This window comes from Hylobates moloch, unplaced genomic scaffold (assembly GCF_009828535.3).
Source record: "Hylobates moloch isolate HMO894 unplaced genomic scaffold, HMol_V3 SCAFFOLD_16, whole genome shotgun sequence".
NCBI classification, from domain to species: Eukaryota; Metazoa; Chordata; class Mammalia; order Primates; family Hylobatidae; genus Hylobates; species Hylobates moloch.
Genome location: NW_026652291.1, coordinates 71,421,203 through 71,702,244, shown reverse-complemented (window position 1 = coordinate 71,702,244; position 281,042 = coordinate 71,421,203). Strand labels below are relative to the sequence as shown.

The 281,042-nt window shown below is 41.3% G+C and overlaps 3 protein-coding genes, 2 non-coding genes and 1 pseudogene across 9 annotated transcripts; 4 read left to right on the top strand and 2 right to left on the bottom strand.

Annotated features, from left to right (window-relative positions):
• Positions 1-53,208: 53,208 nt before the first annotated feature.
• Positions 53,209-54,969, bottom strand: LOC116484810 (transcription initiation factor TFIID subunit 4-like). The gene has a single exon (XM_032179767.2). It carries the CDS (start codon positions 54,899-54,901, stop codon positions 54,329-54,331), a length of 573 nt encoding a protein of 190 aa, XP_032035658.1. The 5' UTR covers positions 54,902-54,969; the 3' UTR covers positions 53,209-54,328.
• Positions 54,970-55,036: 67 nt separating this feature from the next.
• Positions 55,037-174,051, top strand: BAZ1A (bromodomain adjacent to zinc finger domain 1A). 4 transcript variants are annotated; one of them, XM_058429454.1, is made up of 28 exons: positions 55,377-55,580; positions 58,227-58,276; positions 67,422-67,700; positions 100,458-100,601; positions 115,561-115,662; positions 119,354-119,441; positions 123,946-124,080; positions 125,759-125,858; positions 126,855-127,021; positions 131,389-131,484; positions 132,269-132,407; positions 134,224-134,370; positions 140,908-141,003; positions 141,127-141,351; positions 142,844-143,009; positions 143,537-143,650; positions 146,427-146,551; positions 150,216-150,812; positions 152,235-152,398; positions 152,990-153,144; positions 155,060-155,208; positions 157,935-158,024; positions 161,402-161,649; positions 161,737-161,963; positions 164,518-164,984; positions 167,870-168,012; positions 171,755-171,842; positions 173,077-174,051. In XM_058429454.1, exons 2-28 carry the CDS (start codon positions 58,263-58,265, stop codon positions 173,271-173,273), a joined length of 4,662 nt encoding a protein of 1,553 aa, XP_058285437.1. In that variant the 5' UTR covers positions 55,377-55,580; positions 58,227-58,262; the 3' UTR covers positions 173,274-174,051. The 4 variants fall into 4 exon arrangements, with proteins under 4 accessions (XP_032035656.1, XP_032035657.1, XP_058285436.1 ...); XM_032179765.2 differs by lacking the exons at positions 55,377-55,580; positions 58,227-58,276 and adding an exon at positions 55,037-55,178; XM_032179766.2 differs by lacking the exons at positions 55,377-55,580; positions 58,227-58,276; positions 157,935-158,024 and adding an exon at positions 55,037-55,178.
• On the top strand, positions 81,666-81,726 carry LOC116456401 (U7 small nuclear RNA). The gene has a single exon (XR_004244635.1). It is a non-coding gene; the product is annotated as a U7 small nuclear RNA (small nuclear RNA).
• A 12,156-nt stretch (positions 174,052-186,207) lies between the features above and the next one.
• Positions 186,208-186,719, top strand: LOC116456143 (large ribosomal subunit protein uL11-like; annotated as a pseudogene).
• A 25,028-nt stretch (positions 186,720-211,747) lies between these two features.
• On the top strand, positions 211,748-216,127 carry CFL2 (cofilin 2). 2 transcript variants are annotated; one of them, XM_032179808.2, is made up of 4 exons: positions 211,748-211,980; positions 212,963-213,270; positions 213,387-213,463; positions 213,546-216,127. In XM_032179808.2, the coding sequence occupies exons 1-4, from the start codon at positions 211,978-211,980 to the stop codon at positions 213,656-213,658; spliced, it is 501 nt and encodes a 166-aa protein (XP_032035699.1). In that variant the 5' UTR covers positions 211,748-211,977; the 3' UTR covers positions 213,659-216,127. The 2 variants fall into 2 exon arrangements, with proteins under 2 accessions (XP_032035699.1, XP_058285438.1); XM_058429455.1 differs by lacking the exon at positions 211,748-211,980 and adding an exon at positions 211,987-212,093.
• A 36,429-nt stretch (positions 216,128-252,556) lies between these two features.
• Positions 252,557-252,660, bottom strand: LOC116456388 (U6 spliceosomal RNA). Its single transcript, XR_004244626.1, has one exon. It is a non-coding gene; the product is annotated as a U6 spliceosomal RNA (small nuclear RNA).
• Between the last annotated feature and the right edge of the window lie 28,382 nt (positions 252,661-281,042).

Here is a 281,042-nt window from a genome sequence, read left to right as displayed (position 1 = left end):
ATGATTGTATATCTAGAAAACCCCATTGTCTCAGCCCAAAATCTCCTTAAGCTGATAAGCAACTTCAGCAAAGTCTCAGGATACAAGATCAATGTACAAAAATCACAAGCATTCTTGTACACCAATCACAGACAAACAGAGAGCCAAATCATGAGTGAACTCCCATTCACAACTGCTTCAAAGAGAATAAAATACCTAGGAATCCAACTTACAAGGGACGTGAAGGACCTCTTCAAGGAGAACTACAAACCACTGCTCAATGAAATAAAAGAGGATACAAACAAATGGAAGAACATTCCATGCTCATGGGTTGGAAGAATCAATATGGTGAAAATGGCCATACTGCCCAAGGTAATTTTTTTTTTTTAACAGATGATATCTCCTTGTTGCCCAAGCTGATCTCAAACTCCTGGGCTCAAGCAATCCTCCTGTCTCTGCCTACCACAGTGCTAGAATTATCGGCTTAAGCCACTGCTCCTGGCCTCAGCCTTCTTAAGTTAAAAAAAAAAAAAGACATAAGTATAAGCCATAGGAGAAAAACTGTGCATCTTCTTAGATGTGCTAGTTAGGATTATGGTTGCAAGTAATAGAAATCTGAATGGATCTTGCTTAGATAATGAGGTGAATGTATTTTAAACACATAAAGGGTCTCACAGAACCCAAGGACACAAATTGAACTGAAAATAAGGAGCCAGGAAGGTGAATGTCAAAGAGACTCTGTCTCATGTGTCCTCCTCCCTTTGTACATCAGCTTCATTCCACCTTCTCTCTGTCCATCAGGTTCTTCTGCTTCCCTGAACCACAAGGTGGAAAATAGCTGCTGACAGCTCTTCAGTTTACAAATTATAGTGTGGACACAAGAAGAGAAATGGCTGTTTCTCAGTCCAAATGCCATGTCTCAGGAAAAGGCTCCAACTGGCCCACATTGGGGCAGATGTCCATCCCAGGACTTATCAACTGTCATCTATATTTGGGACAACCTCTATTGAAAATGATTTTCACTTCAATTCTGAGGAGTAGGCAGGAAAGGGAAATTTTTAGAAGGAGGATATAAGTAGAAAATCTAGGCTGGGGCCGGGCGGGGTGGCTCATGCCTGTAATCCCAGCACTTTGGGAGGCCGAGGCTGGCGGATCACAAGGTCAGGAGTTCGAGACCAGCCTGACCAACATGGTGAAACCCTGTCTATTAAAAATATAAAAATTAGCTGGGTGTGGTGGCGCGTGCCTGTAATCCCAGCTACTCGCGAGGCTGAGGCAAGAGAATCACTTGAACCCATGAGGTGGAGGTTGCAGTGAGCCATGATGGCACCACTGCACTCCAGCTGGGGCAACAGAGGACAGAGTGAGGCTCCATTTCCAAAAAAAGAGAAGAGAGAAAATCTAGGCTGGGCGTGGTGGCTCACGTCTGTAATCCTAGCACTTTGGGAGGCCGAGGCAGGCGGATCACAAGGTCAGGAGATCAAGACGATCCTGGCTAACACAGTGAAACCCCGTCTCTACTAAAAATACAAAAAATTAGCTGGGCATGGTGGCACGTGCCTTTAGTCCCAGCTACTTGGGAGGCTGAGGCAGGAGAATCCCTTGAAGCTTGAACCTGGGAGGTGGAGGTTGCAGTGAGCCAAGATTGTGCCACTGCACTCCAGCCTGGGCAACAGAGCCAGACTCCATCTCAAAAAAAAAGAAAAAAAAGAAAATCTAATTGGGGTTCACACACTAAAATATCAGTTTTAATAGTATTTTTACATTTTGAAATAATTACAGATGCACAGGAAGTTGAAAAATTAGTGCAGGGAGGTTCTGTGTACCCTTCACCCAGTTTCTCCTAATGGTCAGGTCTTACATAATTATAGTGCAATATCAGTTGTAAATTTTTTATTGAGACAGTTGATTTTCATGTTCTTTCCCTTTTATTATAGCACATGTGCCTCACTCTTTATGGTGAACGTTTTACTGAAGAATAACATACAGAAAAGTGGACAAGTCTTAACTGCACAGCTCAATGAATTTCCATGAAGTAAATATACCCATATGATAATCCAGCTCAAGAAACAGAAAATCACTACCACCCCAGAAGACTGCCTTATACTACCATCTTTTAAGAGTGAATCACACATGGGGTACTTTTTATCTGGCCTCTTTTTTTTTTTTAATTATTATTTTTGTTTGAGATAGAGTCTCATTCTGTCACCCAGGCTAGAGTGCAGTGTCGTGATCTCGGCTCACTGTAACCTCTGTCTCCCAGGTTCAAGCAATTCTCCTGCCTCAGCCTCCTGAGTAGCTGAAACTACAGGAACCCGCCACCAAGCCCAGCTGATTTTTGTGTTTTTAGTAGAGACAGGGTTTCGCCATGTTGGCCAGGCTGATCTCGAACTTCTGACCTTAGGTGATCCACCCGCCTTGGCCTCCCAAAGTGCTGGGATTACAGGCGTGAGCCACTGCGCCCGTAGTGTTTCCAGCCTTTGTTCAACATTATGTTTGTGAAGTTGATCTGTGTTGTTTTATATAACTATAGTTCACTCATTCTTTCATGGGCTTAAATCTTTTTACAATAAAATTTTAAGAGAATAGAATTGTAAAAAAAAGCTCATGACATGCAATAAACTGTACAATTTGATGCATTTTGACATGTATACACCCATATCAGTACCGCAGTCAAGATCATGAATATATCTATTTCCTCAAAATAGTCCATGAATGTGGCTCGTGCCTGTAGTCCTATTTTTTTTTGAGACAGAATCTTGCTCTGTCACCCAGGCTGGAGTGCAGCACGCGATCTCGGCTCACTGCAACCTCCGCCTCCCGGGTTCAAGCAATTCTCCTGTCCTCCCGAGTAGCTGGGACTACAGGCACGTGCCACCACGCCCCTGTAGTCCCAGCTAATTTTTTTGTATTTTTAGTAGAGATAGGGTTTCACTGTGTTAGCCAGGATAGTCTCGATCTCTTGACCTCGTGATCCGCCCACCTCGGCTTCCCAAAGTGATAGGTCCATGAATTTTTTTAAAACTAAAAATAGGACCTGGACAAAGTGAACATCTTAGGGCCATAATGACCTCCAGACCCTTTGCAGAAGGTTGGAATAGGTAATATTTATTTTTCCCTGTTGTTAAGAAGACTTTAATGAGAAAAGTTTCTATTATATATCTTCTGTATTTTAAATTAGCCAACGTTTGTACACACATACAACAAACTGGACCAAATTTTGGGATTTACTCCAGTAAGTACAATAATAGTGTTTAGAGAGCTAGAGATAAGAGAATGTTTGCTATATCAATCTTTTTTTTACATGGCATTTTTTTAAATATGCAGAATACTTTTGTTATAATGTATAGTTCTTCCATCTCCTTACTTATGTCATCACAGTGATTCATAGTTGAGGAATTATAAGAACAGAGGGGTCAAAAGACTGTAAAGTCAGAACAACAAGATTTTTGACCAGGAAGGAAGACATATTCTGGCAAACTTAGCATTAATGCCAGGAACAAGTCTAGAATGGATTTTCATAGGTGATTTGAGAGTACTTAAGGAAAAGACATGATCATTTAGAGCCAGCCTAACTTAGGTTAAGCCACACTAACTTTATTTTTCAGATAAGATTAGCACATTCGTAGTCTGGAAAACGCTATACAAAGAATGTAAAACATGAAACTACTTGTGGACCAAATGAAAAACTGTGGAGCAGATTATGATGCAGTTAGACCTTGCTTGAATGACTTTGACCCACAAAAGCAGGTAAATGTTCCCTTGGACTGAGGCTTGTGGTTACATTGCAAGGTTCCATCACGGGCTCTACTACATTTAACATTTTTAGTAATTATTTGGATGGAAAATCACATAAAATTAAATTTGTAGATCACATGTAGTTGTTAAGGATTACTAATGTATTCATTGACAGTAAAGAATTATTAGGTAAGCCTAATTGTAAAATTCAGTATGTAAGTTAGAAAATTGATAGTACAGGTCAGGCACAGTAGCTCACACCTGTAGTCCCAGCACTTTGGGAGGCCAAAGTGGGAGGATCCTTGAGCACAGGAGTTGGAGGCTGCAGTGAGCTATGATCACACCACTGCAATCCAGCCTAAATGGCAGAGCAAAACTGTCTCTAAAAAAGCAAACAAACAATTGGTACAGTATATTTCAGGTAAATATGTCCTTCAGCAGTATGTGGAAAGGCAGGGATTATAGCTGACTGTAATTTTAGGCTTCATTAATTAAAACTGAACCAAATGAACATTGTCCCTATCTATTCTTGCTTGGTCAGACCACACTATAATTTCAAAGAAACATTCGTAAGCCAAAGGTATCTGTGTTAATCCATTTGCATTGCTATAAAGGAATACCTGGCCAGGCACCGTGGCTCATGTCTATAATCCCAGCACTTTGGGAGGACGAGGCAGATGGATCACCTGAGGTCAGGCGTTCGAGACCAGCCTGACCAGCATAGAGAAACCCTATCTCTACTAAAAATAGAAAATTAGCTGGGCATGGTGGTGCACGCCTGTAGTCCCAACTACTTGGGAGGCTGAGGCAGGAGAATTGCTTGAACCTGGGAGGCAGAGGTTACGGTGAGCTGAGATCACACCATTGCAATCCAGCCTGGGTAACAAGAGCGAAACTCCTTCTCAAAAAAAGAAAGAGAGAGAGGAAGAAAGAAAAGGAAGGAAGGAAAGGAGGGAGGGAGGAAGGAAGGAAGGAGACAAAAGAAAGACCTGAGGCTGGGTAACATTTATTTGTTTATTTATTTGTTTGTTTGTTTGTTTGAGATGGGGTCTTGCTCTTGTTGCCCAGGCCGGAGTGTAGTGGCACAGTCTTGGCTCACTGCAGCCTCCCCTTCCAGGGTTCAAGCGATTCTCCTGCCTCAGCCTCCCAAGTAGCTGGGATTACAGGTGCCCGCCACCACACCTGGCTAATTTTTGTATTTTTAGTAGAAACGGGGTTTCACCACGTTGGCCAGGCTGGTCTTGAACTCCTGACCTCATGATCTGCCCACCTTGGCCTCCCAAAGTGCTGGGATTACAGGCATGAGCCACCGTGCCCGGCCTCGGGTAATTTGAATTTATGAAGAAATGAGATTTATTTTGGCTCATGGGTTCTGCAGGCTGTACAGGAAGCATGATGCCAGCACCTGTTTCTACTGAGTGCTTCAGGAAGCTTACAGTCGTGGCTCATAATGCCAAGGGGAGCCAGCATGCTACATAGCAAGAGAGGGAACAAGAAAGAGAGCAAGAAGGAGGAGGTTCCAGAAGGAGGTGGAGAGAGAAAGAGGCGAGTCTTGCTCTGTTGCCCAGGCTGGAGTGCAGTGGCATGATCTCGGCTCACTGCCTCCCACGTTCAAGCGATTCTCCTGCCTCAGCCTCCCGAGTAGCTGGGATTACAGGCACCCACCACCATGCCTGGCTAATTTTTTTGTATTTTTAGTAGAGATGGGGTTTCACCATATTAGTCAGGCTAGTCTCAAACTCCTGACCTCAAGTGATCCACCTGCCTGGGTCCCCCAAAGTGCTGGGATTACATGTGTGAGCCACCGTGCCTGGCCCCAGACTCTTTTAAAAACAATCAAATCTTGTGTGAACTCAGAGAACTCACTCATGACCAGGAGGAGGGCACCAATCCATGCATGAGGGTTCCACTCCCGTGACCCAAACACCTCCCACCAGGCCCATCTCCAACACTGGAAGTCACATTTCAACATGAGATTTGACAAACATCTAAACTATATCAATAACCATAGGAGGCTAACCAGGATAATAGGACTTCGGAACTATGTCCTATGAAATTGCTAAAGAAATAGTTTTCTCCACAGAAGAAAAGCCAGGGGAGATGGGGTCAATATGTCTTCCAAAGTCTGAAGGAGAGTCATGTGGCAAATACCAAATTTACTATTTGTGACTTCAGAGGACAAAGCCTCTGGATCAATATTCAGAAACTCCTGTGTAGACAAAGTTTATCTCAATATAGGTACATTCTAGCCATTAGGATTGTGGGCTGCATTTTTTTTTTTTTTTTTCGAGACAGAGTCTCACTCTGTCGCTCAGGCTGGAGTGCAGCGTGCGATCTCGGCTCACTGCAAGCTCTGCCTCCCGGGTTCACCATTGTCCTGCCTCAGCCTCCCAAGTAGCTGGGACTACAGGCGCCCGCCACCACGCCCGGCTAATTTTTTTTTGTATTTTTAGTAGAGACGGTGTTTCACCGTGTTAGCCAGGATGGTCTCAATCTCCTGACCTCGTGATCTGCCCACCTCGGCCTCCCAAAGTGCTGGGATTATAGGCGTGAGCCACTGCGCCCGGCCAGATTGTGGGCTGCTTTGAGGGGCACATGGCCCTCCAAAGGTGTCCACATCTTAATCCATGGACCCCTCTATATGTTACCTTACACAGCAAAAGGGATTTTGTAGATGTAATAATTTAAGGACCTTAAAGTAGGAGACTATCTTGAATTATCCAGTTAGCACATTGTAATCACAAGTATCCTTAAAAGATGGAAGAAGGAGGCAGAAGAATCAGAGATGTGATGCTGTAAAAAGTTTAGAGTTAGGGAGATGTAAAGATGATGTCTTAGCCTACTTGTGCTGCTATAACAAAATACCACACATGAGGTAATTTATAAAGAACAGAAATTTATTTCCCCACAGTTCTGGAGGCTGGGAAGTCCATGGTTGAGGGGCTGGCATCTTGGAAGGGCCTTCATCCTGTGTCATCCCTTAGTGGAAGGTAGAGGGGCAAAGGGAGGGCAAGAAAAAGACAAAAGGGGTTCTCTTATAAGGAACTCATTCCCAAAATAATGACATTAATCCATTTATGTTTTGGATTTTTGTTGTTGTTGTTGTTTGTTTTGGAGATGGAGTCTTGCTCTGTCATCCAGGCTGGAGTGCAGTGGTGCAATCTTGGCTCACTGCAACCTCCACCTCCCAGGTTCAACCAATTCTCCTGCCTCAGCCTCCCAAATAGCTGGGATTACAGGAGCCCACCACCATGCCCAGCTTATTTTTGTATTTTTAGTAGAGATGGAGTTTCACCATGTTGGCCAAGCTGGTCTCAAACTCCTGACTTCAAGTGATCTGCCTGACTCAGCCTCCCAAAGTGCTGGGATTACAGGCGTGAGCCACCATGCCCAGCCAACATTAATCCATTTATGAAGGTAGAGCCTAATGATCATCCCACCTCTTAATACTGTTACAATGGTAATTAAATTTCAACATGAGTTTTGGGAAGTGACAAACATTCAAACCATAGTAGATGCTATGCCGCCGGCTTCGAAGGTAGAAGAAGGGGCCATAAGCCAAGGAATTCAGGCAGTCTCTAGAAGCCAGAAGAGGCAAGGAAATGAATTCTACTCCAGAGCCTCTGTGGGGGAATACAGCCCGCCAGCACCTTGTTTTTGGTGAAACCCATTTTGAGTCGTTTCTGCCCAGATGCAGCCCTCCTTTTTCATTTTTTTGAATATTTTTCTCTGGAGATCTTAAGTACTTCCCATAACTTCAACTCTAGCTTCTCTATAAATAACACCCCAAATCATACCCCTTCCTCTAATCTCTCTTGAGCTCTTATCCCACATTACTAATTAGCAGACATTTTTATTTGGACATCCTGAAATAGTTTTAAATTCAATATGCCTCCAGGAAGAAAGATGAAGGGATTGAGAGTTCAGAATGCAAAGGGGTAATGTGGTCTTTCCTTCAAAGAGGAAAAACAAAGCCAACTTATTTTCTACAAAAAACAGGTCCAAAATTGAGCAAAATTGGCCATGAAGAATTCTGATGACAAAATTGCAAGTGCTTTTGTGCAGCAAACTACATAGAGGCTTTTAAACTCCAAATGGGATAAAGTTAAAGATTTTTTTTCCTGGCCGGGCACGGTGGCTCACACCTGTAATCCCAGCACTTTGGGAAGTCCGAGGCGGGCTGATCACAAGTTCAGGAGATCGAGACCATCCTGGCTAACATGGTGAAACCCCGTCTCTACTAAAAATACAAAAATTAACCGGGCGTGGCGGTGGGTGCCTGTGGTCCCATCTACTTGGGAGGCTGAGGCAGGAGAATGGCGTGAACCCAGGAGGCGGAGCTTGCAGTGAGCCGAGATCACACCACTGCACTCCAGCCTGGGTGATAGAGCGAGACTCCATCTCAAAAAAAAAAAAAGATTTTTTTCCTTAAGTTGTCCTTTTTCAAAATTTTATTAAATATTATGTTCTTTTTAATTTTTATTATTTATACTATCTTTCTGAGACAGAGTCTCGCTCTGTTGCCCATGCTGGAGTGCAGTGGTGTGATCATGGCTCACTGTAGCCTCAACCTCCTGGGCTCAAGTGATCCTCCCCTCAACCCCCCGAGCAACTGGGACTACAAGTGTGCCACCACACCCAGCTAATTTTTAAAATTTCTTATAGAGACAGGGTCTCGCTATGTTGTCCAGAGTGGTTTCAAACTATTGGGCTAAAGCAATCCACTGGCCTCGGCCTCCCAAAGTGTTGGGATTACAGGCATGAGCCACTGCACCCGGCCCAAATACTATGTTCTTAACAAGAAAAATTATACTTAATAATATCTGGACATGAGATGCATGTCTTCAGCCATCTCTTTCAAGATTTGGCCCTGATTTGATGTGAATGTTCTTCCTGACATCCCAGTGACTGATTCTTAGCACACCACAACCCCTTTTTGGTTCCTACCCTATCTTCTCTGTGTTGGCAACTGGACTCACCTATTCTTCAGGACTTTCAGGAGTGCACACTCTGGTAGGTCTCTATTGACTTTACTGCTCACTCATTTTTTTTTTTTTTTGAGACAGTCTTGCTCTGTTGCCCAGGCTGGAGTGCAGTGGCGTGATCTTGGCTCATTGCAAGCTCCGCCTCCCGGGTTCACACCATTCTCCTGCCTCAGCCCCCCGAGTAGCTGGAACTACAGGCGCACGCCTGGCTAATTTTTTTGTATTTTTAGTAGAGACAGGGTTTCACCATGTTAGCCAGGATGGTCTCGATCTCCTGACCTCGTGATCCGCCCGCCTCGGCCTCCCAAAGTGCAGGGATTACAAGTGTGAGCCACTGCACCCAGCCTACTGCTCGCTCATTCTAACAGAGCAATGTTCCAGTTCTGACTTAAGCTCCCAGAAGAACTTCTGTGGTTCTAGCAAGTTGTTATTAAAAGGTATTGAGGCCAGGCATGGATGTTCTTGACTGAAATCTCAGCACTTTAGGAGGATCTCTTGAGGCTAGGAGTTCAAGACCAGCCTGGACAACACAGCAAGACCCCCTCTCTACAAAAAATACAGGTGCACGCCACCATGCTCACGCTAGCATTCCCGCTACTTAGGAAGCTGAGGTGAGACGATTGCTTGAGCCCAGGAGTTCAAGGCTGCAGGGAGCTGTGATCACACCATTGCACTCCAATAGAGTGAGACCCTGTCTCTAGGGAGGAAAAAAAAGACATATTGGATTCATTGTCCTATCTAGAATGAAAGTTTTTCATTCTAAATTAGCATAACCGTCATGAACTACCTACCTTCCTAGCACTGACTGACTACCCCACCATTTTCCCCTTTAGTGAATCCAAAAAACAAACAAACAAACAAACAGACAAACAGGTGTTGAAATTGAGCAAGGGAGAGGGGCCTTATATATATTTGTGCTTCTCTAAATCTTATTGAATATGATGCCCAAAAATATGCATTAAGACTATACTTTCAGGGATCATTTCTATAGTTTGTTACAAACATATGCCATTAATAGCTTGATAGGTCATACTTTAATCCTTTTTCTTTCTAATAAATAGATACGCTTTTTAAAATTTGGCTAAGTTATGGGCAAATCTGTATTATCTTACCCAAATCAGATAGTAGATAATACACAGTAAGCCCACAAAACCATAAACCAGGCACCACCATTCACTTGGTAGCCAGTACCTGAGTTATAAATACAGTGACTCACAGAAAATAATAAATTTTCATTAGGCCGGCCTCCCCCAAGTTAAATCTGTAACATGAAACAGCCATTTTAAAGTGGTGTCTAGGCAGGGCATGGTGGCTCACACCTGTAATCCTAACACTTTGGGAGGCTGAGACAGGCAGATCACCTGAAGTCAGGGTTTCAAGATCAGCCTGGCCAACATGGTGAAACCCCATCTCTACTAAAAATGCAAAAATTAGCTGGGCATGGTGGCAGGCCCCTGTAATCCCAGCTACTTGGGAGGCTGAGGCAGGAGAATTGCTTGTACCTGGGAGGCAGAGGCTGCAGTGAGCCGAGACTGTGTCACTGCACTCCAGCCTAGGTGACACAGTGAGACTCTGTATCAAAAGAAAAGAAAGTGGTGTCCAATGACCAATACAATGTATGTAGAGAAAAGAAAAAGTGTCAGTGTTGATTACAAAGATAAAAAATGGAAAAAAAATTATAGAAAGAAATGGCCAATGGCCATAAAAGAGATAACCTTCTGTGGAAGATGTATACAAACCATAACCTTGTTGAAAAATAACATTTACATAGCACTTCACAATATACTTTTCTTATACTCCACCTCATTCGTTCCTTGTAACAGTTGGTGCTATTATTGTTCTTATTTTTAAAATGAGGAAATTACAGCTGGGCACAGTGGCTCACTCCTGTAATCCCAGCACTTTGGGAGGCCCAGGCAGGCAGATCACCTGAGGTCAGGAGTTTGAGACCAGCCTGGCCAACATGGCAAAACCCTGTCTCTACTAAAAACACAAAAATTAGCTGGGCATGGTGGCGTGTGCCTGTAATCCCAGCTACTCAGGAGGCTGAGGCAGGAGAATCACTTGAACCCGGGAGGCAGAGGTTGCAGTGAGCTGATACCACGCCATTGCACTCACTCCAGCTTGGGCGACAAGAGCAAAACTCCATCTCAAAAAAAAAAAAAAAAAAAAAAACATGGGGGGACATAATGAGTGCAAAAGATTAGGTAACTTGTCTATGTTCACCCACTTAAAAACAGGCAGAACCAGGAGACAATTACACTTGCCCTGATTCCAAGCCCTGGACTTTTCCCATTACATCATGCTGCCTCACCTAGTACATGGGACACAGTTAAATGCGTAGAAGAACTTCACTAGATAGGCTTGTAAATTTCATTTTTAGGAATCTTCAAGAAGCATGTATGTCTTAGGTAATTTTAACCAATCTGGCAGCAGATTTTTAGGCATAATAATCTTTTGAGGTTCTTTTCTGCTCTTTCATTTTCAATTACTGTCAGATTACTACTCAGTACTGCTTATGACTTATGATATCTACCCCCGCTGCATATGGTAAGTTTTAATATTATGTATATTTTACCACAATTTTTAAAAATAAATTGAAAGCCAGGCGCGGTGGCTCACGCTTGTAATCCCAGCACTTTGGGAGGCCGAGGCGGGCGGATCACGAGGTCAGGAGATCGAGACCACGGTGAAACCCCGTCTCTACTAAAAATACAAAAAATTAGCCGGGCGTGGTGGCGGGCGCCTGTAGTCCCAGCTACTCAGAGAGGCTGAGGCAGGAGAATGGCGTGAACCCGGGAGGTGGAGCTTGCAGTGAGCCGAGATTGCGCCACTGCACTCCAGCCTGGGCGACAGAGCGAGACTCCGTCTCAAAAAAATAATAATAAATAAATAAAATAAAATAAAATAAAATAAATTGAAAACAAACTTTTTTAGTGAAACGGGGTCTCTTTGTCACCCAAGGCTGGAGTGCAGTGGCACAATCATGGCTCACTACAGCCTCCTGGGCTCAAGTGATCCTCCCACTTGAGCCTCCCAAGTAGCTGGGACCACAGGCGCATGCCACCAAGCCCGGCTATTTTTGAAAATTTTTTGTAGAGAGGAGGTCGCACTATGTTGCCCAGGCTGGTCTTGAACTCCTGGGCTCAGGTGATCTTCCTGTCTTGGCCTCTCAAAGTGCTGGGATTACAGGTGCAAGCCACCATGCCGAGAATTTAAAAAATATATATTTTTTATTTTATTATATTATTATTTGCATTATTATTATTATTTTTGAGACAGAGTCTCATTCTATCACCCAGGCTGGAGTGCGGTGGCACGATCTTGGGTCACTGCAACCTCTGCCTCCCGGTTCAAGTGATTCTCCTGCCTCAGCCTCCAAAGTATCTGGGATTACAGGCACTGCCACCACACCTGCCTAATTTTTGTATTTTTAGTAGAGATGGGGTTTCACCATGTTGGCCAGGCTGGTCTCAAACTCCTGACCTCAAGTGATCCACCCACCTCGGCCTCCCAAAGTGTATTTTTTTTTTTTTAAAGCAGGGTCTCATTTTGTCACCCAGGCTAGAGTACAGTGGCATGATCTCGACTCACTGCAGCCTCAGCCTCCTGGGTTCAAGTGATCCTCCTGCCTTTTTACCCCACTCCTGCCTTTTTCCACTGACCCAAGTAGCTGGAACTACAGGCCTGCACCACCGCGCCTGGCTAATTTTTGTATTTTTGTAGAGAAGGGGTTTCAGCATGTTGGCTAGGCTGGTCTCAAACTCCTGAGCTCAAGCAATTCACTCACCTCAGCCTCCCAAAGTGCTGGGATTACAGGCATGAGCCCCTGTGCCCAGCCTAAAAAGATAATTTTAAAAGCACAGGAAATATGAGTCCTTAGCTCTACTACTGAAAGCCTCTATGACCTCCATGTTTGTGTTACAGAATTATCAGTTAAGCCACTATAGCATGGAAACACCAGATACAAATGTGAATTTAGTTAAAGAGTTGTGCGTTTGTGTGTGTGTAGACAGTGGAATCATATCTACCTTAGATATGATTCTTCTTCTGACTGATTCGCCAGAAGCATCAGGCCTCTTTGCTTCTTTTCTTCAGTATCCTGTGCCTTGGCTGTTACAGGCAGAGGTGGAAAAGAAATTGCCAATGATGCTGCAAATAACTTCCTTCACCTTCTAACCTGGAGATCCGTTGAAGGAAGAAAAAAGGTGACTGTCAGAGTCCCTGCTGGCCATGCCTCTCAGCCACATGACCACCGAGCCACTTAATTCCTCCCCAAGGTCAGAAGTGCCCCAGCACCAGATTGTTTACGGATACCCTAACCACCTTTACACACTCCTTGAGGTTTAGCTTTAAATGTTTTAAGAATTAGCAAAGTGGGCCGGGCATGGTGGTTCAAGCCTGTAATCCCAGCACTTTGGGTGGCCAAGGTGGGCGGATCACCTGAAGTCAAGAGTTCAAGACCAGCCTGGCCAACATGGTGAAACCCTGTCTATGCAAAAATACAAAAATTAGCCGGGCATGATGGTGAGTGCCTGTAATCCCAGCTACTAGGGAGGCTGAGGCAGAAGAATCACTTGAACCCGGGAGGCGGAGGTTGAAGTGAGCCGAGATCTCACCATTGCACTCCAGCCTGGGCAACAGAGCAAGACTCCGTCTCAAACAACAACAACAAAAAATTAGCAAAGCTGATTATTTGATCTTGGTGAGTACTGGCAAATGCTGAAGGTTATTTCAGAACGTTGACCCTGCCCAGGCGTGGTGGCTAACGCCTGTAATCCCAGCACTTTGAGAAGCCAAGGCAGGTGGATCACCTGAGGTCAGGAGTTTGAGACCAGCCTGGCCAACATGGTGAAACCATGTCTCTACTAAATATACAAAAATTAGCTGGGCATGGTGGCAGGCACCTGTAATCCCAGCTACTTGGGAGGCTGAGGCAGGAGAATTGCTTGAACCCGGGAGGCAGAAATCGCAGTGAGCCGAGATCATGCCATCGCACTCCATCCTGGGCAACAAGAGCGAAACTCTGTCTCAAAAAAAAGAATATTGACCCTGATCAGTAATTCTACAAGAAATTAAGAAATTATTATCACATTTAGCAAAGGGAAAGTTGTTTAGTTAGCACTGAGTGGCCGGACACAGTGGCTCACGCCTGTAATCCTAACATTTTGATAAGCCAAGGCAGGCAGATCACATGAGGCCAGGAGTTTGAGACCATCACATGGCGAAACGCCATCTCTACAAAAAATACAAAAAATTAGCCAGATGTGGTGGCGCAGCTACTTGAAAGACTGAAGTGGGAGGATCACCTGAGCCTGGGGAGGTCGAGGCTGCAGTGAGCTGTGATGGCGACACTGCACTCCAGTCTGGGTGACAAAGTGAGACCCTATCTGAAAAATAAAATAGCTGGGCACAGTGGCTCACGTCTGTAATCCCAGCACTTTTTGAGGCCGAGGAGAGAGGACTGCTTGAGCTCAGAAGTTTGAGATCAGTGTGGGCAAATGTGACAAAACCCTGTCTCTACAAAAAATTTAAAAATTAGCCAAGTGTGGTGGTGTGAGCCTGTGGTTCCAGCTACTCGGTAGGCTGAGGTGGGAGAATCACCTGAGCCCAGGGAGGTCAAGGCTGCAGTGAGACCCGATCGAAACACTGCACTCCAGCCTGGGCAACAGAGTATGAGACTCTGTCTCAAAAATAAATAAATAAAATAAAGTGGTAAAGACATATTAAAACTAGTGCCCCTTATGTGATTAAAATATATCATCACTATCATTGTTTTGGAAAGTTGAGAAGTATTAAATATTAGTAATTTACGAATCATGGTCATTTTTCCTTTGTTGAATGTTCAACATACATTTTTTTAAAAAGAAGTCTAGGCTGGGCACGGTGGCTCACACCTGTAATCTCAGCACTTTGGGAAGGCAAAGCAGGTGGATCACGAGGTCAGGAGTTCAAGACCAGCCTGACCAACATGGTGAAACCCAGTCTCTACTAAAAATACAAAAATTAGCCAGGCGTGGTAGCGCACGCCTGTAATCCCAGCTACTCAGGAGACTGAGGCAGGAGAATCGCTTGAACCCAGGAGGCGGAGGTTGCAGTGAGCCAAGATTGCACCACTGCACTCCGCCTGGGGGACAGAGCGAGATTCCATCAAAAAAAAAGAAGAAGTCTATTGAAACCATTTTTCTAGCAAACAAAAAAAAACAAGTTTAGAATAGTTTTACTAGGAAACCTTTATCTTCAGCAGGATACAGACTAAAAAAAATTTTTTTTAATAAAAAGGAAACCTTTATCAAAATTCTCACTAACCTTACAGTGAATAGAAAGTACACATTAGGAAGTAACAAAAGATATCTGAAATCTAAAAACAACTCACCTACCAACAAATTATATGATCTTGGACAAGTCACTAATCACTGCTTAACCATTGTTTCTTCATCAGCAACCTAGCTAAGATGGAAGTTTACATACAGTAAAATAATGGATGAGTAAGTGCTTTGGAAAGCATTGCATGCTACACTTATAATTATTGTTGTTAATAAAGATAGTTTTAAACAAAAACCATGGTAAGGAGAGGGAGAAAGACAAAATGAGAGATATATATCTATATATCTTACATTTATACATATCATATGTACATACGTATGTACATATATGTACATATGATATGTATAAATGTAAGCCTAACACAAGATGGAAAATAATCAAGAAATTTTAATTATTTTTATTCTATCGTATTAAACTATGCTTTTTTTTTTTTTTTTTACAGTAGAGACTGGGTTTTGCTGTGTCACCCAGGCTGGAAGGCAGTGACACAACAATCATAGCTCTCTGCAGCCTGGAACTCCTGGGCTGAGTGATCCTCCCACCTTAGTCTCCTGAGTAGCTGGAACTAATAGGTGCACACCACCACACCCGGCTAGAATAATTATTATTGTCCTATTTAAATATTATTTTAATACTTGAAACAATATTTTCCTGTGGTTTAGCCCTACTCAGATATTAGTGGAAAGCAGCTGACACATGTAGTCCAAACCACAGTTTCATTATTTATTTATTTATTTTTATTTTTTGAGACGGACTCTCGCTCTGTCGCCCAGGCACCCAGACTGGAGTGCAGTGGCGCGATCTCCGCTCACTGCAAGCTCCGCCTCCCGGGGTCACGCCATTCTCCTGCCTCAGCCTCTCCAAGTAGCTGGGACTACAGGCGCCCGCCACCATGCCTGGCTAATTTTTTTGTATTTTTAGTAGAGACGGGGTTTCACCTTGGTCTCGATCTCCTGACCTCGTGATCCGCCCGCCTCGGCCTCCCAAAGTGCTGGGATTACAAGTGTGAGCCACCGCGCCCGGCCTCACAGTTTCATTAAACTAATGAGAAACTACCAGTCTATCCTCAGAATCCTGGGTTGTTCCAGAGGTGTAGAGTAGGATTAGCACAGGTCTAAGGGACTCAACTCAAGCGACTGGGGGTTCCTTATCACCAAAACAGTAGATGTATTATAGATTCTCCTAGGAGTTCTGCTAAGTTTCAGGTAGTATGTGCTACCAGGGGATTCCAATTAGCATAAGCATAAGGAGTAAGAGGACCAAACTGGGTTTTTTGTTTCACTAGAATTATCCTTTCCTGGGCATTTTCTGGAATTTAAGTACAACCCGATGATACATTAGATAACAACTGATCAGATTAGATGCCCTAAACCTCCCAAATCACCAGGGACTAGAGATCGAGTTACTATTGTCCCAATAGTGTAAGTTTGTGGTTTTGTGGGTTCAGTCTAGGTCCTGCTGCTCACTACACAGAAAGCCAATGACTGAGACAACGGGTATTGCCAGGGCAGAAGGCTTTGACCAGGTGCTGCAGTGGAGGAGATGGGAGATCAGTCTCAAATCTATCTCCCCTGCCGACTAAAATTAAGAGTTTATATAACAGGTAAGAAATATAACAATGTGTAAGAAAACAAGAACTCGGGGAAGGTTAAGGAAGCAATCATGATGAATGAGGGGCCTGGCCTCTCATTGAATGAGATGATCCAGTTATTTGATACTTTCCCAGAGGTCTGGGGGCCCTTTCCTGAGGAAGTAACTCAGATAAAATAAATGTAAGTTTCAAGCTTTAAGACCAGAAATGTCAATTTCTATAGAAAGATAGGTAGATTTTTTTTTTTTTTAATAGAGAAGGGGTCTTACTCTGTGGCCCAGGCTGGTCTCAAACTCCTGGACTCAAGTGATCCACCCGCCTCAGCCTCCCAAAGTGCTGGGATTACAGGCATGAGACACCGTGCCAGCACATCCAACATTTTCTAATCTTCCCACATTTCTGACCCTTCGCCTACGCTTCCTTACTTTTCATCAACTGACCTGAAAACAGATGTCCTCAGATAAAACTCGTCTTAACTTCCTCAAATTAAACTAATTCAATATATATAAATTCACTTCCCCCAGTCAGCACCTTTCTTCCTATTTAACAGTTACCCGTGTTCTTAATTCCATTTTAACCACCTTGTGCTATCTTAATTATTTTATTCTATTATTTATCATCTTCCTCCCCAATATACTTCCTCTCAATTAGATCTATGTTTTTTTTTTTTTTGAGACAGGTCCACTGGAGGGCAGTGATGTGATTACAGCTCACTGCATCCTCGACCTCCCAAGCTCAAGCCACCCTCCCACCTCAGCCCCCCAAGTAGCTGGCACAGTGGGCACCAGCACACCCAGCTAATTTTTGTATATTTTGTAGAGAAGGGGTCTCACCATGTTGCCCAGGCTAATCTCTAACTACTGAGCTCAAGCAATCTGACCACCTCGGTCTCCCAAAGTGCTGGGATTACAGGAGTGACCCACCACGCCCACCCTCCATTAGCATTTTAACCTACTTAAGCTTCTCCCATCAGAACCAAAAACAAAATCAGAATATTCTTTGACCTTTTATCTCTCTCAGCTACTGCCCTGTTCTCGCCTAACCTTCTTGAAAGAATTGTATACACTCACTATTCTTCACTTCCCACTCATTCTTTGGTCCACTGCCAGCTGCCTTTGACCACTAACATTCCTCTACAAGGCCACTAACAACATCCGAGTCTCAGAAATCCAATAAACACTTTAAACAAAATTGAGATATGATTCAAATCTCATAAAATCTCATAAAATCCCATAAGACTCACCTTTTAAAGTGTACAATGTATCTTTTAAAGTGTACAATGCAGTGTTTTTTAGTATATTCATAAATTCATTTAACTATTACCATTTAATTTCAGAACATTCTCATCACTCCTGTATCCATTAGCAGTCACTACCAATTCCCCCTCCCTACAGCCCTTGACAACCGCTAATCTATTTTCCACCTCTACAGATTTTCCTATTCTGGACATTTAATATAAACTGAATCATACAGCATGTGACCTTTTGTGACTGGCTTCTTTCATTAAAGATAATGTTTTATTTATTTATTTATTTTTAGCTATACCTACTGGAATGGGATTTCTTTTTTAGTAGAATATTTTCAGGGCTCATCCATGTTGTAGTATGTATCAGCACTTCATTCCTTTTTATTGGGCAATAATATTCTGTTGTGTGGATATACCTCAGAGTGGTTATGCTATTTTGTTTATCCATTCATTAGTTGACGGACATTTGGGTTGTTTCCACTTTTTGGCTATAATGAATAATGTTGCTATGAACATTCAGGTACAAGTTTTTGTGTGGACATATGTTCTCAATACTCTTAGGTGGAATTGTGGAATTACTAAGTCATATGATAATTCTGTTTAACCCTTTTCCCCTTTGCCCCGAGAATACCCGCCAGCAGTGCTTGCAGCTGCAGCATTTACTCCAAGATAACCTTGCCACGAAATATTGTTGTATTATTAATATATTGGTAAGCATATTAATATTTATTATTATTTTTGCATTGCTCTAGTGTATTGACTTTGGAAACAAAAAACATTATTCTATTTATAGCATTCTGTTTTTAGTTGTATTTCCATTTACAAAATAGAAATTCTTGATCACTGAAAATGTCAAATCCAGGCCGGGCGCGGTGGCTCACGCTTGTAATCCTAGCACTTTGGGAGGCCAAGGCAGGCGGATCACAAGGCCAGGAGATCGAGACCACGGTGAAACCCCGTCTCTACTAAAAATACAAAAAAAAATTAGCCGGGCATGGTGGCGGGCGCCTGTAGTCCCAGCTACTCGGAGGGGCTGAGGCAGGAGAATGGCGTGAACCTGGGAGGCGGAGCTTGCAGTGAGCCGAGATTGCGCTACTGCACTCCGGGCTGGGCGAAAGAGCGAGACCCCGTCTCAAAAAAAAAAAATTAAAAAAAAGTCAAATCCTAAAAAAGGAGCATCATTCTCAAACAGTTGTTGGCTAAAGATTCATTTGATGGATCTGATTTTTCTGAAATAGCGATTTTGATGGTTCAGACGATGCTGATGTTAGTTCTGTTTAGAAATAACTCCAAGAACAGTTTTTATATTTTATTGTCACATGAAAATCAGTCAGATTTTCTTCAGCCTCAAAGAACATGTTTATGTAAAATTAAATGAGCGCTAGCATCAAGCTGTGTTTTTTTTTTTAACCTAAACTGGAAAAGGGTTAAATTTTGAGAAAGTGCCAAACTGTTTTCCAAAGCACCTGCACCATTTTACGTTTCCACTGCTAATATACAAGAGCTCTAATTTCACCAACACTTGTTATTATCTGAGTTTTTCTTCCCGGCTGATCTAGCAGGTGTGAAGTAGTATCCAATTGTGGTTTTGAAGTTGGATTTTTCTAATGATTAATAATGTTGAACATCTTTTTATGTGCTTATTGGCCATTTGTATATCATCTTAGGAGAAATGTCTATTCAAGTCCTTTGCCTATTTTTAACTTGAGTTTTTTGTTTTGTTTTGTTTTGTTTTTTTGAGACGGAGTTTTGCTCTTGTCGCCCAGGCTGGAGTGCAGTGGCGTGATCTTGGATCACTGCAAGCTCCACCACCTGGGTTCACACCATTCTCCTGCCTCAGCCTCCTGAGTAGCTGGGACTACAGGCACCCGTCACCACGCCCAGCTAATTTTTTTGTATTTTTAGTAGAGACGGGATTTCACCGTGTTAGCCAGGATGGTCTCGATCTCCTGACCTCATGATCTGCCCACCTCAGCCTCCCAAAGTGCTGGGATTACAGGCGTGAGCCACCACGCCCAGCCTGTATTTCTATTTTTTGAGATGGAGTCTTACTCTGTCATCCAGGCTGGAGTGCCGTGGCACAATCTTGGCCCACTGTAACCTCCACCTCCTGGGTTCAAGCAATTCTCCTGTCTTCTGCCTCCCCAGTAGCTGGGACTACAGGCGCCCACCATCACACCCAGCTAATTTTTGTATTTTTTTTTAGTAGAGATGGGGTTTCACCATACTGGCCAGGCTGGTCTCGAACTCCTGACCTCAGGTAATCCACCCACCTCTGCCTCCCAAAGTGCTGAGATTACAGGCATGAGCCATCACGCCCGGCCTAAAAACTTTTAATTTTTCTGAAGTCCAATTTATCTATTTTTTCTATGGTTGCTTAGGCTTCAGGTATTACATTTTAGAAACTATTGCCGAATCCAAAGTTACAAAGGTTTTGTTGTTGTTGTTGTTTTGTTTGTTTTTGAGTCGGGGTCTCACTCCTGTCTCCCAGGCTGGAGTGCAGTGATACAATCTCAGCTCATGGCAGCCTCCACTTCCTGGGCTTAGGTGATCCTCCCACCTCAACCTCCGGAGTAGCTGGGACTACAGGTACATGCCACCACGCCAGCTAATTTTTTGTATTTTTAATAGAGACGAGGTTTTGCCATGTTCCCCAGGTTGGTCTCAAACACCTGTGCTCAAGTGATCTGCCCACCTCAGAAGTGCTAGGATTATAGGCATGAGCCACCTCACTCAGGCATGAAGATTTATACCTATTTTTTATTCTAATACTCCAGCAATTTTAACTCTTACATTTAGGTCTTTGATCCATTTTGAGTAAATTTTTACATAAAGTATGAGGTAGGGGTCCAACTTTATTATTTTGCATGTGGACATCCAGTTGTCCCAGCACCATTAGTTGGAAGACTTCATACTCTCATTGAATTCTCTTGGCACTCTGGTGGCAGATCAATTGACCTCAGATCTGTGGGTCCAGTGGGCACTTTCTATACTTACCTTACTTGACCCCTTATCAGCATTTGACTCCATTGATCACTCCCTCCTTTTATTTATTATTATTATTATTTTTTGAGACAGTCTCACTTTGTCATTCAGGCTGGAGTACAGTGGCATGATCTCAGCTCACTGCAACCTCCGCCTCCCAGGTTCAAGCAATTCTCCTGCCTCTATGTCTGAGGAGGTGGGATTACAGGTGTGCACCACCACGCCCGGCTAATTTTTACATTTTTGATAGAGACAGGGTTTCACCATGTTGGCCAGGCTGGGACTCCCTCTTTTTAAAATACTCTTTTTCTGTGACTCTGCTCAATTACCTGGCATCATAAGAATTATGCCTGCTTTAGAGATTATACAAAGCATACCCATAAATAAGTGGATAGTATCAGTATGCCTTAGTAGAATAAACACTGCCATAGGAATTATTATGAGACGTGTTTTATGTCATTTTCTATCAACAGTTTGGTCATATACTTTGTTGATCTTATGTGGGGAAGGAGCTTGTAGATATTTTTTAAATTACTATTTTGTAGGAACTCTTTAATATTAGAAAAATTAATTCTTCGTCTTAGGCTATGAGTGAGACATGTTTTCTCCCCAGTTTGTTCTTTATTTTTAAACTTCTCACATAAAGGTTTTTGCCATGCAAATTTTTTTCTGGTTAATTTTTCAGTCTTTTATGACTCTTTGCCTTTGTGTCGTGTTTACAAAAGGGTTTCCACATTCAGACATAGCAGAAAAAAAATCCCTTCCATGGTTTTGTCTAACACTTTCATGGCTTTGTTTTGCATTTAAATCTTTGATCCTTGTGGAATTTTCCTAGGGTAAGGTGTGAAATACGGATCTCACTTTTCCCCCAGATGAATATTTTTTCTTTTGCTTCGATTCAATTAATTGAATAATCCTCCCTCATTTAAACACTTTAATCGTATTACAAATCTCTTGTTTTAATATGTATTTCTCTACTAACTATTCAATGTAATTAATCTACTTATAACCGATTACCGCACTGTGAAATTATTATTGCTTTATAACATATCTTAGTATCTTCTTTTTTTCAGAATTAGCTTATATGATAGATATTAAATTGTCCCTGTTAAGGAATAAATTTTGATCCAGGCATAGTGGTTCACACCTGTAATCTCAGTACCTAAGGAGGCCAAGACAGGAAGATTGCTTGAGCCAAGGAGTTTGAGGTTACAGTGAGCTATGACTGTACCACTGCACTCTAGCCTTGGTGACAGTGAGACCCTGACTCAGTTTTGTTTTTTTCTTTAAAAGGAATACAATTGGAATCACATTGATTTTTAAAAAGGAAAAAAAAAGGAGTATATTTTGTCTTGTTTATTTCAACTTGTGAAAATAGTTCTGAATCTTAATTCTGAAATAAAACTTTGCCATATCTCTTTTTGCATAATCATATTTAATAACCATACCTGTAGATCTTAATATAATCTAAGATTCTGAACAAAAAACGGCCAGAAAGACAGTCTTGCAGCATTCTCCTAGACGCTTATTAATCTAAGTGTGGTCTGTGGTCCAGCCTCCTAATATTTCTTGGTTATTATAAATCCTGAATCTCAGGCCTGAGATTAGTAACTCAAACTTACTAATTTAAAACCTGCATTTTGACAAAATTCCCGAAGCAATCTGTATGCACATCAAAGTTTGAAAGCAGTGTACTATAGAGACTTATCTCTAGGATAATAATCCATAAACTTCGCTTACATTAAATTCACCTGAGGGAGTTTTTAAAAAATACTGAGGACTGAGTTGCAACCCCAGAGATTGATTTAATTGGCCTGAGGTTGAAACCCTTGGCATTGGTATATTTACAAACCCCTAATGGCAGCCATGGTTGAGAAATGGTGCTCTAGAATTACAGCTTGCCATTGTCAGGGTCCTACTTACTTTAAAACCAGGAAGAGGACCTTTATCATCTGATGAGGTATCATCAGAAAACAACAGTGATCTGAAAGCATTATTCATGCAACTTGCATCCCCAGAACTTTTTAGCTATTGTACCTGCCTGGCTTGGCTTTTTGCCTTGCCATTTGTTTGGTTTCCTTGATGGACAACTCTTGTTTCCTGATAACCACCTCTTCTTCATCTTCGTTCTGACATCCAATAAAACGTTCTGACTTGCCTACTCACTTTAATAAGGAGCCACAGATTTGTATCTGCCTGTGTTCCTGTTCTTCTGCCTTATGTATACTTAAATATTCTTGTTCATGAATCTGATACAATTTGATCCCTCCTGGCCGGGCGCGGTGGTTCACACCTGTAATCCCAGCACTTTGGGAGGCCAAGGTGGGTGGATCGCTTGAGACCAGGGATTTGAGACCAGCCTGTGCAACATGGTGAAATCCTGTCTCTACTAAAACAAAAATTAGCCAGGTGTGGTGGCACATGACCTATAGTCCCAGCTACTTGGGAGCCTGAGGCACCAGAATCATTTGAACTCAGGAGACACAGGTTTCAGTGAGCTGATATTGAGCCACTGAACTCCAGCCTGAGCAACAGAGCGAGACGCTGTCTCAAAAACAACAACAAAAATTTGATCCCCTTCCCATTAGTTGCAGCTTCAGTTTGGGAGATTTTTGTTCATTTGTACTGTTAAAATTCCATACTTATAAATAGTTCTTCTCACAGTGGTCAGCTCATCTTCCACCATGGTGATTAGTGACAGTACGCCATAGAATTCCTCAGGTATGCCAACCCAGAACCTTAGCGAAAGAAAGGAAAAGGGATTCATTTTGAATGACATTCTAAGAGTCCATGTTGATTTCTTTTTTTTCTTTTTTTTTTTTTTTTGAGACAAAGTTTCACTCTTGTTGCCCAGGCTGGAGTGCAATGGCACGATCTCAGTTCACTACAACCTCTGCCTCCCGGGTTCAAGCGATTCTTCTGTCTCAGCCTCCCGAGTAGCTGGCATTACAGGCATGCACCACCATGCCCAGCTAATTTTGTATTTTTAGTAGAGATGGGGTTTCTCCATGTTGGTCAGGCTGGTCTTGAACTCCCGACCTCAGTGATCTGCCCACCTCAGCCTCCCAAAGTGCTGGGATTACAGGTGTGAGCCATCGCGCCCGGCCATCCATGTTGGCTTCTAATGATCACTGTGTGCTTCTGTAAATACACATAAGCCAATACTTAATAAACTACTATAGAATGTTGCAGGCTCTCAGATTCAAACTTTCCACCATGTGGAAGAGACTATTAGACTATTGAAAATTTGGAAGGTTGTCAGTCTACAGTTTTCTAGAAACCTGATCGCTCCTACCTTGTTCTTAACATAATTTCTCAGAAACTACTAATGCTGGTTCTAAAATCACTGGGCAAATTCTTTCAGTATCTAGGTATAATTCTCCAGAGTCCTGGAGCCTTGAACTCTTCAGAAGTGAGAGATAAATTTATTATCTTTTCATGTATTGCAGCCTTCTAGTCCACCTTATGTTGTCCGTTTAACATACATAAATGAAGCATCATGATGTGCTGAACTTGGACAAAGTTGAGTAACCAAGGAGTTTACTTCTCCATTTGCAGGAAGAAATATATCTCCAACCAATACAAACTGAATGTAGTATGAATGAAATGGATTGGATGGGGCAGATGAAGTTCTGTGTGTGAAAATACCTGGTCTTAAAGTTTGGAATTTCTAATACTGTACTGGTATTATGGATATGCAAATTTTAACATCTGTCCCAGGGATGTGAACAATGTTAAGAGTTTTATCTGGGGGACCTAGAGGGCAGTTTCCCAGAAGTATTTTGATTTTTTCTCCAGCTTGAAAATATTTCTTGTTGCTTAGAAGATGGAAACAATATAGTAATCAAGTTGCTAAACTCTTTTTCTCGGCTGCTAAAATTATATTATTTTCCTCAAAAAGTAAGTCTATTTCTTTTCTGAAGTATTTCTTCCTACAAACTTCTTTTTTTTTTTTTTTTAATTTGTTTTTTGAGACAGGGTTTCACTCTGTCACCCAGGCTGGAGTGCAGTGGGGTAATCTTGGCTCACTGCTTCCTCAACCTCCCAGGTTCAAGCGGTCCTCCCACCTCAACCTCCCAAGTAGCTGGGACTACAGGTGTGCAACACCACACCAGGCTAAATATTCAAAAGTTTTTTTGTAGGGCCAGGTGCAATGGCTCACACCTATAATCCCAGCACTTTGGGAGGCTGAGGCGGGCAGATCACCTGAGGTCAGGAGTTTGAGACCAGCCTGACCAACATGAAGAAACCCCATCTCTACGAAAAATACAAAGTTAGCTGGGCGTGGTGGCGCATGCCTGTAATCCCAGCTACTCAAGAGGCTGAGGCAGAATTGCTTGACCCCGGGAGGCAGAGGTTGCAATGAGCTGAGATCGCACCATTGCCCCCCAGCCTGGGCAACAAAAGCGAAACTCCGTCTCAAAAAAAAAAAAAGTTTTTTTGTAGAGACAAGGTCTCACCATGTTGCCCAGGCTGGCATAGAACTCCTGGACTCAAGTGATCCTCCCGCCTCAGCCTCCAAAAATGTTAGGATAACAGGCATAAGCCACCGTGCCAGGCTTACAAATTTCTAAAGAGTCTGCAGGTGGAAGATAAAGACAATTTTTTTTTTTTTGAGATGGAGTCTCGCTCTGTCGCCCAGGCTGGAGTGCAGTGGCGCAATCTCGGCTCACTGCAAGCTCCGCCTCCAGGGTTCACGCCATTCTCCTGCCTCAGCCTCTCCGAGTAGCTGGGACTACAGGCGCCCGCCACCACGCCCGGCTAATTTTTTGTATTTTTAGTAGAGACGGGGTTTCACTGTGGTCTCGATCTCCTGACCTCGTGATCTGCCCGCCTCGGCCTCCCGAAGTGCTGGGATTACAAGCGTGAGCCACCGCGCCCGGCCAAAGACAATTTATATTAAGGTAGAGATATAACAAGATAGCCATTTAAACATTTTGGTATTATGATGTAAATTTCAGTTTTAGGGCATACAGTCAATACTAAAGGCAGATTTGACTGTAGAAATTTCTACCAACGGCCGGACGCAGTGGCTCACGCCTGTAATCCCAGCACTTTGGGAGGCTGAGGCGGGTGGATCACGGGGTCGGGAGTTTGAGACCAGCCTGGCCAACATGGTGAAACCCCACCTCCACTAAAAATACAAAAATTACCTAGGCACGGTGGCGCGTGCCTATAATCCTAGCTACTGAGGAGGCTGAGGCAGGAGAATCGCTTGAACCCGGGAGGCAGAGGTTGCAGTGAGCCGAGATTGTGCCACTGCACTCCAGCCTGCGCAACAGAGTGAGACTCTATCTCAAAAAAAAAAAAAAGAAAGAAAGAAATATCTACCAACAAGTCACCTGTAACATATTTTATAATCTGCCTTAAGATCTGCCTTTTCCAACTTAAGAACAATGGTAGGGAAAATAATTAATAATAAAATTTGCGAGCTGGGTGTGGTGGCTCATGCCTGTAATCCCAGCACTTTGGGAGGCTGAGACGAGGTCATGAGTTCAAGAGCAGCCTGGCCAACATGGTGAAACCCTGTCTCTACTAAAAATACAAAAATTAGCTGGGCATGGTGGTGGGCGCCTGTAATCCCGGCTTCTCAGGAGGCTGAAGCAGAGAACTGCTTGAATCCAGAAGGTGGAGGTTGCAGTGACCCGAGACTGCACCACTGCACTCTAGCCTGGGCAACACAGCAAGACTCCACCTCAAAAAAATAAATAAAAATAAATAAAATTTGCTCATGCCAGGCACCTATTTTATTTGATCCTCAAAACAACCCTCTGAGGTAGGCACTATTATTAACTCCATTTACAGATCAGGAAATAGGCACAGACATTAAATTATATACACACACTGTTTAGTTATAGCCATGAAGTGCCAGAGATAGAATTTAAATCCAAGCCTACCTGACTTCAGGGGATAAATGAGTGACGACCATAAAAACTGCTCTTTTTATCTGTTGTCATTCTTTGCTACACTATTAGGTAAAGCTCACCTTCCTACCTTTCTTCAAATTGCCAACAGGATATTCCAGATTCAGACTTGAAATGACGCTTGGAAGCCCTCAGTTAAGCAATTTCCTCCCTATCGTGTGTCTGTGGTGGTGGGTTTTTAAAGCCCTATGTTTTTCTGTCAGTGATATACGAAAATAAAAAGCAAAAACCGTGAGGGGCCTTTGCTCTTTGAGGAGAGGTTTATGGACTGATTTGTCCCCCCAGGACCTATTTGAATATATGCTTTTTTTTTCTGTTCCTGGCATCCCTGTATATATCTGAAACAGACAGAAATATGGACACGTACTCTCCCCCAAGTACTCTATCTTACATTACATTTTCAGATTTTGAACTCAATACCTGATTGTAGACCATTTATTAGAATTGCATGTAATGAATAATAGAAAGGAGAATATGTTTTTTCTCTAATAATTTATTTAAATGTTCAGTAATTTCACCTTCTCTAATAAAAGGGATTAAAAGCATGCCACACCTGGCCAGGCATGAGGACTCAGGCCTGTAATCCCAGGACGTTGGGAGACCCAGGCATGAGGATCATTTGAGCCCAAGAGTTCAAGACCAGCTTGGGCAACACAGTGGGACCCCCCCATCCCCCACCACATCTCTATTCAAAGAAGAAAAATTTACAAAACACACATATACCTTTACTTCACTATAAATTACAATAACTGACCTTATCACTTCAGTATTGGCTCAACTACTAGTGCAGTGGTGCAATCTCGGCTCACTGCAACCTCTGCCTCCTGGGTTCAGGCGATTTTCCTGCCTCAGCCTCCCAAGTAGCTGGGATTACAGGCATGTGCCACCACATCCAGCTAATTTTTGTACTTTTAGTAGAGACAGGGTTTAGCCATGTTGGCCAGGCTGGTCTCAAGTCCCTGACCTCAGGTGATCCACCCACCTTGGCCTCCCAAAGTGCTGGGATTGTAGGCATGAGCTGTCACGCGCAGCCATGACCAAGTTTAATAGAATGTTGAGATTATACTACTGTTTTCCTGTAGGTTACTGGTTTTTAACTGCTGGAAGGAAAAAGCCAGTAAATAGAACATATTCACAGCAATATGAAATTCAGCCTATAACTTTCCAACACTGCCCAAAAAAGGTAATTATTTAAGTATTTCTTAGCTATTTAGAGCTTTTGTTGTCTGTAACTGTATTTGGCATTTAAGACCTATCTCATTTGAATTCTGTTTAGAATCAACTGTATAAATTACTCCAGATATTTTTGAAAAATTGTGAAATAGGTGAAGTCCCCCCCCTCCATGAATCCTTTATCTCTTTTCTGGGGTGGCTTTCTGCATCCTCCATTCTTTTTTTTTTCTTTCTTTCTTTTTTTTGAGATGGAGTTTTGCTTGTTGCCCAGGCTGGAGTGCAATGGCACGATCTTGGTTCACTACAACCTCTGCCTCCCAGGTTCAAGCGATTCTTCTGCCTCAGCCTCCCGAGTAGCTGGGATTACAGGCATGCGCCACCACGCCCAGCTAATTTTGTATTTTTAGTAGAGATGGGGTTTCTTCCTGTTGGTGAGGCTGGTCTCGAACTCCCAACCTCAGGTAATCTGCCCGCCTTGGCCTCTCAAAGTGCTGGGATTACAGGCGTGAGCCACCGCACCTGGCCTGCATCTTCTATTCTTCCAGGCACTTGTGTTCTTTTGCAACTCCCCAAACTGCCTATTGCTGTCCACTGCAGACTCACTAGCCTGGCAATTGCCCTTTGGTTCTCTCTCCCCACAGACCTCCCCTGTCTTGTTTCCTACAAGTCTTAAACAAGTTGGTAACCTGATTCACATTTACGTATTAATGACTGACAGCTGCCAGGGGAATTAGAAGAGGTTTGGGAAAGGCCTCTCCCTGCAGCTTTGAAATTCCCACCTGGGCAACAACTTAATTAGCTGATCTCCAAGAGTGTTCCTAATCAAATTAATTGAGACGTACTGTACAGTGAAAAAGATTAGTTGCTTAAACATAAAGTAGTTCTTTATTTAGGGAGCCATTGTTTAGATTTGTGTCTTCCATGTGGAAATTTTTTTTAAAATTCAGAGTTGAAGTCAGCATTATGAGACTAGTTCCAAAATCACAGATTCAGAAACTCATCTTTTTTACTAGCTTTGTTGCTGCCAGATATCCTATAAATACTTTTTTTTTTTTTGAGACAGGGTCTCACTCTGTCACCCAGGCTGGAGTGCAGTGGCACAATCTCGGCTCACTGCAACTTCCACCTCCTGGGTTCAAGCGATTCTGTGCCTCAGCCACCCAAGTAGCTGGGATTACGGGCATGCACCACCACACCTGGCTAATTTTTTTTTGTATTTTTAGTAGAGACGGCCTGACCCTGTTGGTCAGGCTGGTCTCAAACTCCTGGCCTCAACTCTGTCACTCTGTCATGGCCTTCCAGAGTGCTAAGATTACAGGCATGAGCCACCGTACCTGGCCTATTCTTTTCAATTAAATAAATTTAAAAAATGTCCACGTGAATATGAACATATATTGTGCATCATTTAGTAAACATATTTGCTCATTTATTTTGCTTATATAAATGGTGACCAAAACTTTTTGACTAGTACATTTAAGGGTGCAGACAGTGATGTTCCCTTTTCATTATTTGGTTAAATTGTGAACATTAAATTGTACCTATGTATCAGAACTTAATAAATCAGAGATAAAACTCAAGTAATTTGGTGAACTCTACTTATTCTTTCTGATCCATATAAAGTAGATCTTTCTGGTCAGGCACGGTGGCTCGTATCTGTAATCCAGCCCTTTGGGAGGCCGAGGCGGGTGGATCACCTGAGGTCAGGAGTGCAAGACCAGCCTGATCAACATGGTGAAACCCCATCTCTACTAAAAATACAAAATTAGGCGGGCGTGGTGGCACATGCTTGTAATCCCAGCTACTCAGGAGGCTGAGGCAGGAGAATTGCTTGAACCCGGGAAGTGGAGGTTGCAGTGAGCCGAGATCACGCCATTGCACTCCAGCCTGGGCAACAAGAGTGAAACTCCATCTCAAAAAAAAAAGTAGATCTTTCTGATTACCCGTGGATTCTTCATGCATTTGTTTATGCTGTATGATAATCATTCAGTTATTAATTATGGATTTATTAGGTATGTGTTATAGGCTTACCACTTGGCTAAGAGAAATGTATGATAATTTTAGTTTCTTTTGTGTTTTTTTTTTTTTTTTTTTTTGAGACAAAGTCTCACTCTGTTGCCCAGGCTGGAGTGCAGTGGCACGATCTTGGTTCACTGCAAGCTCTGCCTCCTGGGTTCAAGCCATTCCTCCGTCTCAGCCTCCCAAGTAGCTGGGACTACAGGCGCCCGCCACCATGCCGGCTAATTTTGTTTTTGTAATTTTAGTAGAGACAGGGTTTCACCGTGTTAGCCAGAATGGTCTCAATCTCTTGACCTCATGATCTGCCTGCCTCGGCCTCCCCAAGTGCTGGGATTACAGGCGTGAGCCACCAGCCAGGCCAGATAATTTTAGTTTCTAAACCAAAAAAAGAAAAAAAAGGATGCATACTCTGACAAATGTATCTCTGGTGACAGTGTTTCTGAATCACAGAATGGACTATCCTGGAAAATCTAAAACACAATATTGCCAAATATATGAATTACTGAAAAAATAAAGTCATTGTATAGGACAATGATAAGCAATTTATTGAATATATATAATGTGTCAAGCACTTTATATATATTATACCTAATTTTTATGGCAATCTTGCAAGATGGTGAATATTATTTCCATTTTATAGATATAGAACCTAAGGTTTTGGGGTAGGAGTGGAGGGAGAGGATTATATAACTTGTCTAAGATCAATGGCTGGTCTGTGCCAGAGCTGGGTCTCAAATTCTTTTTTTTTTTTTTTTTTTGAGATAGAGTCTCGCTCTGTCACCCAGGCTGGAGTGCAGTGGCGTGACCTCGGCTCGCTGCAAGCTCTGCCACCCGGGTTGACGCCATTCTCCTGCCTCAGCCTCCTGAGTAGCTGGGACTACAGGCACCCGCCACCACACCCAGCTAATTTTTTTGTATTTTTAGTAGAGACAGAGTTTCACCATGTTAACCAGGCTGGTCTCGAACTTCTGACCTTGTGATCCACCTGCCTCGGTCTCCCAAAGTGTTGGGATTACAGGCGTGAGCCACCGCACCCGACTTATCTGGGTCTCAAATTCAAAGCTGGTCTAACGTCAAAGCCCGTGCTCCTTCTCTAACAGCCTATTATCTCAAATAACTTATGATGTCCTAGTTAGTCCTAGCATACAGATACTTGTGGTTAAGAAAGGATGGAGAGGGAATTCAGGACTGAGTCAGATAGACCTGGATTGAATATTGGCTGTACTGTCCCTATCACTTAATAGTTGTATGACTTTGGGCACGACATCTTCTCTAAGCCTTCATTTTTTTCTGAGTAAAATGTGCTTAGTAATACCTACTTCAAAGGATACTCAGAGGATTAAATGAGATATTGTATGCATTACCCTTGACACAGTGCCTAGCACATACTAAGCATTCACAAATTGCTATCTGCTATTTTTGTTGTGATTTGATAGTACCAGTTAAAAGTGACATTGATATATTCTAGTAAAAATGTTATCGTTGGCCGGGCTTGATGGCTCATTCCTGAAATCCCAGAGCTTAGGGAGGCTGAGGTAGAAGGATTGCTTCAGGCCAAAAACTCAAGACCAGCCTAGACAACATAGTGAGATCCCCATCTCTACCAAAACAAAACCAAACAAAACAACAACAACAAAAATCTAGCAAGAAATGGTGGCACATGCCTGTAGTCCCAGCTACTCAGGAGGCTGAGGCAGGAGAATTGCTTGAACCTGGGAGGCAGAGGTTGCAGTGAGCCAAGATCTTACCACTGCACTCCAGCCTGGACCACAGAGCAAGACCGTGTCAAAAAAAAAAAAAAAAAAAAGCCAGAGGGCAGGGGAAGGAGTGGGGAGTGTGGCTAGAGAAGGAAGCCAAAAGAATGTATAGGAAGCTAATGAGTAGATGACAGACAGAGTGGCCAACGTTTTGAAGGCTGTATTAAAGAGTTTTTGTTGTTGTTTTTTGTTTGTTTGTTTTTGAGACAGCGTTTCACTCTGTCGCCCAGGCTGGAGTGCAGTGGCGTAATCTGGGCTCACTGCAACTTCTGCTTCCTGGGTTCGAGTGATTCTCCTGCCTCCGCCTCTCGAGTAGCTGGCATTACAGGCATATGCCACCACACCCAGCTAATTTTGTATTTTTATTTTTTTTTATTTTATATTTATTTATTTATTTATTTTGAGACGGAGGCTTGCTCTGTTGCCCAGGCTGGAGTGCAGTGGCATAATCTGGGCTCACTGCAACCTCTGCCTCCTGGGTTCAAGTGATTCTCCTGCCTCAGCCTCCTGAGTAGCTGGGACTACAGGCACCTGCCACCACGCCCAGCTAATTTTTTGTATTTTTAGTAGAGACGGGGTTTCACCATGTTGGCCAAGCTGGTCTTAAACTCCTGTCCTCAAGTAATCCACCTGCCTCGGCCTCCCAAAGTGCTGGGATTATAAGCGTGAGCCACTGCACCCGGCCTATTTTATTTTATTATTATTATTATTATATTATTATTTTGAGACAAAGTCTCACTCTGTCGCCCAGGCTAGAGTGCAGTGGTGCAATCTCAGCTCACTGCAACCTCCACCTCCTGGTTCAAGTGATTCTCCTGCCTCAGCCTCCTGAGTAGCTGGGATTATAGGCGAGTGCCACCATGCCCAGTTAATTTTTATATTTTTGGTAGAGACAGAGTTTCACCATGTTGGCTAGGCTGATCTCGAACTCCTGACCTCAAGTGATCCGCCTGCCTCTGCCTCCTAAAGTGCTGGGATTACAGGCATGAGCCACCACGCCCGGCCTGAAATGGTTTTTCAGATGTATTTTTAAATTTGCAAATTGTGGCTGCACTGTTGATAATTACTCGTTACTTGTGAACGTCTTTCATCCCAGTGCGGTAGAAGCCTTTATGGGTATTAAAGTTCATAACACCCCTGACAGACAGTTTATAGGTAATTAAACTCTGTGATCTACCCACTTGATATATGAATCAGTTCTTAGTTAATACTCTTATACATATTTCAAATGAAATAAAAAATTTAAATAGCAGTAATAATGGCACAAGCGCCAGAGAAATACAAAGGAGTTTAAAATCACCAAGAAAAAAACTTCTAAATTTAAAAATAGACCTATTTTAGAAATGTGTGAAATTTTATGCTTGAATGAGTTTAAGATGAACCTAGAATATTAAAAATTCATTCCTCAAAAAATATTTTTGGAGGCCCACTGTGTGTCAGACACTGTGTAGCAGACACTGTGCTAGAGGTGGCTACACAATCATACATAAGAATTGTCAGCACCGGCCAGGTGCGGTGGCTCACACCTGTAATCCCAGCACTTTGAGAGGCCTAAGTGGGTGGATCACATAAGGCCAGGAGTTTGAGACCAGCCTGGCCAAACTGGTGAAACCCCGTCTCTAAAATACAAAAGTTAGCCTGGTGTGGTGGTGCGTGTCTGTAATCCCAGCTACTCAGGAGGGTGAGGCACGAGAATTGCTTGAACCTGGGAGGTGGAGGTTGCAGTGAGTCGGAATTGCGCCACTGCACTCCAGCCTGGATGACAGAGCTAGTCTCAAAAAAAAAAAAAAAGGATGCAAAAAACGCAACCCAGATTCTTCAAAGCATTCACTCATTTTTTCAGAATATGTAAATAAAGAACTACAATGTGTCAGGTACTGTTTTAGAGGAGGAAGACACTGTCCTTGCCCATCCCCATCCCAGGATTATTGACACATAAACAAATTGGTACAGTGTGTTATAGGAGATACGTAGGAGAATAAGAGTACCAAGAAAGAAGCCATGAGTGTTATGGGTGTTTGTGGGACTAGGGATGCAAGAAGTGTTGCCTATAGAATAAAATATGGGTTTAGTCTATTATGTATTCTTGATCTGTATTTGTTAAACAATGGTCCACATAATGATCTTTGACTTGTACAAAACATAATTTAGGGATGATAGTAGTTTTTATGCTGGCAAATTAAAATTATGTAGAACTTTGGAACACCTTAGGTTTTTCTGAATCCTACTTATTTTATAAATTTGAGCTCTACATAATGCAATATATGTTTTATCTGGATGTTGAGACACACTAAGGAACAACACACTGTTCTTGCACAGACTGTTGCAACAGCTTTGGAATGTGTTTGTCAAGTTAAGTGACAAACAAAAACACAAAACGCTACAGTTCAAAACTGGCTTTTTATTAGATCTGCTACTTTGCTTCAAACTTTAAACTGTACCCAGATAACACAAGAAATAGATAAGTACCAGTTGCAGAGAACCTTCTTTGTTGATTGCCTCTTGGGAATTTTAACATTTGAATATACTTCCCAGTGTGGAAGCATGGAGTAGGGAGTGGACTCCAGAAGATACAGGGACCCTACCTAGCTGTAACCACGTGATTATGAAGAACAAAATTACAGCTAAATAAAAGTTCGAAGACTGTCCTTGAGGATATGCATAAAAGCAATGTGTTACCTAATAGATAATTTATGAGCCTGAAGTTATTCAAAAGCCAGAGAAGAAATATTCAGGCTAAAACGAAACTTGTTACTTTGTTAGAACAAAAAGAATGCACTTCTTGTTGGGAAGCTAAATCCTAAGAAAGACAGGGAATAAATACTCCATAGATAGCAAATCCCAGAGAATTTTACTTTAACATTTATTTATTTATTTGAGATGTAGTCTTGCTCTATCACCCAGGCTGGAGTGCAGTGGCACGATCTCAGCTCACTGCAACCTCTGTCCTCCGGGTTCAAGCGATTCTCCTGCCTCAGCCTTCCGCGTAGCTGGTACTACAGGCGCCCACCAGCACACCCGGCTAATGTTTTGTATTTTTAGTAGAGACAGGATTTCGCCGTGTTCGCCAGGATGGTCTCTATCTCCTGACCTCATGATCTGCCCACCTTGGCCTCCCAAAGTGCTGGGATTACAGGCGCAAGCCACCACGCCTGGCCGAGAATTTTACTTTTAAAGTGAGTAGGATAGAGCTACCATAAGAACCAGGGACCTTCCTAGAGAACTGAAAAGAAGCCTCGAGTATTGCTATTGCTGTAGCGTACAGACATCAGAGCGGATGTTTTACTGAGTTAGATTGAGATCAGGTGGCCTACATGAGCTCTGGGAAATAACCAAAACAACAGCATAGGAATAGAGGTTACATGTGTGGGTGGTGCCATAACTTTGAGTGGCTAAATTCAAGATAACTTATCGAGATTTGGTCCTAGATGCTGTTATACTGGGCACCCACCCAGGCTTTTAAAAAAAGAAAATCACCAGATGTGGTGGCTCACACCTGTTTTTCCAGCACTTTGGGAGGCCAAGGTGGGAGGATCGCTTGAGGCCAGGAGTTCGAGACTGGCCTGGGCAATATAGGCCCTGGTCTCTTAAAAACCCTGGTCTCTTAAAAAAAAAGAACATCAAAGCCTGAAAGTACAAGAGCGGTCTCTCAGGTTGTAGAGATAAGGCATGATCAGTCTTCCTTGGTGGAAGAGTAAATAAAAATATTGGCCAGTTTGATTTTGCTGCTGTTTAGAAAGACTCCTGGCTGGGCGCAGTGGCTCATGCCTGTAATCCCAGCACTTTAGGAGGTCGAGGTGGGAGGATCATTTGAGCTCGGCAGTTCAAGACCAGCCTGGCCAACATGGCAAAACCCCGTCTTTACTAAAAATACAAAAAATTAGCCGGGCATGGTGACGCACGCCTGTAATCCCAGCTACTTGGGAGGCTGAGGCACGAGAATCACCTGAACCTGGGAGGCAGAGACCTCAGTGAGCCAAGATCAGGCCACTGCACTCCAGCCTGGGCGACAGAATGAGACTCTGTCTCAAAAAAAAAAAAAAAAAGAAAGACTCCTGAAGGGTTTTATTTATTTATTTATTTTTAAATAAAAATATAGAGATGGGATCTCACTATGTTGCCCAGGCTGGTCTCAAACTCCTGGGCTCAAGTGATCCTCCCGCCTTGGCCTCCCAAAGTGCTGGGATTACTGGGGTGAGACACCGTGCTCGGCCCTTCAGGGTCTGGATAAACATGAACACACTGCTTCAGGGGAACGGGGGATACTAAGTGCCCGTTATGGACAAGCCACTGTGGTTAGGCACTTTCTCTGAAAGGTAACAATTAACTTTCTCATTGAAAACAAACAATTTGCAGACTAGAGAAGTTTCTTATCAATGCTTAGGGTCATTTGACCTTTGCTAGCCACTAGACTTCCAGTGATCAAATTAATTTACTAGAGCAATAATTTTTTTAGTCATTTTCTTGTATTTTTTCTGAATGAAATAACCATTATCATTAATAGAAAGAAAGACTTCTAAAGGAAAAAGAAAAGTAATGTTGAGTTGTGTTGGTGATACTGAAAGGAACAGTGTGGAGGCCGGTGTAGGCAGCCATACTTTAAAGACTGGGATGGTGTTGCTTTGGGGGCAGACTTACTTGCAGTTTATATTCTTCATATGTAATTATATTGCCAAAGACAAACTATTTCATCATGTATGGTAAACATTTTTCCCCAGACCTACCATAGTTTTAATGATGTCTTCTGGTTGTAATAAAAATTAATGAGTTGTGGCAGTTTAAGACAAACAAAACCCAGGTAATCTTGTTTTATTCTTTTTTTTTTTTTTTTTTTGAGAGGGAGCCTTACTCTGTCGCCCATGCTGGAGTGCAGTGGCGTGATCTCAGCTCACTGCAACCTCCGCCTCCCATGTTCGAGAGATTCTCCTGCCTCAGCCTCCTGAGTAGCTGGGATTACAGGTGCGTGCCACCACGCCTGGCTAATTTTTATATTTTTAGTAGAGACAGGGTTTCTCCATGTTGGTCAGGCTGGTCTTGAACTCCTGACCTTGTGATCTGCCTGCCTCGGCCTCCCAAAGTGCTGGGATTACAGGTGTGAGCCACCACGACTGGCCCCTTGTTTTATGCTTATCTTAAAAATAATATGTGCTCAGCTGGGTGTAGCGGCTCACACCTGTAATCCCAGCACTTTGGGAGGCCGAGGCAGATGGATCACGAGGTCAGGAGTTCCAGACCAGCCTGGCTAACATGGTGAAACCCCATCTCTACTAAAAATACAAAAAACAGCTGGGTGTGGTGGCAGGTGCCTGTAATGTCAGCTACTGGGGAGGCTGAGGCAAGAGAATTCTTTGAACCCGGGAAGCGGAGGTTGCAGTGAGCCGAGATCACGCCACTGCACTCCAGCCTGGGCAACAGGGTGAGGCTCCATGTCAAAAAAAAATAAAAATAAAAATAAAAAAGATATTAGGCCAGGTGCAGTGGCTCACTCCTGTAATCTCAGCACTTTGGGAGGCTGAGGTGGGTGAATCATGAGGTCAGGAGTTCAATACCAACCTGGCCAAGATGGTGAAATCCCATTTCTACTAAAAATACAAAAAGAAAAAAAAAAAAAATGAGTCAGGCGTAGTGGTGGGCGCCTGCAATCCCAGCTATTCAGGAGGCTGAGGCAGAGAATTGCTTGAACCCAAGAGGCAGAGGTTGCAGTGAGCCAAGATCACACCACTGCACTCCAGCCTGGGTGACAGAGTGAGACTCCATCTCAAAAATAAATAATAAATAAATAAATAAATAAATAAATAAATAAATAAATAAATAAATAAAAATGTATGCTCATTACAGAAAAATCAAATCAGAAAAACTAAAAGTGAAAATGAAAAACACTAATCAATCCAGAAATAACTGCTGGCTAGTAATAAAAATTTGTTATATCTTTAGAGAGGCTGCGTGTGGTGGCTCATCCCTGTAATCCCAGCACTTTGGGAGGCCAAGATGGGCAGATCACTTGAGGCCAGGAATTTGAGACCGGCCTGGCCAACATAACGAAAGCCTGTCTCTACTAAAAATACAAAAATTAGCCATGTGTGGTGGCACATGTCTGTAATCCCAGCTACTTGGGAGACTGAGGAAGGAAAATCACTTGAACCTGGGAGGTGGAGGTTGCAGTGAGCTGAGATTGTGCCACTGCATTCCAGCCTGGGCAACAGAGCTGTCTATCTCAAAACAAAAATAAAAAAACTTTCCATGGGAATAAAATATGTTTGTACAACATCATTGTTAATGGCAGCATAGTAGTCAATTGTTTAGATATTTATTTTATATCTTTTTGCTAAATATTTGAATTGTTTCTTTTTTTACTAATGGGTTTCTTATCCTTTGTTCATTTTTCTATTAAGTTATTTCTTTTTGCCTGTAAGGGCTCTTTATATATTAAGGATCCTAAAACTTTACCTGTCATAATTATTACAAATATTTTGGTAAGTTTTCTATTTGCTCTTTAATTTTATTTTGAAGTTAGAAAAGTTAATTTTAATATAGTTAAATCTATCAGCCTATTCAATTTTATTTCCACCCATTGTATCATGCTTATGCAGTCATTCTCCACACCATGGTTATATACTTACACACATTTTCTCTTAATAGCAGACTTTTACATCAGAATGAAACTCTGCCTTATATGCTTATGTTTTCTTTTTCATGTAGTATTTATTCCATGTGAAACTTATTTTGAAGTAAGACATAGGTAGAGATATAATTGATTTTCCCCCAGACAGTTGGCCAGTTGATTCAATGTCATTTTGACTGAATCATTTTCCCAGTTTCAAAATGCTACCTTTTTGTATCCTGAATTCTTACCTATACTGGGCTATTTCTGGACTTTCTCTTTTGTTTCATTGATTTATCTATTTCCCCTCCCCCTTTGAAGGCAAACTGAGTTTACTTGCCAGACAAGAGAACCAAACCAGTAAAAAAATTAGTTTACTGATTCACTAAAGGGCAAAATTGTGGGGGTGGTCTGTCTGTGATAGAAATGTAGGGAGTTTGTGATGGCTGTGGTAATTTAGAATGGAGAACTTTCATTCTAGATAGGACAATGAATTAATATACCTTTACTTTTTTCTTTTTTAAGTCCCATTTTTCCTTGGAAAGAGCATCCTAGGTGGGTCCAATAAAATTCTGGCCTACCAGGGACTCTAAAAGTTCATTTTTTTTGGCTGGGCGCAGTGGCTCATGCCTGTAATCCCAGCACTTTGGGAGGCCAAGGTGGGCGGATTACCTGAGGTCAGGAGTTTGAGACCAGCCTGGCCAACTTGGCGAAACCCCGTCTCTACTAAAAATATAAAAATTAGCCAGGCGTGGTGGCGGGTGCCTGTAATCCCAGCTACTCGGGAGGCTGAGGCAGGAGAATTGCTTGAACCTGGAAGGCGGAGGTTGCAGTAAGCCAAGATCACACCACTGCACTCCAGCCTGGGCAACAGAGCGAGACTCAACCTCAAAAAAAAAAGATAATACTTGTGTCTATTTAATATAGTTAGATGGGGTCAGTGCAACAGTGGAAGAGGCAATAATTGAGTATTCTATGTTTTAAAGGAGACTAGAGCTGATAAAAATCAAGAACATAAGTAGAAGAGTCAATTTTGGGAAAGTAAATTTTTCTTTATTTGTGGATGTAGGTAGCAGGAGAGAATATAGAGAAATTGTCATCTAATGAATGTAATAACCCAGAGTGCAGGGATCTTCTGTTTTATTCCCTGATATATCCCAAGGTCCCTAGAACCATGTCTGGCAGGTAGAAGACACTGAGATATTTGTTGAACGAATAGACTTTGACATATAATCAATCTGAATTTGAATCCCAGTTCTTCCACTTGCATACTGTGGAATCTTGGATATTTTCTTTCCCTTGCTAAGCCTTACTCTTAGTATTTTATAGTAAGAGTATAAGCCTTACTCTTATTATCTATAAAATGAGAATAATAACACAGAATGTTTGGGACATAGACTTTTTTTTTTTGAGACAGGGTCTCAGTCTGTCATCCAGACTGGAGTGCAGTGGCTTGATCATGGCTCACTGCGGCCTCAACTTTCTAGGCTCAGGTGATCCTTCCACCTCAGCTTCCCAGGTAGCTGGGCCTACAGGTGCTCGCCATCATGCCCAGTTAACCTTTGTATTTTCAGTAGAGATAGGGTTCTGCCATGTTGCCTAGGTTGGGCTTGAACTCCCAGGCTTAAGCAATCCACCCACCTTGGCCTTCCAAGGTGCTGGGATTACAGGAATGAGCCACTGTGGTCTGTCAGATTTTTAATCTGAGCCACTATGACCTTCTTGTTCTTAAATTTAGTGATTGGCAAAGTTGCTCTGTGATTTTTCTCATTTAATTTTTATACATAAGGAATACATTTGCTTTACTATAAATCACAATATCTTTAAATATTTTCTGCAATTTTCTAGTTGTGGAACCTTCATTTGTTGTTATATAATACATATTTGGTTTCTGTAAAATCACAAAAATAAGTTTTTTTGGTTTTGTTTTTTTTTGTTTTGTTTTTCGTATTTTTTTTAGTCGGAGTCTCGCTCTGTCACCCAGGCTGGAATACAGTAGCGTGATTTTGGATCATTGCAACCTCTGCCTCCCGGGTTCAAGTGATTCTCATGCCTCAGCCTCCGGAGTAGCTGGGGCTATAGGTGCCTGCCACCAAGCCCGGCTAATTTTTATATTTTTAGTACAGACAGGGTTTCGCTGTGTTGGCCAGGCTGGTCTCAAACTCCTGACCTCAAATGATCCTCCCACCTCAGCCTCCCAGAGTGCTGGGATTATTGTCATGAGCCACCACATCCGGCCAAAAATAAATTTTTCTAAAAGTCGGTTATAAAGATGCATTTAAGTTTTAAATATTTCATTCTTTAGCTCTTAGATCCAAATACCTGGCATCACATTCTGGTGTTTTCTCTAACTTCATCAACAATTAAGATGGTAGCTATGGTGGAATGAGGTAGCTTTTTATGATTGAAGGAGAAATGTAGGTATATGTATAGAGTACAGAGGAGAAGGCATTGCTAAGTTTCCTGCTAGAAAGTTCTAAAACATAAATATATTTTGTGAAGTAAGATTGATTGTATTTAAATTAATAATGAAAAAAATGCAGTGTTCTTATTGGCACTTTCTAAATTAAAACTTGACTGCCCGCTTCTCATGCTAACACCCAAGTTTGTTGCCATAGGAATTGCCCAAGATTCTTGCTTACAGCCTTAAATGAGTATAATTGCTATTGTTATAGAGCGAAATATCCTGACTTATGACTAAGAGATAATCATCATATGATAACTCTACGTGCATTTACAATTCCAACTCCTTGGAAACAAATAAAGGCAAAGTAGTATTAGATTATTTGTTGCTTCTTGAAAGTCAGCATCCCAAATGGTACAAATATTTGATTAGTCATAGCTGAAAACATTTTAAGATTAATTTATCAGATGATTGCTGCCCTATAGAAACTTACATTTTGGAGACTCTGACACAATATATAGAACATACCAACACAAAACTGTTACAGCAAGAATTCGAACTACTAATCAAAACTACACATAGTTGTAAAGTTTATATTACTTAGTGATAAAAAAAGGAGAGTGATAAGATAATACATCTGAGGGAATCAAAGTGAATCAAAGGGAATTTCTGGAAGATCAGGGAAGCCTGAATATGTTAGTAGGCCAAAAGAAAAGAGCAACCAAAGGGAGGAGATATTAAGGAAGTCAAGGAATAAGCTCCTAGGGGTTGAAACAAATACGATCAAAGGCATAGATATAGCCTTGGAGAGGAGAAAACAATAGGGAAGGAAAAAGGGATGTGGTGAAAAAAAAATTGGGTTGAGAACAGAAGTTCTATTGAATGGCTCAGATTTTGTAAATAAATTAGGAGGCAAGGTGATTGCTGAGAGCAAAGGTAAGGCTAAGAAAGGAAGACCAGGTTGGAGGCTTGAGAAAACTGAAAAGAAGTTCGGAAAACCTCTTATAGGGCGTTCAACAGAATGTCAATATGAGATGATGTAAAAGGAGTTTAGAGTGTCAGCAAAGGCCCCTAAGATTAGAGAGCACATTTTCGTAATATCTAGCAATGATCAACCCAGAAGAAGGAACGGAGAAAACAAATGCTGGTGGTTACAGTGGCTCAGTGAGGTATTCTGGACTGCCGAGGAGGGGTCTTGAGTGTCTTGGTACTTGAGCTGGGTGCCTGAATAGAGGGAAGAGTATAAAGAAATGTATTTGTCCAGCAAATAATTACCTACTATATATCCATCAACTCTAGTAGATTTTGTTATCACGTTTCTGGAAACAATCCCCTAATCTATAGACTAAATTTTGATTTCTCTTTGTTTTGTTTTGTTTTGTTTTTTGTTGTTGTTTGAGTCAGAGTCTTGCTCTGTCACCCAACCTGGAGTGCAGTGTCACAATCTCGGCTGACTGCAAACTCTGCCTCCCCGGTTCAAGTGATTCTCCTGCCTCAGCCTCCCGAGTAGCTGGGATTACAGGCGAGTGCCACCAAACCTAGCTAATTTTTGTATTTTTAGTAGAGGCGGGGTTTTGCCATGTTGGCCAGGCTGGTCTCGAACTCCTGACCTCAGGCGATCCGTCCACTTTGGCCTCCTAAAGTGCTACAGGTGTAAGCCACCACGCCCAGCCTGATTTCTCTTTTGATTTCAGAGCCTTGTCTTCCAACTGCCTGCAGGGCAGGTCTGATTTGATGCTTCATATCTAAAACTGAATGCTTCATCTCCCTCCCAAACCTAATTTAATGCCTCGTTAGCCCATTTCTGTTCATGATGTTATTATCTTTCTGGACTCCCAAGCCTGAAACCTTTGAATCATCTCTGACTTTTCCTCTCTCTTCCTTAGTGTATCATCAAATTATGTCACCAAATATTTCTTCTGAAATATTTCTACCGACTTTTCCTCCCTTCCATTGCCAAGGCAATAATTCAGGCTTCATTTCATTTCGTGCTTGTGCTTCTACGCCTTCTCAACAAGTTTTCCTATCTCCAGGCACTACCCAGTGCAGTCAGTCTTACACACCACTTCCTCCCAGAGTAATCTTTATAAAATGTCAGTTTGGGGAGTCACTCATCATCTCAAAAATCTTCTAGGAACTGTGGCAGGGTGCTCAAGGAGAGAACAAGACCCCAGAGGAGCTCATATTCCAATGAGAATGGAGGCGGTTAATGTTGTGAGGAAGAGATGTTTGTTGATTTAGGGAAGGCCTCCCTGAGGAATGACAAGAGAAGAGAATGGATGGGAGGAAGCTGGGAAATACCAGGCTTTAGGGAATAGATTGAGGGAGAAGAGGTGATGCCAAGGAGACTCAGAACAGCTCAGGGAGGTAGGAGGAGAATCAGGAAAATTTGGATCACAGAGACCAAGGTCGGAGAGGATGCCAAGGAGCAGACTGAGTGAGTAAGGTGGACTCTTTCCTGGAGAAGAGTTCTTTGGATTTGTCAGTTAGGGGGTCAGAATCAAAAGCAGCTTCAGGGTGGTGTAGGGAGTAGAAAGGCTATAGTGAGCTGGAAAATAAGGAGAAATAAAGAACACAGATTTCCTTTTTAAAATGTTGGTTGAGAACAGAAACAGTGCTGAGGATTGTACTTAATTTTTCCCCCACAATGAAATGGACCTACACTAGTTTATAGTCTAAGGGCAGAGATCTTAGGGGTGAAGGAGAGGTTGATATTAGAGGAAAACTGACTGACGGAGCAAGGTCCCTAAAGAGGTCTGAGGAGATGGAATCCAATCAGGAAAAAAGTCTTTGTCCATTTATAATCATCTCCTTACTATATACATGCAAATTTTGTATACATGTTATGGTCGTATATGGCTAAGGTAATAGTGTATTATGAAATGACTAGATGAATTTTTGCAGCTTGAAGGGGTCTCTAGAAGCTGGAAGACCTTCTAGAGACTTGGTGTGTGGCCCTCTTTCTCATTCAGAAGGAGCAATGTCACATCTCTGACTTTGCTTCAACCATCGAATCTCTCTCTAACATAGTCAGGAAATGTTCTCCACTTTCAAGGATTTATGTGATTAGATTGGGTCCACCTGGGTAATACAGGCTACTCTCTCTATCTCAAAGTTCTTTTTTCTTTCTTTTTTTTTTTTTTTGAAACAGAGTCTCTCTGTGTTGCCAGGCTAGAGTACAGTGGCACGATGTCGGCTCACTGCAACCTCTGACTCCCTGGTTCAAGTGATTCTCCTGCCTCAGCCTCCCGAGTAGCTGGGATTACAGGCACGTGCCACAACACCCAGCTAATTTTTGTATTTTTATTTTATTTTATTTTATTTATTTATTTATTTGAGACAGAGTCTTGTTCTGTCGCCCAGGCTAGAGTGCAGTGGCTTAATGTCTGCTCACTGCAACCTCCGCCTCCCAGGTTCAAGCCATTCTCCTGCCTCAGCCTCCCAAGTAGCTGGGAATACAGGCACCCACCACCATGCCCAGCTAATTTTTGTATTTTTAGTAGAGACGGGGTTTCACCATGTTGGCCAGGATGGTCTCGAATTCCTGACCTTGTGATCCACCTGCCTCAGCCTCCCAAAGTGCTGGGATTACAGGCATGAGCCACCATGCCCGGCCTTTGTATTTTTAGTAGAGATGGGGTTTCACCATGTTGCCCAGGATGGTCTTGATCCCCTGACCTCATGATCTGCCTGCCTCAGCCTCCCAAAGTGCTGGGATTACAGGCGTGAGCCACCACGCCTGGCCTTAAAGTTCTTAAGCTTAATCACATCTGCAAGTTTCTTTTGCCATGTAAGATAACATATTCACAGGTTATGGGTATTAGGATGTGGACATCTCTGAAGGCTGTTATTCTGCCTACTACACTGGAACTGACTGTGAAGTCCTTATTTTAAGAGGAGAGTTTGAAATGGGAAAAAGAGGGGCCGGGCGTGGTGCCTCATGCCTGTAATGCCAGCACTTTGGGAGGCCAAGGTGGGCGGATCACAAGGTCAGGAGTTCGAGACCAGCCTGACCAACAAGGTGAAACCCCCATCTCTTCTAAAAATACAAAAATTAGTCAGGCGTGGTGGCATGCAGCTGTAATCCCAGCTGCTCAGGAGGCTGAGGCAGGAGAATCACTTGAACCCGGGAGGCGAAGGTTGCAGTGAGCCGAGATCATGCCACTGCACTCCAGCCTGGGCAACAGAATGAGACTCTGTATCAAAAAAAAAGAGAAAAAAAAAAAAAAAGAAAAGAAAAGGAAAGAAATGGGAAAAAGAAAGGTGTTTAGTATAGAGAAATTTGGTTTTTGTACTTGAATCAGGCAAGACGCTTATTCTGGTAGATAAACTGGCTCCTAGGGGCCATGAATGTGGTGTCTACATGCTGAGAAGTGATTGAGAAACAGTTTACTGGTAGCTTCAAATGAAATGATCTCTTTTCAGCTGAAGAAAAGAAATTTCAGTTGTGGTAAGGAAATGAGATGGTGTTTCAACACAAACTTTTTTTTTTTCTTTTTTTTTGAGTTAGTGATGGAGTCTCACTTTGTTGCACAAGCTAGCCTTGAACTCCTGGCCTCAAGCGATCCTCTTACCTTGGCCTCCCAAAATGTTAGGATTATAGGCGTGAACCACCACACCCACTCCAAACATTTGAATTAGAGAAAATAGAGCGGTTATTATGACTCCTGGCTTCCAGGTGTGATGATGGCAACAAAAATAAAAAGGAGAAAATCCTGAATGTTTTTATTTTATAGGAACCTATAGCATTAGCACGTTTTGTCAGGAACTCTTAGGTTAGAATCTAGCAAAAATACTTTCAGACCTGGGTTCTAAATTTTGTCTTAGTTCTAGCTCTCCTTCCATAATGGCCAGGTAGTCTATGGATACAGGCATTGCAATGTGAGGACTCTTCTTTGTAAAGCACATTGTAAGTTATTGGAGTCAAAACAGTTTTTATGTCTGATTATTCCTTATAGGTCTTATTTTTAAAAACAACAATAAATCTCTCTGGTTGAACATAGTATGATTTATTTTGTAAGTTGGTAAATAACTATAAACGTAGGTAATCTAGATAGAATTTTTCAGAAATGTGTAATCTAAATTCTATTTCCAGGTTAAGATGAAAGCAGCTATCTGACTCTATTTCTCTCACTATAATCAAATTAAATTTGTATTTTATATATCCATGTAACCATTCATCTATCCAACAGATATGTATTGAACTCCTATCTTGGGAAAGACATTATGGTAGGCCCTGTAAAATATTTAACACAGACATTTTTTACTTTCTATTTGCAGTTCTAAACTTTATATTTTTAATTGTGAAATGAAAGATTTTATTACATCAGCTATCTTTCCTGACTTGCCTCTTTACCTTCTAACCTCTTTATTTTTAAATTTTTTATTCATCTTTCAACAGTGAAAAGTTTCCCTTTCTTTCTTTCTTTTTGAGACAAAGTCTCGCTCTGTCGCTCAGACTGGAGTGCAGTGGTGTGATCTCGGCTAATATGTAATTTTAGTAGACAGGAGGTTTCACCATGTTGGTCAGGCTGGTCTCGAACTCCTGACCTCGTGATCCACCCGCCTCGGCCTCCCAAAGTGCTGGGATTGCAGGCGTGAGCCACCGTGCCCAGCCAAAAAGTTTCCCTTTCATCCTTGTCTCCTAGCCACCCCTTTCTCAGAGGCAACCAGTGTGTTATTTTCGTACATATCCTTCCAGGTGTATTTTATGTATCAGGCAAATATATATATTACAATATTTTTTAAACAACATACACACTTTTCTGTACCTTGTGTGTGTGTGTCTGTGTGTGTGTGTGTGTATGTTTTGAGATGGAATCTTGCTCTGTCGCCCAGGCTGGAGTGTAGTGGTGTGATCTCAGCTCACTGCAACCTCCACCTCCCAGGGTCAAGTGATTCTCCTGCCTCAGCCTCCTGAGTAGCTGGGACTACAGGCGCGTGCCACCACACCCAGCTCATTTTTGTATTTTTAGTAGAGACAGGGTTTCGCCATGCTGGCCAGGCTGGTCTCAAACTCCTGACCTCGTGATCCACCTGCCTCGGCCTCCCAAAGTGCTGGGATTTCAGGCGTGAGCCACCATACCCGGCCTCGCAGTGTAGTTTTAATTTATACTTGTTAGTGAAAATCTTTTTATTTTTATTTTTATTTTTAAGGCAGGGTCTCGTTCTGTCTCTCAGGCCGGAGTGCAGTGGTGCGATCTCAGCTCACTGCAACCTCCACCTCCCGGGTTCAAGCGATTTTCCACCCTCAACCTCCCAAGTAGCTGGTACTATGCCATCACGCCTGGCTAATTTTGGTGGATTTTAGTAGAGACGGGGTTTCGACACGTTGACCAGGCTGGTCTCAGACTCCTGACCTCAAGTAATCTCTCCACCTCAGCCTCCCAAAGTGTTTTTTATGTTTGAAAAGCCATTTGTGCTTCCTTTTCTGTTTATCTTGGCTTATTGTGATTTATTATTATTATTTATGGGAGCTCTTTATATATTAGGGAAATTAGCCCTTTGTCAGCCAGTTGCAAATATTTTTTTCCCCAATTTGCTATTGTCTTTCAACTTTGTGGTAGCTTTGTTGTTGTCGTTGTTTTTTGAGACGGAGTCTTGCTCTGTTGCCCAGGCTGGAGTGCAGTGACATGATCTCGGCTTGCTGCAACCTCTGCCTCCCAGGTTTAAGCAATTCTCGTGCCTCAGTCTCCCTGAGTAGTTGGGATTACAGGAGCCCACCACCAAGCCTGGCTAATTTTTGTATTTTTAGTAGAGACAGGTTTTTGCCATGGTGGCTAGGCTGGTTTTGAACTCCTGACCTCAGGTGATCTACCTGCCTCGGCCTCCCAAAGTGCTGGGATTACAGGTGTGAGCCACTGTGCCTGGCCTGTGTTAACTTTTATATGTGGAACTTTATTTATTATTTTATTTTTATTTTATTTTTGAGACAGGGTCTCACTCTGTTGCCCAGGCTGGAGTGCAGTGGTGAGATCTTGGCTCACTGCAGCCTCAACCTCCTGGGCTCAAATGATCCTCCCACCTGAGACTCCTGAGTAGCTGGGACCACAGGCATGTGCCACCATACCTGGCTAATTTTTGTATTTCAGTAGAGATGGGATTTCACCATGTTGCCCAGGCTATTCTTGAACTCCTGTGCTCAAGTGATCCACCTGCCTCAGCCTCCCAAAATACTGGGATTATAGGCATGAGCCACTGCGCCCAGGCTAAATTTTTATTTTGTAGAATTATATATTGTGTATTTTCTCTTATAAGTAGGCTTTCCTTATTTTGAGATAATTTCTTTAAAATCTTCCATGGTTTTCCTTAGTACTTTTATGATTAACAAACCTTCTTAATCATTACAAGTTCTAAATTGTTCAGTGGATAGTACCGAGTTCTCTGTTTCAGTTTATATCTGAGCTAGATTAGCAAGTCACTCCTATGGAAATATAGAATAGTAGTAAGAAGCTTGGATTCTGGAGTTGATAAGATTGGAATTTAGGCCTTCCTGTTTCTGAACTGTATGGTTTGGGGCATGCTACTTAATTAACCTCTCAGAGCCTCACTGGCTTCATCTGTAAAATGGTGATAAGTACTTCTTAGTTTGAGGTGAAAATTGCATGAGATGAGATGATTCCCTTAAAGCCCTTCTCACAATCCTTGACAAGTTGGAAACATTCATTAAATGTAAAGTATTGCTGTGATAAAGATGATGACCATAGACTACTCTCTCAACTTTTACTACCATCTCATAATTCATGACTCTAATCAGAAGGGGTTGAATAAAAAGATGTATTCCCAATTTGCCCACATTACCACTTCGACATCAACAGTCCCGGCACAGTAATTCTCAGCCTTGGCAGTCCATTAAATTACCTGAGTAGATTTTTAAACTCCCAATGCCTGGGTCTCTATCCCAGAGACCTGGGGCCTAGATATGGCCCAAGCACCAGTATTTTTCAAAAACCTTTCAGGTGTTTCCAATGGGCAGCCAAGTTCTAGAACTACTATTCTAACACTAGGCCAGTGGTTTCAGATATAAAGGAAAACACATTGCTTCTAAATAACAGTACTGTATATAGAAATCTTTTATGGGTAAAATGCCATGAATTCATTAGAAAGACATAAAGAACATAGAAGACTTGAGACAAATGTTAGAGATATGTGAGAAAAGGAATTACAAAACTAAAGATGTTCCTTGTGTATATTTGTAAGGCATCTTTCTTTTTTTTTTTTTTTTTTGAGACAGAGTCTTGCTCTGTCACCCAGGCTGGAGTGCAGTGGCGCAATCTCGGCTCACTGCAAGCTCCACCTCCCGGGTTCACGCCATTCTCCTGCCTCAGCCTCCGAGTAGCTGGGACTACAGGCGCCCGCCACCGCGCCCGGCTAATTTTTTGTATTTTTTAGTAGAGACGGGGTTTCACCGTGGTCTCGATCTCCTGACCTCGTGATCCGCCCGCCTCAGCCTCCCAAAGTGCTGGGATTACAAGCGTGAGCCACCGCGCCCGGCCAGGCATCTTTCTCAGAAAAGCTTAGGGCAGCTATACTGTAAGTACTTTTATAATATTGCTAAGAGGTAAGGGAAATGAAATTTTCTATCTGTTAGATGTGTTAATGGAAGCATGGAGATAGGTCTCATGTCAGCTGTCCAATTAGACAAATTTATGATTTTTTTTTTTTTTTTGAGATGGAGTCTCACTCTGTCCCCAGGCTGGAGTGCAACGGCATGATCTCAGCTGATTGCAACCTTCACCTTCCAGGTTCATACGATTCTCCTGCCTCAGCTTCCTGAGTAGCTGGGATTACAGGCGCACACCACCAAGCCCAGCCAATTTTTGTACTTTCAGTAGAGACGGGGTTTCACCACGTTGGCCAGGCTTGTCTTGAACTCCTGACCTCAGGTGATCTGCCCGCCCCAGCCTCCCAAAGTGCTGGGATTACAGGCGCGAGCAGCCTCACCCGGCCTATGACTTTTATTACCCCGTTGCTTTCCTGGATGATTCTCAAAAATAATTATTTCTTTACTTTTTATTTTTTAATGTTAAGGACACAGCTGCAACAGAAATAATTATTTCAAATCATCAGTAATATAGCTTATCCCTATATGAGCACTTTAGGAAGGATGTATAATGGTATGTTAGCTCATTAATGGGGTGGAAGTAGGGTATATAAGAAAATTAGCTATTATCGAATCCAAAGAAAGAGCAGTGTGGTCTAAAGAGACTGACTGGACAAGGAGACTCAGGAGGCCTGGATTCCGGTTCCTCAGCTTCAATTTCCTCAGGTGCAAAATGGAAGAATTAACAGAGTTCCCAAAGGTTTCTTTCAGGTGTAAGTGATTACTGTCTCACTAAACCACCTCAGTATAAAGCCTTTCTTAAGTTAATCAGTCAATATTAATAGAAGCTGCAGGAAAATTGTTCCAGCTCAAACTTTTTTCTTTCTTTTTTTTGAGACGGAGTCTTGCTGTGTCGCCCAGGCTGGAGTGCAGTGGCTCGATCTTGGCTCACTGCAAGCTCCACCTCCCGGGTTCATGCCATTCTCCTGCCTCAGCCTCCCGAGTAGCTGGGACTACAGGCGCCCGCCACCACTCCTGGTTAATTTTTTGTATTTTTAGTAGAGACGGAGTTTCACCGTGTTAGCCAGGATGGTCTCGATCTCCTGACCTCGTGATCCACCCACCTCGGCGTCCCAAAGTGCTGGATTACAGGCGTGAGCCACCATGCCCAGCCTCAAACTTTAAAAATTTATATTCCGGGCCAAGTGTGGTGGCTCATACCTGTAATCCCAGCACTTTGGAAGGCCAAGGTGAGTGGATCACCTGAAGTCAGGAGTTCGAGACCAGCCTGGCCAACATGGGGAACCTCTGTCTCTACCTAAAATACAAAAATTAGCTAGGTGTGGTAGAAGGCGCCTTTAATCCCAGCTACTCGGGAGGCTGAGGCAGGAGAGTCACTTGAACGCAGGAGGCAGAGGTTGCATGAGCTGAGATCGTGCCACTGCACCCCAGCCTAGGCGACAGAGCAAGAGTCTGTCTCAAAAAAAATAAAATAAAATAAAATAAAACTGAAAATTCCAGTCTTTTTTTTTTTTCTTTGATGGAGTTTTGCTCTTGTTGCTCAGGCTGGAGTGCAATGGCATGATCTTGGCTCACTGCAACCTCTGCCTCCTGGGTTCAAGTGATTCTCCTGCCTCAGCCTCCCAAGTAGCTGGGATTACAGGCATGTGCCACTATGCCCAGCTAATTTTGTATTTTTAGTAGAGACAGGGTTTCACCGTGTTGGTCATGCTGGTCTTGAACTCTTGACCTCATCCACCTGCCTTGGCCTCCCAAAGTGCTGGCATTACAGGTGTGAGTCACTTCGCCTGGCCCATAGTCTTGTTTTGTCTTTACTTCTAAGGCAGTATGTGTCTCAAAATTGATATTTTAATCAAACTGTGTCTTGATAGTATTAGATTAATATATGTCCTGCCTAACTAGAATATTCACATTTTACATGTCTTCATGCTGAAGGATGACTAATGGAGATTGATGGGGTTGTCGCTTGAGACTGGCGAGGATATGTTGGAGCATGAGTTCTCTGTTGCCCTTCAAATCATGCCCTGTAGATGACTTCATTTAGGACTGATCCTGGGGTCTTCCTTCTACATTTTATTCTAATCTTTTCTACTTCTCTTTTTGCATTATATTACTCACGATCATCAGGATTCACATAATTCTTGTATTGGTTGTATCTGCATTGTCTCTTTCCTATAAGATTATACATTTTTTGAAGCCAGGATATATTTATTTACATTGTATCCCTTACATGAGTTAGTACAGTGTCTTGGCACACAAAAGGAGCTTGACAAATGTTTAATTAAATTTTTAAAAATTAAATAATTTTAATATCATTGCTTTCTCTTTTTTTGTGCCACTTTAGCCTTCAGTTTCCTTGACAATATTTCCAAAAAAATTTTTTTACACAAAGTCCTATGTTATGACAGTATCCTTTAACTACTTTCTGAATACAGCAATGAGCTTTTTATTCTCAAAAGCCAAGAAGTAGTAATTAACAAAGCAGGGAAGAAATCATACCAAAATACAGAAATAGATCATAAATTAGGTAAGCTTTTAGTTGTGAATGTGTAGAATACTTTAAATGTTATTTCATGAGGTAGTTTAGGTAGTCTATTCATTTGATTAAGTATTATAAACACATTAAACTTTCGAACATGTTAATTATAATTTTCTAAACTTACATGGTTCTGAAATAACAATGAACAACTATATAACATTTATTAAATGTCACAAATCATTAAAATAAACTGTATGTATATAATTCAGAGAAATAAGTTACGATAGTATTGAAATTTGAGTATGATCATGAGAAAACTGAGTATGATAGCTTTTGATGGAATAGAATAAAATTTTAAGCTAGTATAAGAAAAAACCCAACTTAAATATTTGTATTTAATAATAAAATAACGACTTTTGATCATGATTTGAATGACTTATTGAACAGTAAGATCTAATAAATATAAATACTGAAGTATTCAGAAAGAATTTCATCTTTATTTAGCTTAATTAAGTTGGGATTTTGAGTTGTGAGGGTGATGCTTCAATATAGGTTGAAAATTTTCCATTCTCCCAGTCCTGCTTTTGAGTTTACCTTTATGGGCTCTAAATTTTTCACCTGGTAGATCAATAAATACTTTTTTTTCTTTTGAGACGGAGTCTCTGTCGCCCAGGCTGGAGTGCAGTGGCGCCATTTCCGCTCACTGCAACCTCCGCCTCCTGCCTCAGCCTCCCGAGCAGCTGGGATTACAGGCACCCAGCACCATGCCCAGCTAATTTTTTACTTTTAGTGGAGACAGGGATTCACCATGTTGGCCAGCATGGTCTCGACCTACTAACCTCATGATCCGACTGCCTCGGCCTCCCAAAGTGTTGGGATTACAGGCATGAGCCACCGCGCCCGGCCCAATAAATACTTTCTAGGCAGGGAATTCTAACTTGTCACTCAGTATACTAGTTGGAGACAGGTTTAAAACACCAAATCTTGGCCGGGCGCGGTGGCTCACGCCTGTAATCCCAGAACTTTGGGAGGCCAAGGCTGGCGGATCACCTGAGATCAGGAGTTTGAGACCACCCTGGCCAACATGGCGAAACCCCGTCTCTACTGAAAATACAAAAATTAGCTGGACGTGGTGGTGTGCGCCTGTAATCCCAGCTACTTGGGAGGCTGAGGCAGGAGAATCGCTTGAACTCAGGAGGCAGAGGTTGCAGTGAGCCGAGATCGTGCCACCGCACTCCAGCCTGGGGGACAGAGTAAGACTCTGTCTCAAAAAAGAAAAAAAAAAAAAGAAAAATAATCAGATCTGTAAACTCTTATTTGAAGAGTTTACCGATACTGAAGTATATACTTACTACTTACAGAGAGCATTTCCAAACTTCTGTGACTTCTGCACAGTAAGGTGCATTAATAGTATTAATGAAATTTAAAACACCCAAAGAATAACGCCTTTCACAAATGTTTATTTTGCTAGGTGTATGAACAGTTAAAACCAGCCTAAAAGATAAAAAATACTAACTCTTGATTTTGATTTCTTACATTTTCTGCTCCAAAGTACAAAGGAACTTAAATTTGAAGTTATAAAACGGATCCCGCATTGTTTCTGTAATTATCATTTCGCAGTATTGGTAATAGGAATAACGTCTTTGTCGAATAACCGTTCTTAAAACTTACTTTTAGATTCATTCTTACATATTAATTTGCAAATAAGCAAATTTTAAGGACAGTATCAAAAAAGACTTTAAAACACATCTAGTGAACGTTCTGAGTTACTTCTAGTTTCGAAAATTCTATTGAATTCCAAGGTCCCATGTATTATGTACATTAAAATTTTTTCCCTAAATAAAAGTTACTGATATGGGAAAGTTGCTTTAGGGGAATTTTCGCTAGTAAATCCATAATCCTTAAAATTCTAATTGAATTAAACATTGATACTTTGCAAATATTTACAGCAGTGTAAATATTACTTTTTAAAGGTGCGTTAGTTTCAAGAATGTTGGGGTCCTACAAGCATGATGACACTTTGTAACACATACTTTTTTTTGGTCTTTTCCTCTGCTCTCTAAATCTCTTAATTGCCGTAAGTATTAAATAGAACTGATGTCAAGGTATCTTCTGTTCAAGATGGATGTTTACAAACATGCAAAGTATTTTTAGAGATATGGATTCTAATTTGGAAGAAGAAAAATAGCAACAAATTTTCTTATTCATTTCTTTTCTCATTTTTAAAATACAAGTTAAATCGTAATTGGAATCTCTTTTCCCATCGTGTAGTCAAGCGTCTGTGCCAGACTTGAAGGCTTTACTTTGTTAGCCATGTGTTTATGAACCCCCAGCGCTTTCCCTAGATCTTTTGGCTGATAATCTCAAACATGGAGGATGCTTCTGAATCTTCACGAGGGGTTGCTCCATTAATTAATAATGTAGTTCTCCCAGGCTCTCCGCTGTCTCTTCCTGTATCAGTGACAGGCTGTAAAAGTCATCGAGTAGCCAATAAAAAGGTAGAAGCGAGGAGTGAAAAGCTCCTCCCAACAGCTCTTCCTCCTTCAGAGCCGAAAGTAGATCAGAAACTTCCCAGGAGCTCCGAGAGGCGGGGAAGTGGCGGTGGGACGCAATTCCCCGCGCGGAGTCGGGCAGTGGCAGCGGGAGACGCGGCAGCCAGGGGCGCGGCGGGGCCGGAGAAAGGCGGTCTCCTGGGAGGACGGGGTCTCCCCTCGTTGCCTTTGTAGTGGAGAAGGTGGACAAGTGGCAGTCGACGTGCTCGCAGGTGAGGGTCGCTCGGGAGCCGGCCGGCGCCGGCCGGGAAGTGGAGGCGAGCCGGGAACAAAGCGGAGCAGCTCCGGGGTCCGCCCGCGGCGAGCGCCCTGGCGGCGTTGGGCTGTCCGGCCGGCCGGCTGCGCGCCGAGCACGTTGTGAGCCTGGTGGCGGCGGCGGGCGAGGAGCCGGCGCTGGGGGAGGGGGCCGCCGCCGCTCCCGCACTGCCCCCCGCGGCGGGGCGTCCTGCCCCATTGTGAGGCGGCGGCAGGACGAGAGGAGGTAGGGCGCGCTCGGGGGGCAGGGGCGGCGGCGGCTCCGCTCGCTCGACACCCGGGCAGCGGCAGGAACGAACTCGGCTCCGGTAGCGGCCGCGGCACATCAGTCACACAAAAGGCAGCCGACCTTCTCCCAGCGCGCAGACCGGCCCACGCTGCCGCCGAGGGCTCCCCACCTTACCGGCTTTCCTTTCCCTCCAATTTTGATAGAGAAGCGGGGCCGGCGCGGGCGGCCGAGGGTCCAGGCGAGCCCGCGGGCGGACGGGAGATGCCGCTGCTACACCGAAAGCCGTTTGTGAGACAGAAGCCGCCCGCGGACCTGCGGCCCGACGAGGAAGTTTTCTACTGTAAAGTCACCAACGAGATCTTCCGCCACTACGAGTAAGAGCCGGGGCGTGTGCGGGGCCGCGGGGGGTGTGGGGACTCCCTCCCCAGCGCCCTTTTGTCTCTCTCCTTTTCCTCGCCCTGGGCTTCTGGCGGGGCGACTTGAAAGTGACGGGTGGCCCCGGGCCCGCGGTTCTCTGCCTCCTAGCCTCCACCTGGAGAAGGCGCGGGGCCAACTGGCGGCGGCGCGCGTGGGGAACGCGGGTTGGTAGTGGCGGAGGAGGCTGGGGTCCCTGGCCGGCCTCGGGGACCGCTCCTGGCCGCTGCTGTCGCCCTCCCGCCCTCCTGGCCGCGGGGCGGCGGAAACTCCCCGCCTCGCCCCTCCCCGCCGCGGCCACACGCGCACTCCGGGACCAGTTCCGGGATCCCCTCTCGGCGGCCGAGGGGATCCCCGCTAGGGTCAGCGAAGTGGGGCCGCAGTCCCTGGGCCGGGGGAGGGAATTCCTGCCCCGGTGAGCAGGAAACGGCTGGGCTGGGCTTCGTTTTCTCAGTCGGGAGTGGGGTCTGACGTTGGAGCTGCCTGGGGTAGGGGAGAAAGGAGCGGAATTGAGACTCGCTCTAGAAGGGAAGGAGGGGGCGTCCCTACGGGCCAGGGGCTGAGAGCGCGGACGCGAGAGCCTCCGTCGGCGGCCTCCCGTCCGGCGCTGCTAGGCCTCGGAGTGCGACGCGAGCCGCGCTCTCTGTCACCGCCTCTTCTTGGTGACTAACTCTCGTCTCCGGGGAACTCAGCGTCTCCGCCCCCGGGAGATCAGTGAGGAAGAAGTCGCGGCTGGGCAAGGGGAAGAGGAAGGGGGAAGAAGCAGGGCCTTGGGCGCCCCTCGTTTTCACTTTCGCGTAGCCGGGAGCGCGGTGGAGGGTGTTGGGGGAGGGGGTTAAGACAAGTTCAACTCCAGACTCAGCCAGGCTCCGCTTTATCCCCCTGCGCATGTGGGCTGCCTGACATGTGCCACTCGCTATTGTTTTGATAAGAACGCGGAGCTGCTGCTGGTGTAGTTACAGCTCCTACATTTTCAGCCTGTCGCTTAATTTATCCCAAGAGATCTAGTCCTGTGACACGGAGCAAGGAGGTGTGTTTTAGCGTCTTGTGTTTAAACAGGATCTCTAAGTGAGAACCTGACTTGATCAATCACTCGAAGAGGGTGATCCTCTCTTTTTCTTATGCTTTATCCTCTCCACTTAAAAGGAGTCCCTTTGTGGCTTGGAAACGAAGTGTAATAGCAACCAAGTAACGTCGCGTGTAAGGAGGCACCTTTTCTGAGTGGGGGCTTGATCAAGGGAGGGTTTTGGGCAAACTGCACCTGTCCAAGAAATGAATAGTGAGGTTAGAAAAGTTCCTTTGAGCATTTATTTTAAGTAAACCTTTTTCTTCAGCTCCACAGAAAGGGTTACACATTAAACATGTTATATCTAGAGAAGTAGAGTACTTTTCGTCAGACAGTACTTTTAAGTAGGAGTGCACGTTTCGCTCTGCTCCTGTAGAGACTTGTTTTGTTACTCAAATAGAGTTCTCGTAACTAGTTAAGTGAACTTGGATTAGGAAATTGGACAAGGGTTTTTTTTTTTTTTTTTTTTTTAAGGATTTTAAAGCTACAAGCCTTGCTAACAATTATGATTTAAAAAAACTAAGAGTATCAACAAAATAGTAAATAGGCTTAAATTTCAAACTGGTTTCTCCTTCCACATAAGCAGTCTTTTAAACAGGCTTTTCTCACTTTAGAGGGTGGGATGAATATGGCTGTTATCCTTTGTGAATTAAACACTCAAGGCACTTTGGTTCATGAGCTGAATTATTTTAACCATGAAGAAATCTGAAATGCTGAAATACAGATTTTCTGCGTTCCAGAACTATCTGTCTTCCATTATTTTTATTTATTTACTTACTTTGAGACAGGTTCTCGCTCTGTTGTCCAGGCTGGAGTGCAGTGGCACAATCTTGGCTCACTGCAGCCTCCACCTCCTGGGCTCAAACAATCCCCCCCACCTTACCACCTTAGCCTCCTGAGTGGCTGGGATTGCAGGTGCATGCCACCACTCTGGCTAATTTTTGTATTTTTGTAGAGACGGGGTTTCGTCGTGTTGCCCAGGCTGATCTTGAACTCCTGAGTTCAAGTGATCTGCCCGCCTCGGTCTCCCAAAGTGCTAGAATTAATAGGCGTGAACCACCAAGCCCAGCCGTATCTTCCATTAATATTAAGGAACTGTATCGTTTGTAGTCTTAGGGCATTAAACATTTTAAATAACTAGATTTTTATTTTCAATTTTTGTTTTTTCCCTTGTGCTGAAGTGTTTGGGCTTTTGGAAATTACAAGCAGCCCCAGAGAGATTACTGGTTTGGGAGCAAAGGTATTTGACCATTTACCCTGAAATAAGGAGTATTGCTGATGTTCTTAGGTTTCTATGACTGAACGGAAAGAATTTTGACAAAATCGAAAGAAGACTGCCATTTAATCATGTTAAATTTTTAATTACTTTCTGTTTCTCACAAATGATTACAAAGAGATCTTTCCAAAAATGCATTTGTGGTACGTGGTATATGGTGGTCTGTAGTATGGTAACGACCTTTGGAACAACTCTGGAAAAACTATGAAGGAAACCTCTGCAGGCTGCTCTTTTTTTGAGACGGAGTCTCACCCTGTCGCCCAGGCTAGAGTGCAGTGGCGCGATCTCGGCTCACTGCAGCCTCTGCCTCCCGGATTCAAGCATTCTCTGCCTCAGCCTCCCGAGTAGCTGGAATTACAGGTGCCTTCCACCACGCCCAGCCAATTTTTGTATTTTTAGTAGAAACGGGGTTTCATCATGTTGGCCAGAATGGTCTGGATCTCCTGACCTCAGGTGATCCACCTGCCTCGGCCTCCCAAAGTGCTGGGATTGCAGGTGTGAGCCACCGCACTTGGCCTGTTGCCTCACATTTTGTCTTCTCCAAGAACCTGAACTCTTTGAGACAGTGACTGGCCAGGATGCATCCTCAGTGATTATATAGCAGAAACTCCTTACTACATTCTCCTTAACTAATTGCTAACTCTTGATTGACCTGCTTTTTCATAGGTAAAGAAGACTCAATAGCACATCAACTATGGACAAATGCATAAGCTAAGGTGCATAATTTAGTCTCTTAAATACGATTTATTCTGGCTGCGTACAGTGGCTCATGCCTATAATCTAAACATTTTGGGAGGTTGAGGTGGGAGGATCACTTGAGACCAGGAGTTTGAGATCAGCCAGGTCAAAATAGTAAGACCTTATTTCTACAAAAATAAAAAATATTCTTTAATTTTGGCTAGCTGACAACAATTTTATTTTCGCTGTGGATTATTAAAAAATGGAACAGGTCTGAATATGGAATTTCTTGACTTGTGGGATAGGAAAATGATTTGTTGTATTACCTAGTGACTTAATCTCATAAATAAAATAACTTTTTTTAGCCATGTAGACACTTGGAATATATTTCCCATCTTTGAGTGAGTCCAGCCTTCCATACAAAATGTGTAACTCTTCCACAACATCACTAACAGGTGGTCCAAATTAATGTTTCACCCTGGCTTTTCATTGGAAGAGGTTTAGCTAGCTTACAAGGCATCCTGTTTTCACTGTTCATCTGCTCTCTCTTGTTAATAAGTCAGTCCTTTCAACAGCCTCCCTTTACAGATGAGGAAACTGAAGTTGGAGTGGGGAGTAAATCCAAGATTACGGCGTCCAAAGTTATTTTTCTAGTAACTGATAATGCTAGAATCTAACTCACATCAATTATTCTAGCATTTATGCTCTTTTTACTGCTTACTATTACATAGTGCTTATTATGGAAAATTCTTCCTAATATCTGTTGAAGTATGCACTAAGAAAATAGGGGCATTGCCTGGAATTCAAACTGGCTGCCTAGATCTTTGTGTAGATACCACTTTGTACTGTCTGCTTAGACATTTGGTTTTTTACTATGCCCCAAGTGATTAAGCCCTAGGTATTCAATGGACACATCAGAACATCATCAATTTATAGTAGGGAAGAATGTCTTTCATACTGACTAATTCCTATACTAATGGTCAGTTTTATGTGAAATCTAGTTATAATCAAAGGCTATTTGGTGAGCATGAGGTTTTCAAAGGAAGTTGGATAATTTTCATAGCTAGTGTCTTTAAATGAGATGTTTAGCTCCTTTTTAAGGAATAAGCCTGGCATATGGTCCTGATACTTGGATCCATGAGTCCTTTTTTCCTGGATGTTATAGCAGAGATTCCTAAATGCTTTTCTTTTTGAATTTTATCTTTTATCTACTTAGCAGACATGTACTTAGTTTCAGATGTTTTAAATACATTTTTTCTTCAGACAATACATTTATCAGTTATTGCAATATTGTAGGTTGTAGTAACAACCTACCCCAAAACTTGGTGGCTCAAAATAACAACCCATTTTATTTGCTCACTATTCTGTGGATTGCCAATTTGTTGTCTGCTGGTTTCCTCTGTGCTCACTCACTTACTTGCAGTCAGCTGGAGGCTAGGCTGAGGCTGGTTGGAGTAAGAGCCTCAGTCACAGGTCTGGGAACTCAGCTGGGATGGTTTTAGTTACCATGTGATCTTTCAACCTCAGAAAGAGGCTGTTTCACATGGTGGTCTTAGAGTTTCAAGAGGGTGAGAATGGAAGTCACTCAATATCATTTCTTTATTAGTTTGGTCAAAACAGATTACAAGGTTAGCCCAGATTCAAGATGAAATAGACTCCAGCTCTTGGTGAGAAGAGCATGAACGTCGTATTTCAAAGGAGCCTGCGCACCTTTGGACCTCTTTGCAGTCTGCCACAAGCAGTTGCTACAGTTTTATAGTTGGGTCATCCTGATTGGATTTTGCGTGTTCACTGATAATCTAATATATGTTATCCATCAAAACACAATGAAAACCATCCTAAGAACTTGTGGACATACCTTGTTGTTTGCCCCATACTACCTATAATAATGATTCAAAAACTCTTTCTTCCTAAAATTTCTGTTGTTTCCTACACTTGCCCTCAGGAGCTGACAAGAAGAAATATCTTCAGATGTTTGAGATAGTTCTGTGTCTTTCTGCTCCCCTTCCAAGTGTCTAACTTTCTCTCTTGAAAACATAATTGTTTCTCTGACATTGTTTCTCTACCATACTGGTTATTCTTCTAGGATGTCTCTGCGTATGTGGTGCCAGAACAATAAGAATTGATAATATTTATTGAGTGCACTTACATTTTAGGGGCATTTGCTGAGAATTATCTTTTATGTTATTTTATTTTATTTATTTATTTTGAGACAGAGTCTCGCCCTACCGCCCAGGCGAGAGTGCAGTCACGCGATCTCAGCTCACTGCAAGCTCCACCTCCCGGGTTCACGCCATTCTCCTGCCTCAGCCTCCCGAGTAGCTGGGACTACAGGCACATGCCACCAAGCCCGGCTAATTTTTTTGTATTTTTAGTAGAGACGGGGTTTTACCATGTTAGCCAGGATGGTCTTGATCTCCTGACCTTGTGATCTGCCCGCCTTGGCCTCCCAAAGTGCTGGGATTACAGGTGTGAGCCACCGCGCCTGGCCTAGAATTGATTTTACAAAAGAAATTTTTTATATATATATATAATATATACGTATATATATATATACATACATTATATATTACATATATATGTGTATTATATGCACACACACACACACACACACATACTTACATACATAGAGAGAATGAGTGTGTTTTGGCCCCTAAGTAGAGTACACTTTGTTTTTATCTGAATTGTACTTCGTTTCTGATTTTTTTTTTTTTTTTTTGAGACGGAGTCTCACTGTGTCACTCAGGCTGGAGTGCAGTGGCTCCATCTCGTCTAACTGCAACCTCTGCCACCCTGGTTCAAGCGATTCTCCTGCCTCAGCCTCCCGAGTAGCTAGGATTACAGGCTCCTGACACCATGCCTGGCTAATTTTTGAATTTTTAGTAGAGACGGGGTTTCACCATCTTGGCTACGCTGGTCTTGACCTCCTGACCTTGTGATCCACCCGCCTCGGCCTCCCAAAGTGCTGGGATTACAGGCGTGAGTCACGGTGCCCGGCCTAGTTTCTGATTTTTATGTCACAATTTAATCTTTCCCTACTAGGTTTTTAGTTTTTTAGTTTTCCCAGTACCCAACAAATTAATAGTATGCTGCACTTTGTTCCTCAGTTTGTTCACCAGAGTGTTGGTTGACTTCATATTACAGGTGTGTTCTTAAGAAAGTCCCTTGTAACTCAGCAACTTTTCCTTATGAAATAATGATAAAGAGGAGGGGTCATCAAATTTTTTCCACAAAGGGCCAGATAATCAGTATTTCAGGCTTTGCTTGGCCATAGGGTCTCTTGTACCTATCCAATTGTGCAAATGTAGTGAGAAAGCAGTTACTGAAAACACCTAAAAATATGGGTATAGTTGTGTTCCCAAAAAAAACTACAAAAACAGGTGGAGGGCAGGATTTGGTCTCTGTGCCAGTAGGATGCCCACCTTTAGTGAAGAGGATGATTGAAAGAGCACAGTCATAAATCTGACATTAATAACCTGTGTTAGCCTAAATTTACATTCATATAAAAATACTTTGTATGTTATCATTTTTGCTCACAGTAGTAAAATGTATTTCTTGTAAGTTTCATTAGTTACATTCTTATAATGTAGAAATTGAAGAGACATCGTAACCAACCCCCTAGAATTCAGTATTAACAAATTCTGCACATTTAAATATGTATGATAAATGGGTAAAGTGTGAGCAGAATTACAGAAGTGGGAGAAAGTGAAGGTGTATAATGTGAGAGATGGTGCTGTGCTGTTAGGGGGGTTATGAGTAGGGGAGAGATGACCCTTGGACTTTTCTCCCTTAAAATGGCCACTGTGGTGGCATGTCCTGCCTCCTTAGGCTAGGTCTTTGTGCACAGTGAAGCTATAATGTAACAATAACTTTGTAGAGTAAATAGACACAAAGGAAACAAATGGCACAAACATTTTGTAGGAGACAGTAGAAACCTTAGGGTATAAAAGGGCAGCTATACATCACTGGTTGTGGCGTTTGTGCCATTGCTGTCCTTGATACTTTTAGGCAGTGTTAAGTCTAAATCGTGTTTGTTGCAATTCACTGCGTTTAGCTGTCCCCCTGCCATGGCATGAAATATCCCATGCGTGGCCTACTCAATACCCCAGGCACCTAGCTGCTGTGGCTAGCTAGAGCTGTGCTGTCCAGAACAGGAGCCATTACTTGGCCAGATGGGTTATTAGGTACTTGAAATGTGATTAGTCCGAATTAAGATAGGCAGTAAATGTAAAATATACATTGGATTTTTTTGTTTGTTTGTTTTTGTTTGAGACAGAGTCTCGCTCTGTTGCCCTGGCTGGAGTGCAGTGGCACAATCTTGGCTCACTGCAACCTCCACCTCCCGGGTTCAGGTGATTTTCCTGCCTCAGCCTCCCCAGTAGCTGGGACTACAGGCGCGTGCCACCACGCCCGGCTAATTATTTGTATTTTTAGTAGAGCTGGGGTTTCACCGTGTTAGCCAGCATGTGCTCGATCTCCTGACCTCGTAATCTGCCTGCCTCGGCCTCCCAAAGTGCTGGGATTACAGGCGTGAGCCACCATGCCTGGCGGATTTTTTTTTTTTTTTTAAGAAGAATGTTAAGTAAAGTATCTCAATTTTTAAAATGTTTATTACGTATTGAAATGAAATTATTTTGTGATATATTGGGTTATTTTTATTTTAAAATTTTTAAATGTGACCACTAGAAAATTTAAAATTATACATGTGACTAACCATTCTATTTCTACTAGCACTGGCTTACAGACTAAAGTATAAGATATTTAGATTTGAAGTATAATTTTCTTGAGCAATACTAAGTATTGTTTAAGTTATTAGAAGTATACTTCATGTGATGGATATCCCATTTACCCCGATTTGATCATTACACATTGTATACAGGTATTAATATGTATAACTGTTATATATCAATTTTAAAAAAGAGGAAAAAAGTATACCGATGTACATTATGTGCTAACTATGTACTGGCTTGAGAAGCTAAATCTTATAGATATGTTTGTTTCTATAGGAAAAAGTTAGAACTTTTTTTCCTTTTCTTTCTTTTTTGAGGTATTGTCTTACTCTATCACCCAGACTAGAGTGCAATGGTGCGATCTTGGCTCACTGCAACCTCGGCCTCCCAGGCTGGAGTGCTCCTCCTGCCTCAGCCTCCTGAGTAGCTAGGACTACAGGCACGTGCCACCACATGGACCTGGCTAATTTTTCTGTTTTTAGTAGAGACTGGATTTTGCCATGTCACCCAGGCTGGTCTTGAGCTCCTGGGCTTAAGCATTTCCCCTGCCTCAATCTTCCAAAGTGGTGGGATTATAGATGTGAGCCACCGTGCCCGAACTAGAACTTTTTTAAGAAACAGGGTTGTGCTCTGTCACTCAGGCTGGAGTGCAGTGGTGTAATCCTAGCTCACTGCAGCCTTGAACTCCTGGGTTCAGGTGATCTTCCCACCTCAGCCTCCTGAGTAGCGAGACTATAGATGTGCGCCCCCTGGCTAATTTTTTTCTTCAATTTTTGGTGGAGACGGTCTCGCTTTGTTGCACAGTCTGGTCTCGAACTCCTGGCTTCAAGTGATCCTCCTGCCTCAGCCTGCCGAAGTGCTGGGATTACAGGCATGAGCCATCGTGTCCGGCTAAGACCTACCTGTTAACATTACTTCCCCCCAAAAAAGTTCTAATAGTATTTTTAAAAATCTTTTTTTACCTTGTGAATTCTTCCCTTCCCTTTCTCTGAATTCTTAGGATATCTGCCTTCTATCCTATAAGGATAACTGCTTTTTACTTTGTATTTTTGATGATATACACCCATTATTTCCTGAACTAAACTTTACTTCAAAAGGATCTTCTTTGTACTGAATTAAGAGCCGTATAACTTGGCACATGCATGCTATTTCTGTAGATCTCATTTAAGAAACTAACCTGTATGATTAGTTTCTCTTGCTTTATTTCCATAGATACCTTTTTAAAAAGTTGTTCTATAGACATGTACAAAGGAAACAATCTAAATGGAATTGCCCCCAATTTTTGGAGATCAAACTAATAGAGATAACCTACACAGATAGATGTACTAACCAGGAAATAGACATATAACAGTTTAAGTACTTTTAGAATGATGGGAAAAGTAAAGATTTCAGGAAGGAGAAGAAATTGAAGAATAATGAATTGTATGGTTACATATAATTTTAGAAAAGTAGAACGAAGTATAAAGCAGGAAAAAATTTTACCTGTATCTTATCACTTAGAGGCAGCCATTGTTAACCCTTTTGCATATGTATAACCATATGCATATATATAAAAAAATTTTTTTTCAGACAGTCTCACTCTTACACAGGCTGGAGTGCAATGGCATGATTGTGGCTCACTGTAGCCTTGAACTCCTGGACTGAAGCGATTCTCCTGCCTCGGCCTCCAGAGTAGCTCGAATTACAGGCTCATGCCACCACAGTGGGCTTTTTACATTTTAAAAATATTATATTGGCCAGGCGTAGTGGCTCATGCCTGTAATCCTGGCACTTTGGGAGGCTGAGGTGGACAGATCACCAGGTCAGGAGATCAAGACCATCCTGGCTAACTTGGTAAAACCCCATCTCTACTGAAAATGCAAAAAATTAGCCAGGCATGGTGGCATGTGCCTTTAGTCCCAGCTACTTGGGAGACTGAGGCAGGAGAGTCCCTTGAACCTGGGAGGCAGAGGTTGCAATGAGCCCAGATCACGCCACTGCACTCCAGCCTGGGTGACAGAGTGAGACTCTGTCTTTAAAAAAAAAACAAACACAAAACTTTATTGCGCTGGATGCGGTGGCTCACGCCTGTAATCCCAGCACTTTGGGAGGCTGAGATGGGCGGATCACAAGGTCAGGAGTTCGAGACCAACATGGTGAAACCCCGTCTCTACTAAAAATACAAAAATTAGCTGGGTGTGGTGGCGCGCATCTGTAATGCCAGCTACTCAGGAGGCTGAGGCAGGAGAATCCCTTGAACCCAGGAGGCGGAGGTTGCAGCGAGCTGAGATAGCGCCACTGCACTCCAGCCTGGGTGACAGAGTGGGACTCCATCTAAAAAATAATTATTGCAAAATGATATATGAGTAATGCTCATTAAAAAAATTTAAACAGGACTGAATGCGGTGGCTCACGCCTCTAATCCCAGCACTTTGGGTGGCTGAGGTGGTGAATTGCTTGAGGCCAGGAGTTTGAGACCAGCTTGGCCAACATGATGAAACTCCATCTCTACTAAAAATACAAAAATTAGCCAGGCATATTGGTATGTACCTGTAGTCCCAGCTACTTGGGAGGCTGAGACACAAGAATTGCTGGAACCAGGGAGGCAGAAGTTGCAGTGAGCTAAGATCGTGCCACTGCACTCCAGCCTGGGCAACAGAGTGAGATTCTGTCTCGGGAAAGTAAATACATAAATAAAAATAAAAATTCAAACAGGCTGGGCATGGTGGCTCATTCCTGTAATCTTAACACTTTGGGAAGCTGAAGTGGGAAGATAGCTTGAGCCCAGCAGGTTGAGACCATCCTGGGCAACATATTGAGACCCCATCTCTACCCTCTCAAAAAAATTAGGTGAATGTCCTGGCGTGCACCTGTAGTCCCAACTACTCAGGAGGCTGAGGCAAGACAGAATGCTTGATCCTAGGTGGTTGTACCACTGCCCTTCAGTCTGGACAACAGAGTGAGACTCTCTTAAAGAAAAAAAAATTCAAACAACATAGAATTATTTAGAATCACAAAAAAAGTTTTCCTTTTCCTTCCTTCCCAATCTCCCCTCCTTTCTCCATAGGGAATATCTTTATAGTATGTATATAAATACATACATTTTTGTGATTATTATAATTAATGTACATGGGATTGTGTGTTCATTGATTTATGTTTTTCCTACCCATTATGTCTTGCATTTTAAAAGAGAGTGGATAAGGCTGGGCATGGTGGCTCACGCCTGTAATCCCAGAACTTTGGGAGGCCGAGGCGAGTGGATCACAATGTCAAGAGTTCGAGACCAGCCTGGCCAACATGGGGAAACCCCGTCTCTATTAAGAATATAAAAATTAGATGAGCATGGCCGGGCGCGGTGGCTCGCACCTGTAATCCCAGCACTTTGGGAGGCCGAGGCAGGCAGATCACCTGAGGTCAGGAGTTTGAGACTAGCCTGACCAACATGGAGAAACCCCGTCTCTACTAAAAATACAAAATTAGTCGGGCGTGGTGGCACATGCCTGTAATCCCAGCTACTAAGGAGGCTGAGGCAGGAGAATCCTTGAACCTGGGAGGCGGAGGTTGTGGTGAGCCGAGATCGCGCCATTGCACTCCAGCCTGGGCAACAGAGTGAAACTCCATCTAAAAAAAAAAAAAAAAAAATTAGCCGAGCGTGGTGGCGGGCACCTGTAATCCCAGCTACTCGGGAAGCTGAGGCAGGAGAATCGCTTGAACCTGGGAGGTGGAGGTTTCAGTGAGCTGAGATCCAGCCACTGTATTCCAGCCTGGGCAACAGAGTGAGACTCCATCTCCAAAAAAAGAAAAAAAGAGATTGGATAGAATTTTTGAAAATAAGTAAATGCACATATTAAGGAATTCCAGCAGAATAGAAGAGCACTGAATAGAATGGTTCCCCAGTCTTATCACTACTGCCTGTTACCTTGAGTTTTGTATGACGTTCCAGAAATCTATGCTTCTATAGGTACCTTTTATTTTCTTTCCTTTTTCTCTTTTCCTCTCTCTTTTTTTTTTTTTTAACACAAATGAGATCATCATATAGTTTCAAGAAAATACAGGAGAAATCAAACTGAAAATAGGTATTTTTCTATTAACATTAATTGGAATGTTAATTAAGAACTTTATGCTTTTTAATGACTGATTTTTCATTATGTGAAGTACTACTTTATTTAGCTTTTATCTTGTTAGCTGCTTAAAGTTTTCAGTTTTTCACTGAAAAACAGATGGAACTCAAAGTCTAGTTTTGACTGATGTGCCTTTAAATTGCAAAATATAAATATTTAGTTTAAATATACTTTTTCTTATGTTTCTATTAATGTTATAAGTTGACCAGTTACCAAACCCTTGAGTTCTGGGAGTCTACATAAAATTTTGCGTTAAAGGCACAAAAATAACCTGATAATGCTATCAGTTGTTAATATAAAATTTGCGAAATGATAGGTAATGGGCTTTTGTTTTTGTTTTTGTTTTTTATCAGTGACTTTTTTGAACGAACCATTCTGTGCAACAGCCTTGTGTGGAGTTGTGCTGTGACGGGTAGACCTGGATTGACGTATCAGGAAGCACTTGAGTCAGAAAAAAAAGCAAGACAGAATCTTCAGAGTTTTCCAGAACCACTAATTATTCCAGTTTTATACTTGACCAGCCTTACCCATCGTTCACGCTTACATGAAATTTGTGATGATATCTTTGCCTATGTCAAGGATCGATATTTTGTCGAAGAAACTGTGGAAGTCATTAGGAACAATGGTGCAAGGTAAAGTACTTTTAATTTTTCCTCTTGGTAAGTTTATATTCACATTGCTCAAAATCCAAAACACACAAAATGGTGACCTAAGGAAATCTTCCCTTTTACTATGCTCCAGCTATTCTGTTAACCCACAGATAGCCCTGGTGTTAGCTGTTTCTTGTATATCTTTCCAAAGCTAATTTATACATAGCCACCAAAAACATATACATGCATGCGTCTGTATGTGTATATATGACATGTATCTTATGTAACAAACATATGCACAAATTCCTTCCCTTTTTACTGCAGAAGAACATATATACTCTAGGTGCCTTTTCACTTAAAAGATCTTGAAGGTTAGTCCTTTGTTACATAAGCCACCTTCCCTTTAATTTACTGTATAATAAAGTTCTATTATATGGAAGTTCCATCTTTAAGAGTAGAAATCTTTAGCTAATGGTATCTACTGTGTCCTCATTATGTCACCTAATAGTTTAAATATGCCAGTATTTATTGATTGGTTTTAGTGTTTTATTTAACAAAACCAGGATTGAGTTTTATATACTCCACTAATTTCTCCTTCTTTCATACTTTCTCACATTGCTTTATTGAGCCATAACTCACATACAATACACTTCTCCTTTCTGTAGTATACAAATGCAGGGTTAGTGCTCTTCCCTTTCACCAAGCTCTTCAGAAATAAAGTGGATTTTTATATGAACATTGAAAATGACCGGCTCACGCTTGTAATCCCAGCACTTTGGGAGGCCGAGGCGGGCGGATCACGAGGTCAGGAGATCGAGACCACGGTGAAACCCCGTCTCTACTAAAAACACAAAAAAATTAGCCGGGCATGGTGGCGGGCGCCTGTAGTCCCAGCTACTCGGAGAGGCTGAGGCAGGAGAATGGCGTGAACCCAGGAGGCGGAGCTTGCAGTGAGCCGAGATCGCGCCACTGCACTCCAGCCTGGGTGACAGAGCGAGACTCCGTCTCAAAAAAAAAAAAAAAAATGATGTAATCTATGGCAATAAATTAAAAATTATCAATGTTTTCCTGAAGTCTTAAGCTTTGTGATTGGCTAGTCACTGACATTTATAATAATAAACTTTATATGCATTAAAACCTCTTGTAGCCTCTTGTCTTTAGGGTATTAACTGTTTTTTGGATGTCCTGCCCCCATTATTGACCTGAATACAAATTTTTTTTCTGTATTTTAAACTTTAGAAGCCAAAAGTTATTTATGTTGTTACTATTATCTTATTTGGAGAATCATTATAAGTTTGTATGTAATGTTAGAATTAATGTCTTAACAAATTAATATAATCCATTTTAATTGTTAGGTGCTACCCTACTTGAATCTTAAAAAGCCAAGGAACCAAATGTGTTTATATTAAGATATAATTTATTTGAGTTTGATTTTTGGCAAGTAATTAAGTTTTTTTTGTTTTTTTGTTTTTTTTTGAGACGGAGTTTTGCTCTCGTTGCCTAGGCTGGAGTACAATGGCAAGATCTCGGTTCACTGTAACCTCAACCTCCAAGGTTCAGGTGATTCTCATGCCTCAGCCTTCTGAGTAGCTGGGATTACAGGCACCCACCACCACACCCAGCTAATTTTTGTATTTTTAGTAGAGACAGGACTTCAGGCTGGTCTTGAACTCCTGACCTCAGGTGATCCACTCACCTTGGCCTCTCAAAGTGCTGGGATTACAGGTGTAAGCCACTGCGCTTGGCCTAAGGCTTAATTTCGTAATATATTGGCTATTCTTTTTATTGTTGTTTGAGACAAGGTCTGGCTCTGTGGTGGTTTTTTTTTTTTTTTTTAACTTTTGGTATAGATGAGGTCTGGCTGTGTTGCCCAGGCTAGAGTGCAGTGGCTCCATCTCAGCTCACTACAACCTCTACCTCCCAGGCTCAAGCCATCCTGCCACCTCAGCCTCCTGAGTAGCTGGGACTACAGGAGCATTCCACCATGTCCAACTCATTTTTGTATTTTTTGTAGATATGGGGTTTCACCATGTTGCCCCAGCAGCTCTCAAACTCATGAACTCAAGTAATCCACCTGCCTTGGCCTCCCAAAGTGCTGAGATTGCAGGCTGAGCTACCAAGCCTAGCCTATATTGGCCATTCGTAATTGGTGATTGTGCCTGAAGTTGTCCCCCCTTAAATACAACATTCTGAATGTACTCTGTTAAAAAAAAAAAAAAAAAGTATGGCACTCTTGTTCTAATGCATTTAAATAATTAAGCATAGAATTGGGTTAATCTGAAATGTGCTTGTAAGAACAAGAGAACAGTATTTTATTAGTTATTTTTATCTAAAAACTAAGAATGGTTATACTTACTAGATCCACTCCTTAGGTCCTTTGTTCCCATGGTCACTTAGATTGTAAGTACCATAGGGTTGGGGCTTTGGGGGAGGGTGGAAGTTGTGGAACTTGAGACTGGAGACCCCCCAACTCCTCAACTCCTCCAAAGACTGGAGACAGCATGAATTATAATTCATATGTATATTTTACTAATATATCCTTAAGGTTGGCATCTTTTACAGAGCTATTTTGTTTGCCTTATCTGTAACTTGCTGTGAGCACTATTGATAAGGGAGTAGTAGGTAAGGTAAGAATAGTAAAAACAATACTAAGAGGTGGCATATGAAAAAGGAGATTAATTGAGGATGATGAATTATAGGAAAATCATGATTTAAAGGAGGCTCGGTTAAGAGTTAAGTAGAAAAAGGGTCTCAAGATGCCAGTGGATAATCTAGTAAGTTTTTAAGCTAAGTAATTAAATTTTTTCAACCAATAGCAGAAAATCATCAGGAAAAGTATTTAGGAATAACTGAAAACCTCTTTCCCTTTTAAAATTAAGTTATGCTGTTGTTTTTCTGTGGATTTTTTTTTTTTTTTTTTTTTGACAGGGTCTGGCTCTGTCGCCCAGACTGGAGTGCAGTGGTACAATCAGAACTCACTGCAGCCTCAATCTCTCAGGCTCAAGCAGTCATCCCGCCTCAGCCTCCTGAGTAGCTGGTACTATAGGCATGTGCCACCACACCTGGCTGATTTATTTATTTTTTTAACTTTTACTATAGATGAGGTCTGGCTATGTTGCTCAGGCTGCTCTCAGACTCCTGAGCTCAAACAATAATCCCACCTCAGCTTCCCAAAATGCTAGGGTTATAGATGTGAGCCACTGCACCTGGCCTTTTCTGTGGATCTTATAAATCAACCACACTGTCCTCTGAAGTGTGAAATAACAACATAATTTACCTTTTAAAGAGATGTACCTATACCAGTCTTGGTGCTATACAGTAGTCATATATTTGAGTTCCTTTTTTATACCGGACACTGATTTAGGTGCTATGGATTAATGGCTCCCCGACTCACAAAGCCAAACATACTTGCTGCTTCTCAAATATGCCAGGCATGATCCCTGCTCAGGGCCTTTGCATTACTCTTCTCTTTGCCTGGAATTTGTTTCCCCAGATATCAACATGGTGAGTTCTTTTACTTCTTCATGTCTTCCTCCATATCACTTTCATTGAAGCCTTCTGTCCTATTTGAAATTTAGCATTTTCTTACCCCAAGTTTTAATTATTTTATTTTATTTTAAAATTTATTTTTTGCCTCCCCGCCCTCGCCCCAACTTTTAAAACATTTTTGATAAAAATTCTTTAAATTGTGGGCCAGGTGTGATGGCTCAAACATGTAATCTCAGCACTTTGGGAGGCTGAGGCAGGTGGATCAGTTGAGGTCAGGAGTTCGAGACCAGCCTAGTCAACATGGCAAAACTCCATCTCTACAAAAAATACAAAAATTAGCTGGGTGTTTTGTCTTCTCTGTAACTTGCTGTGAGCACTATTGAGAAGGGAGTAGTCAATAGTCAATTACAGGCATGCGCCTGTAATTCCAGCTACTCAGGAGGCTGAAGCGGAATTGCTTGAACCCAGGAGGTGGAAGTTGCAGTGAACTGAGATCATGCCACTGCACTCCAGTCTGGGCAACAAAGCGAGGGTCTGTCTCAAAAAAAAAATTTTTTTTTAATTGTGGGAAGATACACAACATAAAATTAGTCATCTTAACCATTTTTGAGAATACAGTTCAGTCCTCGCCTCAACATTTTTTATTTCTCTTCCATGCTTTGTTTTTTGTTCACTTGGCACTATAACGTATTTTCTTTCTTTATTTTGTTTGTTGGTGGTTTCCTCCACCAGAATGTAAGCTCCATGAGCTCAGGAATTTTCGCTGTATTGCTAGCACTTAAAATGGCACATAGTATGTGAGCAGAGCAGGTATTTGTTGAAATATAAATAATGCAAAACAAATTTCAAATAGAAGTGCTTTGAAGGCAGTGGTATGGTAGAGAGTGAGGGGAGGAAGTGGTTGGGACTTGAGCTAGGGTGGTCAGAGAATGTTGCTGTGGAGGAAGTGACATTAACTCTGAGAACAGAATGAAGGAGAAGGAACCAAACATGTCAAGAACTCTCTAGACAGAGGGAAAGGCCTGAAGTGGAAATAATTTAAAATATTGCTCTGGCTGCTGTTTGATGAAATGATTGAAAGGAGGTCAAGCATGGAAATCCTGGAACCAGTTTGGAGGCTACTACAACAGGCTTTCTAGTGCAGATAAGAACTTTGAATCAGATGGCAGCAGTACAAATGGAGAGAATTGGATGGATTCAGGATATTTTGGGTGGAGAACTAACACAATTTATTCATGGATTGGATAAATGCTGGTTTGGGCAGGGGAATGTGTGGGAAAGGAGAAATGGATGATGAAATCATGGATTATCTCAATTTTTTGCCTTTAGTGGATGGTAAGATGGAGAAGCTTAGCTCATGCCTATACTTGGGCAGAAGGACCAGTTGAGTACAGTGAGCCGACTACATGATCATGCCAACTACGCTCCAGCTAGGGTGACACAGCGAGACCCTATCTCTAAAATGAAGAAAAGACTGGGCACACTGTGGCTCAGGCCTGTAATCCCAGCACTTTAGGAGGCCAAGGCGGCAGATCATGAGGTCAGGAGATCGAGACCATCCTGGCTAACATGGTGAAACCCGTCTCTACCAAAAATACAAAAAGTTAGCCAGGCGTAGTGGCGGGTACCTGTAGTCCCAGCTACTCAGGAGGCTGAGGCAGGAGAATGATGTGAACCTGGGAGGCGGAGCTTGCAGTGAGCTGAGATTGCGCCACTGCACTCCAGCCTGGGTGACACAGCGAGACTCTGTCTCAAAAAAAAAGAAGAAAAAAGATGCGGAAGCCGTAGAAAGTAATGTATCAGTTTAGCCATCTTTGCACTCAAATCAGGCCCTGTTATTTTCTGATTGCTCTGATTTTGTGTTTCATGGATATGTTTGTGTTACTCATAAGTGACTTTTTTTTTTTTTGAGACCGAGTTTCGTTCTCATTGCCCCAGGCTAGAGTGCAATGGCGCAATCTTGGCTCACTGCAACCTCTGCCTCCCGAGTTCAGGCGATTCTCCTGCCTCAGCCTCCCGAGTAGCTGGGATTACAGGTGCCCACCACCACACCCAGCTAATTTTTGCATTTTTAGCAGAGATGGGGTTTCACTATGTTGACCAGCTGGTCTTGAGCTCCTGACCTCAGGTGATCCACCCATCTCAGCCTCTCAAAGTGCTGCGATTACAGGTATGAGCCACCACATCCGGCCTCATAATTGCTTCTTACAGGCTAGATACTGGGCTGGGTATATTGGGGTTTTGGAAATAATTAAGATGCTCTAAGCAGCCTAGGCAACATGGTGAGACCCTGTCTCTACAAAAATAAAAAAAGAAGAAAAGAAAAAGCCAGGCATGGTGGCATGTGCCTGTAGTCCTAGCTACTCAGGAGGCTGAAGCAGGAGGATCACTTGAGCCCAGGAATTCTAGGCTGCAGTGAGCTATGATTGCGCCACTGTGCTGCAGCCTGGGTGACAGTAAGATCTGGTCTCAAAAAAAAAAAAAAAAAAAAAAAGCTCTCGAGTTCAGTTAAGAGAGAGACAAACATGCAGACTTGCTAAATATTAAAGTTATGAATAAGGTAACTCAAGAGTATTCAAGTTCAGTGTGGCATTAAGGCTAGGCCTAGGTTTCCCACACTCAACTAACACTGAATAAGTCTGTTAACCTTTGCCAGATTGGATGATATCTCAGTGTTTAGCTTGCTTGTTCCAATCCTTTGCTCATTTTTCTTTTGGCTTGTTATCAGTATGTTTGTGGGAGATTTATATTAAATACTAGGCATATTAAGCTCTTTGTTATACTGCTACAAGTATGTTTCTGTTCCATTTTTTGTTCTTTTTCTTAAGTGTGCAATAACGGTAAAAAGGCCTTTACGTATTTATTTATTTATTTATTTTTTGAGATAGTTTCTCACTCTTATCACTAAGGCTGAAGTGCAGTGGCGTCGTGATCACAGCTCACTGCAGCCTTGACCTCCTGGGCTTGGGTGATCCTCCCATCTTAGCCTCCTGAGTAGCTGGGACCACAGATGTGTGCCACCATGCCCAGCTACCTTTTTATATTTCTGTATTTTGTAGAGACAGGGTTTCACCATGTTGCCCAGGCTGGTCTCGAACTCCTGGGCTCAAGCAATCTGCTAGCCTTGATTTTCCAAAATATTGAGATTACAGATGTGAGCCACCATGCCTGGCCCAAGATATTTTAAATATATGTAACAAATAATTAAGAAATAAAGAATAAAAATACAATAAACATCCATGCATTCTTCACTTGTGTTAAAAACTTAAGACAAATTAAATTTAACAGAGCTTAGTTGATCAAAGAACAATTAGCAAATCAGGCAGCGCCTGAACCAGAAATAGGTTCAGAGTGACTCTGGTGCTGCTGTGTGGTTGAAGAGGATTTATGAACAGGAAAAGGAAAGAGACATACAGAAAATGGAAGTGAGGTACGGAAATAGCCAGATTGGTTGCAGCTTGTTGTTTGCCTTATTTGAACATGGTTTGAACAGTTTGCTGCCTGTGAGTGGTTGAAGTATGGCTGCTGTGATTGGCTGAGACTTAGCTACTTGTTACAAGGTAGGTTATAGTTTGTTTATACACCCAGTTAGATTATAGTTAACCATGTACAGAGAAACCTTTAGGCTGAACTTAAAATATATAAGGAAGCAGCATTAGGCTAAACTTAACACTTGGTATTATTATATTATTATTATTATTATTATTATTTGAGACGTAGTTTCACTCTGTCGCCCAGGCTGGAGTGCAGTGGCACGATCTCAGCTCACTGCAACCTCCGCCTCCTGGGTTCACGCCATTCTCCTGCCCCAGCCTCCTGAGTAGCTGGGACTACAGGCACCCGCCACCACACCCAGCTAATTTTTTGTATTTTTAGTAGAGACGGGGTTTCACCGTGTTAGCAAGGATGATCTCAATCTCCTGACCTCGTGATCCGCCCGCCTCAGCCTCCCAAAGTGCTGGGATTACAGGTGTGAACCACTGCGCCCGGCCTATGTGGTTTCTAAGAGTGCCATGCAAACAGATTTTAGGGCATCTAAGTATTATTTCCTTTATTTTTTATTTATTTTTTTTTTTTACTTCGCTGTGTTGCCCAGATGGCCTCTTGGGCTCAAGGGATCCTCCCTCCCACCTTAGCCTCCTGAGTAGCTTGGACTACAGGCATGAGCCACTGTGCCTTGTTCTCATTGTTTTTTTTTTGTTTTTTTTTTGAGCAAACACAATCATTGTTTAATGAAACGTTGGAAGGACGGTGAACTGGAACTCAAATACTTGGATGATTCACCCATCTTCTGTCTCCTCTCCTGGAACTGGAAAATTAAATCAGGAAAAAAGATGTGGAAATCATACAACAAAGAAACATTTTGGACTCATTGTGTAGTCATTATTCAGTCCAAAGATAGAATTAGAGTTTCAGAGAATCTGAAAAATTGAGTCAAAATATAATCATAAATTTGGTAATTTTTAAAATTAAAGTGGGCTTTGGGCAACCCATTTTTGAGTAGTGGGATACAGGGCCGCCACCAGCCAGGTAATTTTTTGTTTTTTAGTAGAGAGGGTTTCACCGTGGTCTGATCTCCTGACCTGTCCCAAAGTGCTGGGATTACAAGCGTGAGCCACCGCGCCCGGCCGGTTTAAGCAATTATTGTGCCTCAGCCTCCTGAGTAGCTGGGACTACAGGCGCCTGCAACCATGCCCGGCTAATTTTTATATTTTTAGTAGAGATGGGGTTTCGCCATGTTGGCCAGGATGGTCTTGAACTCCTGGTCTCAAGTGATCTACCAGCCTCGGCCTCTCAAGGTGCTGGGATTTACAGGCATGAGCCACTCTACCTAGCCATTTTCAGACCTTTTTACGAGCATCTCTTTTTAAATAAGAATTGGCGTGATGATGTAGTCTTTGAAGTAGATATTCAAAATGGTTAATTTGTGGATAGGTAGCTGTTTTTCTGCGTAATTTCCACCTTTAACCTCTTCTACTTCACCAGTTCTACCTACCGTTCTTTAGGTCTGGAAGGAATCTACGTATCTGTCAAAACGTAGATATCTTCAGGGTCTGTGAAAGTCTGCATTTTGCAACCACAGTAATGGCTATGGAATACATACTAATTCCATTTGGGAGAAAGTTGAGTGTGTGCGAGAGAAAAGATACTTGCTACAGAGAAGTGGCAGAGATTGTAAAATTTTGACTGCTTGGAGAGTCAGCACTACCCTTAAGGAACCTCTGTAATATTGTAGTACATAATCTTCTATTTAGCTAGTGTACAGACTACTTAATAGTTCAAATTCTTTGGAATACAACTTTAGACATAAAAGTAAGCTGAAAATCTAAAACTGGGTAGGAAAGTAACTGCCACAGTGTTCATCTATGTGCTTTACCTCTGATTAGACTATAAAAACTATTCAAGAGCCTATTGACCTAAGTCCTATATTAAAATTAAAACATTAGTGTTAAACTGTCCCAAGTTATTTTGGGATCCTCTTTGAACTTTTTGTTTGTTCATTTGTTTTTGAGACAGGGTCTTGCCCTGTTGCCCAGGCTGGAGTGCAGTGGTGGGATCTCAGGTCACTGCAATTTCCATTTCCTGGGCTCAGGCAATTCTCCCATCTCAGCCTCCCAAGTAGCTGGGACCACAGGCCCCTTCCACCACATCTGGATAATTTTTGTATCTTTTGTAGAGATGGGGTATCGCCATGTTGCCCAGGCTGGTCTCAAACTCCTGGGCTCAAGCAATCTGCCTGCCTCGGCCTCCCAAAATGCTGGGATTACAGGCGTGAGCCACTATGCCCGGACTGACCTTTTTTTTTTCAGTCACAGGGATAGCTTATGTCTATTTGTGCATGCAGATATTTGAGTGACTGACACAGTAGGACTCTGATGGGGGATACAAAAATGAATACAAGTCTTTCTGTGTAGACACTCAAAGTTTGAAGGAGCTAATAAAGGTTTATGAATAACTGAAAGAGAATAAGTTACTATAAAAGAGAATAAGTTGCACAGTTAAGATGTTCTGGGAGCTGAAAGAGTTTGTGGCAGATTTGAAGCAATATGTGGTAGAAGGTACTTCTAAAGGTGGGCATACTGACAGCAGCAAGAAGTGGGACCTAACAGCAAAGGAGAAGCTGGAATAAGCAGCAGTTAAAAAACTATACTGGCGGGTCGGTATAAAACTTGGTTGCATTAGAAGACATTGCAGAACTGGAAGTACACTAACATTTATTGAGCTTTTCCTGTTTGCTAGGCAGTGGGTTAGATGTTTTCATTTCAGTCCTCATAATCATAATGAGTGACCCAGAACTTTCGAATGTGATTTGCTCCACTTATCAGAAGTAAAGTTTATAAATTTTTAAAAATCTGTTTTTTTTTTTTTTTTCTGTTAAAGTAAAAGATTCATGTATCAGAGAAAAATGCAAAAGATGAAAGCCTGGAGTTCATTTTCCAAATACTCCATTCAGAGATAACCACTATCAGAAATTTAGTGCATATTTCTCGACCGTTTTTTCTGTATTATACTAACATAAAAAATTAGCAAGCAGCTTTTTCACTTAGTAATGGTTTGGATGTCTTCTCATATCAGAACACACAGATGTGTGCCTTTTTCTTTTCTTTTTCCCCTCTTTTGAGAGACAGTCTTACTCTATCACCTAGTCTGGAATGCAGTGATCATAGCTCGCTGCAGCTTTGAAATTCAAGGCTCAAGCAATCCTTCTGCTTCAGCCTCCTGAGTAGCTGGAACTATAGGCATGTGCCACCACACCTGGCTAATTTTAAAAATATTTTATAGAGAGTCTCCCTATGTTTCTCAGGCTAGTCTTCAACTGGCCTCATGCAATCTGCCTCAGCCTCCTGAAGTGCCGAGATTATAAGTGTGAACCACCACACCTAGCCACATGTGCTGTTTCTGATTGGTTTTACATGAACTGGTTAAACTGTTCCTAAAAAGCTTACTTATAATATTGCCTTTTTCTGAGGACGGATAAAGCCTAGCTAGCCTGGTGTGAGTTCTCTCTTTGAAGATAATAAGCTGCCTTTTCTTTCAGCTTTGACTAACAGACCTTTTCCCTGTTATAGGTTAAATCAGTAAAATGGCTGAATTGGATTTGCACCAGAGTTTCATTTATAGCTAGGTTTCCCCAAATATTATCCCCATAGTATTTGGATTTAAAATTTATAAAATGGTATCAAGTCAAGAAACATAAGAGATTATTGTTCAATATATGTGCTGCCGAAGTGAGCATGAGACTATGGTTCAGTATTGTTTTTAGAACTGCCTTGTAAAATTAATATTACATAATTATTATTTTTTGAGACAGAGTCCCGCTCTTTTGCCCAGGCTGGAGTGGCATGATTTCGGCTCACTGCAACTCCGCCTCCTGGGTTCAAGTGATTCTCCTGCCTCCGCCTCCTAAGTAACTGGGATTACAGGCACCCGCCACCATGCCTGGCTTATTTTTGTATTAGTAGAGACCAGGTTTCACCACGTTGGTCAGGCTGGTCTCGAACTCCTGACCTCAGGTGGTCCTCCTGCCTTGGCCTCCCAAAGTGCTGGGATTACAGGCATGAGCCACCACACCTGGCCTTAGTTATTTTTAATCTTATAAGCTGATATCAATTTAGGCATCAAGTGGTAATAAACCAATTAGAGCTCTTAACTATTCAGCCATTAAAGTATATTCCCTGTGGACTTTCTATGTTGCATTGGTAGAATGCTTTAAGCAATTTAGATGAAGTAAAAGAAAATTAGCTGGGTGCAGTGGCTTATGCCTGTAATCCTAGCACTTTGGGAGGCCAAGGTGCGTGGATGTCTTGAGCTCAGGAGTTCAAGACCAGCCTGAGCAACATGGCAAAACCCCGCCTCTATAAAAACAATACAAAAATTAGCTGGGCTTGGTAGTGTGTGCCTGTAGTGCCAGGTACCTGGGAGACTGAGGTGGGAAGACTGCTAGAGCCCAGGAAGCAGAGGTTGCAGTGAGCCAAGATTGTGCCACTGCACTCCAGCCTGGGTGACAGAGCCGGATGCTATCTCAAAAAAGAGTGAGAAAATTTGCACAAAAACCTATGATACAAAGTATTAAGTACTCAGGATATGTTAGAATTAAAAATGAGAAAATTGACTTTTTATCTTTGGATTCTTTTATATTACTAGCCTAAATGCAGTTAATGAATCATAAAATGCATTAATGTTCAGGACAAAAGAGAGCTGCTAAGTATATTGATGCGGTAAGATGAACATAAAAGATTCAAGCGAGAAACAAATACAGTTATTTTGATTTAAATATGCATGCTTGGATGCCAGTGATTGGGTACATGTGGGATTAATCAAGTAGAAGTTTTTGAGAAAGAGTTGCGTAGAAATATGAAGAAAAAAATATAGATTAGCAGAAAGGATTACAGGAGGGGGACTTCTTATTTAGGCTCAAAGATAGTATAGATTTTTAGCAACACATTAAATTTATTGTAGTTCTTTTTCAGAAAGAAAGCTTTCATTTGGTCAGCTTACACTGCCTTTTTTTTTTTTTTTCTTCTCAATCCTGCTCCTTCTGTATATACTACTGAATCTGTAAGATCAAAATTGCTAGTTCCAGGACAAAAAAGTCCTAAGCAACATCTAGGCATTGTTTTCAGTAAACCCTGATGACCCTAATATGTTGATACAATTTTTTTTTTTTTAAGACTAGTTTCGCTCTGTCACCCAGTCTGGATATCGGCTCACTGCAAACCTTTACCTCCTGGGTTCAAGCCATTCTCGTGCCTCAGCCTCCCGAATAGCTGGGGTTATAGGCATGCGCCACCGTCTCCAGCCAATTTTTGTATTTTTAATAGAGATGGGGTTTCACCATGTTGGCCAGGCTGATCTTGAACTCCTGACCTCAGGTGATCCACCCACCTCGGCCTCCCAAAGTGCTGGGATTACAGGTGTGAGCCACCATGCCTGGCTGATGATACAATTTTTAATTTCTTAAAAAGGGTTATTTGGAGTAACTGTTCTTTTTTAAAAATTATTTTTAAATTCATTTTTTTAAGTTCTGAGGTACATGTGCAGGATGTGCAGGTTTGTTACACAGGTAGGGATAACTGTTCTTTCTCTGGAATCTAAGTTAGAGTAGAACTATCTTTTTTAGGTATATATCATTGGGTTTGCTGTATGTACCAGAGACCATCCAACCTAATTGGCTCCTGGATTGTCATTGCAAGTTGAACAGTTAACATTTAGAACCCTTATGCATAATAGTATAAATTGGGAAGTCATTTCTGGGAAGCCCTTTTTTTATATGCTAAAAATTCATACATAGTCACAAAAACAAATGAAAATAGAAAATGAATCTGTTTCTAAACATTTAATTCAAATAGCATATAAAGCTATGTTGTAAATGTTTCTGCATGGACTCAACTGCCTTATGCTTCACAAAATAGTTCAATGAAGTTTAGACTTACCATACAAATTTCTTCGGTGTTCTAAGGACTTCCAAATTGTAGTGGCTATTAGGAGCATCTGTCTAATGCCTCATAAGAAAGTCTTTGGTAAATGCTGAGGGTGAGAGTGGTTAGTTTTTATGGCAGTTTCTTTATTCTTTACACTGATGCCACATGCAGTCAGCTGAGTCTCCACCAGGACTTACGGTCATTACTGCAGAGATCTTATTTATGGTAAGAAAGATGATAAAAATGGGAGAGTGGCAAGTAAATTGAGGTTCACCTCCTTTCTAATGTGAAAGAATATTCAGTGTTGGCTTTACTTTGTGTCTTTCTGAATTGATTAGCAGCAGGGTGGTGAAGTAGAATAGTAGTGGTTCTGAAGTTCTTAGTTATCAGTGGCAGGCAAATATTATAATAGACTCATCACACAAAAGAGGTGAGACTGTATAGCTACTTCTGACCTTAAATCCCCATTGGGGATTTCATATCTACATGGTTATTAAAGTTTCAGATCTGAGGAATTAGAGGCTCTTCTGGATAAAACATCTCTCCTACATCTTTTTCTGCCTCCATCATAATCCATTCCTGTTGGGCCATATAAGATCACCGTTTTCTTTTCTTTTTCTTTTTTTTTTTTTTTTTTTTGAGACAGAGTCTTGCTCTGTCGCCAGGCTGGAGTGCAGTGGCACGATCTCGGCTCACTGCAATCCCCGTCTCCTGGGTTACACGCCACCATACCCAGCTAATTTTTGTATTTTTAGGAGAGACGGTGTTTCACCATGTTAGCCAGGGTGGTCTCGATCTCTTGACTTCGTGATCTGCCCACCTCAGCCTCCCAAAATGCTGGGATTACAGGTGTGAGCCACTGCACCCGGCCAAGATCACACTTTTTAATGAAAAACTTTTCTCATAGATAAACTTGAAATAATTTTGAGGACAAGGTAAAACTATCATTTGTTTTCCATGCTGCCTGGGAGGCTTGTAGTATTTATTGAATGTAAGTGGAATTCATTTGACCTATGCATCTGAATTAGTTTTAAAATTGGGGTTGTCTTTCTTAGACAAATTCAGAGGTCATCCAAAGATAAAAGTTAAAGGAGAGAAGTGTTACAGCTCTTTTAGAATTGTCTAGCAGGCTTTCCAGTTTTTGCTGGAAAGCCCCTCTTCCCCTCCAAAAAAAAAAAAAAAAAGTTAAAGAAGAATGAAGAGAAATAACATGTGTAAAATAATTTTAAATAAAATGAAAAGAGTAGTAAAAGTATGGAAAAATACAAAACTACTCATCACTAAAGGCTGAGAAAAATCTTTTAAAATTAAAAACATATGCTGTAAATAATTCCGAGCAGGAGTTGGCACATTTTAAAAACACAGAAGTTCAAATAGTAAATATCATAGGGTTTGTGGTCCGTATGGTCTTTGTCACAGCTATCCAACTCTGCTATTATAATGCAAAAGTAGTCATATATAATAGATGAATGAATATGGCTGTATTCCAAAAATATTTTATTAAGGAACACTAAAATTTGTTGCATGTTATTTTACATATCACAAAATAGTCTTCTGATTTTTATTTTGAACCATTTAAAATGTTTTAACCATATTAATTTTAGGATTATTTTTCTATTTTTATGAAAAATAATGTTGGATTTTTTTTTTTTTTTTTTTTTTTGTGGAGAGAAGGTCACACTGTTGCCCAGGCTAGAGTGTAGTAGCTCTCTGTAACCTCGAACTTCTGGGCTCAGGTTATCCTCCTGAGTAGCTGGGACTGTAGGCTCATGCCACCACACCTGGCTAATTTTTAATTTTTTTTTTGTAGAAACAGGGTCTCCCTATGTTGCCCAGGCTGGTCTCAAACTCCTGGGCTCACGTGATCCTCCTGTCTCAGCCTCCCAAAGTGCTGGGATTACAGGCTTGAGCCACTGTGCCCAGCCAATGTTGGAATTTTGATAGGGATTGCATTGAATCTGTAAGTTGTTTTGGGTAGGATGGACATTTTAACAATATTAACTCTTCGAATTCATGAACACAGAATATGTTTCCATTTGTGTCTTCAATTTCTTTCATCAGTGTTTTAATAGTTTTCAGTGTACAAGTCTTTCACCTCTTTGGTTAAATTTATTCCTAAGTATTTTATATTTTTATAGCTATTGTTCTCTTGATTTCTTTTTCAGGTAATAAGTGTTTAAACCATTCTTAGCTTGCAATGGTGATGAGTTGGATTTGGCCATGGACCATGGTATACTGTCTCCTGGTGCAAAGGAAAGGGTTAAATAAGGGTTGTAGGATAAAACCACCAGAGCCTAAAACCTCAGAGTGTGGCATGCAAAGATGGCTTGATATAGTAGGAAGAGTCTTTGGGGCCAAACTAAGCTAGTTTTGGGAATCTTCTTTCCTGATCTGTAAAACTGGAAAAAAAAATGTCTATGTTTATATGGTGGCTGTAATAGTTACCTTTGCTGTATAACAAACCACCCCTAAAAGTTAGTGGCCTAAATCAATAAACATTACCTTACAATTCTGTGGTTGGCCGGAATGTTCTTAGAGTCTGGGCTGACCTGGCTAGGACTAGATTGTCTAGGTCCTAGAATCTAGGATAGCCTTACATGTCTGGGGCCTCAGACTGAGGTAGCTAAAGTCCACTTCCATGTGACCTGTTACTCTACAGGAGACTAGACCTAACTTGTTCACAAGATGGTAGAACTCAGCAGCAAGAGACAGCAAGCCCCAAAGTGCAAGAAAGGTACAAGCTTCAGCGTGCTGTATGTTTGTTAGTGTTACATTGGCCAAAGGAAGTCACATGAGTAAATCCAGAGTTAATGTGGGAAGGGACCAGAAAGGTGTGATTCAGTTCAGTAACTGCAACAGTCTGCCACAGTGCCTAGCACCTAAAGAACTCAGTAAATGTTAGATCCTCCTTATATTTGTCAGACAAGTGAAGAATCTGCCAGCTGTGATGACTCATCTTTTTTTTTTAGCCAGTCCTTAGTTTTCTTACATTATACTCACTGTTCTTGAAACTTGCTGTATGTCATTTTAGGGAGATGAAGACAATACTAGTAAACTTTTGAGAGCCGACCATGTGCAGGAACTATTCTAGGTTTTTGACATATACCCTTTTTTTTTCCCGTAAATTCAGTGAGTGGGCACCCCTCAAATGTGAATGGGCCCTAGTGCCTTGGGAGAGCATACATGTACTATTATTTAATTCCCAGGATAGCCATGTGAGAGTTGCTCATTTGGTCATTTTACAGTTTGAAGAGCCCATACACAGAGGTTAATTAATTAAAATTTGCCCAAGGTCATGAGTGATGACGTTTTCAAGCACAGGCAGTATCAGAACCAGAGCCCTGTTCTGTGCTTCTGTTTGGGAGGAATAAGTGCATATGACAACATACTAAAGGATAGCAGTTAAGCAGGATTAAAAGATACTATAGTTAAATGCATTTCTTGAACACTTGCGATTTACTTTTCACTTTACTTGACTGTTTTACAATTTTTGTCAAAGCACGGTCTTAAGCTTTTGATCATTCACTCTTAATGATTCAGGTTACATTGTTGAGGGTTTGAAAGTCAGCATCTTAATCTGATCATTGAAGCAAAGAGAAAAATTCTTCAATAAATGGGTTGCCCTGCGGCTTAAATTCTTAACCATTGTACTAATCAAGGGGTATCTTCATTATTTTACTTGCGTACTCTGCGATGTTTAAGCTTTTTTCTTTTCCAGTATTTTGCTAGCAGATGAAAGAATGCTATCTAGTGGCAATAAAAGGTGACAGCAAGCATGGGGGAAACAAATATTTCATTTATTTGTTGTCGTTCTGTCTTTTGATTTGAATTTCCAGGGATGAAAAATGCAATTGTTTGTGCCATTTTTTTTCTTTGAAGCTAGTAGGCAGTATTCTGAGTTAGTACTTTAAAGTACACACAGGCAAATTTTATATAATCCGTTCAGTAAGTATTGTGTGCTGGCTGCTGTTGTAGGCATTGGTAAAAGGGTTATGAATAAGACAAGGACTTGTGACTTAGATTCTAGTGCAAGGGAGATAAACACAAAAGGATAATTTTAGATATTTATTGGTGCTATAAACAAAATAAAACTTTGCATGCCAGACAAATAATTAAAAAGTTAAAAAATATAAAAAAATTTTTAAAATAAAACTTGATAGGATGGAGTCTTGAATCGTATTTTTTTTTATTTCAGCCACAAGTATCTTCTCTGAAAACCATGGTGCTAGATGCAACAGGATAATTAAATATGAGTAAATAATTAGTACTTAATTGTTCTCAGACATTATATTGGTGTTTATATTTGTAGTAGGGATAGAGTTTGCAAGGCAAGGATAAGTGAAATACATATGAATAACTAATATAGGACTGAATAAGGTAAATGCATTAAGGAAACATAAATAAGGTTGGGCGCGGTGGCTCACCACCTGTAATCCCAGCACTTTGCAAGGCCGAGGCAGGTGTGTTGAGGTCAGGAGTTTGAGACCAGCCTGGCCAACATGGTGAAACCCTGTCTCTACTAAAAATACGAAAATTAGCTGGGTGTGTTGGTGCATGCCTGTAATCCCAGCTACTTGAGAGGCTGAGGTGGGAATCACTTGAACCCAGGAGGCAGAGGTTGCAAGAGAGCCAGGATTGTGCCATTGCACTCCAGCCTGGGCGACAAAGTGAGACTGTCTCCAAAAAAAAAGAAAACGTAGGTAAGTCTTATTTGGCTGGTGATTATGTCACTAATATTCAAATAGAATGAATCAAGGGCACTGTAGTGCCAAATAATTTAGCCCTGCAGTAATAATTTGCTATGATTGGCGATCAGAATGGGCTGATATTTACATTTTAGTTTTCTGTCCAAAGATATGCTTGCAATTTCCTTCATCTCCTTCCAGTCAGTGAGTCAGTTAGCAATATTGATTTTGAGGAGTTTGAGACCATCCTGACCATCATGGTGAAACCCCATCTCTACTGAAAACACAAAATTAGCAGGGCTTAATGGCGCGTGCCTATAATCCCACCTACTTGGGAGGCTGAGGCAGGAGAATTGCTTGAACTTGGGAGGCAGAGGTTGCAGTGAGCCAAGATTGCGTCATTGCACTCCATCCTGGGCAACAAGAGTGAAACTCCATCTCAAAAAAAAAAATATTGATTTTGTTGTTATAAATGTACCCTAAGGATGGTTAAACAACAACAAAAAATAGGTTATTATGTTTGAGCTCCCTAAAAGGGGTCTACAAGTAGGTGGTCTAGCTAGAAAATACCAGCGAGAAGAAAGAATTTGAGAAGGGAGTAATAAGTATAAGTTGTTTTTTGTTTTTGTTTTTTTTTTTTTTTTTTTTTGGGAGACAGAATCTCACTCTGTCGCCCAGGCTGGAGTGCAGTGGTGCAATCTTGGCTTACTACAACCTCTGCCTCCTGGGTTCAAGCGATTCTCCAGCCTCAGCCTCTTGAGTAGCTGGGATTACAGGGGCCCCCCACCATGCCAGGCTAATTTTTGTATTTTTAGTAGAAACGAGATTTCACCATGTTGGTCAGGCTAGTCTCAAATTTCTGACCTCAGGTGATCCACCCGCCTTGGCCTCCCAAAAAGTGCTGGGATAACAGGTGTGAGCCACCTCACCCAGCCTAATTTTATCATCTTAGGTAGTGTGCATGTAATAATTTCATTGTAAGTTCTTTCAGTTGTTTTTATGTACTTCATTTTGATGTACGTAAATCACCTGACTTTGATTTGACTAACTCAGGTTGTAAGAGAGAAAACACCAGTATAATGCTTCTTTCCGAAGAAACAGGGATTTTTAAGATTGATTTTTATATGCTTATGGTTGAGATGGAGACAAACTTTAGGGCTCCCTTTACATATTTGCATTACACAAAACTCTCTGGCTTTTCTTCTAATAAGTATAGGCAGGACCAATCTATACTTCAATGAGATCTAACAAGTAGACCTACCTCAGTTAGCCAGGTTTTTAGAAAAGCAGTAATTGTTTTTAAGTTAAAGAATAATTTAAATCAAATAAAAACTTGTATTCCGGTAAGCTTTTATTCTAAGTAGTTTAAACTAATAAAACTTTGCTAAATGTATTGCTTTCATTCTTATTTTAAAAATCATATTTATAGAATTTGCCTAAGCTAAAATTCGCCCTTTTTGGTAGAGTTCTGACATAAAAAAAATTTTTTTTAAATTGTTCTTTTCTTTTTTAAAAAATTAATTTTAAAACTAGGAAATGTTCATTTTTCCTTTTTTTTTTCTTTTTGAAATGGAGGCTTGCTCTGTCGCCCAGACTGGAGTGCAGTGGTGCGATCTCGGCTCACTGCAAGCTCTGCCTCCCAGGTTCATGCTGTTCTGCCTCAGCCTCCCGAGTAGCTGGGACTACAGGCACCCGCCACCACGCCCAGCTAATTTTTTTGTATTTTTAGAAGGGATGGGGTTTCACCGTGTTAGCCAGGATGGTCTAGATCTCCTGACCTCATAATCCATCCGCCTCGGCCTCCCAAAGTGCTGGAATTACAGGTGTGAGCCACCATGCCTGGCCTACTTTTTTTTTTTTTAAAGATAAGTTCTGGCTTAGTCACCCAGGCTGGAGTGCAGTGATAAGATCTCAGCTCACTTCAACCTCCGCCTTCTAGGCTAAAGCCATCCTCTTGCCTCGGCCTCCTAAGTAACTGGGACTACAGGCGCACACTACCACGCCAGCTAAATTCTGTATTTTTTGTAGACGTAGAGTTTCACCATGTTGCTGGTCTTGAACTCCTGAGCTCAAGCAATCCGCCTGCCTCAGCCTCCCAGAGTGCTGGGATTACAGGCGTGCGCCACTGCGCCCAGCCAAGTTATGAAATTTGACACAGTCGTGTAACTCACCACAGTCAGGACATACAGCATTTCTATGAATCTCCACAAAATTCATTTCTGCCCCTTTGTAGTTAACTCTTGCTTCACCTTCTAGCCTTTGACAAACTACTGATCTGTTTTCTGTCCTCAAAATTTTGCCTTTTCTAGAATAAAATATAAATTGAATTATAGCCTATTTCTGGACTTTATTCTCATCCATTGATCTATTTGGCAATCCTTTCACCAATACTACAGTGTCATCATTACTGTAGCTTCGTGTAGTATTTATTACTTTCATCGCGTATTTATTTCTCTCATGGAATGAATACTTTTAGTAGGAGTTAATATTTTGTTAATGTTTATCGTTAGTATTTTAAAATTAAACCTTTTTTGCGACCACTGTAGTTTCACATGTAGTTGTAAAATAATTGTTTCCTGGCCAGGAACGGTGGCTCATGCCTGTAATCCCAGCACTTTGGGAGACCGAGGTGGGTGGATCACCTGAGGTTAGGAGTTCAAGACCAGCCTGGTCAACATGGTGAAACCCCGTCTCTACTAAAAATACAAAAATTAGCCGGGCGTGGTGGTGGGCGCCTGTAATTCCAGCTACTTGGGAGGCTGAGACAGGAGAATTGCTTAAACCTGGGAGGCGGAGGAGGTTGCAGTGAGCCGAGATTTCGCCACTGAACTCCAGCCTGGGTAACGGAGACTCTGTCTCAAAAAAAAAAAAAAAAAAAAAAAAGTTTCCCCCATGATGTTATCTTGCAAAATTATAGTACAGTATCACAACCAGAATATTGACATTGATGTAGTTATAATACAGAACATTTCTATCACTACAGGGTTCCCTCATATTGCTCTTTCTCTTCAGATTTTCAATTTTCTGAAACAAATATAACTTGAAATCTATATTGCCAGTAACTTTCAAATTTAAAAACCTTATTCAGGTTCTGTGATTCATGAAGTGAATTTAACATGCACAAATGTTTATAAAGTGATCAGTGTTTAGTAAATATCTAGCACACCTAATAGTAGATTGCCTTTCCTTATCAGCGGGATTTGCCTTGGATGCATATCATGGAAAAGTGTTTAATGGCATAAACAAAATAGAAGTTTTTGTCTTGTGTAAAATGAGTCCAAAAGTGTGTAGCGTAGGGCTGGTATGATAGGTCCACAAAGTTGTCAGGAACTCAAGCTTTTATTTGTTTTCTGCTTCATCATCCGGTTGTTATAACAATCGTTTTCATTGTTCAGGATGGCTCAAAATAGAGGAAAGACAAGAAGCCTTTTCCTATGCATTTTTCACATTGAGGCCAGTTAGTTTGAAAATACTGTTACTATGTTGAAACAAAAGGTCACTTGTCAAATCTGTGGTGGCTTTTCGTATTTAATGTGTTGTTGTCTCTGATCTTAAAATGTTAACCTTGCTGTAAGGAGGCAAGACTATCTTACATGTTTGTGTCAGTATGTTGGCCAGCATAAAGCTGAGCCTACAAACAACTGAATACCTATTTATTTGAATATACTACTTAGAATTTTAAAGTTTTTGGTAGTTTTAATTAATTTGGTTGATTCTGCAGCCACACTAATTATTAAGGCTTTAATAAGATACTTTTGAATACTAAGGAGGTTAAGCAGCATATTAATAATATCCAGATATTTGGAAACTAATTAGAAATATGTAGGGTTTAATCCATGGATTTTGTGTCTAGAATTTTCTTCCTAAAGATTTTTGTGGCTAGGCACAGTGGCTCATGCCTGTAATCCCAGCACTTGGAGAGACTGAGGCAGGAGGATTGTTTGAGGCCAGGAGTTCAAAACAAGCCCGAGCAACATGGCAAAAACCCAGCTCTACAAAAAAAAAAAAAAATTAGCTGGAGATGGTGGTATTCGCCTGTAGTCCCAGCTACTTAGGAGGCTGAAGTTAGAGGATTGCTTGAGACTGGGAGGCAGAAATGGCAGTGAACCAAGGTCACACCACTGCACTCCAGCCTGGGCAACAGAGACCCTGTCTCAAAAAAGAAAAAAAGAGACTTACTTGTATTATATATATCTTTTAATAACGGATTTAGTCTTCAGTAAGAATCTAGTGATTATTATCTTGTGATATTTAGACTTATAATAGGTCAAATGCCAGTTGGAGAAATAATAAGGTCAGGTTCTGTAGTCCATAAAGGGTCTCAAAACAGTTAAAAATGAAACATTCTTTTAGGCCAGGCGTGGTTGCTCATGCCTGTAATCCCAGCACTTTGGGAGGCCGAGGTGGAAGGATTGCTTGAACCCAAGAGTTTGAGGCCAGCCTGGGCAACGTAGCAGGTCTACTAACGTGTGTCTACTAACAATAGTAAATTTTTAAAAAGAAACATTCTTTGAGCTACACTGACGTATTTCTTTAAAAAAGTGAGGAATTATAAACAAAGCAATCTTTTCCTTTTTTCTCATTGACAAGCAATCAACGTAATTCACAGTCTTTTTGTGTGAATAGCTGACTCGCTCAAATGCTCTGGTTTCTTCCACTTAAAATGAGATATCACATAACCTTAATTTAAGGTTTTTATTTTTTAACTGTAAACTTCAAATTAATCAGTTCACTGTTAGAAAATATTGACTTAATTGTCCAAGCATAGTATTTTTTATAAATATTCTTGCACCTGTATTACTAGAAAATAAAGGTTAATGAGGCAGAATGGGGAGCAGTTGTGAAGTATATTATAGATTCAGCATATTCAATTTTTAGAGACCCAAACAGAGGGTTGGTCTCTTATTTCAAGTAGGTCTTCCCAGGCTTCTAGATCTTCTTTCCCTTTGCTGTTAACTATTTACCTTCTATCCCAAATACCCTGTAGAAATTCTGCATATGTCTCAGTTATAGAAAGTTTTATAATTTGCTTTTGTTCCATTGAATTTTTGAGATATAAATTTAAATGGCTACTAAAATAGCTTTTTAGGGGAAGGTATATACATTCCAGACTATACTCATAAAAAGCTATTTCCAGCTGGGCGCAGTGGCTCACCCTTATAATCCCAACACTTTGGGAGGCTGAGGCGGGCAGCTCACCTGAGGTCGGGAGTTTGAGACCAGCCTGACCAACATGGAGAAACCCTGTCTCTACTAAAAATACAAAATTAGCTGGGCGTGGTGGCACATGCTTGTAATCCCAGCTACTCGGGAGGCTGAGGCAGGAGAATTGCTTGAACCCAGGAGGCAGAGGTTGCAGTGAGCCAAGATCGCACCATCGCACTCCAGCCTGGCAACAAGAGCGAAATTCCGTCTCAAGGGGAAAAAAAAAAAAGCTATTTCCATGTTCAGCTTATTACAGATTTATGACTAATTAATGTTGTGCCCTTATACTGTACTTGCTCCCGTTCCACAGTCTTGCTTTCACTCTGAAATGTGTTTAAGTTGTTAGCACTTTAAGGAGCCTTGCATTGCCTGGGCTTAAAGTTGTGAAATGCCCTTGGGTCAACGTAATGCTTCCATTTCCTTCAACTCTAGTAATAGGGTGGAAAATTAGAAAGCATATGGGCTTAAGAGTCACACAGTTAAAGTTTTGGCTGTACCATTACTGGTTGTGTGACTGAGAGCAAATTACTTAAATCCCTGGGCAGGGCGCAGTGGCTCATGTCTGTCTGTAATCCTAGCACTTTGGGAAGCCAAGGCGAGCGGATCACTTGAGGTCAGGAGTTTGAAGCCAGCCTGGCCAACATAATGAAACCCCGTCTCTACTAAAAATACAAAAATTAGCTGGGCATTGGTGGCATGTGCCTGTAATCCCAGCTACTGGGGAGGCTGAGGCAGGATAATTGCTTGAACCCGGGAGGCGGAGGTTGCAGTGAGCTGAGATCGTGCCACTGCATTTCAGCCTGGGCAACAGAGCGAGACTCCATCTCAAAAAAAAAAAAAAGGAAAAAAAATTGGAGCCGGAATTTCATCTTCTAGAAAATGTATAACTTACGGAGTTGATTGATATATGAGGAGAGACATATATGTAAATTACATATTTAATCTGGCACACATGAATGCTAATAATAAGGACTCTTAATCATTAACTTCCACTGTGTTCTCAAGTAATGGAGCGTAACTTTAATTCAAATCGTTTATATGCTCTTGAAGATCCTCTAGCTGGGTCTTACTTCATGATTCTCTGTTTTTTTACATACACTCCTGTAAACTTCTTTGGACTCCCTAGAATCAAGAAATGGTAGCAAGTAGCTGTGAAAGACATAGACTAAGTATCTGGAAAGCTATTAGAAGGTGTTGACTTGGCATCTTGAGTAACATAAGTTTAGCTAAGTACCTATGGGAAAGGCTAGCCTTGATTAGATTGGCAAGGAATTCTACCGGTGGTTTGGGTGTGCTACAAAGTTAATAGTAGCATTGACAATAATTACTACAATTTATATAATTTACTTCTGGGCAATGTCCCTGTGTTGCACTGGTTTCCTTCTCCCTAATTCCTCTGTCAGGGAATTGTATTTCTTTCTGTTGGTTTTAAATATATTAGTCCTCAAATTATTGTAGCCCTGTGGGACCTACTGTGGTCAGTTGTTCCCACTGATGACTGTCAGACCACTTTAGGCCTCCAATCAACTGTACTTGGGATCAGAGTAGACTCATTTACCCTGTATTTGCCTTATGACCACCACCACTGTTACCACTTAAGGGGCATTCACCTGGGCTCTGCCAGCAAAGATCATCTCTGTTTCTAACTTGAGAAACCTTGTCATAGGATCCCTGAAAAGCTTCCTTCATTACTTCCCAGAAGCCTTAGTAATATTATGAGCCCTGATAGGTCTGATATCTAAGCCCTTCAAAGGCAGATCCATTTGATTTATATTTTTGTACAGCTCATGTTACTAAAGTATAGAGCCTTTTTATCAATAAGCTACATAATTACCTAACAGGTTTTGATATGATTTCCTGTAGTTGTTCCTCTTGAGAAACACTGGTTTATTTCTACCAGTCAGTGGTGAAAGTCAGCCTGCAGTTCTTGAGACATCATTTCCGTTTGCTACCAATGTAGGATTGGTAATTGAGCCTCTTCTCAAGCTTTTCTCTTAGAATAAAAAAAGTTGTTTTTTTTTTCATTTTAGTAAAATAAACATAAAATTTTTACTATTTTTGTCATTTTAAGTGTGCAGTTCAGTGGCATTAAGTACATTCACAGTGTACTTAATGTTGTACACGGTATTGTGTAAATATCACCAGTATTTCCAGAACTTTTTCATCATCCCAAACAGAAACTCTGTACCTATTAAGCAATAACTCTCCATTCTATCCTTCCCCCAGCTTCTGGTAACGTTTATTCTATGTTCTTTCTCTATGAATTTGTCTGTTCCGGATACTTCATATAAGTGGAATCATATATTTGTCCTTTTATGGCTTATTTCACTGAACATAATGTTTTCTTTTTTGTTTGCTTGAAGTTTTTGTTTTGTTTTGTGAGATGGAGTCTTGCTCTGTCGCCCGGGCTGGAGTGCAGTGGTGCGATCTCTGCTCACTGCACCCTCCGCCTCCTGGGTTCAAGCGATTCTCCTGTCTCAGCCTCCTGAGTAGCTGGGATTATAGGCGTGCACCACCACACCTGGCTAATTTTTGTATCTTTAGTAGAGATGAGATTTCACCACGTTTGGTCAGGCTGGTCTCAAACTCATGACCTCGTGATCCACCCACCTCAGTCTCCCAAAGTGCTGGAGTTACAGGCGTGAGCTACCACGCCCAGCCAAGCTTGGGGTTTTTTTTGTTTGTTTTTCTTTGAGACAGTGTCTTACTTACACTGTCGCCCAGGCTGAAGTGTAGTGGTGCACTGCAGCCTCAACTTCCCAGGCTCAAGTGATCTTCCCACCACAGCCTCCCTAGCAGCTGGGACCACTGATGTGCACCACCACACCTGGCAAATTTTTAAATTTTTTTTTTTGTGGAGTTGGGGGTCTCACTCTGTTGCCCAGCCTATGAACATGTTTTCAAGGTTCATCCACATTGTAGCATGTATCAGAATTTTATTCCTTTTTATGTCTGAATGTTCCATTATATGTATATACCACATTTTGCTTATCCATTCATCTGTTGATGGACTCTTGGGTTGATTCCACCTTTTAGCTATTGTGAATAATACTGCTATGAGCATTGGTGTATGAGTATCTGAGTTCTTGTTTTCAATTCTTTTGGGTATATACCTGGAAGTGGAATTGCTGGGCTATATGATAATTGTATGTTTAATTTTTTGAGGAATTGCCAAACTATTCTCTGTAGCAGTTGTACCATTTTACATTCCCACCAGCAATGCACTAGCGTTCCGATTTCTCTACGTTCTCATTAACACTTGTGAATTTCTGTGTTTAAAAAAAAGAAAAAATATATAACCATCTTAGTGAGTGTGAAGTGGTATCTCACTGTGGTTTTGATTTTGCATTTTCCTTATGACAAATGATGCTGAGCATCTTTCATGTGCTTATTGCTGTTTGTATCTTCTTGGAGAAATGTCTATTCAAGTCTTTTGCCCATCTTTGAATTGAGTGGTTTGGGGTTTTTTTTTTGAGTTGTGAGAGTTCTTCATATATTCTGCCATCTCTTTGTCTGCCTGGGTATCAGGGTAATGCTGGCCTTATAGAATGAATTAGGAAGCATTCCCTCTTCTTTAGTTTTTTGGAAGATTTTGAGATAATGTATGTTAATGCTTCTGTAAGTGTTGAATAGAATTCCCCAGTGAAGCCATCTGTTCTTGGGCTTTTCTTTGTTAGGAAATATACATACATATATACATACATACATACATACATACATACATTTTCTGAGACAGCCTCTGCCTCCTGGACTCAATGATCCTCCAACCTCAGCCTCCCGAGTAGCTGGGACTGCAAGTGCACACCACTATGCCTGGCTAATTTTTGTATTTTTGTAGACGCAGGGTTTCTCCATGTTGCCCAAGCTGGTCTTGAACTCCTGGGCTCAAGCCATCTCCTTTCCTCAGCCTGCCAACTTGCTGAGATTAGGTGTGAACTATCGCACCCAGCCAGTATTATCTTATAACCTTTTTTATTTCTGTAAAATCAGCGATAATATTCTCACTTTCACTTCTGATTTTAGTAATTTGAGTCTTTTTTTTTCTTCAATTTTTTAAAAAGAGCAGCTTGAAAAGGACCAAGACTAGGATGTTTAAATTTAATTGAACTTATGTAAATGTCAGTGAGGGGAAATGAGTAGAAGGTAGAAGATCAGATGCTTTGAGGACTTTGGGTTGACCCAGATAGTATGCATTTTGTTGATTCTTAAGCTTTAGGGTGCTTTGGAACCAGTTATGTTTTCTTTTGTTTGGGTGTAGAATTATTTGTTTGTTAAATAGAAGGAAAGATTAAACAGCTAAGCCTGGAATGGGCAAGGTGCAGCTAAATCTGAGGAAGAACAGGAATAAAAGAACTAATTGCCTGTAGAACCCTTGCCATCTCTTCTGTCTTACAGATTTTATCACCTTTCACTGCACACTGTCTCCTCCATGTAGCAGGATATATGGCTGCTGACAGCACCAGAATTTTATCTTACAGATTTCATGGTGGGAGACAAGGACTGATTTTTACCTTCTAGATTCCAAGTTTAAAAATCTTAGAAAAGATATATGAGCTCAGCAAAGTAGTGCCTACTCTGTATCAGCTAAATCTGGCCATTATTTTGGGAGAACATGGCAGCTCTATTAATAGCCATTTGGAAGAGGATAGAACATGGGAAGAATAAAGTTGCTAGGAGAATGGAGCTGGTAAATGAGACAGGATATCAAACAGTATATCAAAATTTGTTGATGATATGGTATAACCAAATGAATGATATAGTCAGCAGAGCATCTAATCTTGAACCACTTTTTCTCAGAGAATAGAGATTTAGCCCAACGGTAGGTATTTATGTGCTTAGAATATTTGTAGTTAATAAAACCTTCCCCAGGATTGCATAAGAGTTGTAGAGGCTGCAGCCTGGCCAACGTGGAGAAAACCCATCTCTACGAAAAATACAAAATATTAGCTGGGCGTGGTGGCGCGTGCCTGTAGTCCCAGCTACTTGGGATGCTGAGGTGGGAGAATCAGTTGAACCCGGGAGGCAGAAGTTGCAGTGAGCTGAGATTGCACACTGTCTGGGGGACAGAGCGAGACTAAAAAAAAAAAAAAGGAGTTGTAGAGATATACCGTAAATATAATTCTAGCAATGCTCTCTCTCCTTTATATTTACTCCCTACTATATCGTGCAACTCTTTTTTTAATGACTTTATTGAGATATATTTCACATACCGTAAAATTCACCCATTTAAAATGTACAGTTTTAATTTTATAACATTTTCAAAATCTCAGAAAGCAAGCTTTGCCCATTAGCAGTCAGTGCCCATGGCCCTCCTGTCCCCTTCCACTGCCCCCGCCATCCCCTGCTGCCAAGGGTAGGGGATGGTACCTACTTCCTACTTTGTCTGTCTTCTCTCTAGAGATTTGCCTAAATTTTATATGAAATATAAATATCCAGATTTCTGGGTATTTCATATAAATGGAATCCTACAATAGGTGGTCTTTTGTGTCTGGCCCCTGTCATTAGCATAATGTTTTCAAGATTCATAAATATTGTAGCATGTATCAGTACTTCATTCCTATTTTTTTTTTTTTTGCTGGATAATATTTTACTGTATGGTACATACCACATTTTAATGATCAGTTGATGGATATTTGGATTGTTTATAATTTTTGGCTCTTATGAGTAATACTGTTTTGAACATTTATGTACAAGTTTGTGTGGACATATGTTTTATGTCTCTCAGTTATATAGCTAAAAGCGGAATTACAGGGTCATATGGTAAATCTTTGAGGAGTTGCCACACTGTTTTTCAAGGTGGTTCTACATCCTCACCAACACTATTATTGTGACTGTCTCAATAGAGATGAAACCTTGGCCGGGCGCGGTGGCTCACGCTTGTAATCCCAGCACTTTGGGAGGCCGAGGCGGGTGGATCACGAGGTCAGGAGATCGAGACCACGGTGAAACCCCGTCTCTACTAAAAATACAAAAAATTAGCCGGGCGTGGTGGCGGGCGCCTGTAGTCCCAGCTACTCGGAGAGGCTGAGGCAGGAGAATGGTGTGAACCCGGGAGGCGGAGCTTGCAGTGAGCCGAGATCGCGCCACCGCACTCCAGCCTGGGCGACAGAGCGAGACTCTGTCTCAAAAAAAAAAAAAAAAAAGAGATGAAACCTCATTGGTTACGTAAACTCCCTCTAGAGAAGAAATGGATTTTTTTGACCACATTTCTAGAAGTTGAGAGTCAGACAATCAGTTATTTAGAGCTGAGATGAAACACCAAGGGAAAGTATATATCAACCAAGAGATATGCAGTAGCACTTTGGGGGAATCACTATATATTTTGGTAGTATGAGGAGATCAAGAAGCAGGCAAAGACAGAGAAAAAATGTGGTCAGGAAGGTAGGTTAGATGATGAATAGGTAAGATTTTGAACCATAAAAATAGAGGTGGAATTTTTTAGTAAGGGGATGGATAATGGTTTACAGAAGATTAAGACAACTAAGACAAGACTTTGGATTTGTTGACCAATATTTAGCTTATCGTGACTTTCTTGGGACAAGTTTTGTATATGATGATGAAAATTGTAAGAATGGTAGGGAAGTGGAGAGACAATATAAGTCACACTTTTGAACCACCTGACAGTAAATGGAAGGAGAGGAGACTTCACTGGTGGATGAATAAGTCCTGAGAGAAGAGGGTACATTAAAAAGCAGATTATAAACTGATAGGAAATTGCCATTAATTTATTTTTTAGCCAATGAAATGATCTTTTTTAATTTTTATTTTTATTTTATTTTATTTTTTTTTAGACAGTCTCATTCTGTCACCCAAGCTGGGGTGCATGCAGTTGCAGGATCTGAATAGCTGGAATTACAGGTGTGCAGCACCACCATGCTTGGCTTTTTGTTGTTGTTGTTGCCCGGGCTGGAGTGCAGTGGCACGATCGTGGCTCACTGCAACTTCCACCTCCCAGGTTCAAGCAATTCTTGTGCCTCAGCCTCCCAAGTAGCTGGGATTACAGGTGCATGCCACTACACCCAGCTAATTTTTGTATTTCTAGCAGAGACGGGGTTTCGCCATGTTGGCCAAGCTGGTCTTGAACTCCTGGCCTCAAGCAATTGATCCGCCTTTCTCACCCTCTCAAAGTGCTGGGATTACAGGCGTGCAAAGGGTCTTTACAAGAAGCAAAATGTCTACAGAGCAGGTACAGATGCAGATTATCTTTGCTTGGCCTTCCTCTTGCTTTGGCAATCACTGTGCTTCTATATAAGAGGATATTTATAAAACTTGGGTTGTTTTTGTTCTTGGAATCTACTTTGGCTTCAGCAATGCCAGGTCCCTCTAGGGAATGAGAAGAAGAGACCATACCCTGGAGTCTCTAGAAAGCTAGAGATAGATAAAAACTTTCCAGGATATTGAAGAGTATGTCTTTTAGCAGAAGAAAACTGAAGATACACAGGAGGAGAAATAAAATGCAACAGGATAAGAGAAGAGGTTACGGGCTGGAAGAGAGCCCTTCTGACATAAGAATATGAACAGTTATGAAGGATATGGACATTTGATGTTGAGAAGGAAGTCAAAGAGCCTAAGTGAAGATCTCTTCTTTCATTTTCTAATGTTAAAGCACTGAGACTGGGACTTGAGGAAAGGAGAAAGTTTTGGAAATCTGTTTTGAGAACCAACAAAAGTTATCTCAACAGTAAGATCCTATCCTTGAATTCATAGTAGACTCATGGTTTCAAGGCAGGAAGTAAAGAATTTGGAACAAGAGGGAGTGTGGAGAGAAAACAGGTGCTGTCTTTTCTAGCATTGCAAATTGGCACAATAGAGATGGGATTAAGGAGTATTTTTTTTTTTTTTTTGAGACGGAGTCTCGCTCTGTCGCCCAGGCTAGAGTGCAGTGGCGCAATCTTGGCTCACAGCAACCTCCGCCTCCTGGGTTCAAGCCATTCTCCTGCCTCAGCCTCCAGAGTAGCTGGGATTGTAGGCATGTGCCATCACGCCCGGCTAATTTTGTATTTTTTTTTAGTAGAGACGGGGTTTCTCCATGTTGGTCAGGCTGGTCTCAAACTCCAGACCTCAGGTGATCCGCCCGCCTTGGCGTCCCAAAGTGCTGGGATTACAGGCATGAGCCACCGCGCCCAGCCGATTAAGGAATATTTTAATTGTGGTTGAATGAGTCTAAAATCATGGCCCATAAAATCTAGATACAGTATGCAGAGTAAAGGAAGCCAGAATAGGGGTGATAGAGTTAGTGAATAGGAAGCTTTCCAGAGATCAGAAATCACAACAAAAGTTGTGAGAATAAAAAGGTTGTAGTCTGAAGAATTTTCGAATTTAAAATATTGGATGCTTTCAAAAATTATAAGGCCCCAAATCTGTAAAATAAGATATTGTGCCAATGTATGACTTTCTAAACAGTTGACTTTAGTTTGGAATATAACTGCTGAGAGAAACAGACATTTTCACAATAATAGCTGGAGACTTCAGTACTCCACCTTCCATAATGGATGGAACAACCCGGCAGAAGTTAAGAAATAGAGGATCTGAACAACACAATAAATCAACTAGATGTAACAGACATAAACAGAACACTCAACCCAAAAACAATACACATTCTTCTCAAGTGCACATGGGCTATTCTCCAGGATAAACCTTATGCTAGGTCACAAATTTAGTCTCAATTGGATTTTAGAAGGTAGATATCTGTATTAGACAGCGTTTTCCAGAGAGACAGAACCAATAGGAGATATATAGAGAGAGAGATAGGAGAAGGGATGGGGAGAGAGTATGGAGGAGGGGACACTGGTGCAAGTCCCAAAATCCAAAGGCTGGAGGACCTGGAGTTCCTGATGTCCAAAGGCAGGAGAAGAGAGGTGTCCCAGCTCCAGGAATCAGAATGAATTTGTCTTTTCTCTGCCTTTTTGTTCTGTCTGGGCCCCCAGTTAATTAGATGGTGCCTGCTCACATTGAGGGAGAATCTTCCCTGACTCAGTCCACTGACTCACACACCACTCTTCTCTGGAAACACCCTAATAGACACATTTAGCAATAATACTTTAGCGACTGTCTGCTTTTGCCTTAATGCAGTGAAAATTAAGCATCACAATCTCATACAAAGTATCTTCTCTGACCACAACAACATGAACTTAGCAATCATTAACAAAGGAAAACTAGAAAATTCAAAAATTTGTGAAAATTGAAAACACACTCTTAACCAGTGGAGCAAAGAAGAAATCCTAAGGAAAATTAGAAAATAACTTAGAGATGAATGAAAACAAAAATATAATATACCAAAATTTATGGGATACAGCAAAAGCAGTGCTCAGAGGGGAGTTTGTAGCTATAAATCCTTACATTAAAAACACAAGAAAGATCTCACATCAGCAACCTAACTTTACAACCTAAGGAACTAGAAGAAGAACAAACAATCCGGAGCTAGCAGAAGGAAGGAAATAATATAATTTTGTATAATCTTGATAAATTGTGGGGTTTTTTTTTTTTGTTTTTTTTGTTTTTTTTGTTTTGAGACGGAGTCTTTCTCTGTCCCCCAGGCTGGAGTGCAGTGGCGCGATCTCGGCTCACCACAACCTCCACCTCCTGGGTTCACGCCATTCTCCTGCCTCAGCCTCCTGAGTAGCTGGGACTACAGGCGCCCGCCACCACGCCCGGCTAATTTTTTGTGTTTTTAGTAGAGACGGGGTTTCACCGTGTTAGCCAGGATGGTCTCAATCTCCTGACCTCGTGATCCGCCCGCCTCAGCCTCCCAAAGTGCTGGGATTACAGGCTTGAGCCACCGCGCCCGGCTAATTGTGTTTTAAAATAGTTTTACAGCTTTAAATTATATCTAATATTTGCTTAGATATTACAGATTTTTTTAAATTACATTGTTGAAATCAATCAGCTGTAGCCTCTGCAAAACAAAATAACTAGTTCAAAACAATTCGATTCCTCTGACATGTTTGGCTGTAAAATATGAAATGATTTGCATTTTTAAATGTATCATTTTATTTCAGGTTGCAGTGTAGGATTTTGGAAGTCCTCCCTCCATCACATCAAAATGGTTTTGCTAATGGACATGTTAACAGTGTGGATGGAGAAACTATTATCATCAGTGATAGTGATGATTCAGAAATACAAAGCTGTTCTTTTCAAAATGGGTAAGTGATTTTTATTAATTTTTAAATTATTTGGCAGATTGCCTAATGATATTCCATTGAAATAACTTTTTTTTTTTTGAGATAGAGTTTCGCTCTCTCACCAAGGCTGGAGTACAGTGGCTCAATCTCAGCTCACTACAACCTCCACCTCCCAGGTTCAAGTGATTGTCCTGCCTCAGCTTCCTGAGTAGCTGGGATTACAGGCAGCCGCCTCCATGCCCAGCTAATTTTTGTATCTTTGGTAGACAGGGTTTCACCATGTTGGCCAGGCTGGTCTCAAACTCCTGACCTCAGGTGATCTGCCTGCCTCAGCCCCTCAAAGTGCTGGGATTACAGGCATGAGCCACCGCACCCAGCCGAAATAACTTTTCTTTCATCCTTTCCTTTTTTCCTGCTAGTCATACCGTGGTATAGTACCCATCTAAACAATCTAGTTCAACAATGATGTTAGAATTTTCAGAATTGAAATTTTCCTAGTTAACGCTACTCAGCTGTTGAAGAGCCATGGACAGTAACTCTCAGTCATTTATACATCTCCCCCGCCCTCTTTTTTTTTTTTTTTTTTGAGACAGAGTTTCCCTCTTGTTGCCCAGGCTGGAGTGCAATGGTGCAATCTCGGCTCACTGAAGTCTCCTGGGTTCAAGCGATTCTCCTGCCTCAGCCTCCCAAGTAGCTGGGATTACAGGCATACACCACCACACCTGGCTAATTTTGTATTTTTAATAGTCACAGGGTTTCACCACCTGGGCCTCCCAAAGTGTTGGGATTACAGGCGTGAGCCACCACATCTGGCCCCTACGTTTGTTTACTTGAAAAAATCCATTCTGTACTTTAACAGTCATTCTCTTTGGCGCACATAATAAAGAAATGCTGTAACCACCTAAAATTCAGACAATTGATGGTCTGTGTCAGCTGGGTGCTGTTGGAGAAAAATCACACAAACATGTAGCTAGGAATTTAAAATCTCAGCTGAGTCTGCAACCAATTAAAAGTTCTTTTACATGTTTTAGCTCAGCAATCTCTTCTGTTCTCCACAATGACTATTCTAAATCGTTATTTCTCCATTCTGGTCCCTTTTAGGCATCTCAAACTTCAAAATGCTTTCTCCCGCCTGTCTTATGTCTTTCTTGGTTTCCTATTTTTAGTGAACAGTACTATAATGTTTAAAAAAGAAACCTGAGATCATTCTTACCTACTTCTCTTAATTACTTTGCTCCTGAAATACCAGTGTTGATAAGTTCTGTCTTTCAGAAACTTTTAGTTCAAATTCTCATTTTGCCTGACATTAACTATTATAGCTATAACTAGCATTTGAGAAGTGACTGTGATCAGGCACTGTGCTAAGTGCTTTATATGCATTTTGGTCAGTTCTGGAAGAGTGTTACAATTCTAATTTAACAAGGAAAAATCTGAGACTTAGGAAGGTTAATTGGCTTTGTGCAAGGTCATCTGACTAGCACATTGCCTGACAGAATAATTTTTAGGTGAGTGAATGAAGCATGACATGGTCCTGTATAAGTCTTTCGATACATCTCTCTTTTTTTGGGGGGTTGCTGCTTTTTTTTTCTTTTCTTTCTTTTTTTTTTTTTTTAAAGAGGTGGAGTCCTGTTCTGTTGTCTAGGCTGGAGTGCAGTGGTGAGATCATAGCTCACTGCAGCTTCAAACTTCTGGGCTTAAGCAGTCCTCCTGCTTCATCCTCCCAAGTAGCTAGGACTACAGGTGCGTGCTACCATGCCTGGCTAATTTTTATTTTTTTTTTTTTTTTTTTTTTTTTAAAGTAGAGACACAGTCTTGCTATATTGCCCAGGCTGGTTTCAAACTCCTGGCTTCCCACCTCAGTCTCTTGAAGTGCTGGGATTCAGGCAGGAGCCACTGTGCCCGGCCAACTTGCTACTATTAACCAGAAAAATAAATTACTGTATTACTTGTCCATGTTTTCCATTAAATATAGGGTTTGGGATGCAAAATTTGTGGGATTTATAGTAGTAAATGTATGTCCTTTAGCATGTCTGACAGTAGTTCATATGTTCTGTTTGGACTGTGTCAAAGATTGTAACCTTTAAGTGGAGTTAGTTATAAATCAGACGAGTGTATACATAGGTACAAATATAAGTAAACATGCAATTCATTAATAATAATAAATACAAATAAAGTCTCTAATTTATTGGAATGCCTCTTGAAAATTTTAATTCAAGATAAAAAACTAAGCCCAGTCTTAAAAGATTGAACACAGATTTTGTATATGAAAAGTATTTTTAAAATTCATGTTTAAATATGGTAAGCATTTATTTATCTGAATTTTTTTTTTTTTTTTTGAGATGGAGTTTCGCTCTTGTTGCCCAGGCTGGGTACAATGGCATGATCTTGGCTCACTGGAACCCCCCATCTCTTGGGTTCAAGTGAGTCTCCTGCCTCAGCCCCTTTAGTAGCTGGGATTAAAGGCATGTGCCACCATGCCCAGCTAATTTTTGTATTTTTAGTAGAGACGAGGTTTCTCCAGGTTGGCCAGGCTGGTCTCGAACTCCTGACCTCAAGTGATCCGCCCACCTTGGCCTCCCAAAGTGCTGGGATTACAGGTGTGAACCACTCCACCCGACCCATGTACTAACTTTTTTTTTTTTTTTTTTTGAGACAGAGTCTCACTCTATCGCCTAGGCTGGAGTGCAGTGGCGCAGTCTCGGCCCACTGCAACCTCTGCTTCCTGGATTCAAGTGATCTCCCGCCTTAGCTTCCTGAGTAGCTGAGACTAAAGGCACGTGCCACCACTCCCAGCTAGGTTTTGTATTTTTTAGTAGAGACTGGGTTTCACCATGATGGCCAGGCAGGTCTTGAACTCCTGACCTCAGTTGATCTGCCCGTATCGGCCTCCCAAAGTGCTGGGATTACAGGCATGAGCCACTGTGCCCAGCCCCATGTAGTAACTTTTCACATACTTTTCTAATTCTTTTAGGTGCTGTGAGGTGATCTGAGATGAGGACTGTGTAGATTCTGGGGGTCAGCATGCTGTTATCCAGCTCATGAATGTCCCTTTCTTTTTTAGATTTGAACATGAGCTACCTGCATATTTTGTGGCTAATTTGTTACTTTGAATACAAAGCACATTAATTCAAAATTTCAATTAGTATTAGTAAATATTTTGCCTGTTATAAGGTAGCATTTTGAAGAAGACTTCCATTGGTGAATCCTACTTGTGACGTTTATAGGAAGTTTACTACAAAGTATGATTGAATTTGCCTATAGGAGCAATCAGTCATAATTTCCTGACTAAATAGACTGTGCCATATCCCTTGTATACGGATACTTGGAATAGACCCTTGATATGAGAAAAGTGAATAAGCTGATGAATTATTCTTTGTTTTTTGTTTCTGTTTTTGAGACAGGGTCTCACCCTGTCACCCAGGCTGGAGTGTACAATGGCGTGATCTCAGTTCACTGCAGCCTCAGCCTCCTGGGCTCAAGCCAGCTTTCCTAGTAACTGGGACTACAGGTGCATACCACCCATGCCCAGCTAATTTTTTGTATTTTTTGTAGAGATGGAGTTTCATCACGTTGCTCAGGCTGGTTTAGTATTCCTAAGCTCAAGTAATTCACCCACCTCAACCTCCTAAAGTGTTGAGATTACAGGCGTGAGCCCCCACGCCTGGCCTAGTCAATTATTTATTCACAGGATTTTTTTGTTTTGTTTTGTTTTTTTGAGACAGAGTCTCACTCTGTCGCCCAGGTTGGAACGCAGTGGTGAATCTCAGCTCACTGCAAACTCCACCTCCCTGGTTTAAGTGATTCTCCCACCTCAGCCTCCCAAGTAGCTGGGATTACAGGTGCATGCAACCACATCCAGCTAATTTTTGTATTTTTAGTAGAGACAGGGTTTTGCCATGTTGGACAGGCTGGTCTCAAACTCCTGACTTCAGGTTATCCACCCGCCTTGGCCTCCCAAAGTGCTGGGATTACAGGTGTGAGCCACCACACCCTGCCTATTCACAGGCATTTTTATTTTGAGATGGGGTTTTGCTCTTGTTGGGCAGGCTGGAGTGCAATGGCACGATCTCAGCTTACCGCAACCTCTGCCTTCCGGGTTCAAGTGATTCTCCTGCCTCAGCCTCCCGAGTAGCTGGGATTACAGGCATGTGCCACCATGCCCCGCTAATTTTGTATTTTTAGTAGAAATGGGGTTTCTCCATGTTGGTCAGGCTGGTCGCAAACTCCCAACATCAGGTGATCTGCCGCCTTGGCTTCCCAAAGTGCTGGGATTCCAGGCGTGAGCCACCCCGCCTGGCTTATAATTATTTTTAACTAATTTGTCTGTGATTAAAGAATCTCAGCCTTCACTATACATCAATGTCATAAAATACCTACTTGTTTGTGGATTGCTACTGCTGTATCTAGACATTGTCAGATACCACAGGAAGGGTGAAACATAGCTGTCTTTGGACCTTATTATTTCTAAATTAATTCCCTAATTTTTAAAAGTTCTCTAATTTGAGTAATAAATTTACTTCCAGGTAATTTTCCCTGCCATCAAAACATAATCTGGATTTTCTCATGTTTTAGTAGGTTGTTTAAAGAAAAGGGAAGGGAACAAGTATTTATTCATTTATTTGTATTCATTTATTCATTAACATTTTTTCATGTTAGGCTTGTAACAACACATAAATTGTTTTGTTTCTGAGAATCATTCTGTAATGGTAGACAGACATATCCTCATATCACTTAGTAGAAATGGAAGTTCGGAATTAGGAAATTTGCCCAGCATCATGTAGCTCATTATGATACAAGATATACGCAGTGTTGTCAAGATGTCAGTTCTTCCCATCTTGATCTATAGGTTTATCCCTACTCAATTTGTAGGTTCAATGCATTCCCAATCAAAATCCCAGCAAGTTATTTTGTGGATATCAGCAAACTGATTATAAAGTTTATATGGAGAGACGTGAGACCCAAAATAGCCAACACAATATTGAAGAACAAAGTCAGAGAACTGACACTACCCAGCTTCAAGACTTACTCTGAAACTACAGTAATCCATTAAGTGTGGTATTGGTGAAAGTACAGACAGATCGATCAGTGAATTGAATAAAGACTTCTGAAATAGACCCACATAAATGTAATCAACTGACCTTTGACAAAGCAGCAAAGGCAAAACAGTAGAGAAAAGATAGTCTTTTCAATCAGTAGTGCTAGAAAAACCTGGATATATACATGTAAAAAAAAAAATCTAGACATAGACTTTATACTTTTTACAAAAATTAACTCAAAATGGTTTGTAGACCTAAGTGTAAAACCCCTAGAAAACATAGAAGAAAAGCTAGATGACCTTGGATATGGTGATAATTTTTTAGATATAACACAAAAGGCATAACCCATGAAAGAAGTAACTGATAAACTGGACTTCATTAAAATTATAAACACTTTTACTCTGCAAAAGACATTGTCAAGAGAATGAGAAGTCAAGCCACACAGTGTTTTGCAAAAGATAATCTGATGAAGGATTGTTATCCAAAATATACAAATAACTCTTAAATCTCAATATTAAGACAATGAAGGCTGGGCACCAGGGCTCACTCCTGTAATCCCAACACTTCGGGAGGCTGAGGGGGGTGGATTGCTTGAGCTCAGGAGTTTGAGACCAGCCTGGGCAACATAGTGAAACCCCCATCTCTACAAAAAAACCACACACAAAAATTAGCTGGGTATTGTGGTGCCTGCCTGTAGTCCCAGCTACTCGGGAGGCTGAGGTAGGAGGATGGCTTGAACCCAGGAGGTGGAGGTTGCAGTGAGCTGATTGAGCCACTGCACTCCAGCCTGGGTGACAGAGCCAGACCCTGTCTCAAAAAAAACAAAACAAAACCAAAAAACGAGGAACCCAATTAAAAAATGGCAAAAGATCTAAACAGATACCTCACCAAAGAAGCCATATAGATGGCAAGTAAGCATATGAAAAGATATTCAACATCATATGTCATTAGGGAATTGTAAATTAAAAACAACGAGATATGACTGTGTACTTACTAGAATGACCAAAATCCAGAACACTGACAACACCAAATGCTAGTGAGCATGTGGAGCAACAGGAACTCCATTTATTGCTGGTGGAAATGAAAAATGGCATAGCCACTTAGGAGGACAGTTTGGCAGTTTCTTATAGTACCAGACATACTTTTATGTGATGTAGCAATTGCATGCTTTGATATTTACTCAAATGAATTGGAAACTTACATTCACACAAAAACCTGCACATGGATGTTTATAGTAGCGTTATCTATAACCTCCAAAACATTGAAGCAACTAAGATGTCCTTCAGTAGGTGAGTGGATAAACTGTGGTACGTAAAGACAATGGAATATTATTTATCACTAAAAAGAAATTAGCTATTAAACCATGAAAAAACATGGAGGAAATTTCAATGCACATGTACTAACTGAAAGAAATTTCAATGCATATGTACTAACTGAAAGAAATGTACTATATATTTAAACTCACGTGGGTATATGCCTATATATATTATACAATCTGAAAAGGCTACATACTGTATAATTCCAACTATGACATTCTGGAAAAGGCACAGCTATGGAGACAGTAAAAGGATAAGTGGTTGCCAGGTGTTTTAGAGAGGGAGGGATGAATACTCAGAGCACAGAGGATTTCTGAGGCATTGATACTATTGTGTACAATACAGTAGTGCTCCCATATCCATGGGGCATATGTTCCAAGACCTTCAGTGGATTCCTGAAACCACAGATAGTACCAAACTGTATACCCTATGCACAAATTTCATTTTCCTCCTTCACAATTTCATGAATGGAAGATTCATTCTTTTTTTTTTTTTTTTTTTTTTGAGATGGAGTCTTGCTCTGTCGCCCAGGTTGGAGTGCAGTGGTGTGATCTCAGCTCACTGCAAGCTCCTCCTCCTGGGTTCACGCCATTCTCCTGCCTCAGCCTCCCGAGTAGCTGGGACTACAGGTGCCCGCCACCACGCCCGGCTAATTTTTTGTATTTTTAGTAGAGACGGGGTTTCACCGGATTAGCCAGGATGGTCTCAATCTCATGACCTTGTGATCTGCCCGCCTCGGCCTCCCAAAGTGCTGAGATTACAGGCTTGAGCCACTGCGCCCGGCCGAAGATTCATTCTTATCATAGATTAATTTAGCAACCTCAGCATACAATTTTTTATTCCTTATTAAGTCCAGAAATTTTACCTTTTCACTTAAAGGAAGTACTTTATGGCTTCTGTTTGGCGTATACACGGTGTATACAGTGTGGATATGTAGGACAAATGGAAGATTCATGTCCTGGGTGGGATGGGGCAAGATGGCATGCAATTTAAAACTTATGAATATTTATTTCTGGAATTTTTTTATTTCATGTTTTCAAACCACAAGAGGATACCTGTCATTATATACATTTGTGAAAACCCATAGACTATGTAACACTGAGAGTGAACACTAAACTGTTGACTTTGGGTGATAGTTATGTGTCAATAAAGTTTAGTAATTTAAAAAATGTATATTTAATGCCCTTTTAACTATTTTTAAATGTGCAACTCAGTGGCATCAATTACGTTCACAGTGTTGTACAACTATCACCACTATTTACTTTGAAATAGAAATTTTGTATCCATTAAGCTATAACTTTGTGTTTCTCCCTCCTCCCAGCCCCTAGGAACCTCTGATCTACTTTGTCTCTTTGAATTTTCCTATTCTAGATATTTTGTGTAGGTAGAAATAGGTTACGTTTGCCCTTTTGCATCTGGCTTATTTCATTTAGCATGTTTTCAGGGTTCATCTGTATTGTAGCACAATCAGGAACTTCATTCCTTTTTATGGCTGAATGATCCATTGTATGTGTATATCACATTTTGTTTCTCCGTTTATCTATTGATAGGTATTTGGATTGTTTTCTACCTTTTGGTTACTGTAAATAATGCTGCATTGAATATTGGCATATAGGGATCTGCTTGAGTCCCTGTTTGAAATTCATGCGGGTATATGCCTAGAAGTGGATTGCTGGGTCATATGGTAATCTATGCTTAACTTGTTGAGGAACTGCCAAACTGCTGTTCCCAGCAGCTGTGCCACTTTACATTCTCATCTGCAGTATCAGAGGGTTCCAATTTCACCATACACTTGCCATCAGTTGTTATACTTTGGTTTTTAAAAATTATAGTCATCCTTATCGGGTGTAAAATGGTATCTCATGGTTTTGATTTACATTTCCCTAATGACTAATGATGTTGAGTATCATTTCGTGTGCTTATTGGCCATTTGTATATTTTTTTGCAGAAATACCCATTCAAGTTCTTTGCCTATTTTTAAATTGGGTTGTTTGTCTTTTTGTTGTTGAGTTACAGAGTTTTGTTTTGTTTTGTTTTGAGACAGACTCTGGCTCTGTTGCCAGGCTGTCACACAACAGCGCAATCTCGGCTCACTGCAACCTCTGCTCCCAGGCGCAAGAGATTCTCATGCCTCAGCCTCCTGAGTAGCTGGGATTACAGGTGTGCGCCAACACCTCCAGCTAATTTTTGTATTTTTAGTAGAGATGGGGTTTTGCCATGTTGGCCAGGCTGGTCTCAAACGCTTGGCCTCAACTAATCTGCCCACCTCAGCCTCTCAAAGTGCTGAGATTACAGGCGTGAGCCACTGTGCCCAGCCTAAGTTACAGAGTTTTTAAATAATATATTCTGACCACCAGAGTTTTAAAAATATCTTGATATATTTGGGGGGGGCATATTGATTTATAAGTAAAAGTAAATTTTATTTAAAAATTGACTTCTTGGCTATTATTTAATAGGACTGGATAAGAGTTTGGACTGCATTTTAGAAATGATATTTTGTTATATAAGATTGAGGTAAAGAGGATTAGGGTTTTATCTCCTAGTCTTTGTCTCTGAAATTCTGCATAAGTATTGTGTCTGCTTTCAATATTTTTTTTTTTTACTCTTAATGTTTGCCGTTCAAGAATTGGCCCAGTAATGTTATATTGTCCGCTATTGTTCCTTTCACTCAAAAATTACTAATAGATTTTTAAAGAAAATTTATATGTAAATATCCTTACAATTTAGTGAGACCACATTGTGTGTAATTACTTGATAGAGGTTTCCCCTGTTAACAGCCAAATAATGAAGTTCATCTACAATCACAAATTCTCTGGAATCTGAACTAAATTGATAGACAATCCTGACTCAGTCACTAGTTTACCATCTGATTTCAGTAGCCAGATGTGCCAGGTATAAGTGAGTTTGTGTAGTTGCTTTTAGAATTTATAAAAGAAACCAAATATGGTATTTGTAGCAGCTTAGATTAGTATGTGAATGATGCTTTCTAATAATATAATCTGTTATTGTGATTTAAAGCTATGAGGCTGCTGCTTATTTTTTACAGTGGATCAAGTTTTATGGAACCATCTCTAAACACATAACAAAAGTTGAAGTACATTATAAAAAATCCTTTAGCCTGACCTGAAAATAGTACATGAATACATGAATACACTTTTGGTTACCTATCCTGTCCTGATGGTGATTTGCAGGAGCACAAGGGCAAACTATTTTAGAAACATCTGGGGCTGGGCGTGGTGGCTCACGCCTATAAATCTCAGCACTTTGGGAGGCCAAGGCGGGTGGATCACAAGGTCAGGAGATCGAGCCCATCCTGTCTAACATGGTGAAACCCCATCTCTACTAAAAATACAAAAAATTAGCCAGGCATGGTGGCACCTGCCTGTAGTCCCAGCTACTTGGGAGGCTGAGGCAGGAGAATCACTTGAACCCAAGAGTCGAAGGTTGCAGTGAGCTGAGATTGCACCACTGCATTACAGCCTGGGCGACAGAGCGAGACACTATCTCAAAAAAAAAAAAAAAGTCTGGAATAATATGTATCTAGCTTCAAAATATTATATGTACTTTCATGCAGTATAGTCTAGCTGTCATTATAACTTGACTAATTGTTAGTAAGGTAAATGGAATCTGAGTGTTATTTTTAAAGAAGCAGACCTAATTGTTTTGCTATTTGTAGTTCCATGGATGAAAACTTAATGTGTGAGAAATAACATTAGTATTTTAAATTTATATATATATATATATATATATCTCACCATAAGTAACCACCTGTGCCTAATCATTTAGTGGGTTGTCATTGTAGAACAGTTGTGAACACAATTTGATGATTTCTCTTAAAAGAAACCTTTATGTTCAAAGTATACAAGTTTTTTTGGTCATTTCTGGCACTGATACAGAAAATTGTTTAATTTTTTATAACTTTATTGTCAAATGTTCATAATATATTAGGAAAAAAACTCCCATTATGGTAAAATCAAAGTAGAATTAAAATTCACATATATAACTAGGCATATTGAAATAAACATTTGTGAAATTTTTTTGTGAATGAATAATTGGAATGGTGTTCTGATTTTATTAGTACAATATTTGATGTTTGCTTGTTGTAGAACTAAACACAGGTCTACACTTGTTGGTAATAAAATGGCGAGTCACCATCATAATTGAGATCACTAAATTCATCTTGATTCAACTATTTAGGCCAAGGCTTTGGGTAGCAAGAAAAATGATTAAAATGTAAGTTTTTTTTAAATATTATCCTTGTAGTTTCTATCTTGTAGGTGAATTCATATTATAAGAAGCAGTTTTTCTTGGTCTCCAGTAATTGTGCTCCTTTGGGAAGAATGCAATTAGGATTTCATTTTATATAGAATTTTGCATAAGTATTATAGATAGCAAAGCCCCAGTAAGAATATTTTCACTGATTAGAAAAAAATTTCTGTTTATCTTCACAAATGAATTTCATGGTACAGCAAGAAAAGTGAAAGATAATTCTTTGCACATATAAACTCGCACATTTTACAGCCTTAAATCCATTAAGATATAGTCTGTGGCCAGGCGCAGTGGCTCACGCCTGTAATCCCAGCACTTTGGGAGGCCCAAGGTGGGTGGATTATCTGAGGTCAGGAGTTCGAGACCAGCCTGGCCAACATAGTGAAACCCTGTCTCTACTAAAAATATATGAAATTAGCTGAGTGTGGTGGCGGGCACCTGTAATCCCAGCTACTCGGGAGGCTGAGGCAGGAGAATTGCTTGAACCCAGGAAACGGAGGTTGCAGTGAGCCGAGACCGCACCATTGCACTCTATCCTGGGCAACAAGAGCAAAACTGTCTCAAAAAAAAAAAAAAAAAAAAAAAAAAAGATAAGGTCTGGTATGGTGGCTCACACCTGTAATCCCAGCACTTTGGGAGGCTGAGGTGGGAGCATTGCTTGAGCCCTGGAGTTCTAAACCAGCCTGGGCAACGTGGAGAAACCCTGTCTCTACAAAAAAAATACAAAAAATTAGCCGGGCGTGGGTGGCACATGCCTGCAGACCCAGCTACCCAGGAGATTGAGATAGGAGGATCACTTGAGCCTGGGAGGTTGAGGCAGCAGCGAGCCGTGATTGCGCCACTGTATTCCAGCCTGGACCACCGAGTGAAAAAGGTCCATATATGAGTTTTCTAGGCTGTATACCAATATCTGAATACTCAGTTAGAATCTAATTTTTAGGAATTACTACTCACATCTTGGTTTTCTCTCCTGTTAGTATATTAATTATTTTATAATTTACTAAAATGTGGGGGAAATAAGATTTTTTGTGTATTTAATTGGTTATATAAAATATATTTATATGTTAATATATAATGCATAGTAAAATATATATTTATAACATTTATAATTAGATATAGCCACTGGTAATAATTTTAAGTACAACTTAATATACTTGATCAATCTCTTATATGTATAAAATGGTAGTGGTTAGTTGCTAAGTTGAGACCTATTCAAAAAGTATTAAGATAACTTAGTTCTCTTGTTCTTAAACTGCTGCTAATTCATTAAAACTCATTTGTTTTTCCTTTTCTTTCTTTCAATAAATTTTCTTTCTTTCTTTTTTTCTTTTTTTTTTTTTTTTTGATACAGACTCTTGCTCTGTTGCCCAGGCTGGAGTACAGTGGCACGATCTCGGCTCACTGCAACCCCTGCCTTCCAGGTTCAAGCAATTCTCCTGCCTCAGCCTCCTAGGTAGCTGGGGCTACAGGTGAAGGCCACCAAGGCCGGCTAATTTTTGTATTTTCAATAGAGACGAGGTTTCACCATGTTGGCCAGGCTAGTCGCAAACTAATAACCTCATGATCTGCCTGCCTCAGCCTCCCAAGGTGCTGGGATTACAGGTGTGAGCCACCACACCTGGCTGAAATTTTGTTACTGAGAACTCCTCTCATTGCTTCGTTTGTTTTTTATTTTATCATATTATTCTTATTATTATTATTTTGAAGACAGAGTTTCTCTCTTGTTGCCCAAGCTGGAATGCAATGGCACGATCTTGGCTCACTGCAACCTCTGCCTCCCAGTTCAAGCGATTCTCCTGCCTCAGCCTCCTGAGTAGCTCCGATTACGGGCACTTGCCACCACACCTGGCTAGCTTTTTGTATTTTTAGTAGAAACGGGGTTTCACCATGTTAGCCAGGCTGGTCTCCAACTCCTGACCTCAGGTGATGGCGCCCGCCTCGGCCTCCCAAGGTGTTGGGATTACAAGCGTGAGCCACTGTACCCGGCCTGTTTGTTTTTTGAGACAGGGTCTTGTTCTGTCACCCAGGCTGGAGTGCAGTGACACAATCACAACTCACTGAAGCCTCCAGCCAGGCTCAAGTGGTCCTCCCATCTCAGCCTCCAAAGTAGCTGGGACCACACACGTATGCCACCATATCCAACTAGGTTTTGTGTGTGTGTGTGTGTGTGTGTTTTGTAGGTTTCCCCATGTTGCCCAGGTTGGTCTCAAACTCCTCAGCTCAAGTGATCCACAGGCCTTGGCCTCACAAAGTGCTGCGATTACAGGTGTGAGCCATCACACCCGGCCAGCAGTGCTTCTTTCTTTACATTTAGAATTCTCTCTTTGATCTGTTCTCTTGGAACAGTGCTTTTCATACCACAGGTTGTTATCGCCCCATGTAGGTTGTGAAATTAACTCGGTAATGAACTTTAATAGAATAGAAAATACTAGATACTCCATATAGTACAGGTGCATATTTAAATACATCTACTGATTTATGTATATACTGAGTCTTAGTGTAAAGATACTTGGCCTTCCAACTTAGAATTTAATGCTATTTTAGGTAAATACTCTAGTTTTACTTGTTTAATTGTGTCATATCCCTTTTGTGTTAAACACTTTCCCTGCTTTGTGTGTGCTATATTTATGTAACTTTATTTCTTATTCTCATTGTCAGTGCTTCTCTTAATCATCTTACCATATCATTTTCTGCTCTTCTCTATAACCCCCACTTACGTCCTCTTTACATTCACAGAGGTGGCATTTTCAGAATCCTACCTCTTCTCTCTATTGCTGCTACTTCCATTTAAGTCCATGCTGCAATCAGTTCTCAGTAGCTTTCTAACTGGTATTCCTGTTTACACTCTTGCCCCAGAGTGTCTTCCCCAGAGTGTCTTTTCCACATAGCAGCCAGAGTGATCCTTCTGAAGTGTAAGTTAAGTCATTATCACCTTATTATTAAAAATCCTCTAATGACTTTACTCAGAGTAATATCCAAAGCCTCATAATCTGGCACTGCTGCTACATCTCTGAATCTTCTTTCATTTTCCTTATTCATTGTGCTACTTGTCTAAATTGTGCATGCCTCCTTCCACCTCAGGGTTTTTACTTCTTTTCTCTTTTTTAAAAAATTCATTTCCCCAAGATTTTTCATGAGTTGCTCCCCCCTTTTCCCCCCCCCAGATCTCTGCTTAAATATGAACCTCTTTGAAGGCATACTCGGTCAACTTATCAGAGATCACTATCTATATAAAATAGTGGCTCCCCCACCCTGCACTCTGTTCTCTTCATAGCACTTATCACTTCTGCTGTTGTATATGTTTTTGTTTGCCTGTATCTCCTCACTGTTTCTATTTTGTTGATTGCTGAATCTTTACTATTTAGAGTAGTTTCTGGCACATTGCGGGCTCTTAACTATTGAATAAATGAATGAATACACCCTCAAAGGGAAGAAAAGATGTAAAGTTGGTGGGGGGTAGGGATTAAATGTGTAGTCTCTTGGTCAATTAAACTGCATTGTCTCCATTTGTATTCTTGGATTACATAGCTGTAAATAAAGTTTAAAAGCAAATCCAAGAACTTCTTTTTTTAATTTTTATTTTTTACTCTTTAAACTGGGTACTCAATGCTTCATCTCTAGTTGCTTTCTTCACCCAAAGAAAATGTATTGAATGAGTAGCTAAAATACCTACCTAAAATAAAATAGTGCTTTTTTCTGTTTTGGCTAATAGAATGGTGGAGGCAGGGATCAGTAACTTATAAAACCCCAGTTAAAGTAAAAATGCATGGCCATGTACAGTGGCTCATGCCTGTAATGCCAACACTTTGGGACGCCAAGTTAGGAGGATCTCTGGGGGCCAGGAGTTTGAGGCTGCACTCAGCTTTGATGATGCCATTGCACTCCAGCCTGGGTGACAAGGCGAGACTCTGTCTCTTAAAAAAAAAATAAAATTTTAAAATTTTGAAATATGTGGCCAAGCACAGTGTCTCACACCTGTAATCCCTGCACTTTGGGAGGCCGAGGTAGGCAGATCACCTGAGGTCAGGAGTTCAAGACCAGCCTGACCAATGGTGAAACGCTACCTCTACCAAAAATACAAAATACCATACAGGCATGGTGGTGCATGCCTGTATCCCAGCTACTTAAGAGGTTGAGGCAGGAGAATAGTTTGAACCCGGGAGGCGGAGGTTGCAGTGAGCTGAGACTGCGCCATTGCATTCCAGCCTGGGCAACAAGAGTGAGACTCCATCTCAAAAACAAACAAAAATTTTGAAATATGTGATTTTATTATAGTATATTCTTAGAAACTAGGTTTTCATTTAAAATTTCATTTTCCAAATTATTAACTGATTTGTGTCTTTTCCCTCTTCTTTTTAGGAAGAAAAAAGATGCAATTGATCCCTTACTATTCAAGTATAAAGTGCAACCCACTAAAAAAGAATTATATGAGTCTGCTATTGTTAAAGCAACACAAATCAGGTAAAACTCACTATCTTCTCAATAGTAGTTTAAAGTAGAATAATTATGTAAGATTAAGAAGGTCTGATGTAGAACAAATGGGAAGTACTGTGATTGCTTTCCTTTTTAAACATAAATGTACATTTATATGTTCATAGACTGATTAAAATACTAAGAATCCTGATGGAGGCCAGGCGCAGTAGCTCATGTCTGTAATCCTAGCACTTTGACAGGCCAAGCCAGGAGGATCACTTGAGGCCGGGAGTTCAAGACCAGCCTGGACTGTGTGGCAACACCCTGTCTCTATTAGAAAAAAAAATCCTAATGGACTTATTGAGCCCTTTGTTTAGATGACTAGCCCCTAATAGTCTTCTGTCTAAAGAATTAAAAAGGGTCCTATTTATGAAGTACTTTTCATGAGATAACTCGATTTTTAATGTTAATAAAGGTGCTTATAAATGTCACGTTTGTAGTATTCATTAGACAAACATTTGATCAGTTTTTTCCTATTCATTAAGAAAGTTAAATCATAAAAAATGAGTATCTTTAAAAAGTTCCTGTTTGAGGCCTAATCAAAGGAGACAGAAGTTAATATAAGAAGTTGTGGCCGGGCGCGGTGGCTCACGCCTGTAATCCCAGCACCTTGGGAGGCCGAGGCGGGCGGATCATGAGGTCAGAAGATCGAGACCATCCTGGCTAACACGGTGAAACCCCGTCTCTACTAAAAATACAAAAAATTAGCCGGGCATGGTGGCAGGCGCCTGTAGTCCCAGCTACACGGGAGGCTGAGGCAGGAGAATGGCGTGAACCCCGGGGGGCAGAGCCTACAGTGAGCCGAGATTGCGCCACTGCACTCCAGCCTGGGTGAAAGTGAGAGACTCCGTCTCAAAAAAAAAAAAAAGTTGCTTTAGTGAGTAATTAATACATAAAAGAACTGGCTTTAGGTTATACAGATATATTTTAGGAAAATCCCTATTGTTGCCTGTTGGGTTTAGGCTCTTAGTCATCTGAAAGCAAGATGATATCAGCCAGCTATCAACCTGCCATCTAGGAGTCAGTCTTGTATTTTGTTTAATGTAAAATAATTTTTGCTTATGTTCTCATCCCTTTTGTTCCATATATATTCATGTATCCAAACAAAAGTGATAATAATATAAGTATTAAGAGAATCCTGAGATAGATATATCACTTTCTGTGGCTGTATTGAGGTGTGTGTGGTTTGTTGATTGGTTGGTTTTGGGGGGCTCATCATTAGTTTAAGATCTCTAGAGCATTCTACACTTTACTTTATATTCAAAAATAATATTCTAAAACTAATGTTTGATTATTCAAACTTTAAAAAATTTGTTTAGTTGATGGGCTAATGAATAGCATCGTTGAGACTACAGATATTTTCCTTATTCACAGTTGAGTTTTTTTCTTTTGCCTTTAGTTCAGGATATGTTATTTATGTAATGTAACTCCCTATTTAATATTTTTCATTTTTCTATTTACTTTTTGACTTATACTTTAAATATAATTATTCTGCTAGATCATGGTTAGTCTTGGTTAGCTCATTTTCTTCCTAATTGGTAAGCCAAAGAATTACAACGTGAGAAAGTTATACTTCATAATAAAAGACTTCAGTGACTTATAGCTCTTTGTTAGCCTCAAAAAAAGTACAGTACTTTTTTTTTAATAAAGAGATGGTAATATTCCTCTAATAAAGAAGAAGACTTGATATGCTAGAGTAGCATTGACAAGTAGAACTTTCTTTTATAATGGAAATGTTACATGTATGCTGTCCAACAGCCATGTGTCACTATTGAGCATTTGAAATGTAGCTAGAAAGAATGAGGGAACTGAGTTTTTAATTTTATTCATAAATAAACAGTATGTGGCTAGTAGCTACCATGTAAACTAATGAAGTCCTTGAGGACTAGTTTCTTCAGTAGTCAACAAGTAATTACCTTCACTTTACCAGCTTGCAGAGATATAGCAGAGTCCTTGTTCTCATGGAGCTTTAAGTCTAGGAAAAGAATATAGTCATCCTTGGTTATCTGTGTGGGAGGGAAATCTTTGGATGTTCAAGTTTCATAAAATGGTGTAGTATTTGCATTTAACCTACACACATCTTCCCATGTACTTTAAATCATCTCCAGATTACTTATAATACCTAATACAATGTAAATGAAGTATAAATCATTGTTATACTGTATGGTTTAGGGAATACTGACAACAAAAAAAGTCTGCACGTTTAGTACAGATGCAGTTTTTATTTTTTCCAAATACTCTTGATCTAAGGATATGGAGGGCTAACTGTATACATTTTTGGGAAGGCCACTACTTAAAAATCATATATTGTTTATGCACTTATAGGAGCTTTTTAACGGCTTTTTCTTGAAAGGAATACATTGAACTCAATTGAAACATTTACTTTTTCCTAAAAATACTTCTATTTCTTTTCTATTGGTTTTGTTTTGTTTGTGGTGGTGTTTGGTACTCTTGTGGTTTTTAATTGGGGGGCAAGGGAGAATAAAAAACAGTATGTTTTAGAATATAAATTTTAAGCCTCTTTTAATTTTCATCCCACTAATTTGTTGGTTGTCATGAGATTTAAATACAAAATGTTTTAAAATTTGATACAAGCTATGTTCAACTTTGTTTACAATATCCACTTGAATATTGATTTGCAGCACTTAATATGATTTCTGGTAGTCTACTGATTTTAATTTTTTTTGTTTTGTTTTTTTGAGACAGAGTCTCACTCTGTCTCCGAGACTAGAGTGCAGCAAGGCAATCTTGGCTCATTGTACCCTCGGCCTCCCAGGCTCCAGTGATTCTCCACCCTAAGCCTCCTGAGTAGCTGGGATTACAGGCATGTGCCACTACCGCCCAGCTAATTTTTTTTGTATTTTTAGTAGAGATGGGGTTTCATCATGTTGGCCAGGCTGGCCTTGAACTCCTGACCTCAAGTGATCCACCCTCCTCAGCCTCCCAAAGCGCTGGGATTACAGGCGTGAGCCACTGTGCCTGGCCTGATTTTAATTTTTAAGAGAATTTTAATGGTTATACTTGTAGGGGTAATCTAATTTTATAAAATTTGATTTACTCTCTATAGCATATTTTCCTTAAAGTTTGTTTTCTTTTTTTTCTTTTCTTTTCTTCTTCTTTTTTTTTTAGACAGAGTCTTACTCTGTTGCCCAGGCTGGAGTGCAGTGGTGTGATCTTGGCTCACTGCCTCCTGTGTTCATGCCATTCTCTTGCCTCAGCCTCCTGAGTAGCTGGGACTACAGGCATCCACCACCACACCCGGCTAAGTTTTTGTATTTTTAGTAGAGACAGGATTTCACCGTGTTAGCCAGGATTGTCTCAATCTCCTGACCTCGTCATCCACCCGCCTCGGCCTCCCAAAGTGCTGGGATTACAGGTGTGAGCCACTGCGCCCAGCCCTTGAAGTTTGTTTTCTCAGTGGCCCCTAAACAATAAATGCATATTGCTGTTTTTGTAATAGACTTTTTATAATAGATTCACTCATGTAGATCTTATAACTTCCTACATAAATACCTCTGTAAAAGTTTCTTGTAACTTCTACATAAATACTGTTAGAAGATGAAGTGTCCTTTGATTCCTAGGCTTGAAATTCAGGTTACAAATTTACAGAGATTATGGAGTTGGGGTTGAACTCTTTGATGCTAACACTACTCCTCTTTGACTTCCTTGCCTCCTGTAGCCGGAGAAAACACCTATTTTCTCGTGATAAACTAAAGCTTTTTCTGAAGCAACACTGTGAACCACAAGATGGAGTCATTAAAATAAAGGTAATCAAATAATGAAACTATTTGTTGGAACACAGAAAACAAAATGGATAGTGTTATAAAGTTATAACATTGCTGAAATGTTATTTCAAAGATCATTAAAGATTGCTCTCTTTTAATCTGGAGCCAATTTTTAGTACTTTTGAAAAATATTTATTGGATTAATTACTATTTCTAAAATTGCTAGAATTGCTAGGTGGTTCAGTTACTACCACTTATAAAAAAGATCAACAAGGACAGGTGAAAATAGAAAATTTGGAAAAAGAAAAGTTATCAGGTGGGGCAACTATAGCTTCCTAATACCTATAGTGTGGTTCTGGCTTACAAAGAATAGACAGATTCAAAGAACAATGCTAAACAGAGCCTACTAGATAAGAGAAAATGTATAACAGAGAGAGCATTGGCTGGGCACCGTGGCTTACTCCTGTAATCCTTGCACTTTAGGAGGCCAAAGTGTACATACTGCTTGAGCCCAGGAGACCAGCCTGGAGACCAGCCTGGGAAACATGACAAACCCTGTATCTACAAAAATTACACAAATTAGCTGGGTGTAGTGGTGGGTAACTGTAGTCCCAGCTACTTAGGAAGCTGAGGTAAAAGGATCACCTAAGACTAGAGAGGTCAAGGCTGCTGTGAGCTGTGATTGTATCACTGCACTCCAGCCTGGACAACAGAATGAGACCCTGTCTCAAAATAATATAATAATAATAATAATAAAAATAAAAAGTATCATGCTGATACTAAGCAGACAGATTATATTTTGTCAATAACCATTAAGAGAGGAAAAAGTCAAGTTTTAGAGATTTCACATTGCACACTAAATAAAAAGTTAAATGGTAAAACTCAAAGTAATTTTTTATAATGCAAAATATTCAACTTTTATTGGGATAAAGACACATTAAGTGAGAAAAGCAATAGAATGGAGCCTTATGCCTGTAGTCCCAGCTACTCTGAAGGCTGAGGTGGGAGGATCACTTGAGCCTGGGATTTCAGCCTATCAGAAGGTGGGAGGAGGGAGAGGATGGGGGAAAAATAACTAATGAGTGCTTGCTTAAAACCTGCGTGATAAAGTAATCGGCACAACAAAACCCCCATGACACACGTTAACTAGGTAACAAACCTGCAAATGCACCCCTGAACTTAAAATAAAAGTTTAAAAAGGCAGTAGAATGGGTTAGAGAGATGTATGCATTTGTCACAAATCAGCTCCTGCATGTGTTAGATTTGTGCATTTCACTGTATATAAATGTTTAAAAAGAAGAGAAACTTTAAAAAAAGAATGAGTTTATGTGAAAAGTTAACATTTCAGGTCTCTAGAGGCAAGATTGATGAATAAAAATGGATACTTGGTTAACTATTGGAATAATAAAGTTAAATCTAACTCAAAAGAAATGAAACAAATTTTAATGTTAAACATGATGAGGTACTTAGGAGAAATAGAAAAAAAAAATACCAAGGATGAGATTGAGCATAAACATAGGTTTTAAAATGTTATGAATAAGTGAGCCAATATCGTGCCACTGCACTCCAGCCTGGGCAACAGGAGACTCCGTCTAAGGGAAAAAAAAAAAAAAAAAAAAAAAGTCATGCGTAGATTTCAAGGGCAAGCGCCGGGGGAAAAATACCTTGAGTAAATACAATGAAGAACGCAAATTTACTAGAGAAACATAAGCACCCCAGTAGGAAAATGGTCAAATAGATATGACTAAAATTCACAGTGGATGAAATATAAAAACTTGAAAACGTAAGATTGCATCATCTGAAAAATAATTTTTTAAAAATGTGAGCATATTTATGTATCTGCCTTGATAAGATTCAATTATGTTCTGTCTATAGCATTATCAGGCAGCTATATTAAATGATGCTTACAAAAAATTTTAAAGATTTAGATACTTGCGATAAATGGCTAGAACAGTGCCTGACACTTGATAGGCAATTGATATATGTGAATAGTTGTATATGTATATTGTAAACAGCCAGTTGGCCAATTCCTCTAATTTACAAAAATTTCTTACACATCAATGAGCAAAGATGACCCAATTGGAAAATGGTGATAAAAGACATCAGCAAATATTTCACCAAGGAAAAAGTCAATGAACATGGAAAGAAGCTCAACTTTACTTAATAAATAAATGAGAATTAAGGTCACAATAAACATTTTTCACTTAGAGTGTAATAGAAGATTATTAATGGATATGCTGGTGTATTAATCCATTCTCACACTGCTATAAAGACATACCTGAGACTGGGTAATTTATAAAGAAAAGAGGTTTAATCGGCTCACAGTTCTGTGGGCTGTACGGGCTTCTGCTTCTGGGGAGGCCTCAGGAAACCTACAATCATGGTGGAAAGCAAAGAGAAAGCAAGCACATATTCACATGGCTGGCAGGAGAGAGCGTGAGGTGGGAGGTGCTACGCACTTTCAAACAACCAGATCTCATGAACAGCAAGCAGGGAAGCCCGCTCCATGATTCAGTCACCTCCTACCAGGACCGCCCTTTAACACTGGGGAGTACAATTCCACGTGAGATTTGGGTGGGGACACAGAGCCAAATTATATGAGCACAGCACTTTGTGAGCAAGCACACAAAGTTTGATAACCAGTTTTGGTGAGCATAGACTGCTGTTAGGAGTACCTACAAGTACACAAAGGTGTGGGTTTTGTGTATTGTGTGTATGAATAAGGAACTTTGGCAATTAATGTACTAAAACGTATTTTGGCCTTTATGAGTGTGTATATATATATTTGAGAAGAAACCACCCATGTGCTTTATATTCATATTTAAGGTACAATTCTGTAGATAATTACATAATTCTATTCTGTAGATAATCCTGTTATCCCACGTAATTCAGAAGGTTATGTGGGATGGAATATGATCATTTTAATGAAATCTTCCTTAATGGGAAGTTTTGATAGATTCTTGATTTATTATCATCGCCAGAACTGGTTGAATTCTAGGTGTTTAAAGCTGTGCTCTACCTACAAAAATAATTATACACAAAATATCCTTTTCTGTTTTGTTAACTTTTTGTATTTTGTGTCATTATTTTCTCACACATTTCCTGAAAGGTATTTCTGTAAATGGCACTTGTTTTCGTTGACTTGTTTGAGAGGAAGAATGATGATCTTGGCCATTAGGTCAAAAATAACAAAAAGTCTAGGGTTGCAAATGGATAAAAGGTAAGCAAGACTGGGCGCAGTGGTTTATGCCTATAATCCCAGCACTTTGGGAGGCCAAGGCGGGCAGATCACTTGAGGTCAGGAGTTCGAGACCAGCCTGGCCAACATGGTGAGACCCTGTCTCTACTAAAAATACAAAAATTAGCCAGATGTGGTGGCACACACTTGTAATCTCAGCTACTCGGGAGACTGAGGCAGGAGAATCACTTGAACCTAGCAGGCAGAGGTTGCAGTGAACTGAGATCATGCCACTACACTCCAGCCAGGGTGACAGAGCACGATTCTGTCCCAAATAAATAAATACGTAAATAAAATTAAAATAAAAGAACTTTAAAAGGCAAACAAATTCTAGATACAAGGTAAAAGGAGATAAACTATTGGATTTAGTAATTATTCTAGAACCACACCATTTCTGGCAAGAATGAGGTTGACTTCTGAACTTAAATTCTTTGTTTAAACTTTATAGGAATTTGTAAGTATTTCTGCTTTTATCAAGACTAGAGGGATGTAATGGGAAATTTGATACATTAAGTATTTAAGTTATTACTCTACCCTGGGAGGAAAATCTAAATAAATGTTCAGCAGTTGGCAAATGGTTAAGAAAGGTTAATACAGTGGATTTTTAATGTTAAATATATGGATTGATTATTCATTTACATAGATTGATTATTCATTTACGTAGAAAATCTCACAATTTGTCAAAGCAAAACAAATTATTGTATAATATATACGTAATTTTGAAATACAAGAAACTGTACAACCATTCTTGAGGTATTGTAAAGTAATCTTTGAATTGTGGTTTTCTTTCTGGTAAGGCTAATTAATTATATAGTGGAAAAAGGATTGGTTAAACCAACTAAAATGTATTTTACTACACAATAATGCATAAAATTCTAATGCTTTTATCCTTATCTTTTTTTTTTTTTTTTTTTCCCCTGAGACGGAGTCTTACTCTGTCACCAGGCTGGCGTGCAGTGGCACAATCTCTGCTCACTGTAACCTCCACCTCCTAGATTCAAGTGATTCTCCTGCCCCAGCCTCCCGAGTACCTGGGACTACAGACGTGTGCCACCACATCCAGCTGATTTTTGTATTTTTAGTAGAGATGGGGTTTCACCATGTTGGGCAGGATGGTCTCGATCTCTTGACCTCATGATCTGCCCACCTTGGCCTCCCAGAGTGCTGGGATTACAGGCATGAGCCACTGTGTCCAGCCTATCCTGATCTTTTAACAGCATTAATAGTGGCCATATGACATGTTAGGGCATATCTGTATGTTGTTTACTAATGTGTTATTATTGTACCCTATGTCTTTGTTTTATTAAGGCATCATCTCTTACAATGTATAAAATAGCAGAACAAGATTTTTCTTATTTCTTCCCTGATGATCCACCCACATTTATCTTCAGTCCTGCTAACAGACGAAGAGGGAGACCTCCCAAACGAATACCTGTTAGTCAAGTAAGTAGAGAATTGATTAAAACTACATTTTCACTGTTAGTAAAACAGTATTCAGAATCAAGAAGTATGTTTGTCTCCCCTGACATCCATAGCCTAGAGGAAGAAACTCATTACCTCACCAAAAAGTATGTGAGTGTGTTCTATATGTTGGTAACTGCTCAGCAATGAGGCTTGTAGAAGTTTCAGATGTGAATTAGATATGACTTTCATACCAAAAGGATTTTATACCAAAGTGGAAGCAAACACATAAGCAATTACTGAAATGTAAAGCAGGGAATAAACTATGGGATTGAAGTGTAAAATAAAGAGCAATAAATTCTGACAGGAAGAAGTTATAGGGGGCTTTAAAAAAGCAATAATGCAGCCGGGTACAGTGGCTCTTGCCTGTAATCCCAGTACTTTGGGAGGCTGAGTTGGGTGGATATTTGAGTCTAGGAGTTCTAGACTAGCCTGGCCAACATGGCAAAACTCTGTCTCTACTAAAAATACAGGAGCCTGAGGCATGAGAATTGCTCAAATCCGGGAGGCAGACAGAGGCTGAGGTTGCTGTGAGCCCAGATCATGCCACATTGCACTGTAGCCTGGACAACAAAGCCAAGACTACATCTTAAAAAAAAAAAAAAAAAAAAAAAACCTACACAAATTAATTAGGTTAGAGACATTCTTAGAAGAAATAAAATAAAAATAAAATTTGACATTGGCCACAAGAATTTTTCTGGTATGTCTTTTTTCTACATCTTTTATATTTGATATTTACACCATCTAGTTTATAAAGTAAGCTGAAAGTTTGTTTTTCTAATGCATTTTTAAGGCTCTTTCTATATATTACCAGTTTTTCCTGAGATATTCTTGTAATAATTTATAGAGCTACAGAGTTTATAGAGCTACATGTTCTGTTTATTACTAAGATTAGAGTTATTAACAGTTCAGTTACACTTTTTTATTTATTTATTTTTTTTTTTTGAGATGGAGTCTCACTCTGTCACCCATGCTGGAGTGCAGTAGCATGATCTTGGCTCACTGCAACCTCCACCTCCTGGGTTCAAGCAGTTCTGCCTCAGCCTCCTGAGTAGCTGGGGCTGCAGGTGCATGCCACCATGCCTAGCTAATTTTTGCATTTTTAGTAGAGATGGGGTTTCACCGTGTTGGCCAGGCTGCTCTCAAACGCCTGACCTCAAGTATTCTACCTGCCTTGGCCTCCCAAAATGCTAGGATTACAGGCATGAGCCCCTGTGCCCGGATCAATTATACTTTAGAATAAAAACTCATTTTAGACTGGGCATGGTGGCTCACACCTGTAATCCCAGCACTTTGGGAGGCTGAGGGTGAGTAGCCCACTTGAGGTCAGGAGTTCAAGACCAGCCTGGCCAACATGGCAAAACCCCATATCTACTAAAAATACCAAAAAAAATAGCTGGGTATGGTGGCACATGCCTATAATCCCAGCTACTCGAGAGGCTGAAGGAGAAGAATCACTTGAGCCTAGGAGGCAGAGGTTGCAGTGAGCTGAGATCACACCACTGCACTCCAGCCTGGGGGATAGAGCGAGACTTTGTCTCAAAAAAAAAAAAAAAAAATCATTTTAGTATAAAGAAAGTATAATTGGTGAGAGTTTTAAATTTTTTGCTTTTTATTCTTACTATAAGAACCAGGCATACTATTTTGGATTTTTTTTTAGGAGGACAATGTTGCTAATAAACAGACTCTTGCAAGTTATAGGAACAAAGCTACTAAAGAAAGAGATAAACTTTTGAAACAAGAAGAAATGAAGTCACTGGGTGAGTTTTAACATTCTTTCCAAAAGCTGATTAGGAATAATAAAGAATATTTCTCTGCACCTGAGTGGGGGATGTTTCTGAAATGGCATGTTTCTGGTTAATTGTTTCGAAGTGCAGTTATTTTTTCTATCAGATAACTATTGTTTGTTTGTTTGCTTGTTTTATAAATAAGACCGCTTCATCTCTTAAAATTTCATGGTCTTGCATATTCCCTATTAAATTGCTTAGTGCTAGATTAAGCAGAAGTTTGACTTTCCAGGGCTTACAAACTGGGGCTATTTTGTTTGATTCACACAGCCTTTTAAAACATTGCTTCCCAAACTTGAATATACATATGAATCACTTGGGGATCTTGTTAAAATGAAGATTGTAAATTAGGTCTGATGAGGGAATGAGATTCTGCATTTTTTTTTTTTTTTTTTTTTTGAGACAGGGTCTCGCTCTGTCGCCCAGGCTGGAGTGCAGTGGCTCAATCTCGGCTCACTGCAAGCTCCACCTCCTGGGTTCACACCATTCTCCTGCCTCCGCCTCTCCAAGTAGCTGGGACTACAGGCGCCCGCCACCACGCCCGGCTAATTTTTTGCATTTTTAGTAGAGACGGGGTTTCACTGTGGTCTCGATCTCCTGACCTCGTGATCCGCCCCCCTCGGCCTCCCAAAGTGCTGGGATTACAAGCGTGAGCCACCGCGCCCGGCCGAGATTCTGCATTTTTTAACAAGATGATGATAACCTTACTGCTGGTCTTCAGATCACACTTTGGGTATTAGGGCTTTCAAAGGCACAGATATGTTTGTCCCAGTACTGTAGTTTGTCGTAAACTTAGCCAATTTGCTTTTCCTGTTTTAATAATCTGCTGGCTCCCTGTGGGAATTTTAAGAGTCTCTACTAATCTCATTTAACTTTAAATTATTTCAAGGATTCTGTTGTTACATCAAAAAAATTGCCAAGTGTTATTTTGTCTATATATATAGTTCTAAGTTTGATTTTTCTTCACAGCTTTTGAAAAGGCTAAATTAAAAAGAGAAAAAGCAGATGCCCTAGAAGCGAAGAAAAAAGAAAAAGAAGATAAAGAGAAAAAGAGGGAAGAATTGAAAAAAATTGTTGAAGAGGAGAGACTAAAGAAAAAAGAAGAAAAAGAGAGGCTTAAAGTAGAAAGAGAAAAGGTATTCATTTGAGTATATTAGCTATACTCTCTACATATAGTAATACTACTTTACATATCTACATCTATGGTTGATTTTTAAATGCTTTTACTACTTTCATTCACATTTATGAATATGCATAGAAAGTTGATTTGTTTATCTCCCTTTTGCTTTGGAAAATTTAACATGCCTTTACACATCACTTAAAACTTCTTTTAGAATGCAGTTCTAAATGATTTTATAGTTTAGACTTCCAAATTTAGGGAAGATGATATATGTAAAAGTTTATATGTAAAACTTTAAGAGGTAAAATACGCAGTTTGAAAAATAAAATAGGCCGGGTGCAGTGGCTCACGCCTGTAATTCCAGCACTTTGGGAGGCCAAGGCAGGTGGATCATGAGGTCAGGAGATCGAGACCAGCCTGGCCAGGAAGGTGAAACCCCATCTCTACTAAAAATACAAAACTTAGCCGGGCATGGCAGTATGCGCCTGTAATCCCAACTACGAAGGAGGCTGAGGCAGGAGAAGGTTACAGTGAGCCAAGATCACGCCACTGCATGCCAGCCTGGGTGACAGAACAAGACTCCGTCTCAAAAAAAAAAATGAATAATGTTCTTATCCTACTTGAAAAATAAGGTGTAATAATAGTGTTTCAGCAAATCTTTGATTGTGGTCTTCAGTGATACATATTCCTTAGAGAATTCTATAGCTGGTTTCCTCCAAAGTCATTTTCAGAGATTTCTTGGGATATTCACAAGTAGCCTTAGAGGATCATATTACATGCTCTGTGCCCATTTTAGTTGTCTGTAGTCTCCCTTGAATTTTTTTTTTAATTATACTTTAAGTTCTAGGGTACCTGTGCACAACGTGCAGGTTTGTTACATAGGTATACATGTGCCATGTTGGTTTGCTGCACCCATTAACTCGTCATTTACATTAGGTATATCTCCTAATGCTATCCCTCCCCCCTCACCCCACCCCACAATAGGCCCTGATGTGTGATATTCCCCACCCTGTGTCCAAGTATTCTCATTGTTCAAGTCCCACCTATGAGTGAGAACATGTGGTGTTTGGTTTTCTGTCCTTGTGATAGTTTGCTGAGAATGATGGTTTCCAGCTTCATCCATGTCCCCGCAAAGGACATGAACTCATCCTTTTTCATGGCTGCATAGTATTCCATGGTATATATGTGCCACATTTTCTTAATTCAGTCTATCATTGATGGACATTTGGGTTGGTTCCAAGTCTTTGCTATTGTGAATAGTGCAGCAATAAACATACGTGTGCACGTGTCTTTATAGCAGCATGATTTATAACCTTTCAGTATATACCTAGTAATGGGATCGTTGGGTCAAATGGCATTTCTAGTTCTAGATCCTTGAGGAATCGCCACACTGTCTTCCACAATGGTTGAACTAGTTTACACTCCCACCAACAGTGTAAAAGCATTCCTATTTCTCCACATCCTCTCCAGCATCTGTTGCTTCCTGACTTTTTAATGATCGCCATTCTAACTGCTGTGAGATGGTATCTCATTGTGGTTTTGATTTGCATTTCTTTGATGACCAGTGATGAGCATTTTTTCATGTGTCTTTTGGCTGCATAAATGTCTTCTTTTGAGAAGTGTCTGTTCATATCCTTCACCTGCTTTTTGATGAGGTTGTTTGCCTGGGTATCACCAGCAGAGCCTGCAGAACAGCAAATATTGCAGAACAGCAAATATTGCTGCCTTATCCTTCCTCTGGAAGCTTCATCCCAGAGGGGCACCTACCTGTATGAGGTGTCAGTTGACCCCTACTGGGAGGTGTCTCCCAGTTAGGCTACACAGGGGTCAGGGACCCACTTGAGGAGACAGTCTCTCTGTTCTCAGAGCTCAAAAACCGTGCTAGGAGCTGCCAGACAGGGATGTTTAAGTCTGTAGAAGTTTCTGCTGCCTTTTGTTCAGCTACACCCTGCCCCCAGAGATATGGTCTACAGAGGCAGCCAGCCTTTCAGAGCTGCGGTGGGCTCCGCCCAGTTTGAGCTTCCCCGGCTGCTTTGTTTATCTAGTCAAGCCTCAGCAATGGCAGACCCCCTCTCCCCCTGCCAGGCTACTGCCTCGCAGGTGGATCTCAGACTGCTGCACTAGCAGTGAGCAAGGCTCTATGGGCATGGGACCCGCTGAGCCAGGCGTGGGATATAATCTGCTGGTGTGCCGTTTGCTAAGACTGTTGGAAAAGCGCAGTATTTGGGCGGGAGTGTCCCGATTTTCCAGGTGCAGTCTGTCAAGGCTCCCCTTGGCTAGGAAAGGGAAATCCCCACCCCTTGGGTTTCTTGGGTGAGGCGATGCCCTCCCTGCTTCGGCTCGCCCTCCGTGGGCACCAGTCCCAATGAGATGAACCAGGTACCTCAGTTGGAAATGCAGAAATCACCCTCTTCTGCATTGATCATGCTGGGAGCTGCAGACCGGAGCTGTTCCTATTCGGCCATCTTGGAACGGAAACCAAATGTTTGTCAAATAGGCCATTGAGGTGGTATAGGAGGTCTAATATAAGTTTACTCCAGAAAACATAGAGGACAGAAAAATCACCAGAAATCGGATGGTAACATTTAGAGATAGAATTAACACTTTTTTTTTGAGATGGAGTGTCACTCTGTCGCTCAGGCTGAAATGCAGTGGCTTGATATGGGTTCAGTGCAATCTCTGCCTCCCAGGTTCAAGCAATTCTCCTGCCTCAGCTTCCCGAGTGGCTGGGATTAGACGTGCCCACCACCACGCCTGGCTAATTTTTGTATTTTTGGTAGAGATGGGGTTTCACCATGTTGGCCAGGCTGGTCTCAAACTCCTGACCTCAAGTGATCTGCTCGCCTCGACTTCCCAAAGTGCTAGGATTACAGGCATGAGCCACTGCACCTGGCCAGAGAGAATTAACACTTTGATTTGTTTATTTCTAGTCTTTATCCTCTGCCTTAAAAAAACAGATCACTCACCATTTAAAGTTTTATATGCTTTTTTAATCTAACATGATCATAAACATTCTTTCATGTTATTAAATAATCTTAAGTGGAATTTTTAATGACTGCATAACTTATTAGTCATAGCTAAGTGCTTTAAATAATACTACTGTGTTCAAATTTCTGAATAAAGTCTTCTTTTTTTTTGGACTATGTCCCAGGATAAATTTGTAGAAGTAGAATAAATCAAAGGGTAAGAATATTTTTAAAACTTTCTATACATATACATCACTAAGTATTTCCCAAGCATGTGCTTATTTACACTGTTAGCAACAATGAATTAGAATGTTAACCTTATTTGATCCTATAAGAATTATTTCTGAGGTTGGGGGTGGATAATTTATTTAAGCAGACTATTCAAGTTACAGCAAGTTCCGTAACTATCTACACATTTTATGTTGAAAATTTGATAAGTGCACATCTGTTTACCTCTGTTCTTCCTAAATTTCAAAGAAGAGAATAATATAATAACATATTAAATATACTTACTGGAAAAATAGTAAAATATTTTACTTACACTGCTTTATTAGAGACATTTAGCAGTTAATATTTATCTTGCAATTTCAAAAACCAGAATCAAAAAGTAAGGGTTTCAAAAGACCGAGAGAGTAAGAGAAATAGCCTGAATTACAAGAAAGAAGTCTATCTATTCTAATATTGTTGCTTTTAATTATTGTTCCCTCTTTGTATCTCTAGGCTGTTATCAGATTCAAATGAATCTTGAAAATGACAAATGTATTACAAATATAAGGGGAAGTTTCATTTTAGGCAGTCTAATAATTTATTTTGCTAGGATCTTATTGATAGGAAGTAGAGGGAAAGCTATAGATCAAGTCAGATTAAATTAATATTTATTCAAGAGCTGCCCAGGCTGGAGTGCAGTGGTGTGATCTCAGTTCACCCCAACCCTCTCCTCCTGGGTTCAAGCGCTTCTTGTGCCTCAGCCTCCTGAGTAGCTGGAACAACAGGCGCGTGCCACCACACCCAGCATATATATATATATATATATGTTTGTATTTTTAGTGGAGATGGAGTTTCGCCATTTTGGCCAGGCTGGTCTCAAACTTCTGACCTCAAGTAATCCACCTGACTCTGACTCCCAAAGTGCTAGGATTACATATGTGAGCCACTGCACTCGGCCCATTTTCAGTCTTCATAGCATTATGTTGATAGGTATTATTTTGATCAGTGGTTCTAAAACTTTAGCGTGTATTAAAAACCACCAGAAGGGCTTGCTAGAACACCAGTTGCCAAGTCCTAACCTCAGAGTTACTGCTTCAGTAGGTATGGGGTAAGGTCCAAGTATTTGCATTTCTAACAAGTTCTCAGGAGATGCCGATGCTGCCATATAAATTTCTAACATGAATTGTTATTAACTTTTAAAAATTTTTAGGAAAGAGAGAAGTTACGTGAAGAAAAGCGAAAATATGTGGAATACTTAAAACAGTGGAGTAAACCTAGAGAAGATATGGAATGTGATGACCTTAAGGTATAAACATGTTATGTGATGTTTGGCACACATAGGTTTTAAATGCCCTATGTGGCTTTGCTGATGAAATCATTCTTTTATTTAATAGCAGCCTCTTTTCTTTATATTTAACCGAGAGGAAATAGCTAGTTAAGCAAATGTTCACACTTAGAATTCCAAGGTAGCATTGTTAGTGTTTTATAATCAGCTTTGATAGTGATTCTTATTCTGTAGAAATAATAGGTCAGTTTGTGTGATCCTTAATAATCCAAAAACCACTGTAGCCAGGCATGCATTTAGCTTGATTGCTAGGTAAGGATTCTGCCTATTTCCAGAAATGGCCAAAGTGTCCAAATCAAACTCATTCAACTTGGCTTATAAAGAACAATTTCAGTAAATCAAAATCAGTAGATGGTAGATTAATTATGTTCCAAATCATAAGGCGATACTACATTGAAGGTAGTATTTCACAGCTGATTTGACTTCAGAATGTGGGTTAAGAGACTCTTACTAGGAAATATAGTCAGAAATACACTCAGCCTAAAGTTATGTTCTTAATATAAGGAAGAAAATGTTCCTTTCTCCCAGTCCCTTCTCAGGAACTGTGATTTAGTAAAGTTGGAACAAGTTCAGGACATCTATAATTTTAGAAGTTTCAAAGGTGATTGTGATAAACAGCAAGGGTTGAGAACCAGCAGCTTACAAAGAATACTTCTTAATAGTTAGGTAAAAAGTATGTCATCTCTACCTTTTAAGTTTTCCTGTTATTGGTTCAAATAGTTATATAAATTGCTTAATCTTTCAGGAACTTCCAGAACCAACACCAGTGAAAACTAGACTACCTCCTGAAATCTTTGGTGATGCTCTGATGGTTTTGGAGTTCCTTAATGCATTTGGGGAACTTTTTGATCTTCAAGATGAGTTTCCTGATGGAGTAACCCTAGGCAAGTGCTTTAGTTATCTATTGCTACATTATAGTTCATCTTAAAATTAGTGGCTTTAAAAAAACAAGCCATCCTGTAAGGTTCTGTGGGGGCACTGGAGCTGGGATCTCTCTGGTCTGGCTAGATGTTCAAAATGGCTTCTTCTCACACAGGTCTGGTGCCTCGGTCCTCTTCATGTGGCCTTTCATTTCATCAGAGTATCTCATACTTATTATGTGGCACCTGGGGGCTCTAAGAAGCAGGAAGCAGAAACTGCTAGCCCTCTTAAAGCCTAGGCCTGGAATTGGCACAGCCTTAGTTCTGCCACATTCCATTGGTCAGAGCAGTGAGAGGCCACCGTGGGATTCAACAGGATTGTGGAATAGACTCCACTTCTTGAGCAGGGAGTGGTATATGGGTGTTTGCAGACAGGTTATTGCCTACCTTTAATTTGTAATTCTCTTTGGCCTGTGTACTTATATACTTTTACTTTGTATAAACATTTATAATGAGTTTAGTATAAGGAAAGATTTGGATCAAATTTTGAATTTTTGGCTGTCACATGGTACAATAATTTTCTTAAAATCTATGTAGAGACTTTGAAATAGAGAATTATAATGCCACTCGTTTTTTTTTCTTGAGACAGAGTCTTGCTCTGTCGCCTAGGCTAGAGTGCAGTGGCGCAATCTCGGCTCACTGCAAGCTCCACCTCCAGGGTTCAAGCAATTCTCCTGCCTCAGCCTCCCAAGTAGCTGGGACTACAGGCACCCACCACCATACCCAGCTAATTTTTTTCTTATTTTTTTTCTTTTTTTTTTTGAGACGGAGTCTCGCTCTGTCGCCCAGGCTGGAGTGCAGTGGCGTGATCTCGGCTCACTGCAACCTCCATCTCCGGGGTTCAAGCAATTCACTGCCTCAGCCTCCCAAGTAGCTGCGATTACAGGCGCCCACCACCACCCCCAGCTAATTTTTGTATTTTTAGTAGAGACAGGCTACTGTCTTGAAGGCTGGTCTTGAACTCCTGACCTTGTGATTTGCCCGCCTCGGCCTCCTGAAGTGCTGGGATTACAGGCGTGAGCCACAGCGCCTGACTCAATTTTTTTGTATTTTTAGTAGAGATGAGGTTTCACCGTGTTAGCCAGGATGGTCTCGATCTCCTGACCTCGTGATCCGCCCGCCTTGGCCTCGCAAAGTGCTGGGATTACAGGCATGAGCCACTGCGCCCATCCTATAATGCCACTCTTAATTTAATATTTAATGTATATTCTTTAGGGGGGCTTTCAAATTCTTTTATGTCTCCTTATGAGGTGGATGTGGCAAGAATCATTGTGTCTTATAGATCAAGGAGGTCTGAACAGTGCTGGTTTAGGTGAGATGAATTAGATAAGAAACATTTATGACTTAGACATAATATTAGGATTAAAACCTAATGCGGATAATGACCTCTGCTATGCACTATTTGCACATACATAGCCCTCAAGAACAGTGGCACAATAACAAATATTTGCATTGTTCAGATTAGAATAAAATTGTAATTTTTGAAATGTGCCTTAATTTGTGTCTTAAATTTAAATTTAAATGAAATATGTTGATCTATTGAGGCTATTTTGACTTACTTGAATGAGGTGACTTTGGCTTACGATTTTATTGTATTTTATTGTAATCATTATAAGTTGTTTCTTATTTTGGCTTGGATAATACTTGGTTATACTTTCATAAATTGATGCTTAAGAAAATAGTCGCACATACTATTGTTGATTACATGTTTATTCCAGTGGAGTTGTTTTTTCAGTACATGAACAGAACTTTAAATTTATTTTAAACATTTTATTCACAGAAGTATTAGAGGAAGCTCTTGTAGGAAATGACAGTGAAGGCCCACTGTGTGAATTGCTTTTTTTCTTCCTGACTGCAATCTTCCAGGCAATAGCTGAAGAAGAAGAGGAAGTAGCCAAAGAGCAACTAACTGATGCTGACACCAAAGGTCAGAGTTCAACGTTATTGCTGATTGAACCATAGTAGTTTTGTAGTGAAACTAATTTTTGAAGGCTGAGTTTAAATTAAATTGGCTTTTATGCTTATAAAATATAGTTGTTCAGGTTACCTGATGTTGTATCATATGCTACAACATATGGATTATGTTATAAAAATTTTGTTTTGATATAACCTGTGTCTGACAACCTTAAAGATATTTTCCCTCAGTCTATCTTGCTTTTATTCCTTTAGACTTTTCCTATGATTTAGGAGCATTACAGATTTCATTGACCAGTATCTGTAATTCCAAGAAATTCTGGTAACTAGCACTCTAGCACTGTTTCTTTGTTTTTTGGGGTATTTTTTGGCCCTCAACTAAGGAAATACTTTTTTTTTTTTTTTTTTTTTTTTTTTGGTTTGAGACAGAGTTTCGCGCTGTTGCCAGGCTGGAGTGCATTGGCGTGATCTTGGCTCACCACAACCTCTGCCTCCCAGGTTCGAGCAATTCTCCTGCCTCAGCCTCCTAAGTAGCTGGGATTACAGACGCCCGCCACCATGCCCAGCTAATTTTTGTATTTTTTAAATAGAAACGGGGTTTCACTGTGTTGGTCAGGCTGGTCTCGAACTTCTGACCTCAGGTGATCCACCCGCCTTGGCCTCCCAAAGTGCTGGGATTACAGGCGCGAGCCACTGCGCCTGGCCAGGAAATACTTTAATTGTAATTAATACTTTAAAATGAAAATACTATGCTGATTTCATTTTAGATCTGACAGTTTTTACATCAGAGTTAAGTAAAATTTTACTTCTGAGTTTGAACTAGATAATTTGCCCTTTAAGTTCTGTACGCTTAAATATCTGGAGTCAGTGTATGGTACGTGTTAATGTAGGAATAATTCTTGAGGCAAACCCTTTCATATTTTTAAAACAGTATGTTCACTATTTTGTTTAGGATTTACCTCAGTCAGAGGAAATGTTAAGCATTTCTAATAAGAGATTGATTTGGCGTCCTGAATAATACCCTGAGCTTTGCCATATATGAGATTTAGGACCAGAAACTTGATTAAACAATACTTGAGTGCGTTGCATAAAAATTCACAGTAAGAAAGAACTGTTAGGAGACATCTTGATATCAGAATATTGGTACAGAAAGATGGGACATTCCTCCAGTCAGATAGTTTTGTTGACCTTAGATAATTCAGGATCATCTTTCTTTATGCCTGGTCTCTGAAGCAACAGGATATTGATGAGTATGCATTGATGTTTGTTGCCTTTTGATTTTACAGCCTGAGTTCAAGCAAAAATATATTTATATCTAGCTTGAGTGCTAACCACCATAGGTCCCTTATTAAGACCATTTTAAGCAATATGACCCCTACTGTCATCTCAGATAATTTAGTCAATTAAATGATAATTCTTTTAGCTATTTATTAGTGGCTAACAGCATTATAGGGTTATTGATCAAATTCTAACAATACAAGACATAAAGCTGTATTTAATTCCAGATTTGAATTTTGTAGTTTTGGAAGTCATGGTGGAAAACAAAAGCGTGGTAAAAAGGAAATGGTATGGGAAAATCAGTATAAAGGAAAAATATATATTAAGCAATGGTTGGTGTTTGAATTGCCATTACTACTCTTTTTTCTCTTTTCTTTTCTTTTCTGAGACGGGGTTTCACTCTTATTGGCCAGGCTGAAGTGCAGTGGCGCAATCTTGACTTACTGTAACCTCCGCCTCCCGGGTTCAAGCAATTCTCCTGTCTCAGCCTCCTGAGTAGCTGGGATTACAGGTATGCGCCACCATGCCCAGCTAATATTGTATTTTTAGTAGAGACAGGGTTTCTCCATGTTGGCGAGGCTGGTCTCGAACTCCCGACCTCCGGGTCTGCCCGCCTCGGCCTCCCAAAGTGCTGGGATTACAGGCTTGAGCCACCGTGCCCAGCTGCCATTACACTTTTATTATTGATCTATGAGTTTTTAAAATAACTATTCCCTATATAGGACTGTGTATTAATATAAGATGTATCTCTCTAAGTAAGTATTGGCCACTAAATAAAAGTTTTAATGCTCTGTTTGAAAATATTTAGCCTGGGCGACATAGTGAGACCCCTGTCTCTACAAAAAATAAAACAAGGCTGGGTGTGGTGGCTCATGCCTGTAATCCCAACATTTTGGGAGGCTAAGGTAGGCGGATCACTTAAGGTCAGGAGTTCAAGACCAGCCTAACCAACATGGTGAAACCCCATCTCTACTAAAAATACAAAAATTAGCCAGGCATGGTGGCGCATGCCTGTAATCCCAGCTACTTGGGAAGCTAAGGCACCATAATCCCTTGAACCCAGGAGGCAGAGGTTGCAGTGATCCGAGATCACGACACTGCACTCCAGCCTAGGCAATAGAGAGAGACTCTGTGTCTTAAATAAATAAATAAATATTAGCCAGGTGTAGTGGTGCATGCCTATAGCCCCAGCTACTTGGGAGGCTGAAGTGGGAGGATTGTTTGACCCTGGGAGTTTGAGGCTGCAGTGATCTGTGATCATGCCACTGCATGCCATCCTGGGACAGAGTGAGACCCTGTTTCAAAGGAAAAAAAAAAAAAAAGAAAATATTTATTTAAATGTTAGGGAGGGAAAAAAAAGTAAGTCTGGCATGTTTCACTCTTTTCTCACTTCCCTGTTATTTATTATTGGCCACATTTTATATGGTTACTGAAGATCACATAGCTAATAAGTGATGTAAGAGACGCATTGTTTCATTAAATTCTCATACTACTCTTGAGGTAGATATTATTTTCTGCATTTTACATGTAAAGAAACTGAGGCTTAGTTTGAAGAAACATGGCTAATAAGGAATTGATGGGATACAAGCTCAAGCAGTCTGATCTAGATACTCATTACAGTTGTGCTATGTTGTTTCATAATATGGTAAAGAAGTTGAAATTTTGAATATTTGTTTCTCTGGCACTGCCTGTAAAATTATTTGTCTTTGAGAACATCTAATTTCTTTGGCCCTTGGTCTCCCTGTTTTTATAACAAACCTGAGAGATTTTGACTACCAATTTAAAAAATCTTACATTTAATACATCAGTTCCTCTCTTTAGTCTTACATCATGAACTAAAAAGCCCTTTAAAGTATGGGAACAAGAGCATCCTCTTTATATAGAACAGTTTTGTGTATTTGTTGGATCATTGTCTAGTGTTAGAATTGTATGCACCTAATTCTAGATTATCATGACAATAAATATATCTGTTGCAGGTAGTCATAAAATACTGGATATAATTCAGCTATATTCTCTTGGTTGTGATGTACCCAAGTGACTGTCACTAAGCAAATCCTAGAATGATATTTACAGTTTCTTAAGAATGACATATGATAGATAAAGCGTTAAAGAATATATTTTAGCATATTACTTTAACACAATTAAAAATACATTTCATTGGTTTTTCATTTCCTAAAGGCTTTGTATAGCCTTTGTCTTAGGAAATTATAACTTTCTATAGATGGTATAGGTTGAATGTGGTGATTGCTGCAGGATGAGAGCCAACACACTTTTACAACTTTGTATCTAGGACTGTTGTTAATTTTGGAGTGCTCATTAATTAAATTTGTTTGGCTTTGTATGTAAAATGAACATTGAGGAAATTTTAGGTCTAGTATTTTTCTGCGACAGAATATGATTTCTGTCATTTGGGCTAGATTAGGTCTGGTAGGAATGACTTTTGGCATATATGCAAATTTTATAGATAACTTCTCCTGTGTGGCCCTGTGTATGCTTTAAATGCCATGAAATTGTCAATGATTGTAATCAGATACGATCCCAGAGCTGCCTTTTTCCTTTAGTAAGGGACTGTTCTCTAAGGTTAATTTTGTCAGGCTTTGAACTTTGGTAGGGGAGTCATATAGTAGAAGGCTAAAGAACCACAGAAGATTAGCCTAGTGATATTCAAACTCTAACCCAAGGCACCCTACAAGTTGTTCAGAAATTCTTCAGTGCCACTGCAGGAGAGCTGGAAAGATGAAAAGGCAGAATTCTCATCTCCATATCTCACTTTAGCAAGAGCATCTTTTATCTCTTTTATATTGAGTTTTCAAGAATTTTTTTTTTTTTTTTTGGAAGAATTTGAAAGCTGCTGATCTAGAGTCATTCCTTTAAGAAAATGGGCCAGGCATGGTGGCTCACACCTGTAATCCCAGCACTTCAGGAAGCCAGGGCAGGTGGATCAGTTGAGCTCAGGAATGTGAGACCAGCCTGGGTAATGTGGCAAAACCCTGCCTCTACAAAAAATACAAAAACTAGGTGGGCATGGTGGCATGCGCTTGTAGTCCCAGCTACTGGGGAGGCCGAGGTGGGAGGATAGCTTGAGCCCAGAAGGCAGAAGTTATAGTGAGCTGAGATCGCAGCACTGCACTCCAGCCTGGGCAACAGATTCAAACCCTGTCTCAAAAAGAAAAAGAAAAATTAGGCTGAGCATGGTGGCTCACGCCTGTAATCTCAGCACTTTGGGAGGCCGAGGTAGGTGGATCACAAGGTCAGCCTGGCCAAGATGATGAAACCCCCTGTCTCTACTAAAAATACAAAAAATTAGCCGGGCGTGGTGGCAGGCACCTGTAATCCCAGCTACTTGGGAGGCTGAGGCAGAGAATTGCTTAAACCTGGGAGGCGGAGGTTGCAGTGAGCCAAGATTGCGCCACTGCACTCCAGCCTGGGTGACAGAGTGAGACTCCATCTTCAAAAAAAAAAAAAAAAAAAAAGAAAAATGAACCCCAGATTAAGTGACTTGTCTCAATGGCACATTACTAGGCACTAGCATAGCTAATACTAGAATATACATTATCTGACTCTTAGTCTGAATTTGTGTACACTGTACTATGATATAATAGAAGGGTTTTTCATAGCTTGACATTTTGATCAATCTGTGTATTATAATTAGGAATAATTGGATATACTAATGCTTTACATATATTTGTACCAGTAGATTTGCTGTTTAGTTCTATTTGTAAGCTAAGCACTGTTTTAAAGCTAAAGCAGTTTATTTAGAAAATTCAGGGAAGTCTTCCTATTGTGTTTTTTTGTTTTGTTTTGTTTTTTTTGTGACAGAGTCTAACTCTGTTGCCCAGGCTGGAGTGCAGTGGTGTGATCTCGGCTCACTGCAACCTGCGCCTCCCAGGTTCAAGTGATTCTTATGCCTCAGCCTCCCAAGTAGCTGGGATTACAGACATGGCCACCACGCCCAGTTAATTTTTGTATTTTAGAAGAGACGGGGTTTCACCATGTTGGCCAAGTTGGTCTCAAACTACTGTCCTCAGGTGATCCGCCCGCCTCAGCCTCCCAAAGTGCTGGGATTACAGGCATGAGCCACCACGCCCGGCCCCTATTGGTTTTTGGATTGGGAAGTTTTCTTTTTCTTTTTTTTTTTTTTTTTGAGACAGTCTCGCTCTGTCTGTCACCAGGCTGGAGTGCAGTGGCACGATCTTGGCTCACTGCACCCTCCGCCTCCCAGGTTCAAGTGATTCTCCTGCCTCAGCCTCCCGAGTAGCTGGGACTACAGGTGTGCGCCATCACACCCAGCTAATTTTTGTATTTTTAGTAGAGACGGGGTTTCACCATGTTGGCCAGGATGGTCTCAATCTCTTGACCTCGTGATCTGCCCACCTCAGCCTCCCAAAGTGCTGAGATTACAGGCATGAGCCACCGCACTTGGTCTGGGAAATTTTCCAAAATAAAAATGTGAGATTTTAATGAAGATATTTCAATAGTTAAATTACAGTAGTGCCATCTTTAACTTTTTTTAGCTCATTTTCTGTGATGATTTTGTGATGGCTACAACCTATACTTTGTTATGACTTAATCTTAAAATATCCATAAAAGGGCTGGTCACCGTGGTTCACTGTAATCCCAGCACTTTGGGAGGCCGAGGTGGGTGGATCACCTGAGGTCAGGAGTTCGAGACCAGCCTGACCAACAAGATGAAAACCCGTCTCTATTAAAAATTCAAAAATTAGTTGGGCGTGGTGGCAGGTGCCTGTAGTCCCGGCTACTCGGGAGGCTTAGACAGGAGAGTTGCTTGAACCCAGGAGGTGGAGGTTGCAGTGAGCCGAGATCGTGCCACTGCACTCCAGCCTGGGTGACAGAGCAAGACTACATCTCAAAAAAAAAAAAAAAAAAAAAAGTCATAAAAATTGGAGTATCTTTAAATAGATTCCAATTTTCAAGGTAGACTTTTCTAAGGTTACATTGAGCGAGGAGATTTGTTTTTAATTCTAAAGTGCATTTTATCTTTTGGGGGAATGTTTATGTGTGTCTCATTGGTAATTTGGAAATTGTCTTTTCTGTTAAGTTACGAAAATGTCAGTGTGTAGTGCATGGTTTAGGATTTATAGCTGTAGGTGGTGATGAAGCAGAATGTGAATATTGCTTGTACCTAGTGTTTGTTCTTTTGAGGTTCTGAATGTTAAGGCGTTTGCTGTTTCTTTCATCATTTAAAACGGGCATTATTCCCAAATATTCAAGCTTTGATTTGCACTAGAATAAAGTATTTATTTCCTTAAAGATTTAACAGAGGCTTTGGATGAAGATGCAGACCCCACAAAATCTGCACTGTCTGCAGTTGCATCTTTGGCAGCTGCATGGCCACAGTTACACCAGGGTATGTGTGGGTTTTGTTTTTTTTTGTTTGGCTTTTTATTTTTAACTTTATAAAGGCATATTTACATTGCTGAGTATTTATTGTTTATATTCGAAATGACTATTTCATTTTTAACAACTATAGGCTGCAGTTTGAAAAGTTTGGATCTTGATAGCTGCACTCTTTCAGAAATCCTCAGACTGCACATCTTAGCTTCAGGTGCTGATGTAACATCAGCAAATGCAAAGTATAGATATCAAAAACGAGGAGGATTTGATGCTACAGATGATGCTTGTATGGAGCTTCGTTTGAGCAATCCCAGTCTAGTGAAGAAACTGTCAAGCACCTCAGTGTATGATTTGACACCAGGTAAGCTTTGCGAATTGGAATTTGCATAACCTGCCCATTTCCTCTACCCTCTTATGCCCAGAAAACTAAGGAGCTGATGAGAAATTTTACAATAAATCAGTATTAAAGGAGAAAAAGAGAAAGCAAACTATTGTTATTATTCATATTAACTTTATTTATGATTGTCTTTTATTTGGATTTTCTAATATTTTTAAATGTATTATTAGTCTACTACATCTACTGAGTTTAAAAGGGTGAGAATTAGCTAGAAAATTAGCTTTCTCTTGTATTCACTAGTGTACCAGAAGTTTAAATCTAAATGGCTGCTAAATCCTGCCATTCACTTGAATAAGTGTTTGAGGTATGAGAAACAGTATATGAGGTTAAGATGAAGCTATTTTTCACTTCCTTTTTTTAAAAAATTGCATGTACAAGTAAAGAGTTTAATTTAGTATACTTTAGAGAACATGCAATGAAGTAGAATACCTTACTTCCTAACATTTGCAGTCTTTGTAATTTATGGTGGGTTTTTTGTGCAGTGTTTTAGAAGTAGTAATTTACCATTGTCTTTTTTTAATTCATGTGATTATAATTTAGTATTGATTTGAACTTCAGTTACTCAGCCAAAAAATTAAAACTTGAGGGCCGGGCACAGTGACTCATGCCTGTAATTCCAGCACCTTGGGGAGGCCAAGGTGGGCAGATCACCTGAGGTCAGGAGTTCGAGACCAGCCTGGCCAACATGGTGAAACACCATCTTTACTAAAAATACAAAAATTAGCTGGGCATGGTGCTGTGCGCCTGTAGTCCCAGCTACTTGGAGGCAGAGGCAGGAGAATCGCTTGAACCCAGGAGGCAGAGGTTGCTGTGAGCCCAGATGGCACCTTTGTACTCTAGCCTGGGCGACAGAGCAAGACTCCATCTCAAATAAGTAAAATAAAACTTGAAAAACAATTGGTAATTACAAAATTTCTCATGTTTACTTAACTAGTATACAAGATAGACATTTGAAATGCCTCATATATCAATAGCTGTAAATTGGATTCAAAGTTGCCTTTTTTTTTTTTTTTTTTGAGACAGAGTCTCACTCAGTCGCCCAGGCTGGAGTGCAGTGGTGCGATCTTGGCTCAATGCAATCTCCGCCTTCCGGGTTCAAGCGATTCTCCAGCCTCAGCCTCCCAAGTAGCTGGGACTACAGGCGCATAACACCACATCCCTCTATTTTTGTATTTTTAGTAGATATGGGGTTTCACCATGTTGGCCAGGCTGGTCTCGACCTCCTGACCTCAGGTGATCTGCCCACCTCGGCCTCCCAAAGTGCTGGGATTACAGGTGTGAGCCACTGTGCCTGGCCCATGATTGCTTTTTTCGGAAGACATGTCATTGACATGTTTGAGAGACTACTCCGTATTCTTTATTAGGCACTTTCACATTGAGCCACAAATTTAAAAAGTTCAAACACAATTCATTTGTTGTGATTGATAATACAGAAGTATTTACCAATTTTTGACAGGAGAAAAAATGAAGATACTCCATGCTCTCTGTGGAAAGCTACTGACCCTAGTTTCAACTAGGGATTTTATTGAAGATTATGTTGATATATTACGACAGGCAAAGCAGGAGTTCCGGGAATTAAAAGCAGAACAACATCGAAAAGAGAGGGAAGAAGCAGCTGCCAGGTAAGAGATAATTGTAATAGTTGTGTTAATGAAAGCTGTTTATTTCTTTGCATTTAAAACCATATTTCACATGGTGCTGTAATGTGGCATTCATTATACTGATGTTTGATGGCTTTACTAAGAGCTTGTGAGTGAGGCCAGGCGTGGTGGCTCACGCCTGCAATCCCAGCAGTTTGGGAGGGCGGATTACTTGAGGTCAGGAGTTCAAGACTAGCCTGGCCAACATGGCCAAACCCCGTCTCTACTAAAAATACAAAAATTAACCGGGCATGGTGGCACATGCCTCTAATCCCAGCTACTTGGGAGGTTGAGGCACGAGAATTACTTGATCCTGGGAAGCAGGATCAGCCTGGGCAGAAGAGTGAAACTCTGTTTCAAAAAAAAGAAAAAAGCTTGTGAATGATTACTACATTATAGTTTTATAATAATGTTTGGAGTACTTTCCATGATTTGATTAAAGACAAGATGCTAAAAGTGAAAAGTATATGTGCATCAGATAGACTACCATATTTCATTTTAACTTTTAGAATTCGTAAAAGGAAGGAAGAAAAACTTAAGGAGCAAGAACAAAAAATGAAAGAGAAACAAGAAAAACTCAAAGAAGATGAGCAAAGAAATTCAACGGCAGATATATCTATTGGGTATGGTTTGAATCACACTGTTCACCTGCTTTACCATACATAAAGAATAAAAACCAGACACCTTAAACTCTAAAAATGCTTTCACAGTTTTAGAAAAGTTGTCTTTTTATTATAGGTACATGATAATTTCCCAGAAAAACACTCAATAGGCTATTTTTAACCAATAATATATTTCTGTCTCCCCTCCACCAATATCACAGGTGTACACTATATTTCACAGAGTTATTCTGTGCCGTATAGAGGAACAGGGTTGAGATTGGATGTTTTTTGGTAGATGATACAGGGAGAGGATGACAGCACCTTAAGTAATTTAGAGATACCCAAGTATTTTATTGCATTTTAGAATATTTGAGATAGGATTGTCTATGAAAACAAGTAGGAATTTGACAGAAATCGTCTTTTTTCTTTTTTAATGAAATCTGCAAAGGAAAGTTCTGGAAAAACTCAATATTCCAAAATTAGTATATTGACTTTGACTTTTTAATACTTGTGTGTAAAAATACCCATTAATAAGCCTTAAGATCTTGGGTCACAAACTCGCAATAGAAGAAAATATTTGCAAATCATGTATCTGATATGGGACTTGTATCCAGAATATAAAAGAATTCTTATAACTCAACAATAAAAAATTGAAAGATTCAGAATAGGGAGTTAATTTTTTAAATGTCAAAATATAAAGAAGAAATAATAAAAAGAAAAAAAATTTTAAAAACAACCCAATTAAAAAGTGAGCAATGGATTTGAATAGACATTTCTACAAAGAAGATATGCAGTAAGTACATGAGAAGATGCTCAGCGTCATTAATCATCTGGGAAATGTACATCAAAACCACAGTAAGATACCACTTCACACCCAGTAGGCTGACTGTAATCAAATTGACAAACAATAACAAGTTTGGATGAGGAGCTGAGAAGTCAGGACTCTCATACATTGCTTTTGGGAATGTAAATGATGCAATTACTTTGGAAAAGAGTTTGGCAGTTCGTCAAACAATTAAACCATTTGTTACTGTATGACCCAGCAGTTGCACTCCTAGATACATACCTAAGAGAATTAAAAGCATACCTTCACCCAAAAATATATACACAAATGTTCATAGCAGCATTATTCTTAATAGCCAGAAGTGATAACAACCCAAAGTCCATCAATTGATGAATGGATAAACAAAGGTATATCTCTTCCATGGTATGTCCATACAGGAGAATATTATTCAACAATAAAAAGGAATGGAATTCTAATGCAGGCTATAATGTGGATGAACTTTGAAAATATATGCTAAAGAAGCTACTCACGGCCAAGTGCGGTGTCTCACGCCTGTAATCCCAGCACTCTGGGAGGCTGAGGCGGCTGGATCACCTGAGGTCAGGAGTTTGAGACCAACCTGGCCAACATGGTGAAACCCCATCTCTACTAAAAATACAAAAAATTAGCCAGGCATGGTGGCACACACCTGTAGAGGCAGGAGAATTGCTTGAGCCCTGGAGGTGGAGGTTGCAGTGAGCCGAGATTGTGCTCCAGCCTAGGCAGCAGAGTGAGATTCTGTCTCAAAAAAAAAAAAAAGCAACTAGTGACAAAAGACCACATGTTGTATGACTCTATTTACATGAAATGTCCAGAATAAGCAAATCAGTAGAGAGTAGATGTATGGTTGCCAGGGGTAGCAGGAAAGAGGAAATGGGAAATGACTACTAATGGATACGGTGTTTCCTTTTGGTATGATGAAAGTGTTCTGGAATTGACAGTGGTAATGATTGCATATAACCTTGTGAATACACTAAAGACCACTAAATTGTACACTTTAAAATGGTGATTGTTATGGTATGTAGGCTCAGTTTTTTAAAAAAGAAAAGTAACACTGTACGGATTTCACGTCTTCATATTTTTTAAATGTTCATTCAGCCCCGCTCATTTACATTTTCCTTGAGTCTTTACATTAGAGCTTGCTAAACCCAACTTTGGATTTAGAACATAATGGTGTAATTTATTTCAAGGTTCATATAATTTTAGTTTTAATTTGGATAACATAATGAATTAAACAACTATATTGTGTTCATTCTGCCTGTTTACTATTTCTGAATTTCTCTCCTCCACTATTTATCATCTTCTCTTCTTCCTACTCTAAGCCACCATCACTGCCTAGCCAGCCACCTAGACCACTGCTGATCTGTTACTATTATTACTGGCTTCTTTACTGATCTCCCCTCATCTACTTTCTTTCCCAGGTAATTTTTTACACAGTGGCTACAGCACTTTCTAATATCATTTCCCTTTTCTAAATTCTTCTGTTTTTTTCCTATTGTTTTTTGGATAAGGCCTTACAAGGCCCAGCCTAATCTCACCCTGCCTTTTTCTCTCATCTGCCTCTTGGATTACTGCTTTCTCCTTTACACTTTTCTCAAAATTATAAGCTCCTCCCATTTCTCCTGAGCTCTGTGCCTTTGTGTATGTTATTCCTCTGTAGCACACACTCCTCCCCATCTCCCTGGTCTCACATTGTAAAATATCACTTCTTCAAGCCAGCCTTTTTGATCCCTAAGAGTCAGTTTTGTTCTCCTTGAAATGTTTTCATAGTACCTTGAACTTCTCTTGTTTTAGTACTTACTACATATTTTTTAAATGATTTGTGTAATTATCTGTTTTCTCTGCAAGACCATAAACTGTGTCATGTTCACTACTTCCTAAGCCTATAATGCCTGGTACTTAATAAGCAATAAATATTTCATAAATGGAATTATATATTCATTAGTAAATGTCATCTTTGTTTTTATCCTAAAGGGAGGAAGAAAGGGAAGATTTTGATACTAGCACTGAGAGCAAAGACACAGAGCAAAAGGAATTAGATCAAGATATGGTCACTGAAGATGAAGATGACCCAGGATCACATAAAAGAGGCAGAAGGGGTAATACTGAAATTTCTTAAGGGCATTCTTGTGTATTTGTTTTTAACTGATAAAGCACTTTATTAATTCAGCTCCTCTGAAATATATTGATTGCTTTCGTTTGTGATTCCAGGCTGTGTTTGTTTTTTTAAATGCCCACCTCATAGCTGTGATGAGTTGTAAAAATGTGTTATGAAGTCCTATTAGTACATTTATGATTGGGTCATTATTTACACATCATCCATACTTTAGAAAGAAGATACAATATTCCTATGTCGTTAATAGGACAGTTTCTCATAACTTCAACTTTTGGTTAGTCAGCAAGTTTCATTGAATTTTTACATTTACTACTTTATTTGGGCCAAATAGAAATTTGTATTCTATAATGTACTCATTCAGCATGTATTGGATGCCTCCTATGTGCTAGAGATATAAAGATCAATAATGCTTATAATTTGTATCATATTGATGAAAATGGTAATCTCTCCTGCCTTAAAATTATTTCATAAATTGCTAGATCAAAGTGAATACATCTTTTAAAAGTTGTTAATACAAATTTCTTGTGTATTTATTTAATGACTATCAAAAGAAATCCTTAAGTTAATTCTGTGCCTATAATTTGGATGGAATCTTTTTTTTCTGTATTTTTTTCTAAATGGTTACTCTTAAGTAGATAGAAAATGTCCTGTATCATGGAAGCTGTATTGTCTGATTACAATGCAATTGATTTCAACATCTAAAGCGAACCTAATATGAGTAGAGCTTTAAAACATACTTCTAAATATTGGGTCAAAAGAGAAACCATAATGGAAACTAAAAAATATTTAAAACAAATCAAACTAATCGTTACTGAATATTAACACGTGTTGAATACAGCCCCTCTACTTAGGGGAAAATGTATAGCTTTAATACATATGAGAAAAGAAGAAACACAAACTGAGCTAGACATTTATGTAAGAAGATGGTGGGGGAAAAAGAATAATCCCCCCAAGTCTGAAGGAAATAATACACTAGAGGAGAAATTAATAGAAAATAAAAATATAGTAGGGCCAGGTGCAGTGGCTCATGCCTGTAATCCCAGCACTTTGAGAGGTCAAGGTAGGTGGATTGCTTAAGCCCAGGAGTTCAAAATCAGCCTTGGCAACATGGTGAAACCCTATCGCTACAAAAAGTACCCAGAAAGCAAGCTGGGCATGGTGGCATGCACCTGTAGTCCCACCTACTCAGTAGGCTAAGATGGGAGGGTCACTTGAGCCTGGGAGATCAAGGCTGCAGTGAGCCCTGATTGCACCACTGCACTCCAGCCTGGGAAACAGAGCAAGACCCTTTCTCGAAAAAAAAAAATATATATATATATAGTAAAGAACAACAACAAATCCAAAAGTGTGTTCGTCTGAGAAAGAAACTAGACAAACCTTTGTTGAAATTGATTTTTATAAAGAGGGCGATCATAATAAAGTTAGGACTGAAAGGGGAGCAACATAACTATGGATAGAGTAGAAATTTAAAGATAAGGAGATATACACAATTTTTGACGAATTTGAAAATGTATGCAAAAATAAAATCCTAGAAAATACAAATTATCAAAATGGATTTGTGAAGAAATTTGTTAATGTAGATGGTCTTAAACCATTAAAGAACTTGAATCAGTACTAAAATCTTTCTGCAGAGAAAACATCAGTCCTAGACAACTTCATAGGTGAATTCTGCAAAATTTTTTAAAAAGCAGGTAATTCCAATCTTACACAAACTCTTTCAAGCAAAAGAAATAGAATGAAAAAATACTTCCCAACTATCAAAGCAATTTGACAGCAACTGAAACAACAGAGAAATTTAATTCCAACATATTGTCAAAGTCAAAGCAGATTATCAGGGGTCCAAGCTCTTTCTATCTTGTTGGTACTGCTGTCCTTAGGGTTTTGCTGCCATTCTCATGTTCCAAAATGATTTATCACCATGTCTGCATTCTAGCTAGTTGGAAATGGGAAGGAGGAAAGGGAAGCACAGTCCAGAGGGTACACACAGTGCTTCTGATCCCATCTCTTTGAACAAAAGTTTTTCATTTAATTGTGCCTACTATGGGAATGTTGTCCTTCTTTTGGGTTGCTAAGTGCCCAGCTAAAAACTAGTGGTTCTGTTACCCAAACTTTTATTTACCAGTGGTTAGTAAATAAAAGTTTGTACGCCAAATCTGGCCAGCCCCATTTTTTTTTTGTTATTGTTTTTTGAGGTGGAGTCTCGTTCTGTCACCCAGGCTAGGATGTGCAGTGGCGCCATCTCAGCTCACTGCAACCTCCGCTTTCTGAGTTCAAGCGATTCTCCTGCCTCAGCCTCCCGAGTAGCTGGGATTACAGGTGCACACCACCACACCTGGCTGATTTTTGTATTTTTAGTAGTGATGGGTTTTGCCATGTTGGCCAGGCTGGTTTCAAACTCCTGGCCTCAAGTGATCCAGCCACCTCGGCCTCCCAAAGTGTTGGGATTAACAGATGTGAGCCACTGTGCCTGGCCCTGCCCTGTTTTTGTATAACTCATAAGCTAAAAAGGAATTTTCTCTTTTTTTGGAGACAGTCTCACTCTATCCCCCAGGCTGGAGTACAGTGGCGTGATCTTGGCCCACTGCAACCTCCCCCTCCTGGGTTCAAGCGATTCTCATGCCTCAGCCTCCTGAGTAGCTGGGATTACAGGTGCTTGCTACCACACCCAGCTAATTTTTGTATTTTTAGTAGAGACGGGATTTCACCATGTTGGCCAGGCTGGTTAAGAACTCCTGACATCGGGTAATCCGCCCACCTCGGCCTCCCAAAGTTCTGGGATTACAGGCATGAGCCACTGTGCCAGCTGGATTTTTACAATTTAAATGGCTGGAAAAAAGAAGAATGATCATTTGTGATAAGTGAAAATTATATGAAATTCAGATTTCACTGTCCATAAATAGTTATATTGAACCACAGCCATGCTCATTGTCTGCATGTTGCCTGTGATTGCTTTTGGGCCACAAGAGTGGAATTGAATAGCTGTGAAGACCATAAGATCCACAAAGACAAATATTTATAAGCTAGTCTTCTCCAGAAGTAGTTTGCTATTATTCCTCCCTTAGAGGAAGGACTGGGATGACTACTGGAGGATAACTAACATACTCTACTGCACTCTCCAGTATGAAAATGACAGATTTTGCATGCCCCTTTAGATTTAAGTATATTGATTTCTTCCTAACATAGTGTATTAGTCTGCTTGGGCTGCCATAATGAAATACCACAGACTGGGGTGGGTTAAACAACAGACATTTCAGAAATTTGTTTTCTCACAGTTCTGGAGTCTGGAAGTCCAAGATCAAGCACGGTTGGTATCTGAAGAGGCTTTTTCTTGGCTTGCAGACAGTGCCTTCTTGCTATATCCTTACATGGCTTTTTCTCTGTGCATGTCAGATAAGAAGATCTCTGGTATCTAAGAACACCAATCATGTTGGATTAGGGCCCCACCTTTATGACCTTAATTACCTCCTTAAAGGTTCTATCTCCAAATACAGTCACATTGGAGGTTAGGGCTTCAACATATGAACTTGGGGTTGTGGAGAGGGGACACAGTTTAGTCCATAACACCTAATAATTTGGGGTAACTTTTTATCTCATATTTTTCTAATGGAAACTTGAAATATGATGATGATGAAACATTTTAACTACAGGGAAAAGAGGACAAAATGGATTTAAAGAATTTACAAGGCAAGAAGAGATCAACTGTGTAACAAGAGAGCCTCTTACTGCTGATGAGGAAGAAGCATTAAAACAGGAACACCAGCGAAAAGAGAAAGAGCTCTTAGAAAAAATCCAAAGTGCCATAGCCTGTACCAATATCTTTCCCTTGGGTCGCGACCGCATGTATAGACGATACTGGATTTTCCCTTCTATTCCTGGACTCTTTATTGAAGAGGATTATTCTGGTCTTACTGAAGACATGCTGTTGCCTAGACCTTCATCATTTCAGAGTAATGTACAGTCTCAAGATCCTCAGGTATCCACTAAAACTGGAGAGCCTTTGATGTCTGAATCTACCTCCAACATTGACCAAGGTCCATGTGACTATTCTGTGCAGCTGCCAAAACCAGTGCATAAGCCAAATCGGTGGTGCTTTTACAGTTCTTGTGAACAGCTAGACCAGCTTATTGAAGCTCTTAATTCTAGAGGACATAGAGAAAGTGCCTTAAAAGAAACTTTGTTACAAGAGAAAAGCAGAATATGTGCACAGCTAGCCCGTTTTTCTGAAGAGAAATTTCATTTTTCAGGTAAATTTTCAATGAAAATTGTTTTTACTTTTTTTTCCTCCCCCTAATCTCTGGTCATTCAGGATTAAGCGTTTTTGCAACCTATTAGAAATACATTTACAACAACTTATCTTTGATTTAGGCTATCCTTTTAGTTTGCAAGTTAGAGTTTGGGAATGTATTTCTTTATAGAAACAAGATTCTCTAAATTCTATTTGAATTATGAGGAACACATCTGTGGTGTTAACAAAATTCATATTCTCCCTGATCTCCTTATTCCTTGGTCAGTAGACTCTGAAACCCAAGAATAGACTCTAAGGCTGCTATCAGTTTTGGACAGATTATGGTGAGTGAGGTTACTCATTAAGGGTTTTGGCTGAGAGTCTAGGGAGAAGTTCCACTAATGGTCACTTCTTTGGAGCTTGGCTGCAAGGGCAGGTCGGATAGCAGCATTTCCTGCTTGATGGTTCGTCCACTGATGACAAATAAGAAAAAGCAGTAAGGCATTTTTAGATGTGAGTTTTTATATTAATAAATTAGATTCTTTAGGTAAAGAATTGCTTACTTGTTTCCTGTGGGGGAGAAAATAGAGCTAAAAACATTTTAAATTAAATCAAAATTTAAAAAAGAATTGCTTAAATTTAGGGGCATGTTACCATGACCACTTCAGTTTTTTTCAGGATTAAAAACTATAGATCACAGTTATTGGGTTTTTTTTTTAATTTTTTGTTTGAGACAATTTTGCCTTTGTTGCCCAGGCTGTTGGGCCCACTGCAATCTCTGCCTCCTGGGTTCAAGTGCATCTCCTATCTCAGCCTCCCAAGTAGCTGGGATAACAGGTGCCCGCCACCACACCTGGCTAATTTTTTGTATTTTTAGTAGAGACAGAGTTTCACCGTGTTGGCCAGGCTGGTCTCAAACTCCTGACCTCAGGTAATCCACCCGCCTTGGTCTCCCAAAGTGCTGGGATTACAGGCGTGAGCCACTACCCCTCGCCAATGTTGAGCATCTTTTCATGTGCTCATTGGCCATTTGTATATCTTCCGTAAATATCTATTCAGATCCTTTGCTCATTTTTAAATTGGGTTGTCTTTTTATTGTGCTGTAAGAGGTCTTTATATATTCTGGATACAAGGGCTTTATTTATTTAGAGACAGGGTCTCACTCTGTTGCCCAGGCTGGATTGCAGTGGCATAATCATAGTTCACTGCAGATTCAAACTCCTGGGCTCAAGCAGTCCTGCCTCAGCCTCCTGAGTAGCTGTACAAGGGCTTTATAAGATAAATGGTATTCATTCATTCATTCATTCATTCATTCATTCATTTGTGGCACTTGAGGATTTACAAAGCACTTTTATATCCGTTATTTCAAGATCATAGCAGCCACATGGAGTAATTGTAGTTTTTAATAAGAAAATCATAAAGTATTTGATTACTATTTCAGACAAACCTCAGCCTGATAGCAAACCAACATATAATCGGGGAAGATCTTTCAATGCATATGATCCGTCTCAGATGTGTGCAGAAAAGCAACTTGAACTAAGGCTGAGAGATTTTCTTTTAGATATTGAAGATAGAATCTACCAAGGAACATTAGGAGCCATCAAGGTTTGTACTTGTTCCCATTTTTAGTTTGTCTAATCTACTTGGTCCAGAATTTTGGTCATATTTGTTAATTATATGGCATAGACAAGGCATATGTGTTTTGAATAAACACCAGAGAATGATAAATTTTTTATGAAAACTAAGTTTATTCCCCTGCATCAAAATATTTTTTCTGATATTTTCATCACACGTTGAAATGCGTAAGGATATTTTCTTCTTCCTTGACTAGCCCCTGCCTTCTCTGCTGAGTCTGGCTTGTTGGTTTGTTACCTTTTTAAAATCTGTAATTCATGGCTGATAATGTATTTTGTTCATGCCTTTGCCATCATCTGTCACTTTTTTGCTGCTATCAAGTGACCAGTCTTAGAACTATTTATGATTTATTTATACAGAAAATAAGGCATTATGGTTTTCATCTATGAAGAATATGAATTCCAGTTTGGCCACTTAGTAACCTTATTTTTAGATACCTTTTGGATTCATAATCATTTCTAAAATATCCATGAATTGATTTTATATGTATATTGAACTTCGTACCTCTCAGAAACAATATATTCCATTTTTCATGTTTAGTAAGTTTGAATTTTGTTACAGGTTACAGATCGACATATCTGGAGATCAGCATTAGAAAGTGGACGGTATGAGCTGTTAAGTGAGGAAAACAAGGAAAATGGGATAATTAAAACTGTGAATGAAGACGTAGAAGAGATGGAAATTGATGAACAAACAAAGGTCATAGTAAAAGACAGGTACAAAAAGATTTTTCTAAAGTAACCATTACTTTTCCTTGCCATTTTAAGGTTTTGTGTTTTTTTTTGGTTTTTGTTTTTAAGTAAACATGTTGCTTTTTCTTATTTTAAAAACTTGTCATGAGGACCTTGATATTTGTAACCACTGGAATGATCATTTTCTAAACCTCAGGATCTGTTACTACACTTTGTACTAATGCAACCAAAAAACAATTCATTCAAATAATGATAATTTCTTAAAGTTTTTTTTAATCTTTGAACTTAAAATTTTATTAATTTTGGAAAGTAATTATGCTATTATTCTTCTTTTCTATAGGAAAACTTAGTAAATTAGTAAATTCTGGTAGACTTGAATATTATTTGAGCCAGGCAAGATGGCATGGGCCTGTAGTCTCAGCTACTTGGGAGGCTGAAGCAGGAGGATCACTTGAGGCCAGGAGTTGGAGACCAGCCTGGGCAACATAGTGAGACCCTGTCTCTCTTTTTTTAATTATCTGGGCATGGTGGCATGCACTTGGTTTTTGTTGTTGTTATTTTTTGAGACGGAGTCTTGCCCTGTTGCCAGGCTGGAGTAAAGTAGCACAATCTTGGCTTACTGCAACCTCCTACTCCCTGGTTCAAGCAATTCTCCTGCCTCAGCCTCCTGAGTAGCTGGGATTACAGGCACATGCTACCACGCCCAGCTAATTTTTGTATTTTTAGTAGAGACAGGGTTTCGCCACGTTGGCCAGGATGATCTTGATCTCCTGACCTCGTGATCCCCCGCCTCGGCCTCCCAAAGTGCTGGGATTACAGGCCTGAGCCACCACACCTGGCCAGCATGCACTTGTAGTCCCATCTATTCCATTGTTGTACCCCAGGACTTCAAAGCTGCAGTGAGCTAATAATGATTGTGCCACTGCACTCCAGCCTAAGCAACAATGAGACCTCATCTCTAAATAAGTATATATATTAAATATTATTACTAGTCAGAATCTATATCTGTATATCTATAGATACTTTTATTTTTTCAAGATTATTTTGGATATTATATGTCTTTAAGCAGTTTGTCATCTAGAAGGGAACAGTGGAGAAACATGAGGCTAGCATTATATTTACTAGAACGGGGTACTGATAGAAGGTTATACCCAGTGCAGATGAAGTACATGGGCGGGCTACTTGTCTTAGTAGAACATGGGAGATAGTAAAGGAAGTGCAAGAGGAAGTGACTGCAAAGCTGAGCCCTAAAGTTGAGAAAAATAGGACACTGGGAAGAAAAACCATGTACAAAGGCTTTGAGTGAATGAGTTTGCACTTTAAAATGATCGTTTTAGGCTGGGCGCAGTGGCTCACACCTGTAATCCCAGCACTTCGGGAGGCTGAGGCTGGTGAATCATGAGGTCAGGCATTCGAGACCAGCCTGGCCAACATAGTGAAACCCTGTCTCTACTAAAAATACAAAAAATTAGCAGGGCACGGTGGCGGGCGCCTGTAGTCCCAGCTACTCGGGAGACTGAGGCAGGAGAATGGTGTGAACCCGGGAGGCAGAGCTTGCAGTGAGCTGAGATTGCACCACTGCACTCCAGCCTGGGCAACAGTGCAAGACTCTGTCTCACAAAAAAAAAAAAAAAAAAAAAAAATGAAATGAGAAATAGAGATAAGCTGCCCGAAATACTTAGGCTTTAAGGCCCATCACAGTGTCACCTCTCTAAAACCTTTCCCATAAGCCTTCCCTCTTCCACTCTGTCTCCTTCAAATATTTACCCTTAGTCCTTCTAAATGAATCTCCCTTCCCTACTAGTTTACTGCAACTCCTTGAGATTGAGGAAATGATTTTTTACAAAGGTATAAATAAGCATTTGAACCAATGAATGGACTCAAGTTTTACCTAATAGTGTTTTTAAGTACCATAAACTCTTAATTGTTTTAATTGTAGACTTTTGGGGATAAAAACAGAAACTCCAAGTACTGTATCAACAAATGCAAGTACACCACAATCAGTGAGCAGTGTGGTTCATTATCTGGCAATGGCACTCTTTCAAATAGAGCAGGGCATCGAGCGGCGTTTTCTGAAAGCTCCACTTGGTAAGTATCTGTTTTTATTTCAAAATATTTGTTGTGTTATAAGTAATTTTGAGTTGGCCTTTAACCAATAGAACTTTATTGGCTGACATAATGAAATTGATAATCTTGAAAACTTGAGATGTTTTCATTTTTAAATGAGTTCTTTTAAGGTGAGATTTATTTTTAGAATAATACAGTCTTTTGTGAAGAGTTTCATCAAAAGAAAGATTACCAGCTAGGCACAGTGGCTCATGCCCGTAATCCCAACACTTTGGGAGGCTGAGGCGGAATTGCTTGAGCCCAAGAGTTTGAGACCGGCCTGGGCAACATATAGCAAGAACCCCATCTCTACAAAATTTAAAAAAAAAAAAAAAATTAGCTAGGCATCATGGCGTGCAACTGTAGTCCCGGAGGCTGGGGTGGGAGGATCACATGAGCCCAGGAATGTGAGGTTACAATGAGCTATGACCACACCATTGCACTGTGGCCTAGGTGACAGAGTAAGACCCTGTCTTTTTAAAAGAAAAAAAAGATCACCAAAACCTATAACTAGTCAGACCTTGAATAATCAAAGATTATGTGTAACTTTTTTTTTTGTTATTTGAAAGAGAACCCCAAATAAGTGACTTAAAAGTTTACCATTTGGGGCATAGGTTGATGATATGAGTCACTGACCCACATGCTATATCAGAAATACCAAGTGCTAAATCAGAAATACCAAGTGTTAAAAGGAAAACGGGTGAGGAAATGCTCTATAATTTATAGTGAGGAATAATACTATCTGTATCACTTTTTGACAAATTATGAAATTAGTGGGTTTTTAGGGACTAATCCAGAAACCTAACCATTATGTTTTTGGGAAAATATCTGTTTCAGAATTCTAAATCAATGTTTATATCATAACTGTCTCTAATTCCCTGTTGTCTTTTTGACATGTTTAATTTATAACTCATCACGTTGAGATATTTATATTCTTGTAATGGGATCATGGAAGAAATAACTTTCTTAAACCATATCTTTTTGGTCTCCTATTGAAAGAACTACTTGAATTGACTAAAATCCTTAAATAATTGTTTTAGCTGGGGGTGGTGGCTCACGCCTGTAATCCCAGCACTTTGGGAGGCCGAGGCGGGTGGATCACCTGAGGTCAGGAGTTGGAGACCAGCCTAACCAACATGGTGAAACCCCGTCTCTACTAAAAATACAAAATTAGGTGGGTGTGGTGGTGCATGCCTGTAATCCCAGCTACTTGGGAGGCTGAGGCAGGAGAATCGCTTGAACCTGGGAGGCAGAGGTTGCAGCGAGCTGAGACTGCACCATTGCACTCCAGCCTGGGCAACAAGAGAGAAACTCTCTCAAAAAAATAAAAAAAATTTTTTGATCTCTCATTATTAGAACAAAGTTTTCATAGTGCAATCAGAGCAGTTTTGAAAGGTGAATATATTTGTAAACTTTTTACATTGAAGAGTTGTGGCCAGTATCTCATTAAGTCTATTCACACTTTTGTAAATTGATAATCCTACCATAAGCTTAATAACCCACTGGCCACATTGAAAGTAGCAATTGTAAGAAATAAAATATGTATAATCACAGCTCCCAAAGATAGCAGAGTTGGTATTTGCTATGTCACTTTTATTTCCCAGTCTTCAGTATTTCTTAGGATTTTCTTTGTGTAAATCCAGTTATGTGTACAAGGGATCACTCTGTATTTATTACAACCACATATTAATACACACTTACCTAAATTAAAATTTTAATTTAAAATTATTTGTAAATCATGCAGGTTTTATAAATGGAAGATACTGTTACTACTAACACTGTGATTCCAAAAGAGTAAAAGGATAAGACACAATATTGCTTATTTTCCCACTTCTGAAATTTTCATTAAAGTTTTTTATAAGTTGTGAAGGGGGGAAAATCAAATTAATTGTTTAGTATGTCTGTATTTTCATCTGCACAACTTATTAAATATTTAGACAAAGAAAAAGGTTAATATTGAGAGTTGTTACAACTTGTCTAGTAGGTTGTATGAGAGACACTGTTCCTTATGCTGGTTTGTATACAGTGGTTTTCAAACATTAATTTCATCCCAAAAGAAAATTATAATTCAAGATCTTAAGAAATAAGTGAAATAAGAAAAGTTTGTTACTTTGGTAGTGTCAAAGTTAAATATTGGTTGAAGTCAAATGTTGGTCATTTATAATATGGGTATCTACTGTTGCTGCTCCATAAAAAGTTATTAGAATAACTTAAGCCTTTGAAAGGTCTGTTTTGCACAGGACAGCAGGAGATGGAGATAGGCTATCTGAAATAAAGTAATCAAGAATATCATTAATTGGGGAGAGAAAAGCAGATTTTACTTAATGAATATTTGAGATGGAATATATATCGAAATTCTCCATTCACCTGATAATATTTCAGGATAGCAAATTAATCATAGTAGGCATTTTCCCAATTTAGCTTCAGAAATCATTTCAGTTTCTTGAGGAAGCATGTAAGAAATAAAAATTCTACTTATGTTCTACCTCTCTAATATGTCCCTTTTATTCTAGAGATTAATCATACTGATAAAAGTAGACTTTTTTTCATTTGGGGAAGATAAAATCATGTTTTAATTGTTTTAGGTAAGATACATAAGGATGTTTTTTAAGATTGATAATTCCGTCATTTTTAAAGTCATACTTATGGTTAAACCCTTAAGCTATGAAAAAAAAAATCCTCAACTAACTATATCAATTTGAAATTAGGTAACACAGAAATTAATAAGGATCAAAAGGGAGATAGAAAAAAAAAGGACAAGAAAAAGAGAGAGGAAGATCAATCTAGTGTGAGAGATGGTAAATTTTTAACTTTTTAAAGAAATTTATGTTTTGTCTTTTTAAAGAATTATGATTTTACTTTCTCTATGGCTGAATACTGATTTGCATATTTAGCTTTTGAAGGAAAACCTTGGATTTGATTTTTTTGGAAGGGAATGGACTTGGGGGTAAGCTTAAAATAATATCTTCCTGGCATTTCCCTTTCTATATTTCACACCTCAGCTAATCACTCTTCTAAATTGGCATATAGAAAGCTGACACTGGTGAATCTTCGTATACTTAGCTATTAGTGAAAAGAATGAATGGCTATGGAACTTATGTTTACCTGTTTCACATAAAGTATTTATTCACAGCACTTTTTGTCTTTTACTAGCTTGGAGAGACACAGGACAAGAGTTTTTATGTTTTGTCCCCTAGAGAAGCCTGTCCTGGTCACATGGATTACTGTATAGTGGCCATTGAACAGTATGAAGTCTTCCCCTATAATATTTGATTATGTGACTGCCAGTATTTTATATTAGTAAGATCCTTTTAATAATTTATTGAGGAATTTATCTGTGCTAGCATAATGGAAGATAAAAGATAAACAAGACATTTTTTGCCCTTTATGGTTGTGTAATCTGGGGGGAAAGCAAGGTTTAAGATAAGGAAACAACAGAAAAATGGAATCAATTATATATACTGTTTTCTATCCTTATATCAGTACTATGCAAAAATAGAAAAATAGGCACATTCATTATGGACTAGAATAAGAATTGGGCCTTGAGCTACTGCTGGTTTAATTTTCTTCAACCACCTCATTAATCAAATCCCATAGCATTTCACCAACCTTTGCATTAAAAAATCAAACTAATTTCCGAGATTCTAAAAGTTCTTCATAATTTGTCTTTTTTCCCATTTCTTCACATTGACCTCTGCAACCTAATTCCTTGCCATTACCAATGAGAATATTCTCTGATTTACCCAGAAAGATGATCTTTGAACTAGCTATTCTTGCTACCTCATTCCTTAGAGGCCCTGCTCAGGCCAGAACTTTTCATAAAGGCTTATATTTTAAAAACCAAGATGAGTAAAACGCTCACAATGACAGGGGAGAAATAAATGCATTTAAGTGGACTGTACTCTCCAATTATTATATATATATATATATTTTGAGACAGAGTCTTGCTCTTGTCACCCAAGCTGGAGTGCAGTGGCACAATCTGCAATCTCTGCGTCCTGGGTTCAAGCGATTCTCCTGCCTCAGCCTCCAAAGTAGCTGGGACTACAAGCACCTGCAACCATGCCTGGCTAGTTTTTGTATTTTTAGTAGAGATGGGGTCTCACCATGTTGGCCGGGCTGGTCTCAAACTCCTGGCCTCATGTGATCCATTCCCCTCAGCCTCTCAAAGTGCTGGGATTACAGGTGTGAGCTACCACATCTGGCTCCAATTTAAAAAGTTTTGGATAGTTGACAGGGAGAGTGAAGAAAATAGAAGACTGTACTAACATAAAATCTAGCTGGTTTATTTACTGTCTACAAAAGACACACCTAAAACAAAACAACATAGATAAAGATGGAAAAATATTATTGATGCTGCATTCTAAGTAATATCTTTGTATTTTCCCAACTTCATTAACATCTCAGCTTTGAAGAGCCATTTGACCCATCCATTGTGTTTTTGCCTCTGTTTTTAATCACAATCATTTTCAAAAGTTCTAACTGGATCTTTTTCAAACTGCCTGGTTATTCATATTTTAAACTTCTTAAAACATACTACAGTTATTTTATATTCCGTTTCTAATTCTCATATCTGAAGTCTTTGAGTTTGATTCTGCTGGCTTTCACTTCATGTTTTGTTTCCAGATGTGCCTTGTGGTTTTGATAACTCTCATTCCTCAGATTTGATCTGTGAAAATCTCTTCAGAGAGAATTTGCAAATATTTGTACTTGTTTCTGCCATTCACTTGAAGTCACTAGCAATCCTAGACTACTTTAAAATCTTAGCCTGTTTTTTGGGTTTTAAACCTGTTCAAGGCTTTGCTTGATCCTTGGGAGATTATTTTCCCTTTCTACCCAACACCAAAGTCCAGTTGAATCAATTTTCTTGCTCTCCATTTTTTCATGTAGCACCTGTTTCCACCCTGACACTTGAAGGGGTAGCCTTCTGGGGTCCTAGCTTTTTAGAGAGGGACTAACCACCTTGATGGGCCCTAGGTTTCATGTCCTGTCCATCTCACCCTGCTCGATAGGCAAATAGGAGCTCAAGGTCCACTGGTACTTGACAGGTCTCTGCTTTATGGTTTTAACTCATTGTGTATTTCTTCACTTTTCCAGCTGTACTAAACATTCCTTGAAGATAGGGACCATAGAATAGACTAGTTTCATATCTTCTAAAGTGCTGCACATAGGGGGAGCTATACAGTGCACAAATAACGATAGTAATTTTAGCATTTACTCTGACAGACACTTCATATGCCTTATGCGTATTATCTCATTTAATGTTTCCAGCAACCCTTAGAGGCAGATACGCTCCATGTATTACAGCTGAGGAAGCTGAGAGACAGATGGGTTAACTTGCCCAAGTTCATATGGGGGAGCCAGTACTCACCTCAGAGCAGACTGACTCCAAAGCCTGCATTTTCTTAACCGTTATACTACTGCCCAAGGTTTTATTTGAGGATAATAGTAGGAAATAATGGTATTATAGAACCAGATTATGTCTGGAGTCTTATATACCTTGCAGAATTAATGTTTTAGGAAAATTACGGTGGTAACAATATTAAAGATTGAAGTGGAAATCACACACCAGTATAAAATGACTACTGATTGATAGCATTTAATCAGATGATTAAATTTTTTAGCCCAGAAGATAAAGAATGGTGATGTTAAGTGACAGAAGGTTTCAAATGTTTCTGTATAAACATTAGTGCTAAAAAATCCTTTTTGGTAGTATTAACATTGTTTTTACTTACCACAATTTTAAAACTACTTTCTTAGAAGATATTTAAGTTGGAGAAGGGTCCATCTTTTATATGAGATGAGGAAGTAACATACTTCATTCAAATGAATAGTAACTTAGACTTGGAATCATATGTAACCAGTTTTTAAAATTAGATCAAGATTTGATACAAAGACTAGATTGAGAACACATTGTCTGAATTATTTTTCTCTTTAGCTATTAAAATCCCTTAGCATTTGATTTATGAATTTAAGTAATTCCTTATGTCATAAACGAGATGCGGCTCAGCAAATATTTTCCATGAGATTTTTGTTTTTAATATCTGCATGGTCTTTTTGTTAAGTATCAGAAGAAATGTAAAATCTAACCTATATTTAAACTACCAACAAACTATTTCTAGGAAGATTACTAGGTTTGCCTAGAAATTGTAATCACTTTCCCTTTTCATTTAAGATGCCAGTGACAGTGGGCGTTCTTATAAAACAGTTCTGGACCGTTGGAGAGAGTCTCTTCTTTCTTCTGCCAGTCTATCCCAAGTTTTTCTTCACTTATCCACCTTGGATCGTAGCGTGATATGGTCTAAATCTATACTGAATGCGCGTTGCAAGATATGTCGAAAGAAAGGCGATGCTGAAAACATGGTTCTTTGTGATGGCTGTGATAGGGGTCATCATACCTACTGTGTTCGACCAAAGCTCAAGGTATTTTTTTCTTCTTATCAGATTAGAAATGAGACATTAAGATTTTGAGCAACAGATGATTAATGATCATTTATGTGATTTATTCAGACTGTGCCTGAAGGAGACTGGTTTTGTCCAGAATGTCGACCAAAGCAACGTTCTAGAAGACTCTCCTCTAGACAGAGACCATCCTTGGAAAGTGATGAAGATGTGGAAGACAGTATGGGAGGTGAGGGTGATGAAGTTGATGGTGATGAAGAAGAAGGTGAAAGTGAGGAGGAAGAGTATGAGGTAGAACAAGATGAAGATGACTCTCAAGAAGAGGAAGAAGTCAGGTAAGTCCCAACATGCAATAAAATGAGTCAGTAAATCTTAGTTAGACAATTTCTCCACTATTCAAATACAAATGGAATTCAAATACAAAGGGTCTGTAACTTAGTTTAAAACTAATATATAGGCCGGGCACGGTGGCTCACACCTGTAATCCCAGCACTTTGGGAGGCCGAGGCAGGCGGATCACCTGAGGTCAGGAGTTCGACACCTGAGGTCAGGAGTTTGACATCAGCCTGGCCAACATGGTGAAACCCCGTCTCTACTAAAAATAGAAAAATTAGCCAAGGTGTTGGTGGACACCTGTAATCCCAGCTACTCGGGAGGCTGAGGTAGGAGAGCTGCTTGAATCCAGGAGACAGAGGTTGCAGTGAGGTAACAGATCACGCCATTGCACTCCAGTCTGGGTGACAAGAGCGAGACTCCATCTCAAAAAAAAAAAAAAAGAAAAAGAAAAGAAACTAACATATAGTGGCCTGAAGGTACCCTTGCTTTTTATATATTATAAACATTCAAAAATATTCCCAAGGGAGTATTGATAATTTGGGGAATCTCAGAGTGATAAATGCACTGTATTTTTATACTTCTGCCACATTAGCACCTGGAAACAGCTTCTATACTACCATATAACTAAGTATTCTGCAACTTAGCATGCTGTGTCATTCAGGCCTAGTGAATGAGTGTGGAGCCTGGATATTCCTTCTGTGGCAGCACTGGAGCAATCTCCCCTTACTTGAACCTCCGGTTGAGGGCCGAAATAAAGGGATATTTAGAATTTTATATCCACAAGGTAGATATACAGGCTTACCTCAAAGATACTGCCACTTCAATTCCAGACCACAGCAATAAAGCAAGTTACAAATTTTTTTGGTTTCCCAGGGCATATAAAAATTATATTTACATTACACTGTAGTCTCCTAAGTGTGCATGCAGTAGCACTATGTCTAAAAAAAGAAAAGCACATTTCTGTATCTTAATTTAAAAATAATGTATTGCTAAAATATGCTAACAATCATCTGACAGAGAGACAAAAAGTGAGCTCATGCTGTTGGAAAAATTCTGCCAATAAACTTGCTTGATGCAGAATTGCCACAAACCTTCAGTTTGTTTAAAAAAAAAATTTATAATTGTAGCATGCAGTGAAGCACAAAGCACTATAAAATGAGGTGTGCCTATGTCTAACCGGTAGCTATAAGCTAGACAGATCTGCTGGGGGTTTTCTGTCAGCAGGACTGACGATAGCCAGTCACATCAGGGAAGTCATTGTGCTCCTTGTTCTTATCATCCCCCTCCCCCCAGCTTTTTTTTTTTTTTTAAACATTTGAACCCCATTCTTGTGGAAGCGGGAAAATGAATATGAAGCAAGGCAACCTAGAACTGTCAAAAGTGCAAAAGGATCACAGTTGGAGAAGTTAAGATAGAGCCACCCCATCTGTTTTAAACAAGGTTTTAAGAAATGGCAGCTAGAAGAGCCATCTTCCCTGTAGCCTGTAGCTTGTGAGGGCAGTATTAGGTTAGGCATAAAGATGATAAAGAATGTGAACGTTCTCGCAAGCATATGGGATAAACTGGAAGTCCAGGTATATGGGGAGAGGAATAATGAGTTAATGGAGGCGTTGCATTCTTTTAATTAAGGACAGTTAAAAGATTAAATATAGTTTTATAGTCAGAATCAGAAGACAACAGAGAGGTTCTTGGCATGGTATTCAGGAACCACGGGTTCAAGGCCCACTTCATTGGCTGCCATTGGCTAAAACTGTAGGTGTTATCTCAGTATCAATGATAATGAAAAGTGGTAATCTCCTGTAGCAAAAGGAAACAAAAGAATTTCATTTTAAGATTACTGCATTACTCTTAAGTTTTCCAACATGATTGACTAAGTCTATTTGTTGGTTCTCCTGAGCATTTTATTACAATTTATCAGAATTTAGGACTTAATTTTCATAATGACGTCCTAAAGTTACCAAGAAGATATGGACTGGGCACGGTGGCTTATGCCTGTAATCCCAGCACTTTGGGAGGCCGAGGCAGGCAGATCGCCTGAGTCCAGGAGTTTGAGACCAGCCTGGGCAACACAGCAAAACCCCATCTCTACAAAAAACTACAAAAATTAGCCAGGCATGGTGGTGCACACCTAGCTACTTAGGAGTCTTGAGATGGGAGGAGCACCTGATCACAGGGAGGTCAGGCTGCAGTGAGCCATGATCGTGCTATTGCACTCCAGCCTGGGTGACAGTGATACTCTGTCTCAAAAAAAAAAAAATATATATATATATATATGTATATATATATACATACATATATATATACATATATATATAAAATATCCTCTTTGCAGATAATTCTCTTTGCATTTCAAAAAAATATATGAAAGCACATTTTAGATTCCCTTGAAAACTTAAAACTTATTGACTCTTTAAGGAATTGAGTCTAGGATAAATCTCAGTTATATAGAAAATTTTTATAAACTCACTGGCTAAATACAACAAGGAGAATAGAGCTAATCATATGTTCATCATTGCTTTGTACAATAATTGTGTTTTCTAACAATATTTATAGCCTACCCAAACGAGGAAGACCACAAGTTAGATTGCCAGTTAAAACAAGAGGGAAACTTAGCTCTTCGTTCTCAAGTCGTGGCCAACGACAAGAACCTGGAAGATACCCTTCAAGGAGTCAGCAGAGCACACCCAAAACAACTGTTTCTTCTAAAACTGGTAGAAGTCTAAGAAAGATAAACTCTGCTCCTCCTACAGAAACAAAATCTTTAAGAATTGCCAGTCGTTGTACTCGCCACAGTCATGGCCCACTGCAAGCAGAGGTATTTGTGGAATTGCTTAGTCCTCGTAGAAAACGCAGAGGTGGGAAAAGTGCTAATAATACACCAGAAAATAGTCCCAACTTCCCTAACTTCAGAGTCATTGCCACAAAGTCAAGTGAACAGTCAAGATCTGTAAATATTGCTTCAAAACTTTCTGTCCAAGAGAGTGAATCCAAAAGAAGATGCAGAAAAAGACAATCTCCAGGTATGAAGAAATCTAAACTCTTCCTTCCCTAGGTATTTTTTCAAATACTGAATGTTGAGATACTTTGGATCATTTTTTAAAGTCTGTCACTAAGATACACAAAGTTACTAGGGAACAATCTGACCTGAAGCATAATAGTCATTGAAGGGACAACTATTTAATGAATAAAGGTAAATTGTATTACTAGTATTTCTACTAGTGAAGCAGGGTAATAAACTTAAAAATGACGTTCTGTTTTTAATGGAGGTATTTGGCCAATATTTGAACAGTGTCAGGATACTACATTATAACACATTTCACTCTCTCCCACCTTTTCCTCCCTCAAAACGCACATACTCAGCATCACCTAGACAAGCTACATCAGATTATTTGGTAAGGTTCCCATCTCAAATACTGCATTTGGGGGAAAGGGAGAGTTGGAAGCAGTAATATTTTTAGGAAGCGATGACCAGCTGTCTTTATTTTTTATTTGATTGACTGACAGAGTCTAGCTCTGTCGCCAGGCTGGAGTGCAGTGGTGCAATCTTGGCTCACTGCAACCTCTGCCTCCTGGGTTCAAGCGATTCTCCTGCCTCAGCCTCCCGAGTAGCAAGATTACAGGTATGCACCATCTCACCCAGCTAATTTTTGTATTTTTAGTAGAGACAGTTGATTGCACCACGTTGGCCAGGCTGGTCTTAAACTCCTGACCTCAGGTGATCCACCTGCCTCGGCATCCCAAAGTACTGGGATTATAGGCGTGAGCCACCGCGCCTGTCCTCAGCTGTCTTTTTAATTCTCATTTTTGTTTATAGTAATCATTATTCATAGACTAATTTCTTTAGTCATAAAGAGATTCATAATCTCTTCCTTTCCCTTGTTTTTAATGTAAGTGGTAATAAAATTTTGATTTTTTAATTTTATTGTTAATTATACCAGTCACTCAGGCTGCTGTGCAATGGCACAATCTGAGCTCACTGCAACCTCTGCTTCCCAGGCTCAAGCAATCCTCCAGCCCCAGCCTCCCAAGCAGCTGCGACTACAGGAATGCACCACCAAGCCTGGCTAACTTTTGTATTCTTTGTAGAGACGGGGTCTTGCCAAGTTGCCTAGGCTGGTCTTGCACTCCTGAGCTCAAAGTTATCTGCCTGCCTTGCCTTGGCCTCCCAAATGTTGGGATTACAGGTGTGTGCCACCACACCTGGCCTGGCCCTATTTTTTTGTTGTTGTTTTTTAAATGAAGCTAAACATAAAAACTGCCACTGTTTCTAAAAAAAAAAAGCCACTGTTCTTCAAAGAATTTTAGATATGTTATATTGCCTTATTCGGATACACAGCAGGATTAAGGAATTCATTGGTGAAAGAATGGCACGTAATCTGTTTATGCAGTCACCAGATTGTCAAGTTTTTTAGGGGAAGTATCATAATTTTGCACTAGTCAGGATCTAATTTAGCTTTTCCTATCCCCTTATCTGTTTTGCTTTTCCCCAATTCTCCAAGCTGTTTGGAGAAATAATACACTTGAAACATTTTTACTCAAAAAACTAGGAAGAAAAATTTTTTTGTTTTCATTGATTTGTGAAATTGCTAAACCTGGTACTAAGGACAAATAAAAGGGGAAATGTGTGGACCTACACTGCAAGGAGAGAATTTATACATCTGAATACATATATGGACTATACTACCCTTTCTACCAATGCATATACTTTAGATTTCATTATACTATACCTTTCTTAAATCTGTGAGACAGCATTTTGCTTTTAGAACATTATCTAGATATTAAAATTAAGATCTGTGGCCAAGTGCAGTGGCTCATACCTGTAATCCCAGCACTTTGGGAGGCCCAGGTGGGCGGATCACTTGAGGTGAGGAGTTTGAGACCAGCCTGGCCAACGTGGTGAAACCCCATCTCTACTAAAAATACAAAAATTAGCTGGGTGTGGTAGCAGGCACCTGTAATCCCAGCTACTCGGGAGGCTGAGGCAGGAGAATCGCTTGAACCCAGGAGGCAGAGGTTGCAGTGAGCCGAGATCATGCCACTGCACTCCAGCCTAGGTGACAAAGCAAAACTCCGTCTCAAAACTTAAATAAATAAATAAAATTAAGATCTGTAAGAATAATGTTTTACTTTACCAGTGAGAATTGCTTTTCCATTATGCAAGGTAATTTATACGTAAGCCTAGTTTCTAGATCTGAGGAGGTTACTTTCTGAAGGATATGCTTTAGGAAATACTAGAGAATTGCTTAGTTTCAGTTAACTGTAGCTGAAAAGGCCAGGCGCGGTGGCTCACACCTGTAATCCCAGCATTTTGGGAGGCCGAGGCAGGCGGATCACGAGGTCAGGAGATCGAGACCATCCTGGCTGACACGGTGAAACCCCGTCTCTACTAAAAATACAAAACAAAATTAGCCGGGCGCCGTGGTGGGTGCCTATAGTCCCAGCTACTCGGGAGGCTGAGACAGGAGAATGGCATGAACCTGGGAGGCGGAGCTTTCAGTGAGCCGAGATCGCGCCACTGCACTCCAGCCTGGGCGACAGAGCGAGACTCCGTCTCAAAAAAAAAAAAAAAAAAAAAAAAAACTGTAGCTGAAAAGTATTTTTAATAAAATTGAGTAAAAATAATCCAAAAACTTTTGTGTTCTAGATTTTTCTTTTGCATTACACTCTGAAAATCTGTTCCCAGTGAATGTTTAATGCAACTGGACATTTTTAAGATCAAAAAGGAAATAATGAGTATTTGGTCCTATTTTGGTCAAATTTTCGTATCTCCCAGAAAATAGTTAACATCTCAGTGTATGGAGTGTCTATTTTCTATTGGAATTTGGTATTTATATATCCAGTTTGGCTTGTAGTGAACCAATATTTTGCTTTGTTATCACCTAAAATATTGTAATTATTTACTCAGAGTCATCGCCTGTGACACTGGGTCGAAGAAGTTCTGGCCGACAGGGAGGAGTTCATGAATTGTCTGCTTTTGAACAACTTGTTGTAGAATTGGTACGACATGATGACAGCTGGCCTTTTTTGAAACTTGTTTCTAAAATCCAGGTAATTACTAGACTTGATAAAATGTATTCATGTATATTATCTGATTTAATCCACATGACAACTTTGAAGTAGTCAAAATACCTGTTACTCACTGTCTAGTTTTTTGTTGTTGTTGTTTTCTCCTGAGACAGTCTCACTCTGTCGCCCAGGCTGGAGTGCAGTGGCACGATCTCGGCTCACTGCAAGCTCCGCCTCCCAGGTTCAGGCCATTCTCCTGCCTCAGCCTCCTGAGTAGCTGGGATTACAGGCACACACCACGACACCCGGCTAATATTTCTATTTTTAGTAGAGACGGGGTTTCACCATGTTGGTCAGGCTGGTCTCAATCTCCTGACCTCGTGATCTGCCCACCTCGGCCTCCCAAAGTGGTGGGATTCCAGGCGTGAGCCACCGCATCTGGCCATGTCTACTTCTTAGTATTTTTAGAGACAGGGTTTCTGTCGCCCAGGCCGGAGTGCAGTGGCATACTTTGGTTCTCTGCAGCCTCAACCTTCTGAGCTCAAGTGATCCTCCAACTTAGCCACTTGAGTAGTTGGTACTACAGGTCCACCTAATTTTTTTTTTTTTGAGACAGGATCTCATTTCATTGCCAGGCTGGTCTTGAACATCAGTTCCTATGTTGAAAACAATAGTTGGCCTGGCGCTGTGGCTCACGCCTATAATCCCAGCACTTTGGGAGGCCGAGGTGGGCAGATCACGAGGTTAGGAGATCAAGACCATCTTGGCTAACACAGTGAAACCCCATCTCTACTAAAAATACAAAAAAATTAGCCGGGCGTGGTGGCAGGCGCCTGTAGTCCCCGCTACTCGGTAGGCTGAGGCAGGAGAATTACTTGAACCCGGGAGGCAGAGGTTGCAGTGAGCCGAGATCGTGCCATTGCACTCCACACTCCAGCCTGGGCAACAAGAGTGAAACTCCATCTCAAAAAAAAAGAAAACAATAGAGTTAGACAGCTCAGTCCCTTCTAATTTTGTGACTGATTCTTTTCTTTTTGTTTTTGTTTTTTTTTGAGACAAAGTCTTGCTTTTGTCCCGCGGCTGGAGTGCAATGGTGTGATCTCAGCTCACTGCAGCCTCCACCTCCCAGGTTCAAGCAATTCTCCTGCCTCAGCCTCCCGAGTAGCTGGGATTACAGGGGCCTGCCACCACACCTGGCTAATTTTTGTATTTTTATTAGCGACGGGGTTTCACCATGTTGGCCAGGCTGTTCGCAAACTCCTGACCTCAGGTGATCTGCCCTCCTCGGCCTCCCAAAGTGCTGAGATTACAGGCATGAGCCACCACACCCAGCCGTTTTTTTGTTTGTTTGTTTGTTTGTTTGTTTTTGAGATGGAGTCTTGCTCTTGTCGTCCAGGCTGGAGTGCAATGGCGCGATCTCGGCTCACTAGAACCTCCGCTTTCTGGGTTCAAGCGATTCTCCTGCCTCAGCCTCCCGAGTAGCTGGAATTACAGGCACCTGCCACCATACCTGGCTAATTTTTGTATTTTTAGTAGAGACAGGGTTTCACCATGTTGGCCAGGCTGGTCTCGAACTCCTAACCTCAGGTGATCCATGCGTCTTGGCCTCCCAAAGTGCTGGGATTACAGGCGTGAGCCACCGTGCCCAGCCATGACTGATTCTTTATGAATAATGGTGGTGTGCTACAATGACCTCAATGTTTTTGTTCTATGTAATGAATATGAATAGAGTTAACTGAGTACCATTAATCATATTTTTCTTAAGTAAAGCAGTGGTTCTCAAACTACTGCATGCCTCAGAATCATTTGGAGGACTTGCTAAAACATAGATTCCTGAGCCCCAGAGTTTTTGATTCATTAGGTCTGGAATGATGTCTAACTCTTGGATTTCTGACAAGTCCCCAGATGATGCTGATGGTCCTGGTCCAGAGAGCACATTTTGAGAAACACTGATATAAAAGTTATTCTGAGCCAGGTGTAGGGCTCACACCTGTAATCCCAACACTTTGGGAGGCCAAGGCAGTGGATCACCTAAGGTCAGGAGTTCAAGACCAGCCTTGCCAACATGGCAAAACACTGTCTCTACTAAAAATGCAAAAATTAGCTGAGCATGGTGGTGTATGCCTGTAATCCCAGCTACTCGGGAAGCAGGAGAATCACTTGAACCCAGGAGGCGGAGGTTGCAGTGAGTCGAGATCACGCATTGCACCCCAGCCTGGGCAAGACTCTGTCTCAAAAAAAAAAAAAAAATTAGGTATTCTGGCTGGGTGCAAAGTGTCACACCTGTAATCTCAACAGTTTGGGGCCAGGCGCAGTGGCTCATGCCTGTAATCCCAGCACTTTGGGAGGCCGAGGCGGGCGGATCACAAGGTCAAGAGATTGAGACCATCCTGGCTAACATGGTGAAACCCTGTCTCTACTAAAAAAACACAAAAAATTAGCCGGGCATGCTGGCACACACCTGTAGTCCCAGCTACTCGGGAGGCTGAGGCAGGAGAATCGCTTGAACCCGGGAGGCAGAGCTTGCAGTGAGCCGAGATCGTGCCACTGCATTCCAGCCTGGGAGACAGAGTGAGACTCTGTCTCAAAAAAAAAAAAAAGAAAAAAACAGTTTGGGAGGCTGAGGCAGGTGGATCATTTGAGCCCAGGAGTTTGAGACCAGCCTAACCAACATGGTCAAACCTTGACTCTACAAAAAATACAAAAAAAAAAAAAAAAAAAAAAAAAAAAGCCAAGTGTGGTGGTGCATGACTTTAGTCACAGTTACTTGGGAATCTGAGGCAGGAGGATCACTTGAGCTTACAAGGTGGAGGGTGCAATAAGCCGAGATAACACCACCACACTCCAGCCTGGGTGACAGAGCAAGACCCTGTCTTCAAAGGAAAAAAAAAAAAAGGTATTAGGTAACAGTGATGGCCTAATCAAACTGAAGGATATGAGATGGTGTTGTAGTTAGGTTATATATATATATATATGGCAGAATGTGATCTGTTATATAGCAGAGATAGAACAGTGTTATAGTACTGTAATAGAAGTTATCATGGTATTACAGAAGTAGAGAAGACAGAGATTGATTTGAGCATTTCAGAGGGACAAAATAATAAAATTAGAACGCTTTTTAAGGAGAACTATTTGGAACTGGTCATTGAAGACAGGTAGAATTTCAACACTAAGAAATGCAGTAAGGATGTTTCAGGGAAAAAGGAATATACTGTAGGGTAGTCACCCAGAAATGAGAATATGGTGAATGTGGTGGATGGTTTGAATGAGGTTGGGTTAGAAAGTCTCAGACACACAACTATATTATAAAGGGTCTCGCTCACCAGTGTGAGATAAAGGTTTCTGAATGAAGAAGTGACATCATCGGAATTCTACTTTGAGACTTCTAGAGCAAGAATGAGAAGGATTAATTAATATTGAATAGCATAAAAAAATTCTTAGTTTGACTCATTTGACTCATTTTGCCTGGGTAGTTTTTGTCCTAAATTACACTTTGTTACATACATTTTATTCATTATTACAAATGCAATAATGCTCATTGAAGAATTTTTCTTTTGGTCACAAGTGACAATGGTGTGTGTGTGTGTGTGTGTATATATATATATATATATAGACATATCTGTATAGACATATATATATCTATATAGAGAGAAGGAGAGAGCCATGAGCAAGACCATATTGCAATTGCATATTGAGTTGCTTTTTAGTGCAAAACTTTGTTATTTGAACACTTCTTTCCAGTTAAGTTTTCTGTGTGGACAGAGCTATTTGAATTATTTTACAGGTCCCAGACTACTATGACATCATCAAAAAGCCCATTGCCTTAAATATAATTCGTGAAAAAGTGAATAAGTGTGAATATAAATTAGCATGTAAGTAATTTATGTTTTTCTTTGATATTTATTTTTCTAAGGCATTCTGTTATAGCATCTTTGATATTTATTTTTGTTTAAAGAGGTAGAGGCTGTTTTTCTCTTATTAAAAGGATGTGTGTGGATGTAGTTGTGTAGATGGCATTCCTTGAGGTTCCACAAGTACTTATTAGTGTATGTAGGGATGAAAGATGGATTAGGATCAAGTAAGTTAAAGATATTTTATAGATCTGATCTTACTCAAAGAAGTTCTTTATAATCACATAATGTATACGATCACATAATTGGATAGTTTCAATAAAACAATTTTAAAGTATTTACAGTTAAACAGTTTTAAGCCTCAGTTCTGCTGCCTTGTTTCAGAATATTTTCTTTCTTCTTTTTTTCTTTTTTGAGATACGTCTCACTCTGTTGCCCAGGCTGGAGTGCAGAGGCAAAATTTTGGTTCACTGGCTCAAGCTGTCCTCCCACCTCAGCCTCCCAAGTAGCTGGGACCACAGGTGCAGGCCACCATGCCTCTCTAATTTTTTTTTTTTTTTGAGATAGAGTCTTGCTCTGTGGCCCACGCTGGAGTGCTGTGGCGCAATCTCAGCTCACTGCAACCTCTGCCTCCTGGGTTCAAGTGATTCTCCTGCCTCAGTCTCCCGAGTAGCTGGGATTACAGACACCCGCCACCACGCCCAGCTATTTTTGTATTTTTAGTAGAGATGGGGTTTCACCATGTTGGCCAGGCTGGTGCCGAACTCCTGACCTCAGGTGATCTGTCTGCCTCGGCCTCCCAAAGTGCTGGGATTACAGGCATGAGCTACCACGCCCGACATGCCTGGCTAATTTTTTGTATTTTTTGTAGAGACGCAGTTTCACCATGTTGCCCAGGCTGGTCTCGAACTCCTGACCTCAAATGATCCTCCCGCCTCGGCCTCCCTCGGCCTCCCAAAGTGCTGGGATTACAGGCTTGAACCACCGCAAGTGGCTAATATTTTTGTATTTTTTGTAGAGACGGGGTTTTGCTATATTGCCCAGGATGGTCTCGAACTCCTGAGCTCAAGTGATCCTCCTGCCTCAGCCTCCCAGGTGCTGAGATTACAGATGTGAGCCACCATGCCTAGCCAGAGTCTTCTCTTTCTAAAGAAAAAAGTGGGCTTCCATTTTCTTAATAAGATTTCCAGATATGATACAAGAATTATATTTATGTACTTTCATTCTAATCTTTTTTGTCTCTTTCCCTTTCTAGCTGAGTTTATTGATGATATTGAGTTAATGTTTTCGAACTGCTTTGAATACAACCCTCGTAACACAAGTGAAGCAAAAGCTGGAACTAGGCTTCAAGCATTTTTTCATATTCAGGCTCAAAAGCTTGGACTCCACGTCACACCCAGTAATGTGGACCAAGTTAGCACACCACCGGCTGCGAAAAAGTCACGAATCTAACTTTGTCCTTCTAAAGGATATATTTGAAGAAAAACAAATTGTTCATGAAAATGGAACATTAAATCATGCTGTATAAAGCAATAACAACTGATTGACCACATAAAAGTGTGGCCTGCACTATATTCTCAATTTTAATATTAAGCACTCAGGAGAATGTAGGAAAGATGTCCTTTGCTACAGTTTTGTTCAGTATCTAATAAGTTTGATAGATGTATTGGATACAGTACTGGTTTACAGAGGTTTTTGTACATTTTTGAGATCATTCATGTGTCCAGAGATCTTGGAAAATATTTTTTCACCCACGATTTATTTTGTTATTGATGATTTTTTTTAAAAGTTGTGGTATTAAGGGAGAGTTATCTACACGGATGAGTCTTCTGCTATAGCACAGTTTGTTTAGAAAAGGTGTTTATGTCTTAAATGTTTGAGTACATTCTTTCAACACTACACATGAATGAATCCAATCTTATATCCTTGAAGTGCTGTACCAGTGCTGGCTGCAGGTATTAAGTCCAAGTTTGTTAACTAGATATTTATTTAGTATTGAGAGTAATTTGTGAATTTGTTTTGTATTTATAAAATTTATACCTGAAAAATGTTCCTTAATGTTTTAAACCTTTTACTGTGTTTTTATTCCTCTAACTTCCTTAATGATCAATCAAAAGAAGTAACACCCTCCCTTTTCCCTGACAGTTCTTTCAGCTTTACAGAACTGTAATTATAAGTTTCTACGTATAACTTTTTAACTGTACAAATAAAATAACATTTTTTTCAAGTATTCTGGAATTCTCTAATTTTTACAATCAGATTTGGACTTCTGCACGTAATACAAACAGACCATAGGAACCAACGTTTTGTTGTACCTGAGTCCCTATAGCAGTAATTTGCTGCTTTTTCTGCCGAAACCCTTGAGGAGTGAGATCCATTTCATTTCATCAAAAACAGTAACATGATGTGCATGGATTCTCATTAAGAGGAAAGAAAGTTTGGAATACACTCACCTAGTTGAGAATCTGGAAATGAAAGTTTTTACTGCATATATACACATAAAAGGAGCTATTTCTTAGGTATGAAAGACATATAGGGGCTTCAGTTTTGTAGCATACTTTTCCTTCTTAGGATGCAAAAGGCAGGTGTCTCCCTATTCTCTGGGACTTTTTGGTAGGTGGGAGAGAACCTTCCCTCTATTTCCTTAAATTCCTGAGGGTACTGCATTATTATTTAATTAATTTACTTGGAAGTTTACCTGTCTTTCTGATATAGTTTGAGATTATCAATTTTCTAGATTCTTCACATGAATATATCTACAACTGTAACTTTTGGTAAATTTGTATAATTTTATATGCCATAATTACATTTCTTGGAAAATTTTACTTAATAACATTTAAATATCAAGACAATTCTGAAAATACAATTACATTTTAATAGTAATTTATCTGATTACTTAATATTCTTCATTTTTTTAATAAAATTTTAATTTTTTAGAATAGAGACAAGGTCTTGCTGTGTTGCCCAGACTAGTCTTGAACTCCTGAGCTCAAAGTGATCTTGCTGCCTTGAACTCCCAAAGTGCTGGGATTACAGGTGTGAGCCACTGTGCCCGGCCAATATTCTTCATTTTTTAATGTTAATAACAAGCAATTTTTATGTTAGCTTTTCTTCTACACAGTTAACACTGAGGAACCATTTCCAACCAACTAATTATGGAATTATTCAATCTGCAAGTCAGTCATAAAACTTGCAATTTATTTACCATTTCTCAGACTGAGTTAAAATAAGACCTTACCTTTTTTTTTTTTTTTTTTTGAGATGTGGTCTTGGCTCTGTTGCCCAGGCTGGAGTGCAGTGGCATGATCTCAGCTCACTGCAACCTCCACCTCCTGGGTTCGAGTGATTCTCCTGCCTCAGCCTCCCGAGTAGCTGGGATTACAGGCATGTGCCACCACACCTGGCTAATTTTTGTATTTTTAATAGAGACAGGGTTTCACTATGTTGGCCAGGCTGGTCTCGAACTCCTGACCTCAGGTGATCTGCCCACCTCAGCCTCCCATAGTGCCGGGATTACAGGCGTGAGCCACCGCACCAGCCAAGACATTACCTTGCAATCTGCTCAGCCAAATTGTCTTATATGCCAAATTCATCATTTATTCCCATACACATCTACAGTAATTAAAAATTTTAGGCCAGGCACGGTGGCTCACGCCTGTAACCCCAACACTTTGGGAGGCTGAGGTGAGCGGATCACCTGAGGTTAGGAGTTCGAGACCAACCTGGCCAACATGGTGAAACTCTCTCTCTACTAAAAATACAAAAATTAGCTGGGCGTGATGGCAGTCGCCTGTAATCCCAGCTACTTGGGAGGCTGAGGCAGGAGAATCGCTTGAACCTGGGAGGTGGAGGTTGCAGTGAGCCAAGATTATGCCACTGCACTCCAGCCTGAGTGGCAGAGCAAGACTCCATCTCAAATAAAAATTTTATACAGCAACATGATTGACAAGGGATATATAGTAGTGGCTGAGAATGTAATGTCAACATGATCAAGAAAGCAATCAGCATTATTTGACTCCTACTTTGCTTTCATGTTTTTCTCCAAGGAGAAAGGACTACATAATGGAATGAGAGAAACAAAAACATGAGTTAGAGAACTGGAGTCCAGTATGATGACAGACATTTAAATCAGCTGGGCACCTCTTACTGAGTTTAGTCTCTAAACCCAGATAAATTGTATTTCTAAAAGCACTTGATTTGTAATTGTAAAACAGAGTACCAGAAGGGAAATGAATTAATATATCCCATTGTGTTGCCAAGCCCTTTAATGCAAAAGTTTATAGCTTTTCTACCCAACAACTATGTAAAATGCTTTTTCATGTTAAGCAAGACAGTTCTGTAAGATTTTGGTATTCTCTCAATTTTTCAGTTAAGGTTAAGACTCAGATGGATTTTTGTTTTTAAGACAGGGTCTCACTGTGTTGCCCAGGCTGGACTCAAACTCCTGGGCTCGAGAGATCTTCCCACCTCAGCCTCCAGAGTAGCTGGGACTACTGGTGTGAGCCACTGCACCTGGCTGGATTTTATTTTTTTAAATACTTGTCCAAGATCACAGAGTAAATTACATCAGTTCTATCAAACTTCGCCTTTCCATTACATCAGGGTACCTCCCAGAAGATAAGACATAGTCCATTTTCTCATTTGTTCATTTTTGGTATGTTAAAATGTTATGTTTTTTTCTAGAGAGAGAAGGGGATATGGTTAGTTGCACAGATTTGAGTACATTATTTGATTTCAAGAATTTGGCAGAGTACTTAGGTTAACTTCAGTAATAACGTGAGGAATATTGTGCTTAGGCTATATTCCACACTAACCCCATTAGCCCTTTATACCCGCCATTCAAGAAAGCTTATGGCCAGGCTCACACCTGTAATCCCAGCACATTGGGAGGCCAAGGCAGGCAGATCACTTGAGGTCAGGAGTTCGAGACCAGCCTGGCCAACATGGTGAAACCCTGTCTGTACTAAAAATACAAAAATTAGGCGTGGTGGCAGACACCTGTAATCTCAGCTACTCGGGAGGCTGAGGCAGGAGAATCACTTGAACCCAGGAGGCAAAGGTTGCAGTGAGCCGAGATTGCACCACCACACTATAGCCTGGGTGACAGAGCAAGACTCCGTCTCAAAAAAAAAAAAAAAATTTATGGTTTTAAGAGCATTAAAGCAAACCTCTAGATTAGGGGGAAAAAATACAGGAACATCAGTATACAAGTTATTTACTGGTATGCAAATGACCAAGCTATTATTTATTTAGAAATAGGGTCTTGCTCTGTTACCCAGGCTGGCGTGCAATCCGTGGCACTATCATAGCTCACTGTAACCTTGTAACCTAAAACTCCTAGGCTCAAGCAATCCTCCCACCTCAGCCTCCCACAGCTCTAAGATAACAGGCGTGAGCCACTGCTCTCTGCCTAATCTTTATTTCTTACTTTTCTGAGTGAACGTTTTGTCTTAGGAGCTAGCAACTCTACCAAAAAATTTTGAGTATATCGAGTGCACAAATCTCTGTAAATTTTAATATTGTGATTTAAGTCTTTATTTATTTATTTATTTTTTGAGACGGAGTCTCGCTCTGTCACCCAGACTGGAGTGCAGTGGCGCGATCTCGGCTCACTGCAAGCTCCGCCTCCTGGGTTCACGCCGTTCTCCTGCCTCAGCCTCTCCGAGTAGCTGGGACTATAGGCGCCCGCCACCACGCCCGGCTAAGTTTTTGTATTTTTAGTAGAGACGGGGTTTCACTGTGGTCTCGATCTCCTGACCTCGTGATCCGCCCGCCTCGGCCTCCCAAAGTGCTGGGATTACAAGCGTGAGCCACCGCGCCCGGCCTGATTTAAGCCTTTATTGTAGCCATTATTAGAGCTATATTACTTTTTTCCCCAGTAAAATGAAAATTTTATTTCTAGTTATAAAATGAATAAATGGCGACTGCCCATAAAAATAGAAAACAACAAATATATAAAATAGAAATAAACAGTGTATAATTTTCCGGATTCCTTTCTTCAGCAAAATGGGATCATGGTGTACAAATCCTATGTTAAACAGCTCTTTTCATTCTGCAATGTATTGTGGATGCCTGTATTTCTGAGCTGTCCAGTACTCTAGTGTATCTAGGTCTCACCTCATTTGGAACCCTTCTCTCAGATATCCCAGTCTTGCATTTATTTAACCAGTTATCAAATGACATATTTTTTTCAATGTGAAGTCATCTCTAATGACATTTAGATGGTACAAAATTATAATTGCCTTGGGATATTTTGGCTACTATAATTAACTCACATGTTAGTAATATTTTTCATGTATATAACAGCTGTTTCTGATCTGATGATCTGAAGAGTAGCAAACTAAAACTGGATGAGGCAGTGTAGCATTTTTCCAGCTAATAGGCATTTGATTTTCAATATTTCCCTCCCTTACCTTTTGGTGACTGGTATTTGTTATTTTGCCTCATCCTATGAACTTCCCCATGAAGGAGGAATTGGGATAGGATTTGACATCCTGCTGTAAACAACTAAAAAATTGGACAAAATAACTATGGACAATAGGCAATTCTCAACAGTTAGCAAGACTAAGTACCACAAGATTTCCCTGTCACCTTCCTAAATAACAAAACCAAGCAATTCAACTTTTTTTTTTCTTTTTTTTTTTTTTTTGTGAGACAGAGTCTCACTCTGTCATCCAGGCTGCAGTGCAGTGGCACAATCTCGGCTCACTGCAACCTCCACCTCCTGGTTCAAGCGATTCTCCTGCCTCACCCTCCTGAGTAGCTGGGACCAGAGGCATGCGCCACAGCACTTAGCTAATTTTTTGTAATTTTAGTAGAGATGGGTTTTCACCATGTTGCCCAGGCTGGTCTTAAACTCCTGACCTCAGGTGATCCACCTGCCTCGGCCTCCCAAAGTGCTGGATAACAGGCATGAGCCACTGCACCTGGTCTCAATTTATTTGTAAAATTCTTTTCCCCATTACCCTAAATGGGATTTATCTTGTCCTGCATGATCTGACACCGTTCTGTGGGCCTCATCTATCACCTTGCACCATATCACCTATGTATTGGTTCCTGAACACTGGACTCTTGTTTCTGGATATTGAGACTTTTGTAAGACTCTATGCCCTCTCACTTGCTGTGCTTTCTGCCTGAAATGTCTTTCTACCTCCACTTCACCAGGAGGAAGCAAATAACCTAAAAACCTGTTAAAAACACCCAGAAGAGAGTTTCTATTTGAGATGATGAACAGTCCCAGAAATGGATAGTGATGACAGTTGCACAACAATGTATACTTAATGCCAATGAATTGTACACTTTAAGATGATTAAATCACACCTGTAATCCTAGCACTTTGGGAGGCTGAGGCAGGCAAATCGCTTGAGCCCAGGAGTTTGAGATCAGCCTGGGCAATATGGCGAAACCCTGCCTCTGCAAAAAATTAGCTCAGTGTGGCACACACCTGTGGTCTCAGCTACTCAGGAGGCAGAGGTGAGAGAATTGCTTGAGCCTGGGAGGTTGAGGCTGAAGTGAGCCGTGACAGTGCCACTGTACCCCAGCCTGGGCAACAGAGCAAGACCCTATCTCAAAAAAATATATTTTAAAAAAGATAATTAAAGTGGTAAATGTATTGATTTATTTATGAGACTCTGTTGCCCAGGCTGGAGTGCAGTGGCTCAATTATAGCTCACTACAGCCTCAAAACTCCTAAGCTCAAACAATCTTCCTGCCTCAGTCTCCCCAGTAACTAGGACTAAAGTGCTTACCACCACGCCCAGCTAATTTTAAAATTTTTGGTAGAGATGTCTTGCTATGTTGCCCAGGCTGGTCTTCAACTCCTGCCTTCAAGCTGTCCTCCCACCTCAGTCTTCCAAAGTGCTGGGAGTATAGGCATGAATCACCATGCCCAGCCTGAATTAAGTTGTTTTTTTTTTTTTTAGACAAAGTCTCATTCTTGTCTCCCAGGCTGGAGTGCAATGGCGCGATCTCGGCTCACTGCAACCTCCGCCTCCCAAGTTCAAGCAGTTCTCCTGCCTCAGCCTCCCGCGTAGCTGGAATTACAGGCGCCCGCCACCATGCCCGGCTAATTTTTGTAGACACGGGGTTTCCCCATGTTGGCCAGGCTGGTCTCAAGCTCCTGACCTCAGGTGATCTGCCCGCCTCGGCCCCCCAAAGTGCTGGGATTACAGGCATGAGCCACTGCGCCCAGCCTAAATTTTTTAAATACCTAGAAATGCTAAGTAAAATACTACAAGCATCTTATCTGATTAAATTCACAGCTAAGTACACTTGAGAGACTAAAACTATTCTGGTAGTCACATGAGCTGAAGCTGATGCTCTCCTGGTTGTGGAGTGGCAGGTGCCAGCCCGTAAAGGAGAGTTAGATAGTCTCAACACTCCAGGGACTTAGGTTTTAAAACCTATGTGGAGACAGGAGATAGGCCCTTGGGCTCACTCAAATCAGGATTGAACTGAAAACCCATATAAAGCTGGAACCCACGTAGGAGTATACCTTTATTGAAAATGTGGGCTGGAAAAAAATCTGCCAATATGTAATCCAAAAACCTAGGAGAAAAATCTGCTTTAAAAAGTGGTCCTGGCTACTCTGTGCTCACTGCAAAACAAACAAACAAACAAAAAAAAACACCGTGGTCCCAGGTCAGGGTGTGGTGGCTCACGCCTGTAATCCCAGCACTAGGAGGCCAAGGCAGGCAGATCACCTGAGGTCAGGAGTTCGAGACCAGCCTGGCCAACATGGCGAAACCCTGCCTTTAATAAAAATACAAAATTAGCTGGATGTGGTGGCACATGCCTGTGTAATCCCAGCTACTTGAACCCAGGAGGCAGAGGTTGCAGTGAGCTGAGGTCGCACCACGGCACTCCAGCCTGGGTGACAGGGCAAGACTCCATCTCAAACAAAAAAAAAATTAGTGGTCTTTAGACAGACTTCCATTTCTGGTAAGACGAAGTAGGCATCTTCTCTCCTGTTCCTCCCACTCAGTATAACTAAAAACCCTGGACGTTCTATATAAAACAAAAATAAGACTGAAAGGTGACAATAAGTCAGACTGACTAAAGGACCTTGGGACCAGAGGAAAGACAGTGGTAAGTTCCCTAGGTTTTCTTTTTGACTTACATATCAGACTTGATGCTAAAGAAGGGGCAACTTGAAAATGCCAAGTGGCACAGACAAAGTGTAAAGCCACAACAAAAGCCTCTCTAGCCAAAGAACTAGGACAGGGGCAGCCTAATAAGACAGAAAACCTAGACAATAACCACTATCGCAGCCAAACACCACAAAAAACAAACAAACAAACCCTGGCCCTACCCATATCCACACCAACAAAGAACAAGCAGGGGGTCTACACTTCCATCCCCAGAAGGATAAAACGAGGCGGTACAGGGCACTCACTGGAGTGGTGTCAGAAGGAACAAGAAAGGCAAAGTAAGGAACCTGGCCTTTCATCCCTGCTGGCAGAAATGAGATACCCCCAATCCCTCCCAGTGTCAGTACAGACCGTCTGGGGGGTTGATTCACACAACTGCCCACCAATAGCAAGGAGCACCCCCTTTCTGGTGTCAAAGAGGCTGGCAGGAGAACTTGGACTTCTACTTGTAGCTAGCAGTTACAAGGAAGCAACCCAGCTTTCTTTGCCAGAATGGTGTCAGAGAAAGCCAGCTAAAACTAGGTTTAAATAAGGTATAAAGTCTCATCATGGGCCGGGCATGGTGGCTCATGACTGTAATCCCAGCACTTTGGGAGGCCAAAGCGGGCCAAACCCAGGAGTTCGAGACCAGCCTGGGCAATATGGCAAAACCTGTCTCTACAAAAAATATAAAAATTAGCTGGGCATGCTGGCACATGCCTGTGGTCCCAGCTACTCGGGAGGCTGAGGTGGGAGAATCGCTTGAGCGTGGGAGGTGGGGGTTGCAGTGAGCTGAGAGCAAGCCACTGCACTCCAGCCTGAATGACAGATTGAGACCCAGGCATTTTCATATTGTTATGAGACAAAAAATAAAAGGCTCATAACAATATGAAAATGTCTGCATTTTAATCAAAAATCATTCATACCAAGAACCAAGAAGATATGAAACTGAATGAAAAAAAAGATGCCAACACCAAAATGACATGTTAGAGCAATTGACAAAGATTTTAAAGCAGCCATGATGAAAATGCTTCAATGAGCAATTATGAACATCCCTGAAACAAAGTAGCTTCAGTGTACTAGTTTCCTATTGCTGCCATAACAAATCACAACAAACTCACCAGCTTAAATGCAGATTTGTCAGCTGTAGGTTAGAAGTCTGACATGGGTCTTAACTGGGCTAAATGAATTTGTCCACAAGTCTGTTACTTTCTAGAGACCCTAAGGGACAGTCTATTTCCTCGCTCCTTCCAGCTTCTACCCACGTTCCTTGGCATGTGGCCCTCTTCCTCCATCTTCAAAGCCAGCAATATTACATCTCTGTGCCTTTCTGTCACATCTTCCTCTAATCAGAAGCAGGAAAGGTTCTCTGATTTTAAGGACCCATGTAATTAGATTGCACCCACCAGGTAATCCAAGCTAATCTCCCTGTTCAAATCCTCAAGCACATTTTTAAAGTTTCTTTTGCCATGTAGAGTAACATATTCACAGTTCCAGGAATTATGACATGGACATCTTTGGAGGGTCATTCTGCCTACTGCACTCAGCAAAGAAATACAGAGTCTCAGAATACAGAAGTTATGAAGAAGAACCAAATGGAAAATTTAGGGCACAATAACCAAAAAAAAATCTCAGTGAATGGACTCAACAGGAGAATGGAGGAGAGAGGAAAGAATCAGTAAACTAGAAGGCAGAACAATACATATTACCCAATCTGAGCAACAGAGAAAAAATAGATGGAACAAAATTGAACAGGACTTTAGGGAACTATAACAAAAAAAACTAACATTCACGTCATCAGAGTTGCCGAAGGAGAGGAGAAAAAAGGTGGGACTAACAAAGCCCTCAGAGAAATTACTAAAATTTCCCAAGAGACAACCCACAGATTCAAGAAGGTGAGCAAACTCTGAAAAGCATAAACCCAAAGAAATCCATGCCAAGACATCATAATTAATTTTCTGAAAACTAAAGACAAAAAAATCTTGAAAATAGCCAGCAGAAAATGAGCGACATTTTACCTGTAAGGGGAAATCAATTACAACACACTAGAAAATGGTGGCAGAAAGAAGTGGCGCAATATTTTTCAGGAACAAACTGTTCAAGTTTTGTTCAAAAACAAAACTGTCGGCCGGGCGCAGTGGCTCACGCCTGTAATCCCAGCACTTTGGGAGGCCGGGGCTGGTGGATCACTTGAGGTCAGGAGTTCGAGACCAGCCTGGCCAACATGGTGAAACCCCATCTCTACTAAAAATACAAAAATTAGCCGGGCATGGTGGCGGGCACCTGTAATCCCAGCTACTCAGGAGGCTGAGACAGGAGAATCACTTGAACCCAGAGGCAGAGGTTACAGTGAGCCAAGATTAGACTACTGCACTCCAGCCTGGGCAACAAGAGTGAGATTCTTTCTCAAAAAAAAAGGCCAGGTGTGGTGGCTCCCGCCTGTAATCCCAGCACTTTGGGAGGCTGAGGTGGGCGGATCACGAGGTCAGGAGATCAAGACCATCCTGGCTAACACGGTGAAACCCCATCTCTACTAAAAATACAAAAAATAAGCCAGGAGTGGCAGCAGGTACCTGTCGTCCCAGCTACTAGGGAGGCTGAGGCAGGAGAACGGCGTAAACCCGGGAGGCGGAGGTTGCAGTGAGCCGAGATCATGCCACTGCACTCCAGCCTGGGCAACAGAGCAAGACTCCATCTAAAAATAAAAATTAAAAAAAAGAAGTTATCTAGGCTGGGTGGAGGGGCTCACACCTCTAATCTCAGCATTTTGGGAGGCTGAGTTAGAAGGATCATTTGAGCTCAGGAGTTCGAGATCAGCCTGGGTGATATGGTGAAACACTGTTTCTACAAAAAAATACAAAAATTAGCCAGGAGTGGTGGCTCATGCCTATGGCCCCAGCTACTTGGGAGGCTGAGACAGAAGTATCACTTGAACCCAGGAAGTGGTGGTTGCAATAAGCTGAGATCCAGTCATTGCACTCCAACCTGGACACTAGACAGAGACACTGTCTCAAAAAAAAAAAAAGAGAGAGATTGGCCAAGAATTACGAGTTGTGGGTAGGGAGGGCTGAATAAATAGAATGCAGGGGATTTTTTTTTTTTAAATACAGGGTCTCACTCTGTCACCAGGCTGGAATGCAGTGGCACAATCTCAGCTTGCTGCAGCCTCAACCTCCCCAGATTTAGGTGACCCTCCCACCTCAGTCTCCTGAGTAGCTAGGACCACAGGCACACGCCACCATGCCTGGCTAATTTTTGTATTTTTGGTAGAGATGGGGTTTCGCCATGTTACCCAGGCTGGTCTCGAAATCCTCAGCTCAAGCGACCCGCCCGCCTCGGCCTCCCAAAGTGCTGCAATGATGGCAGCCAGCCAAGAATGTTAATCTGAAGTGTGCATGCATTTAGGGCCACAAAACGTATGAAGCAAAAGCTGATAGAACTGAAAGGAGAAATAGACAAACCAACAATTCTGTTGAAGTCAGATGGAAACTTCAACACTTCCCTCTTAACAATTACTAGAACAACTAGGCAGAAAATCAGCAATGACATAAAAGAACTAAACAATAACATCAACCAGTAACATACAGGTTTAGAAACACTCCACCCAACAACAGAACACAATCTATTTTCAAGTACCCACAGAACATATACCAAGATAGATCACATCCTGGGCCATAAAACAAACCTTAAGTTTAAAAGAACTGAAATTATGTAAAATGTAATCTGTGGCCACAATGAAATCAAACTAGAAATCAATAATGGAAACACAACAGGAAAATCTCCAAACTAAACAAAATACTTTTAGATAATCCAGGGGTCAAAGAGGAGGTAAAAAAAAAAATTGAGGAAAAAAAAGAGAATACAATAAACAGAATGAAAAAATAGATATATTTTCCCCCAAGCTATATGCTTCTTCCTTAATACTCTTCCTCTATTTCATTTCAGCTTTTTTCACTCTAAAGTCTAAACTAACTAGGTCAGAGTCTTCAAAGTATTGCATTTGTTTAACTTACTGACTGGCATAATAATGCTATCTCAGCATAAACTATGGTAAAGGTTCCACCAGTCCAGGCCATTTTTGACAACTTCTTGGAGGGAAATGGGCAAACCACAAATCAAAAGAACATCTGCATCTGAAAATCCATCCTGTATAATAATAGAATGCAAGAGATCTGTAACTAAAGCTAGTTATAAGTTGATGGACTCACTATGAACAATTTGGCTACATCTGGTAGAATTACAGAAAGCATGTAGAGTTCACATGTGTTAGAAATCCTAGCAGATCAAAGACTCTTAGCTTGAACTCTTTCTTAGTAGAGCTAAAAATGTATGTCACTCAGCCAGGCACAGTGGCTCATGCCTGTAACCCCAGCACTTTGGGAGGCCAAGGCAGGCGGATCACAAGGTCAGGAGCTCGAGACCAGCCTGGCCAACATGGTGAAACCCCGTCTCTACTAAAAACACAAAAATTAGCTGCGCATGGTGGCATGCATCTGTAATCCCAGCTACTCAGGAGGCTGAGGCAGGAGAATTGCTTGAACCCGGGAGGCGGAGGTTGCAGTAAGCCGAGATCACGCCACTGCACTCCAGCCTGGGTGACAGAGCAAGACCTTGTCTTGAAAAAAAAAAAAAATGTGAAGACCATGGGAAAGGCGCAGTAACTGGGCTGGAGTGCAGTGTTCCTCAGGGCACAGTCCCTTAGTAGGACTCCCTTGGCTAGTGGAGGGAATTCCCCGACCCCTTGTGCTTCCTGGGTGAGGCGATGCCCCACCCTGCTTCGGCTTGCCGTCTGTGGGCTGCACCCACTGTCCAACCAGTCCCAATGAGATGAATCAGGTACCTCAGGTGGAAATGCAGAAATCACCCACCTTCCGCATCAATCTCGCTGGGAGCTGCAGACCAGAGCTGTTCCTATTTGGCCATCTTGCTAGCAACCCCCTTAAGAAACTCACTCAAAACCACACAACTACATGGAAACTGAACAACCTGCTCCTGAATGACTACTGGGTAAATAACGAAATTAAGGCAGAAATAAATGAGTTCTTTGAAACCAATGAGAACAAAGACCCAATGTACCAGAATCTCTGGGACACAGCTAAAGCAGTGTTTAGAGGGAAATTTATAGCATTAAATGCCCACAAGAGAAAGCAGGAAAGATCTGAAATCGACACCCTAACATCACAATTAAAAGAACTAGAGAGCTCTCGGCTTTCGGCTCAGAGGAGGCCAAGGTGCAACTTTCTTCGGTTGTTCCGACACCAGCCGCCTCCACCATGCCACCAAACTTCGATCCCAACGAGATCAAAGTCGTATACCTGAGGTGCGCCAGAGGTGAAGTTGGTGCCATTTCTGCCCTGGCCCCCAAGATCGCCCCCTGGGTCTGTCTCCAGAAAACGCTGGTGATGACATTGCCAAGGCAATGGGTGACTGGAAGGGCCTGAGGATTACAGTGAAACTGACCATTCAGAACAGAAAGGCCCAGATTGAAGTGGTGCCTTCTGCCTCTGCTCTGATCATCAAAGCTCTCAAGGAACCACCAAGAGACAGAAAGAAACAGAAAAACATTAAACACAGTGGGAATATCACTTTTGATGAGATCCTCAACATTGCTTGACAGATGCGGCACGGATCCTCAGCCAGAGAACTCTCTGGAACCATTAAAGAGATCCTGGGGACTGTCCAGTCTGTGGGCTGTAAGGTTGATGGCCACCATCCTCATGACATCATAAATGACATCAACAGTGGTACTGTGGAATGCCCAGCCAGTTAAGCACAAAGGAAAATATTTCAATAAAGGATCATTTGACAACTGGTGGAAAAAAAAAAAAGAACTAGAGAAGCAAGAGCAAACAAATTCAAAAGCTAGCAGAAGACAAGAAATAACTAAGATCAGAGCAGAACTGAAAGAGATAGAGACATGAAAAACCCTTCAAAAAATCAATGAATCCAGGAGCTGGTTTTTTGAAAAGATCAACAAAATTGATAGACCGCTAGCCAGACTAATAAAGAAGAAAAGAGAGAAGAATCAAATAGATGCAACAAAAAATGATAAAGGGGATATCACCACCGATCCCACAGAAAATAAAAACTACCATCAGAGAATACTATAAACACCTCTATGCAAATAAACTAGAAAATCTAGAAGAAATGGATAAATTCCTGGACACATACACCCTCCCAAGTCATACCAAGAAGAAGTTGAATCCCTGAAAAGAACAACAACAAGTTCTGAAATTGAGACGGTAATTAATAGCTTACCAACCAAAAAAAGTCCAGGACCTGATGGATTCACAGCCAAATTCTACCAGAGGTACAAAGAGGAGCTGGTACCATTCCTTCTGAAACTATTCCCATCAATAGAAAAAGAGGGAATCCTCCCTAACTCATTTTATGAGGCCAGCATCATCCTGATACCAAAGCCTGGCAGAGACACAACAAAAAAAGAGAATTTTGGGCCAATATCCCTGATGAACATTGATGTGAAAATCCTCAATAAAATACTGGCAAGCTGAATCCAGCAGCACATCAAAAAGCTTATCCACCATGATCAAGGTGGCTTCATCCCTGGGATGCAAGGCTGGTTCAACATATGCACATCAATAAACATAATCCATCACATTAACAGAACCAATGACAAAAACCACATGATTATCTCAATAGATGCAGAAAAGGCCTTTGACAAAATTCAACACCCCTTCATGCTAAAAACTCTCAATAAACTAGGTAATGATGGAACGTATCTCAAAATAATAAGAGCTATTTATGACAAACTCACAGCCAATATCATACTGAATGGGCAAAAACTGGAAGCATTCCCTTTGAAAACCAGCACAAGACAAGGATGCCTCCTCTTTCACCACTCCTATTTAACATAGTATTGGAAGTTCTGGCCAGAGCAATCAGGCAAGAGAAAGTAATAAAGCGCTTTCAAACAGGAAGAGAGGAAGTCAAATTGTCTCTGTTTGCAGATGACATGATTGTATAGTTAGAAAACCCCACTGTCTCAGCCTGAAATCTCCTTAAGCTGATAAGCAACTTCAGCAAAGTCTCAGGATACAAAATCAATGTGCAAAAATCACAAGCATTCCTATACACCAATAATAAACAGCCAAATCATGAGTGAACTCCCATTCACAATTGCTACAAAGAGAATAAAATATCTAGGAATACAACTTACAAAGGGGAGAACTACAAACCACTACTCAAGGAAATAAGAGAGGACACAAACAAATGGAAAAACATTCCATGCTCATGGATAGGAAGAATTGATGTTGTGAAACTGGCCATACTGCCAAAAGTAATTTATAGATTCAATGCTATCCCCATCAAGCTACCACCGACTTTCTTCACAGAATTAGAAAAAACTACTTTAAATTTCATATCGAACCAAAAAAAAGAGACCGCACAGCCAAGACAATCCTAAGCAAAAAAAACAAAGCTGGAGGCATCATGCTACCTGACTTCAAACTATATTATAAGACTACAGTAACCAAAACAGCATGGTACTGGTACCAAAACAGATATATAGATCAATGGAACAGAACAGAGGCCTGAGAAATAACACCACACATCTACAACCTGACAAATCTGACAAAAACAAGCATTAGGGAAAGGATTCCCTATTTAATAAATGGTGCTGGGAAAAAGCCATAAGCAGAAAACTGAAACTGGACCCCTTCCTTAAACCTTATACAAAAATTAACTCAAGATGGATTAAGTCTTAAACGTAAGACCTAAAACCTGCCAGGCACGGTGGCTCACGCCTGTAATCCCAGCACTTTGGGAGGCCGAGGTGGGAGGATCACAAGGTCAGGAGTTCGAGACCAGTCTGGCCAACATAGTGAAACCCTGTCTCTACTAAAAATACACAAAAAATTAGCCGGGTATGATGGTGTGTGCCTGTAATCCCAGCTACTCAGGAGGCTGAGGCAGGAGAATCGCGTGAACCTGGGAGGTGGAGGTTGCAGTGAGCCAAGATTGTGCCACTGCACTCCAGCCTGGGCAACAGAATGAGACTCCGTCTCAAAAAAAAAAAAAAAAGACCTAAAACCATAAAAACCCTAGAAAAAAAACCTACGCAATACCATTTAGGACATAGGCATGGGCAAATACTTCATGACTAAAACACCAAAAGCAATGGCAGCAAAAGCCAAAATTGACAAATGCGATCTAATTAAACTAAGGAGCTTCTGCAAAGCAAAAGAAACTATCATCAGAGTGAACAGGCAACCTACAGAATGGGAGAAAATTTTTGCGATCTATCCATCTTACAAAGGGTTAATATCCAGAATCTACAAAGAACTTAAACAAATTTACAAGAAAAAATCAAACAACCCCATCAAAAAGTGGGCGAAGGATATGAACAGACACTTCTCAAAAGAAGACATTTATGTAGTCAACAAACGTATGAAAAACAGCTCATCATCACTGGTCATTAGAGAAATGCAAATCAAAACTACAATGTGATACCATCTCATACCCATTAGAATGGCAATCATTAAAAAGTCAGGAAACAACAGATGCTGGAGAGGATGTGGAGAAATAGGAATGCTTTTACTCTGTTGGTGGGAGTATAAATTAGTTCAACCATTGTGGAACACAGTGTGGCGATTCCTCAAGGATCTAGAACCAGAAATACCATTTGACCCAGCGATCCCATTACTGGGTATATACCCAAAGGATGATAAATCATTCTACTATAAAGTCACATGCACACATGTTTATTGTGGCACTATCCACATTAGCAAGGATTGGAACCAACCCAAATGCCCATCAATGATAGACTGGATAAAGAAAACGTGGCACATACACACCATGGAATACTATGCAGCCATAAAAAGGATGAGTTCATGTCCTTTGCAGGGACGTGGATGAAGCTGGAAACCATCATTCTCAGCAAACTAACACAAGGACAGAAAACCAAACACTGCATGTTCTCACTCAGAAGTGGGAATTGAACAATGAGAACACACAGACATAGGGAGGGGAACATCACACACTGGAGCCTGTCGGGGGATCAGGGGCTAGGGGAGGGATAGCATTAGGAGAAATACCTAATGTAGATGATGGGTTGATGGGTGCAGCAAACCACCATGGCACATGTATACCTATGTAACAAACCTGCACGTTCTGCACATGTACCTCAGAACTTAAAGTATAATAAAAAAAAAAAAAAAGCATGTCACTCTACCTCCCAAGTTTAGAAGAAGCTCTTAGTCTCTCTAAATGTGTATGTCGAGGGATAGCATTAGGAGATATACCTAATGCTAAATGACGAGTTAATGGGTGCAGGAAATCAACATGGCACATGGATACATATGTAACAAACCTGCACATTGTGCACATGTACCCTAAAACCTAAAGTATAATAATAAAAAAATAAAATAAAATAAATGTGTATGTCACTTTGAAGGGAGAAATTCAAAAGCCATAATCTTTTTTCTCTTTTGCAGTGGTTCTTTTTGATTTTCTTATTTTTTTAATTAACAAATACAAATTATATATATATATTACATGATGTACTGAAACGTGTATACAAGGCTTGGTGCAGTGGCTTACGCCTGTAATCCCAGCACTTAGGGAGGCCAAGGTGGGCAGAACACTTGAGGTAAGGAGTTCGAGAGTGGCCTGGGCAACGTGGTGAAACTCCATCTCTACAAAAAATACACAAAAGTTAGGCGGGGCTCAGTGGCTCACACCTGTAATCCTAGTACTTTGGGAGGTTGACGCAGGTGGATTGCCTGAGCTCAGGAGTTCGTGACCAGCCTGGGCAACACAGTGAAAACCTGTCTCTACTAAAATACAAAAAATTAGCCGGGCATGGTGGCGTGCACCTGTAATCTCAGTTACTCTGGAGGCTGAGACAGAAGAATCACTTGAACCTGGGAGGCAGAGGTTGCAGTGAGCCCAGATAGCGCCACTCCACTCCAGCCTGGGCGACAGAGTGAGACTCCATCTCAAAAAAAAAAAAAACAAATGTTTGCTGCATGTGGTGGTACACACCTGTAGTCCTAGCTACTCAGGAGGCTGAGGTAGAAGAATTGCTTGAACCTGGGAAATGGAGATTGCAGTGAGCCCAGACAGCGCCACTGCACTCCAGCCTGGGCAACAAGCAAAACTCCATCTCAAAAAAAAAAAAAAAGTACATGTAGATGAAGATGACTCTTAAGGACTTAATATTGAATGGAAAAAGTGGGTTGCAGTAATACATGTGTATGTAGAATTTTTAACTACACCAAATAACTCTACGTATTTTCTTTGTTGGCACTGGGGGGTATGGGGGCTGGTGAGGGGGATGGTGGTAGGGAAACGGTGTCTAGCTCTGTCGCCCAGGCTGGAGTGCAGTGGCGTGTGGCAGGATCTCAGTTCACTGTGGTTTGGACATCCTGGGCCCACGAGATCCTCCCACCTCAGCCTCCCGGGTAGCTGGGACTATAGGCACACACCACCATGTCAGGCTAATTTTTGGATTTTCTGTAGGGACGAGGTCTCGCTATGTTGCCCAGGCTGGTCTCAAACTCCTGGGCTCAAGTGATCATCCCACCTTGGCCTTCCAAAGTTCTGAAATTACAGGTGTGAGCCACCGTGAATGGCTAGTTTTACATACTGTTTAGGGGCAAAATGCATTTGTAATAAGTGTTTAGGGACAAAATACATTTGTAGTAAAAGTGTAAAATCAAGGACAGGAAGATTATATATTTGCCTCTGTGATTAGAGGAGGTACAAAGTGGACTTCAACTGTATCTGTAGTTAAAAAGAAAGCTCATACAAATAGGACAAAAAGGAAATATGGAAAGTGCAAATGTACCCCTCTCCATTTCCCATGCAAATATGAAAAAATAGGAGAACACTATGTGCTATCCTATTTCCCTATATGTGCAATATTTCATTAAAAAAGTAAATTGTATGCTGATTCAAGCAGCAGGAAAAATATATATATAAATATACGTGTGTGTATATTTATATATATGTGTGTGTATGTATACATACATACATAAAATATATACATATACATTTAATACACAAATATATGTATATATACACATATATATAAATATGTGTGCATGTGTGTGCGTGTGTGTGTGTGTTGCCAACTGTGGGAAAGTGATCTGCCCAGAAATTAAAAATCAAAATCAGATAAATTCAACAGACCAAACAAGGCTAACGATTTGGAATAAGTAATGGCAGGTATGGTGTGGAGTTTTTATTAGCTGAAATTTCTAGCAAGCAAATTTGTAAAATGTAAGTAAGCCAGTTTAAAAATGAATTTCTTAATTAAAAATACTCATAGGAAGTATATACAGCTGGCCTTTGAACAACATGAGTTTGAACCGCGTGGGTCTATTAGACATGGATTTTCTTCTGCCTCTGCCACCCTGAGACAGACAGCAAGACCAACACCTCCTTTTTCTCTCCCCCAGCCTACTCAACATGAAGATGAGGAGGATAAAGAGCTTTATAATAATCCACTTCCACTTAATATATAGTAAATATATTTTCATCTTCCTTATGATTTTCTTAATAACATTTTCTTTTTTTTCTTTTTGAGATGGAGTCTCCCTTTGTTGCCCAGGCTGCAGTGCAGTGGTGCGATCTCGGCTCACTGCAACCTCCGCCTTCTGGGTTCAAGCGATTCTCCCGCCTCAGCCTCCCGTGTAGCTGGGATTACAGGCACACGCCACCATGCCCAGCTAATTTTTGTGTTTTCATTAGAGACAGGGTTTCGCCATATTGACCAGGCTGGTCTCAAACTCCTGACCTCAGGTGATCTGCCTGCCTCGGCCTCCCAAAGAGCTGGGATTATAGGCATAAGCCACTGTGCCCCAGATGATTTTCTTAATAACATTTTCTATCCTCCAGCTTACTTTATTATAAGAATACAGTATATAATACGTATCACATAAAAAAAGTGACAGTTTATGTTGCCAGTACGGCTTCTGGTCCACAATAGGCTATTAGTAGTTAAGCTTTTGGGGTCAAAAGTTCTATGTGTATTTCTGAATGTGTGGAGGGTTGATGGTTGATGCCCCTGATCCCCATGTTGTTCAAGGGTCAACTGTACTTTAATTCCAAATCCAGTGCAGAAGAACTTTCAGGGCCAGGAAAGTGCATTTTGATACAAAATTCAATGGATATTAAGCTCATGCCGTAATTAACAACATAATTATTTTTGCAAGAGTTGATAATATTCACTCCACACTGAACTCTCTAACACACTTTCCCAGGTACTAAAGCCAACAAATAGTTTCCATTTCATAATCTTTTTTGCTGGAGAACTAAAGATCCTATTTATGAGTTCACCGAAATCCAAGAAAATTTACAAATCTGGGGAAACAAAGAGCTGTGGATTCCTTTATTACTGTGGCTCAGCTTCTTGGAATGCAGTTTATCCTTACACTAGTAAGACCGGTTTATAACTGCAGATTCCAAAATGGAATTTGGTCAATGGGTAACTTTGAAGGGATGTCCTGTAATGAGGGAGGCTGCCAAAAATGAGTACCCAGTGTGAGCCCTTTGGAAAAACAAGTACAATATACATAGAAAGCCATTATCTCTGAATGAATGGTCTAATAGCCTATATTAAACTATGTTCATGAGAAAAGAACACAGGGAACGTAGCTCTTCTTTTTTTTTTTTTTAATCTCGTGACATCAGTAGAGCCTGTTAAATTAAGTTTAGCCTAAAGCTGCCTCCTTCCATATACTAAGTTTGGTCTAAAGGTTGCTCCATACAGAGTGAACTGTAACCCAACTAGATGTATAAACAGACCACAACCTACTCTTGTGCCAATCACCAAGTCTCAGTCAATCACAGGAGGCCAACTGTTCAAATTGTATTCGAATAAGACAAACACCAAGCTATAACCAATCCTGCTGTTTCTGTACCTCATTTCCATTTTCTGTATGTCACTTCCCTTTTCTTGTCCATCAATCTTCTTTGACCACTCATTAGCTCCAGAGTCTCTCTGAACCTATTCTGGTTTAGGAGGCTGCCCAATTCACAAATAGTTCTTTGTTCAATTAAACTATGTTAAATTTAATTTGTCTAAGGTTTTTCTTTTAGCAAGCCTCATTCATGCTCACACTCTGAAATTCTTAAGAGTTCCAAATGTAAATGCAAAATCTCTGTGTATCATTTAATACTATAAAAACTTATCTTTTTTCTCCCAATTTGTATCATAAAAAGTTTAAAAACAAAAACCCTATAGTTCCATCAGCCTCATAAATTGCTTCTAATCCTAGACATAAAGAAGATTCTATTAGCAAACAAAATATAAATTCTTCTCAATTATACATGAAACATTCTCCAGGATAGACCACAAGTTAGTCCACAAAACAAGTCTTACCAAATTTAAGAAGACTGAATCATATCAAGTGTCCCTTCTGACCACATGGTATGAAACTAGAAATCAATAATAGGAAGAAACATGGAAAATTCACAAATATATGGAAACTAAACAACATGCTCCTGAACAACCAATGGGTCAAAAAAGAAATTAAAAGGAAAATTTAAAACATCTTGAGACAGACAAAAATGGAAACACAACATATCAAAACTTACGCGATGCAGCAAAAGCAGTCGTGAGAGGGAGGTCTATAGCAACAAATACCCACGTTTAAGAAAAAAAAAAAAAGGCGGCCCAATGCGGTGGCTCCCACCTGTAATTCCAGCACTTTGGGAGGCCGATGCGGGCGGATCACTTGAGGCCAGGAGTTCAAGACCAGACTGGCCGACATGGTGAAACCTCGTCTCCACTAAATATAGAAAAATTAGCTGGGGTGTAGTGGCAAATGCCTGTAATTCCAGCTACTTGGGAGGTGGAGGCAGAAGAATTGCTTGAACTCAGGAGGCAGAGGTTGCAATGAGCTGAGATTGTACCACTGCATTACAGCCTGGGAGACAGAGCGAGACTTCATCTCAAAAAAAAAAAAAAAGTATGATGTTATCTGTGGGCTTTTCATACATGGCTTTTATTGCGTTGAGGTACATTCCTTCTATGCCTAATTGTTGAGAGTTTTTAATGATAAGAGGATCCTGAATTTTGTTAAATGCTTTTTCTGCAACTATTGAGATGATCATGTGGTTTCTGTCCTTCGTTTCATTAATATGATGTATCATATTTATTTATTTATGTATGTTGAACCATTCTTGTATCACAGGGATGAATCATACTTGAACATGGTGAATAAACTTTTTAATGTGCTGTTGAATTTGGTTTGCTAATGTTTTGTTGAGGATTTCTGCTTGTTTGTTTTGAGACGGAATCTTGCTCTGTCACCCAGGCTGGAGTGCAGTGGCACGACTGAGGCTCACTGCAACCTCCACCTCCCAGGTTCAAGTGATTCTCCTGCCTCAGCCTCCCGAGTAGCTGGGAACACAGGTATGCACCACCACACCCGGCTAATTTTTGTAATTTTAGTAGAGATGGGGTTTCACCATGTTGGCCAGGCTGCTCTCGAACTCCTGACCTCAGGTGATCCACCTGCCTTGGCTTCTCAAAGTGCTGGGATCACAGGCATGAGCCACCACACCCAGCCTGGCTTGTAGGTTTCTTATAGTGTCCTTGCCTGCCTTTGGCATAAGGGCAGTGCTGGCCTTGTAAAATGAGTTTGGAAGTATTCCCTCCTCTTCAGTTTTTAGGAAGAGTTTGAGAAGGGTTGATATTAGTTCTTCTTTAAATGTTTGGTATAAGGCCGGGCATGGGAGGCCAAGGAGGGCACTTTAGGAGGCGGAGACGGGCAGATCACTTGAGGTCAGGGGTTCGAGACCAGCCTAGCCAACATGGTGAAACCCCGTCTCTACTAAAAATACAAAAATTAGCCGAGTTTGGTGGTGCACGCCTGTAGTCCCAGCTGCTCGGGGGGGGCTGAGGCAGGAGAATCACTTGAACCCAGGAGGCGGAGGTTGCAGTGAGCCACGATCATACCACTGCACTCCAGCCTGGGCAACAGAGCGAGATTCTGCCTCAAAAAAAAAAAAAAAAATAATAACATACAAATATCAGTAGCATTTCTATACACTAAAAACTATCTGAAAGAGAAATTAATAGGAAAACAATCCTATTTACAATAGCACCAAAAAAAAAAATTAGGAGTAAATTTAACCAAAGAGATGAAAGACCTGTATACTGAGGACAATAAAAGATTGATAAAGAAATTGAAGAAGATAAAAATAAATGGAATGATATCCTATGTTCATGGATTAGAAGAATATTGTTAAAATGTCTACACCACCCAAGAAATCTATAGATTCTGTGTAATCTCTATCAAAGTTCTAATGCCAGTTTTCACAGAAATAGAAGAAAAAATTCTAAAATTCAAGTGGAACCACAAAAGACCCCAAACAGCCAAAGCAATCTTGAGCAAAAAAAAAAAAAAAAAAAACAAAGCTGGAGGCATTATATTCCCTGAGTTCAAAACATGTTATAAACCTGTTGTAACAGCATGGTACTGGCATAAAAGCACTCACACTGGAACAGGAGCTCAGAAATAAACCCAACTATTTATGGTTAATTGATATTTTACAAACGTGCCAAGAACACACAATGGGGAAAGGACAGTTCCTTTATAAATTGTGGTAAAATTGGATATCCCCAAGCAGAAAACTGCAACTGGACCCTTATCTCATACCACATACAAAAATCAACTCAAAGCCAGGTGCACTGGCTCACACCTGTAATCCTAGCAGTTTAGGAGGCCGAGGTGGGCAGATCTCTTGAGCCCAGGAATTTGAGACCAGCCTGGGCAACATGGCAAAACTGTCTCTACAAAAAATACAAAAATTAGCTGGGTGTGGTGGTGTGCACCTGTAATCCCAGCTATTTGTGGGGATGAGACAGGAGGATTGCTTGAACCCGGGAGGTTGAGGATGCAGTGAGCTGTGATTCTGCCACTGGACTCCAGCCTGGACAACAGTGAAACCCTGCCTCAAAAAAAAAAACAAAACCTCAAGATGGATTAAAGACTTAAACATAAGACCTGAAACTGTAAAACTACTAGAAAAAAACGTAGAAGAAAAGCTCCAGCATATTGGTCTGGGCAATGATTTCTTGAATAGGTCTGCAAAAGCATAAGCAACAAAAGCAAAAATAGACAAAATGGCTTATATCAACCTAAAAAGTTTCTGCATAGCCAAGGAAACTTTTAACAGAGTGCAGAGACAACCCAAGGATTGGGAAAAAATATTTTCAAACCATACATTTATAAAACGGCTAGGCCGGGCCCAGTGGCTCATGCCTGTAATCCCAGCACTTTGGGAAGCTGAGGCAGGCACATCACTTGAGGGCAGGAGTTTGAGACCAGCCTGGCCAACATGGTGAAACCTTGTCTCTACTAAAAATACAAACATTAGCCAGGCATAGTGGTGCACATCTGTAATCCCAGCTACACGGGAGGCTGAGGCAAGAGAATCACTTGAACTCAGGAGGCGAAGGTTGCAGTGAGCCACTGCACTCGAACCTGGGTGACAGAGTGAGACTTCGTCTCAAAAAAGGAAAAAAAAGAAAAAAAAGAAAAGGGGCTAATATCTAAAATATATAATGAACTCAATTCAATAACAAGATAACAAATAACCCAATTAATAAATGGGCAAAGGACCTGAGGAGACGTGTATCAAAAGAAGACATAAAAATGGCCAACAGATGTTTGAAAAAAATGCTCAACACCTCTAAGCATAGAGAAATGCAAATAAAATCATGAGATATCACCTCACACCTGGTAGAAGGGCTCTATCAAGGTTCCTCAAAAAAATGAAAATAGAATTACCTTATTATCCAGCAATCCCACTTCCGGGTATATATCCAATGGAATTGAAATCAGTATGTTGAAGACATATCTGCACTTCCATGTTCATTTCATCATTATTCACAATAGCCAAGATACAGAAGCCAACCTAAGTGTCCATCAACAGATGAGTGGATAAATAAAATGTGGTGCATGTATACACAAAAGAATACTATTTAGCCTCAAAAGAGAAGGAAATTCTGTCATTTGCAACAATATACATGAACCTGGAGGACATTGTGTTAAGTGAAATAAGCCAGACACAGAAAAACAAATATTGTATGATCTCATTTATATGTGGAATCTAAAAAAGTTGATCTCATAAAAACAGAGGAAAAAAATGATTACCAGAGGTGGGGTGGGTGGGTGAAGGGAATGGGGATAGAGATGATGATCAAAGGGTACAAAGTTTCAGCTAGACTGGAAGAATACTGTTTAGTGATATGGATTATATTAATCTCATAAAAGCATTATAAGTTTACTTTCTAATTTTAAAAGATTCAAATGTTTAGTTGGATTTTTTTTTTTTTTTTTTGAGATGGAATCTCACTCTGTTGCCTAGGCTGGAGTGCAGTAGTATGATCTCAGCTCACTGCAACCACTACCTCCTGAGTTCAAGCTATTCTCCTGCCTCAGCCTCCCGAGTAGGTGAGATTACACGCATGCGCCACCATGCCCAGCTAATTTTTATATTTTCAGTAGAGACAGGGTTTTGCCATGTTGGCCAGGCTGGTCTTGAACTCCTGACTTCAAGTGATCCACCCACTTCGGCTTCCCAAAGTGCTGGGATTACAGGCGTGAGCCACTGTGCCTCTTCAGAAATGTTTAAATAATACGAACTGCCACAGACTAGAAGATAATAGAATGTTCTTCAATAAAACTACAATAATAATAACATTGAAGCTGAGCGCAGTGATGCTTGGCTCTAGTCTCAGCTACTCGAGAAGCTGAGGCAAAAGGATCACTTGAGCCCAGGAGTTTCCTGGGCAAAATAGCAAGACCCTGTTTTATATTGAATATTTATACTACAATCAGTAAACCTGGATGTAATATAAAGACCTCAGAAATTCAACAGTGGCCTGTATGTCTCAGGTGAAAACTATCTCTAGGACTGAAATTATTCTTTCAGAGATAAAAATGAATTATGGGAAAAGATAACTTGCTTTCTGAGGGAATATAATACAATGTCAAGTACTCCATGATTCAGAGCAAATGTCTGTTTTTCGTAGTAAACACTGGACCAACACTTGATTGCTGCCATGGTTTGGATGTGTCCCCCACCCAAATCTCATCTTGAATTGTAATAATGCCCACGTGTCAAGGGCAGGGACAAGTGGAGATAATTGAATCACGGAGGGGTGGTTTCCCCCATACTGTTCTCGTGGTAGTGAATACGTCTCACCGAATCTGATGGTTATAAATGGGAGTTCCCCTGCACAAGCTCTCTTGCCCACCGCCATGTAAGACATCATTTGGCTCCTCATTCGCCTTCGGCCATGATTGTGAGGTGTCCCCAGCCATGTGGAACTGTGAGTCAATTAAACCTCTTTACTTTATAAATTACCCAGCCTCAGCTATGTCTTTACTAGCAGTGTGAGAACAGACAAATTGCCATTTTGGCATGTTTTAGGTGGGGGGAATAGATTTCTCCTTTTGTCTCACACACAAATGTTCTTAAAATGTCATTCCTATGAGGCTTCATCATCAGCACTCCTATTGAAAGATCTTACCCATGACACATTCTAAATTTGGGTGGACTATGATAAAACAGAACTGATTTCACTCATTACCACATAAAATATGCTCTTTCCTGTCTTTGATCCCCTCCAGCCTCAGGATGCTATCACTTCCCATTCCCTGGTGGGCCTGTCAGGATGAGATTTGGGGAGTGTACCAATCGACCAACTGAGGGAATTAACACCTTATTCTCATGAATAATCTCTGTAGCCCTCTACAGAGAGGTCGAAATTAATGACAAAATCTTTCAATATATTTTTATAAACACATGACTAACACATTTCAAAATTTGTAAGTTTTAGGCCGGGTGCAGCGGCTCACACCTGTAATCCCAGCACTTTGGGAGGCCAAGACAGGCGGCTCATGAGGTCAGGAGATCGAGACCATCCTGGCTAACATGGTGAAACCCCATCTCTACTAAAAATACAAAAAAAAAAATAGCCGGGTGTGGTGGGCGCCTGTAGTTCTGGCTACTCGGGAGGCTGAGGCAGGAGAATGGTGTGAACCTGAGAGGCGGAGCCTGCAGTGAGCCGAGATCGCGTCACTGCACTCCAGCCTGGGCGACAGAGTGAGACTCCGTCTCAAAAAAAAAAAAAAAAAAGTTCATAGGTTTTAGAACCAACAAGTCTTGAGTTTAAGATTTTTATGGACATTTATCTTATGGACAAGTTACTTAACTGCCTGAGCCTGTTTCTTCATCTGCAAAAATGGAAATAACAATATTTACCTTGTTAGGATTGAATGTGCTCACTTTGAGATTACCTTAGCTGTTCTTTACTTATTTTTCCTTTTTTACTTTCCACAGGATACTGATAAATATTACATCTCTCTCTATCCACCTTTCCTATCCATGACAATTTATAATTCCATTTCTGGTTCAAGAGTGCTATAGAATTATTATTATTGAATATGGATTATAAAATCTATAAATTGAGAAACTATTTCTATAGTCAGGATATATATAAATGGGGGTGGGGAAGAGAGAGGAAAAAAAATTTACTCTGCTAAACTGCCTAAGTAATGCCAAAGAAGGGCCCTGGCTAAAAATGTTGAGAATAAATTTGGGGCTGAAATAGTGCCCAAAGAAAAAATTATCCTTTAATACAAAATAAATCATCTGTTCAAGTGTCAGTCCCCACCCTGGACAGAGGGTGCAATGGCTAGAACCTTATTTCAGGCAATCATATATCACAACTATTAAGATAGAGCTGCTTACATAAAACAAAGAGTAATTCAAGCCAAGTAACAGTGTCTTGAATGAGACAGAAATTTATCTTTCATAGACTGGAAGTTCTGCAAGAAGTGAAAAAAAAAAAAATAAAGAAATTTCCTGGCTGGGTGCAGTGGCTCATGCCTGTAATCCCAGCGCTTTGGGAGGCGGAGGCAGGGAGATCACCTGATGTCGGGAGTTCAAGACCAACCTGGCCAACATGGTGAAATCCCATCTCCACTAAATACAAAAAATTAGCCAGGTGTGGTGGCACATGCCTGTAATCCCAGCTACTTGGGAGACTGAGACAGGAGAATCGCTTGAACGCAGGAGGCAAAGGTTGCAGTGAGCTGAGATTGTGCCACTGCACTCCAACCTGGGCAACAAGAGCGAAACTTTGTCCTCCCTGCCCTCCACCCCCCACAAAAAAAAAAAGAAAAAAAAAAGGAATTTCCCTATCACATTAAAGTCCACAGGAAGGCTGTCCAGGACTCACATGGTGGCTCTGTAATCATCTGAGATCCAGGGTCCCCTCTCTCTTTCTGCTCCATCATCCTAACAACTGGCATTGATTCTCAAGATCACCTCATGGTCCAAGAGGGCTGGTGGCCCTCTAACCATCAAGTCTGTGACACAAGCCAAAAGAAGGAAGGACAGAAAGGCAAGAAAGAACACACCTGCCAGCTGAGTCAGTTCCTTTTTTTTTTTTTGAGATGGAATCTCGCTCTGTCGCCCAGGCTGGAGTGCAGTGGCACAACCTCGGGGCTCACTGCAAGCTCCACCTCCAGAGTTCACGCCATTCTCCTGCCTCAGCCTCCTGAGTAGCTGGGACTACAGGCTCCCGCCACCACACCCAGCTGATTTTTTTTGTATTTTTAGTAGAGACGGGGTTTCACCGTCTTAGCTAGGATGGTCTCGATCTCCTGACCTCGTGATCCACCTGCCTTGGCCTCCCAAAGTGCTGGGATTACAGGGGTGAGCCACTACGCCCGGCCTGAGTCAGCCTCTTTTAAGCAGCCTCCTAGGAAGTCAACTTGATATTGGTAGAGTTAGTCACATAGCCATATCTCTTGTCAGAGAGGATGAAAAATTCAGTCTTTTAGCTGGGGACATAAGCTCCAAATAAAGTGGGGACTGATATTCTTTTACTAAAGTGCAAGGGAAGAATGGACACTGGTGGCCCCGTCAATCTCTGCTATAGTGTTTCAAACCCATGTGAGAAAGGCTGGGCAAAGTGGTTCATGCTTGCAATCTCAGCACCTTGGGAGCTGAGGTGCAAGGATTGTTTGAGACTAGGAATTCAAGACCAGCTAGGGCAACACAGTGAGATCTGACCCTGTCTCTACAAAAAATTAAAAATTAGCCAGGCGTGGTGGCATGTACCTGTAGTCCCAGCTACTGGGGAGGCTGATGTGGGAGGATTACTTGAGCCCAGGAGAGCGAGGCTGCAGTGAGGTATAATCACACCACTGCACTCCAGCCTGGGCAACATAGGAAAACCCTGCCTTTCAAAAAAAAAAAAAAACAGTGGCTGGGCACAGTGGCTCATGCCTGTAATCCCAGCACTTTGGGAGGCTGAGGCAGGTGGATCACGAGGTCAGGAGATCGAGACCACGGTGAAACCCTGTCTCTACTAAAAATACAAAAAATTAGCCGGGCATGGGGGCGGGTGCCTGTAGTCCCAGCTACTCTGGAGGCTGAGGCAGGAGAATGGCGTGAACCCGGGAGACGGAGCTTGCAGTGAGCCAAGATCGTGACACTGCACTCCAGCCTGGGCGACAGAGCGAGACTCTGTCTCAAAAAAAAAAAAAAAATTTTGAGAGGATAAAAATTTCAAGCACCTTGGAAAGCAGACAGCTTTGTAGGCCACATCTACCTAGGAAATCTGTTCCATCCTTTCCAACTTTAAGTGATTCCAGGGACATCAGAAAAGTAGTGAGTCCTTCCTGCACCCCTCTCACCCTTTTGTAGGCAGTTTGTGGAAGGAGAAACAATTTAAAAGCCAGTTAAGTGGACTCTGCTTTCAGTCTTCATTGGTCTCTAACTAGCCGTGGGGCAAAATTATCTGTTAGGGAGGAAAACATTACAGCCTTTAATTAGAGTTTTGAAATTCAAGCCTAAGTAAGACATTGTGATAATTGAACAAGTAAGTGAAAGAAAAAATCACTTTAGGTAAAATGTCTAGATTTTTAAAATATTGTTTTACTAGAAAATATTAAAGCCTCCACAGCACTCTCCTCTTTTAAAAACCTTTCCAGGCCAGGCATGGCATGGTGGCTTACGTCTGTAATCCCAGTACTCCGGGAGGCGAGGCAGGCAGATCAGTGAGTCCAGGAGTTCGAGACCAGCCTGGGCAACATAGCGAAACCCTGTTTCTACTAAAAATACAAAAATTAGCCGAGCATGGTGGCGCTCGCCTGTAATTCCAGCTACTCGGGAGGCTGAGGTGGGAGGATGGCTTGAACCCAGGAGGAAGATGTTGCATGCAGTGAGCCAAGATCATACCATTGCACTCCGGCCTGGGTGACAGAGTGAGATGTCAAATAAATAAAACATACATACATATATACCTTTCCAGAACATCCTGTAACCCTTGGAACAAAACCCCAAAATCCTTAACAGTAAAAACTCCCATATTTTCTTGGCTCAAGGTGCCCTTAATATCTTAGCAGCTTTTTTCAAGGTCCACTCAGGCCAAAAGAAATAACTAACATATTGGTCTATTAAGTAAGTAGTTAGATCCAAACAATAAATATTCATGTCCTAACAACTTAGCATCTACCGGGCACTGCATAACTTTTCAAACCTTAGAACTGTATTGGCACAGCCATCCTCATCTCGTGCTCCATACCGATTTTCCCTTAGGTCTTGCTTTTTATCACAGCAAGGAGGGAAAAACACATCCAAAGGAACCTAGCTGGATTTAAAGTGGAAAACAGCTCGAGGTAGTAGTTCCTGTGATGTTCGACAGATGTCGCTGTGTTTCCCTCAAGTTTTGAAAATAATCCAAGGCATCCTGGTGAGTTTGCTGGTGCACCCCAGGGAGCCTCAAAACAGTTTGGGACATGGTTTATAAGGCCTTGTATTAACCAGCCCCTGACCATTTCTTCAGCCTTATCTGCCACTGTTCTTGTTCACTACACTACAGTTCTACTGGCCTTTTATTTTCCCAAAAGAGCCAAGCTCCTTCTTAGTCTTTTTTTTTCATGCTTTGCCTTCATTTGGAGGACTTTTCAACTGGAGAAGCCTTCTTTACTTCTCCTAGTTTATATCAGGGACCCTTGTTATTCTCTCACTAGCCTACAGGCTCCACGAAGGCAGGGACCACGTCTGTTTTCTACACCATCTTACACCCAGTGTCTAGCACAGTCCTTGGCACATAGTAGAAACTCAAGTGGTTTAAAAACATATGTTTCTGGCCAGGTGCAGTGGCTCATGCCTGTAATCCCAGCACTTTGGGAGGCCAAGGCGGGTGGATCACCTGAGGTCCACAGTTCGAGACCAGCCTGGCCAACATAGTGAAACCCCGTCTCTACTAAAAATCCAAAATATTAGCTGGGAGTGGTGGTATGCACCTGTAATCCCAGCTTCTCGGGAGGTTGTGCCAGGAGAATCGCTTGAACCCAGGAGACAGAGGTTGCAGTGTGCCAAGATCACGCCACTGCACTCCAGTCTGAGTAACAGAGCTAAAGTCCATCTCAAAAAATAAATAAATAAATTAATTAATTAATTAAAATATGTTTCTATTGACATTCATTAATAAGTTAATCTTCAGATGCACAAGTAATCCAGTTGTGAAATACAAGAGAAACTCCTTTCTTGTTAGCAGTTCAGTTCATCAGTAAGCAATTATAAATCTAAAAATTGATGACATCTTAGAATGTGATTGCTAGCATACTTATAATGACATTTTAAAAAACAAATTAGAGGCCAGGCGCAGTGACTCACGCCTGTAATTCCAACACTTTAGGGGGCCGAGGTGCATGGATCACTCGAGGCCAAGAGTTCGAGACCAGCCTGGCCAACATGGTGAAACCCCATCTTAACTAAAAATACTAAAAATATAAAAATTAGCTGGATGTGGTGGCACGTGCCTGTAGTCCCAGCTACTCAGGAGGCTAAGGCAGGAGAATCACTTGGGCCCAGGAGGTAGATGTTGCAGTGAGCCAAGATCCCACCACTGCACTCCACCCTGGGCAACAGAGTGAGACTCCTTCTCAAAAAAAAAAAAAAAAAAAAATTAGATAAAAAATAGTCTTTTCAATAAATGGTGCTAGAACAACTGGACCATATGCAAAAGAATGAAGTTGGCCCACTACCTGACCATATTAAAACATTAATGCAAAATAGACTATAGACTTAAAACTATAAAACTCTTCATATGTGAGTAAATTTTTATAACCTTAGATTAGGCAATGATTTCTTTGATGTAACACCAAAAGCGCAAGCAACAGAAGAAAAATTAGATAAACTCCATCAAAATTTAAAACTTTTTAGTTTCAAAGGACACCATTAAGAAAGTGAAAAGACAGCCCACAAAATGGAAAAAATTTTGCAAATTATATATCCAGTAAGGGACTTGTATCCAGCATATATGATGAACTCTTACAAATGAATAAAAAGACAAATATCTCAATTTAGAAATGGAGCAAAGATAGGAATTTCTCCAAAGAAGATACAAGAAGCACATGAAAAGATGTTCAGCATCATTAGACATTAGGGAAATGCAGATCAAAACCACCATGAGATACCACTTCACAGCCATTAGGATGGCTAAAATAAAAAAGACAGACAATAACAAGTGTTGACAAGGATGTGGAGAAATTGAAATCTTCATACATTGGGAATATAAAATGTATGAATGGGATTATAAAATGTATGAATGGGATTATAAAACGTATGAATGGGATTATAAAATGGGGCAGCCACTTTGGAAAACAGTTTGAGACCTCTCCAAAATGTTAAACATAAAGTTACCATATGACCCAGTAATTCTACTGACAGGTATATACCCAAAAGAAATGAAAATATATGTTTACACAAAAATTTGTACATGAATGTTCATGGCAGCATTATTCAGAATAGCCAAAAAGTACAAAAAACTGAAATGCCCATCAACTGATGGATAAAGGAAGTGTGGTATTTCTAGGCAACAGAGTATGATTTGATTATAAAAATGAAGTAGTGATACATGCTACAAACTGGACAAAACTTGAAAACATTAGGCTAAGTCAGAGAAGCCAGTCACAAAGACCACATGTTACAAAATTCCACTCATATAAAATGTCCGGAACAGGGAAATCTGCAAAGATAGTAGACTAATAGTTGCCAGAAGCTCAGAGGAAGATAGAATGTAAAGTGACTGCTAATATGTAAGAGGTTTTCTTTTTGGGGGTGATAAAAAGGTTCAAAATTAAATAGTTGTGCTGGCTGCACAACTAAATATACTAAAAAACATGGAATGGTACACTTAAAAGGGCAAATTTCTTGGTCTGTGAATACCTCAATATACCTATTATTTTAAAAACATTTGAAAAATCATGTCTCCTTCATCATCTGCAGAATAATGTTCTGACTGTAAGATTGTCTATAAGGCTCATAAGATCTGATGCTTCGTACCACTCCGTTATTCCCTTCAAACCCAGAGGCTCCAACAAACTACTTGGGGTTTCTTCTGCTTCACTCATGCACTGTAGCTTTGTACATCACTCGTGCACTGTAGCTTTGTACATTTGGTTCTCTTTGCTTTGAGTACCCTTCCTTCATCTGCCTAGTAAATGCCCACTTGTCCCTTAAGACCCAAATCACTCCACACTGCACTGGTGGCCCTCTTTTGTGCTCACAAGACATCCTGTGCATATGCCATTGTAGCATGCATGGGATTTCTTCATAAAGGTCAGCTTCCTTGCTGTGCTCCCATAGGACTGACTTTCTTCAAGGCAGGGACTATGTTATATTTATCTTTGCATTCCCAATACCCAGCAGAGGTGCTCAATAAATGAAATAAAGGAATTAATAGATGGAATGAATAAACTCTTCATGCATGTATTCATTTTATGATCTCTCTCCAACTCTTATTCATGTCTCTTAACATATAGTTTTTATATGTTACATTTTTCATGTCTGTATGATTAGCCTATGGTTTTAAAATCTACAGCTTTTGGCTAGTTGTGGTGGCTCATGCCTGTAATCCAAGTACTTTGGGAGGCTGAGGCAGGAGGATCCGTTAAGCCCAGAAGTTCAAGACCAGCCTAGGCAACATAGGGAGACCCCATCTTTACAAAAAATATGAAAATTAGCTGGGCATGATAGCACATGCCTGTAGTCCCAGCTACTCAGGAGACTGAGGTGGGAGCATCATCTAAGCCCAGGGAGGTCAAACCTGCAGTGAGCCGTGATCGCACCACTGCACGCCAGCCTGGGTGATGGTGAGACCGTCTCAAATAAATAAATAAATGTAAAAAATAAAAACAAAAATAAAATCTACCGTGTTTTGTTTTGTTTGTTTGTTTTTTTAAGGAAGTCTTGCTCTGTTGCCCAGGCTGGAGTGCAGTGGCTCAATCTCAGCTCACTGCAGCCTCGATCTCCTGGGTTCAAGCCATCCTCCTGCCTCAGCCCTCCCAAGTAGCTGGAACTATAGGCATGCGCCACCACACCCGGCTAATTTTTTTTATTTTTTGTAGAGATGGGGTCTCACCGTGTTGCCCAGGCTGGTCTTGAACTCCTGAGCTAAAGCAATCCGCCCACCTTGGTCTCCCAAAGTGCTAGGATAACAGGCATGAGCCATCACGCCCAGCCAAAATCTATTGCTTTTGTAATAAAGTAAGTTAAACAAAGGAGTGTTTAATAAATTACTAGCAAGTTTCTTTTCTCAGATGACGTTTTATATGGTTTGTATAATTTAAGTAACCAGTTGCTATTTACTATCACAATTCAATTACTATTAATACATTATTAATTAACATTGTGATTGAGGTTTTACAAATAACTGGTAGGTGAATCTGATAAATTGTGTCTGAGTTAATAAGTTGAAGCTGGTATGTATTACACCACTGAAGTTGGTAATTATAGTTTGAGACCATTTTGAACTACATTTCACTAATTATTGCATTTCAATACTGCTACCTCTTCATTACCACTTCATGTGACACAGATTACTGATAAATTCCTTTATTGTGAGGTCATTCTCCTAAATTAGAGAGAACCAGAGATGGGACATGTAAGACCCAAAGTGAGTTTGTGGATCAGAGAGTGAGTCACAGAGATCAGACTCCAAAAAAACACCTCCTACCGTGTTTATTTTCTAGTTCTAAATTCAAACTTGGATTTAGAAAAAGATACGACTTGACTCCTCATCAGTCTTTTAGCTCAGGCGTGGGTTAGGAAGGATATGTCAGAGTTAGGAAGGCATGTCGGTAGAAAGGTACATTTTGAAGTGGTAGTGTCTTTATGCTTACATGTGTCTTTGTCAGGAAGTGGCTGTGGGAGCTGAGAATGTGATGTCTCTTGACAGGGAGTAGGGCTTACACAGAATTTGTCTGCATAATCTTCCAGATTCACTGTTTTAGATAGTTCTTTCAAACTTTTACATGCCACAGAACCTCCATCCACATTGTTTCTCAGGTGTGGTGGCTCACGCCTGTAATTCCAGCACTTTAGGACACCAAGGCAGGAGGATTGCTTGAGCCCTGAAGTTGAGGCCAGCCTGGGCAACATAGTAAGACCCCCCATCTCTGTAAGTAAGTAAATAAATATATACATAATAAAAATAGATTGTTTCTTGGGGGAACATATTATACATATTAAGGGATGATCACCTTTCCAATTTTTTAAAGAATCTTGAGTAAACAAACTTTAGCTGAATCTTCAGAATCAATGAGGACTGGGACGGCTTCACGACTATTGCCTGTGAGTTGATAAAATCAGTGCTTTCATCTTCACTCTGCTGGTGGTAATAATAGCTCCAGGGTTCCTATTTCTGTGCTAGACAAGGGCTTTACATACATTATCTCTCTTGATCCTCCCCATAATCCTGAGAGGGAAGAGGTCATATAATCCCTATTTTACACATGATTTGGAAACTGAGCCTTACGGCAGCTAAATCAATGGCCTGAAATTGCACCGCTACTAGTGTCTGAGCTGAGATTACATTCAGAGGTTACTCTCACTAAGTTCTTAATAGTTGTTACTGCCATCCATGTGTGGTCTAGTAAATGGATAATTACAGCTTAGATGTTTAGAGCACAAAAGTATCTAGTACCAGATTGTTCGGGGTCCTTCTGTCACACCTATTAATTGTTTGCTTGAGCTTGAAATTGCTCAGAACAGTTGTATGGTAGGCAGAATAATGCAAACCCTCCTCACCAAGATGTTCCTGTCCTAACCTCCAAAGTCTTTGAATGTTAACTTATATGACAAAAGGGACTTTGCAGATGTGATTAAGTTAAGGATCTTGAGAGGGGGAATTATCCTAAATTACCAAGTGGGGTCCAGAGTAACCATAATGGTCCTTATAAGTGAAAGACAGAGGCAGGAGAGAGAGTCAGAGGAAATGTGATGACTGAGGCAGAGGTTAGAGTGACGCGACTGCTGCCTGGGGCCACAGGCCAAAGATGATGGGCAGGTTGAGCATGGTGGTTCGCATCTGTAATCCCAGCACTTTGGGAGGCCAAGGTGGGCGGATCACAAGGTCAGGAGATCAAGACCATCCTGGCTAACACGGTGAAACCCCACCTCTACTAAAAATACAAAAAATTAGCCGGACGTGGCAGGTGTCTGTAGTCCCAGCTACTCAGGAAGCTAAGGCAGGAGAATGGCGTGAACCCAGGAGGCAGAGTTTGCAGTGAGCCGAGATAGCACCACTGCACTCCAGCCTGGGTGACAGAGTGAGACTCCGACTCAAAAAAAAAAAAAAAAAAAACCATGATGGGCAGCTTCTAGACGTTGGAAAAGGCAAAGGAGTCTCCTGCTACAGTCTCTTGACTTTAGCCCCATCAGGCTTATTTCTGCCAGTTGTGGTGGTTCATGCCTGTAATCCCAACTACTCGGGAGGCTGAGGCAGGAGGCTCACTTGAGGCCAGGAGTTTAAGGCTGCAGTGAGCTATGATCACATCCTGCACTCCAGCAACCTGGGTGGGCAACAGAACCAGAGACTATCTCTTAAAAATATATATAGAGAGAGAAAGATTTGTTTCTCTGACTCTGTAAGATAATAAATAATAAATTTGTGTTGTTTTAAGCAAGTAATTTTGTGGTAATTTGTTATAGCAACAATCGAACACTAATACATGTGGTATCTGACACTCAGATCCCCCTCCACTACACAGTGACCAAAATTCACGCAGCAATGATTGGCAATGCTGCCCCTTTACCAAGTGTTGGTAAGTTCTGGTTATAACTCACAGAGGTGAAGGCGGGAAGCTGCTACTGTCCCTGACATTCTCAGCGCCATCCTCACAAGGGCATGTAGAAAGGCTTCACAATCTTCAGAAGCTTCCTTTTCATTCTCTTTATAGCACTAAAGCATCTTAAATTTATTATTTCAGCATCTATTAAGCACCTACTATGTGTCAGGTTCCAGAAATTCAAAGATAACTAGGACTCAGACCCTTAAGGAGCTTACAGCACAGTAGGGTGGCAGAAGACATAAACAAGTTATTATAATGTAACAAAATATATGCAAGATAAAAATAACTTCAGGAAAAGAATCCTAGAACATGGGAATTACCATCTCTGTCTGGGGAGGGTAAGAGGGAATGGGAGGTTGGAGTCCGAGCTAGGGGGTGACTAACATCTTTGGAATCCCCAGCTTTGGTGGGTAAGGTTCTGACACCCACTCTAGGTCCCAGTGTCATCAGACCTGGTCTCTGCTGGGGCTGCTGCAAATCTCTGAGGTTGGGAAGGGAAGGTAACCCCAAGATGAAGCGAACAGGAATTTGCTAATACCTACACATGGCAGATGATCAGAGCTCTGGAGAGACATTCTCCATGACTTCTTGGAAGTTCAACAGATAAAGTGAAAGTTTCCATATATTGTAATGTACCAGCTAGATATAAAGTATTATCCCCTTGCTTGGCATTCATGCTTAGACATTGGGAAATTCCTTCTCAATTTTTGCCTCTAAACGAAGTCTATCTTCCAATTAAGAAAACAAATCCAAGATATAGACAGAAAAGTAGGTCTGTTTCAATGCCTAGCATGTTCCATTTAAAATATAGTAAATTTGGGCTGAAAGAACTTATCACACAATCTAGGACAAACACCATCTCATGATTTTCCTGCCTAACCGCAATCCTGATACCACCACAAACAGCATTTCCTACTGAACATTGATATACTCAGAAACTGAAATCCAAAGCTGGAAAGGGCCTTAACGATAATTTAATAACAGTTTGTTTTACACATGAAGAACCCTAAGGTATGGAGGAGTTAAGATTAAAAAAAGAAACTGCCTTGGCGCAGTTATATGGGCTTTGCTAGAAGAGGCTGCGTCGGCTTATTTGATGTCAGCTGTCATAGCTGGAGCTTCATGAAATCTCTACTAAGAGAGAGTACAATCCATTTCCTATGAAGTCTAAAATGTAAAACCATATTACTAAGGAATGCTACCACGTAATTTTTTTATCATAATTATTATTTCAACTAGAGTTTTGAAAAGTGATTTACCAACACTGCGTATCATTTTGTTTTTGCTAAGTACTATCAACTGGGGCAATCCCGTGTAGTGTTTATTCTCATTTATCTCTAAACAACTGGGGGTTTTCCAGAAAGACTCAAATGTCGAAATCCAGCCTCTTTCGGGGAAACCACAGGTAAACAAGGAAAGACACCTTCGCAGGAGTTCCCCTCACACGCACCCACCCCTGGCGCAGGGCCCTACGGAAGCGGTGGAAACGCCCCTCTGGGAGCCCAGCACTTTCTCCCGCCGGCTGACGGGTGATGCCCCGGGGCTGGAGGCGGCTCTGCCAGGCTCCCGGGCTCCGCTACCACCGCGCCGCCCCCTGGGCCTGCAGAGCTCGCGCTCTGGGGTCAGGCCGAGGACGCGGGCAACCGGGGAGCCGGGGCCGCGAGACAGAAGGCCCGGCCTGGGAGCGGGTGGCGCCGGCTGGGGACCGGGCGTGCCCACGTGACCGCCCCGCCCGCTGCCTGCGGCCCGCCGAGCCCCGCCACCTCCCTTGGGCTGCAGCTCCCGGCGTGCCCCGCACTCTCCGCTGCCCACCCGCTCGCCCGCCCCTCCTTCTCCTCCCAGTGCCACAGAGCCGGAGCCCGAGCTGCCGCCGCAGCCACAGCCGAGGGCACTATGGTAAGACGAGCGCGCTGGCCGGGAGGCCGCGGCGAGGCGAGAAAAGCCCCCCGCGCGGCCCCTCACGGCCCCGGGAGTGAGGCCGCCATTTTAACCTGATTTTGGCCTCCAAGGTGGGCGCTTCTGCTCTGCGGCTCCGCTGCTCTCCAGCCGACCGGTCTGCCCTCCGGCCGTCAGGCCCTGCCCTGCTGCTCTTTGGATTTTGGGGGGCGGGGAGGGCCCGGGCGCCGGCGCAGGTTGGGGGTCGGGGCCCGGCGGGCGGGGGCGCGAGAAGGTCTGCGGACGGCAGCCGCTTGCGCCGCCTTTGCCTTTCGCTTCCTAATTTTACTTAACACGCGAGGCTTTAAAATTGGTACCAGCTGCGAACGCTGTGTGGGTCAGGGTCTGGACGGCCTGTAATAAAACCCTTACGGGGAAATTAAGGAAGAGGGAAAACACTTTTTAAAATGCTTTCTCGCCGTAAAAGCTTTTACACTCGTTCCGTTAGTTTTGGAGTGTCTGCATGTGAGCTGTGGGCCGTGGGCGGTTTGGAGTTTACACTTGATTCTCTTTCCTTATGAGGAAACGTCAGTGGCTAGGATGACTTTAAAGAAAAAAATAGTAGAAGCATTAACTGAAATCCAAAAGTGTTTTTTTAAGGCCAGCCGAGTTGACACAATACAAAAGGTATTTTTGCTGCCGCCCCTGAAGCTCTGACATCACCCAGTGAAATAGGAAACATTTCAGGGATGGGACAACTTGTATTTGTCCCTTTCGCTTCCACGTCCAAACCCCTTTAAGAAGGATGAATGGGCAGGATGAGTTAGACTCCTTCGCTGTATCGTCTACTGATTGTTAAAATGTGACAAATCTGATTGGACGACTTACATGGTACGGTGCAATTTTTGATGTCCAGACTAAAGTGAGTCTTCTCTAGGCAAACAGTAATTTTGGTTAAAACCAAAATACGTGTTGTGAATTACTGTTCTGTGTTTATTTTCAGGCTTCTGGAGTTACAGTGAATGATGAAGTCATCAAAGTTTTTAATGATATGAAAGTAAGGAAATCTTCTACACAAGAGGAGATCAAAAAGAGAAAGAAAGCAGTTCTCTTCTGTTTAAGCGATGACAAAAGACAAATAATTGTAGAGGAAGCAAAGCAGATCTTGGTGGGTGACATTGGTGATACTGTAGAGGACCCCTACACATCTTTTGTGAAGTTGCTACCTCTGAATGATTGCCGATATGCTTTGTACGATGCCACATACGAAACAAAAGAGTCTAAGAAAGAAGACCTAGTATTTATATTCTGGTGTGTAAAAACAAAAGAAAAAAGTACTTTTAAAATGCAAGGATTGTTATTATCATAGTCAGTCTTACCTTTGTTTTTCTTATAAATAGGATTCAATAATTTTTTTTTTTCTGTAGGGCTCCTGAAAGTGCACCTTTAAAAAGCAAGATGATTTATGCTAGCTCTAAAGATGCCATTAAAAAGAAATTTACAGGTACAAACTTGAATATTTCGGGCAGAGAAATTATTCTTTATTAATTATAATAAAGTAATAGGATAATGTTTTTTCTTTTTAGGTATTAAACATGAGTGGCAAGTAAATGGCCTGGATGATATTAAGGACCGTTCGACACTTGGAGAGAAATTGGGAGGCAATGTAGTAGTTTCACTTGAAGGAAAACCATTATAAAATGACAGTCAAGTGCCATCTGGATCTTAAGGAGCTTCCATTTCTCCAGCTCAGTCCATTGGAATAGTATTAGGTTTTGGTTTTTTGTTTTTTTCCCCCTTTCCACTGGGCCCTTCCAACACAATGAATGAAGGAAATATCATTTATTTAAGCAGCCTATCAGTGATTGCCATTAGACTGTTTAATACTGTTACTTTTATGTAGAACCCAAGGAATGCCTTCCTGTCATATTTTAGCCAAAACAACTGGTTATATGCCTCCCTTGCAGCAAGCACTACAATGTATGTGATCGTCAATGTGAATAGCTTAGAATACTGCAAAGGATAAGCTAATTGAATGCCTTGAAAGTATTATCCACTGGTCAGATGGTCAACTTTTTTCAGTATTATTTATAGTTGCACTTGATTGCAGTTCTGTGAGGCTTGAGCATTCATACACCTCACCTGCCTTGGCAAGCCTATTTTTTGTGACATGGCAGCACGGATATAACACTATGCATTAAAAGCACTTTTTGTAACAAGTTTAATATCCTAAAAGGAATGCCAATTAAGTTTTGTTAACTGTGTCATCAACTTATCCTAGTACCTCAGTGTTCATTCCTGTTACCTGCATATCTTAAAAGAAATAGCTGTTATTAATGCCTTTTTGTTTTCCATTGAGTGTACACTACTGAATAAGTGTAGGAGTTTTATGTTTACCATGTGAGTCCTGCAACACTAAAGATATTTTGAATATCAGTCATGATGGCAATTTCTGTATAAAAGAGCCTTAAATGGAACATTGTTTTGAGATCAAACTCCCCACCCTCACAAAAATGGCCACGTTGCAATAAAAATTGTGGCATATTACAGAACGTTGCCTTGTTTTCCTTGGAAATTTTGCAAAATGTTATGTGAAACAACTTCTAGGGTAAAAACAGCTATTATTAATCTCTGCACTGGTCATTTGAGAATTTTTTTTTGTACAACATTCATGTGTGATATTTTCCAGATTTGTTGGATTTATTTGGTTTAAAAAATATTCTATCTTAAAGCCAACTAATATAAAATACCATTGTTAAAGAATGGTACTTTTATAAACATTAGTGTATTTATTTCCTATGTGTTAATATGAAGATCAGAAATTATTTTTTGCACTTTGGCATAAATACTTTTCAATATCTGATTTGTTCTCTGGATAAATTAGCATAGTTATTTTTTTATTCACATTTACATTTCTAAGTAGTTGTATAGTAGAAGCAGGAAGCTCTTATTGCTTATTTGGTCGTAATGAAAATAATTTGTAAAATGTCCTTTAAAAGTTTAATGATACTTCTAATGTTTCGGAACGGTCATTTCACCTACTATTTCTGAATATATTTTGCAAATTGAATTGGAATGGGAATTGATATAGCAGTCTTAAACATTAGTAGTGGGATTTGGCTATGGTCCAGACTGTGCTCCTTATAGAGAATTTGATCTGCTCAGTGTGAGCGGTTTGCTGTTAGCCAGGGCTATTTATGGCAAACACATGCTTTTGTATCTTGTCATAGTTATCCACAAATGGCAAAACTGGACTTGATTCTACTGGTATGCAAAACAGGCATGCTAGTAAGCAGTCAGTCGTGGCTCAGAACTTAACCCCATAGCTCAGAGGAATGCTTTTATCAGAAAACAGGAAAGAAAATATCCCTTAAAATTTTTTTTTGAATGTGTGGAAGTAATTTTAGTATAATTAGATTTTTTCCATATTTTTGAAAGATTTTCCAGATGTGAACATTAAAAATAGGGATTAAATGTCTAGGCTTCCATTTAAAATTATATGAATGGTTTGGGATCTTTTTGCACTGAGCAATTTTATTTCAGGCTTCCAGCTGTCCCTGTGAGTTATCCTGGACCTTTCGATGGTTTTTGGTAAGGCCAAACTCTAATAAGCAAAACAGAGAATACTGACGTATACTTAACCATATGTGTAACTGATACTTGCACCATGGAATTTTTCATTGAGTTATTTCCTCATTCTTTTAAAAAATAAGGGACTATAAATCAGTTATGTAGTATCTTTTGTTTTTGTAGCTGATTCCTTAACTTTCTTGTATGCCTCTAGTAATTTCGGAGATTAAATATTGCTTTAAACTGTGATACTTTGATTTGCTAGATTGACAAAACTGATTCTAATATAGTTCATCTTTGAAATACATCTTTGTGTGTAGAGCCAAAAAAAGAGATAAAATTAATAATAGTTCACTTGTTATTTGAGATTAATTTGGCATTTGAAATGATCATTTTATTTTACAATCATTTATAATGAATCAATGTTCCAGTTAGCTTTAAAAGGTATACGGTGCTAATTAGTAAAATATTGAAGGCAATATTTTACTGCTAGCTTGCAAAGTTATGAGAGTTTAAAAAATAAAATATATGAAAATATTTAAAGCTGTTGAGATGTGTTTACTTATGCTTCAGAACATTAAAAGTTTAAAAACTGGTATTTCAGATCAAAGAGGCATCATTATCTTTATTCTGTTTTTCAGGATTTTAGTTGGTAATACTTTCTCATTTATCAATACCAATTTTCTTTAAAAACTGAGTGTTACAGCAATTAATTTTAGCATTTTCAGACAAATGGGAACAGTTGGCATGTGTCCCAAACTGGCTATCAGCTGTTGTTTTCCATCATTATCTAAAATAGTGTGGCCAGCATTGTGTATTGAAATGTGCCTTTTCGTACAGTGGAAGAGAAGCCTCTTACTGGGTTTGAGTTTCTCTGATACAGAACATTTGTAGCAGCTAATTTATGGAATCTGGCAAATAAGCTTTGGGAGGAAATTCTTTTAAAAGTGTTTTCTTGTTAAGGAATAATCTCAACAATGGTAAATCATCAAGAGGTTGAGAAGACTCCCTTAGGTTTGCCACTCAGAAAAAAACAGTCTCATTTTGCTCTTCATAAGTCCTGTTTTTGCTTGCACATTTAATAGTAGGTGGAGATGCAAAACAACGTGAATGTTCATTTTTCTATGAATAGTATTAAAGCTACTAGAGATGGTCAGGCAGGTCCCAGTAAATGTTGCCTTTTTTTTTTTTTTTTTTTTTTTGAGACAGGGTCTCACTCTGTTGCCCAGGCTGGAGTGCAGTGGCAAAATTTCAGCTCACTTCAAACTCAACCTTCCCAGCTCAGATGATCCTCCCACCTCAGCCTCCCAAGTAGCTGGGACTACAGGCATGCACCACCATGCCTAATTTTTTTTTTTTTTGTATCTCTTTTGTAGAGACCGAGTTTCGCCATGTTGCCTAGGCTGATCTCCAACTCCTGGGCTCAAGCTGTCCTCTGACCTCCGCCTCCCAAAAGTGCTGGGATTGCATGCGTGAGCCACCACTTCAAAAGCTCAAATACTGCTTTTGAAGACAGCATGAGTTTATGGATGTTCTGTCTCCTTTCAGCCCATAAAGAAGTCTGAGGCTTTTCTTTTGCTCTGGAGCATCCAACTAATTGCTTTATTTCCATGTAGAATTAGAGGAGTCATCCCTCCACTTAAATTTCCTCTCATAATGCAATTTGGCAAATTAAATCTCTAAGCCTCAGTTTTTTTTTTTTTTTCCATAATTTTTTTTTTATTATACTTTAGGGTTTTAGGGTACATGTGCACAATGTGTAGGTTTGTTACATATGTATCCATGTGCCATGTTGATTTCCTGCACCCATTAACTCATCATTTAGCATTAGGTGTATCTCCTAATGCTGTCCCTCCCCCCTCCCCCAACCCTACAACAGTCCCCGGAGTGTGATGTTCCCCTTCCTGTGTCCATGAGTCCTCATTGTTCAATTCCCACCTATGAGTGAGAACATGCGGTGTTTGGTTTTTTGTCCTTGCGATAGTTTACTGAGAATGATGTTTTCCAGTTTCATCCATGTCCCTACAAAGGACACGAACTCATCATTTTTTATGGCTGCATAGTATTCCATGGTGTATATGTGCCACATTTTCTTAATCCAGTCTATTGTTGTTGGACATTTGGGTTGGTTCCAAGTCTTTGCTATTGTGAATAGTGCCGCAATAAACATACGTGTGCATGTGTCTTTATAGCAGCATGATTTATAGTCCTTTGGGTATATACCCAGTAATGGGATGGCTGGGTCAAATGGTATTTCTAGTTCGAGATCCCTGAGGAATCGCCACACTGACTTCCACAATGGTTGAACTAGTTTACAGTCCCACCAACAGTGTAAAAGTGTTCCTATTTCTCCACATCCTCTCCAGCACCTGTTGTTTCCTGATTTTTTAATGATGGCCATTCTAACTGGTGTGAGATGGTATCTCACTGTGGTTTTGATTTGCATTTCTCTGATGGCCAGTGATGATGAGCATTTCTTCATGTGTTTTTTGGCTGCATAAATGTCTTCTTTTGAGAAGTGTCTGTTCATGTCCTCTGCCCACTTTTTGATGGGGTTGTTTGTTTTTTTCTTGTAAATTTGTTTGAGTTCATTGTAGATTCTGGATATTAGCCCTTTGTCAGATGAGTAGGTTGCAAAAATGTTCTCCCATTCTGTAGGTTGCCTGTTCACTCTGATGATAGTTTCTTTTGCTGTGCAGAAGCTCTTTAGTTTAATGAGTAAGCCTCAGTTTTTTAACCCATAGTATGGGAATGGTAATATCTGTTTACCATATGTTTCCTGAGTACTAAATATGGAAATGGTTTTTGAAAACAGGAAAATGCTATGTAAATGTAACAATCTGTTTAAACTATTCATTCTTAATTACTGTATGTAAGTAGATAAATATTAAATGTTTTCGTTAAGATGTATTACAAATCATTGAACCTCTATTTTTGTAACTTCCGTGTGTGTACATATATATATATACACACACATACACACACATTTTTTTTTCTTTTTTTGGATAGGATTTCACTCTATTGCCCAGGCTGCTATGCAGTGGCACAATCATAGCTCACTATAACCTTGAACTCCTGGGCTCAAGTGATCCTCCCACCTCAGCCTCCTGAGCAGCTAGGATTATAGACATGCACCACCATGGTGTGACTCACTCACCGCAACTCTGTTCCTGGTTCAAAATTCTCTACCTCAGCCCCAAGTGGGGCTACAGGATATTCCACCACTTTAATAGAGATGGGGTTTCACCATGTTGGCCAGGCTGGTCTCAAACTCCTGACCTCAGGTGATCTGCCTGCCTCAGCCTCCCAAAGTGCTGGAATTACAGGCATGAGCCACCATGCCCGGCCTTCCCAGCTAATTAAAAAAAAAAAAATTGTTGAGACGGAGACTCAGTGTGTTGTCTAGGCTAGTCTTGAATTCCTGGCCTTAAGCAATCCACCCATCTCAACCTCCCAAAGCACTGGGATTATAGGTGTGAACCACTGGGCTGAGCCTATTTAGTGTATATATAGAGATGGGGTTTCAACATGTTGGCTAGGCTGGTCTTGAACTCCTGACCTTAGGAGATCCGCCCACCTTGGCCTCCCAAAGTGCTGGGATTACGGGCTTGAGCCACTGCACCAGCCCTATTTAGTATATTTTTAAAGTAGCATCTTTCAAGAATATTTGAAAAACAATCCTAAGATTGTTTTCTAAAAAAGCTCATGCTCATAAAAATCTAAAAAGTTGTATATTTCAAAGATGTTCTGAAATATTTCAGTATTGTAAACTTATGGAATTTGTGCCAAACAAGGATTGTATAGACACAGAAAGCTGGTGTCTCTTAATCGTTCTCCAGAAACTTAGATATATCCCTCCCCTACCCATCTTTCTAAGAAGAGATAGTACTTTATGTTATAGTGGTTAAGTCCTAGGACTTTGGCATTGGATTGCTTGGTTGTTTACATAGAGCCCTTTAACACTTGGTAATTGTATGGTCTTAGACAAATCATATAACTTCTTGGAAGCTTAGTTACTACATCTATAAAATGGGGATAATTGTACTCTATCTCATAGGATTGTGAGCATAACTGAAAGCACTTGGAATAGTTCCTAGCACATAATAAGGGCTCAGTAGGATGATCCTAAGATTTACAGTCCAAACCAGAACACTTTTTGAAAATGAAAGGGAGAGCTATTAATTATGCCAAGACAAGAGGCTTGAGATAGGCCAATCCCAAGCAAACAGGAGGTGTTTTCCAGAAGTATAGGCTAATATTAAAATGTAATACTTAAATAGAATGAACTGTATGAAAGACTCAAGATCACCATTTATTAATTTTAATTATATAATGTATTAGCATACTGACTTGAGGATCTCACAAAGTATATGAGTGGTCTTAAGTAAACCTCGGAAAGATCGAATTTGGCTTTTTAAGACTTTTTAGTAGCTTTCCTTCTGACTTTTTTTTTTTTTTTTTCGAGATGGAGTCTTGCTCTGTCGCCCAGGATGGAGTGCAGTGACGCGATCTTGGCTCACTGCAAGCTCTGCCTTCAGGGTTCACGCCATTCTCCTGCCTCAGTCTCCCGAGTAGGTGGGACTACAGGTGTCTGCCACCACGCCCGGCTAATTTTTTGTATTTTTAGTAAAGATGGGGTTTCACCGTGTTAGCCGGGATGGTCTCCATCTCCTGACCTCATGATCCACCCGCCTCGGCCTCCCAAAGTGCTGGGATTACAGGCATGAGCCTCCTTTTGACTTTCATACTTGTAAACTGTCAGATACTATATTTTGCTACTATCAGTATGCTTTGTCTATAGCAGCTTCTGCTAATAGTTGCTTTTCATCTCATGTGGATTTGGAAAACCAGGTTTGTTATAATTATGTATAAGCAAATAAATAGGCCCAGAGTGAAAGCTTGAGAGCAAAATGCCTGAACACATGAACCTTATTTTTGGGGGCTATTTGAATAACTTTGTGGTGTACTTTCAGGGTTCGGGTTGTTTTTTGTTTGTTTTAATAAAAGGTATGTAAAAGAGCTGAACTGTAAATAGGTATTACTGTATCTCAGGGAGGTGTCTGCAGTATTATTAGTATTTAAGGAAATCATACTTGCTGTTGACAGTACCTGTATCATTAAAGGCTCACAAAGAAATTTGTTCCTGTTTTTTTGTGGTTTTTTTTTTGAGACAAGTCTTGCTGTGTCACCCAGACTGGAGTGCAATCTCACCTCACTGCAACCTCCACCTCCTGGGTTCAAGCGATTCTCCTGCCTCAGCCTAGTGAGTAGCTGAGTAGCTGGGATTACAAGCACCCGCCACCACCCCCAGCTAATTTTTGTATTTTTAATAGAGACAGGGTTTCACCATGTTGGCCAAGCTGGTCTCAAACTCCTGACCTGAAGTGATCCACCTGCCTCAGCCTCCCAAAGTGATGGAATTACAAGTGTGACCCACTGTGCCTGGTCAAGAGAAGGTTTATTGATGTATTTCTTTTTTAGATTATTGAAACAATAAGTTATAAAACAAGAATTTGATAAGCAAAGTACTCTTAAAAAATTAAATGCCAGCTGGGCACGGTGGCTAACACCTGTAATCCCAGCACTTTGGGAAGCCAAGGTGAGTGGATTGCTTGAGTTTAGGAGTTCAAGAACAGCATAGGCAACATGGCAAAACCGCATTCTACAAAAAATACAGAAATTAGCTGGATGAGGTGGTGCAGACCTATGGTCCCAGCTACTTGGGAGGCTAAGCCAGGAGGATCACTTGAGCCCAGGAGAGCCAGATTGTGCCACTGCACTCCAGCCTGGGCGACAGAGCAAGACCCTGTTTCAAAAAAAAAAAAATGCCAGTTGACTTTTTATTTTTTTCGTTTAGTTTATTAGATTTTCTTTTCCTTTCTTTTTTTTTTTTTTTTTTGAGACAATCTCACCCTGTCGCCCAGGCTGGAGTGCAATAATGTCATCTTGGCTCACTGCAACCTCCACTTCCAGGTTCAAGCGTCTCATGCCTCAGCCTCTGGAGTAGCTGAGATTACAAGTGTGCGCCACCACGCCCGGCTAATTGTTGTATTTTTATTTATTAATTTTATTGATTTATTTTGAGACTGAATCTCGCTCTATTGCCCAGGCTGGAGTGCAGTGGCGCAATCTCAGCTCACTGCAATCTCCGCCTCCCAGGTTCAAGCGATTCTCCTGCCTCAGCCTCCCATGTAGCTGGGATTACAGGAACGCACCACCACGCCCCGCTAATTTTTGTATTTTTAGTAGAGACGGGGTTTCACCATGTTGGCCAAGCTGGTCTTGAACTTCTGACCTCAAATGATCTGCCCACCTCGGCCTCCCAAAGTGCTGGGATTACAGGTATGAGCCACCTCGCCCAGCCTAGATTTTCTTACATGTACTCTAGCCTTGCTCACCAGGAAGCAGCTTTGATTACCCTTTATCTAGACATTTTTCATTTACTCTTGACTTCTGACAGCTAATTTGATTATGTATACATAGCAATTTAGTAGTTTATCTGGCATTAGAGAAAAATTTGAAACATTTTCATTCAAATGAGTAGTCATTTTTCCCTTACATGTGAAAAAGCACTTATGTTCATGGTATATTATTGGGGCACATTTTCTCTCATTTTATGTGTTCTTAATAGTGGAATTTCAAATATTTCCCTTGAAACTTGATAGTTACTGAGTGAATTACAAAATTCTTGGGTATGTAGCCCAAAGCCTCCTTAATAGGTGTTCCTGTGAACTGATGGGGACTTCATTTTTTTTAAACTACAAACTAAATCACCAGGCAAAGAGAAAGGCAGTTCTCAAATTGGCATAATTAGACCTAGTTTTACTTTTAATTTTTATTTATTTATTTGAGACAGAGTTTTGCTCTTGTTCGTTGCCCAGGTGGGAGTGCAATGGCCCAATCTCGGCTCACTGCAACCTCTGCCTGCCAGGTTCAAGTGATTCTTCTGCCTCAGCCTCCTGAGTAGCTGGGATGACAGGTGCACACCACCACTCCTGATCTTAGGTGATCCGCCCACCTTGGCCTCCCAAAGTGCTGGGGTGACAGGCGTGAGCCACCATGCCCAGCCTAGACCTAGTTTTATAAAATGTAGAAATGGGCCAGGCATTGTGGCTCATGCCTGTAATTCCAGCTACTCAGGAGACAGGTGGATCACCTGAGGTCAGGAGTTCGAGACCAGCCTGATGAACATAGCAAAACCCCGTGACTACTAAAAATACAAAAATTAGCTGGGTTTGGTGGCTTGTGCCTGTAATCCCAGCTACTCAGGAGGCTGAGGCAGGAGAATCACTTAAACTTGGGAGGTGGAGGTTGCAGGGAGCAACCTGGGCCACAGAGTGAGACTGTCTCAAAATAAATAAATAAATAAATATAATAAATAAATATAAAAGGTAGAAATGGCAGCAGAGTATTTTGTTCCAGAAATCATAAAACTTAACGTACTACACAAGAAATAAGATGATATGAAAGGTGTCTTATGTCCTGATTCATGAAATAAATGGAATAGAGTTTTATGTGAAGATTAATGTTTTAACCTTTTATACGTAAAACAGTAATAGATCAAACATGGAGAGAAAAAGTGAGATTCCCTTTACTCATGACTGCTTATTGATGACAATTATATTATGAAGGAATATATAGATATGTGAGAGGGAAAGGGATAATAGGCTAACAAAACAGGTGTTAACCATTTTCCTAATTTGAAATATATTCAGATTTTATTATTTTTGTTTTTTAATAGAGATGGGGCTTCGCCATATTGCCTAGGCTTGTCTTATACTCCCAAGCTCAAGCAATACACCCACCTAGGCCTCCCAAAGTGCTGGGATTACAGGCATGAGCCATTGCACCTGGTTATATTTAGATCTTAAAATGTGGCTGGGTGCGGTGGCTCAGGCCTGTAATCCCAGCACTTTGGGAGGCTTAGGTGGGCGGATCACTTGAGGTCAGGAGTTCAAGACCAGCCTGGCCAACATGGTGAAACACTGTCTGTACTAAAAATACAAAAATTAGCTGGGTATGGTGGCACGTGCCTGTAATCCCAGTTACCCAGCAGGCTTAGGCATGAGACTCTCTTGAACCCAGGCGGCACAGGTTGCAGTTAGCCGAGATCACACCACTGCACTCCAGCCTGGGCAATAGAGGGAGACTCCGTCTCAAAAAAAAAAAAAAAAAAAGATTTAAAAATGTACCTGGGGACCAGGCGCAGTGGCTCATGCCTGTAATCCCAGCATTTTGGGAGGCCAAGGCAGGCGGATCACTTGAGGCTAGGAGTTTGAGACCAGCCTGATCAACATGGTGAAACCCCGTCTCTACTAAAAATACAAAAATTAGCCAGGCACAGTGGTGCTCACCTGTAATCCTAGCTACTCGAGAGGCTGAGTCACAAGAATCGCTGGAACCCGGGAGGCAGAAGGTTGCCATGAGCCGAGATGGCGCCACTGCACTCCACCCTGGGCAACAGAGTGAGACTGTCTTAAAAAAAAAAAAAATTAAAAAGCAAAAAAAGTACCTGGGTTTCTTTTTTTTTAGGCTTAAAAGGAAAACAAAATTGTTGATTAATTATTTTAAAAAATACTATTATATATTGAGTCATGGGTCTACTTTCAATGTTTGCCATAGTAGAATTATTTATTATTAGGAAGTTGACTGCAATACTTCTCTCATTATTATTATTATTATTATTTTGAGACAGAGTCTAACTCTGGAGAACAGTGGCACCATCTCAGCTCATTGCAACCTCCGCCTTCTGGGTTTCAGCGATTCTCCTGCCTCAGCCTCCCGAGTAGCTGGGATTACAGGCGTCCACCACTACGCCCAGCTAAATTTTTGTATTTTTAGTAGAGATGGGGTTTCACCATGTTGGCCAGGCTTGTGTCGAACTCCTGACCTTATGATTTGCCTGCCTCGGCCTCCCAAAGTGCTCAGATTACAGGCATGAGCCACCGCGCCCAGCATTTTTTTTTTTTTTTTTTTTTTTTCTGAGACGGAGTCTCACTCTGTGACCCAGGCTGCTGGAGTAAAACGGTGTGATCTCGGCTCACTGCAACCTTCACTTCCAAGGGCTCAGACAATTCTCCCACCTCAGCCTCCCGAGTAGGTGGGACTACAGGCACGCGCCACCACGCCTGCCTAATTTTTGTGTTTTTTGGTAGAGACAGGGTTTCACCATATTGGCCAGGCTGGTCTCGAACTCCTGACCTCAAGTGATCCGCGCACCTGGGGCTCCCAAAGTGCTGGGATTACAGGCATGAGCCATCACGCCCGGCCATCTCATTATTATTATTGTTATTATTATTATTATTATTATTATTATTTTGAGATGGAGCCTTGCTGGAGTGCAGTCGCATGATCTCAGCTCACTGCAACCACCACCTCCCAGGTTCAAGTGATTCTCCTGCCTTGGCCTTCCTGAGTAGCTGGGATTACAGGCACGCACCACCATGCCCAGCTAATTTTTTGTATTTTTTAGTACAGACGGGGTTTCACTATGTTAGCCACGCTGGTTTCAAACTCCTGACCTCAAGTGATCCGCCAACCGAGCTCGGCCTCCCAAAGTGCTGGGATTACAGGCATGAGACACGGCGCTTGGCCTTCTCCTTATTTTTTTTGACTTCAAAGCAGATCCTGTTTATTTTTATTTTGAAAGCATTTAAATACTTCATTGTTGGCCGGGCGCGGGGGCTCACGCTTGTAATCCCAGCACTTTGGGAGGCCGAGGCGGGCGGATCACGAGGTCAGGAGATAGAGACTATCCTGGCTAACATGGTGAAACCCCGTCTCTACTAAAAAATACAAAAAATTAGCCGGGCGTGTTGGCGGGCGCCTGTAGTCCCAGCTACTCTGGAGACTGAGGTAGGAGAATGGGGTGAACCCGGGAGGCGGAGCTTGCAGTGAGCCAAGATTGTGCCAGTGCACTCCAGCCTGGGCCACAGAGTGAGACTCCGTCTCAAAAACAAAACAAAAAAAACAAAAACACAGCCTAATGATATTCTCATAGAACATCCTAAAAATGGGCTAACTGATATGATTATTATCATTAAGTAATATGAATGATATTCTTCTGGCTAACTCTCCGAAAATTGTATTTATTTTTTATTTCAAAAATAACATGTTTTGTAGGGAACCTCTGCAAAATATAGAAAAGAACAAATAAGAAAGCTAAATCATGAGTTAGCTTTAAACACTACAAATTACTTGTGTTAAGCTATTATGACTAATAGGAAGATTCCTGTAGTTAAAACTGCTTTTAAGTTATCAATATATGCTGGTAAGAGGGAAACTTTACTCAAATATTGTTTGTGCAGATTCCTTAGTATTTTTCATCCCAGAAAGAACTGTTGTGGCTCTAGTCACAACAGATTTGAATCTTGAAAATTATGCATTGCACCTACCTGAATGCTCGCTGCATGACTTAGTGCCATCTATCATTAATATCTGAAACCACAAAATTTTCTTCTGTTTATTGTGCCATTGGGAACTGATAATAGACATTTTTGTTTTTTGTTACATTGGGAATTGATAATAGACATGATTTTTACTGTTCCCCAAAGGAATTATTTTACAAAATAAAGTTTCCAATATATCAGGATTCTACTTTTCGCCTTGTATTTGTATGATAAAGTTTAATAGTTGCTAGTTCCTGGTGCACAGTGTAAATAATCCATCCTCTAATCTACTTTGTCCCTTTCATATAAAGATGTAAGATAAAACATAATGTATACATTTTGCACTAAGCCAGAAGCACTCAATCTATATTTGATGAAAAAGTGATATTTACTAATTTGGCTCAAATTATGCAGATCATACATTGACTAATTGGCTCATGGATATTTAGTCTTCATTTAACTAAGAGTTTACATTTTGTGTGCTGTTCCAGCAAAGTCTGGTAATCCTTGTGATTAAAGAAACATGATTTATGTTTGCTGTGGAAAAACATGATCATCCTGGCTACTATGAATCACTCTGGAAACATCCCATCTGTTTCCCAATTACTCAGCTCAGATCATTAGATCAAATTCAGTTCAGTTCAACAAACATGAAGCACCTTTCTTGGTCTCAAAAAGCTTTCCATGATATAGGGAAGGCAAGCAAGCACATAAACAAATAATTATGATATAATACAATGTGATAAATACAACCATATATTACTACTAGATTTAGAAGAGGGAGTGCTTAACTTTGGAGTTGAAATGGGCTTGGAGAAGGCCTTCCAGAAGTAATGTTTGAGCTGGATTGTAAAGGATGATAGAGTTCACCAGAAATCAGTATGAAATGATTGTCCTAGAGAAAAAAAAACTCGCAGACGCCTTGCAAATGTTTCATTACAGCTGCGGTTGAGTCAAGCATTAGGCACTGTGATGAGAGATGTGCAGGAGAGGTGGGTATGAGCTAGATCATTGAGGACCATGGATACCATGTGAAATTGTGTGCTAAGGAGCTGGTGCAGGATTTTAAGCAAAGGAGTGGTATGATCTTTCTGAAATACAAACCTGATTGGTTTATGACCATGATAAGAATATGTGTGAGGAGGACGGCCGAGCGCGGTGGCTCAAGCCTGTAATCCCAGCACTTTGGGAGGCAGAGGTGGGCGGATCACAAGGTCAGGAAATCAAGACCATCCTGGCTAACACGGTGAAACCCCGTCTCTACTAAAAATACAAAAAATTAGCCGGGCGTGGTGGCGGGCGCCTGTAATCCCAGCTGCTCGGGAGGCTGAGGCAGGAGAATGGCAGGAACCCGGGAGGCGGAGCTTGCAGTGAGCCGAGATAGTGCCACTGCACTCTAGCTTGGGCGACAGAGCAAGACTCCTTCTCAAAAAAAAAAAATAAATAAAAAGAACATGTGTGAGGAGAAAGAAATTGGAGGCGATTAAGAGGCCTAAATCAAGGCAGTGGCAAATACATTTGGGGTAGGTGGATTTGAGAGGTACGTAGGAGAAATGACAGGACTTGATTGATTTCAAAATTAAATGAAAGGATGCAGAGCTTTAATAATTATTTGGAAAATATTGACTACATTTTTAGTATTGTTGACATTTAGGATCATTTAAGCTTCAGAATTGGCTCAGGAAATTTATAAATGTGGAAAGAAAAATATATTAAAAACATTTTTTTTTTTTTTGAGACAGAGTCTCCCTCTTTCGCCCAGGCCGGACTGCAGTGGTGCTATCTCGGCTCACTGCAAGCTCCACCTCCCAGGTTCACGCCATTCTCCTGCCTCAGCCTCCTGAGTCGCTGGGATTACAGGCGCCTGCCACCGCGCCCGGATAATTTTTTTGTATTTTTAGTAGAGACGGGGTCTCACTGTGTTAGCCAAGATGGTCTTTATCTCCTGACCTCGTGATCCGCCCGCCTCGGCCTCCCAAAGTGCTGGGATTACAGGCGTAAACCACCGCGCCCGACATTAAAAACATTTTTAATGAAGATAACATTTTGATAGCATGAAATAAATCATTGACTAGGAAAATCATATGTTGTATCTGAATTTAGATTTGTAAGCCTGCTTTGCAGCAACATGTAACAATGGTTTCAATAGGTAAGAAATTTTTGGCCGGGCGCGGTGGCTGACACCTGTAATCCCAGCACTTTGGGAGGCCGAGGTGGGCGGATCACGAGGTCAGGAGATCGAGACCATCCTGGCTAACACAGTGAAACCCCGTCTCTACTAAAAATACAAAAAATTAGCCAGGCGAGGTGGCGGGCGCCTGTAGTCCCAGCTACTTGGGAGGCTGAGGCAGGAGAATGGCGTGAACCCCGGGGGCGGAGCCTGCAGTGAGCCGAGATTGCGCCACTGCACTCCAGCCTGGGCGACAGCGAGACTCCAAAAAAAAAAAAAAAAAAAAAAGAAATTTTTAAAACTACCATAGCTGGGCCGGGCGCGGTGGCTCACTCTTGTAATCCCAGCACTTTGGGAGGCCGAGGCAGGCGGATCACGAGGTCAGGAGATCGAGACCACGGTGAAACCCCGTCTCTACTAAAAATACAAAAAAATTAGCCGGGCGTGGTGGCGGGCGCCTGTAGTCCCAGCTACTTGGAGAGGCTGAGGCAGGAGAATGGCGTGAACCCGGGAGGTGGAGCTTGCAGTGAGCCGAGATCGCGCCACTGCACTCCAGCCTGGGCGACAGAGCGAGACTCCATCTCAAAACAAAAACAACAACAAAAAAAACTACCATAGCTATAGCATCTTTGAAATGGAATATCCTATAGTTTAAAAAGTCATGGTTATATTTTCTGTTATTCTATGCTTTTGCTTTTACTGTAAAACTTGTCTGTCCACATATAAGCCATGGCCAAATTCCTCTATCAAATTTTTTTATGCATTTTTAACATCATGGAGGTTAATACAGATTCTACATTGAGATGAATACTAAATTTAACTAGCATATTGTCAGCATTTCCCCATCTGGTGAAATTTTCCGAAACTTGATTTTTTTTTTTTTTTGAGACGGAGTCTTGCTCTGTCCACCCAGGCTGGAGTGCAGTGGCCCGCTCTCGGCTCACTGCAACCTCCATCTCCCAGATGCAAGTGATTCTCCTCCCTCAGCCTTCCAAGTAGGTGGGATTACAGGCATCCACCACGATGCCCAGCTAATTTTTGTATTTTTAGTAGAGACAGGGTTTCACCATATTGACCAGGCTGGTCTCGAACTCTGACCTCAAGTAATCCACCCGCCTGGCCTCCCAAAGTGCTGAGATTACAGGCACAAGCCACTGCGCCCAGCCCCTGTATATCAAGTATTTTAGCAAGAACTTAATTTAGCAATGTTCTTTTATCATACAATCTGCTCATTAGAGAAAACCCGGCCTACTCTTTGCTGGTGATAGAAAATGGAATTTTCAGGTCATTTAAAAGATCACTTTCTATTAAAGAAGATTTTTAATCCTCACTAGTAAATACAAGCTATTTATAAACACAATGTTTACAACACAATGTTTATAAATACACAATTCCTTTCGCAAGTACCATCCAGAATCAAAAGTTCCTCTTTTTTACGTCCTTGTAATTAACCATATTGTTTTTTCATCTTGCTTTTATGATAAATAAGTTCACTTTTCTGAGAGGCCTTGCACTCATCAGGAAGCATTTATTGAGTGTCTATTTGTAGAACACTGTCCTGGTCATCCTTAGAAATAAACTTCTCAAGGGCACTTTTATAATCCAGTTGCAGAGACAAAATAGACCTGTAAACTAGTAAGTATACAGTGATAAGCAATTGCATAAGCAGTAATGGAATGCAAGGAAAAAAAAAGGATCCAAAAGAAAAGATTTTCTAGAAGTGAGTTTTATTTTATTATTTATTTATTTTTTGAAACAGGGTCTTGCTTATCACTCAGGCCAGAGTGTGGTTGTGCCATCACAGCTCACTGCAACCTAAAACTGGGCTCAAGCAATCCTCCCACCTCAGCCTCCTGAGTAGCTAAGACTATAAGTCCACCACTATGCCTGGCTAATTTTATGTTTTATTTTTTTAGAGATGGGGGTCTTGCTTTGTTGCCCAGGCTGGTCTTGAACTCCTGGGCTCAAGCAATCCTCCTACCTCAGCCTCCCAAATTGCTGGGATTATAGGCATGAGCCACCGCACCCAGCCTAGAAGGGAGTGTTAAACAGCACTTAGAGGAAATAAATGGCATTTCCCTTCAAATATCGAGTATTTATTTATTTACTTATTTATTTATTGAGACAGAGTCTCACTCTGTCCCCCAGGCTGGAGTGCAGTGGCTACATCTTGGTTCATTGCAAACTCTGTCCCCCAGGTTCAAGTGATTCTCATGCCTCACCGTCCTGAATAGCTGGGACCACAGGCGTGCACCACCATGCCCAGCTGATTTTTGTATTTTTAGTAGAGACAGAGTTTTGCCATGTCGGTCAGGCTGGTCTTGAACTCCTGGCCTCAAGTGATCCACCTACCTTGGCCTCCCAAAGAGCTAGGATTACAGGCATGAGCCACTGCCACTGAGCCCAGCCTAGAATTGTTATTTGAAATGTTCCAACAGGCTTTCTTCACTAAGAATCTCCTTAGTATCAAGAACAAAAAGGGCCTTTTTATCACCACTTCCATTAAATCTTTTGGGAGAAGGCCTAGGGCCAAAGTAAAAACCAATTGGGAGCTCCGTGTTCCACATGGGTATTGTCATGGAGGCATGAGTTTCTACAGGCCTTCCTAACCTTTTTCCAAAGATCCTTTGGCCATCTGGTAAAGACTATGAACTCCTCTTCAGAATAATGTTTTTGAATAATATATATTTTTATATTAATATATAAAACTTGTGATACCACAATACATATGTTTCTTTAACAAATTACATAATATTTAGTGGCAGTCTGATAACTACCATTAATATGCAGATGAACGTAAATAACACTTGGAGTTACTCTGCAACAACATAACATGACATGAATATGTCAGAGATTTCTTTTTTTTCTTTTTTTGTTTGAGATAGGATCTTGCCTGTCACCCAGGCTGGAGTGCAGTGGCATAATCATAGCTCACTGCAGCCTCCACCTCCTGGGCTCAAGTGATCTTGCCACCTCAGCCTCCCAAGTAGCTAGGACTACAGGTGTGTGCTACCATGCCTAGCTACTTTTTATCTTTATTGTATTTTATTTATTTTGGTAGAGATGGGGTTTCACTGTGTTGCCCAAGCTGATGTTGAATTCCTGGGCTCAAGCAATTCACCCACCTCAGCCTCCCAAAGTGCTAGGATTATAGGTGTGAGCCACTGCACCTGGCCTGTGTCAGGGATTTCTATCCATGAGGGAACCATAGGTACTACTGATAGCTGTGGCTTATTGCCTATACACATAATTTAAGGAAAGCTAGGTTTTGGTCAGTAGCTAATTAAAATAAAGATGGAATTTTTGTGGGGTTTTTTGTTTGTTTGTCTGTTTGAGACAGGGTCTCATTCTGTCACCCAGGCTGGAGTGCGGTGCCATGCCTGGCTAATTTTTTAAATTATGTGTAGAGACAGGGGTCTCACTGTTGCCCAGGCTGGTCTCAAACCGCTGGGCTTCAGCAATCCTCCTGCCTTGGCTTCCTAAAGTGTTGGGATTACAGGCATGAGCCACCACGCCCAGCAAGATGGAGTTTTTGATGTAATTATTTCCATGGATCCCTTGGTGGTCCAGAGACCTCAGGTTAAGAAACTCTGTGGCTTAGCAATTACCTGAGAATCCCCAGAAAGTAAAAGACTGAGTGGATAGAGCTCAGGACCTCTCAAATCCATTTCAGTTTTTTAAAAATAGCTTTTATTTCATTTTATATATAGAATTCCATATATGATTTTATTCAGAATAAAAATGATTTCTGGAGCTAAATAACGTATAATTTTGAAAACAATCATAGGCCAGGATCAGCAGCTCACGCCTGTAATCCCAACACTTTGGGAGGCTGAGGTGGGAGGATCACCTGAGCCCAGGAGTTCAAGACCAACCTGGGCAACATAATGACTCCCTGTCTCCACAAAAACTAAAAAATTAGCCAATGTGGTCACATGCACCTGTAGTCCCAGCTACTTGGAAGGCTGAGGTGGGAGGATCACTTGAGCCCAGGAGTCAGAGGCTGCAGTAAGCTGGGAGTGCATCACTATTCTCCAGCGTCGGTGACAGAGTGCGACCCCTTCTCTTAAAAAATAAGTAAGCACTTTTTAAATAGATAAATGAAAAAAAAAAAAACTGATTCTCTGCTTATCTTGAAAAAAAAAAAAGCACCTTTAAACTGATTTCTTTTGTCTTAAGCACATTAGTGTACCATCAAGTTTATAACCCTGGAAATAGAGATTGGAAATCAGCAGTATATAGTTAAAACCGTGGAGCATCAATAAGACGCCCAGCAAAAATTTGTGAGTATCGTAGAAGAAGAGAAACAATCCAAGATGGGCAAAGGAAGAGAAGCCTAGAAAAAAGGAAAGAATTGTCAAAGAGGTAGGAGGAGAACATACCTTCTGTGATGTTATAAAGCAGAGGGTGCCAAATGCTGCAAAGATGTCACATATAATGGGGACAAAAAAAATACACTGAATTTGGCCCTACGAAGGTCAGTGACCTTTCCTGTGGTATTTTCAGCAGGTGAAGGGCAGATACCAGATTGAAATGGCTTGAAGACTGAATAAGAGATGAAGCAGAACAGTGTGGTATAGACCAGTGCTTTTCAAATGTCTATGATGAAGCACATCTTTAATTTTCAATCTGTCATAGATTGACAACATGGTCCTACTGTTCATGACTAGTATGCAGCTTGCACCAGATGCAACGCATCCCTAGAGCTGGGCAACAACCAAATTGGTCTATAGTCTATTCAACCTGACAAGTCCACTGGTTCCAGGTTTGGATGTCATGGCCTTGTCAAATGGCTGTAAAAGTTTCTAAATGCTTATTGTCAACTCTGTACAGTAGGAGAGGTTTTATTTTAAGAAGTTTATCTGTTGGGTTTTTTTGTTTTGTTTTGAGACAGAGTCTTGCTCTGTCGCCCAGGCTGGAGTGCAGTGGTGCAATCTCGGCTCACTGCAACCTCTGCCTCCCGGGTTCAAGCGATTCTCCTGCCTCAGCCTCCTGGGTAGCTGGGATTACAGGCACATGCCACCACACCTGGCTAATTTTGTATTTTTAGTAGAGACGGGGTTTCTCCATGTTGGTCAGGCTGGTCTCGAACTCCGTACCTCAGGTGATCCGCCCGCCTTGGCCTCCTGAAGAATTTTTGTATTTTTAGTAGAAATGGGGTTTCACCATGTTGGCCAGGCTGCTCTCGAACTCCTGACCTCAGGTAATCCACCTGCCTCGGCCTCCCAAAGTGCTGGGACTGAAGGCATGAGCCACCGTGCCCCGCCAATAAGCTTATCTGTTAGGGAAGAGAGAGCAACAGCTACCCCCCAGGGCCTTGGAAGGAAGAGATGTTTCTTTTTTTTGTTTGTTTGTTTTTTTTCTGAGATGGCGTCTTGCTCTGTCACCCAGGCTGGAATGCAGTGGCACAATCTCGGCTCACTGAAACCTCCACCTCCCGTATTAAAGTGATTCTCCTGCTTCAGCCTCACAAGTAGCTGGGACTACAGGCATGCACCACCATGCCCGGCTAATTTTTGTATTTTTAGTAGAGTCGGGGTTTCTTTCTTTTTTTCTTTTTGAGACGGTTTCACTTTTGTTGCCCAGACTGGAGTGCAGTGGCATAATCTTGGCTCACTGGAACCTCTGCCTCCCGGGTTCAAGCGATTCTCCTGCCTCAGCCTCCTAAGCAGCTGGGATTACAGGCGCCTGCCAACACGCCTGGCTAATTTGTTGTATTTTTAGTAGAGATGGGGTTTCACCGTGTTGGCCAGGCTGGTCTCAAACTCCTGACCTCAGGCGATCCACCCACCTCGGCCTCTCAAAGTGCTGGGATTACAGGCATGAGCCACTGCGCCCAGCTTTGAGACGGTGTTTCACCATGTTGGCAAGGCTGGTCTTGAACTCCTGACCTCAGGTGATCCTCCTACCTTGGCCTCCCAAAGTGCTGGGATTACAAGCATAAGCCACCACGCCAGGTGGCTACTTTCTCTGAGTATCTCCTAATGTTCTTCATGCTTTGCATTCTTTTCAACCCTTAATTTGGATCTCCAGCACCTAAAATCGTTTTTGGTACATAGAAGGCATTCAAATTAAAAGGTTTTTGAAGAAATGAATGAACTTTCATGTGAACCGTGGACGAAGAGGTCCTGTGTTTCTAGATTTTACAGTAGAAAATCCTGCCTCACTTAGCCTCTTTATTTTGCCTCTAGGCAGAGATTTCTCAGGGAGAAATCATCTGGGGGGCCCATCGTCTTTTCATAGTCTTTGAGTGCATTAAAGTGTTCCCCTCTGTTTTCAAAAAAAAAATTTTTTTTTTTTTTTTTTGAGACGGAGTCTCGCTCTGTCGCCCAGGCTGGAGTGCAGTGGCGCTATCTCGGCTCACTGCAAGCTCCGCCTCCCGGGTTCACGCTATTCTCCTGCCTCAGCCTCCCGAGTAGCTGGGACTACAGGCGCCCGCCAACACGCCCAGCTAATTTTTTGTATTTTTAGTAGAGACGGGGTTTCACCATGTTAGCCAGGATGGTCTCGATCTCCTGAACTCGTGATCCGCCCGCCTTGGCCTTCCAAAGTGCTGGGATTACAGGCTTGAGCCACCGCGCCCGGCCAAAAAAATTTTTTTTATGGTGAAAATATATACATATATTTAGAACTAGCCAGCTGGACTCAATTTAGAGGATACCAATTTTTTGGCAACATCCAAAACATCGCAATCGGGAGCCAGTCAAACGTATGCCTTCTTCTCTCCATCAGGCCGAATCAGGGTATTGACCTGGGCCGCATCAATGTCACAGAGCTTCTTCACAGCCTGTTTGATCTGGTGCTTGTTGGTTTTAACATCCACCCTGAACACAAGTGTGGTGGTGTCTTCTATCTTCTTCATCGCGGACTCAGTGGTCCGCAGAAACTTGATGATGGCACAGTGGTCAAGCTTGTTTCTCCTGGGGGCGCTCTTCCGAGGATATTTGGGCGGCCTCCGGAGTCGCAGTGTCTTGGGCCTCTGGAAGGTGGGTGACGTGCGGGTCTTCTTTTTTTGTGTGGATGTGGACACCTTTCAACACTGCCGTCTTGGCCTTTAAAGCCTTCGCTTTGGTTTCGGCTTTAGGAGGGGCAGGCACTTCCTTCTTCGCTTTCGGCGCCATCTTGTGAAAAGGGTCGTGTTTTCAAAAATTGTATCACTGACTTTTGCTCAATAGGAACTGTACTTTGAGGTTTTTCTTTTCTTTTCTTTTCGAGACGGAGTCTCGCTCTGTCGCCCAGGCTGGAGTGCAGTGGCGCGATTTCGGCTCACTGCAAGCTCCGCCTCCTGGGTTCACGCCATTCTCCTGCCTCAGCCTCTCCGAGTAGCTGGGACTACAGGTGCCCGCCATCACGCCCGGCTAATTTTTTTGTATTTTTAGTAGAGACGGGGTTTCACCGTGGTCTCGATCTCCTGACCTCGTGATCCGCCCGCCTCGGCCTCCCAAAGTGCTGGGATTACAAGCGTGAGCCACTGCGCCCGGCCTTGAGGTTTTTCTTTCAAAATTGGTAATGGATTTGCCTCTGGGTTTACCTTCCTTTCCCTCTTCAAGGACATACATTAACAAAGGACTATCAGGTTTGGGACCATGCCATTGAAACAGAACAAGTTCCCTTGTCCCCCCTTGCAGGGCGTGCAGTGGGGGTGTGGCTCGCTTCTTCAGTGCTCCGATGCTCACACTTCTAGAGGAGCATACAGATGGGCAGGCTGTGGGGCTCTGACCCCACAGCAGCGTCTAGGGGTGAATATTTACAGCTCCTGAAGCCCCAGTGGGCGTGTGTTACAGGATGCTCTTTTAGTTTTGCTATCTCTGGGCAGCTTGTGTTAACCAGCTCAGTTAGACCCTCTACCTTGTCGCAAGGACAGAGGGCTTTCTGTATCCCAGGTTCTTGCCTTGGTGTACCTTCCGAAGAATCGGATCACAAATGGGCTTGGAGAATGAGTACAAGGTTTTATTGAGTGGCAGTAGCTCTCAGCAGATGGGGGAGCCAGAAGGGAGATGGTTTTCCCCTGGAGTCGGGCACGCGCTCCTTCGACTACCCCAGCTGAACTCCACGTTATTCTGCTGGTCAGTGGCTAGCCTGCATGCTGGTGCCTGTTGGTGCGTTCCTCTAGATGTCCAGCTGCCTGTGTATTCCTCCACTGAAGTGCTCCTCTCCAGGTCCAGCTGCTTCTGTCTCTGCCTTGCTAGGGTCTCGGGTTTTTATAGGCACAGAATGAGGGCATGGCAGGCCCAGGTGGTCTTAGGAAATGCAACATTGGGCAGGAAATGCCTGTCCTCACCTAGGTCCCTGGGGGTGGAGCCCTAGGGACTACGCCCTCCTCTCCACAGCACTTCCCTTCCCTTCTTCTGTGTCATTTAAAGGGACCAAGCTCTTCCCTTCCCAGCACTCTCCTTCCGTATCACCATAACCACAGAAGAGAGAGGATTTACCTCCATAGAGCTCAAACCTTAATATTTTAGCATAAAATGTTTTAGCATAAAAGAACTCTAGTGGTTCATAAATCTCTTCACTTTCTTCTTTCTCTAACTGGACTGATTTTCAAACATCCCTCTTCTTTTCTCATCTAAAGCATTGCCCCTAGCCCAAACAGTGGAACTCAAGTCTGTCCCTGGAAAAAATGAGAATGGTGACATAAAATGTGAGCAATGGCTGGACGTGGTGGCTCATGCCTACAATCCTAGCACTTTGGGAGGCTGAAGCAGTGGATCGCTTGAGCTCAAGAGTTCGAAACCAGCCTGGGCAACATGGTGAAACTCCATCTCTACAATAAATACGAAAATTGGGGCAACAGAGTGAGACTCTGTCTCAAGTAAATACATACATACATACATACATACATACATACATACATACATACAGTGTGGGCAACATGATCAGGAGTCAAAGAAAAGTGGACAATTTCAGTCATTGATTGGGAAAACATTTGTTGAATACTTAGTATGTACCAAACTCAGCACTGTCTCCCAAGTGTGTAGTTTCCCTCCAGGGACACATAAAACTCAAATCCAGACAGATGTGCCAGGATTGGTTTCTATGTTTAAGTGTTCAGAGGGACTTTTTCAACCAAAGCAACTGGAAGACTTTTTGCAGCATGTACCACCTACATAGCTAAAGCACATCCTATAGTAGATTTTTAACCTTAAACAGACATTGTTTAACAGGTTTAAAGAAGAAGCAGGAAAACAGGAAAATCCCAGCGGGGTGTGTGTGTGTGTGTGTGTGTGGTTTGGGAAAGGGGTGGTGGAAGGTGATTAAATGCTAACTTTCATACTTTTTGGAAATAAGTGGTGGTTGAATTTATGGCTTAATCAATAAGGGTTATTTTGGCTTTTTTGCCCTGTTCTGGGGTAAGGAAGACCTCAACCTTTACTCTGCGTCTGGTCCTTAGCATAAAGTACTTACTCTGGGCCGGGCGCGGTGGCTCACGCCTGTAATCCCAGCACTTTGGGAGGCTGAGGCGGGCAGATCACGAGGTCAGGAATTCGAGACCAGCCTGGCCAACATGGCGAAACCCCGGTGGCGCACGCCTGTAATCCCAGCAACTCTGGAGGCTAAGGCAGGAGAATCTCTTAAACCTGGAAGGTGGAGGTTGCAGTGAGCTGAGATCGCTCCACTGCACTCCAGCCTGGGTGACAGAGCGAGATTCTGTCTCAAAAAAAAAGAAAAAGAAAAATGTATTGCCACATTAGAGGTGATGATTGTTGAAGTGTGTGGTGTGCATGTATTTGTCCATTCATTTAAAAACAATTTGGTGAATACATTCTCTATGTAGCATCCTCAACTGCCCTAAAAGAGCTTTCAGAGAAGAAACGAAATGCAGATGGTCCCAATTTAACCATGGTTTGACTAAACGATTCTTCAACTTTTACAATGGTGAAAGTGACATGCATTCAGAACCCTTCCAGATTTATGATGGTATTGCATCCAGATAAATCCATCATAAATTGAAAGTTTTTGACTTAAGATATTTTCAATTTACGACGGGTTTATCCGAACATAACACCATCGTAAATGGAGGAGCATCTGTATATGTCAATGGCCATAACACAAAGAGGAAAGTGTTCGTGCTGCACTTTAGATAATACGCTATGTGTTTTTGATGGTATAGTATTAATTCCATTAACTTGACTGTAAATAGCTCAAGGCCATTTAGAAATACCACATGAACAGAGGGAAAGTCCACTTCATTTACTTTTCACAAAGACAAATTGGGATCTTATTGATCCCCTTTGTAGCAAATGATCAAGCTAGAGAAATTGGGGGAATATTAAATAAATATCACTTTGGCATAAAAGGCTATGTCACATTAAAAGTGTATTTTTGTAGCATATTGATTTCTCAAATGCAGTTACTTAATTCTTAGAGAACCTTCTATGAAGGCTTATTATACCACAAAAGACATGTCTACACCAGCAGGCAAAATTACATGGTAGAAAAGCCTGGCTTTTGCAGTCAGATGTGTTATTAGAATGCTTGCTCCTGCTTGGCCGGGTGTGGTGGCTCACGCCTGTAATTCCAGCACTTTGGGAGGCCAAGATGGGTGGATCACGAAGTCAGGAGATCGAGACCATTCTGGCTAACACGGTGAAACCCCGTCTCTACTAAAAATACAAAAAAATTAGCCGGGCGTGGTGGCAGGTGCCTGTAGTCCCAGCTACTCGGGAGGCTGAGGCAGGAGAATGGCGTGAACCCAGGAGGTGGAGCTTGCAGTGAGCCGAGATCACACCACTGCACTCTAGCCTGGGCAACAGAGCGAGACTGTCTCAAATAATAAAAAAAAAAAACAACAAAGAATGCTTGCTCCTGCTTTATACTAGGTGCATGACCTTGGACAAAGTGTCAACTTTTCTGGGTGCCAGAGTCCTTGTCTGAAGACAGAAATAGTACTACCTCTAGGGTTGTTGGATAATCAATAATCAATAATAGCTTTTTAAAAAATTGACACATTGGCTGAGTGCTGTGGCTTACACCTGTAATCCCAGCAATTAAAGAGGCGGACTCTAGAGGATCACTTGATCCCAGGAGTTGGAGACCAGCCTGGGGAACATACAGAGACCCTGTCTCTACAAAAAGTTAAAAAGTTAGCTGGGGATGGTGGCGTGCACCTGTAGTCCAAGCTACTTGGAGAGGCTGAGGTGGGAGGATTGCTTGAGGCCAGGAGGTTGAGGCTGTAGTGAGCTGAGATGGTGCCACTTTTTTTTGGTTTTTGTGTTTTTTTTTTTATCAACTTTTTTTTGTTGTTTTTTGTTTTGTTTTTTGTTTTTTGAGATGGATTCTCGCTCTGTTGCCCAAGCTGGAGTGCAGTGGCATGATCTCGGCTCACTGCAACCTCCGCCTCTCGGGTTCAAGCAATTCTCCATGCCTCAGCCTCCCAAGTAGCTGGGACTGCAGGTATGCCCCACCATGCCTGGCTAATTTTAGTATTTTTAGTAGAGATGGGGTTTCACCATGGTGGCCAGGCTAGTTTCAAACTCCTGACCTCAGGTGATCCACCCACCTCAGCCTCCCAAAGTGCTGGGATTACAGGCATCAGCTACTGCACCCAGCCTGTTGTCTCTTTTAAATGTTAAAAAATAAATATGGCCGGGCGTGGTATGCAATTACACCTGTAATCCCAGCACTTTGGGAGGCCGAGGAGGGTGGATCATGAGGTCAGGAGTTCAAGACCAGTCTGGCCAACATAGTGAAACCCTGTCTCTATTAAAAATACAAAAAATTAGCCGGGTGTGGTGGTGTGTGCCTGTAATCCCAGCTACTCTAGAGGCTGAGGCAGGAAAATCACTTGAACCCAGGAGGCGGAGGTTGCAGTGAGCCAAAACCACTGCAATGGTTTTCATTTTTCTTAAAAATTTATGTACTTATCTGTCATATGCTAGTAATATGATAATTATGTTTAACTTTTTTTTTAAGAGACAGGGTCTTGCTCTGTCACCCAGACTGGAGTACAGAGGTACGTACAATCATAGCTCCCTGCAGCTTCCAACTCCTAGGCTCAAGCGAGTTTCCCACCTTGACCTCCCCAAGTGCTGGGATTACAGGTGTGAGCCACCGTGTCTGGCCTGTTTAACTGTTTGAGGACGTTATTTTTATTATGAAAATTTTCAAAAGCTGAAAGAACGGTACAGAGTACCTGTATCTCTCCATTTAAAGTCAATAATTGTTGACATTTTTTCAGATTCACATCCCCATTTCTCTCTCTGATTTCATTTTTTAGAGCCAGCACTCTTAACTACTAAATTACATTTGTCCCCAATTAAATGAGTGAACATAGGTAAAATAGTATAATCCTTGGCCAATAATGGCTACTCAATAACATAAATTCCCTCCTCTCCTCCTTTCCTCAATACTTAGAAATACAGGATCTGGAGCTGCAAGCTCTACATCAAGATAAGAGAAGTGAAAACTGAATTAGATTCATGAACCTCCCTGTCCACAGTGTTCCTGGACCAAGGTCAGTGGAACTAGGAAAGTGGCCATCCAAACTGTGATGATTCAGGTGTTCAATTGCTGGTTGATTTTACTAGGGTGAGATAACTAGGAAGGGCAAAATATATTCTATGAATAGTTAAATTAGCAGGGGGAAAAAAAGAGTCCAAACCGTCACAACTGTTTTTTATTTCTAGGTAGCAGGAACTTCAGCTCACACATATGCAAACAAACCTAAAGCAAAATTTAAAATCTCATATGCTAATGCAGACTTTTTCACATTCCTCCCACTGAGTGCCTGGACATAAGGGAGGCACTGTATAAGTGAACTGACCAGTGCTGAAGTTTTACCAAAACACCAACAGAAAGGGTCAGTTTCTTTCTGGACAGTGATATTGAGCAGGTGAAAAGTATGGCAGCTCATTACTCTACTTTTCACTGATTTTTGAAAATAATCAACCATAACTTTAGATCCTGGGGTCCCCAGAACAACTTTCACTCCCGTGAAATCCACATGCTTACAAGAAGCTATTGGGCTTACTGGAATTTTTACGAATTCCAAACCTGCCAATCATAATTTTCAGGCATCAGACCTTTAGCAGACCCTTCTTATCCAGAGATATTCCTGTAGCAGAGGTTTTCTCCCCATTGCTGAGATAAATCTAGCGAGATTATGAATACTTTTGGTCTTGCAAACACCCAGTTGTGCTGCCTGAGTCCTACTAGATCCAGACCGGACATTCTGAACCCTGGCTGTGCATCAGAAAGAGACCACTATCACTTCTAGCAAAATTAACAATTTCTTAATCTAATCTAATCTAATACCTCGTCTATATTCAAATTTTCCCAATTGTCTCCATAATGTCATTTTACAGCTCGTATGTTCAAACTAGAGTCCAGCAAAGTCCACACACTGTTTTTTATTCTTAAGTCTCTTATAATCTAGAACAATCTTAAATACCCCCAGCCCCCCCACTTTTTCTTAATACCATTGACTTGATGAAAAAACTGTCAGTTTGTCCCGTAGAATGTCCTACCTTCTGGATTTGTCCGATGGTTTCCTGGTGATGGCCTGCCCCTGTTCCTCTATTTCTTGTATTTCCTATCATCTGGTAGTTAGATCTAAACGGTTGCTTAGATTCAGGTTACACAATTTTGGTAAGAAATTTTATAGGTTATGCTGTGTCCTTCTTACTGAATCACATCAGGTGCACAAAATATCTGGTTGCTCCACTGATAGTGAGGCCAAGATTGATCAGTGCAGTTAAATGGTCACAGTCTGATCTCTCCCGTTACGAAGTTGCGTTTCCCCCTTTGACCAGTAAACTAATCTGTGGACTGCCCTTTAGAGGCTGAGGCAGGAGAGTCACTTGAACTTGGGAGGCAGCGGTTGCAATGACCCAAGATTGCACCAGTGCCCTCCAGGCTGGGGGACAGGGCAAGACTCCATTTCAAAACAAGCAGACAAACAAACAAGATTGTAAAAACTGGACGAGGCATGGTGGCGCACACCTGTAATCCCAGTACTTTGGGATTGAGGCGAGGAGTTCGAGACAAGCCTGGCCAACATGGCGAAACCCTGTCTCTACTAAAAATACTAAAAATTAGCCAGGCGTGTTAGCACATGCCTGTAATCCCAGCTACTTGAGAGGCTGAGGCATGAGAATCGCTTGAACTCGGTAGGCAGAGGTTGCAGTAAGTGGAGATCGTACCACTGCACTCCAGCCTGGGCAACAGAGCGAGACTGTCTAAAAAAAAAAGATTTTCTAACCCAGCTTCATGATTGGACTCCCTCCTCCAAACTTGCTTCTCTGCCAGTATTCCTGATGCAGAGACTGTCTCTAGTCCTACAAGCCAGAAACCAGTTAGCATCCTGCCACCTCCTTCTTCCTCAGTCTCGCCCTTCCTTAGCCAATTGATCACCAGTCCTCAAAATTTTATCCTCTAGCATATCTCAGACTTTTTACTTTTTTCATCCCCCTGGTCTGGGCTGCTGTCATCTCTCACTAGGGCTGTTACGGTTCTTATAGTCTTATCCACCACCTGCTTGTTCTCCATACTGTAGGCAGAGAAATCTTTCCCAAGCTTAGAGCTCATCCTGTTTACAATCCTTCAATTGCTTTGCGTTTTAGCATAAAGATCAAGATCTTCAATGAGGTCTGCAGGGGCTAATCTGGAACTCCTTCTGCCTCCCAGCTCCTATACCCTCTTGCTTTCTGGGCTACAGCTGCTATAGCAACACTGACTGTTGCTAAAATGCCTTGTGATGTTTCCTGGCACAGGACCTTTGCACTCACCGTTCCCACTGCCGCCAATGCTCTTACGCAGCGTCTTTGCTCAGCCAACTCCTACATTTCACTCAGATCTCAAGCCCAGGATCATTCTCTCAGAGAGATTGTCCATAATCCCTCAGACCAGGACAGGTCTCTCCAGTGGTGTGTGCTGTCAGCATCATGGGCCTTCCCTTCTAATCACAGTATGGATTAATTTTTTTGTGATCGGTGGATTAAGGCTTATCTCCCCCACTAGATTGCTCACCCACTGAAGGATGCGACTGTGCCTCTTTTGCTCATCACTCTCCTAGTGCCTAGCACCTCAGCTGGCATGTAGTAGGAGCACTCTCTCTCTCTCTCTCTCTCTCTCTCTCTATATATATATATATATATATATATGTAAAATATATATATAATTTAAATGTTATGTTAAATGTTAAGTTTAAAAAACATAATGAAGGGCCGGGCGTGGTGGCTCATGCCTGGAATCTCAGCACTTTGGGAGGCCAAAACGGGCAGATCACTTGAGGTCAGGAGTTCCAGACCAGCCTGGCCAACATGGTGAAACCCCATCTCTACTAAAAATACAAAAATTAGCTGGGTGTGGTGGCGGGCACCTGTAATCCCAGCTACTCAGGAGGCTGAGGCAGGAGAATCACTTGAACCCAAGAGGCAGAGGTTGCAGTGAGCCAAGATCATGCCACTGTTCTCCAGCCTGGGCAACAGAGCAGGAATCCATCAAGCAAGCAACCAAACAAGCAAGCGAGCAAGCGAGAAAGAGAGAGAGAGAGTGAGAGAGAAAGAGCGAGAGAGAAAGAGAGAGAGAGAGAGAGAAAGAGAAAGGAAGAAAGAAAGAAAGAAAGAAAGAAAGAAAGAAAGAAAGAAAGAAAGAAAGAAAGAAAGAAAGGAAGGAAGGGAAGGAAGAATGTGGAGTAAAATTCTTATTTATATATCATTTCCACATATTTTTAAGAAGCAGGATTATTCAGTGTTGTCTTGTTTCCTGCTTTTGACTGAACATTATATGCAAAAATGTATATCATATATAGGCAAAAGATATATGTGCAGAGAAAAAGGTTGAACGACAATGTTACTGGTGATTGCTTTTCGTAGATAGGATTTCAGAGGTATGTGATTTCTTCTTCAGACTTTCCATATTTTCCAAATGTTTTTACAGTGAATACATATGTTTTTATAATTAGGAGACAGCTGTGATTAAGAACTTACACTTTGGTGTTAGCTAGATTTGAGTTCCAGTCTCGGCTCTACCTCGGCGCTGTATTAGCTGACTGACCTGGACAAGTTACTTAACCTCCTCTAAGGCTCAGAAGAATACCTAACCACAAGGTGGTTGCAAGAAGCAAATGACACAATACATAGAAATCACTTAGCACAATTTCTGGCATATCATTAGTAGTAGCTCTTGTTATAGATTTTGATCTGATAAAAAAAAATGTTAACTTTTAGGCAACTCTGGGCTCACTGCCTACGGGTTAGCCCTGCTCCACGAGGAGCAGCCACTCTAAAAAAATAAATCAATCAAAATTAAAACAAATAAATAGGCTGGGTGCAGTGGCTCACGCCTGTAATCCCAGCACTTTGGGAGGCCAAGGCAGGCGGATCACCTGAGGTCAGGAGTTCGAGATCAGCCTGGCCAACATGGTGAAACCCCATCTCTACTAAAAATACAAAAATTAGCTGGACTTGGTGGCGGGCACCTATAATCCCAGTTACTCGGGAGGCTGAGGCAGGAGAATTGCTTGAACCCAGGAGGTGGAGATTGCAATGAGCCGAGATTGTGCCACTGCACTCCAGCCTGGGCAACAGAGTGAGATTCCATCTCAAAAAATAATAATAATAAATTAAATAAATAAATAAATGAAACAAATAAATAAATGTATTACTTTAAATTTTTAAAATAGCCTTTCCTTGGAAAAGAAAAAAAATGAAAATAAAGTTCATATCTAGTTTCAATTATATTAAAAAAAAAAAAAAAACCAGCCAGGCACGGTGGCTCACGCCTATAATCCCAGCACTTTGGGAGGCTGAGGCTGGTGGATCACCTGAGGTCAGGAGCTCGAGACCAGCCTGACCAATATGGTGAAACCCTGTCTCTACCAAAAATACAAAAATTAGCCGGGCGTGGTGGTGGGCACCTGTAGTCCCAGCTACTCGGGAGGCTGAGGCAGGAGAATGGTGTGAACCCAGGAGGCAGAGCTTGCAGTGAGCTGAGATAGCGCCACTGCACTCCAGCCTGGGCGACAGAGCGAGACTCCGTCTCAAAAAAGAAAAAAGAAAAACGAAAAAATACCCAGATTGTTGAAATTACTGGACCTGGAGGACCAACGGTAGGAAGCAAGGTAATTGAAATTTAGGAAATTAATTACTGAGTCACTCTCTAAAAATAAACCCAAACAACAACCACAACAAACACCTAACATTGCCAGCCTAGAGAGAGGTGAGAAAGCAAACACTGAATGGACTCATACCCTGAAGTGCAGCAGCAGTAGCAGTGCCCCTCACAAATCTTTAATACGGTGATAGTGAGCAGCAAACAATATAGCCAAACTGATTTGACTTGTGTCAAAAACACAGTGGGCAGCAGTGGGATCTGGACAACCCTCTAGTTGATGAACACAGGCTTAGAGGACCTCAGCTTCTCCGTAGCATATGGGCAAATTTGTTCTGAAACCCAGCTGATAGCTTTGTAAATTATCTGAGATTGACATGTCGTGTTCCAGTTAGGACGTGTGGAGTGAGACAGACCAGCTTTGTTACTGTATTTGTTAGGTTTTCTCTGGTGGAAAGACTCCATTGGAATCCTAGCTCCACCACTCACCAGCTTTGTGGCTTTGGCTGAAAACCACTCCTGGACTTTGTTTTCTCATTTGTAGATGGGGATGATAATTCCTCCCTCACCAGGAGGCTGTGCAGTTGGAATGTGATAACATATGTGAAAGTCTAGACCAGAGCCTGACAACTGGCAGGACTGACATGTTACTCCCCACCTCCTAGGACGACCCAACCCAAGAGATAGAAGCAACTGAACTGTGTCTGTACCTGAGCAGTTACGGCAGTGAGAGTCACGGCCAACTTCCTCTGTGGGGCCTGTACCCTGCAAACAGGGTTCTGTGCAAGTGGTGGAGGCTTCAGAGAGGGGATAGAGTCAGCCTCTGCCTTCAGGAAGCAACATCACTCACCAGCCCTTTCACCCACTAGACTATTAATGGAGGTTTTAAATAGAAAATGATGTGATCTTCTTTCTTGAATGATTATACTGCTAAAGTTTCTAAATATAAACTTAAACTATGATACCCCCTACATACACACACACACGGTCCTTATGTCAGAGTGGTGACTGTCCACCTGTCACGGCTTTTTCACAAATTTTTGTTTTGAAAAATTTCAAAGATAGAAAAGTTGCAAGTAGTACAATGAACACCACATGTCACCAGATGTTCACGCAGATTTATCAATTAAATTTTACTGCATTTACGTTCTATTTTTAAAAAATCATTTGCTGAACCATTTAAGAATTAACTATAGACACTGTGACACTTCATCCAAAAATACTTCGGCATGTATCTCCTAAGAATGAAAATATTTATCCTATGTAACTATAAAATAAGTATCTCGGCCGGGAGCTGTGGCTCACGCCTGTAATCCCAACACTTTGGGAGGCCGAGGCGGGTGGATCACCTGAGGTCAGGAGTTCGAGGCTAGCCTGACCAACATGAAGAAACCCCGTCTCTACTAAAAACACAAAAAAATCAGCCGGATGTGGTGGTGCATGCCTGTAATCCCAGCTACTCGGGAGGCTGAGGCAGGAGAATCACTTGAACCCAGGAGGCGGAGGTTGTGGTGAGCCAAGATCATGCCATTGCACTCCAGCCTGGGCAATAAGAGTGAAACTCCATCTCAAAAAATAAATAAATAAATAAATAAAAATAAAAGTATCTCACTCAGGAAATTTTACATTAATACAATAGTAGTATTGAAAATACACTCCATATTCAGAATTTCCCAGTTATTCCAATAATACCCTTTGTAGGTTTTTAAAATACAGGATCCAGAAGAAAAAAGGAAGAAAAATCACACATTTCACTTAATTGTCATGTCTTATCCTGTCGATTTCTGAAATTCAGCCCTTTCCTTTTTGGAGCTAGAGCTGTGGTTTTCCCATTAATTTTATCCACTTCAGTGGGTCTCGTAACTAAATGCAAGCCCCAGTAATTTTACGTCTTCACTTTTGATCCATGTACTTAAAGAAAAAAAAGTGACTTGTATTTAATATAATCCCACCATTTCTCAGTTCTCAGCTTTAAACAATATTTGAATAGAATTGTAATGTTAACAGCATGTGCACAATGACAGATCTGGGCAGTAAAGGTGGGGGCATTCAGCTAAGGGCGCATTCAACTCACAGTAATGACCGAATGTTCAGGTTACAAGCTGTGGTTGGAGATGAGACCTGAATCTCTCCCTAGGTAAGGTCAAGAAGGATCTACAAAGAGTGAGAGGAGAAGCCGCAAATGGGTAACTTTTCCCAGAGGAGAGAATATTTTGCGAGAAGAACCCGTCTGAATGTTGGGAGACTTCCAGGCCAGAAGAGAAGCAGCAGGGTATGCTGGAGACCCAGAGAAATCCGGGGAGTGGGGTGTCCTCAGAGGTGAGGGAGGAATGGGGTGCACAGATAATTAGAAATAGACAATGAATTTCATCCCTGAGCTGCTTACGGTTTTTAATTCAAGATGTGAATTAGGTCAGGTGCCCTGGCTCACGCCTGTAATCCCAACACTTTGGGAGGCTGAGGCAGGTGGATCACGTGAGGTCAGGAGTTCAAGACCAGCCTGGCCAACATGAAACCCTGTGGCATATGCCTGTAATCTCAGCTACTTGGGAGGCTCACTTGGAGAACTGCTTGAACCCAGGAGACGGAGGTTTCAATAAGCCAGTGAGCCAAGATTGTGCCATTGCACTCCAGCCTGGGCAACAAGAGCGAAACTCTGACTCAAAAAAAAAAAGAATGTGAATTAATTCCAAGACCAGGCCAGGAGAGGGGCATTGGGGCCCAGAGCTATGCCAGCTGGAGTCAGATCAGATATCCTTTTGAGGCAGGGTGGAGGCCAGGCCAGAAGCTCAAAGCCCCAGACCTCAGATCTCCTGAGGCAAGACTCCTTTAGGTAAGCAAACAGGAGTAGGCACTGGGAGCTGTGGAGAGGGAGAAACCCAAGCATAATCATCAGGAAGAGAAGTTGCCGAGGAGCACATGAAGGGACAAACTGGAGGACAAAAGCCAATTTGGTGGGGATGATCAGGGAACAAATGGAAAGAATCTGTGTCCTTGACAACATTGAACCACTGAGTTAACCAACTGCAAATCCGCCCCACTGCTGTACTACTTCTTGATATATAAAATAATAAATTTCTGGATTGTTAAAAAAAAAAAAGAGGCAAACTAAATCAATAAATTAAGAAACTCCCTAAAAAGCACAGTTTAAAAAAAAAGTCTTAAGAGCCAAGAAAATGAAGTAAAAATATCAAATAGGTGAACATAATGTAGTTACAATAATTATAGCAAATCCACTCAACTTGTTAAGTAGCTCTTAAACATATAATTAGATTTAAATGTTTATAAAGAACAAGGTTGTCAGTGAATAATTTGATTTTTAAAAGATCAGAGAAAAAAACAGAAAGGCAGGCAAAAGGAAAATCTGGCCGGGCACGGTGGCTCACGCCCGTAATCCCAACACTTTGGGAGGCCAAGGCGGGTGGATCATCTGAGGTAAGGAGTTCGAGACCAGCCTGGCCAACATGGTGAAACCCTGTCTCTATTAAAAACACAAAAATTAGCCGGGTGTGGTGGCAGGTGTCTGTACTACCAGCTACTTGGGAGGCTGAGGCAGGAGAATCGCTTGAACCTGGAGGTGGAGGTTGCAGTGAGCTGAGATCCTGCCACTGCACTCCGGCCTGGGCAACAAAGCAAGACTCTGTCTCAAAAAGGAGAAAATTTATATAACTCTCAGTTTCTTAAGACAGATGAATATATATATATATGCCCACAGTCATGTATTACTTACCCATGAAGAATACATTCTGAGAAAAGCATCGTTAGGCAATTTCATCATTGTATGAGCATCATCAAGTGTACTTACCACAAACCTACTACACACCTAGGCTATATGGTGCAGCTGGCATTGCTTTTAGGCTACAAACCATGTTACTGTGCTGAATACTGCAGGCAGTGGTAACACAATGGTATTTGTGTATCTAAACATATCTAAAAACAGAAAAAATGCAGTAAAAATATGGTGTTATAATCTTTTATTTATTTATTTATTTATTTATTTATTTTTGAGACGGAGTCTCACTCTTGCCCAGGCTGGAGTGCAGTGGCGTGATCTCGACTCACTGCAACCTCCGCCTCCCAGGTTCAAGCGATTCTCCTACCTCAGCCTCCCGAGTAGCTGGGATTATAGGTGCGTGCCACCACACCAAGCTAATTTTTGTTTTTTTAGTAGAGACGGGGTTTTGCCATTTTGGCCAGGCTGGTCTCAAACTTCTGACCTCAGGTGATCCGCCCACCTCGGCCTCCCAAAGTGCTGGGGTTACAGGCGTGAGGCACCACGCTTGGCCTATGGTGTTATAATCTTATGAGACTACTGTTGTATCTGTGGTTTGTGGTTCACTGAAATGTTGTTACATGGCGCATGCCACTATATACACACACACGCACACATATGTGCATGCACACACACATGCACACACACGCACACACATGTGCACTTATATGTATAAGTATATAGCTCTATATATGTATATATACATATATGGGCATATGTGTGTATATATGTGTGTGTATATGTATAGTATACATAATTTGCCCCGTGAAGGAGGCACTGATGAATTCGGAGGCATTCCTGATTATTCAGGTGGTGTGAGCAAGGGAAAGTAGAGTACTAAACTGCTGATCGTTGAAAAGAGGTTTGAGGTGCTCTTGCCAACTAACAAGAGAATTTTTGCCCGAATAACTAGAGTGAGTAGAGCATTCACAATCCATGGTATTAATATGGTTTGAAAGCAGTGTGAGTGTGTCATAGCAGAGGGGGACGTGGCATGCAGTCTCTATTGTCTTGCATCTCTGTGGTAAACTCTTCTCAGTAGATACTGAATAATCAGGGTGAGATTATTAACCCCTTCTTCATCTCTGAGAAATTAACTCCACAGCATTCCAGTTTACCAGTACAAACCTTACTGTAGACTTGTCTACTGGACTGTGAATAAATTCATCGGGTTCTAATTTGCAAGTCAAACTCTAAGATTTCAATCTTCTTGCCTTCAATTTATTTTGAAAACAGTCTGTGCCCGAGTTATGACTAAGGAAGGGAGAATTATATTTTCACCCTCAAATTAATGGAATAACTGTTTTTTTTTTGGAATAACTGGTTAAATGAAACACCCATATTCCACTTAGAGACTGTAGTATTGACTACTTTCCTATTCTTATGCCTCCTAATTCTTAAGTGGGGGTGGCGGGGACTTTAACAGCTGCACATTTCCAACACAGTCCTCCCTAAATGGTGTCAAATGACTGGGAATGAAGTTTTGGTAACTCTGGATGATTCATGCAGCCACTTAGTCATCGTTGTTCCATCAGGGGAAACAATGAGAGGCTTTTGTTTGTGTTTCTGTGTGTAGGGTGTGAGGGACAAAGAGAAGCAAATTTCATATAATGAAACTTTGGTCCTCTTCTTTTCCTCTCAACAGAGGTCTTTATATTCAAATTACTATAAATATAACATAAAAATAGAATATATACTGCACTGTGGCTCTTTCTACATTGTTTTCATGTATTTGCCTAGAAAGCTGCTTTTTTTCCTTCTCTCTCTCTCTTTCTTTTTTTTTTTTTTTTTTTTTGAGATGGAGTCTCTCTCGCTCTGTTGCCCAGGCTGGAGTGTAGTGGCATGATCTCGGCTCACTGCAACCTCCGCCTCCCGGGTTCAAGAAATTGTCCTGCTTCAGCCTCCTGAGTAGCTGGGATTATAGGCACACGCCACCATGCCCGGCTAATTTTTGGATTTTTAATAGAGACGGGGTTTCACCATGTTGGTTAGGCTGGTCTTGAACTCCTGACCTTGTGATCCACCCGCCTCAGCCTTCCAAAGTGCTGGGATTATAGGCGTGAGCCACCGCGCCTGGCCCCTTCTCTGTTTTTCAAAAAAAAAGTAATGCATGAATAAATTCTAACCGTAAAATAATCAAACATTATGGAAGTACGCAGAATAAAAAACCAGTCTCCCTTCATTGCCCTCACCCAACCTCCACCCCCACCATCCAGCCCCTACAAAAAAGATCCTTTTTAAAAAAAAAAAAAAAAAGAAAAACCTCCATTGCCCTGGTTTTGGGCAGTTTCATAAGAACAGAAGACATATTGCAAGCAACAGGAAAATTCTAAAATATGGAAAATCAGAAATCACTGCAAATGGACCCCACTGTGAAGCATACCCCAGCAAGTACCAGGGAAAATTGTGGCAGGTCGAGGTGGCTCCTCTGAAGAAAAGGCACGTGGAGCCAAAAATATCTGGGTTTGCTTCTTTCTACCTCTGCCACTAGCTAGCCGAGTATCCTCGGGCAACTTTAGTTTCCCTAGCCATAAGGTAGACATGGTCACAGAGGCATGAAATGAGATTGTGTGTGCTGAACACCTGCCAAATGCCTGAATACTAGGTCTTCAGCAAATATTAGCTTTCCTCCAACCTCCAGAAGAACTTTGCTGCATCTGAGGCACCTAACAGTTTATTCCTGGTAAACTTCTAGTTATTTCTCGAGGTTTGTGGGGAAATGATAATCCTATTTTGTACACTGGTGATAAAAGGTGAAAAAGAGCATGGTTTGCTGTCCTGCCAGGCTGCTCAGAGCATGTCAGTGTTTTGCAGGGTTAATTAAAGGCTGATGTGAAAATAGGTCTCCACTACATTTGAGTTCAGGCAATGAATGTGGATTCAGACAAGAGTGCTGAGGATTAAGAAATCCTGGTAGGCCAGATGTGGTGGCTCATGCCTGTAATCCCACACTTTGGGAAGCCGAGGTAGGTGGATCGCTTGAGCCCAGGAGTTCAAGACCAGCCTGGGTAACATAGGGAAACCACCACCGTCCCCGTCTCTACAAAAAATTTTTAAAAAAATTAGCCAGGTGTGCTAGGGTGCACCTGTATTCCCAGCTACTCAGGAGGCTGAGGTGGGAGGATTGATTGAGTCTTCAGTGAGCTATTGTGCCACTGCACTCCAGCCTGGGTAACAGAGCAAGGCCCTGTGTCAAAAATAAAAATAAATAAATAATAAAAGAAATCCTGGCCAGGCACAGTGGCTCATGCCTGTAATCCCAGCACTTTGGGAGGCAGAAGTGGGCAGACCACCTGAGGTCAGGAGTTCGAGACCAGCCTGGCCAATATGGTGAAACCCTGTCTCTACTAAAAATACAAAAATTAGCCAGGTGTGGTGGTGCACGCCTGTAGTCCCAACTATTTGGGAGGCTGAGGCAGGAGAATCACTTGAATTTGGGAGGCAGAGGCTGCAGTGAGCTGAGATCACACCACTGTACTCCAGCCTGGGCAACACAGGGAAACTCCGTCTCAAAAATAAAAAAGAAATCCTGATAATCATGGTTATATTATCTCCTGGAAACCTGTATCACTAGGTGACTCATTAAAAGAACAAATTTAATAATGGGGAACACTGATACAAGAACATTGGATTCTCATTATTATTTTAAATATGGAACGTTTCACAAATGTGCGTGTCAGCCTGGGCAGGGTCAGTGCTAATTTCTGTATTGTTCCAATTTTTAATATACATGCTGTTGAAGTGAGCATGGATTATTGCTTTTAATAGACTATTTTCTTCATCTTTTTATTTTTTTCTGAGGCAGAGTTTCACTCTGTCACCCAGGCTGGCATGCAGTGGCGTGATCTTGGCTTGCTGCAAGCTCTGCCCCCCGGGCTCAAGTGATCTTCCAGCCTCACCCTCCTGAGTAGCTGGGACTACAGGCACAAGACACCATGCTTGGCTAATTTTTGTATTTTTTTTGGTAGAGACAGGGTTTTGCCATGTTACCCAGGCTGGTCTCTAACTCCTGAGCTCAAAGCAAATCTGCCTGCCTTGTCCTCTCAAAGTGCTGGGATTACAGGTGTGAGCTACCATTAATAGACTACTGTCTAGAGCAGTTCTAGGTTCATAGCAATATTAAGTTGAAAGTACAGAGATGGCCAGGCGCGGTGTCTCATGCCTAGGCGGGTAGATCACTTGAGGTCAGGAGTTTGAGACCAGTCTGGCCAACACAGTGAAACCAGATCTCTACTAAAACACAAAAATTAGCCAGCTGTGGCGGTTCACGCCTGTAATCCCAGCTACTCAGGAGGCTGAGGCAGGAGAATCACTTGAACCCAGGAAGCAGAGGTTGCAGTGAGCCGAGATTGTGCCATTGCACTCCAGCCTGGACAACAAAGCAAGACCCTGTCACAAAAAAAAAAAAAAAAAAACACAGAGATAACCCATATACTCCTTTCCTAGACATACATACAGAGCCTTCCCCACTGTCAACATCTGCACCAAAGTAGTACGTTTGTTACAATTGATGAACCTATATTTACACATCATTATCACCCAAAGTTCATAGTTTACATTAGGATTTAGGCCAGGTGCAGTGGCTCATGCCTGTAATTCCAGCACTTTGGGAGGCTGATGGCGGCAGATCCCCTGAGGTCAGGAGTCTGAGACCAGCCTGGCCAACATGGTGAAACCCCGTCTCTACTTAAAAAAAAAAAAAATACAAAAATTAGCCCAGTGTGGTGGCAGGTGCCTGTAATCCCAGCTACTTGGGAGGCTAAGAGGTAATAGGTATGTGGTCGTATCTCATTATTGTTTTAATTTGCATATTCCTAGGAGAATCACTTGAACCCGGGAGGTGGAGGTTGCAGTGAGCCGAGATTGCACCACTGCACTCCAGCCTGGGTGACAGAGCAAGACTCTGTCTCAAAAAAAAAAAAAAAAAAAAAAAGATTAACTCTTAGTTTTATACATTCTGTAGGTTTTAACAAATGTATAATGACATGTATTCATCACTATAGTATCATACAGTGTAGTTTCACTGCCCTAAAAACCCTCTATGCTCTGACTATTCATCCCTCATTTTTCCCCAACCCCTGTATTTCTGGTTTTTCCTTTTGTCTTTTTAATTTTTTTAAAGTTTTTATTTATTTTTAATATTGAAACATTTTCGGCCAGGCGCAGTGGCTCACGCCTGTAATCCCAGCACTTTGGGAGGCTGAGATGGGTGGATCACCTGAGGTCAGGAGTTTAAGACGAGCCTGACCAACATGGTGAAACCCCCTCTCTACTAAGAATACAAAATTAGAAAAATTAGCCGGGCATGGTCTCGGGCAGTTGTAATCCCAGCTACTCGGGAGTCTGAGGCAAGAGAATCCCTTGAACCCAGGAGGCGGAGGTTTCAGTGAGCTGAGACTGTGCCATTGCACTCCAGCCTGGGCAACAAAAGTGAAACTCCATCTGAAAAAAAAAAAAAAAATTCTTTCTTTCTTTCTTTTTTTTTTTTTTTAGAGACAGTCTCACTAGGTTGCCCAGGCTGATCTCAAACTCCTGGGCCTAAGTGATCCTCCTGCCTTAGCCTACCAAATAGCTGAGACTACAGGCACACACCATTATGCCTGGCTGCCTTTTCTAGAATGTCATATAATTGGAAACATACAATAGGTAGCCTCTTCTGATTGGCTTCTTTCACTTAGTAATATGTATTTAAGGTGCCTCCATGTCTTTTCATGGCTTGATAACTCATTTATTTTCAGTGCTAAATAGTATTCCATTATCTGGATGTACCACAGTTTATCCATTCACCTACTGAGGACATTTTCATATTGCTTCCATGTTTTGACCATTATGGACAAAGCTGCTATAAACATTGATGTGCACGTTTTCGTGGGGACATAAGTTTTCAACTTATTTGGTAAATACCTAGGAACACAATTGCTGTATCTTATGGTAAGACGTTTAGTTTTGTAAGAAACAGCCAAATTATTTTCCAAAGGGGCTGTATCATTTGGCATTCCCAACAGCAATGAATGAGAGTTCCTGTTGTTCCACATCCCCACCAGCATTTGGTGTCCTCAGTGTTGTGAATTTTTGCCATTCTAATAGGTATGTGGTCCTATCTCATTGTTGTTTTAATTTGTGTATCCCTAGTGACATATGAAAATCTTTTCATATGCTTATTTGCCATCTGTATATTTTCTTTGGTGAGTTTGTTCTGATCTTTTGCCCATTATTTAATCGGGTTATTTTTCTTATTCTTGTGTTTTAAGAGGTCTTTATATATTTTGAATAACAGTCATTTATTAGATAAGTCTTTTGTAAATAGTTTTTCCCAGTCTGTGGCTCATCTTCTCATTCTCTTGAAATTATTTTACAATTATTTGTAAATGTTGATTAACATGGCTATTTGGGAATTCAGAAGCTTCGGTTTTCATTACCAAGAAAATGTTCTACAGTCATCCAACAGGCGAGCTCTTAATAAGCTGAAAGTATCGGCCTGGCAGGGTGGCTCACGCCTGTTAATCCCGCGCTTTGGGAGGCCGAGGCGGGTGGATCACTTGAGGTCAGGAGTCCGAAACCAGCCTGGCCAACATGGAGAAACCCCATCTCTACTAAGAATATAAAACTTAGCCGGGCGCAGTGGCTTACGCCTGTAATCCCAGCACTTTGGGAGGCAGAGGCGGGAGGATCACGAGGTCAGCAGATCGAGACCATCCTGGCTAACACAGTGAAACCCCGTCTCTACTAAAAATACAAAAAAAATTAGCCGGGCGTGCTGGCGGGCGCCTGTAGTCCCAGCTACGCGGGAGGCTGAGGCAGGAGAATGGCGTGAACCTGGGAGGCAGAGCTTGCAGTGAGCCGAGATTGCGCCACTGCACTCCAGCCTGGGCGACAGAGCGAGACTCTGTTTCAAAAAAAAAAAAAAAAATACAAAAATTAGCTGGGCGTGGGGGCGGGCGCCTGTAATGCCAGCTACTCGGGAGGCTGAGGCAGGAGAATTGCTTGAATCTGGGAGGCGGAGGTGGCAGTGAAGTGAGCCGAGATAGCGCCACTGCACTCCAGCCTGGGCGACAGAGCGAGACTCCGTCTAATAATAATAATAATAATAATAATAGTAAGCTGAAAGTATCTTTCTGGAGATAAAGATTAAGGCACTGACCCCCGACTTCTGGAGGGATCCACTTGCATTTTCTGCAGTCTATAAAGCCTAGAGTGCCCTCTGCTGGTTGCCTTCTGAAAACAAGGCAGTCGATGGTTTCAACTCATTTTTTTTTGAAATATCATAATAACCCTTACTCTCCTGTGATTTCTTTATCAAGTGACCTTCTGAAGGCTTATCTCAAAGAGAAAAATGACTATTCTTTAGTAACAACCTGATTCCTTAGTCAGAAGTGTGTCTTATTCTACCCCACCAGCCTGTGGAAAAAGAAAAAGAAAAAAAAAGTGTGTCTGATACATCTGCAGCATGTGCAGAATTTTTGAAGTGTGTCTAAGATACATTTTATCTTGTTTTATTTTATTTGCTTTTTAGAGACAGAGACTTGCTCCGTTGCCCATGACGGTGTGCAGAGGCGCAATCATAGCTCACTACAGCCTCCATCTCCTGGATTAAAGGTATCCTCCCACCTCACCCTCCCCAAATCCTGGGAATACAGGTGTGAGCCACTGTGCCTGGCCAGATACCATTTGAAATGTGATCAATATGTCTGTTGGTTCCCAAAATCTAAAGTAATTAGCATTTTAGAAGAATAAATTAAAGTAGCCCAGCCCAGGCATGGTGGCTCACACCTGTAATCCCAGTGCTTTGGAAGGCAGAGGTAGGAGGATCGCTTGAGCCCAGGAGTCCAAGACCAGCCTGGGCAACATAGTGATACCTTGTCTCTACTAAAAATTTAAAAATTAGCCAGTTTGGCTCTGTGTCCCCACCCAAATCTCATCTCCATGTGTGGAGGGAGGGAGGTGATTGGATCAAAGGGGCGGTTTCCCCCATGCTGTTCTTGTGATAGTGAGTTCTCAGGAGATCTGATGATTTTCCAAGTGTTTGGAAGTCCCTCTTCCTTCTCTCTCCTGCCACATTATGAAGAAGGTACCTTACTTCCCCTTCGCCTTCTGCCATGCTTGTAAGTTTCTTGAGGCCTCCCCAGCCATGCAGAACTGTGAGTAAATTAAATTAAACCTCTTTCCTTTATAAATTACCCAGTCTTGGGTAGTATCTTTATAGCAGTGTGAAAACGGACTAATACATGCACACATTAGCCAGGCACAGTGGCTTGCCCCTGTAATCTCAGCTACTTGGGAGGCCAAGGCAGGAGGATTGCTTGAAGCTAGGAGTTAGATCAGTCTGGGCAATACAGCGAGAACTCCATCTCTAAAAAAATAAACACACACACACACACACACACACACACACACACACACACACACACACAAATGTCCCACAGCTCACCTTTCCCTAGAAGATTGGCAGGTGGAATATCTAGTCTTGTATACATCACCTCAGAAATCTCTATAAGCAGACAGAGCAAAGCTGTCCTGGTTGAAGTAGAGTTGGGATCTGTCTTTTTCTTCCTGTCCTTTCTCTATATCTCTCACTTCCCAGGTTGTTGGACATTGAGGTACCTCTTGGGAACTGTGGGGTTTTGTGGAACACAGATTGAAAGTCATTATTCTATTTAAAAACCTTCATTTTATACAAAAATTAGCCAGGCGTGGTGGCACGCACCTGTAGTCCCGGCTACTCGGGAGGCTGGGGCAGGAGAATCACTTGAACCCAGGAAGCGGAGGTTGTAGTGAGCCAAGATTGCACCACTGAACTCCAGCCTGGGCAACAGAGCAAGACTCTGTCTCAAAAAAATCATAAAATTTAAAAATTAAAACCTTCATTTTAGAGATGAGAAAATAGGCCGGGCACGGTGGCTCACGCTTGTAATCCCAGCACTTTGGGACGCCGAGGCGGGCGGATCGCGAGGTCAGGAGATCGAGACCACGGTGAAAGCCCGTCTCTACTAAAAAAAGAAAATTAGCTGGGCGTGGTGGCGGGCGCCTGTAGTCCCAGCTACTCGGAGAGGCTGAGGCAGGACAACGACGTGAACCCAGGAGGTAGAGCTTGCTGTGCGCCGAGATTGCGCCACTTCACTCCAGCCTGGGTGACGGAGCGAGACTCCTCTCAAAAAAAAAAAAAAAAGAGATGAGAAAAATGAGGCCCTGGGGTAAACTGCTGATCTGGAATTCAAACTGAAATCTCCCAGTTTCAAACCCCCTTCCTCTCTTTGTTGCATTGTATTGTTTCTCTTTAACTCTGTGAAGACTTATTTGTCCTATGTCTCATTCCCTCTGAGTCCAACCTCCTTGAAAACTAGTTTTACAAACTAATTTATAATTGGATGTTTATGGCCAATAATAGCTTAATAATTTGCCTCCATGGAGGTGTCTCTATCAAAGTCCCAGGAGGAAACAGATGGCACACCCAAATTAGTGTAACTCAAAGTGGGTTTAATAAAGGTACTATTTACATGTGCATGCAGTGTGTAGGAGAGCCACAAGGCACAGCAGTATCAGGGCTTTTATAATACCACCTTTAGGCCTGGAAGGATGACGGGAGGATGCAGATTCTTCAGAGAGCCATTGAGAGATGCCTTCCTTGAGAGAAGGACCCTTCAGTCAAGGGACCCTAGCCAGCCCAAGACAACCTTTTGGGAAAGAAGCTGGGCAATAATAACACCACCCTCACTGCCCTCTCTTCTTGATCTCTGCTGAGATCTTCATTGGTTGAACTCTACTGAAAGCCAAAGCTGTTGAAGTGATCCACACAGGACAGTGGCCCTGCAGAGCAAGGTGAGGAAGGGTGGAGAGTAAATCTGGAAGGCAAATGGAAGATGCACAAAGTTATATACAATTTAGTAAGCAACTGCTGGAGCCAGCTAACGAGGACTCATCTTATGATGGAATCTCAGACTCTGCAGAAAAACAGAGGGAAAACAGTCTTTGAGAGGGAGCTTTCCCAAGTGTCAACTCATGCCACACACCCTATCCTGGGTGGGAGTGAATCTTCCTGTGACCTGTGCTCTATAGTTCTTTAACACAGTTCACATATAGGGACTTTCCAATGGAAGTATAATAGTTTCCTGGGTCCATACAGATGGCTGGGCAATCCATTAAAGCACTGCCCAAGCAAAGAAGGAGAGAGCCATGCTTAGTCAAAGCTGTAATCACAAACTTGAGACATACATTGGTTCCAAGGGTAGAATGGAAGTAAAATGGTGTAAACTGGAAGGAATTGCTGAACTTCAGATAAATATTTCTTCAAAGTAAGAAAGAATAGTTTCCAAAAGATTTCTGTGAAGTTAGAAAGGAAAACATTTCAACACATAAACAAACACTTTAGGAGATTGTTACGGTTTTTTCGTAGCTGTTGTTGCTGTTGTTGTTAAGAGACAGGGTCTCTTAACAAAATAAAATAAAAGAAAATAAATTTAAAAATAAAATAAATTTTTTAAAAAAGTTAAAAATAAATTTCAGTTTAAGGTATCAATTGTCTCTTTAGAATCAGATTATGAGCTGGGACAGTGGCTCACACCTATAATCCCTAGCACTTTAGGAGGCCAAGGCAGGAGGATAACTTTAGGCCAGGATCAAGATCAGCCTGGGCAACATAGCAAGATCCTGTTTCTGTATGAAAAAATATATAATAATAAATAAATAAGTAAAATCAGTTGATGTTGCTAATGTTTTAAATATATATATAAAAGTATATATAAGTACATATATGTATGTGTGTGTGTATATATATATATATATATATACATATATATATATATATCCTTTTTTTTTTTTTTGAGATGGGATTCTTGCTCTGTCACTCAGGCTGGAGTGCAGTGATTCAATCTTGGCTCACTGCAACCTCTGTCTCCTGGGTTCAAGCAATTCTCCTGCCTCAGCCTCCTGAGTAGCTGGGACTACAGGTATGAACCACCACGCCCAGCTAATTTTTGTGTTTTCAGTAGAAACAGGGTTTTACCATGCTGGCCAGGCTGGTCTTGAACTCCCGACCTCAAGTGATCCTCTTGCCTCATCCTCCCAAAGTGCTGGGATTACAGGCGTGAGCCATCATGCCTGGCCTCAGGCAGAGTTGTTTCTAAATGCAGGTCTATGGCTGGATGCAGTGTCTCATGTCTGTAATCCCAGCACTTTGAGAGGCCATGGCAGGAGGATCACTGGAGCCCAGGAGGTCGAGACCAGCCCTGGCAACATAGCAAGACTCCATCTCAACAAAAAATTTAAAAATTAGCCAAGGATGGTTGTGTGCACCTGTGTTCCCAGCTACTTGAGAGGCAGAAGTGGCAGAATCATCTGAGCCCAGGAAGTCAAAGTTATAATGAGCCAAAATTGCACCACTGCACTCCAGCCTGGGCAACGGGAGTGAGACCCTGTCAAAAAAATAATAATAATAAATAAAATAAAAAAACAAAAACAAAACAAAAATTCCTTGAATGAGTCACATCACTTCCGTGCCTTCTGTATCAGTAACATGTTATTCTAAAACTTACTGGGTTAGAAAAACAATAATCATTTATTATTTCTCATGGTTTCTGTGGGTCAGGAAATTTGGAAGAGTTTGGCCTGGAAGTTCTTGCTCTGAGAAGAATGCAATCAGATTTTGGCCAGGGCTGCAGTCATCTCAAGGCTTGAGTGGGGCTGAAGGATTCACTTCCAAGCTGACTAATTCACATGACTGGCAAAGTGGTGCTGGCTGTTGGTTGTGCACCTTCCTTCTTCTCCATATGGGCCTTCCTACAAAGGTTACTCAGGGTCCTCATAGGATTGTAGCTGGCTTTTCCCAGAATGAGTGATCCAAGAGACCAAAGCAGAAGCATCAGTGGATTTTATGACAGCCTTGGAAGGCCCACTATCACTTCTGCTGTATTCTATTGGTCACAGAGGGCCAACTCTAATTCAATATGGGAGGAAACTACACAAGGGCATGGATACCAACAGGCAAGGATCACTGAGGGCCATCTTGGAGACTGGCTATTACAAAACCTAGGCTAACATGAAATCTCCTTAAAGAGTCCTACAAGGCCATTCACCCTTGTCATCAGGAACAAGGACCTGTCAAGTCCTAGCACATCTTTAAGCTTGCTATTTTAGAAGTAAGGCATAGTTCTTAGTTGATCTATTTACTCCTAAGGCCCAATAATTAGAGGTGATGGCACAATTCCACTTGGCTCATTTATTTTAATGTTCTTAGAGAAGAAAGTGTTAGTGCCACTGAAAACTATAACATTCTGTGGTTAGGATTACTGACAAATACAAAATTATCTCTAAGTCATCTACATAAAACAATACACATTAAACTAAATATGCATACTTAGAGCAACATAACAAACTTCATAAAATTAAACATATTCAATAATTCAAGTGTGACATTGTCAATATTTGAACTTAAGATTTAGTTAATAAAATTAAATATATCCAATATTTGTCCTCTGCTCTCTCTTCCTAAAACAAGATAAACATACTTTTTTTTTTTTTTTTTTTCTGAGACCTTTCAGCTCTGTCGCCCAGGCTGGAGTGCAGTGGCGCGCTCTCGGCTCACTGCAAGCTCCGCCTCCCAGTTTCACGCCATTCTCCTGCCTCAGCCTCCCAAGTAGCTGGGACTACAGGCACATGCCACCATGCCCGGCTGATTTTTTGTATTTTTAGTAGAGACAGGGTTTCACCATGTTAGTCAGGATGGTCTCAATCTCCTGACCTCATGATCCTCCTGCCTCGGCCTCCCAAAGTGCTGGGATTAGAAGGCGTGAGCCACCATTCCCGGAATTTTTTTTTTTTTTTTGGAGAGATGGGATCTTAGTCTGCCACCCAGGCTGGAGTGCAGTAGTGCAATCATAGTCTCAAACTCCCAGACTCAAACAATCCTTCTGCCTCAGTGTCCTGGGTAGCTGGGACAACAGGTGCATGCCACCACACCGGGCTAATTTATTTTTATTTTAATTTTTTATAGAGAAGGGTCTCATTCAGTTGCCCAGGCTGGTCTCAAACTTCTGTGCTGAAGCAATCCTCTGGTCTCAGCCTCCTAAAATGCTAGGATTACAGATGTGAGCCACTTTGCCTGGCCACAGCATTCTTTTCTATTTCTTCCTATACCTGCTCCCAGCCCAATTCTTAGCATAAAGTTGATGATCAGCTGGACGTGGTTGCTCACACCTATAATCCCAGCTCTTTGGGAGGCCAAGGCAGGTGGATCACCTGGAGTCAGGAGTTCGAGATGAGCCTGGCCAACATGGTAAAACCCCGTCTCTACTAAAAATACGAAGATTAGCCGGGCACGATGGTGCAAACCTGTAATCCCAGCTACTTGGGAGGCTGAGGCATGATAATTGCTTGAACCCAGGAGGCAGAGGTTGCAGTAAGCCGAAATCACGCCACTGCACTCCAGCCTGGGCAACAGAGTGAGACTCCATCTCAAAAAAATAAAAATAAAAATAAAGTTGATGATCATTAAATATTTGTTGAATTGGATTGAGTAATACCAGGAATAAATAATCCCCTAGTCTTCTCTTTGTGATTCCTTCTGAATTTCTGTGGAGTAGTCAACAGTATTATGCTTTAAGCATTACACTAAGCATTTTACATATATTATTTCATTTCATCTTTATACCAACGTAATAGGAATGGTGCCTTTTAAAAGTCTATTTTAAAGACTACTGTGCATTTATTTAGCAACAATATTAGCAAGATGACTTTTTCTTCAAGATATAGAGAAATGTGCCGTAGAGGACCTAAACAAAAAGCAGATATGCTCTCTCCTTCCATGATATGCTTTTATTGTTCTCATTTTAAAATTCTGAAATGAGTATGTAACTTACAGTTGGTGTGAACATTTAACATCCTGCCTTTTTTGTTTCTCCCAAATGCTGCTGGTGCATTTTTAAATTGCAGAAACATATGATGTCAAAATTGTGGCCCATGTCTCTTACTTCCCCATGGTCTGTTAGAGAATGTGATGACTCTGACAATAAATATGCTTCATAAAGCTGGGCTTACATCCTGTTGTCGTTCAGGAACTTGCTGGCTTGCTGCCATACAGATACATTTATCAAATGCATCTGCAGAGTTAAGCATTTTTATTTTTGAGAGCTTAAAGTACTTTAGAAACTCTAGTTTCTATTCTGTAATGAATAGGGGTATAACAAGAAATCTCTTACATGTCGAAGAAAAGACCATTTATTTTCCTGGAAAAGGGCATTGTTTTTCTTCATGTAATAACTTACACATATTGGCTTAAGGATTGTTGTCATCGTCTTCCTCACCACTGCCATCATCATGGTGTACATTTAGCAGGGGAAGAAAAAATCAAAACTGATCCCAGTGCTAGTCAGAACTATTATGGTTTAGGAGCACATTTTAAAAATTAATTATAAAAATGAGGCCCTTTGGGAATAAGTTTGATGGCTTGGGGCAAGTAAAGAAAGAGTTAAACTACTCTATAAGAAATGAATTAGAATCTAAGGGATTGAGACAAGTAAGTTAGCCAGGTGAGGAGGCACTGGGGCTGCAATCTGGCCATGTGTTGTGAGGCCTCCCGAATGTAGTACCCATGTTTTTTTTCTTTTGAAACAGAGCCTCTCTCTGTTGCCCAGCCACTGCAACCTCTGCCTCCTGGGTTCAAGCAATTCTTCTGCCTCAAGTAGCTGGGATTACAGGTGCCCGCCACCACGCCAGGCTAATATTTGCATTTTTAGTAGAGACAGGGTTTCGCCATGTTGCCCAGGCTGGTCTCGAACTCCTGACCTCAGGTGATCGGTTCGCCTCAGCCTCCTAAAGTGCTGGGATTACAGGCATAAGCCACAGTGCCCAGCCTAGGGTGCCTTTTTCTAAATGTGCACAAAGGCACTATAAGGACCAGTAGTGACCCTAAGAGGGACCCAGCACAATGCCTAGAGGCTACAGCCTGAATGGAAGAGACGCAGAATGATTTCTCCATAAATGGGAATGGACGAGGAATTTTTAAGTTAAGAAATGTTAAAATCCAAATTAGGTCAGTCTGCCCCAGAATGTCATCCCCTTTCTGTGGCTCTCTTCCTTCAACAATAATACAGTCTGGATGAGTGGTGCTTCACAGAGAAGAGATTGAGGCAGTCTCCAGTGCCAGTGAGAGGACAAGGTGACGAAAAGAAAGGAGAGACACGGAGCACCGGAGCCCTAGCATTGCTGGAAGCAAGATTTCAGAACCACAGAACGCCAAGAGGAAACTAAACCCCAGAGTATCCTCTGAGAAAACAGGTATTTGAACCAAATGTTATTTGAGTTCCAAAGGACTTGGGAACCTCTATGAAGCTGATATATGTCTTATAAATGTATAAATGTCATTTAAAATCATTTGAGGAAGTAAGGTCTAAGAGATTAACTAACTTGCTCAGAGGAAAAAGTAACATATCTGTAACTGGAATATGGCTCCTGGGACTTCTGCTTTCCACCGTAATGGAGCAAGAGCAATGAGATTTGCCATCCTGGCTGGGCGCAGCGGCTCACACCTGTAATCCTAACACTTTGGGAGGCCGAGGCAGGCCAATCACCTGAGGTCAGGAGTTTTAGACCAGCCTGGCCAACATGGCAAAACCCCGTCTCTACTAAAAATACAAAAATTAGCCAGGCATGGTGGCAGGCGCCTATGATCCCAGTTACTAGGGAGGCTGAGGAGGGAGAATCACTTGAACCCGTGAGGTGGAGGTTGCAGGGAGCCGAGATCGTGCCACTGCACTCCAGCCTGGGCACTGGGCAATAGAGCAAGACTCCATCTCAAAAAAAAAAGAAAAATTTGCCATCTTGCCTTTAAATTTTTTAAACTGGGCCGGGTGCGGTGGCTCACGCCTGTAATCCCAGCATTTTGGGAGGCCGAGGCAGGCGGATCACGAGGTCAGGAGATCAAGACCATCCTGGCTAACACGGTGAAACCCCGTCTCTACTAAAAATACAAAAAATTAGCCGGGCGTGGTGGCGGGCGCCTGTAGTCCCAGCTACTCAGGAGGCTGAGGCAGGAGAATGGCGTGAACCCGGGAGGCGGAGCTTGCAGTGAGCCGAGATTGCGCCACTGCACTCCAGCCTGGGTGACAGAGCGAGACTCCGTCTCAAAAAAAAAAAAAAAAGTCATTCTTTAACTTTTCTGCTCAAGGTCAGTTTTGCTTTATATCCCCCAGCTTTTTACTTCTTTTGTTGTTGTGTTTTTGAGATAAGGTCTTGCTCTGTTCCTCAGGTTGGAGTGCAATGGGGTGATCTCAGCTCACTGCAACCTCTGCCTCCCGGGCTCAAGCTATTCTCCCACCCTCTCAGCCTCCTGAGTAGCTGGGACTACAGGTGCGTGCAACCCCCATCTAATTCTTTGCATTTTTTGTAGAGGAAGGGTCTCACCATGTTGCTCAGACTGATCTCAAACTCCTGGGCTCAAGCAATCTACCCACTTCGGTCTCCCAAAGTGCTGGAATTGTAGGCATGAGCCACTGTGACTGGCCAATTCCATTTTACTGAAATTCAATTAAAACTATTGTTGGGGTAGGCTGGGCATGGTGGCTCACACCTATAATCCCAGCACTTTGGGAGGCCGAGGCAGGCAGATCACGAGGTCATGAGATCAAGACCATCCTGGCTAACACGGTGAAGTCCCGTCTCTACTAAAAAATAGAAAAAACTAGGCGTGGTGGCGGGCGCTTGTAGTCCCAGCTATTTGGGAGGCTGAGTCGGGAGAATGGCATGAACCCAGGAGGCGAGCTCGCAGTGAGCCAAGATCGCGCCACTGCACTCCAGTCTGGGCGACAGAGCGAGACTCCATCTCAAAAAAAAACAAAAACAAAAAACTATTGTTGGGGGTGTTGGGGGTCCATTAAGGACTTCTTACTATGCTACTGCTATGGTGGAGTTATTCCTGCCCTTCAGGAGATTTAAATTCTTTGGGATTTCTGCTGACCCTGATTTCCTGCATTATCCCTACCTTCAACTTCGAACTTTTTTTCCTTGTAAATAAACCTCCTTGAATCAGCTTAATTTGTCATCTGTTTCCTATGAAGCCATGATTGATAGAAAGGATTTCCTTGAACTCACGTGGCAGGTGGCAGGTGGCTAGCTGAGGCATGTGCCCCTTCCAGCGTTCAGGGTTATTGCTGCCCAGATCAGGGGTTACAGTTCCCACACTCACTGCCTCAGGATGGGCCACAGGACCTATCTGGGCAGAAGTGATGTTCCTGCTGCCAGGCTTTGGCCCACAAGACTGTCCATTTGATCCTGGTGCTCTCTCTGCTCTCACTCAACAGCATCTGCAGCTCTATGGCAAGCATTCTGAATCCTTTTATGCTGTAGATGCCTGAATCCCTTCTCAGAATAATGCTTGTTTAAAAATAGGCTTTTTAGGACAGGCACGGTGGCTCACGCTTGTAATACCAGCACTTTGGCAGGCTGAGGCGGGAGGATCACTTGAGGCCAGGAGTTCAAGACCAGCCTGACCAAAATGGTGAAACTCCGTCTCTACTAAAAAATACACAGATTAGCCGCACACGGTGGCAGGCACCTGTAATCCCAGCTACTCGGGAGGCTGAGGCAGGACAATCGCTTGAACCTGGGAGGCGGAGGTTGCAGTAAGGTGAGATCGTGTCACTGCACTCCAGCCTGGGCGACAGAGTGAGACCCTGTCTCAAAAAAAATAAAATAAAAATAAGCTTTTTATTTTGCAATAATTTTAGATTTACAAACAAGTTGCAAAGATAGTAAGTACAGTTTCCATATGCTCCTTACTCAGTTTCAGTTTCCCCTAAAGTAGTCATCTTACAATACTATGGCACATTTCCTGAAAGTAAGAGACTAACATTGGTACATTATTATTAACTAGATGCCAGACTGACACTAGTTTTTCCACCAATGTCCTTTTTCTGTTCTGGGATCTAATCCAAGAAACCACATTGTATTTAGTTGTCTCCTCTGGTCTGTGGTAGTGTCTCAATCTTCCCTTTTTTTCATGACTTTGACAGTTTTGAGGAGTATTGGTCAGGTATTTTGCAGGATTCCAGAAAAATGATTAAATGCATAAACTAGGGTTATTAAAGAAGGAAATCATATTAAAATATAGGTATTCAAGTTCTTTCATACCAGCCTAAGCAACATAGTGAGACCCTGTCTCCACAAACAATTTTAAAAGGCCAGGCACAGTGTCTCACACCTGTAATCCCAACCCTTTGGGAGGCCGAGGAGGGAGGATTCATTGAGCCCAGAAAATAGAGACCAGCCTGAGCAACACAGGGAGAACCATCTCTACAAAAAATTTAAAAATTACGCCAGGCACGGTGGCTCACACCTGTAATTGCAGTACTTTGGGAGGCTGAGACGGGTGGATCACGAGGTCAAGAGTTCGAGACCAGCCTGGCCAACGTGGTGAAACCCCTTCTCTACTAAAAATACAAAAATTAGCCAGGCATGGCGGCACATACTTATAGTTCCAGCTACCTGGGAGGCTGAGGCAGGAGGATTGCTTGAACCTGGGAGGTGGAGGTTGCAGTGAGCCAAGATCGTTACACTGCACTCCAACCTGGGCGACAAAGTGAGACTCCACCTCAAAACAAACAAACAAACAAACACAAAAAGAAAGTGAAACAGCCTTATTGTTGATATAGAGAAAGTTGTAGTGGTCTGGATAGAAGATCAAACCAGCCATAATATTATCTTTAAGCCAAAGCCTAATCCAGAGCGAGGCCCTAACTCTCTTCAATTCAGTGAAGGTTGAGGGGGGATGAGGAAGCTGCAGAAGAAAATTTTGAAGCTAACACAGGTTGGTTCATAGGTTTAAGGAAAGAAGTCATCTTTGTAACTTAAAAGTGTAAGGTGAAGTAGCAAGTTATCCAGTAGATCTAAGATAACTGATGAAGGTGGCTACACTAAACAGATTTTCAATATAGACAAAATAGACTTCTATTAGAAAACAATGCCATCTAGGACTTTCACAGCTAGAGAGGAGGACTCAATGCCTGGCTTCAAAAAACAAGCTCTCTTCTTGGGGACTGAACCAGCTGGTAACTTTAAATTGAAGCCAATGCTCATTTACCATTCCAAAATCCTAGGGCCTTTAAGAATTATGCTCAATCAGCCAGGCACAGTGGCTCACACCTGTAATGCCAGCACTTTGGAGGCCGAGGCAGGCGGATCACCTGAGGTTAGGAGTTCAACACCAGCCTGGCCAACATGGTGAAACCCCGTCTCTACAAAAGTACAAAAATTAGCTGGGCATGATGGTGGGTGCCTGTAATCCCAGCTACTCAGGAGGCTGAGGCAGGAGAATCGCTTGAACCTGGGAGGAGGAGGTTGCAGTGAGCCGAGATCGTGCCATTGCACTCCAGCCTGGGCGAGAGAAGGAGACTCCGTCTCAAAAAAAAAAAAAAAAAAAGAATTATGCTAAATCTAGCCTGCCTATGCTTTATCAACGGAACGAAACGACAAAGCCTGACTGACAGCACATCTGTTTACAGTATGGTTTACTGAATATTATTTTTTAATTTTTAAAAAATTTTAATCTATTTATTTATTTAGAGACCGGGTTATGAGACTGGCTGACTTTTGTATTTTTGGTAGGGATGGGGTTTCACCATGTTACAAAGGCTGATCTTAAACCCCTAGGCTCAAGTGGTCCACCTGCCTCAACCTCCCAAAGTGCCGAGATTGCAGGCATGAGCCACAGCACCTGGCCAGTTTACTGAATTTTTTTTTTTTTTAGACAGAGTCTCACTCTGTCACTGGGCTGGAGTGCAGTGGCGCCAATCTTTGCTTACTGCAACCTCTGTCACCCAGGTTCAAGAGATTCTCCTGCCTCAGCCTCCAGAGTAGCTGGGATTACAGGCACCCACCACTATGCCCAGCTAATTCTTTGTATTTTTAGTAGAGACGGGGTTTCACCGTGTTGGCCAGGCTGGTCTTAAACTCCTGACCTCATGATTTGCCCACCTCGACCTCCCAAAGCACTGGGATTACAGGCGTGAGCCACCGCACCCAGCCAGTTTACTGAATTTTTAAAGCCCATTGTTGAGACTTACTGCTCAGAAAAAGAGATTTCTTCCAAATATTACTGCTTATTGACAATACCCCTAGTCACCCAAGAGCTCCGTTGGAGATGTTCAAGGAGATTAATATTGTTTTCATGCCTTTGAACACAATAGCCATTCTGAAGCCTGTGGATCAAGGAGTACTCTTGAATTTAAAGTCTTATAATTTCAGAAATACATTTCATAAGGCTATAGCTGTCATATATATGATTCCTCTGATGGACCTGGGCAAAGTAAATTGAAAACCTTCTGGAAGGGATTCACCATTTTAGATACCATTAAGAACATTCAGCATTCACAGAGGAGGTCAAAATAACAACATTAAATGAAAGTTTGAAAGAAGTTGATTCCAATCCTCATGGATTTAAAAGCTTCTTTTTCTTAAAAGTAATCAGAATCTTTTAGCAATTCAAGACTTCAGTAGAGGAAGTAACTGCAGATGTGGAAATAGCAAGAGAACTAAAATTAGAAGTGGAGCCTGCACCAGATGCTCACGCCTATAATCCCAACACTTTGGGAGGTCAAGGCGGGATGATCCCTTGAGCCCAGGAGTTCGAGACCAGCCTAGGCAACATGGAGAGGCTCATCTCTTAACAAATAAAAATAAAAATTTAAAAATTAGCTAGTTGTGTTGGCAGACTCCTGCGGTCCCAGCTACTTGGGAGGCTGAGGCAGGAGGATCACTTGAGCCTGGGAAGTTGAAGGTCAAGATTGCGGTGAACCATGATGATGCCCTGCACTCCAGCCTGGGTGACAAGAGTGACACCCTGTCTCAAACAAACAAGCCACCTACCTCTAAAAGTTAATATGATATGAATTCATTCTTTTTTTTTTTTTTTTTTGAGACAGAGTCTCGTTCTGTCACCCAGGCTAGAGTGCAGTGGCGCCATCTCAGCTCACTGCAACCTCTGCCTCCCAGGTTCAAGCAATTCTCCTGCCTCAGCCTCCAGCATAGCTGGGATTACACTGCGCCCAGCTAATTTTTGTGTTTTTTTGTTTTGTTTTGTTTTGTTTTGTTTTAGAGATGGGGTTTCACCATGTTGGTTAGGCATGTCTCGAACTCCTGACCTCCTAATCTGCCTGCCTTGGCCTCCCAAAGTGCTGGGATTACAGGCGTGAGCCACCATGCCCGGCAAAAAATTCCATTTTTGACAGTGATCATAAAGATAATTTTTTAAAAATCTAGATTCCAAAATACAGGAAAAAGTGGAAGCGAAAAGTCTTCACACACACACACACACACACACACACACACACTTCACACATACACACATGGAAGGAAAAGGGGAGGTAAGAACTCTAGAGAAGCAGTAGATGTTTTATTTGGGGGAAGTGTATTCTTTATTCTGAAGGCAGGAATTCTTTCTTCTTTCTTTTTAGAAACACAGTCTCACTCTGTTGCCCAGACTGGAGAGCAGTAGCATGATCATGGCTCACTGAAGCCTTGAACTTGGGCTCAAGTGACCCTCCTACCTCAGCCTCCCAAGTAGCTAGGAGTACAGGTGCATGTCACTACAACCCAGCTAACTAAAAAAAAACTTTTTTAGAGAGATGGAGTCTTGCTAGGCTGCCCCTAGCTGGCCTAGGCTGGCCTCTATCTCCTGGCCTCAAGTTATCCTCCCACCTAAGCCTCCTGAGATGCTGTGATTACAGGTCTGAATCACTGTGCCCAGTTGCTGTAATTACAGGTGGGAGCCACTGCGCCCAGTCAAAATTCCTTTTTTTTTTCCTTTTTTTCTTTTTTTTGAGACAGAGTCTTACTCTGTCACCCAGGCTGGAGTGCAGTGGCGAGATCTTGGCTCACTGCAACTTCTGCCTCCCGGGTTCAAGCGATTCTTCTGCCTCAGCCTCTTGTGTAGCTGGGATTACAGGCATGTGCCATCATGCTCGGCTAATTTTTGTATTTTTAGTAGAGACATGGTTTCACCATGTTGGTCAGGCTGGTCTTGAACTCCTGACCTCGTGATCTGCCCACCTCAGCCTCCCAACGTGCTGGGATTACATGCGTGAGCCACCGCGCCCGACTATATGCCCAGTCGAAATTCTTAAAGAGAAATAGTGGATTACTTCCTGCACAGAGTCCAACAATTTTGTAAAATTTTAAAACATTCTTTTCCTATGATTGAAAAAAACACAACTAAGTCTCATATTGCACAGTGGGTGTATTCTTAGCAATATGACTAAAAATAGAATTTTGGGAAATGAAATATTTTAGATGCTTTTATGACTTAAAAAATAGAGTTATTTCCGGGTATAATTCTTCTGAAAGGTAATTGAGTGGCTTTGGGAATCTTCGATTTGAGCCCCACCTCCTTTTTTTTTCTTGAGATGGAGTCTCACTCTGTCGTCCAGGCTGGAGTGCAGTGGCCCCATCTCGGCTCACTGCAACCTCCGCCTGAGTAGCTGGGACTACAGGCATGTGCCACCACACCCAGTTAATTTTTGTATTTTCAGTAGAGACAAGGTTTCACCATGTTGGCCAGGCTGGTCTTCAACTCCTGACCTCACGTGATCCACCCACCTTGGCCTCCCAAAGTGCTGGGATTACAGGCATGAGCCACCATGCCTGGCCATGAGCCCTTATATTAATTTTGCTAACCACTTATGAGTGTCATGTTTTAGGCTCTTTCTTTCCCACATTTTCTCCAGGTCTTATCTCTTGTGCCTCCACTGCAGCTGCGTGATGGAGGAATGAGGTCATAAAATCATCATATTGAAATGTAATTTAGAAATGATTTAATAGAATGCTGCTGTTGTTCTAGGCACGGGGCAAAATTAAACCGTCCTCTATGTCTCTCCCTTTAGGAATTTCCGTTAAAAGTAGGCGAAAGTAACTGTGTTACAGTTCAATAGTCTTTAGCTTCCAGATACAATCCTTCCAAATATAATTAGAGGTACCGACATTAATCGATAAATCTACATGTGCTCAGAGATTTGGTTTCTGTAGAGATCATGTCACTTCTCCCCTTGGTCTCCAGGCACCAAGATAAGCTGTTTCACTATTGGCACTGATTCCTAGGTCTGAATCCCAGGGAAGTGGAAGTTGATTATTTCTCTAAGAGTGATTTAAATCTCTGGAACATTAGCTTTTCCACCCTCAATCTGCTGAAACATGATTTTTACTTTTTTGACCTTCCAGATATAGTGCTTGCTTGCTTATTGATTTATTTAAATAAAATGTGGTTTGCTTTTTTTTTTTTTTTGAGACGGAATCTTGCTCTCTCCCCTAGGCTGGAGTGCAGTGGCGCGATCTCGGCTCACTGCAAGCTCCGCCTCCCGGGTTCACGCCATTCTCCTGCCTCAGCCTCCCGAGTAGCTGGGACTACAGGCACCCGCCACCGTGCCCGGCTAATTTTTTGTATTTTTTTAGTAGAGACGGGGTTTCACCGTGTTAGCCAGGATGGTCTCGATCTCCTGACCTCGTGATCCACCCGCCTCGGCCTCCCAAAGTGCTGGGATTACAGGCGTGACCCACCGCGCCCGGCCAGCTTTTATTTTTTAATGCTTGAATCATGGGGGAAATGAAGGAATGATAAGGTTGACAAAATTATTTTGTTCATCGGATTTGGTCCATTAATTGAAGTCAATAATGTTCAATCAAAAAGTTACCAGAGGTCTGGGCGTGGTGGCTCATGCCTGTAATCCCAGCACTTTGGGAGGCCGAGGTGGGTGAATCACCTGAGGTTGGGTGTTCGAGACCAGCCTGACCAACATGGTGAAACTCTGTCTCTATTAAAAATACAAAATTAGATGGGCGTGCTGGTGCATGCCTGTAATTCCAGCTACTCGAGAGGCTGAGGCAGGAGAATTGCTTGAACCCAGGAGGCAGAGGTTGCAGTGAGCCAAGATTGTGCCATTGCACTCCAGCCTGTGCAACAAGAGCAAAACTCCATCTCAAAAAAAGAAAAAAAAAGTTACTAGCAAAATAAACAGTAGGTAGTTATGTAATTTTGGAGTAGGCAGGGTCTTTTTAGGCATTATCACTAAAATAAGAAATCTAGGGCTGGGTGCAGTGGCTCATGCCTGTAATCCTAGCACTTTGGGAGGCCAAGGCAGGCAGATCATGAGGTTAGCAGATTGAGACCATCCTGGATAACACAGTGAAACCCTATCTCTACTAAAAATACAAAAAACTTAGCTGGGCATAGTGACATGCACCTGTAGTCCCAACTACCAGGAGGCTGAGGCAGGAGAATGGCTTGAACCCAGGAGGTGGAGGTTGCAGTGAGCCGAGATTGTTCCACTGCACTCCAGTCTGGGCAACAGAGCAAGGCTCTACCTCAAAAAAGAAAAAAAAAAAAAAAGAGAGAGAGAGAAATCTAGGCTGGCCGCCATGGCACATGTCTGTAATCCTAGCACTTTGGGAGGCTGAGGCAGGAGGACCACTTGAGCCAGGAGATCAGCCCGGGCAACATAGAGAGACCTTGTCTCTACAAAAAAAGAAAAAAGTTTAAATTTTAAAAAAGTCCTAAAGGAGATTCACGGATCTAACTACATTAACTTTAAAAACTTGTGCATGTCAAAAACATCCATGGTTTTGTGATATATACATCATGCACAATTCCTGACTCGTAACTCCTATAGTCCTTGTTATAATGTTGGGGTACATTAGGCCTCAGGAAACAATCTCTTTCTGACCTTTTCCAGTCCTTCTTTCACCTGCCCAAGGCAGGACTCTAATCTGATTGTGGGTTAAAAGCCCTCATTCCAGAAAGAAGCCCCGCCCATACCCTAGAAGAAGGAATGTTACACAGTGAGGCCAAGAAAAATCTGGACAGGCCTTGTTAGGTTTCGATCATGTGCTTTTTGTCCAGTCACATTTCTACATGGTTGTCAATCATCCCTATGTAATGAAGCCTCCATAAAAACCCACAAGGATAGGGTTTGGAGAGCTTTCAGATAGCTGAGCATGTGGTGGTTCCTAGAGGGTGGTATGCCCAGGGAGGGCGTGGAAGCTCTTCGCCCCTTTCCCCATACCTCACCCTACACATCCCTTCATCTCTGTCCTTGGTAATATCCTTTATAATAAACCAGTAAACATAAGTAAGTGTTTCCCTAAGTTTTGTGAACCACTCCAGCAAATTAAACAAACTCAAAGAGGGAACTCCAACTTGAAGCCAGTCAGTCAGAAGTTCCAAAGGTGCAACTGGGGCACCTGGTGTCTTGGGGACTGAGCCCTCAACTTGTGGGATCTGACACTATCTCCAAGTAGATAGTGTCAGAATTGAATTGGAGAACATCCAGCTGGTGTCCACTGCTTGGTGTGTGCGGAAAAACTCAAACACCTTTGGTCATAGAAGTCTTCTATGCTGATTATTGTTGTGGTGATGTGAGAACAGAGGAAAAACATGGCTTAAAAGAGTTTTCCGGCCGGGCGCAGTGGCTCACGCTTGTAATCCCAGCACTTTGGGAGGCCGAGGCGGGCGGATCACGAGGTCAGGAGATCGAGACCACAGTGAAACCCCGTCTCTACTAAAAATACAAAAAATTAGCCCAGTGTGGTAGCATGTGCCTGTAGTCCCAGCTACTAGGGAGGCTGAGGCAGGAGAATGGCGTGAACCCGGGAGGCGGAGCTTGCAGTGAGCCGAGATTGCGCCACTGCACTCCAGCCTGGGCGACAGAGGAGACTCGGTCTCAGAAAAAAAAAAAAAAAAAGAGTTTTCCTGAAATAACATCATGATCTAAAATTAAAAGGCAGGCTGGCTGCGGTGACCCATGCCTGTAATCCCAGCACTTTGGAAGGCCAAGGCAGGACGTTCACTTGAGCTCAGGGGTTCGAGACCAGTCTGGCCAACATAGTGAAACCCTGTCTCTACTAAAAAAATACAAAAATTAGCCAGGCATGGTGGCATGTGCCTGTAGTCCCAGCAACTCGGGAGGCTGAGGCAGGAGAATCACTTGAACCCAGGAGGTGGAGGTTGCAGTGAGCTGAGATCGCTCCATGGCCCTCCATCCTGGGCAACAGAGCAAGACTCCATCTCAAAAAATAAATAAACTAATTAATTAAAATTAAATATAACTTTATCATGCCTAACAAAGGGTTTCTTTCTTTCTTTTTTTTTAAACAAAAGACAAGGTCTTGCCCTGTCACCCAGGTTGGAGTGCAGTGGTGGGATCGTAGCTCACTGCAGCTTTGACTTCCTGGGCTCAAATGATCCTCCCACCTCAGTCTCCTGAGTAGCTGGGACTGCAGGTGTGCACCACCACGCCCAGCTAATTTTTGGGTTTTTTTTTTTTTTTTTTTAAGAGATGGTGTCTCATTATGTTGCCCAGGCTGGTCTGGAACTCCTGGGTTCAAGCGATCCTCCCACCTCAGCCTCCCAAGTGCTGGGATTACAGGCATGAGCCCCCATCCCCAGCACAAAGGGCTTTTATGTTTAATATATAAAGAGATTTCACAAAGTAACAGTAAAATATATAGGCTAAGAACAGAAATAGTTGCCGGGCACGGAGGTTCACGCCTATAATCCCAGCACTTTGAGAGGCCAAGGCGGGGGGATCATGACGTCAGGAGATCGAGACCATCCTGCCTAACGCTGTGAAACCCCGTCTCTACTAAAAATACAAAAAATTAGCCAGGCGTGGTGGCGGGCGCCTGTAGTCCCAGCTACTGGGGAGGCTGAGGCAGGAGAATGTCGTGAACCTGGGAGGCGGAGCTTGCAGTGAGCCGAGATGGCGCCACTGCACTCCAGCCTGGGCGACAGAGAGAGACTCCGTCTCAAAAAAAAAAAAAGAAAAAAGCAGAAATAGTTAATTTATAAAAGAAGAAATAACAAATATGAAATTAACAAACAAAAGTTCAAAGTCACTGGTCTTTCAAGAAATACGTATTTGGCGGGGTTCAGTGGCTCATGCTTGTAATCCCAGCACTTTGGGTGGCCGAGGCGGGCAGATCACCTGAGGTCAGGCATTCAAGACCAGCCTGGCCAACATGGTGAAACCCTGTTTCTACTAAAAAAATACAAAAATTAGCCAGGCATGATGGCGGGTGCCTGTAATCCCAGCTACTCGGTAGGCTGAGTTGGGAGACTGGCATGAACCCAGGAGGCAGAGGTTGCAATGAGCCGAGATTCTGCCATTGCACTCCAGCCTGGGCGACAGACCAAGACTCCATCGCAAAAACAAAAAAACAAAAAACAAACAAAAAAAAACTCATGCTGGGCCGGGCGTGGTGGCTCATGCCTGTAATCCCAGCACTTTGGGAGGTCGAGGCGGGTGGATCATGAGGTCAGGAGATTGAGACCATCCTGGCTAACACTGTGAAACCCCGTCTCAATTAAAAATGCAAAAAACTAGCCGAGCCTGATGGCGGGCACCTGTAGTCCCAGCTACTTGGGAGGCTGAGGCAGGAGAATCTCTTGAACCTGGGAGGTGGAGCTTGCAGTGAGCCGAGATCGCGCCACTGCACTCCAGCCTGGGCGACAGAGCCAGACTCTGTCTCAAAAAAAAAAAAAAAAAAACCTCATGCTGAAGAATAGAAATATACTTTGTAATATATATGTTGATCTTGAGTACGCCAGAAAAATACTATCTGAGGCATAGGCACGGGAAACATTTAAGAGGATATTTGCCAAAACATGAAAAGTGATTTTCTCCAACTAGTGGATTATGAATTATTCATTTTATCAGGCCTATCGCATCTAATAAATTTGGACAGTGACAGATAATACGTCTTTTTTTTTTTTTTTTTTTTTTTTGGCAAAGTCTCACTTTCTCACCAGGCTGGAGTGCAATGGCGCCATCTCGGCTCACTGCAACCTCTGCCTCCTGGCTTCAAGCGATTCTCCTGCCTCAGCTTCCCGAGTAGCTGGGACTACAGGTGTGTGCCACCATGCCCAGCTAATTTTTGTATTTTTAGTAGAGACAGGGTTTCACCATGTTGGCCAGGATGGTCTCCATCACTTGACCTTGTGATCTGCCCACGTTGGTCTCCCAAAGTGCTGGGATTACAGGCGTGAACCACCGTGCCTGGCCAATATGTCTTTTTTGATTGCTATTGTACCATGACCCCATGTTGGCCTTAAAAATGTTTATTTGGTATTTATAAGAGACATTGGTGCTTTCTACCCCACATTCCTTTCCCCTCCTTTCCTTTCTCACAACTCCAGTTTTATCCAGGTGCTCACATTCTTCTTTTTTTTTTTTTTTTTGGAGATGGAGTCTCGCTCTGTCGCCCAGGGTGGAGTGCAGTGGCACGATCTCAGCTCACTGCAACCTCCGCCTCCCGGGTGCAAACAATTATCTTGCCTCAGCCTCCCGAGTAGCTGGGACTACAGGTGCACACTGTGATGCCCAGCTAATTTTTTGTATTTTAGTAGAGACGGAGTTTCACTGTGTTGCCCAGGCTGTTCTCGAACTCCTGAACTCAGGCAATCCACCCGCCTCGGCCTCCCAAAGTGCTAAGATTACAAGTGTGAGCCACCACGCCTGGCCAACATTCTTCTTTTGGTTTGGGGAGGCTAACCCCAGTCGCAGGCCCAGAGGTAAATCTTTTTTTTGTTGTTTGTTTTTTTGTTTTTTTAAGGGACAGGTCTCAACGCTGTCACCCAGGCTGGAGTGCAGTGGCAGGATCATAGCTCACTATAATCTCAAACTCCTGAGCTCAAGGGATCCCTCCTGTCTCATCCTCTTGAATAGCTGAGACTACCGCTCCTGGTTAATTTTTTCTTTCTTTCTTTTTTTTGAGACGAAGTCTTGCTCTGCCATCCAGTCTGGAGTGCAGTGGCACGATCTCGGCTCACTGTAACCTCTGCCTCCCGGGTTCAAGCAATTCTCCTGCCTCAGCCTCCCAAGTAGCTGGGGCTAAAGGCGCATGCCACCACACCCAGCTAATTTTTTGTATTTTTAGTATAGACAGGGTTTCACCGTGTTGCCCAGGCTGGTCGTGAACTACTGAGCTCAGGTAATCTGCCTGCCTCGGCCTCCCAAAATGCTGGGATTGCAGATATGAGCCACCATGCCTGGCCAATTTTTTTATTTAAAAATTTTTATTATTGCTTATGTATTTATTTTGAAATAAATAACAAACATTTAAAACACAAATAAAACACTTAAAACCCATTTATTTATTTTGAAATAAATAAAAATTTAAAACACTATTAAGTAAAACACTTAAAACACTATTAAAACACACTATTAACTATTTGCAATCATAAGATTTTACCTTCATGTAGCTAAATCTGTTATAAGGTCTCACTCTGTCACCCAGGCAGGAGTGCAGTAGTGTGATCGAGGCTCACTACAGCCTCAACCTCCTGGGCTCAGGTGATCCTCCCACCTTAGGCTCCTGAGTAGCTGGGACTACAGGCGCACACCATTATGCTCAGCTAATTTTTTGTAGAGACACGGTTTCACTTTGTTGCCCAGGCTGATCTCGAACTCCTGGGCTCAAGTGATCCTCCTACCTTGGCCTCCCAAGCAGCTAGGATTACAGGCGTGAGCCACTGCGTCCAACCACAGGGGTAAATCTTGATTGGGCGAAGTCTTAGACTCTAAGCCAGTCATGGTTATATTAGTCCCCTTGCCAGGGATTGTTTAAGAGTGAGGAGGTAACCCATTTCTAGTCCATGAAATACGAGAAGTATATGAGAGGGAGGGGTCGCTTCTGGGCAGGGTTTTTTTTGGGGGGGGGGAGTTTTTTTTTTGAGACAGAGTCTCTCACTCTATCACCCAGGCTGGAGTGCAGTGGCGCAATCTGGGCTCACTACAACCTCTGCCTCCCAGGTTCAAACCATTCTCCTGCCTCAGCCTCTCGAGTAGTTGGGATTGCAGGCATGTGCCACCACGCCCCCTAAATTTTTGTAGAGACAGGGTTTCACCATGTTGCCTAGGCTGGTCTTGAACTCCTGACCTCGTGATCCACCCGCCTTGGCCTCGGATTACAGGCATGAGCCACCGCGCCCAGCCTGGGCAGGGTTTGTTTTTTTTTTTCTGCTTGTGGATGTTGTTATGTCAAGATGTAAAACCTGGAAATACTGAAGTAATCTTGGATCATGAAGAGAACCAGCCTTGGAATGAGGTTGTTACTGAAGGGGGCAGAGTGGAGAGTTGGAGGAAATCTGGGTCCTTGATGACACCCCATTACCCACTGGTTGTACTATGCCCAGAAATACCTAGTTTCTTGATTTTGTTGTTGTTGTGGTGCTGGTGGTGGTAAAATAACAAATTTCCTTACTGCTGAAGTTTATTTGAATTGATGTTATCTGTTACTTGCAGCTAAAGGCATCCTGATTGATACAGTATATCTTGGAAATAACAGAGTTCAGCAATCTTTCTATAGAGAATTTTACTGTAGCATAACTCCTGTGGAGTAGGAGGAAAAAATTAGGATCCACAGGTTATCCAAAACAAAAAGGGATCTTCTAGAATTTGAGGAAGTGAGAAATTGGCAAAAATATGTTTTGGTGAAAACTTCTTTGATCAGAACATAATAAAAGGAAAGGAATTAAACATTTTTCTTCTATAACTAAATAATTGTCATTTTATATTAAAATTTTTTTCTAGAAAAAACTTGATTTTTGTTTGACAAAAATGTTCAAAGCAAGTACTATTTTTTATTTTTAAAATTTAAAAATAACATTCATTATTCTCTAAAATTTTACTCTTTTCTAAAATCTTTCAATACATTTGTTTTTGAAGCACACTATTAACTATTCACAATCATAACATTTTACTTTAGTGTAGCTAAATCTATTAAGTAATCAGACAGCAATTCAGCATAATTAGTTCATTACATTTGCATAGAAGTAGATAATTTCATAGAAATCTATCAAAACAAAATGAAAAATTGATTATTTGGTTACAAATATTAGAAGAGTGGTTCACCTTTAATATCTTCTTTATTTTATCAGTAGCAGAAAAATCTGTTATGTAAACTTTTCTTAACTTCTTTTCTTCCGAAATTCCTTAATTTCTATAACTTGGCCTTTTCACAGTTGTTAGAATCAGTTACTGACAATTCCTTTTTATCATTCACAAAATATAGCTGGAGACCTTTGCTCAGAAAGGAAAGCTCTGGTATTAATTAACAAGTTTATGGTTTCAAGATTGGGTTCTGTACTCGTGTGAGTTTTCAGCTATGAATTATAGCTGCAGTAATTACCATGCCTTTGTTGATAATTTTAGTTGAGTTACTGGTATTTTAGATCCTACCTCTTTTTTTCATAACTAATGATTTTAAAGTTTTGGCATTTGGGAATTACAATGTTTCTGGCCTTTGTTTAATTTGTTTTTCTTTTTTTTTAGATAGGGTCTCACTCTGTTGCCCAGGCTGGAGTGCAGTGGTTTGATATGGCTCACTGCAGCCTCAGCCTCCCTGGGCTCAAGTGATCCTCTCACCTCAGCCTCCCAAGTAGCAGGGACCACAGGTGTGTGCCACCATACCCGGCTAATTTTTGTATTTTTTGTAGAGATAGGGTTTCGCCATGTTGCCCAGGCTGGTCTTCAACACCTAGGCTCAAGCAGTCTTCCCACCTCAGCCTCCCAATGTGCTAGGATTACAGGGGTGAGTCACCACGCCCAGGATGGACTTTATTTAAAAGTTGAAATTTAAAACCCTTGGTTAATGATAGGAGGCATTTCAGGTGGTTCTCTGTGGCACTTCTCAACCTTTGTCCACAAGGACGCACTTGGCCTTCCTATCAGTTATATGTAAATCCCTCTCATTTATTGTAGCTCCACTTCTTTCTCTCCACCTAGGAAGAGCTTTGCAGACATTACCTTTAATCTAAAAACAAACCAATAGGAAATAGTGGCACTTTTAGTCAGTAACAAATTACTGGAACATTCCTCCTGACACTTCATCACACTACAATGACACCACATGATGCCTCATGACTCCCAGTGAAAAAGACTACTTTAGTAGTCACCGCAATGCACTGGGAAACAAGAAACAAAAGACAAAAAATAAAGTCCCTCCCCCACATTTTGTAGAGTAACCTTTGTTGGAGCAGTAACTTAACCTTTCTATACTTCAGTTCTCCTTACATACAAAATGAAAGCTACAAGAAGTTCTTATGAAAATATCAGTTACATGGTTTTTTAAATTTTTAATTTTTATTTATTATTTTCTTTTT

Coding starts and splice junctions, on each gene's coding strand:
- CFL2 (XM_032179808.2), top strand. Junction 213,271..213,386: donor GACCTAGTATTTATATTCTG/GTGTGTAAAAAC, acceptor TTTTTTCTGTAG/GGCTCCTGAAAGTGCACCTT. Junction 213,464..213,545: donor CATTAAAAAGAAATTTACAG/GTACAAACTTGA, acceptor TTTTCTTTTTAG/GTATTAAACATGAGTGGCAA.
- LOC116484810 (XM_032179767.2), bottom strand. CDS start 54,901: ATGTGCCGCGGCCGCTACCGGAGCCGAGTTCGTTCCTGCCGCTGCCCG.
- BAZ1A (XM_032179765.2), top strand. CDS start 55,066: ATGCCGCTGCTACACCGAAAGCCGTTTGTGAGACAGAAGCCGCCCGCG. Junction 100,602..115,560: donor AGCTGTTCTTTTCAAAATGG/GTAAGTGATTTT, acceptor TCTTCTTTTTAG/GAAGAAAAAAGATGCAATTG. Junction 143,651..146,426: donor ACGGCAGATATATCTATTGG/GTATGGTTTGAA, acceptor TTTATCCTAAAG/GGAGGAAGAAAGGGAAGATT.